The sequence below is a fragment of the Eubalaena glacialis genome, chromosome 5 (genome assembly GCF_028564815.1).
Source record: "Eubalaena glacialis isolate mEubGla1 chromosome 5, mEubGla1.1.hap2.+ XY, whole genome shotgun sequence".
NCBI lineage: Eukaryota > Metazoa > Chordata > Mammalia > Artiodactyla > Balaenidae > Eubalaena > Eubalaena glacialis.
Window position 1 is genome coordinate 74,405,277 of NC_083720.1, and position 288,358 is coordinate 74,693,634.

Sequence of the window (288,358 nt, forward strand, 5' to 3'; positions counted from 1 at the left end):
TTGAAACACAAAAGTGTTGGGCTTGACTAATTTTAAAAAATTCATTCCAGCTCTAAAAGGCTATGATTCTGTGACACAAATATTTTCATTTCCTAAGTGAAATGAAACTTTCCTAAGTTTCACACAGAAACTTTGATGAAGCAAATCTAACTTGCAAGTAGAATAACAGTAACAATAAATATTTGCATGGTGCTTATTAGTGTCAGACATGGTTGAAACGCTTTACAAATGTTGAATCATTTAATTCTTACATCAGTCATTTGAAATAGATAATATTATTATCTTCATTTTGCAGATGAGGAAACCAAGGCACAAAGTGGTTATGTAAGCCTATCGGGTAGGTGCTATTCTTATCCCTATTCCACGGATGAAGATACTAAGGCATACAGGTGGGGATGTGCTGCTAGCTTTTAGCAGAGGGTGGAAAGGATCCAGCACGGCTGGCAGCAGCCCCATGACTGGGCCCAGGAGCCCGTGGCCAAAGCAATCCGGGGAGGCACGTAAGTTAGGTCCAGTGCACCCCCTTCTGGCTCGTTGCGGGATTGCCTGGTCTGAGCCACAGCACAGTGGTACAGAGAGCAGCTCTGGAAAGCTAACTTCCAGCTCCCTCCTCCTGGCCTGGCTGAGGCAGTTTGGCTCTGGTGGCCCCAGGTCGGTGGGAGGGGGTAGTGTCTGAGGCAACCCACTCCCAGAATCCTACCCGATGCCCTCAGCATCCCCTGGTCTCATGTAACCCAAGTCCCTCCCTCCTCACCTCTCTTTTCTCCTCCTTCTTCGTCTCTTATCACCTCCTACAATCCTTCAAGGCCAGAGGGGCAGGTTCTGACCTTTCATTTCCACTATTTCACATTGTCCTGCTCAAACAGTAAGCCCGTGGCCCAGGCCTGGTGGGCAGGAAAGGGATCTTCCCTATTCAACGGAAGAACTCTCTGGGCCGGGTCCTCTGAGACTGGTTCTCGACCTTGTCGGGAGAGGTGCTCGGCCATGTGGGTGCCTGCAAGTTCCTACTGGGTGTACCAAGCATGCAAGCTCTCAGCCCCTTTCCCAGGGCACTTCTCAGGGTTGTGTCTGCAGGGAGCAGCCTAAGGAATGAGGCGACGCCTCCTCAAAGACAAAGCAGGCTTGCTCTGAAGGAGGTGACTCCCTAAACTCAGTGTTCCTGGTCGTGACCCAAACCATCGTCACCGTTCTGTCCCCAGCCTTTCTGTGAGCACCTGGTGAGCTCCAGTGAAGAATTTGGTGGGGGGGGGGGTACTGATTTGGAGCATTTTCCTCTTTTCTCATTGTAGGCAGCTTGAATCAGTGGCTGCTATGGAGCCTGAACATGTACAGAGCCAAGTGGCTAAGTGTTTCTAGAAACAACCAGCTATTTATTGGCGTCCTGGCTCCAAGTAATCTGATTTGTGATTTCATAAGATCTCCAACAGAGCAATGGGAGGAGGATGAATTATAGCTCTCCTTACTTTTAAAGTTTTTAAGCTAATTTTTTATGCCAGGATTGTACATACTTCCTTGAAAAGATTTTTCAAAGTAAGAAGACAGATGAAAAATCTCACAGTTAGATGCAGGGAGGCCCTCGGTTGCCGGCTGTCCTCACTGTCCCGGGTTTGTAGACCGAGGTGCTGAGACCCATGGAGGATTATAGAAACCTACTCCTGGCCCTTGAGGAGGAATTCAACACATCCTCCCTGATGGGAATGACGGAGATTTATAATAAAAGGCTCCTACTGGGGCATGACTTCATTAGGCACATGGGTAATGTAGAAATCAAGGCGGGGGCCCAGTACGGGTGGGAAGCCAGGGCAAGTTCAGGGCTTTGGTTAAAGCACTGAAAGGGGCCGAGGAAGGTATGTCAGACTCAAGAGACGAGGGTAGATACCACCGGGGACCTAGAAATCCCAGGAATCTTTACCCAAGCCCTTTTAAAATACACTCACAAATGGCTTTCCATTTACCAAAGCATAGAAGAGTTGGGTCCAAGCAGCCCTCTTCCAATGGTGAAAATTGTCTGAGAGATAGTACTTGGTCACTCTATCTATTGAAATTTTATGAAAATGTTTTAAGCGAAGAGAAAGTTAGACTGAAAGTCAGGAATAGTTAACATTCATCTAATTAAAAAAATTTTTAGAACATGAGGATGCTTCCCAAGAGATCACATAAGGTTATTATTAGAGGAGATTGACTGCATTCTTCTTTAGTGATTTCCGCAAAGTGAACAGTCTGGGATCTCCTTCCCATCACTAACATGTGTGTCCTTTCTCATAGAAGTATGTCAAAAATCACTTTTTCTGGCTTCAGTTGAAATTTATTTGTTCAATCAAAAATGTTTATTGAGACACCAAGGGGGGAAAGGGGGTTGGGATGAATTGGGAGATTGGGATTCATATATACACTAACTAATATGTATAAAATAGATAACTAATTAGAACCTGCTGTATAGCACAGGGAACTCTACTTCTCTTTGCTGTACAGTAGAAACTAACACAACATTGTAAAACAACCGTACCCCAATTTAAAAAAAATGTTTATAGAACACTTACTCTGTGCCAGGCACTGTCCCCAGCCCAGGGAATGCTCTAGTGACCAAGACAAATCCAATTTTTGCTTTTACTGGGAAGACAGGCAATAACACAAGGAGGTATTTAAATAAACAATAATTTTATAGATAATTTTAGGAGGTATGAATGTGATAAAGAATGCTTTGGGTGGGGTATGCTACTTTATTTTTATTTTCTTTTATAAATTTATTTATTTATTTTTGGTGGTGTTGGGTCTTCGTTGCTGTGTGGGCTTTCTCTAGTTGCAGCGAGCGGGGACTACTCTTCGTTGTGGTGTGCGGACTTCTCATTGCAGTGGCTTCTCTTGTTGTGGAGCATGGGCTCCAGGAGCACGGGCTTCAGTAGTTGTGGCACGTGGGCTCAGTAGTTGTGGCTCGTGGGCTTCAGTAGTTGGGGCACGTGGGCTTCAGTAGTTGTGGCACGTGGGCTTCAGTAGTTGTGGCACGTGGGCTCAGTAGTTGTGGCTCGTGAGCTCTGGAGCGCAGGCTCAGCAGTTGTGGCGCCCGGGCTTAGTTGCTCCGCGGCATGTGGGATCTTCCCAGACCAGGGCTCAAAGCTGTGTTCCCTGCATTGGCAGGCGGATTCTTTTTTTTTTTTTTTTAACATCTTTATTGGAGTATAATTGCTTTAGAATGGTGTGTTAGTTTCTGCTTTATAACAAAGTGAATCAGCTATACATATACATATAGCCCCATATCTCCTCCCTCATGCGTCTCCCTCCCACCCTCGTGGCAGGCGTTTGTACTGCTGGTGAAAGAAGCTTGTCTTCCTGAGTCTTTCCCTCTGAGTTCTAAGCGGTCTGAGGGCAGGACGGCGTCGCTGTGGGTCCAGCCCCGGCCCCCATCCTCCCTCATACCCCGCACCCCATCCTCACCCGGTGGCCCTCACTGCATTTTGCACATGAGAGGCTTTACGCGGAATGGAGGGGTAAATCCAAGCGCGTTTCCGTGCCTATGCGTGTACAATTTAGCGAGCCAAAGTCGGCCTGCCATAAATACCATAAATACTTAGGGGATTTTAAAATGTGCCACCGAGTTAACTGAAAGTAATTCATCCCAGGCTGCTGAGTCAGCCAAAGTAAAAGCTGATACATTTTGAAGCCATGAGGTCGGGGAGTTGGTGGAGTAAGTGCGCGCTGTGACCTACCGCTGGTGGTAGGATTTACCGAACGGAAGGATCTTAGGAGCTTCTCCTACGGAAACTGCAAGCTTTTACATAACCCAGTCTCCCTACAAGCAACTCTTTGCTTCTGTGCAAGGAAATGCTTTTGCATCTATTTGGTTTTATCACGGTTTTTTTTTTCCCCCCTTGGCAACAGCGGGCAGGACTTGTTCTAGGTTTTCTGCTCCCTGGATTTGGGTGTGAGTGAATTTCCATTTTTACTGCTTGTAAATCATTGTCTAGGCTTTGAGGAGACACTTTTGCTGGCATGGGTGGCATGTGCTTAAATGCCTCATGCAGGACATACCAGACATCTGATCACTGCCTCGGAGGCAGCAAACATAGCTCACCAATGTTCACTGTCTCACACCCTTGCTGGAGCTGCAGACTCTCTCAGGACCTTGCGTGGAAGATTTTTCAGCTCCTTTTTATTTGAATGTTAAACTAGGGTTGCCAGGTAAAACACAGGTCACCCAGTTGGATCTGAATTTCAGCTAAACAACGAATAATATTTTAGTAAAATAAGTCCCAAATATTGCATGAGACCTACCTACATAGGAAGAGAGTATTTGTTGTTTACCTGACAGGCAAACTCAGCTGGGCGTCCTGTATTTTTATTTGCTAAACATGGCAGCCCTAATTAAAGAGAAAGACAAATATCATATGATATCACTTATATGTGGAATCTAAAATATGGCACAAATGAACCTATCTACAAAACAGAAACAGATTCACAGACACAGAGAACAGACCTGTGGTTGCCAAGGGGGGCGGGGGAGGGAGAGGGATGGACTGGGAGTTTGGGGTTGGTAGATGCAAACTATTACATTTAGAATGGATAAACAACAAGGTCCTACTATAGAGCCAAGGAACTATATCCAACCTCCTGGGATAAACCACAATGGAAAAGAATATTAAAAAAGAATATATATATATGTGTATAAATGAGTCACTTTGCTGTACAGCAGAAATTAGCACAACGCTGTAAATCAACTTTACTTCCATTTAAAAAAAAAATCACAGTCGCAGCCAGCTCTGCGGGCGGACGTGCTCCCTCCGTAGGCGAGGCGCTGAGTGGTGAGTTGATCTCACGCCAAGGTGTCCTGCGGCACCAGGTCCCTCCGTGCCGGGAGCGAGGCCGCGTGGGCAGCCGCGCCCGGGGCCGGCAGGAGGCAGGCAGGCTGCGCTCAGAGCGGACGGCGTCTGCCAGCCGGGTCGCGGCTGTCTGTAGCAGGAGTAACTCCAGAACACACAAACACACCCAGCTGCTTGAGTTTAAAAAAAAAAAAAAAAGGAGGGTGGGGAGCGGTTTAGCAACCGAGGGCTGCTTTAGATTTTACCGCTCCTGGGGTTGTAGAGTGTCCTGGCTGCCCCCAATCTGAGTCCGCCCAGCCCACCTGAGGGAAGGAGCGGGGCGAGAAGGGATCCATCCGGAGGGAGAACCATCCAGAGAGGGAGAACCGCACGGCTCCCCTGGATCCGGAGGGAGCAATGGAGGGTGGGAACGAGGAAGGCTTGACCCTCGTCTGCCCATCCGCAGAACGTAGGAAGGTGAAGTTCGGGGCTGGAACTGTGGAAAGCCCAGGGCTACACCCAGCTGCCGGGTACCACCCCCTGTTCCTGTGCCCGGAGCAGTGAGGACAACAGGCGTGGCTGCAGCAGGCGGCCGGTCTTCTTGGGAAGGAGCGTCTGGAAGATGTTGTGACATCCTGAAAAGAATGTTTTCTAAATCTCCTGGGTGGCAGGGCCCCCGGTCAAGCAACCCAGCCAGCGGGAGAGGCAAGGATAAGGATTGTCCTCAGTGGTGCGGGACATCCAAAGTGAATTCTGGTTGGAAACAAGGACTAGCTGGGTGACCTTGGGCACATCAATTTACGAATCTGTGCTTCAGTTTTCTCCTCTACAGCATAAAGTTGGAATCAATGGTGGACTCTGCCAGCTCTGATCCGTTATTCACCGGAAAACGGCTCCAAACTGGAACAGTGCTTCCCCGAAGTCAGGTCAGTTACCTACACCAGTTATTAGAAAGAACAGAATGACAAAGTCGGAAAAAAAAAAAAAAAAGAGGGGAAGCGGATTTGTTATTTCCTGCATAATTATCAACATTATTTCTTATCATCCAGCATCAGAAGTTTATTCCCCTTGCTGAGGGATGGCATTCCGAACGTGACCAACATTAATAATTCGATGCTGAGGCAAAACAAAACTATAGTCATAGTGATTTTGGTATCTAAAGATGTCCATAGAGTCTGGAATCATAGATAATACTGTTTTACTTTAAAAATATTTGGCAGATTGAAGATATCTGTGATATTATTCACCCATGTTTCTGGAATGTATAGATATGTATGTATGTATTTAGTGTGTGTGTGTGTGTGTGCATGCATGTGAGAGAAAAAGCAAATATGGCAAATGTTAATAATTAGTGAATCTAAAAGTAGTCAATGAATGTGTATGTAACTCTAGGTTTTTCACAGGTGTATTCAGGTAACTACTATTTAACCAGTCAAAACATTGCATTTGAATGGAAAACGAGATTTTAAATCAATGAGATATAAGAAATGACTGCAATATTTACATTAGTTATTAAGGGCATTAAGTATATAGAAAGACGACTTTACATGAATGTAAAGAATTTATGGAAGGGACTTCCCTGGTGGTGCAGTGGTTAAGAATCCTCCTGACAATGCAAGGGACACAGGTTCGAGCCGTGGTCCAGGAAGATCCCACATGCCAGGGAGCAACTATGCCCGTGCACCACAACTACTGAGCCTGCGCTCTAGAGCCTGTGCTCTGCAAAAAGAGAAGCCACTGCAATGAGAAGCCAGCGCACCGCAACGAAGAGTAGCCCCTGCTTACTGCAACTAGAGAAAGCCCACGCGCAGCAACAAAGACCCAACACAGCCAAAATTAAGTAAATAAATAATAAATAAATACATTTATTAAAAAAAGAATTTATGGGAAATATCTAGTCTTATTTTTCATTTTTGTTCATTTTATAACTTTACATTTGATTTGAAAACATTGCTAATTTCCACATCACATCTTAGGCAAAAATTGCAGGAACCCATGGGTTCACTCCTTCTAGGTACATCTGCTATTGAATGAATGGGTTACAATGCTCCACCCAGAATTGGTCAAGGCATTGCTAATTCTCCTTGTTTATGAGCTACACTGGATTACTTTTCATTAAAACTGAAGCATCAAACTCTGTGTTTAATTATTTTGATGAAATAATTCACCAAGTAAGGATTATTTGAAATCTGCCTTTTCCTTAATTTCTGTTCACTATTTAATGCTGCTGGAACGTAGGGGTGGGAGTTATATATAAAGCATGACCCTTGCTCTCAGTGAGCTTGCAGTCCAGATGATATAGGACATGGGTTGCATAAGGACTGACGTTCTAGTTCTGGGGATGGAATTGGAAGCAGGGTCTTTTTTTCTCTAAATTAGAGTGGATCTTTATGCAGCCCCACGAGGTGCGGGTAAAACACCAGTAAGCTTCAATGCCACCTCCAGCCCTTCTGGGTAGAGCAAAGCTTGTTGTCAAAGAAAAGGAAGAAGGACTTGTTCTGACAGCCTGGAGTCTCCGGGTGGTACCCAGTACACCACCCAGGGCACATCCTATTGCCTTGGGCTACCCTTCAGAGAAAGTCAGAGGGCCCTCTGTTTACTGCAGTCAGTGATGTAGTCCTGACCGTATCAAGAGCGGCCAGCTTTCAGGGCCTGGGCTGTGCTGCCACCATAGCCCACTAATCCTATAAAAATACAAGGCAATAAGTCCCACGCTTACATTTCAAACATAATATTGAGGCCTAAATTTAAGCTGCTATTTAGCAATCGAGTTTCATCAGCCAGCTTTTCGTCTCAATACATTTGGAGAATAGTCTGATGACTAAAGAAAGCAAATCTGAAGTCTTGTAACATGGTGTTTTAGGGAAGCTCCTGAAGGAGACTATCCAGGGACCGCTACCAAGACACAGCCAGATCAGAAAAACCATGCGGTGCAAGGCAGAGTGGAATAAAGGCTAAAGAGAATTATAAGGTATGCGTTTGGGGAACACAGAGAGAGAAACGAGGAAGCTTGATCCTGGAACAATCAGAAGAGGCTTCATAAAGAGGGGAGCAGCTTTTGAGGTGGGTTCTGAAGGGTGGGAGGGATATTCACAGGCAAGTAATGGAGAAACATAATTCTTGCACTCAGGAACAGCCAGAATTCCAAATACTAGATGGAATAAAATAATACTAGGAGGAAGCAATTAGCCAAATCCAGACGGTAGGTCACTCTGCAGGACAATTTACCCTGTGTCTTCAGCAAGTCAAGGGTATGGAAAGAGGTGGTAGTGGAGTGAGGTTTAATCTAGATTTAAAAAGACCTACGGCACCTCATTATAGCAGAATTCTCTGCCTTCCCTTCTTTCTTCTGCTCCCCCCTTCCTCCCTCCTCCCTTCATTCCCTCATTCATGTATTTGACAAATATTCATTCAGCACTCACTATGCGACAGGCACTGGGTTAGTCAATCAGCTCTGTGGGTCCTACCCTCATGATGTCTCTCCAGTTGGTCCTTTCAGTTCCTCTCCCTCCAATCTTCTATCAATACCTTTTCCACAACCTGTAAAGCTAATGTGAAAATTGATTTGGAATCAACAAATCCCACAGAGCCTGGACAGAGGCCATTTGCCCGGAGGAGGGCAGATGCGTGGGACCTCACGGAAAGGGCTCCACAGAAGAGAGCTCACAGACAAAAATTATAAGACATGTGGGGAAGTCACATGGCAAGAAAGACAACTAGAATGTTATACACCCCAGAGTAATATAAGCCCCTTTTTGAGAGAAAGAGGGAACAAAAAAATTAAGTCTCTTTAAGAAAGGAAAATATTTTCATTAAAAGGAACTGTGAAAGACAATTCCTGTCCTGAGAGTAAAGGAAAGTCCCTGAAGATTTTTGAAAAGAGATATGACATATTTGTTTGTATAAAACATCCCACTGAATGTAAGAACATGAGTCATGAGTCTGGATGCTTGGGCAAGATTGTAACTAGTGGAGATCAAGAGAAGGTAGTAGATTTCAGACAATCCAGGAGGTAAAATGGATGAGAATTGGACAATTAGTTATGGGAAGCGAGGAAGAAAATAATAAGCATTAATGATGGCTCCTAGGTTTCTGATTTGGGTAACAGGTGGACGGGGATATCCACTCACATAGACATCATTCATGTTTTTGAAGTTTAACCATTCTCATATGTGTGTAGCTGCATGTCACTTTAAATTTCCATTTCCCTAATGACAAATGTTCCTGATCATCTTTTCATATGCATATCTGCCACCTCTGTATCTTCTTTGGTGAGGTGCCTGTTTGGATCTTTTGCCTATTTTTAAATCAGGATGTTTGTTGTTTGATTGTTGAGTTATAAGAGTTTTTTATATATTGTTGATACAAGTCCTTTATCAGGTGTGTTTAAAAATTTTTCTCTCTCTCAAAAAAAAAGGAAACTGTGAGCAGATGCTCTTGCACCTAAATGTACATTTGTTTAATTGGGCATCATATGCAAATAATACCTCTTTGTTGAAAAGAGAAGGTGTTGCCACCAGTACATATTTGCTAAATGATAGGGTTGAGACAAAGTCTCAGGTGAGCGAGACTGCCTGTCTCTGGTGATCATTGTTTTTGGCTGTTTCCCAGCCATTCAGTGTAAAGCCATCAGAACTCTCTTGTTATCAAATTGTTTTATGATAAAAGTTTCTTTTGACCCACGTGAAGTGTAAACCTCTATTGTTCATTTGGATGTCAGTAATCATGAAACAGATTTTAGAGAAGTTTAAAAAGTCACAAAATACAGGAAAGAGATAGTAAATAGAAAAAATTGTACTTGTTAATGACTTCAAATGTAAATAAACATAAAACAAGTTATGTTTTCTCCTTTCTCTACTAAAAGCTGCTTCTGTTTCTACTAATACTTTAGGAAGTACATTATAATTTCTGGTATTTGAAACAGTAGCATGGTAAAGATAAGGCTTTCAACAATCTCAAAACCTAAACACAACAGGAAGCTTTGTTTATGTTTCAGCCCCAATAAATCAAAACAAAGGAATCTGAGTAGCAATCAGTAATGGGATATGTACAAATATAGCTGCCAAACACTGCAACATTAAACCTTATTAGTCATCCAGTAGCCTTATTATCTGTGTTAATATTAACATTTTTACTTTAGACTTATTTTGTGTGGAAGGATAAAACAAGTAGTTATATCATTTGATTTTAAGTTATAAATAAAGCTATGACAGCAAATTATGAAAGAAAAGGAGTTAAAATTAAAGTTAGGAAGAGAAGCTAAAAGTTTTAGCACGTATGTCACAGAGCAAATGTAAAACTAAACCTTAAAAGTGTTCATGTGGGGCTTTCCTGGTGGCGCAGTGGTTGAGAATCCGCCTGCCAATGCAAGGGACACGGGTTCAAGCCCTGGTCTGGGAAGATCCCACATGCCGCGGAGCAACTAAGCCCGTGAGCCACAACTACTGAGCCTGCGCGTCTGGAGCCTGTGCCCCACAACGGGAGAGGCCGCGACAGTGAGAAGCCCGCGCACCGCGATGAAGAGTGGCCCCCGCTCACTGCAACTGGAGAAGACCCTCGCACAGAAACGAAGACCCAACACAGCCAAAAATAAATAAATTAAAAAAAAAAAAAAAGTGTTCATGTGAACTCATGTATACAAAGGAGACCTTTTCTAACTCTGCCTCTAAATAGCCCAGCTACAGTTACCCCAATACCACACTCAACACAGATAATCTATTCTCCATCCTTATGCCTAATTTTCATATGCTATTATAGTATATTCGTCCATGTTCTGGTCAACTACATAACAGACCACCCTAAAACTTAGTGGCTTAAAGCAAGAATCTGTTGATACTATTATCTCTCGCATTTCTGGAGGTTGACAGGTTCAGCTGAGTTGTTCTCACTTTGGGTCTTATAGGGTGCAGTCAGGTGTGGCCTGTGGCTGAAGTATATATATCTTTATTATATATCTTTTTTTTTTTTTTAATTTGGCTGTGCCACGAGGCTTGCAGGATCTCAGTTCCCCCTCCAGGGATTGAACCTGGGCCACAGCAGTGAAAGCACTGAGTCCTAACAACTAGACCACCAGGGAACTCCTTGAAGTCATCATCTTTAAATATCTGACATCCAATGGGATGTCTGGAACAGTGGGGAGCTGGTTGGGCATCTCTCTTGCCATGCGGCTAGTTTGAGCTTCCTTACAGTATGGTGGCCTTAGGGTAACTGAACTTCTTACGTGGTAGCTGGCTTCACCCAGAGCGAGCATTCCAAGGCACCCAGGCAGAAGCTGCAAAAGTTCTTATGACAATCTTGGAAGTCCTACAGGGTCACTTCTGCTGTACTCTATTGGTTAAAGCCGTCACAAGTCAGCTCAGATTCTAGGAGGTGGGAGAATAGTCTCCACCTCTCAATGTACCCTGCATATACAAAGAGAGAAGAAATTGATGGTTTCACAAAGCATGTTTCTACCATATGAATTAGTTCATGTGCAATTAAAGAATGATGTCAGTCTAACCTAGAAGTCAAGTTTGATCATATCAGATTTTTTCTAGGCAAGGAGAGCCAGAAGAGCAGGAGTAGAATTGTAACCTTCAGCAGGAAAGTAAACAATCCCACAATTCAGTGCTGTACTGGGAGTAGGAATCCTTTAGCTGTGTTTTGTGAAAATTGAAAATGAGCACCTGCATCAGGCTCTCTGGGGAGGCTCAGAGAGGTGCACCCCAGCCTTGGGCCACTTTTGGCTCCTGTGCCTGGGAAGTGCCTGCCTTGGAGCTGGTTTGGGCTGAATTGTCCCAGCACCCCCCAAGCTCTGCTCTAACTAAACTGTGGCCAGCATTGCCACTCAATGTTTATGTGAATTTTTAATGTCTACTGTTGTAGCCTCTAGCCATGTCTAGCTGCCTGCCTGGGTGGTCCAAGGTGACTTCCAAGGTACCAGTGATTGTTTTCCTTAGTCCTTTGGTTACAAGGTTGCCTATTTTGAGTGGTCTCCCCAACTTTATTATTATTATTATTTTTAAATTTATGTATTTTATTTATTTTTGGTTGCGTTGGGTCTTCATTTCTGCGCGTGGGCTTTCTCTAGTTGCGATGAGCGGGGGCTACTCTTTGTTGCGGTGCGCAGGCTTCTCATTGCGGTGGCTTCTCTTGTTGCGGAGCACAGGCTCTAGGCTAGCGGGCTTCAGTAGTTGTGGCTTGTGGGCTCTAGAGTGCAGGCTCAGTAGTTGTGGCTCACGGGCTTAGTTGCTCCACGGCACGTGGGATCTTCCCGGACCAGGGCTCGAACCCATGTCCCCTGCATTGGCAGGCGGATTCTTAACCACTGTGCCACCAGGGAAGCCCTCCCAAACTTTATTTATCCCATAAGCCCCATGACTTTTAATGTGCGATTTTGTAGAATGTGAGGTTTTTCAGTAATGCACATTTCACCTTATAGCAGACAAACCAGAACTATTTATTCTCCACTAAATGAAGGCAGGTCTCCTTGGAGAGAAGCTAATTCCATTCTTGGGGTAATAGTCTAGGCTGACTTGGAACATTTATAGCCAGAAAGTAATGATGCTTTAGAAATTCTGAAGAAGGACACAGAAACCAGCTTAAAGGGGGATGCACTGACCAAATTGCAACAATTTGAGTATCAAAAAATAAAAATAAAACAAAAAAATTATGGTAATTACAACATATTGCGTCATGAAAAGCCAGAGTCAATAACGATAGTCAAAGAAAAATAATGAGAATTTTCTTTTCAAGTAACGTGTTATATTTGGGTTGTATTTATTCAAAGGAGCAAAGATGTTATTATGTTTAAGTGTACGAATTGCTTCAGGATTGCAGATACATAGACACACAAAGGCAGATGAAATACTCATCAGCAAAAGACTGAAAAGATTTCTTGCCCAGGTTCGGGATGTCCTTGTTCATTCTGGCGACTGAAGTACCTTTGTTATATGTTAAATTACAAAGAGTCCACAGAGCCTTAAAATTCATTAACACTTTCATTGCCCACATCACCTAGAATTTTCAGATAGTAGTAGAACATTTGAAAAATATAGACTGGCTGAAGTTTATGCAGAAACAATGTTCAGATAGCCACAGTTCTAAGATTTTTCAGGCAACAGAAAGATGGCACTCTCTCCCCTTTACTTATTAGTGGATAGGCTCATGAGCCCTCCTGCTGTTAAGTCTGTGGCCTGCCACTTACTTTATTTGATGACATAGTAATCTAGTATAAAGCACTAGTGAAATTCACAGGCTATAGGAACCCCTTCTCCCCCTCTCACCTGCATCTCCCTTGGGTCTGAAGGTACTTCAAAGAAAACTTGTAGCTTTGAGTTGAATGGATTTTGTCTTTCAAATAGACTGGAAATATGGCGATATATCTTTGCTTGCATTTATTTGCCGTTTGGTGGTTCTAGTGGTTATTCCTGGTTGTTACTCCCTGGATTTTCTCCTTTGGCCTGCATGGCCACTGAAAAGAACTGGATGAATCTTTCCTGAGGAGTGAGGGAGAGGCCTGAGGCCTTACATATTGAACCATTCTAGAGGGTTAGGGGAAAATTTTGTCAACATGAACCAAAATGACTTTATTGAACCTGAAGGGTAGAAGATAACATTAAAAAGACAATTAAATGTGGCACTAGTTGCTCTTCAAAAAAGAAAAGATTTTAATGTTTCATATGTTGGATTTGCAGCCATTAGTCCAAGATGTATTTAATAGTTTTAGCAACATGTAAAGGTAAATTATGCCAGGGATTTTTTGAATGTCTCTTAGATGAAATATGCTACTATGGAATTGTTAGGCAGATAAAAAATTGAGTTAGTCTGCTAAAGAAATGCAAAAAGACTTATCTTAATGAAAAGTGTGATGTTTTAAGGGTCATTTGTGTAAAAATAGAACTAGAGACATAATCCAAATAAGTGAAACTAAAACAGAGGGGGAAATTGGGGTAAAGGAGATCTATGGAACTTAGGTAGTTTAAAGTTTGAGTCAATTTGGGGGCAGACCCCAAAGGTGAGACATTTTGGAAATCTGGAAGTAGCAGGCCTCAAATCTCACTCACATCAAGCAGTGTTAGCCAAGCCTACAGCAAGGCGTATTGAGAGGGGTTTTAAAGTTTTGTTTTTATGAGTGCTTGCTGAGACACAGAGCTACTAAACTTCAATGCCTGTGATGTTTATGCCACATTACCAGAAGCTTTTTTTTTGGAAGTGTGAACAAAAACAAACAAAAATAGTCAAATTGTATACACTTTTTTCTCAGTGCTGCTGAAATAGAAAGTAATTTTTCACTTTATAAAGTAACTGCTAACTCTGAGATGATTTTTTGGCTTCATAGACTCTATGCTGGCACTGAACTTCACCCAGAAGTTGGATGTTGGCCCATAGAAGAGTCTCTAGTAGATCTCAATCAAACCATGTGAAACCTTGTTTTCTCCATAATGCACAGCGGTGCAGTGGGGGCAGACGGAAGGAAGGAAGTGGTCTGTTCTACTTGGGTGGAATGAGCCAAGAAAGGCTCATGGAGGAGGTGACCTTAAACAGTATCTCGAAAACAGCAGAGATATTTGCCAGGCAGATGAGGCAGGGCTTAGTGGAGAGGCCAGATGTGCCCCCAGATGTGGGGAGCAGGTGGGAAAGGCGTGGTGGGGTGACATAGTCTGGTGTGTCTGTAACTGTGGCTTTCAGGAAGGAGGTAAGGCACAGAGAGATAAATGCCACATGGAAAGTTGGATGGAAAGCCGGGCCAGGTCACCGACATCCTTGTGTATCACACTGAAGAGTTTGTTTTCATTCATTTATTTAATAAATCCATATATTGAGAACCTATTAAATGCGAGGCCTTTAGGAGACAAGACACATTTTTGTTGTTGTTGCTCTCACGGAGATAGGGGTATAGAAGGGGCAGACAGACATTAAATCAATAATCACACAAGCAATTTTTTAACTTTGCTTGTGATAAGCTCTCCTCTGAGAAGGACAATGCCTGTGTAAGGAAAGAGTTTGCAACAGGGAAGTCTAACTTAGTCTAGGGGTCTGGGAAGATTTCCGTGAGGAAGTGACAGTTAAGGCTGGGACCCAGGTAGGATCTACTGAGCTAAAGGAGGGCTTGTTTGGGTGGGCTTGTTGGGTGGGGTTGTTAAGAGCATTTCAGGCAGATGTGAAGTGGGCAAAGGTCTGGAGACAGGGAGTTATGCGGTGCTTTAGAAAAACCGAAAAGCCTGCAGCCATGTAGACCCTACTCAGGGGAGCCACGTGATCATACCTGGGTTTTAGGAACCACCCCCTGGCTGTAGCGTGGGGATAATAAAGGCACGTAGGACTGGAGGTAAACAAACCAGTTGGTGTGTTGTCGTCACAGATCTGGGGGGAGTGTCAAGGCGAGAGCTGAAGCTGGGACTGTGTGGACGGAGGGGATGGAATGGACTTGACAGATGTTGAGGGGCTAGAAGTGGCTGCACTCAGTGGCCAATAATTAGATGTGGGCAGTGAAGACAGGAAGACTCCTGGGTTTCTGGATGGAGCAACGGAGCAGATAGTGAAATGGAACTTGGAGGATCAGACTGGGTGGATGGAGAGAATTAGGGGCTGCTACTGAGTTTCACTGTAGGCATAGGCATGGCTTAGTTAGAAGTGCCTATGGGGATATCCAACAGGCAGCTGGATGTGAGTGTAAAGTTCCAGAAAGATTTCAGAGCTGGAGATACAGAAGCAGGAAATATCAGCAATTAGGTGATGGTGGAAGCCATGACAAGTGACACCCCACATGGGGAAAGGAAATTGAGTGAGAAGACAAGGAGGTCTGGGACCAAACCCTGGGAAACATAGATATTTACCAGGCAAACATAGAAAGAGGAGGTAGAAGGAGCCTGAGAGTGACCAGAATCATAGAAGAATCAAAAGGAAGTATGTGCTGTATGGTCCCTATTTGCCCAAATCTATTCTCCAAATTGACTTTTTCCCCCTCTCTGTCCTGCTCTGTGGCCTGGAAGGCTGACCTCTGTGGACTGCATCAACAGGCTCTCTTGCCCTCTGGCTTCCAGAGTCAGCCACTGGGAGGCTGGAGGGTAAGAAGAGAGAGAGTTCAGGTGCTTATTCTCTTGGCTTCCTCCTGCTGGACAATGGATTCTTGGTGGCTGTGTTCCTCTACCAAAGGCCACAGCTCCTGCTGTGCACCCGTAGCTGCAATTCCCCTTGTCTCTTCAGGCCTAAGTGTGGGAAAGGCTTTCCCCTATTTATTACTAGCCTTTAGGTCCTTCACCTTCCCTTACTAATTTCCCTTCATCCTGTCCAGTTCTTTCCAAATGGTTCTTTCACTAAACTCTCTCTAGTCATCCGTGTTTCTTGCCGTCTGGGTCCTGCTGGGATCCTCACCTTTACAGAGTTGTGTCACAAAACTACAGAGAAAGAATGTCAAGTTGGGAGTGGCTGACAGTGTCCAAAGCTGCAGAGGTTTTACCTGATGAGACTGAAGAGTTCATGCATGTCCCATCGGAGGTTGTTGGTGACCTTTACTGGCATGGGTTAAAGGAACGGTGAGCTGAAACCTGACCACGGTGCGCTGGTGCGTCAACAGACAGTTGCTGACCATTCCTTGGAGGAGCCTAGCTATAAAGGCGAAAAGAAGGTGGTATTTTGAGGAAGCAGCAGGGTGGTGTTTCCGTTCTTCAATGTGAATGTTGAAGGGACTTGAGCATGCTTATTGCCTGTGAGTAAAAGCCATTAGACAGGGAAAGCTTGGACGTGCAGGAAGGGGAAACATGAGTGGATCCACACCCCAGGACCACAGCAAGAGAAGAGGGATTGACATTGACCAAAAGAATGCAGACTTGTTAGACTGGAGGAAAGGCGTGAGTGTAGATACGGTTATAAAAATGTTTACTGCGTGGGGTAGGGGCGTGAAGGAGTTTCCTCCTGATAGCTTAAATTTCCTCAGTGAAAATACAAGGACAAGGCAATTTCAAAATAGCAATTATGAACAAGGACAAGGAGGGAGAAATTGATCAGGGACCAGTGAAGACCTCAAAAGTTTGCTGACATAAATGAATAAATTATTGACGTAAATGATATAAACCAGAATATAGAATGTGTGATGAAGTGAGAATGTTGTGAGATGAAGCTGGAAAGGTAAGATGTGTCTAGATTGTGGAGTTTGGTTTTTATATAGACAATGGAGAGCTATCAAAGGTTTTTGCGTAGTGGACAGATGGATACGATATAAGATTATTTGGGGGTGAGTGGAGTCAAGGAGAGATACTAAAGGTCACAAAGAAGCCTCAAAATAATCTAGGTGATAGATAAGGGATGTGCCTTATTTGGGCGTTGAGAGTTGAGATCACAAAGTTAAGAGCTCCTGAGGAGTTGGATCCTATAAGACTAGCGGTGATGCCCACAGTTGGATTGGGAGGTCCTTAAGGTCATTCCCCCCAAACTCCATCATGTTCTATCTTAGTCTACCCTAAATATTCACTCTAAGTAAAAAGAGGGTGCTTTCTATGCAAGCACTGGTTCAACATACATAGCCTAGCCCCCATCCAGATTTTCAAGCCTGAATGTCTCCTTGCAGAGACAAATATCCACTGTATAGAGCTTAGAGGCTACTCAGATTTAGGAAATGAGAGAGGAGTCAGAAACTTTAACTGGCTTTACTGGGTGAGTGTCATGATGCTATTGACCAAGGAAGAGGATGTGGGAGGTCATGATCATGAGGGAAAATGATAGATTTTGGCCCCTGGAGGATCTACATGGATTTGGGCAATTGGGGTGGAGAATGGGAGTCTGGAGCTTGGGAGGAAGGTTGGGTCTTGTCGTGCAGACCTGGGCGTCACCTGTATAGAGCTGGTCGTGAAGCAGTGGGGTCCAAGGAGAGTGGCCAAGACTGGGAACAGACCCTTGAGGAATGCTCTTCAAGAAGACAAAGCAGAGGAGAAGTGTCAGGGAGGAAAAGGAGAAACTCAGAGAAGTAGGAAGATCAACAGAAGAACACAGCTCCTGAGATCCCCAGTTGGAGAGTCACTCCGAGGAAGGCCTACTCAAGGGTAATGGTGGAGTACCTTTTTCTTTTACAAGAAACGTCACTTCTCTTCTTGAAAATTGATTTTTAATTTACACTTTGTCCTACAAAATGGTCCCTCCTTTAACATTGCTTTTAACAAATACTTAGAATTACTCTGAATCCCTCCAGTTTTTTAGTTTCCTCATCAAACTCCAAAAGGCTGTGCTGGTCTTTGTGCAGAACTTGTTAAAATCTCTTCAGCAGCTCCATGTTAAGTGCTTCAATATGCACTAAAAATGTTACTTGAATTCCCTTTGATTTTCAAGGTGAATGTCCTTGTCTTTGTCATAGTAGATCTGGTCCTCACATAGACAGCCAACAACCATCAGGTTTCTCTGGGTCTGCATTTGAGTATAAAAATTAGAATCATCTTTTCCTAACTGCAACATCTTCCGTGTTCAGTTTTAATGTAAAATTTATTCATTGGAACCTTTGATGTTCAAATATCTCAGTGCTTTCCTACCTAAATGATCTACGTCTTGTGAATGGTGGTTTTATATTTGAATTAACTGAACATAGGGGAGAATTTAGAGAATCAAATTCATTGATTCGGCTCTGGATGTTGAGCCCAGTCTCTGTCACTGAAGTGCTCCCGTGTTCTTAGTGAACTGGTTTCATTTGGAAGCATCTGTAATAGTGGTACCTGGCTCTTGACACCATCTTCAAAATACCCCTCCCACCACCCCACCCCCTTTCACACTGAAGATCTGGTTCATCACCACAGGAGTGTAACAATTGTGTTTGGCTTATAACCTTTCTGGAATCACTGTCCTCAAGAGGACATACAAACCCCACATCAGTGTCCATTCATGTTGTCCTCTTCAGAATCTTGTCGTGAGGGTCTTAAGTTTTTCCCCACAGCGATCTTGGAAGGAATGTTGCTTTGAGCTGTGTCTACTCCCTGAACGTAAGGTTCGTATTTACAAATGTCTGCATCTCCTTCACCACAGGCACTCTCATCAGGATCCGAGGGAACTTCAGCCGAACGTGTTGGCGTTTGTGGTAAAACATCCACAACTGAAAACTCCAAGTCTCTAAGTGAGCATTGCCACTCTGCTGCCTTGGATTGAAGAGCTGTGACACAGTTGTCAATGGACATGCCCGGGATCTCATCACTGCAAGGACTGTTGCCCAGTGACCTGGGCGAGGTCAGGGGATCCTCAAACTTATTGGTGTTAGAGCCACTTTCTGGATGAGCCTCGTACAAACCGTAGTCTGGATCAGAAATGAGAGTTTTTCCAGAACGAGCTTCCTGATTCTCACATTTCCCCAGAATCTTCTGGAAGGCGATGCTGTCCTCAAGACTCTCTAATGACACGACCTTGTCCCTCCTCTCCCCTGAGTCCTCATCCCCCCGGGGCTCGTTGGCTCTGCAGCTCTCCTCGCCACGTGCCTCTGCTTCAGCCACATTTCTCCAGTCTTCTGAACTTGTTGAACTTAGAGTAAATAAAGACCCTTCGTCAGAATCGGTGTCCAACTCGTGCTGAGCGTCAGGAGTGTCCTTTTGTGCTAGCTCCTTGTTAGCACGAGTCACATGCAGGTCATGACCCCAGCCCCGAGCGAAGACGGGTGGGGACGGGTCCGTGGCTCCTGGGCCACCGAGCGTGGCCGCTCCGTAGTGGGCGAGGGGCTCCTCCTCGTCACCGGCGCCCTCGAGCCTTTGCTGCTGTGCGCTCAGCACATTCTTAGAAAACTCCAAAGGGAAGTGTGGAGTGCCCCCTCTCCCCTCCTTCTCTCCAGTCCTCAGCGCTTTTGTGCGCGCCACCATTTGGGAGAGAGGCGTGGTCATTTCCCTGGGGAAGGGTGGGCCTAATTCGTTGGAATCCTTACAGATTGAGCCAGGGCTTGTCTGTAATCTGGCAGCCACGGCAGGGATGCCCACTGAATGCTCACAGAGGGAATCTTCCCCGGCCACAGTGTCATAATTTACTTCTCCAGGAATATCATACCTGTAGATGCAGTCCTGTCCCGCCGGCATTAGTTGGGTATCAGCATTCGGCCGTCCGCGGAGAACGGGCCGGGCTGCACTGTGATTTGGGAGCGCGTTATCCTTCCCGCTTCCTGCCCCAGTGTGGTCCCCGCATCGTTCTCCGCCCTGCCGGCCGCCAGCCTCCTTGCTGCTCGGTGCCAGCGTCCTCGCAGGAGTGACAGCCGCGTGTGGGGCTTGGTTCTCGCAGAGGTTTGGACCGTAGAAAGTTTGGCGCAGATCCATCCTTGGCTGCTCCATGTTCCCTACAGCTACGATTTCATCGTAGAAGCCCTGGTTTGAATACACGTTCCCTGAACCTGGACTTTTTTTCCGGCATCTCTGTTGCCACAGTCTGTCCACATAAGGCCTCGCAAAAGCCCCCAGGCAGAAAGCCACGAAGAACGTGATGAACACTGACAGGCAGACGGCCAGGGCCAGGTCCTGGGAAGCGTCCTCCCTTCTGCCAGCAGCTTGCACATCCCCGGCGCTCCTAACCCTTCTTGGCAGCCGTCTCTGCCCCTCACTGGTATCCGAGCCCGCAGGGTCCTTCTTGCGCAGAGTGGAAAAGCGCACTTCCCAGGGCCTCTCAGCTTTGCTCGTCGTCGTGAGGCTTTTCGTATGATTCAGATTAGTGCGAGGAAGGTGGGTCTCTCTGGACGCTCGCCTTGTGGGCGTCCACCAGTATGCCTCCTCCTTCCCTGAGAGTGGGGGTAAAAGCACACGCTGAGTTGACACAGGAATGAGATTCCAGTGGTTTAAAAAGCATCTGTGAGTCCTCAGTCCTCGTCTAGCTAGATTTAAAGTGGGTATTACACGATTAGCAACTTTACTGGCTGATTGCTTGATTGTTTGTCGATGCCGACAGCATGTGTCAGGCTCTGTGCACACTTACACGAGGCTCTCAGGCTCGGGTCTGCTGCTCCCAGGCCCGGGAGACTGTGTTTCTTAGGCTTCCTGACTGACTGCTGCCCACGGGAGAAAGGAAGCCAGTCTGTAGGGACAGCCACATTGTTCCTCCTTTCTCCACAGCCTTCCCTACTTACTGCACATTTACGAGAACATTCCATCAACCCTCTGCAGAATCTGCCTTGGCCACACCTGTGTTTGCTATATCATTTCCTCACCATTCCTCAGTGCTGGCAAACAGCATAAATATTCAGGTTTCTCTGCTGGTTCCCGACATTCTGCCCTCCACACTGAGAATGCCAGTGTGGCTCTTACAGGGCGATGAAACAAGTGTGGCTGACGCCATTAAGACTTCTCTCTAATCTTCATGGATTTCTCCTAAACCCAGCAAGCATGGCCATGTCTCTACTTAATAGCAGTCCTGAATAGAACAGAGGCCAGGACTCATTTAAAAAAAAAAAGACTCTTTTATTTTTTCCCCCAGTTAGGAGTTTGAGAATTAGCCAAGATAGTTAATAGTGGGGGGGGGAAAAAAAAAAAAGCTTTCCAAAATATTCAACTGCAGTAACATTCTAGCAGTTTGGGAGAGTGGCAGGGAACAAATCAAAGAAAAATATACTTTTGAAATATGTGTGTTTTGTGTATGTATAGGATTATACTTTCAGAGGGTTAGCCAGCATTTTAAATAATTATGTTTCAAGTTTTAGAAGTCCTTTCTTTGATCAGTTATTTTGTTAATATTTGGGATAAAAATATGACATTTTGGGGCTTTAGGGAAAAATCCTCTCTTTGTGAAATTTCTGGTTTTGACCAAATCCAGTGGTTTCTGAGCTAGCTGTACTAGGTTTCTCTGACCACGTGAAGAAACTCTTTCAAGAACTGAGGAAAACAGTTAGGTGCCAATGATTTTTCTGTGATACAGCCCAAGAATGACTAATGCCATAGATCAGCACTCTTGCTTCTGGGGGGACTGTCACTGTTTCAAATGAGACTAAATTTTTCATGTGCTCTTTTCTGTTTAAATGGAACCATTTCTGAGAGAAGAGGCACTACTGACTTACCAATAGACTTGTTGCAAATTGCATTCCACTTTCTTCTCCAGGATTCAGAAATAACATTTTGGAAGACTGTCACGCCATAGTCACACTGCCACTGGTTACCAGCCAAGTCAGCGTCCAGGTGGGGAAGTTCTAGAGCCACCATCATCATCGGCAGGATGGCGGTCAGAGCATTGCTGCTGAGGTCTACAACCTGATTAAGAAGAAACAAATTTAGGACAGTCTGTGAATAAAGACATTTGGAGACAAAATAAACTAGTTACAGATACTGTCTATATCTCTATGGAAGCCATATGAATTTAGCACTGATCTCAGAGTCAGAATACTGGGTTTAATTCCCTGCTCTGTCCCTAAGAACTCTGTGAGACTCAGCAAACTGTTGACTCTCAATGAGCCTACCTCCCAGGGTTGTTCTGAGGATTAAATGTATGTGAAAGCTTTAAGTATGGTGCCTATATTAGATGCCCAATCACTTTCCCTTCCTTCTTTCCTATGAACTGTGATTTGTACTGTTCGATATAACCTGGACTCCCAGTTGTTATCAAGGTCTGGAATTAGATATCAGGTCTAGAATGTCTAGAAGCACTGTGATCTTCAAAGTGGCAGGAGATACTGGATGATGAGGACATAGAGCCCAGAAGAACTGCGGTTGACTAAAAGTAGCAAAGAGAGTTCTTTTGCATCAAGTATTATCTTAAAGGTAATAGTACATTTCTCTGCATCCATGGCTACTCAGTATAAACAAAACGACTAATTTTCCTAGTCTCATCAGAAATGAAGGGGAAACTGGGGAACAAAAAGGATTCAGTGACTCTAAAAACACAGAGTAGGGTCTGTGAAGCTGGATATGGCAGTGGTGTGATGTGGCCAGGACAGCATAGTTAGGTGTAGCTCTAGCTACCATTTGCAGAGCACCGCTGTGTACCAGGCATTCTACTGGGTGCTTTACTTGCATTATCTCTATTCCTCCCAACAGCTTTGTCATTTCCCCCTTTTTACAGAGGAGGAAACTGGGCTAGGTCACAGTATATCCCATATAATGCCTACTCCTAAGGCTTGGTACCCAGGTGCTCAGAAAATAATGGAGGAATGAACAAATGAATGAATGAATGAGTGAATGGCAGAGTTGAGATCTGATCTGGCTCCGCAGCTGTGTGCCTTCCACTCCAGAACACAGCCTCTCGGAGCCTGAGCTCCCACTGCACTGGAGTGAAGGGATGCGCAGAGCCAGGTCATGGGGTTTGGGAGAAAATCATAAATGCAAACCTTGCTGAAAAGTAAAAAAGAGGGCCATGGATGAAAACCATGGAGGCTGAATGTAATTCAGGTCAATTGTTTAATAAACATCAGGGAAAAAGAAGCATTGGCATCTTGGGTTATATAAATTCCTGAGAAGAGCTTACTCCCAAGACAGCACCACTCAAACAGCACCATAACGAAGACTCAGTAGTGAGGGGGACCTTTGCACTGTTGAGTAACCAAGCACTCTTGACTCCCAAGGGAAGGCTGTCAAAAATTGGAAGTAGGAGACTGGGACCAGGAAGGAAAAAACAAAACAAAACTTTGCTTTGGCCTGGCCTTGACTAGGATCAATAGTTTTCTATGTACCCCCTCCTCAACAACAGGGTGAAATATTCTAATGTTTTTGGGGGTATTTTCTTCTTAGTGCATGTCTGCATTTTTTTTTTTTTCATCCTAGCAGCTATTATACTATAAATCACGAAACTAAAAGCAAAACAGAAGAGAGGACAGAAAGCTAATCAAATGATTCAGGAGGAATAATTTCTGAGAAAAGATTAAAACAGAATAGTCCAATCTGGCTAAAGAAGTGGCCATCCACTGTCATTTGAAAGGAGTGTACATTATAGAAAGATGGGGAGAAGCATATAATGTTGCTAACAAATCACTGCTCTAAGAAGAATGGCAGAAGAAAAGGAATGCTTATTTGAAATGTCAATGAAACATTTCATTCTACCTCCACATGATGATGAATTTATGCTCTGAAAAATCTATCTGGTTTCTGAAAAGATTCCCACGTGGGAAGACACGTAATATATAATGCAAGTATTAAATACGTCTCCTGGAAAAAAACCCAACTACATCCACTTTAATATTCGACCTTCTGGTACCAAATATGCTCATCATGTTCCCAAAGAAGTTTTTAGAGTTATTGCTGAACAGGCAGAAGGGTTAATAGAGAAGGAGAAATTGTATGATTCTGGGCAGCTCAGGTAATTTAGAATTACAGATGATTCAGAACATTCTTGGGCTTGTTTTTTAGTTTGCCTGTAGCATCTATTACCTGTGAGCTGCAGAAGACTTATAAAGCACAATAAAAATGCACAGGAAATAAAACAGGCATAGGGAAATTACACATACAAATATAATCAGTACACGATATACTAAATGAGGTTCCCAGGCAATCTGACAGCCTGTTTGTGGTGAACCGGGAGCACTGCCAAGTTAAGTGGACTTTCTCGTCTGCTCTGATAACTACGACGGCAGACAGGTCCCCAGTAACCTGCCCCTGTATTCACACCATCTGGGTAATCTCCTCCCCTTGAGTACAGGCAAGACGTGTGCCTCTCTTCTAACCGACAGACCATGGCAAAAGCAATGGATGTCCCTTCCACGATTACATTCCATAAGACTGTAATGTTCTTGCTAGCAGGCTCTCTCCTTCGGGCTCTGAAGCGAGCTGCCATGCTGTGAACTGCCCTGTGGGGAGGTCCACAAGGCACAGAACTGAGGGCAGGCTTAGGCTGACAGCCAGTAAGGAACGGCGCCCGAAGCCCAGTAGCCCACGTGGAACTGAATCCTGCCAACAACCACGTGGGCTTGGAAGTGGATCCTTCTTCAGCTGGGCCTTCAGGTGAGACTCCAGCCCTGGTCAACACCTTGATTGCAGCCCTTTTTTCCCCCCTTTTATTATTATTTTATTAATAAATTTAAGAACAGCTCTAACTTCTCTCTTCCCCCCAGAGCAACTAAACCCAGCTAAAAGGGGGTGTGGCCTGGGGGGCAGAGGGCGCTAGGAGTCATAATCCTCTTCATCCTCTGCCTCAGGTGCTGAGGGGCCCAGGCGGTGGGGTGCTGGGGGCAGAGGCAGAGTCGAGGTGAAGGGCATGAAGGGTGTCCGGGGTGGGGGGCTCTGGAAGCGGGCAGGGGGGTGGCTGGCCTGGGATGGGGCCAGGGGTGTCTCTTCTTCCCCGTCACTATCTGTCTCCTCAGACATCCTCCTGCTCTGAGCCTGTCCCTGATAGCTTCTTGTCCTTGCCTTTGCTTCGCATCCCACCGTTCTTCCGGCCCCTGTGGGGACCCTTGTTCCCATCCACGTGGTTGTCTTCCCCGTCCCCCTACACGTCAGGCATGGACGCCACCAGAGCCTTCAAGAAGTCAAGCTGCTGCTCCAGCACTGCTTCTGGGGGGATATGCTCATGGTCTTGGCGTTTCAGGACTGGGTCACTGGCAGGCCTTCTTCCACAGTGGCTCCGGGAAAAGCTCGAGCGCCCGACAGAGGATGACAGGCACAGCCGCCGCCACCTTCCCAATCTCTTGGTCCGTCTACATGATCTTCTTGATCCGGGCCGGTGGGAGCCACACGTTGTGTACCTCCTCTTGCTCGGCATCTCAGGGCCTCTCTTGCTGCGCCGGGCCCAGCGCCACTGCCCGCAGCCTCCCGGCCCCTGGGCCTGCTCGTCGCCCACCTGCCCTCCGTGGTTTGACTGCAGCCTCTTGAGACACCTTCAGCAGAGGCCCCAGCCAAGCCTTGCCTGGACTGCTGACCTCAGCAATAGATAACTAATACACCTATCCGTGATCATCATCCAGCCATTCATTCCTTTGTTTATTCAACAAGTGTTTGTAAATACATGGTATGTACCGGACATATGTTAAGCATTAGAAAACAAAATAGACATGATGTATGTCCTCAAAGAGCTCACCGTCTGGTAGAAGGGTTATGGGGATATAGGCATTAATGGCTAAACCATACCTAAAATGAAATAATTTCAGTTTCCATACGTGCAATATGGAAAAAGCATAGTCTACTATACCTGTGTATAAAGGGAAACTAATTCAATCTGGAGACCCAGGGAAGGCTTCCTTGAGGGCTAGTAAGAGTTAGCTCTTCCAGGCAAAAGGATCAGCAAGAGGGGAGGGCTTGGGGTGAAAACCAGGCAGGAATGCAGTCAGCAAGGGGAGGGTGGCTTGAAATGAGGCTGGAGGGGCAAGCAGGGGCCAGGCCCTTGTCGTGAAAGCTTACAATCAGATTTGTATGTTAAAAGAGTAGGGTGTCGCAGCCACTTTAGAATTTCTATATGTAGTCTACATTTATAAAGGGCTTACTGTATTCCAACTACTGTTCAAAGCACAGTCTATGGATTAAAACACTTAATTCTCACAAAACTCTATGAAAAAGGAAGCAACTTACCTCCATTTTACAGATGAGAAAACTGAGGCACAGAGTGATTCGGTAACTTACCCAAGATCGTGTGGCTGGCGAGCAGCAGAGCCTAGGTTTAAACTCAGGCAGCTGGCTGCAGAGTCAACCTCCCTCACCACTGCGTCACTAGTCTCCCTTCGAGAGAGGACGGACGGGCTTGGAGGGCCATTCCGGTTGAAAGGGGCAGGGGCGAGGTTGGGCATTTGTCTTGCAGCTATGCTTGAAGAGCACCTTACATAAAACTGGGAAAAGGCCAGCTGTCTGCATTGATGCGCTCTAAGGTGACAGCCATTGGCCACATATGGCTATCGATCATTGACATATGGCTAGTCCAAACTGGGATGTGCAGTAAGGGTAAGATACAGTCTGCCCTCCCTATCTGTGGTTTCTGCATTCTTGGATTCAACCAACCACGGACAGAAAATAGTTTAAAAAAAAAAAATTCTGAGTGTTCCAAAAACCAAAACTTGAATTTGTCCTGCGCAGGCAACTATTTACATAGCACTTACATTGTATTTACATAGCATTTACATTGTATTATTATAAGTAATCTAGAGATGATTTAAAGTATATGGGAGGATGTGTTTAGGTTTTACGCAAGTACTATGCCATTTTACATGAGGGACTTGAGCATCCACGGATTTTGGTATCCATGGGGGTCCTGGAACCAATCCCCTTGGATACCAAGCATCAGCTATACACACAGGGCTTTGAAGACTTAGTATGAAAAAAGAGAATGGAAAATATCTCATTAATAATTTTTATATTGACTACATGTGTAAAAGATAATATTTGGATATATTGGGTTGCAAAATATATTAGTAAAATTAAATTCACCTGCTTATTTTTACTTCTTAAATCTAGTTACGGAGAACATCTAAAATTACATATGTGGCCCACATTATGCTTTATTGGATGATACTGGCCTATATAAAGAATGGGGGTGTGTGGTGCAGGTTATGGGGACGGGGGATTCAAGCTTCTCCTAAGCCATCTCTAGGTCCTGGTGTTTCTAAAGGAGCACTGAGGGGAGATTTTACAATATCTCCCCAAAGAGGAGGAGAGAGGAGGAAGGGGCTAGGAGGAGAAGGGGCTGAAGCTGCCAAAGCTAGAGCAGGGCTCTAGGGGTTACTCACACTCCCAGCTGCCAGGACCTCGGTGAGATTCACTGCAAGGTGCCCGAGAGACAGGCACCATGGCTCCAAAATGTGACGTCGATCCCCCCAACATGGCTCTGATGTTTAGAACTGCATGTGGCACGTGGTAAGTGTGGATGAGTTGATATCATTATGATTTGTATTATTCTGTGCCCAATTTTGGTGTGGAAGCACCAGGGTCACTGGCCTTCAGAGGCCCATGTGGTCCTGGGCTATATGGGGTATAGAGCCCATTTAGGCCCATATAGTCCCAAATTACATAAAACCCCAGGGACCTTTGACTGACCTTGTAGCTCAGGGAGGGAGCCTTGCTAATAACCGAGATTTAATTTCTTGCCAACTTGTAAGTGGCAGCTTGGAGTTGGGTTTAATTAGATTTAGGAAAAATAATGTACCAATTATTGCTGCTGAGCATACATGTTCAAATAAAATGTCCACATTCATGTCCACTACTGAGGCCTTGGATTTTTGAGGCAAGAGAGAGACTTCAGCTCTTTTAGGGGAATCTTAAAATAGACATATTTTTTGATTGGTAGCCAGTACTACTGGGCATGAAGAAACTCTTCAATGGAAATATTCCTCTAATATAATTGCCTATAGTTCTGCATATTTGAAATATTATAAACACTATTTTCTAACCTGTAATTTTTTTAGGTCCTTGAAGGCTTCTGGATGAATTCTGAATATCTTGTTGCTCTTTAAATGGAGGTTTTCTAGTTGCAGGCAGTTATGAAAATCAGACAAACCAATTTGCGTTATCCCATTGAATGACAGATCCAAACTCTGTAATGACTTCAGTTTCCATAGCCCTGTTAAAATTAAAAAGCAAATTGAAATATAAATTGGTGGTATTTACTGCAGCATTGTTTGTAATGGTAGAAAATTGGACACAACTTAAATGGTTCACGACAGAGAATGGGCAAAGGATGGCATATCAATACTACAAAATACTGTGTAGTCTTAAAAGAGAATGGGATAGATCAACATGAAATAACTGAACAGGAAGGAAAAGTTAAGTTGCAGGAAAGTAGAGTATAATTCCAATGTTCTTGGAAAAAAAGGCCACATGCAAACATACACATATGTTTCAAGAGAGCAGAGAAGGAGGCCTGGAAGGAGATGAACTAAGCTACCAGTGATAGGTACACTTAGAAGTAGGATGGTGGAGGGAGGTGAAACTATGCTTCTATTTTGTACACTTTTGAATTCTTCCTTTGAATGAACATGTGCTAATTTTATAATAAAAGCATCAATCAAAAATTTAACCTTGATTGAATGAAACGGTAAATATGATACTTGCTTATCTGATTGAACCATGGGTAAAACTGGATGATCTTGCTATGGTTATAGAGGAAAAAGTTGTTTTGATGCTTTATTTACATGGATGAATTCTTCCCCTTTTAAGATGTTCTTATTCTATTTTGTAGATGTATCCTTTAACTACTTATTGTTGATATTATAACTATTTTTTATATTTTTCAAAGGTAACATGTTATAGCTAGAGGTTTTATTTTCTGGCAAAATAATATAATTGAGTTTTAGTCTCTGCCTTTGTATTTCACTTGATTCCAGAAGTAACCACGAGGCCCATTTGGCACTGAAGATAAAGGTTGAGAATGATGTGCCAGCCATAGCAGTCTTCCAAATTTGAGTTCCCATATGAGTCTCACATGGAAGCCCTGCATTTTTACATTTCTTTCTGCTCTGTTCTCACACATAGTCTGTGTCTTTAACAAACTACTACATAGCAGATCAGGTTGGTTCAATTCCAGAAGGGTTTATTCCTTGTCTACTATCTGCAAAATATCAGTACTTACTGTAAGACTAATTATGCAGAGAGATGATAACCTAAATGAAATGGCTGCACATCTATGTTCTCATTTGCTCATTTCAGCTGTACAGACTAAGCAAGAGACCATAAGGATGACAACTCAGTCAAAATATTATGAGCATGGCACTTAGTGCTGAGGACAAAGACAGCAGAGAAACTTTGTGTCTGGTTGCGTGATAAGACACACACACAGGAAAAAGTTATTAGTTATATAAAGCAGTTTTACCCCCACTATTGACTGTAAAATAATTGTTGTTTGTCAGCCTCTCCATCAGATGATTAGTCCTTTCAGGGCAGAATTCACACCTTTGTGAACACTTGTAATGCCCAATATATAATATACATTCAATAGGCTAGAAGTCACAGTGTTTGACCTGCACAGAGATTTAAAAGTTGTTGAGCCAACATCAAAGATTCAATACAAACATGTACATTTCTAGCTTCTCTTGAAAAATAAGTCTCAACTGGCACAAGACGTTTGGCTGGAGCTGAATGAGGGCTGCCTGCTTTGGATGGGGCATGCACTTATAGAAGAATATGATGTCTCTATCAAAAATAGGAAGACAAAGGATAGGCCAAGAAGCCTGTATGTTTAAAATAATGAGAGAGAGAGCCAAGGCTGAGATTCAGCTGGCATATGCTGGTGAGAAATACTTCCATATTGGTTCATAAATAGCCACTGCTGAGCCACTGCGTGTTGCCCCGCTGCTGTGGGCACTTTAGTCTATTCTCCCTTCCACCTCCCACCCCCAGCAGGATTCTGCTTCATTACAGCCAGGAGGCATCCAACTTGGGAACCCAGCTCTGGAGAAAATACATTTCTTTCTGGAGTGAAGAATATTCCTATGTGTTTTAATATGCAAATGTATGGGTCTTGAGAAAAAAATGCAACACAGAAGCTGATATGAAAGAAGTTTCTTAACATTTTCATGATAACTGCCTGACCTGTACAGGGATGTGAGCTCATGGTCCCTATCATATCTAGTACTTAATTGAATTGAATAAGTACCCCAGGAGTTCAGTGGAGAGGGAGACCATGTCTAGTTTGGTCTCTATCAATGGATAGGGGGGTGTTGAAATCTCCAACTGTAACAGTGGATTTGAAATGGAGCTGGACCTTGCAGCGCCTTCTCAGGGACAGACCCCTGTGTCCCTGGCCTCTCATTTGTAGAAAAGCTTTAGCCTCCTAGGGCTTCCCCAAGTTCCAAAGAGCAAATTCAATCACAGAAGTGACAAAATGTAGAAATAAAGGAAAACAGTCAAGCAAGACAAAATAATAATAGTTTATAAAAATAGAATGACCATATGGTCTAGCAATCCCACTCCTGAGAATATACCCGGACAAAACTATAATTCAAAAAGATACATGCCCCCCCTATGTTCATAGCAGCACTGTTCACAAGAGCCAAAACATGGAAACAACCTAAATGTCCATTGACAGATGAATGGATAAAGAAGATGTGGTACATATATACAATGGAATACTACTCAGCCATAAAAAAGAATGAAATAATGCCATTTGCAGCAACATGGATGCAACTAGAGATTATCATACTAAGTGAAGTAAGTCAGAAAGAGAAAGACAAATACCATGTGATATCACTTATATGTGGAATCTAAAATACGGCACAAATGAACCTATCTACAAAACAGAAACAGACTTGTGGTTGCCAAGGGAGAGTGGGGGAGGGAGAGGGACGGACCGGGGGAGTTTGGGGTTGGCAGATGCAAACTATTACCTTTAGAATGGATAAACAACAAGGTCCTACTGTATTGCACAGGGAACTATATTCAGTATCCTGTGATAAACCATAATGGAAAAGAATATAAAAAAAGAATGTATATGTGTGTATAACTGAGTCACTTTGCTGTACAGCAGATATTGGAACAACATTGTAAATCAACTATACTTCAATTAAAAAAAATAATAGTTTAGCTATAAAAAAAAGTCAATGACCTTTAGTTCCTCCTCAAGGGTATAGATAATATCCTGAGTCATAGCCTTGAGCTGTTTTGCAGATACTAAGACCCCCACCAGGTGGAGGAAGTTAACTGCATGCTGACCCCATGAGCACATAGACCCCATGGTTGGAAACAGAAGGTTGATGATTCCTGAAACATCACCCTGTTTCTTTGCCATCAACCAATCAGAGAATTGCACATGAGCGGATCACACACCCTGTGACCCTCTCCCTCACCCTGTCTTTAAAAACTCTTCTCTGAAAACCATTGAGGAGTTCAGGCCATGTGAGCATGAGCTGCCTGTTCTCCTTCCTCGGCACCCTGAGGTAAATGCTGTCTGTGCTCTCCTTCACCACAACCTGGTGCCAGTAGATCGGCTTTGTTGCACATCAGGCCAGCAGACACAAGTTAGGTTTGGTAACAGATTTGCTCACTTCTCTTTACAGTTCTGTCAGGTTTTTCCTCACATATTTTGACAATCTATTGTTAGGTGTGTTCACATTAGAATGATTATATCCCCTTCAAGAACTGATCCCTTTATCATTAAGTAGTGCTTTCTTTATCCCTGAAGTCTCCTTTGTCTGAAATTAATATGGCTACTCCACCTTTCCTTAGATTAGTGTTTCTCTAATGGCATATCTTTCTCCATCCCTTTAGCTAGCAGTTTTATTTGTAATACCAAAAAAGACAGCCCAAGTGTCTGCTGACAGGTAAATGAGAGTATCCACACAATGAAATTCTACTCAGAAATAAAAAGGAATGCACTTTTAATACATACAACAACATGGATGAATCTCCAAATAATTATACTGAATGAAAGAAGATACATCAAAAATAAAAGAATGTGTTGAACGATTTCATTTATATAAAATTATAGAAAAATGCAAATGAATCGATAGTGACAGAAAGAAGATCAGTGGCTACTTGGGCAGGGGAGAGATGATGGGTGGGAAAGATAGATTGCAGAGAGGCATGAGGAAATTTTGGGGGGTGATGGATAGTTATCTTGATAGTGGTGATGGTCTCACAGGTCAGTGTGGTTCAGAGAGCCAGAGGACAGACCAGAGCACTCAGAACACGGAGAATCAGCGGCCTCCAACATTATACAGACCTACAGAAGTATGAACTGTAGTGCAAGATTGTTGGTGAGTACTCTGAACTTTATACAAACTCTGAACAGTTGTAGAAAGAGAATGAAAATCACCTTCAGTTACTCATTGTACCAGAAATCAAGGAGGTGATGACTATTATAGCAAAGACTGGGATGGGAAACAGAATTAGATACTCAGGCTGATCAAATGGCCCTAAAGGAGAACTAACACTTTTGGAGCACCTGTTATGTACGAGGTACAATGAGAGATGTTTTACATATATCATCACTCTGTGTGTTATAGTTTTTACAAATGCTATCTCTAACCCTCACATCAAGCCTGTATATATCACTATCTCCAGTTAAAGATAAGGACCAGGAAGCTTTTATAGGTTAAGTGACTTGTTAAGGTCAATAAACAAGCAAATAGAGTAATACAAGGAGTAGAAAAGATAAAGTAAAAGAGTAAATAGGAAGAGTGGGACCAGAACATGCCTAAGCATGGGGGTGATTTTGAACATGGAGAGTTATAAGAATATCCTCTTATTTGACTCCCTTCTTAATATCAAGCTAAGATCCCCAAGAAGAAGGGAAACTTCTGCACATGGGAATTAAGACTGTGAAGTTCAGTTACTCCTCCCACATGAAGATTTTCCTTTTACTTCCAAGTTTAGAGAATTAAGGTTCAATGTTATTAAGAGAACTGGTGGAGTCCTGCAAATGACCTTTTTGTTTGGGGGGTCTCTCAAGATGGAGTTGGAAAATTTGGGTAAACTCTTCTGTGACACTTGGCTGTGTTTCTCAATAAGGGAATATGTTCTTTTACATATTTTGCATGGCGAATCAATGTTGAGGAGTATTCAGGTGAGTGAAAGAGGTTGTGAGGTGCATTCAGAGCTGGGGCTTGGACATCAGAGAGTACATTTTATGTTTTAAGAGAGTCAAATGTCGGGAGAGGCATATGGAGGCACTTTTGTGGAGATGGGATTATTTATTGAACTGCTTTCTGATGATCACATAGGCAGGAATTTGATAAGCCTTTGCATTTAAAACGCCAGAGGCAGTTTCATTATTTCCAAGAAATTATCTCAGTGTCTATGAGAAGAAAGGCCACAGAGGGCACGCCCAGACTTTACACCATCTTAGAAACATTCCTTTGGACTCTGAACTTCTTAAGTGGTCTCCCAAATGTGACAATCTGATAACATAAAATGATGATATTCAAGGGTTATGGCTTCAAGTTCAAAGAGTATTAGGAATTGGAATAGAGTCTGGAATGATGCTGGATAAGATATTTAAGTCATAAAATCAGCCCCTTAATGTGGTCAAATTTATATAGGTGAGCCAAAGACCTTGACCTCTTAGCTTAATGATATACATTCATTTTGTTCCTTTAGAACCTGAATTGGTTTTGAGAACGTTGGTTATTGGTATTTCCATAATCCAAATAGTAATCAGGATGAAAGGTTTAATTCCCTACAAATGAAAAGAATATACTTTTTTTTTCAACAATACACTGGTTCACTGGTTATGTTTTTCTCTCCTCCACCAGTTTCAAAAATCAGGTATTATTTCATCTCATTGATGACATATTTATCTCTTGGATTCTGGAATTTAGTATGTTAATGTGAGGCTGTCACATCTGGCCTCTCAACCTAACTGGAAACTCAGTAAGATGTTGGTGCTGATACATTTCCAGGCACTTTGTGGGCACTCCAGAAATACTGCTTGATGAAAGTGGGATAGTTTAACTGGAGACCAATCCCCTTGTTCTCAATTTTTTTAAACTGATTTTTCCATTATTAATGCTGTACTCCAAGAATATGGGAGGAAGGTGGAATGATCATGAAGGTTAAATTCATGGCTGGCTTCTGTTTTGTGAATTGCATTGGCCGGTACCTCCTCTGGGTGTTTTCCCAACATGAAGCTTATTGGTAACATCACGGATGATCAGCATCAAGAAAGGAAATCAGCTGACGCTGGGCTGGTTAGTCAATGTGATCTTTCACCCTTACAAAAATGGGCTTTCCACAGTCAAAGCAACTTTTCACTGACTCTATAAACTGTCACCATATTACGACATGTGAAACATGATTTAGAAAGGTGCTATAGACCAATTGCTTGATTGCTGCTTTCTGAGACATCTCTAATTAATTATCTTTAGATGCGTGCAAACACCTATGTAAATAGTTAGATACAAATGATTCTCTGCTTATGAATTATAGTGGGCTAGGAGTCACATCTACTGCAATAATTATTTAACATTTTAAAAGATAACTTGAGATTCAGACAAAAACAAATTTATCATTTGTTTCTAAAAGACTGTTATTCTCAATTTGTGCCGAGAGTAATAATAACTAATACTTGCAAAGTACTTTAGAAGTTTATGAAGTACTTTTCACATTTTAATAGCTACTGTTTATGATGCCAAATACTGTGTTAAGTTAGGTTCTTAAGATACATCTTTCCTTTAATCCTCACAGTTCTGAGTAAATATTACATTATCTAGACATTTCCTTTAAAAAGGTGTAGGATAAAGGAATCAAAAAAGAACAAAGGTCAGGAATAGGATGGCACTTCAGGGAGCACCTCTTACCAGCTTTTTCCCTCGAAAATGGGATTTCAACGTCAGAGTTACCCAGCCATAGTCACAGAATCATAAAATGGGACGGGACGCCAGAGAGGACTCTAGTCCCTAATAAGAACTGAAAGTGTATGATGATTACAGGAAAACACTTGAAACCGCAAAATGCTATGGAGAAAAGAACTCTGAATTACATCCAATTAGATTCAGGGCTTACAGTGGACCTCCGTCATCAATCTGTTTCATTCATCTCTCCATGGTTTTATTTGCTAGAATTCCATTAGAATTTCAGATAAAGGATTTGCTCATTTCACATCTTTTTATCCCCTCCTTGGCAAGCTTAACATATTTCCTGATATTCTGGGAGGCAGAAGTTTAACTTGGGAAAGGAGGATGGGACTGTATCTGCATTTTATAGGGATATTTGGTCCTTAAATGAAATGTATTCATCCTAACCTCCAGTTAGCTCTGGAGAATTCATCTGCCTTAAGGAGATATAGTCAGCGTTTCTCTATCTACTGTTATGGTGGGATAATATTTTGACATATTAAGCTTTTACCTGTCTCTATTTTCCTTGTGTCCTTTCTCTCTGTTCAAGTAGAAAGTAAAAGCTCTGTGTTAATTGTTCCAGGGGAGGCACATCGCAAGGCAGAAAGCAGAGGCAAGCAGAGGCGACTACAAGTCTTTTTGGCTTTTGTTTTCCAAAGGCCTGAATCTTTAGAGGAAAGGAATTTCTAGATCTAGATAGAGAGTTTTGAAGAAACAAAAGCAGGTAAGAATTTTCTCCAAACTGAAAGACTGAAAAGAAACAGTCTCTGGCTAGAGGGGGTAAGGGACACACACACACACACACACACACACACACACACACACACATACACACACACTTTGATGCCTTGTCAGGGTATAAGATTCTAGAGCTGAGGTATAAATCTAGGAAAAGATAAAGGAAAGCCCATGAAAAACTGATGTTAAGTGTAAGCACCCCTACATCCCACCACAACTGACGCTAGCAAAATGGGGGCTCAGAATCAGAAACTGTGCTGAGTTATAAACAGTAGAAGGTTATATCTCCAGTACACTTGAATTTGCGGGTTGAGATTCACATCTACCATACTAGTTAGAAAACACAGTTATATCATGTGGATATGTGTAGCTTTAATGATGTTTGTCAGAGTTATAGCAAACAAAATGGAAATAATCTAAATGTTTGATTGAACAGATTATAATATAATGTATATATTAAAATTATTCAACTATTTAAAATATTATTTATGAGATTGCTTAATTATGTAAAGATGTTCAAAATATTCTGTGATATAAAATTATGTTATGAAATATTATGGACAGTAAATCCAACTTTGAAAGAAAAATATATATGTAGGCATAAAGAATAAAATTGAAGAATACATATTACATGAGGGACTTTAATATTTCCCTTTAAATTTTTCTTTAATTCCTAATGTTTTACAAAAAACAGGCATTCCTTTTGCAATAAGAACAATATGATAAAAATCATAAAATAAAACGCAATTAGTTTACACTTTGCACTGAAAATACTATACACTGCTTTTATGGAAAAGTTCAGGGAGAGAAGACTCCTATCCTTCGCATACAATTCTGCTGATGTGGTGACTGAAATATTAGTCCCTTCACCTGCCAGGCTATTATAGTCAAAATTATGCTTAAAACAAGATACTGGAGAAAGAGCAAAAAATAAATGAATAAATAAAAAAATAAAAGCATGAAATGAAAGAACTGAAAATGAGAAAAACTAAATATGCATAATTTGAGATGGAGAAAAATGACAATATCCTTACACTTTCTTTTTTTAGCATAAGATCTTATATAAAGTAAGTACTTAGCAAATAGTGACCAAGACTGAAAACAGACAGGGAAAGGAAACTGTCTAGCACTCCTGAATATAAAAAGGAAGCTCTGGCTTATGAATCTGATACATTTTCTAAATAAAACATTGGTGGATTAGTTAAGGAACTCCAAAATGTAGATTATTGAGTGTTGGAATGGATGAGAATTTATTATAATAGGAGGGTATGTGGAGTTCTGATAAGGAGCTCTACTTTGATTTGATAATAAGGAAGTTTATGTATAATATTAGCATATATGTAGTCTACATTTGGAGGAAAACTAGATAAGAAGATGTAAAATGTATTCTGTAAAAATAAAAATTATAAATACGGCAACACAATTTGCATTGTTACATATTAAAAGCATCTGAACTAGTTATTTCTCAGTGCTTTTCTGTAATTAGTAAAAAAAATACATAAATCAAAGTAGGTAATTTAAAATCACACATGATTATTTAGTACTTAAATACTTCCTAGTATCTCTTGACAAATCCATATAAGATTAATGGAAGTTATAGCAATGGGAGATTAAATTACATTGACTTTAAATTCCACATATTATAACTTAAAATTCCACTAAGAAACTCCTTTTATTATATTTGCTCTGATCCAATTGCTTTACTTTCAGCTGTTTCCTTGAAACTGAAAACAAACCTGGAATTCTTATTGACATAAAACATTAGCTCTCCACATACTCATTGTTTCGTGGTCTAGTCCATCTTTTAAAGTTGTACTTACCCTTGGGAATGTCACTGAGTTTGTTTCTTTGAAGAATGAGCAACTTTAGAAATGGAAGCCCATTTCTCAAGCTGCCTCTGTGGCGTTTCACCCACAAGGACTTAAAACTGAGTAGATCCAATGACACGGAGTGAATGGCGTTGTTGCTGAGGTTTAATATTTCCAAAGCATGAAAATGTGCAAGAGAGCTTAAGGTTATTCTCGATATGAGATTGTTACTGAGGTCCAGGTGTTTTATATTCCATTCTTCTCTTTTCATGTGAGTTTGTAAGAGAACCCTAAAGAAACTGGAACTTACATCCACTGTGGCTGCTATCTGTGATACGTCCACAGGTATTTCATGCTTTCCAGCAAAAGAACAATTTGTCAGAAGATATCCGTTCCATTGGCACTCGGAATTGAATAAAATACTGCTTTTTCTTGATGGGTTTGTCATTGTGCCAGTAAAATAAAGACCTATAACCATGGTAATGACTCTGAAATGTAGGTTTTTCATAATGCCTGGAGAAAGAAAAATTGACTTATTCAAAATAACTTATGTAAAAACTAATAGCAAATTTTAATTTTCAATTTAAGATTTAGGAGAGTTATCTTGCCTTGATTGCCAATGTACACGGATGTTTGATTTCTTAGAAAGTGGGGCAAAATGTAGCTACCAAAATGGTAAACAGCTATAGTGTAAAATTACATTTATGCCACATTTTTAAAGAAGGAACCCCTCCTGATTTGTCAGAAAATATGTATTCACTTGGGCCTCACCTCTGTGTCTGCTTTTCCAGGATTACTCACCCTGCAGTCTGCTTTGGAATGAGGGAAACCTACCAAGATTAAAAACTTGTGACCGCCTGGAGGGGTGGGATGGGGGAGGTGGGAGGGAGGGAGATGTGGGAGGGAGGAGATGTGGGAACATATGTATATGTGTGGCTGATTCACTTTGTTGTAGAGCAGAAACTAACAAACACACCATTGTAAAGCAATTATACTCCAATAAAGATGTTAAAAAAAATAAAAATAAAAAATAAAAAATATTGTGTATGCCTATTTTCAGGATAAAGCTTTGAACAAGGCAGAAAACTAAAAAAAAAAAAAAAAAAAAAATTCTCTGCTTCCTTCCTGGTCTTTAGTACCGAGCAAAGTCTATTATCCTTATTTTACAGCACGGTAATCAGCCATGTGCTTTATCACATGAGTGACAAGCCATACAGTTACACCAAACCGTGGAACTGCATTGGTGGAAAGTTCAACTCACGAAAGAGACTCTTGATTTTTTTTTTAATGACTAGAAGAACTACAAGCTTTGTCTTTGCGGCTTTTGTGACTTTTCAAATCCACTTGAAACCATTTAGATATCTACGTTAAAAAAAAAATGCGTTATAAAAAGGATGCTCTCCCTAGGACCCATGAAGATATAATCACCAAAGATTCTTGAGAAGCAACTGAAACCTTTAAAACAAGTAACTACAAATCACAATGCCTGAATGTATACACAAAAAACAATTTTAAGAGTAGATGAATAACTTTTTTGTGATTTGTTTTAATTACTAAATTCCATTAAAAAATCGGTGTGTGTACAAATAACCCCATTACTCGGCACGTAGGTTTACAACAAATTGTCCCTTCCGTTCTGTTCCAATGGCAAATGGCACCACTCTAGTTCTCATCACTAATCTGCAGTACTAGAATGGGCTAACTGGTTTTCCTGTCACTGCCTTTCAATTTTCCTTCTTGATTCATCCAATGAAATTCCAAAGGGTTACTTCCCCATAGTACTGTTTTCCCATATCGTATCCTCATTCAGAATCCTTAAAGGGTTCCGCAGTGCCTACAGTCCAAATCCCTCAGGTTGGCATCCCAGGCTTTGTATTATTTACTTTACTTTATGAACTAGTTTTAAACGTACATGAGCAACTACAAGATGGGGCTTGTGCACCTCTGTATATATGTAGATCTCATGCAAAAATTAGCTTTTAGTTCACTCCAATTCCAAGCCCAATGCCTTTTCCTCTCCTCAGTCCAAATCCTACATATGTCCTTCCAGATCCATCACAAACCCTATGACCTGAAGACCCTTCTTCCTGCTTTGGCCTCTATTTTGTTCAGAAATCTTTCAGTAAATATTTATTGAATGAATGAATGCATGTTAGTAACATTCAGTTTGACAGAATATCAGTACTGTCCTGTATTGCTATTGCTTTGCATTGCGTCTGTTTTAAACAGCCCAAAAGACTATAAGCTCCCAGATGGTAAGGGCCATGTTTTCATACATACATACATATATATATATAACTTCCCCCCATGTTTTACATGTTTAATAGTCTTTAGTCTGTCATAGGACTATGCTATCTATATATCTCTATATAGGGCTATATCTGTATCATCTACCTATCATCTATTTATCTCATCTATGTATCTATATATTTTCCCCCATGTTTTATATTTTTAATAGTCTGCAGTCTGTCATAGGACTATGTTCTGCTTGGATAAATGAATGTATGCAATGGATGAAATTTACCATGTAACTTTTTAAACTTTGGTTTCATACAAGGTCAAATCTGCCATATTTTGAAAGGCATCTAAGTTCCGGTACAGGTGGCTGTGAACTGCAAAGGTGCCCTACAGCATGGAGGAGTGATTTATTTTTAAAGTGTGCCTCTTATGCAATACCAGAAACTGAATTAATTTGTAGAGTCAGAAAGATATTTGTTACCATATTCAAAGCTGCAATCATTACCTATGTAATTATATAGCAAGCTAATGTAACAACCTCAGCAATGAAAAAAGATTCATCCTTCACAGGCACACCACAATACTGAAGAGAAACACGTGGCTGAAAAAAACTTCTTCTTAAGGGGACTTAAGTAAGATTTTCAAGGACCTGATTCTTTCTAAGTTGAAGAGATTTATCTATAGCTAACAGGTTTGAGTTCAAAACAGCTAGATAAGGATAATCTTATATCATAAAGTGAAAGGTATTCATTTGTAAATTTAAAAAATATTATATATATATAAAACAAACTTATATGTATTAGGTAAGGAACACCTGAGAACTCCAGAAAAATTTTCTGAGGATATTGGAGACAATTACGTGGAATGTAAATCTTTAAATGGACATATTCAAGCTGAAGTATGAGGAAGCAGAAATATTGGGTGTGTCAAACAGTGAGATAGGGAGAAAGCAGTAGAAAAAACAAAGTAGAAAGGAAATGAAGAGTTCATTCCTATATAAAAGAAAGAGAAGTTACAACAGTTACAAGAAAAAAAGCAGGAGAGGCTAGTTTTGCTAAGATGTAGAAAGAACACAACAGTAACACCGTTTCTAAGGCATACCTTTGATCCTTAGGGATTTTTCAAATGGGTCTCTCTCTGAATCAAGCCAGGTGGGGATTTTAGACTTGGGCCTTTGAGGCTCCACCCATCTGCCCTGGAGCCCGCCCTGTGGCAAACCTTCAACCCTTTCATCTCCAAGCTCTGGCCTCTTGCAGAGGTGACAGCGACAGACAGCGTGGTGCACATTCCCCTGGGATACTGGGGGAAAAGCCAACAGAGAGAGGCCTTCTGCAATGCAGAGGGTAGGACTTTCCAGACTGGGTCTGTACAACTTCTAATTTTGAACTCCAGGATTCCAGAGAGATTACATAAATACTGGCAGCGTCCAATTCTCAAGCTGTATTTACATTCAGCACATTTATATGAGTAAGTAGAAACCTGCTAATATTTTAACAACTAAAAAATTAACAGCAAACAATTTTACAGAATCTTTATTGTAAACAGAGGTCATTAATACTTATTACAAACTGAATCAACTGAAAGTCAAATTGGTAACTCGACACATTTATAGGCTTATTTTTGTATGGCATAATTTGTAATCTTTGCCCCCTCAATGCTTTAAAAAAGATTACTAAAATTATCAGCATTTCAATGTTCTCTCTTTTTTTTTTGTCAAGTTTAGCACCGTAACATTCTCATGATCTTTAAAAAAACTCGCTCAAAAACTAGGTAGAACTTCCACTTTTCATTCAAAACTATCACACACAATTTGTTTTTTCAATGCAAAAAGAATACAAATAAGTATATTTTTAAATATTACAGAGCACACATACAGTCCCTACTGTGTATAGTTTTGCATTCTTCCTACCTGCCCGTTAGAGAGCCCCTAAAATACCTTGCTTTCATTTCATTTGTCCCCCATGTCATTATAATCCACCTCTAAAGGACTGTAGTTATTTAAACAAGCATGTGTCTGCCCCATCTCCTGGGATCCTGTCTTTGTCCTCTACCCCCCCCAAGTCTGTTGCTTGTCATATCAGCGCTTGATGGAGGGGAGGAATGACAGCAGAAGAGGCAAAATTAACAATTCAGTTTATAGAAAAATAGCATCTTATGGTGAGAATGAGTAGCTGAGGCTTTACTGTTATGCTAAACAGGTCACAGGTAAAAATGGACAGTTTGTTCTTGTTCTGCTTCCCAGGGAATTTCCCAGGTCTACATTTCAATGAAAAAGCAAAAGCTACCTGTAAAGTGTCCTAAATTACTATACCTGTTACCTTAACAATCAGTTCTGTGAAAACATCAAAATATTCTCTCATGTCCAAAGCACTTAATGGAGATGTATCAAAAACAAGTATTTCTCAAAGAGGAGTAAAAATAGAGTATTTCATGAATTACATTCAATAAATAATACTTTGTAACATAGTGTTCTGTGGTTTTTGTAAAAATATTTATCTAAACAAACTTTCAAAACAAATCTAAATAGAGCAGACAAGTAATGAATGTAAAATTTACAAATACACTGAGCATCTGAACGAATATTCCAATGGATTTTTTCTGAACATTATTCAGATATTAAATGATACTGAATATATTCATATGGGTTCTGAATATCACGACAACAAATAACACCCAGAGGTCATAAATTTCACTCTCTCTCCTTTTCTCTTCACTTAAAAAAAAACTTCACTCAGTAGTGGGTAGTAAGTCAATCTCTACTTTAGTATACTTTAATGACTATTCATAATCTCTAAAGTATTTGGTTTTTCTATCAGAGAGAACTGTGACAATATTGAATGCAAATTTTTTTTTGTATTGATTTTCTTATCTATATAGTTCAAACTGGCAAGGACAGAATATTATACTTGAATGCAGAACGGGGCCTATGATTTATCTCTTCTGCCTATTTTACAGCACACTACTTTGAGGTCTCTCTTCCTGATGTTGTGTGTATCCTAATAATACCAGAGAGTTCCTTTCAAGTCAACTATAAAACACCTTAAAAATCAACTGGCTTACATAGCACAAGGAGATCAGCTCGGTGTTTTGTGACCACCTAGAGGGGTGGGATAGGGAGGGTGGGAGGGAGGGAGATGCAAGAGGGAAGAGATATGGGAACATATGTATATGTATAACTGATTCACTTTGTTGTGGAGCAGAAACTAACACACCATTGTAAAGCAATTATACTTCAATAAAGATGTTTAAAAAAAAATAAAAAAATAAAGCAGTAACATGTAGACAATAAAAAAATTGTGCCAATAAATTTCAAGTTTAAAAATCAAAAAAAAAAAAATCAACTGGCTTGAGGGTTGTAATACATTATAACGGGTGGTGATGTTAGGAGCAGAGATCAATCTTATACTTACGTAAAAATTACTTATATTATTTCCTGCATTAGTACCCTTTCGTCCAGTGCTTCCTGACTTTTTTCAAGGTATGGCACATATTAAAAAGGGTAATATTCGTCTGGCTTGCTGGGGTAAATCCACCAGCCATCCTGGGCCAGCAGGACTCGTCTGGGGCATGGCCTCCTCATTTCCCACTGTGCTGCCCCGAGCGCTGAGGGTATACATATCTTGGCAACCCTTTTACCCATTCAGGTACCCAAGTTGGGAAACAGGGGTAACCCACAACTAGGCCAATTTGATCTCTCTATAGTATATTTTGGAATTGGCTTAAGAAAATTTAAAATCTGACAGTGATTGGTCAGTTTTTTGACTGAGGTTGATTTATTTTCTTTTAATTAGAGTAAGCATACCTGTTTTGTTTGATTCTTATCTGCCTAGGTAAGTCTGAATTAGTCCTTGTTCATCTTTGCAGAGTTTTAAATAATTAAAACTCCAGCGCAGATAGTGAAAAGAATGCGGTATTTAGAAACAGGTCCATCTAGGTTTGAATCACACCCGAATTCCAATCCCAACTCTGCTATTTCCTCTGTAACATTAGGCAAGTTTCTTAACTTCTCTGAACCTCAGTTTCCTAACGGGTAAACTGGGAGAACAACACCTGCTTATAGAGTTGTGGTGAGAATCAGAGACATTCCATGTGCAATGCCTAGGACAATGCCTAGCACTGTAAGATGCTCAATACATGACAGCTATCATCATCTAACAGTTAAAGCTGAGATGGTGCTTTAACTTCTACCACATTGCGAGCACAATATTTATCAATATTTAATGAGTATACATTCTATTAGAGTATTTTCTTCCTAGTGCAAAACTAAGGAACCATAGTTTCTTACTAACTCCCATATGCGAAGTTCTTTAATGACCTCACTTGCATGTGAGAATATGGCTGAAGGTCAATGCACTAAAAATCTGTCTTTCCTCTTAGAAGCCAAAAGACAGAGCATGTAACATTTACTGATGGTGTACCTTTAAACATCTTAAGTGGGTCTATCCCCATTAGTTACCAAAAGCTTACTTATAGTGAGTCTGAACAGTTGCTTCAGCCCTTTAGCCTTTAGACAAGGAACAGTGGCATTTTAAAAACACTTCTTTAAAGATTAATATTGATTGTATTCACTTCTCTTGTTTTAGAGAACTGTAAATTGAAGATCAGTGCAACTTAATGAAATGTATTAGAATTTAGGCTCTCTGAGACTATTTTAAACATGGAGACTATATAATAGATACAGTAGTGCTCTGCAGGTAAAATAATTACGAGTTATCACAAACTCTGTAAAAACATGATTTGCATGCCTACTCTGAAAAAAAAAAAGTCAAGTCACGATATGAACCTACTGACGCCCTCTCGGGTTCTTCTAATGAGTGTCTCCACAGGGGTTGTCTGAGGTCTGGCAGCCCATGTTCTGGCCCGTCACCTGTACTTTGAAGAGGGTTCCGTCAGCGCACATACAGAGCTTGTAGCGTACCCAGTCACCGCCCCCAAACTGGTCTCCACTGGAGGAACTAGGGAGGCGAGTTGTGCTGACCACCACAGTTCCATTCAGGATGATGCTGTTTTCCTATCAGGAGAAAACTCATATGGCTTGTTTGCATCCACAAGTAGGGGGAGAACAAAATTAATAAACAAAAGTCACTGAAATTTTAGCAAGAATAGAAGGCAGCAAGAAAAAGTCATGACCCAAACAACAACAACAGAAAACCAAAACCAATCAAAATTCACCTAGTGACCTCTTAGTAATTGTTCACAATGTATATCAGTACACTTGTTAACACAATTTATTTCTCAATTAGTTAAAAATTATATCAAAATTCCTAAGTGCACAATAAGACTAATACTGATAAAGTCTCAGATCATTTTCATCTATTACTTCCTAAGAGAGTTTTAACCAAGCTACTGATTGATAAATTTCTGACGATAAGAAGAAAAAGACTGTTTTTCTCCTAGAGGAAAGTAATTTTAATTTCCAATGTTTTTTTGTAACACCATAAATGAAGATTCAAACCATACAATTTTGAAGCCCAGGCACTCAAAGAAAACCACCTGGAGGTTCTCTTCTTCCAGCCCACTATCCCAGGAACATTCTAGTATTGCAGACCCTCTCTTTTTCGAAACTCCGAACCCTCTCTCTCCCTTCTTCCCTTTTCTTCTTTTCATTCATTCAGCAAATAATTATTAAAGGTCTCCTATGTGTCAGATACTATTCTAGGTGCTGGGGATGCAGCAGTCAACAGACAGGCAAAGTCCAAGTCCCCATTTACTGGGGAGGGGCAGACAACAAACACCTGAAGAGGTAAAACAAACAGGACATCATCTGAGAAAAGCAAGTCAGGATAAGTAGAGAGATAGTGACCAGAGGATGGTTAGGGAAGGCCTCTCTGATAAGGTCACAGTCTGATGGAAACTGGATGACATGAGGGAGAAGGGCATGTGGGTAACTGGGCAGAGGAAAGCACATACGCAAAGGCCCCAAGGTGAGGACGTGCCTTGTGTTCTAGGAACAGGGAAGAGGCCAGAGTGGTTGAAGGACAGAGAGAGGGAGTCGACTGGTAGGTAGGAGATGAGTCAAAGAAATAACTAGGGGCCAGACACATAAGGCCAGGGAATGGACTTTGGATTTTATCCTGAATCAGATGGGAAGCCATTTGGAAGGTTCTGAATAGAGAAGTGACGATCTTTTAAAAAGGATCGCTCTGGCTGCTGTACAGAGAACTGAATACAGGGGTGAAAGACGAAGCAGGGAGACCACTTAGGAGGCTATTCTAGCAGTGCAGGCAGGAAACGATGCTGGTTTACACCATGGTGGTGGTGGTGAGAATCAGCCAGACTCTGTACATCTTCTGAAGGTAGAGCCCAAAGGCTTTGCTGATGAACTAATGGGTACCATTTAACAAGATGGGAACACTGAAAGAAATGCATGTTTGGGGAGGGAAGGAGGATATGAAGACTTTAGACTTGTTGAGTTTGAGATGCCTATTAGATATTGAAGTGGAGAGGTAAGAAGGCAGCTGGATATGTGAATCTTGGTTCAGAGGAGAAAGAAGGAGTTCCAAAGTTGAGAGTCATCAGCTTATAGAGGGTACTTAAAGCAACGAAAGTTGATTATGAAGTAATGGAAATGGCTAATTGACTATGTAGTGATAGTATACGGAATTTTCAAATTTTGTTCCAACACTGCCATCTTGTGGTTATGTAATTTTACTTTCTTTAAATTGGTAAAGTAGTTTTTTTTTTTTTAAATTGAAGTACAGTTAATTTACAATATTGTGTTAGTTACAGGTGTACATCAAGGTGATTCAGTCATATATATATTTTTTCAGGTTATTTTCCATTATAGGTTATTAAATTCTTGTTGCTTATCTGTTTTATATATAGTAGTTTGTATCTGTTAATCCCATTCTCCTAATTTATCCCTCCCTGCCTTCCTTTCCCCTTTGGTAACCATAAATTTGTTTTTAATGTCTGTGAGTCTGTTTCTATTTTGTATATAGATTCATTTGTACTGTTTCTTAGAGTCCACATGTAAGTGATATAATATTTGTCTTAGCAGTTTTTTTTAAAAAGCAGTTTGATTGATAAAATTCTTTCTAATGACTAGCCATACACTTAAAAACTAACCTTTGATATTAACTGAATTATAAAGCTAATTATCTTTTCAATACTGGCTTATTTTTTTTAACTGTGGAGAAACTGATATGTGTGTATATGTATCTCAAAGTACGTCATATTAACAACAGGCAGAATTTTCAGGTAGAAAAAAATAAAAGATTTAGGTGACTTGCTAATGGCTATAAACAAATCAATCACATCTCTTGCTGCTTTTGAGTTTCTGATGCAGAGAACAACAGCCCCACTGTGACCATTCTTCAACACTATTATTCTCTGAGAGGAATGGTTTCTTTCTACAACGTATGTAAACAATACTCAGCATTACTATTGAGTTTCTGGCAAGAATCACATTTTATGTTCTTATTTATTATTTAGAGATTGGAACATATTCTTCATGGGGAAAAGATATTTACGAAAGTGAAAGAACTTAATTTTTTAAAGTTTTTTCCTTCAAGAACTATGATTAAATTTTTTAAAAGGAAAGAACTATTTTATAAGTCCTTAGGTTTAACTTTTGTCATTTAATGCTTAGTAAAACAAATTTAATTAGCTTCAATTAGGTAGCATAGAGCAGGTGCCCAAAGACATTTTGAATAAATATACTTTGACCAGAATTGTAAGCAGGTAAAATGTTTTCGAACTTATCGCTCCCTTATATGAAAAATGTTACTTATTAAAGTTCAGATATAATCTGTGAGGCACAAAGAAAATTTTACTTTTCAACAGGTATAATAAAGGCAAAATCTTTTTCCTTTACAATTAATAATAGATGTATACATAAAAATACATTTAATATATTTGCTAATTGATTTTCACATCACTAGACACAAAACCCATGAAGAGATGTGAAAAATCTTTAACTGAAAAAAACCCTATCAACTTCAGGGCATGCATACTGAGAATTCTCTTTTGGAAGCTTTTTGCTTGCTTGTTTGCCTTTTAAAATAACACAGGCATCATTATGCAAAAAAAAAAAAAAAATTTAGAAAATAACAGGCAAGCAGAAATAAAATGAAAATCATCTGTTACCCTGCTACCCATAACTAACCATTGTTGACATTTTGGCATACCCTTCTAGGTTGCTATAAACATACACATAATCTGAAAAATAAAAATGAGATATTTCACAGATTGTTTTATAACTTTCTTTCACTTCATAATCCATTTTGAACATCTTTCCATGTCCAAAAAATACAACTACATTATCATTTTTCATAACCATTTTTCCACATAAGGACTTATGTATCCAAGAATCTAATAATTCTCTTAAAATCAAAAAATACTCACAGCCTTTAACTCCATATTACCACCCATGTGAAATTCAATGGTTTTGCCCATAATGAATACTCCTTCATTTCCACGCACAATAGCACGTCCATCAACTTTTATATTTAAATCACTAGTAGCATTGCTGGTAATCTGAAGATTAAAAAGAAAAGTAGTGATGAAGAGTTTCTACATTAAAGTGAGGATTATTATTAGAGATAGAGGAGGAGGCGTTTCAATGACAACATATGAAAGGCAAGTGTTTTAATTCACATTTTACACATGTAAAGATAAAGAGAGATGATTTGATAACGGTCACATAAACTAGTTGATGACAAATCTAGAACTAATCCTTTCCGCTGCTCTGGAGTCACTTCTTTCACAGCATTTTATCAGTAAAGCTGCCCCTGCCCTCCCACCTCACACACTTTGTAACTTTAGATAATAATTCTCTTCCATTAATAAAGCAAGGAAAATAAATCATACCCTTTCAGTAGATGCTTTTTGAACATTCAAACTTTTCACTCCACTTGGCAAACGAAACTCATGAGTTTCATAGTCTGTGCTGAATAAGATATTTTGAGTCCTTGGGTCGAAAAACTGCACACCAATGTCACTTATAATAGAAGTTTTGTTCTTCTCTACACTGAGCTTTGTTGTCCCTTGCTGAAAAACAATCTTCAGAAAAACACTTTATCATGAATACATTTTCGAACAAGACTGCATCCAAAATTCATCAAGAACATTATAAAAAAAACTCTACAATAGCAGGCTTAACTCCTAATAATTTTAACTGCCTCTCTCTGACTCCCTCCACCCACTTGGGAGAAGAGTCCTTTAAAACGAGGGCTTAACATGCTTATTTGCTGTAATGCTTGGCAGACACAGATGGTCGCAGAGCACAGGGACCCAGAGCTAAGACGGGCAGGGGCAGTAAGGTTGCTTCCTTGAGGTTCTGGTCAGTTGAAAACCTACGTTAGAGTAGCCACTTGACAGGGGCTGCCACTGACTAGACTGGCATATTCTCTTCCAGACTCCCAGAGAGTAGAGGGTATTTTAACCTGGGAAGGTGCTTTTTAAAATGGTTTCCTCATATGGAGGAGAAAAGAGTAAACTATGTATTCTTACAGTAATTATACTTATCCCAGAAAATGCTACCATGGGACAAAATCTAAATATTAAGAAAGTATCTAACATTAATAGATGAGAAGACCAACAATATTATTAAATATATTATGAATTTTCTCTAAAGGAAAATATCCATTTCCAGTAATCAACTCTAGGTTTTTATGAAGAATTTTTCTCTAATGTTCTTCAATTAATGTGGTTACTTACAGGCTGGTTGTTGCCAGTGATGACTAAATTTTCATTTTGCCTTCCTCCTACTGTGCTCTTATAAAGAGGATGTATAACTCCCATGTCAGATACTTGTTTAAATCGAAGCAGACCACTTTCATGAAACTCCATGCTGTCACAGCCATTTGGTCCAATGCGAATCACAGCCCAGATAACAAGTGTTACCTAAAAAAGAAATCAAGCCCACTGTTAATAGGTAGCATACATTTAACATAATCAGTAAACAAATAGGAAAGATAGTTGCCAAAGGATTAAACTTCCTAAAATGTTTCATCAATGAGATGAACACATCAATTGGGTTTCCACTTACAAACAAAACCAATTTTATTTTTATCAAGGTATTACATACCAATAACTAAAGTCAAAAAGTGCTAAAGGTTCTATAATAAAAAAAAAAAAGAGCAGTTTATTTCTTCTACCTCCCCTATACCTCGTCCAGGAACAACCACTTTCAACAATCTTAGCTATTTCGTCTAGAATTTATCTCCATATTTCTAAATAATAAGTATATGTTATTTCTTCACTGATCAATTTTAGGTTGTATCTATCAATTTCCTATTTTAGCAGATGAGAATTTTAGCTCATTTATATTTCTTCTCCTCCAACTCCAATCTCAAGTTTTGGTTATATCCATGTTCAGTATTTTCAGTATTACAACAATATAAATATTGTTCACTGCTAAGCCAAATACTGTACTATGATGGCAGTTCCCTTCTTGTACTTTGTGTCTTTCAGAGTTTAATATTTGTCCTTCTTTCATTTGCTTAGTTTCTTTGAAAATCAGACTAAGTTTTTTCAAACTCTCCAACATTTCCATAAAATGTCTCTTAATAAAATGTTCTAAAAGTCCAAACCTCCCAGAAAATGTATTAGTTATATTTTCCTCTCCCAAAAAATCTTTCTGGAATGAACCCTCATCTTCTTGCTCCAGTCTGAGCTCCTGCCCTCTGGGTCTGTCGCATGGCTGTAATCATGAGCTTTCCCTTCACTTTCATGCTGGAACTTCCTTTCGTCTTTCTCCCATGCAGGATACCCAGTTTCCGGTATCCTTGTCTTCAACATTCTCGGTTTAGTACCATCTTTTGGTATAGCACATTGTCCCGTGGCTTCCTTAGAAAGAATGTACGTGAAGTAAATATTTTTTGAGAGTGTGCGTGGCTAAAACAATGTCTCTATAATTCCTCACATTTGACTGATAGTTTAGCTTGGTATGCATTTCTAGATTTGAAATTATTTTCTCTCTGAATTTTGAAGGTCCTTGCTTTCTTGCCTTCTAGTTTCCAGCACTGCTTTTGACAGGTCCGATGCCACTCTGATTTTGTGTTCTTTATACAAAACCTGTTTTTTTAATTCTCTGGAAGATTTTAGGATCATCTCTTTATTCCTGGTCTTCTTAAATTTCATAGTAATAGCCTTGGTGTGAGTCTTTTTTTAATGCATATGCTGGATCCAGAATGGTAGTTTTCAACCTGTCCTAGGTATCTTTCTTGATTTATTTATTTGATAACTTTCTTCCCATTGTGTTTTTTCTTCTCTCTTTCTAAAACTCCTATTAACAGAATGTTCCTGGATTGATTCTTTAATTTAGTTGAACTTTGTGGAAGATTTTCTTTTATCTTCCAATGTCTGTCTATCTATCTATATCTATCCATCCATCCATCCATGTATGTGTATTTCTATGAGTTCTTCCATATTCTTTAACTGCTTCTGTTTAATGGCATGGTATCCTTGTTTAATGGATGCAATATCCTCTGACTTCTCTGAAGCTATTGATTGTGTGTTTTAATTTTTTAAAGTTTCCTGTCATTTGTTGCCTTTTCTCCACTTCCCTGAATTCCCACTTTCCCCATGGTTTGGGTGCTTTTGGTCTCAATCATTTCTCAATTCTGGGAGCTTTCCATAAAAATCTACTGACCCCTGGTGGCTCTGTGTTCATAGTTAATGGAGCGGTTATAAAAAGTTCAGGGAAAGTTCTCTGGGTGGGGTGGCACTTGTGACTGACAGGCTTCACAGTAGGGAGATTAGGTGGCTTTTTCACAGGGACCTGCCAAGTGTATCTTCAGGTCTTTTCTCTATGTTCTTCAGTTTCTCCAGAGCAGGCTATTTTATCTCTTGCTGGGGGATGTAAGCCTGGTACAGGGAGCTGGAGGTGGAGGATGAGGATAAGGGAGCCTCAGTGCTCAGGATACAGACCTTCCTGCCTTCAGTGTGGAAACCCATCCCTACTCTGCTCTTGGCAATATCCTCAGGCAGAAAGCATCCCCTCTGGTTCAGTGTGGGGTTAGGAGGGCTGGCTGCCTAACTGCTGCCTGGAAGGAGAGGGAGGCTGGGGATCGCATGCCTCCTTCTATGGACTTTTCAAACAAGCTCTCTGTTTTCAGTTCCCCCTTCACTCCTGCTTTTCAAGGCACTTGTACTCCCAGTTCCTGAGGCTTTTCAGGATTCTGCAAGGCACTTCCACCAATGCCCCCTGCAACCCTCTCCCCCAACATGCAGTTTCTCTTCTCTGGTAAGGTATTTGCCACTCCTCCTTTTTGTCTTCATATATTACGGTTTAGGATTTCAGTTGCCTCCCACTTTCTTCCAAGATATTTCTGGTTCTTGACATTGTCATCTTAGGATGAGCTTTTAAAACAGAAGGGGATGAAAATGTCTTTTTTTTTTTTTTTTTTTTTTGCCATCTTAACCATAACTTTCCAAAAAAATAAATTTCTAGAATAAAATAAATTCAGAACATGTGCTCCTAGTAAAGCTATTTATAGTATCAGCTCTTTTTGATTTAAGTGAAGAATTAGACACAAATGTTTTGGATGTACATAAAATACAATGGACTGGTTTGAGAGTATTAGAAGTAAAAAAATACAGTAGTAAGTGAAATTACGTTAGAACTGCTGCATCCATGTTCATGATTGGTCTCAGGGATACCAATAATCACTCTCTGAAAATATCTATCCACACACATGCCAGAGGGGTTCAGATTTAACCCTCAGGTAGTTACAACCTTGGATTAAAAGTCTTCTTCTTTAAGAAAGCAAATATTTTGGAAAAGTTGAGTGAAAACAGGAAGGAGTATATTTTTAGGAGAGATGAAGGCAGTAAAATCATCTTGGCAAAGGTCTCTTCTATTGAGTTGACTCTAACCTTTTAAAAGTTAAGTCTTTTATTTTTAAAAATTAATTAATTAATTAATTATTTAATTATTTTTGGTTGCGTTGGGTCTTTGTTGCTGGCGAGTGCGGGCTACTCTTCGTTGCAGTGTGCGGGTTTCTCATTGTGGTGGCTTCTCTTGTTGTGGAGCATGGGCTCTAGAGCACAGGCTCAGTAGTTGTGGCGCACGGCCTTAGTTGCTCCGCGGCATGTGGGATCTTCCCGGACCAGGGCTTGAACCCGTGTCCCCTTCCTTTGGGGAAGCCCTAAAAGTTGTCTTTTAAAGGAAAGAGTCTATGAACATTTTTTTCTAAATAAAATTAGTGCATGGCAATATTAACATACTAGGTTTTCATATAGAAAATATTCATTAAAATTCAATAAGAAATAAAACATATACAGGCATACTTCAGAGAAATTGTGGTTTTGGTTCCAGATAACAGCAATAAAGCGAATATTGCAATAAAGCAAGTCCACAAAAACTTTTTTGGTTTCCAAGTGCATATAAAACTTATGGCTACACTATACTGTAGTCTATTACGTGTGCAACAGGATTATGTCTAAAAAAACTATGTATAGGGAATTCCCTGGCAGTCCAGTGGTTAGGACTCGGCGCTCTCACTGCCGGGGTCCCGGGGTTTGATCCCTGGTTCAGGAACTAAGGTCCTGTATAAGCCACGTGATGCGGCTGAAAAAACCAAAAAACCAAAACCCAAGAAAACCAATGTGCATACCTTAATTAGAAAATACTTTTTTGCTAAAAAATGCTAACCATCACCTGAGCGTTTAGCAAGTTGTAATCTCTTTGCTGGTGGAGGGTCTTCCCTTGACGCTGACGGCTGCTGACTAACCAGGGTGGTGGTCACTGAAGGCTGGGGTGGCTGGGGCCATTTCTTCAAGTAAGACCACAATGAAATCGGCTGCACTGACTCTTCCTTCCATCAACGATTTCTCTGTAGCATGTGATGCTGTTTGATAGTGTTTCAGCCACAGTAGAACTTCTCTCAAAATTGGAGTCAATCCTCTCAAATCCTGCCACTGCTTTATTTAATTTCTTTCTTTTTGTTGCGGGTATCTCACAGGTATGTCTATTCGTGCTCGAGGACAGCAGCACTGCTACAAGTGTGCATGATGTCCCACATTCCCACAATACAGCCAGACTGACATCCCATCCAAGTAAAGCTGGTTAATGATGACCATGAGCAGGCGTAGGACTGGAAGCTTTCAAGGCTTTACTTCTTTTATCAGCACTCCTGATTTTATAAACGATGAAACCCATCAACCCCACTCGGACCCAAATCTCCTGGTAAACTTAGGTACAGCAGGGCTTCACGGAGATGCAAACATTCTTAAGGCTTGGAAGCAGCTCAGGCAGCCCCTGCCACTGGCTTATCAACTAAGTTTATGTAATATTCTAAATCCTTTATTGTCATTTCAATAATCTTCACAGCATCTCCACCAGGAGTAGATTCCATCTCAAGAAAACACTTTCTTTGCTCATCCATAAGAAGCAACTCCTTATCCTTCAAAGTTTTATCATGAGATTGTAGCAATTCAGTCACATCTTCAGGCTCCACTTCTAATTCTAACTATCTTGCTATTTCTATCACATCTGCAGTTACTTGCTCCACTGAAGGCTTAAACCCCTCAAAGTCATCCATAGGGCTGGAATCAACTTCTTCCAAACTCCTGTTAACTTTGATATTTTGACCTCTTCCCATGAACTGCTAATGTTCTTAATGGCATCTAGAATGATGAATCCTTTCCAGAGGCTTTTCAACTTACTTCACCTAGATCCATCAGAGGAATCATAATCTATGGCAGCTATAGCCTTAAAAAATGTATTTCTTAAATAATAAGACCTGAAAGTCAAAATTATTGCTTGATCCATGGGCTGCAGAATGGATGTTGTGTTAGCAAGCATGAAAACAACACTAATTTCATTGTACATCTCCATCAGAGCTCTTGGGTGGCCAATGCATTGTCCATGAGGTGTAATATTTTGAAAGAAATCTTTTTTTTCTGAGCAGTAGATCTTAACAGTGGGCTTAAAATATTCAGTAAACTATGTTGTAAACAGGTGTGCAGTTATCCAGATTTTGTTGTTCTGTTTATAGAGCCCAGGCAGAAGTAGATTTAGCATAATTCTTAAGGGCCCTAGGATTTTCCAAATGGCAAATGAGCACTGGATTCAACTTAAAGTCACTGCCTGCCTTAGCCCCTAATGGAGAGTCACCCTGTCCTTTGAAGCTTTGAAGCCAGGCGCCGACTTCTCCTCTCTAGCTATGAAAGTCCAAGATGGCATCTTCTTCTAATAGAAGGCTCTTTTGTTTGCATGGAAAATTTGTTGTTTAGTGTAGCCACCTTCATTACTTATCTTAGCAAGATCTTCTGGATAAGTTGCTGCAGCTTCTACATCAGCACTTGCTGCTTCGCCTTGTACTTTTATGTTATGGAGACGGCTTCTTTCTTTAAACCTCATGAACCAACCTCTGTTAGCTTCGAACTTCTTCTGCAGCTTCCTCACCTCTCTCAGCCTTCAGAGAATTGAAGAGAGTTAGGGCCTTGCTCTGGATTTGCCTTTGACTTGAGGGAATGTTGTCGTTGGTTTGATCTTCTACCCAGACCAGTAAACCTTTCTCCATATCAGCAATAAGACTGTTTTGCTTTCTTATCATTCATATGTTCCCTAGAGTAGGACTTCTAATTTCCTTCAAGAACCTTTCCTTTGCATTCACAACTTGGCTAAGTATTTGGCGTAAGAGGCCTAGCTTTCAGCTGATCTCAGCTTTTCACGTGCCTTCCTCACTAAGCTTCATCATTTCTAACTTTTGATTTAAAGTGAGGGACACCTGCAACTCCTCCTTTCACTTGAACACTTAGAGGCCATTGTAGGGTTATCTCAGGTAATAGGGAGGTCCGAGAAGAGGGAGAGAAATGGGGAACGGCCAGTGAATGGAGCAGTCAGAACGTACACAACATTTATCAATTAAATTCACCATCTTACATGGATGTGGTTAGTGGCAACCCCCCAAAATTACAATAGTAACATTAAAGATCACTGATCACAGCTCACCATAACAAATATACTAATATTGAAAAAGCTTGAAATATTGTGAGAATTACCAAACTGTGACATGGAGACTGAAGTGAGCAAATGCGGTTGGGAAAATGGCACCGACAGATGTGCTTGATGCAGGGTTGCCACGAACCTTCAATTTGTAAAAAATGCAGTGTCTGCAAAGTGCAATAAAGCTAAGTGCAATAAAACAAGGTATGCCTGTACAGAAAAGCAGAAAGAGGGTCCTCAAAGAAATGATAGGAAGAGAGTCCACGATTTGACTAAAAAACAGAAGAAAAATTCCCCATGGTAATTAAGAAAAGAATATTCTGTACTAAATACTCACAATTAAATTGATGACAGCCAGAATAAACAGGAGGATAATCACACAGATGGCTAAGCTGCCCTTTCTCCCTCTCAGCCCCGTTTTATGCAGGCGATCTTCATCAATTGGAATATACCCGGCTTTAAAGTTACTGTTGTGCTCTTTATTGACATTCCTTCTTTCAACAGCCTTCTCACGCATGGACTTCTTTACAGGACCATTGGAACTTGGCTAAAAACAAAATACAACACAATGGAGCAGCTATACCCTATCTTTTTGATGCATTTATTTGTTAGGTGCAAATTCATAACTAATGAAAGCTGAATTGGTTAGTGATATATTTTCCACCAATAAACCTCAAGTCATGTTGAGTTGCAGGCTCCAAGTAAGGACATGACTGTGCTGAGAAGGGTCAGAGAGAAGAACCTTCAGTGTGACCATCTGATAACATATTTCCACTGTCTGCTTTGAATAGTCCCACCGTCAGTAAACTGAACAGCTAGCTCATTTGGGGGAAGAGTTAACATACACATTCTGCAGTGGGTAATCTTGTTTTAATGAATGATTTATAACGATTTGTTTAATTGTATATAGTTTTTCATTTATATGAAAATAATTTGGAAAGGCTAATACACTTTATTTATCACTCCAATTGGCTAAAGTTAACATTATCCTAGACTAGCAGTTTTCAAAATACGGGCTGGGAAGCCCTGGAGGGGTCCCCTGAACTCTTTCAAGTGTCTGGAGGGTGCAAATTATTTTCAAAATAACACTAAGATGTTATTTTCTTTTTTTACTCTTCTTCTCCCACGAATATGCAGATGACACTTGAACAACATGGATTTGAACTGCATGGGTCCAGCTATACGTGGATTTTTTTCAGTAAATATACTGGAAAAAAATTTGGAGATTTGTAACAATTTGAAAAAACTTGCAGATAAACTGTGTAGCCTAGAAATATCAAAAAAATTAAGAAAAAGGTGTGTCATGAATGCATAAAATATATGTAGATACATAAGTTTAGTGATATTTAATATAAAATTAATAATGCTAGTTTTCTTACTGTTTTATAACTCTGTTTTCAAAGAATTACATTACTGTACAGTCTCTCTCTCTCATAACTGGAGAAATTGTGTATCAGCCTATCATCCCATGCAACTGGTTTTTAAAAAAAGATATTATGAATATGACTGTGATACTCTATGCCATAAAAAATTTTATTACGATCCTTTCATTAGTGTATAGGTTAGGCTACTGTGAAGGAATTGTACTGATTACATGAGGCTACTGTAAAGCAACCATACTGCTGCTTCTTCGTTATCAATGCATGAATCGTTATGCATGTAAATAAATATGAATTTCTTTTCCAAATTATCTTTTCATTTTTGATGTCCAGAGTTAGTAATATGTATAACATCTACAGTGTTTTGTACCATATAAGACAATATTGATGTAGGTGCTGACAGATGATTCATATTGTAAACAGACGACATAAATTTATGGTATCGATAAAGACAGTACAGTACTGTAAATGTATTTTCTCCTTCCTTATGATTTTCTTAATAACATTTTCTTTCCTCTAGCTTACTTTATTGTAAGAATACAGTATATAACAAATATAACATACAAAATACATGTTAATTGACTGTTTATGTAACCAGTAAGGCTTCCGGTCAACAGCATTCTATTAGTTTAGGTTTTGGGGGAGTCAAAAGTTATATGTGAACTTTTGACTGTGTGGGGATCAGCGCCTCTAAACCCCCGCGTCATTCCAGGGTCAACTGTACAGTGAAGCTTCCAGAGGCTACATGACCATATGTGATGACATCATTGCTCTAACAGCTAATGGAATGTGTGTTTGTATATTCCTGTGTTTACAAAATTTCTCAGTTTTTATTTCTAATATGGTAAGTACCAACAGATATAACCCACATAAACAAAAGCTCTTTGGGATTCTCAGTCATTTTTAAGAGTATCAAGAGGGGGACTTCCCTGACGGTCCAGTGGTCAGGACTCTGCCTTCCAACGCAGGGGGTGCGGATTTGATCCCTGGTCGGGAAGCTAAGATCCCACATGCCTCATGCCAAAAAACCAAAGCACAAAACAGAAGCAATATTGTAACAAATTCAATAAAGACTTTAAAAATGGTCCACATCTAAAAAAAAAAAAAAAAAAAAATTAAAAAAAAAGAGTATAAAGAGAACCTGAGACCAAAGAGTTTGAGAACCTTTGACTTTCGACTATGGTTGAAAGACATTTTAGGTAATAATCTGGTATATCATGAACACAAAAGGATGGAGTAGAATGGAATACTGCCCAATTTTCATATTTTTCAGAGCTCTGAGAAAATTAATTTATTGAATAGGCATTTATTAAGCACTTTATGCTTAAACACTAATACTATAAATAAGAATACAAAAGAAATATAGGACAAGATCCTTATCCTCCAGATATTACAAATGTGATTTGGGTACACAAAACAGTTAGCAATGCAATAAAATGCTCTGTATGTTCAGATGCCAAAATCAATAGTTTAGACAATACATGCTGTGGAGTTCATGGGAGAAGAGACAGGAGGGCTTGGAGTTGTCAGGGAAACCAGAAGGAGTAGGTGGGTCAAATCTGGCAATGAAGGCAGAATCAAGTTGGAAATGGAGGATAGGTTGTGAAACTTTTTGGACATCTGGGTACAAACTCTAGTCTTTATGTCTGCTTATTTGGGAGTCACTGGAAGTCTCCGAAGATGAATGACATACGTTTCAGGATGCTAAATGTGTGGGCATTTGTAGGAGACACAGGAAAGAGGAAAACCAGCAAGTAGGCTGTTGGGATGTTGTAGTAATGGAGGCCTGAAGTATTGAGGGCCTAAACTAAGGTGGGATGAAAAAGGATAGATTTAAAATATACTTCAAGAGAAGAGTGAAGTGAATTTGTACCAGGTTAAAAAAAAAGCCCCTCATGTTTACTGAATGGTGATTACTTAAATATGGGGAAGGAAGCAGGGAGAAGATTTTACACATGTTGCATTTGAACTGATTGAGAAATAACCACCTGCTTTAAAGGCAATGGGAAGGATGGGATGGGGTATTAGGTCGGTCAGGACTAGAAATACAGATTTGAGAGTCTTCACCTTCAAGGTAAATTAAATCTATGAGACCACATCAGTTTGCTGTAAAAAACGGTATAGAGGAAGAGAATAAAGAGCCCAGGATGTACCCTTGGAAAACTTTAAATGTGCAGGAACAGTGGAAAATGAGAAATACAAGAAAACTACGGATGTGCAGTGTCGCCGAATTTGTCAAGAAGTGCCTCTGTGAGTTTCAAATACGAACTCTGAGTAGCAAATTGGTAAGTAGGAATAGTCCTGAAAGGATGCCAGCATGTATGCATTTATTTTCGAGTCCAGAAAGACAAAAGTGTTAAGACAGAACACTAACCATAGGATTATGTACTGTCGGAGGAAAATTGTGCTTGTTCTTGTTGTTGTTAGAATCTCTCCATCCTCTCCTCACAACAATTTGCAGGAAGACTTGTATGTTTGATGGCAGAGGGAAAGATGCCAAGAAGGGCAAAGGTCAAAGATCTCAGAGTAGGGCAGAATAATGAGGGAAATAAGATCTTTCAGGAGATAGGAAAGAAAAGTGATAGTACAGGAGAAAACAGTCTTAAAGGGTGGGTTCCCACCTCATTGAAATGGTTCACACCAAGAAGAGAAAAAAAAAAATTCTTCTTTTCCCTGGGGATGTAAAAGGCAAGGTCATCTGCCAAGAAAGAGTGGAGAGGGCAGCTGGAATCTTATTGTGGTGGCAGGGGTAGCAGGCTGGTTGAGGGCTTATGGAAAATGGAAAAAGACAGGAATAATCATTGTGAGTACTGTGGCAGACAAAAATTTTTTAATTCCACAAAGCGGTAAGAAAGGCTCTGTAGAAGATAATTCAATCTACTCAACAGATGTAACACAAAACAAGTTGCTGAATACAGTTGTGTAGGTTGTATATCTGCATGAGGTACAACAGCTATGAGGGTGCACTGACACTCAAACATTTTAGAGTTGAATATGCATTTTGACAGCCGAAAGCAGTAAAATACCTTAGGGGAAGTGTGCTTGCTTCTAATTTTCACAGACACAGTATGGGTTTATGACAGTGCTAACAGGTGAGCAATTTAAAAATCTTAGCCAGAGTTTGAATATAGGTCTACATAATAGAGAGACAGGGCAAAACTTACCCTCCTGAGATGCATTCTTTAATTTTCTCTGCCAATTCATGTACAGTATTATATTTCATTTGATGTACTTACCATTTATTGAGGAGTTACTATATGTCAGATGCTCCAGACTACCAAGATGAGCAAGGCAGAGCAGCTACCCTCAACAAACTTACTTATAGGCCAGCAGAGTAGACAGACAGGGTCACTAGCAATTGCAGTTCAACATGGCAAGTGCTGTCGTACAGCAATGCACACAGTACTGAAAGAGTGCATAAGAGGAATGCCACTCGACTTGGCGAGCAGGGGCATCAGTTGAAGGTTTTTAAGAAAAGTTGGGGCTTAAGTTGAATGTTGAAGGACAAACAGGAGTTAGCCAAGCAAAGTACAGAGAAAGGCATTCCAGGCAGAGGGAAAAGCATGGGAACTTTGAGTATAAGTCATCTCTGCAAACTAATTTTGGTAGCTTTATGTGGATGGTGAAGAGGATGAGTATAGGAATGGGACAAAAATTGAGGTGAGATGTGGTTAGGGGCTAGAAAATGAATGGACATAAGTATCACATCAAGAATGATGAAGTTTATCCTGAAGGCAATGGGGAACTACTAAAGATTTCAAATAGGTCAGTGATATAATCAGATCTGCACTATAGCAAAATCAAACCAAAAAGAGATGAACTGGAATAGAAGAGTTTAGAGATGGAGATTTCAACAGCAGGTTTCTCTAACAGTCCAAATGAAGGTTTGACTGAGCTTTGGCGCTGCAGATGAAGAGAAGATTGGGGAGAAGCCTTAAGAGGTAGAACCTAAAGGACCTGGTGATTGACTGGATTTGAGTGTGACTTAGAGGCATCTACGATGACTCCCAAGTAGGACCCGCTACATAATTTGTGGGGTCCAGAGCAAAAAGAAAATGTGAGGTCCTTTGCTCAAATATCAAGCTTGGGACAGCAGAGCATTAAACCAAGTGCGGGTCCCTTCTGAGTTCCCTTGAACCCGCCCTGCTCCCAAATTTGTGGTGAGGTGAACCAAGTGAATGGATGGCTGTAACCCTTTTAATGGTGAATATGATCCAATCCAACATTTTTGAGCTTGGGGTGCCTGTGGAAAATTCAGTTAAGTTCAGGCTGGAGACATAAACGCCTAACTCTGAAGTAGAGATTGAGGGATGGATCAGATTGCCCAGTGCAGGTGTAAAGCAAGAACAGAAGTTCGGTGGAACTTGAAGAGCATCAACAGGTGATGCAGATGAAAAAAGAACCATCTAAAACGGGCACTGATGGGAAATCAGGAAAGCCAAGGGACAATTTTAATCTCAACAACTGCAAGAAGCTTTGTCTCCTTTCAATTTCACTCATTCCTTTAGATTTTATTTTATTGTTAGGACCTGTAGCTTGCCTACCATCTTTGGCTGATTTTTCTGCATTTATCTGGCAGTTTGACTTTAAGCTTTGAAGGCAGATGTCATGTCTTTTATTTTTTATGTCCCTCAGAATGACTGTTCCAGTGATATCTATCTACTATGTCTCTAAAAGCTGTTAATTGCCTAAGAAAATCTTTCCAGTTCTGGAAACAGAATGTTGGCTACTTGACTTTTTTCAGCAGTGTTGAAGAATGAGACTTTCCCAAAGAAATTATCATACCACAGTTTCTTTTTAAAAGGAAATAACAGTTAAGGGGAAAAAGTGACTATCAAAATTATTTTTATTATAACAAATCACCCTAGTAACTACAGGTATGTATGTATGTGTGTGTGTATGTATGTAAATGTGCATGTGTGCCTATGTATAGCTTGCTTTTTGTAAGAAAACAGCCTTTTAAACTATTATTCTAAGTTACCCGTTTACAATGCAGATCGGGAAATACTTGATAAAGCATTTTAAAAAATGATTTTAAACCAACTGGATAGGAGACAGTTTTATATTGGTGACTGTCTCCAAAAGCCAAAGCGGGAGGAGAAACGTGGATGTCAGCATATGGGGATGGCACACAAGAAGGGGCTGCAAGCTGACACCCAGGCAACAGCTGAGTGTTTCTTGGCTGGTGTCAGGGGAGGCTCTTGGATCGCTGGCTGGGGTTATTTTTGCCTGCATCTTCGCTGGCCACCGAGCAGGGCATGTCCCCGGCAAGTCCTGGCCCAGGCTCCCGGCTGCCACGGCCGCCTCCCGGGCCCTCGGGACAGCGACCCCTCCTCACCCCGCCGACGGACAGCCAGGCCAGGCCGAGGGCCGGGGCTGGCTCCCCCTTCTCCGCCCCGGGGCCCCTGCCTGGGGTCCCGACCGGCCTTTGGCAGCATCGCGGACTGCGGACAGCTCCTCCCGCCCCGCCCCACCCCGCGGAGTCATCCCGGCCGGCCCTAGGAGGGTCCCGCCGGCAGCACCCCCGCCTCCGCTGGCCCTCCAGGGCCCGGCCGCGGCGGGGCTCACAGACCTGCTCGGCTGCCGCCACCGCCGCAGCAGCCGCCGCCGCCGCTGCCGCCGCCGCCGCCGATGCCGCCATCTTCCAGCGCTGGCCGCCGCCGCCGCCGCCACCGCCGCCACCGCCCTCCCCGCCGCGGCCGCACCCCGCGCGCCTGCGCCTGCGTCCTAGAGGGGCGGGAGAGGGCCCAGCCCCTCACCGCCCCTCCCCACCTCCAACCTCGCCCCGCCCCGGCAGGGAGGTTCCGAGCCCGAGGCTGCCGCGGGGGCCCGGCGCCCAGGCGGTGGCCTCCGGGCGCGTCTTCCCACGCACTGGGATTCCACGCGACCTCGGGCTGCCTCTGGATTCCTCCAAAAGGGCGCCCTCAAAATACAGAAGACGCCTCTCCGTTTCCCCTCCATTCCCCGTCACTAGGGGCTGGTGCCATCCCGAGTCCTCCTTGCTGCACGGGCCGGGATCTCCCTGGAGAGAGGAGAGTACGCGTGGACGAGGAAGGAGGTGGTGATAATGTGGCAAAAGTTAACAAGTTGCCGATTAGGTAGCGAAAATCTTGAAAACCTAGACCCCTTAAGAGGACATACAATCACTTCAGGGATGCTTCTTAGCTCTGGAGGGCCTGTGAAGTCTGATGCTTTTTTCTGTAGTATTGGAGGTGGGTTGGAGATAGTGTCGATGTATCTCCTGGGGAACCCGATTTAACAGATATTTGCTGCACATCAGGAAGCCACTCAGATACACAAGTAACTCGAGTACACATTCCTTGTTCCCAGTCGAGTCAATATAATCCAATAATCCTCTTATTTAAAAAAAAAAAAAAAGAGGGCAGTGGCAATCAAGGCGCAAGAACCGTTCCAAGAACTGTTCCTCAGGTAGCCGAAACCAGTTCTCCTAAGCATCTTTGGGCCCTAGGCCTGCCTAATTCAGCAGGAAGCACCAAAGAGACCTACCTGCTGGCCAAGTTTTCCTTTCTCTGGGAACTAGGTCAGTTTTGCTTTTCGATGACTGGAGCTGTTGTTTCGGTCTCTGCCTACTTTATTTCAGAGGATTGCCGTGAAGTTTAAGTCAGACACTCTCTCACGTGGTAATTCCCTCATAATCTTTTCCCTTCTCTCCTCTGGTTTCGGCTACTGTCAGTACCTGCCTGGTCATCAGTCTCTGCCTATCCTTTCCCAAATGCTGGAACCAATTGATTTGCATCTCTAGGCTCACTCCTGCCTGGATCTCTAGGACAAACCTCATCTTAGGCAGGAAGACTATAAGTTATAGCCCAATGCTTTGGCAGTCAGCAGTAAGTCTCTTTGAATAGTCTTGACTGTGGTCCCAATTATCCATTCAGATAACAGGGCTTTTGACTGATCTTTATTTCCTGTCTCCAATTCTGGTCCTGTAGTCCTTACTTCCTATGCTTTGCCTTTTTTCCCTCTGCTTGGAAAATCCTTCTCTTTTTTTCTGGCAAGCACACTCTTATACATCCTCCAAAAATCCATTCAAATGTCGCATTCTCTTTAAAGCCTCCCCAGGCGTATGTGCAGTTTTAGCTGGTCCGTCCCTTAACTCTGCTCCTAGTCTTCTACACGCACTTTAGAGTGCATTGTATTCTATTTTGTTAACCTGTCTAATTTCATCTAAAAAACAGGGAGCTCTATCTGGAACGCCCATATCTCACTCGCTCTTTTATCTCCAATGCCTAACACAGTAAGGAAACTTAATAAATGTCTTAGAAATATGCCTGATACCCCAGTTTCTAAGACCAGCAGCCCTGCCTTGATTTTGCCAGCCTCTCTCGCACTTGGGTGGTGAGATACCTGATTTTCCTAATGCCAAATTCCCCTTAGGCTATCTGAGAAAAAAATTACCTTCTCTTGGATTCCTCCTTGCTGATCTCCAGCTCTGTGAAAGGACACCTCACTATTCTCCTTGATGCCAATTACTGTATAGTCTTTAAATTCACTCATAAGACCACAACTTTAATGTAGGTCAGTCCCAAATGCATTATCTTCAAGCTTTTTTTTTTCTGAAATAATATTTTACGTCCAATTCTCCCAGCAGTCTTACGAGATAGGTCATGTTATTCCCATTTTACAAATGAAGAAATCAAGGCTCATAGAGGTTAAACACCTAACCAAGCTTTCAACTACTAAAGAGCCAGGATTGAACCTAAGTCCACTTGACTAAAGTGTTTGCTTTTTCTACCATATCACATAACCTTTAATTCTGCACTGCCTTTTGCCTGTTACATATTATTAGCATTTAGAAGTGCAAAGCAGAGCTCCCCAAGGCTAGAGTACTAGTCAGAACATAGAGACAGTTATCCATTCATTCACATTATAGTGGGTTAAATAGTGTTCCCCCCGCAAAAGATATATCCAAGTCCTAATTTCCAGTACCTGCGAATGTGACATTATTTGAGAATAGGGTCTTTGCAGATGTAGTAAAGTTAAGGATCTCAAGATGCAATCACTCTGGATTTAGAGTAGGCTGTAAACGTAATGACTGATGTCCTTATAAGAAGAGGTGAGCGGGCTTCTCATTGTGGTGGCTTCTCTTGCTGCCAAGCACAGGCTCTATGCGCGGGCTTCAGTAGTTGCAGCACGTGGGCTCAGTAGTTGTGATGCACGGGCTTAGCTTCTCTGTGGCATGTGGGATCTTCCCAGACCAGGGCTCAAACCCGTGTCCCCTGCATTGGCAGGCAGATTCTTAACCACTGCGCCACCAAGGGAAGCCCTTACTCTCTCTATTTAACTGTATTGCACCAATTTGCTATGACACCCATTTGATACTTAGTAACACATTATCTTGTGTTATTTTACTTTTCGTGCACATAGATTGTGCTCCTGGGTAGACTGTAAGCTCATTAAAATGCAGGGATAATGTGTTACTACTTCTGTGTTGCCCCAAATCCTGGACACATTAGGAACCAAGTACATCATATGTACTTAGTAACTTTGATGGGTGACTATGGGATTAATTTTTTTCTATTGGGTAAAAAATATTACTAGCACCTAAGTGTTGCTGATGTGTGCACATGCATTACAATTTCCTTTCTTCAGGGGGATGGAGGAGGAAGTAGAGGAAGGTCAGTGTTTCCATACAATTTTATATTTACCCTATTGTAACTTGTCACAATGAACTATGGTTGTGTCTCTCTCTCCTGAATAGATTGTGAGATGCTAGGGAGAAGGGACTGAGTCTAATTTTGCCTTAGGATTAAGGCAGTTGTTTCCGTCACACTAGAAATTCAGTAAATGTTTATCAAATGTGTTGAAAAGATCTATTTCAACATCCTTCATCCTAGAGACTGTTCTCATGCTGTCCCATGTCCCTCTCCTGAGGTGTTTAAGGGTATCTTATAATGTAGATTATACCCACTGCATCTTTGCATCAGCTTAATGCGTCCTAAGCTCATACCTTCAATGATCATTTTCTCAGAGCCAAGTATTTGCCATGTGTCTAGCGAGCAAAGCTGAAAAGATTGAGGGCAAGGATGCCTTCTTTTTTGAACTAACTAAAATGATGGAATCCTGGGTTGAGAGAGGAGGGGTATCTTGTAGCCCTCAAAAATCACACCAAATCTACTTTTCCCCCCCTGCTAATCTGTATTTGCTACAAATGTTCTATAGTATCAATAGTTTATTTACATGCTAAGGAGATACAGCTGTGATATATTAAAATTTTCCTCATTTTTGTAGTTGAATCAATAGTGGGCATGAAATAATTTTACAGAAAAATTCTGAACTGTTGCACTGAGTAGGGAATGCTTATTGGTATTACACAGGAAACAGCATCCCTGCTTCTGTCCAGTGGGGGGAAGCTTCTTTCCAGTGTGGCAGAGAACAAAAAGATCCAAATGAAGTTGATAGTATGAGAACACAGAGCATTCAGGTTACAGAATGCTGAGTGAATGGACAAATTAGTGTTTTCTACCTACGAGTAGAGACAAAGTGCTTTGGCAATACTACCAGTACAAATTGAATTTAAAGGAAACTTCATGCAATTGGGTCAGCAAAGGCTAAAAGATTTTCTTCAAATAGTAATATAGGCCCTGACCCAAGGCACTGAGATTCTGACACGGACAGCTGTAGGATAAGAATAGCATGGCACACACAGAAGAGGACTGGGGTGCCTGAAAAAGAATCCTGGCCAGAGCAGAACAGATTATGCCTTTAGCCACATTGGCTAAGGGTTTGCAACTGTCCCTAGTGAGGGAGCACTGGAAATTATGATGAGGATCCCACTGTATATCCTTGTAGCTTCCTGCATACAGGTTTCTTACATACAAGCGTGAAAAACACGCACAGATCTCACTATACTGAGAGTGGGTTCCGTCAGTCTTTTGTTGGCTTCTTAAAATCCCAAATTAAAAATATCTCCAGCTAACTGATGTAGGTAAAATATGAACCAGACACAATTAAGGACTTTCAGAAAGCCTATTCCACCCAGATGTTTGACTCTTACACTTCTCTGGATCAAATGGCTCCTGGCTGGATGGTAGAGTTGTGATGCTCTAAGAACAACCAACTGGCTATTAAATTTGCTTTTCTTCTACCTCAATGGGATTATGACATCAGATATGAAGCAGCCAATCATCTCCTTCCTACCTTCTTTCCTCTTTTATTTCTTTTACTTCTGTATCTTTCTGTTAACAATTCAGTTTAACGAACATTTATAGAGGGCTTAGAAAGTGTCACTTGCTGTGCTGAGGATATTAAGCTAAATAAACCTTTTCCCTTTTCTTTAAGAAGCTCACAAGCTTATATAGGATGCAGACAAATAAGTTTAATATAGTATGATAACTTTAACAATATCAACATGTCTAAAGTTAGAGAGAGAAAGTATAAAGAAGAGAGTAATGAGCTTTGTGGGGTTGGAGGAGTTAGGAAGATTTTGTCAGTTTGAGCTGGATTTAAATTAATTAAAAGTGCAACTATCGTGAACCCCCTTGTTTACTTCCTGGAGGTTAGGTATATTAGTTATTCCAGAAAGTCTGCAGATTAAACTGTATGCAAGAAAGAGGCTCAACTTTTGCTGATTGGCTAATGCTCTCAGAATCAAGGCTTGACCTCAACTGAACTGTGAACCAAAAACTGAAACAAAGGGCAAGATTTGCTCAATCCAAACCATAACCAATATGTTAAAAAAAAAAAAAAAGGAAAAATAGCATTAAAGAATGTGAGAACTGTAAGAGACCTTAGAGCTCATCTAGCCCATGTTTTTCATTATATAGAATGGAAAAAACATGAGGCTCAGAATGATTAAAGACTTATGTAAAGTCGTGAGAAGCCACTAACTGGCAGAGTGTGAGATAAAGCAAGAGTATCCATGTTCCAAGTTTATTGTTCTTTCAACTTCTCCATGATACCTGATAGTTTACCAAAAAGAAAGATTTGATTTTTATCTTTTCTTCCCAAATAATTGCCTACTTGATAATATCCTAAAATAATAGAATTGGAACAAAATTTAGAGCATCAAAAGATTCTCCAAATAGTACCTTTACTTAACTGATCTTCTCTTTCATATATACACATAAAATAGACTTTTAAAGCAGAATCTCAAACTTGTTGAGTGCATACTTGTAGTTTGAAGCATATGGATTCTTCTTTAATTAGCAACATCGACTGTTTGCATTCCAGACTCTACCTCTCTCTTAAATTGATTACCATCCTACACCCATAAAAAGCTCTGAGGAGGGGATCATCATTAAGGGCACTTATGAGGATATCCACTTATTGTTACACGTATGCTTGTATCAAGTAACATCACCAGAGAGCTAAGAAATGGGGTGTCAATCGCTTGGCCCTCTCTTTGATGGCATGTGTTCTAGTGTTACCCCCTTGGCATTGATCAAAGGTGACTGCAAGAAACAATCAAATTAAGATTGTTTCTATATTTTCTAAAAAAAAGGGGGGGTTATTAAGGACAGCTTCATCTATGTTGTTCTATACTCTTTGGAAAAGAATAAACATATTTTAGAACTGGTACCAGAAAAATGTGTTTTCATTCAAAAAATTAGTATGTATACTTTCAAAATCAAATAGTACTAATCATACCACCCATTTTCCTTTTTGCCTTGACTACTACAAAGCCCAGAAATAAATGTAAAATAAGGCTCGATCTTAGTACATAAGCTTAAGTTGGGGGCATATTTTTTCCATTAAAAAAATTTCTAAATCTAACAATGATATTTTCTACAAGCCTTTTACTGTAAGCCATCTCAGATCCTCTTTTGGAAGTTTTGGGGGAATAAATAATGAATAAGTATGCATGTCCTTTGTTTTGAGTCCTTAAGAACTATGCTCGTTGTTAGTAAGCATCAAGTTCCTGCTATGGGCAACCATGCTCCAGGATTCTACAGAAACCAAGAAGTGCAGGAAATGACTGGAGGCCTGAAGGGTCTTGAATCTAGCTGTGGGACTCCAGTATTGTAGAGATAAATAACATCAGGTAGCATATTGTAAAGTGATTTCAAAGACCCATTTTATCCTAAGACTCTATAAGTCTATTAAATTAGTAATATGAACATTTGGTCAAAGCATATTCTGTTTTGAGTTGGCTTAAATATTGATATTTTGACTAACATTTTTCTGAAGGTGGTAAAGTTTTTGGGTAACTTTGTTTCTGAGTAAGTTTTCATAAAAGCAGTTTGTGTTCATGGTAGAAATTTGGAAAATCAGAAAAGTATAAAGGAACAAATTAAAATCATCCATAATCATGCCTTCGTTTCATGTTGTATAACGTAACACAATATATATAATTTAGTGTCTGGCTTTTTTCACTTAACATTATGTAGTAAGAATTCCTAGATACTAGATATTCTTCAATAACAAGATTTCTAGTGTGAAAATTTCATTGAATGATTTGCTCAATCATTACCCTATCATTGATTTACATTGTTTCCAACCTAGTTGTCTCTGTTTAATATAATACTGTGATCTACATTCGTCTTAAGAGTGATCATAGCATTTAGGAAGCACTTGCTATAATATATGCCAAGCACTGTGCTAAGTATACTTCACATGAATGATCTTATTTAGTCTCTAATATTCCTGTGAAGTAAGAACTATTTTAAGATGATATAAACAAGGATTAGCAGTTAATTAAAGTGCCCATAGCAAGGAAGAGGATTTAACACAATCTGATATAAGCAAATATTCCAACTTGGTTTTTATTAATAAGTAAATCCGACTGTTCAAAGATTCCAATTGCCTATTAAAATGTACAGTTATTGGCCCTAAGTTAAGAAATCTATGAGATTCTTCCCCATTCCCTTCCTCCTTCTTTATAATTTTTTAAAGGAAGAAAGTCTCTAATGAATAGTGTTTTTTTGTAGTTTAGTAATTGTTATTGCACCATGATAAAATGTGTGTTCTTTTTATATTCCTTAGTTTTTCTCTTTTTGTAGAGATATAATCAAAATAATACATTATGTACAATGATTCAATATTTGTATATTCTGTGAAATGATCACCACAATAAATCTAATTAACATCCATCACCACACATAGTTACAAGTTTGTTTTTTTTTCTTGTGATGAGAACTTTTATAGTTCTTATTTTGTGGTCTATAGAAGATAGTAAGAACATAGGCTCCAGAAATGAGCCTTTCATTTTTATTAGAGGACATTAAAACCATTGTAATTAAGAGAAAAATAAGGGGGTGGCAAAAATTCTGCATTTTAAGGTAGGTGGACATGTGCAATGTTCATGTATTCTCATATACCTGAAAAAAAGGAACTGAATTAAACTAGCTGGCTGAGGCCCTGCTCCACCCGCACTGTTTTAATGAATAGATAAGGATGATTTGCAATCTGCACGTCATTTGATGGCATAGAAAATAAGGGTTCTAAAGTGCTTAATGATGGTTGAAATGGTTTCATTTCTTAAGTGGTTCAAACTATCACTGTGGCTTAATACACCCTTTTGAAATAGCACCAAACCGGCTCTGAACTTGAACAAAGTCTCAATTAGAGAATTCATAATTAAATGAAGCTTTAGAGTGTTAATGATTCTAAAAATAGACCAAATCTTGTTTAAACCTGATTAATTTGTGAACATCCTGGAGCTAACATCTATTTAGCTGGGCACCCACCAAACCCTAGGTGTTAACAAATGAAGAATTAAAGCCTTGAGAAATGAAAGAATAAAGGAAGGACCCAAACAGGTGCTTTCTTCAGAGCCTAACCAAAGACGTCTAGGGAGAAACGACCTTTGCTTTTCTAGACAAGAGGCCTCCAGCTGCCCCCCATCCTACACTGCGGGCGCGTCTCAGCCCACCAGGGGGTAGGGCAGCCGCCATCCGTAGTCTTAGCGTCTTCCAGCCCCTGGCCCAACCCGGAGCCTCACTGGCTTTGGGCACCCTCGCTTTCGACCACCAGCAGCACCACCAGCGGCAGGAGGAAGAGCTTCAGCAGCGGGAGGAACGGCGGCATCGCGCGGGGTCGGAGGGAGGGCGCCTGGGCTGCAGGCGGGCGGAGGGCGCGGCTGGGGTTGGGCGGCGCGCGTACCTAGCAGCCGCGCGCTCACGTCAAGGTTTGTTTCACAATCACCCGGGTGTTTCTGGCCGGGGCTCCGGGCAGCCGCAGCGGAGCCTGGAGACCGCGTGGGGCGGCGGATGAGGTGCGGCGGCTGTGGCCCAGGGCACCCCCCCCCCCCGCGCCCATCCCGGGCTTCCCGAACCCTGCCCCGTCCGACCGGAGAGGGAGGATGGAAACACCAGCCGCGCTCTGAGCCCCTCCGGAAGATAGCACTTTTCCCGCCACATCGCCCCGCGGTCCACGAGCCCGTCTCCCAGGGCGGGGCCGAGCGGAAAAGCGGGCAATGGCGGATAACCTGAGGAAACTGGTCTCCAACGAATCTTTAAGATCGATGCAGGACCAGCTAGAGTCCTGGCTGAGGGAGTACAACGTGAGTCAGGGTGGGAGACCCCCGGGGCTCGCCCCTCCCTCTAGTTCTTCGCACAACCCTCGGCGGGGGCTTCTTAGGACTGGTCTCCGGGTGGCCGCTTTGCCAAGTCCCGCGGTTGTGATTCCTAACTGGGGCCCAGCGTCGGACCCGCATCGCCGGCAAGGAAGGAAAGTGCAGGTTCCCCTTTCTCCGTGCGGCGCTAGGCGGCGCTTGGGTGGCGCAGCCCGCGGAGCAAGGGATTCGGAGTCTGGGAAGAGAGCGCGCATTTTACCCGGCGGTAGCCAAGGACGCTGGCGGCCCTAGCAACGCGAAAACCCTGCGAGCCGCCAGGGTCTGGTCAAGCCTGCCACTCTCCCTCCTATGCCCTCCGCCAGCAGTCTATCATCATACCCCCGACTCGAATTTTTTTTTTTTTTTTTTTTTTACTACGTCCCTCCTCTTGCCTTTCCTCCAGTCTCCCACTCTGGGGATAACTTGTGGTTGTATCAGAAAGGATTTTTATAAAAATACACCCAGGAGTTAGTACCCAGAAATCAGTGAAACGGGCAGTTGTTAACGTTGCGGGTTTCACTTGTGTGCTGGTCAGCATGGCAAGTAAGGCACAGTTTCAACACCAGGGCAGATTTCAGAAGGCCTGTTGCCAAGGCATTTGTAAGCCCATATTCTCTCATCAAACCCAGAAGGGTTCTTCAAATCTCCTTAATCCCCACCCCGACTCCAGCTCCAGTTAATCTCCACCACCCAGAGAGTAGAACTCCAGTGCTGAATTTTGCTTCAGTTGGTCTGTCTTGAAAAGGGGAGTCCTATTTTCACACAGCAAGTAGAACAGGGAGGCAGAAAGAGCTGGGGACATGGAATCAGTCCCCCTAGCTTCTAGGTCTGGCTCTGCATAGAACTAGCTGAATCATTTGGGGCAACTTATTTAACCTCTGGGTCTCAGTACCTCCCCTGCTAAATGGGAGACTGGAATTAGATGATAGGTAAAGTTCCTTTTTAGATCTCAAATTTTTGAGTCTAGATCAGCTTGTTTCTGAAATTCTACCAGGAAAAATGCAACTGGTTGCTGTCATGAGTCCCTGGGCTTTCCTATCCACCCTCTAACCAGGGCTCCTGGGAGGAGGGGAGCTCAAAGCATAGCTACAGCTTTCTCCTTAGCCTTCCTTCCTAGTGTTTACCCCCTTCGCGCACATTTAAAGAACCAGCACTGATTATTCCTTCTCCACCAAGATTGCAAGAAAACTAAAATTCACCTCTAGCACAAAGACTTGGATTCCCCTCACCACCTACCTTTAAAAGTGGCTACTTGTTACGTAGTCTCAGAAGGTTGAGAATAACAAATCCTATACCTGTATTCACCCTTCTTAAAACTCCCTCTTACAAAAAAAAATGTTTTTCTTGCTTGTGGTCTAAATTAACTCGGAATATTAAAAAGTGTATTCAGTTTGTCACTAGACAACATTTAACACAAATGATACTGGTAGTGGCTGGACCGAACTAAATGGTTGCTTTGAAAATACCTGTAAGTACTGAGAAATGCCAAAGTTTATTGCACTTTCCCTTCTCACTGACACTGGTGCGTCCCATTCCTCTGTTCTCACTGAAACCATTTTAATCTAGATTCTTCACCTGTCCCACCCCGCCCCCTAACACACACACACACACACAAGAATAGTAGAGACTGCACTCTAAGAGATCAATGGCTTTCCAAATTTTGTGGCCATTCCATGGGCAACATCATTTCTCTTCAACTCTTTGGCGTTTCTGTCACATTTGACTCTCGACACCCCTATTCTTCTAAGGCTCTAATAATTTGTCTCCTTGCCTCACCCACTCCCCTCTTGTAACTGTTCTTCAAGGGCCAGACTTCAGAAATCTTCTCTTCTACCTCTGTTCCTGCTTCATCTCTTACTCCTATGCTGATCATCTCACATCTATATTCAGGTCCTATTCTCATCTGAGCTCTCTCTTCTCCAATTGTACATTGGACATTTTCAGTTGTGCTATTGTCATCTCAAAGTCAAATCAGTCTAAGACTGACCCTAGCCTCTCCCATGCCCCAAACACCAACTTCTTTCCTCACATAATAGTCTTTACCATGACATACTCCGCTTTCTCCTCACCAGCAGAATCTGTGGGTACCAGTTGTAAATTCGTGCAGAACCGGATCACTTTCCACCACCCCTGCTGCTGCAACCCTTGTCCACCTTTGGTCATCTTTTATTTGGATCATTAAAAAAATAACCCAAAGTGATTCTTCTAAATGTCAAGTCAGATCAAGTTACTCCTCTGGCAAAACTCTCCAAACTTCCTGTCTCAGAAAAAGAGTTCCTACAATGGCCATCAAGCTCCTATACAACTGTGGTCCTTTAAATTCTGTGACATCATCTCTTACCCTCTCCCTTGCTCAACCACTCCAGCAATACTTGCAGCCTTAGAGCAAAGCTGTCCAACAGAACTTTCCATGATGACAGACATGTTCTGTATCTATATCTATATCCATATCTATACCTATATCTGCACTGTCCAATATGGTGGCCATTGGGCACTTGAAATCTGGCAAGTGCAAACTGAGGAACTGAATTTTTAACTTCACTGAAGTCTAATTAAATTTAAATAGTCACATATGGCCAGTGGCGACTGTATTGGACAGAGCTGTTCTAGAACACACCAGCCATGCTCCAGCTTCAGGGCATTTTGCACTCACTGTTCCCCTCTGCCTGGAAAGGTTTTCATCCATTGATATTTCATCCATTGATATTTCATCCATTCCCATCCCCTCTGCCTTCATCCGGGCATCCACCATCTCATGCACAGCCTGTTTCCTTGATATGTTGGCCGAAACAGTAAGTTCTTTAAAAATGTAATTTTCTGCCCCAAAGCCTTTGTATTTTACTTGTTTTTTATATTAAAACATCTACCAATCTTCTGGGCCTTAGGCAAAACTGCTTCTTGCTTGATTTTTTTTTTTTTTTTGACAAATCTTGATGTTTTCAACATTTAGATATTTTTTTTAAAAATTTATTTATTTATTTATTTTTGGCTGTGTTGGGTCTTCGTTTCTGTGCGAGGGCTTTCTCCAGTTGTGGCAAGTGGGGGCCACTCTTCATCGCGGTGCGCGGGCCTCTCACTATCGTGGCCTCTTTTGTTGCGGAGCACAGGCTCCAGACGCGCAGGCTCAGTAGTTGTGGCTCACGGGCCTAGTTGCTCCGTGGCACGTGGGATCTTCCCAGACCAGGGCTCGAACCCGTGTCCCCTGCATTAGCAGGCAGACTCTCAACCACTGCGCCACCAGGGAAGCCCTTGATTTTTTTTTTAAAGTTATATTTATCTTAAAAAACTTCAAGAAGAAATATTTTTCAACCGCCCCAGTGAGAAACAAATCCTAAAAATAACAGCAAGCATCACCACCTCATTTTCTTTTAGCTATTAAAGAGATGCTGAATTATTGCATTACTTGGCCTTTAAAACTTGGATTCCACTGGAGGATGAGGGACAGGTTGGGGTAAACACATAACTCGCAGAGTTGGTTTTCCTCCTTTGTGGTTATAGAGCATTCCTTCTTGTTTAACCGCGAACTCAGCCAATTATTAAGCATTTAATAATTCATTCAACAAATGGTTACTGGGACTTCCCTGGCAGGTCCAGTGGTTAAGACTCTGCACTTCCAATGCAGGGGGCATGGGTTAGATCCCTGGTCAGGGAACTAAGATCCCACATGCAGCACGGTGTGGTCAGAAAAAAAAAAACAAACAAAACCCAAAAAACAAATGGTTACTTAGCTTCTGGTATGTGTAAAGGGTTTGGGTCAGACACTCTATATAAATGTACACTGCACACTTCTTGCAGTGTACATTTATTCATTCAAAAAAAATTTTTTTTTTTCAGAGTTTACGATGTGTGTGTCTGTTCTAGGTGCTGGGAATAGAAATGTCAGCTGCATCTTAATGATGCAACCGGAGAAGAGGTTGAAGGATAGGGGAAACAGCATGTGCAAGAAGCAGGGAGCATGAAAAAGCTAGCATATCTAGGGTGACCGTGAATACTTCCAGGCAGGGAGCCGACGTGAGGCCGAGGAGGCGGGGTGTTGGGGGCCAGAGGATGGGGGGCCTTGGGTAGTGTGTTAAGGAGTTTGGACTTTATCATGAGGGCAATGGGGAGAAACTAAAAGCATTACGCAGGGAGGAGTCATGTTTGTATTGTGTTCAGGAAAGGTTGCTCTAGCTGTTCTATTATGAGAAAATTGGAAACCCTAGGGAGAACGGTCGGGGCTTAGCAAGACTTTAGGCAAGAGATTATATAAATCAGCTCCTTGTAAACTACTCTGGCACATTTAGTAAACAAGGTCAAAGACTCTGAAGATGGTCTTTAAGGTTTATGTAAGAGTGTGCGGCTCCAAATGCCTCTGATTTATCAAGCAACATCTGTATGGTTTTATTGGTTAATTCTTTCAAAGGGTCAAATAACCACCCATGCAGAAATGGATTCTGATTACCTAATTACTCCCTAGAGATGTCAAGATGAGAAGAGAGATTAACCTCCTTATAATGTTAGCAGTACCGGGAGAAGATCAACTCTGGGCTGAAACTCGCCTCCCTCTGAAATGCTTTTGTTTAGACTCAGAGTCCTGTGGACCAAGAAGTTAACTTTGGTCAGATTCTCTGAGATTTATTACTTTTAAAAATGTACTCTATGGAGAAATGGTAAGAGCTTAATACCACTGATAACCCCATCCCTAAGATAGGACACGATTACATTTCTTAAGTAAAATAATAGACACCAGGACACTACACTCTGGACACTTCTGATTATTTGATATATAAGTGGGGATAGTAGGGAGGGCTGATTATGCTTCCTCTTGCATTACTCTCCTCTTGTGCTATAGAAATCTGTACTAACAAGTGAAAACAGTATATTAAATATCAGAACATAAAAAAAGAGCTCTTAAAGAGGTGTCTCCTCTGCTTGTTTTAGAATAATCTTTGTGGTTGAAATAGAGGCTGCCTTTATGCCAAAGTATGCCTGCTTCTTGGTACACAAGGTTGTTGTCGTTGCTATGGTGTCTTCAACCAGATTCCCTGCCCTCCTTTACCCCTCCCCTTCTACATTCTTGAGGATTCATTCTAATTAGTAAATTTATAGAGAACATTTTTCTTCCTTTCAGGACCTTTATCTTTTTACTAACCAGTAATGAATAAATGTCAAACCTTAGTGTCTCAACAAAATGAGATTTATTTCCCATTCATGCAAAGCCTGATGGCAGCTCTCTCATTGGTCACTGGCTCAGATTCAGGTGCCTTCCGTCAGGTGGAGCAACCACTCATTACGGGACCTCGAAGGTTCTGCAGGGTAAGAGACGGAGTGGAGAACTTGCACTGCTCGTACATTATACACGTCCCCTGCACTCATTGTCCTGTGGGCAGAATTAGTTATGTGGCTCCCATCTAATTGTAAGGGAGCCTGAGAAATGTGGAAAAGCACGTGGAATATTTAATTGGTGCTACCCCTTCTGCCATAGTTACTAATGATGAGTCCATGGCTACAAAAATAATTGACAAGTGATTAAGGAAGATTATTTTCTTTTTAACAAAGAGGCTATCAACTTTTTCATTTGACTTTTCTTATTTTCATCTTGGGCAAACTGGTTAATGTAAACATCACCGTTGTTTAATGTTTAAGGAGAAGAAGTAATGAAAAAAGTCCAGTAGGAATATTAACTATGGGTCAAGATAATAAAATCCCATGGAGAAGTCTAAACAGAAGCTTTTCCTAAACCGTTGGGGTGTACATAAGCCTACTTTTTCTTATATCTAAAATTCAGGACTTCAGTTTAAAAACTTTTTTGTGGAGGCAGTGGTGTGTGGCCGGCAAGGTCAGCCATGATGTAGAACAGATGGTTGATTTTGGAATAGGGCTGCTTGAAAGACTGCCCACATATGGGACTGTACTTCCCTAGAGAAGAGGTTATAGCCTGTTATAACCAGGATTTTTGTTTTTACTTTGTAGCGTACTACATTAAAAAATTTTTTTTGAGGTATAATTGATGTACAATATTATATAAGTTTCAGGTGTACAACATAGTGATTCACAATTTTTAGAGGTTATACTCCATTATAATTATAAAATATTGGCTATATTCCCTGTGCTGTACAATATATCCTTGTAGCTTATTTATTTTATACATAGTAGTTTGTACCTCTTCATCCCCTATAACCAGCATTTAAAGAGCCCTTGAAAGCCTTCAAAGCACTCTTCATGCATTATTGCCTTTAAACTTTGTAAGAACCTATGAAATATCAGGCTTTATTTTCTACATTTTACAGATGAGAAAACCAAACCCCAGGAGGGCAGCTTGCTTGCCCAAGGTCACTCCGCTAGAAAGGGTGGAACTTGGATTTGAATCTAGGTCTTTTGCTTGTCAAGTCCATTCTCTTATCTCCTACAGAAGGAGGGACGGTATAAGGACACTCCACTTGAAGGATGTCTGTTTCCTGCCATCCTTCCCCTGCCCACTCCCCCAAGAATAAATACCCTGAACAGCGGGGGCGGGGAACAGGGAAAGAAGGTAAAAATTAGGGCTTTGCTTTCCATGTGTGACTTTCCAGGGCCAGCCGCAAGGACCTGCGAAATGCCGCCCCTCAGACTAGACTCCACCTACTTCCTACTGATCATCTCTTTCCCTTGCTCATCTACATATTCCCTAATTGGCAGGTTTGGAGATGGTATCCTTGTTGTATGTAAAATGAGGTTTGTTTTTTTTTTTTTAAAAAAAGAAAAGTATTTTAAAAATTAAAATGTCAGGCAAATCATTTAATGTTGTGGTAGCATTCATAGTTTAAAGGAATATTGTGATGAACCCTTTGGCACAATTTAATTCTTATCTAATATAGATGAAGCATATTTTGTGTATACGAGATTAAAATTTCTCAAAGTGGAAATAACTGTGTTTTGTACTAAAATTGATAGATTTGAATAGCTTTTCAAACTGAAGTTGGCAAGTTGATTAAACATATTTAGTGGTAAATTTTATTATTTTGGGGTGAAACATCTTCTCTCTTTTTCATGTTGTGGAGGTGATTCGAGTTAGGAATAGAATAGTGGGTATGAGAGAACCATTGATAGAGGCTGGGATGATCAGGCTCTCATGAGAAGAAATGTTAATAAGGTCAAGATTGCTCAGAAGTAAAGGAAGTGAAAGGGATCAAAGGAATGGTGGTCAAGCTGGTGCACACGTCACATGTACAATGGCAAAGCAGGATGGTGGCTGGATTGGAGAGGGTCGCTGGAGGAATAAGGCTGTGTAAGTGGTGGGGAGGCAGTTTATGAAGGACCTTGGCAATTAGGCAACACTTAGGCTCAGTGGGTTAGGACCTTTGGTTTGGGCAAGAGAGTGGTGACACTGAAGGGATGGGAACAAAGCCCCTGTCCTCTTGCTCTCCTTCCCCACACTACGAAACTTCTTAAAAGAATAATCTGTCTTCATTGCCTCTGCTGTTTAACTCCCATTTGTTCCTCAACCTGGAATAATCTGGAACAACACCAAGCACCACTGCCCCTGCATCATTCCGTCATAACTGCTCTCACGATGGTCACTAAAAGCCACCTGATGGTCAGTCACATCCAATCTTTTTTTTTTCCACAGTCCTTATCTCCTTGATTTCTCTGCAGCAATTGACACATCTTATCCAATTTTATGGCTTTAGCTCCTTCCCAGATGCTGGCGACTCCCAGATTTATCTCTAGCTTGGGCTTTTCTCCAGAGCTCCTGACCTGAGTGGCCAGCCACCTGCCTTCCAGACAGCTCTACATGGATGTCCACATCCTCTGACCCAACATGAACCAAACGGGACTAGTTACCCTCCCTCCAGTCTTGCCGGTTCTCCACTTGTGGCCTCTGGTTAGGCAATGGCATCACAATCTCCCCTGTGGCCCAACTCAGAAACCCGGGCGCCCTCCCTCCCCATCACACCTCGCCAATGGGTTCATCAAGCCCTGAGGATTCCACCTTTTAAAGGTCTCAAATATCTCCTCCCTTTCCCCTTTAGCTGCTATCGCTCTTATTCAAACTCCAACCATTTCTTATATATGTGGGAAAACCAACTTCTAGGATATGTTTAAGGCAGATCTCAAGTGAACTTTATAGCAATAATGCCTACAGCCGCGGGGAGAAGACGCACTGGCATAGCAGCTGCTTGCTGTGCACAGAATTCTGTCCCTAACAACTCATAGTATTTTTATAGCCGTCACGGTTACAAAAGGAGGCTAGTAGCCCATCTCTGTTGCACAGGGGTTTGTAGCTTCAAAAGAAAACTTTTTAAAAAAAATGTTAATAATGCTGGTGGTTATATTCCGGAATGTTCTACTCCTTTCTCTTACCTCTAGCTTTCCTATTTTCATGAAGCAACTAGAATAAGTTTGAAGTTTACTTGTTTAAGTTCCACACCTGCAACATGGCATATTCCTATTGATTTCCTGCCTTGCCCCATGCCCCTCTCCAGTCCAATTTTTATACAGCTGTACAGGGGATCGTTTTGGGGGGCTCCTCATTCCCCATACCAGTGATTCTCAATGCAGGCAAAGCCCTATGCCCTGGGACAGTGTTTTTAAAACTTACCCATAGAAATGAATGCATTTTACATCACGACAGAGCACACATACACCCTTATATAACTGAAGTAAAGTTTCATAAATAATTCTTATCTTTAGTAACTGTGATATACTCTGTTTTCTTTTTCATTAATTTTTTTAGGGGGAGCTGGGTGAGACTCACTAAATCAATGTCACTCCCCATTAATGCTGTGGTCTTGGTTACACCTACAAATCATCTAGAAAGCTTTTTAAGCTTTCTAATGCCCAGATCCCACACTAGGGCAATTAGAATTTTTAAGAGTGGGAGCCCACAAGGCTCCTCGGGTGAAGGCTTTCCTGAATCTTCCTGGCTTCTTACCACTTTCTCCTTTGAGCCTCACCTCTGAATTCTGGACCTACCTTTATTATAGCACGCAGTACTCGATTTTGCATTCATTTACATGTTTATCTGAGACTATAAATTCCTTGGGGACACGAGACTATCTTGGGTCCCTAGCACCCAGCACACCGTAGCCTCCTCCATAAAGATTTGCTGAGAACATAAATGCATGAGTGAAGCAGAGAATAAACCATCTTCTTTGGCTTCCTCTTTCTTCATCCTTCTTTCTGGCTGTCCTCTTCTTTCTTACTGCTCTGGCTTTGTTTTTCATTCACTGGCCCCTCTTCCTCAGCCCACTTCTGAAACAGTCAAATTGCCCTCTGCCCCGCCCTCAGCCCCCTCCCCACTCTCCCCTCTGTGCACGTGGCTTCCATTCTTCCTCTGCTGGAGGCTCCCAAAGCCGCACCTCTAACCCTCACCTCTTTTCTGAGATCCAGATGACTTTCCAACGGCTTTTGGTAAAGCCTCATGTTAGAGAGCTCGGCTCCAGTTCCAGAAGCTGCAAGGATGGGTTTAGGTTCCACCTGAACCACCATGTCTTCCAAATTACTTAAGAGCTTTGTTTTCCTCATTAGTGAATTCGAGATGATGGATGGTGTCCAATTTGTAGGGTTGTTTTGAGGATTAAATGAAACGTTTAAACATGTATTTAAAGCTCTTAGTGCAGTGCCTGGCTGGCAAAGGGTAGGTGCTCAGTAATGGTTACGTACTCTCACCAGACATCTCTATTTGAAGCTCCTTCAAACCCTTTAAACTGTCTGAAAACAGTATCTTCCCTCTCATACCTCTTACCTGTTTCCAAACATCCTGACTTCCTCCTCAGGTAATGCTAGACTCAGTGGGACCTTGCCTGATACAGATGTAATTTGGGGGCTGGGAAGGACTCTTAGGGGACCCTTGTCATTGCCGCAGCTCTCAGCATCTCTCAGCCAGACAGCTACTACCGTCTCACAGGACTCGCTCTCTAATCCAAATTATCTGGTCTGTTCCTGCCAGAGTAATTCTTGTAAAATCAAAGCAAATCTTCCACTTGCCCTATTAAACTTTTCAGTGATGGGATAAAGCTCAAAGCCCTTCACGTGGCAAATAAAGTCCTTCATTACCTGGTCGCTGGACCCTGCATTCCCTTCTCCTGTATAGTATGCCTTACTGCTTCTTGCCTTGGTACCTGATGTTTTTTGTTTTGAAGTGTCCTAACCTCTTACCCTCACCCCTCACCAGCGTGTATTTTGCTCCCTCTACAGCTCATTGTCTTCCTAGAGCATTTAATAAACGCTAAGGGAATTATTTATCCTCTGTGTGTTTCCCATTCTCCATCCTGCTTCCCCAGCTGGTGAGCTCATTGACAGCAGGCAACTTTTTATTTTTTAATGTAGTTTTGTTTCCTGAGCTGCCAGCCCAAGGCTTACAAATTAAAGGAACTCAGTGATTTATGAATGAATGAGCTTTGGAATTAGGAGACAATATAATTAGTTCATATCCTTGCTCTATTTATCTTGTGGGAGTAATTGTTTGGTAGAGTACTGTGACTCTATTGCAAGTTGAGTGTCTTGTGCAATGCTTTGTGTTAGAAACAGCAGCATGTTGTGACATGTCTTGGGATCAGGAACTGTCTGATGTGGTATATTCTCTTCTGTTATTTCAGTCGTGTGTACAAACTCATTTGACAAACATTGAGCCCCTACTTTGTATCAGGCATTGGGCATAGCACAGGAACATATAGTAATAATACTACAATAATGCTAATTATTACATACCTCCTCTACTTTGTACCTAAGTTAGCTGGTGAGATCAACCACCTTCTAAATACGAGTAAATGGAAGCTCATATTTAAAATGTCCTTTCTAAGAGAAAAAGCTAATAAGTGGAGAACTGGATCTGAACCATGGTCTGCCCTATTACTCAGTTCATTGCTCCATTCAGTTCCGTGTAGTGCCTCGCAGGTACCAACTGTTGAACATCTTTTGCCTTTAAAGTCCGGAACGTGCATTATTTTGATTTAATTCTCCTAACACTCTGCAAGGCTTTATCCCATTTTCCTGGATAGGAAATGGGATCGGAGAGGTTAAATAACCTGTGCAGGATCACACAGGACTGTGGCAGGTAGCAGAGCTGAGATACTCAGGTCTGCTTGACTCCCAAGCCCCTTCTCTGTCCACTTAGCACATGGCATGATCTAGCCAGAGGGCAAATGGCTGTAAGTGGGGAAGTGAAGTTCACTGTGGTAAGTGCAGGAATAAAACAGCAAGGACAAGGAGCTGCTGATTCAACGAGGAAGGAATGGAGAGAGCTGTTCAGGCTGTGGGTTTCATATGTTCTGATCATGTCAATAACAGCAAGGACAAGGAGCTGCTGATTCAATGAGGAAGGAATGGAGAGAGCTGTTCAGGCTGTGGGTTCCATATGTTCTGATCATGTCAATATTATGCTAAGTCACTCACTTGCTCACTCATTCATCAAATATTTTGGGCCTTTCGATTTGCTATGGATACTAGTGATGATTGATACAAACATGAGAAAGACAAAGTCTTTAAAAAAACTCATAGTCAAAACCAAACCAGGGAATTCCCTGGCGGTCCAGTGGTTAGGATTCTGCACTTCCACTACAGGGGGCCCAGGTTCGATCCCTGGTCGGGGAACTAAGATCTCCCAAACCGTGCGGCGCGACCAAACAAAAAACAAACAAAAGAACCCCAACCCAAACCAAACCCAAACAAAAAAACTTAGTCTTGGCAGGAGAAGGGGATAGAAAGATGAGACAGAAGAAGAAATGGCCACAACAGAAATCAATGCTACAACAGAGCTAGTCCCCAGGTGCCGTTAACCAGGCATGGAAGGTAAACCAGCAGCTGCCTCTCAGTTACAACGAGTCCATTCCATCTGGACTGCTTAACAGGCCTCCTGGGTCCTCCAGGATCTGTCCTGCCAACCTCTCTGACCACCTGTCCTCTGCCACATGTACCTACTTCTGGTTCAAGTTTGCCAGACTTCTTCCTGCCGTTGGGCCTTTACCCTTGCTATTCCCACAGCCCGGCCTGCTCTTTCTCTGCTGCTCTGCAACCGGAACTTAGCTCCAGTGTCTCGTCCTCAGAGAGGCCTCCCTGAGTGCCCTCCTCATTCACACTTTGTCACATCATCGAGTCCTTCTCTTCCTCCTCCCGGCACGGATCATGATCCAGAAGTCACTATAGTTTAGTAGTTAAGAGCATGGGCTCTGAAACCAGGTCTCAGTTCTGGCATTTTACTAAAGTAACCTTGGCCATGTTATTTAACCTCTCTGGGTCTCAGTTTTCTCATTTGAAAATGGGGATGATGACAAAGGCCCTCCTAATCTCCTAGAGTACTATAGTGGGGTTAACTGAGTTTACGTATGTAAAGCATTAACAGTGCCTGGCACTTAGGGGGGATGTAATAAAGCCAAAGTGAGTGAATTGTCTCATTTTCATTCATCAACCCAATACACATTGAGTTTGAATATATAGAGACAACAGAATGCAGGGCTGGGAATGCAACAGTGAACAGGCCAGGCATATCCTCTGTCCACAAGAGCTTACTGCCTGTCTGAACCATTTCCCTTGTTGACACAGATCTGCATTTTACTTGTAAACTTTAACTAGAGGTCATCTGAAACTTTCCTCTTCATTCCAGTTTCTAGCTCCCACTTCCTGTCTCGGGATTCGTAGTGCCCAGAAGGTACCCCCTGCTAGTGCCTTATTATGGCTTGAGGTCACACATAAATGTATGCATTTTTACACCCACACAATTTGTTGCCTGTAGTTGTGTTCATTTCTTTGGAGTTAGAATCAGTTAGAGGTTTGGCTAACGAGGAATTGGTGAAAGGTCACCAAGGAGATGAGAAAAGCAGAAAAAGAGCTGAGAGGTCTACCTCTTGGCTTCTTCTTTCTGGGGACAGACTTTCCCCAAGTCTGCCTAATTTCTTCTCATCTAGATTTCACTTTGTCTTGGAAGCCTTCCCTGACTTTCTAAGACAATGGGCTCTTGAATAGACCTTGCGCTCATCCCTATAGTAAGACTTTATTCCACTGCAGGGTAACTGTCTACTCTCCTTTCTCCCCCACTTGTCTGGCTCGCCATATGGCCTGGGCCATCTTTTTGGTCTTATTCTCCATTGTATCCTCAAACCAGCAATACCTTCTTATTGTTAGCAAGTAGTGCCCTTTATGCACGTATTGAACTTAGGTAGAAGATAAGAACCAGTAAAGTGGGTAAATTAGGAGGCAGTGATTTATATTGTGTTACAAAAGGACTATTTACTTTTAAAAGAAGTTTTTGCAGGGTTCCATTGAGTAGGGAGTCAGGGTTATTGCTATAAAAACAACCCCCAGGTTTCAGTGGCTTAATGCCCACCAAAAAACTTTCTCAGTGATGTGACAGTTCAATTCAAGTTTTCAGTTAGCAACCTTCTAAATCCTGTGGCTCCACCATCCCTTATGCCCTTGGGGTCCTCTGCTGGGTCCTCTGCATTTGGCTAGTAGATGGGGGGAGACAGGAAGAAGATGATCATTCAGGACAATCACATTACTTCCCATCCTAATAGGAACTGGTTTGCATGGCTGCACCGACCGCTAGGGAAGCTGGGGAAAGCAGTCTAGTGGGTGCCCAGGAGGAGAGGGAAGTGTGTTTTGTGAGCACACATCAGTCTCTGCCCTGGGAGCATACCAGAGCCACTGGCCCTTGTGTAAAGTGAAGTGCTTGTCCACCTGCTGTGGGTCCCAGAATAAGGAAATTGCACTGATGTCTACTGTTCTGGCGTTGCAGACGAACTCATGTGATCAAAATCTAAATCATTGCCTCGAACTCATTGAACAAGTCGCCGAAGTGCAGAGACAACTCTTTGGGATCTTCACTACAGCAGCCCAAGAAGGTGAGAATGGCCCATGCATCCCCCTCCGGTTCTCCCGTCTTTGCTTTCTTTTCTTTGTCCCTTCTCTGTGCTCTCTGACTGGGTTGGTGTGGTTGGATTTCTCTCACTGACCTGATTTGTGGATTCTTCTAGGAGGACATTATGATGGTGTGGAAACAATCAAATCGCGTCTTTTGCCTTGGCTGGAGGCCTCCTTTACTGCTGCTTCCCTAGGAAAACCTGTCGACAGCAAGGTGTCCTCTCTACAGGTAGGGATGCTAAAGGATCCTCCTAGGTGTTCAGCACCTGATCAGGCTCTGGGGACTCAAACATATGTAAGATATGGTTTTTACCTAGTGAGGGGCTCAACTCTAGTTAGTGAATTGAGACACGGGTCGAAAAGGTGAGTTTCTGTATACAATATACGTGGCATAATGGATTAAGCTTTCTCCTAAGACAGATCGGCATTAAAATCTCAGCCTTGCCTACTTACTGGTGGTATGGCTTCAGGCAATTCAATAAGCCCCTGCTTCCTCAGCTGTGAAAAGGTCCTGGTGATGATCTGCATCTGGGACACTGCTGGGCCCACACTAGGCACTAAATAGTAACTTTTAAACAACAAGTTAGCCACCCAGACAGGGTACCACCGGGCGGGGTCAGAAGAGAAAGAGATCATTAGATGGGGGAAAGCTCAGTATTCTGAAAGAGTGAAATAAAACTAATTGGAAACTTCCAAGATAAGAAGAAAACTCAATTCTGGTAGACTGATCATGAGTGTCATTATTTGTGATTGATGTTGGTGGTTTCCATGCGACAGTGGCAGTGTTTTAACAGTTGAGGACCAGACTAGAAAGAGAAATGCATACTTTGCTTAAGGCGCTGGTATCACTATGTCTGGATAGGCAAAACATTTGTAACCTTGATTTTAAATGTTTATATGGATTTACATAAATTCCTTTCAAAAACTGAACCATTTAGAGCAGGCCGTTCTAAGCAAGAGGGCCTTATGAGGTAGTGGCCAAAGGATTCCTGCTTAGAGGTCACTGGACAGAATCCTAGTGTATCTTCTATGGTCCTGGGTAGGTTGTCCAACCTGTTAGGTCTCAGTTTCCTCATCTGTTATATGGAAACAATGCTTTTGCTGACCTAACAGGGTCACTGTGAGAGTTAAACGTGATAAACCTGCGAAACAACTTACATGTAGTAAGGGCTCTGGAGACATCAGTTGTTATTAAACAAATTTTTTTTATGTGGGGATTTTCATACGCCTCTTAGATTTTTACCCCCTGTGGATGTTATTTTGGGTATAAAGATGTAGGATGATATTTCACTGTCTTTTTAAAAAATCTGAGGTATCATTTACCTGTAGTGAAAACCATAGGTTGGTGAATTTTGACAAATGGATATATTCTTGTAAGTCACACCACTATGGAGATATAAAACATTTCCATCACTTCAGAGCATTCCCTTGTGCCACTTCCCAGTCCCCTCCTTCCACCCTCAGGGCAACCACTCTTCTGATTTTTATCACTCTCCACTAATTTTGCCTGCATGGGAAATTCATGAAGATGGAACTATACATTACGTGCTCTTTTGTACTTGACTTCTTTTGTCCAGGGTAATGTTTTTGCAATCTGCCCATGCGGTTTCATGTATTCAGACTCTGTTTTGATTTGTGTACCATTCCAGGACACGTTTGATAAGGACGGACCTAAAGAGTCTGGCGCTCGGGATCGGGACATACAACAATTAGATGCTGATTTGAATGCAACTCGTCATCAACTCAACCAGGTTCAAGACGAGTAAGAGGAATGCAAGTTATTTGCTTCCAAAAAGAATTGCTTGTTCTTAACTTAATTTTTAAGTTTGAAAGGAGAATACTGGCTCATGTAAAATGTAGACATTTGCAAATAAGTCATATGATGTGTGTGTGTGTGTGTGTGTGTGTGTGTGTGTGTGTATGAGTTGGGAGGCAGTGTCTTTGAATTTGGGGACAGGATTCCTATATTACATTATGATCCCTAAGACCCTGGTCCCCTTGGCTTCATTCCTGGGGCTCCTCCTTTTCCATAGGCCCACTATCAGTCCATATGTATAAAATAGAAAGATTGTTGCATGAAAATCTAACTTTGGGGAGGAAAATAAGAAAAGAGGCAGAAGAGGAAGGGTTAAAGAGAGTGAAAGATCAGGTAAAGAGAAAAATTAAGAGAAAGAGAGAAAAAGTAAGATGAAGCAGCCTACATCTATCTGTCAGTTAGGGGTTATACACGCCTAACTGAGAGCCATTCAAGATTTTGGAATAACTTTTAGATATAAAAATGTATTTTTAAAAAGTTAAGCAATGTCTGGCAGTAACAGATCTCAGATGTATGCTGTGTGCAAAGCCAGGGTAGCAAGTTCAAAGAATCACTGCAAAGAAAATTGCAAACTTTGGGTTGTACTTGAGGGAGATAGACAAATGTGATGCAACTGCTTTTAACATATCTAATAAAAATCCATCAGTAAGGTGTTTCTCCTACCGCAGCATTGCTCCATGGCTGACATGTAGAGGATGGCAAGGGGTTCTTTTGTCACTAGTTAAGGCTTGTGATGGAATAGGGTATGGCATTCTGCCTTGTTCTCTGATTAGATTTCCTTCTAAGGAAAACATCTCTATTGATTGATTTAATTTTACCCGATTATAAAAGTAATACACATTTCCTTTGTCAAAATGCATATAACAAAAGTATAAAGATGAAAATCACCTGTTAGTTCATGCCTGTTAACATTTTGGCATATTTTACTCCAGACATTTTTCCTTTCTCACACATTTTTCCTTTCCGTGCTCTCCTGGTGATGGAGGAGAGGGGCTTTTGGTCTTGTACTGCCCTCTGGGTTCTTGCTGCCTTGGTTCTACCTGGGCACTGGAGTCTTGTGCTGATGGGCGCTGAGTTGCGGCTCATCTGGTTAAGTTTCCTCAGGCATTCGCTGGCCCCTGCTGCTGCCTCCATTTGCCTCTGGTTGTGAGGCAAAGCTTCGCAACTTTTCTGATTCTTGTCTTCAGTCAGAATCCGTAGGAGCCAGGAATTCCTACCTGCCTCTCTTGTCACTATGGCTGTGTAGTTACCCATCAGGGGCATCATGGACCAAAAACTATGACTGCACGCTTTTTAAAAAAAACTTTTTATTTGGAAATAATTTCAAATACAGAAAATTTGCAAGAATAGTACTAAGAACACCCATATACCCTTTCATATGCCCCTTGCCCTGTTTGCTTTATCATTTTTTAATTAATTAATTAATTAAATTTATTTATTTTTGTCTGCGTTGGGTCTTCGTTGCTGCATGCAGGCTTTCTCTAGTTGCAGCAAGCGGGGACTACTCTTCATTGCGGTGTGCGTGCTTTTCATTGTGGTGGCTTCTCTTGTTGAGGAGCACTGGATCTAGGCATGCGGGCTTCAGTAGTTGTGGCGCACAGGCTCAGTAGTTGTGGCGCATGGGCTTAGTTGCTCCGCGGCATGTGGGATCTTCCCGGACCAGGGCTCGAACCTGTTTCCCCTGCATTGGCAGGTGGATTCTTAACAACTGTGCCATCAGGGAAGTCCCTGCTTTATCATTTGTATGTATACTCTCCCTATCTGTATACACACTGCCCTCCCCCATTTGAAAGTTGCACACAGGAAGGTGCTTTTCCCTATTTTTATTTTGGTTTGTTTTTTAACCCACGTGTGGTTCATGTTCCATTTTTTAAGGCATCAGAAATGACGGAGGCTGTTCCCCACATTCTATGGTAGCCAGCTCTCTCCTCCACTGCTCTGCCTACCTGTCTCTAAATCCAGGGTGCTACCTAATGTGGAATGAGGGGCCCACCCCAGGAGGTTCCCATGTCTAACCCTGTGGAGACCAGTTTAGCTGTGACTCAGTTCCAAAGGTGCAAATTCCAATAGAGTGCTGAATGGGGACAGGTCTGCTCAGGTTTGATGAGCCCTAGACAAGGGAAGACTGCTGGATTTTATTTCGGGACCCTGGTTAGAAATCTCACCTGTCCTCATTTCCTATATCCAATCTATTAGAACATCCAGTGGAATCTACCTCCTAAACGTCTCCCACACATGTTCCTTTCTATTCTACTACCACTGCCCTCGTTCAAGTCACTGTTACCTTTTGCCTCAGCCAGTTGCCTTCCAACTGGCTTCCCTGGGTCCATTCTTGCTCTACTACAACTCATTTTCCACACAGCAAATATAGATATACTTTTATTGTAGCAAGTCACCCCCTGGCTTAAAAGCTGTTAGTTGCTTCTTTTCGTACTTAGAAAAAAATTCTAAATTCCTTCCCAGGGCTCTCCCAGCCCTGCGTGATCTGACCCTACCTCCTGCTCCACCCTCATCTCATGCCAAGTTCCCCTCACCTAGTCTTCTGTCTACTTCCTCACCTCGAGGCCTTTGCCTGTGCTTTTTCAGAGAAATGGAAGTCTTCTGCTGGCTCTTTGCATGGCTGGCTTTTTCTTGTCCTTTAGGTCTCAGCTTAAATGTGACTTTCTCAGAGTCTGTGACCACTATACATTGAATGGTCTTTCCTCTCCCTCTCCTCTAATTCTCTTTCACAATCATCTAAGAATAGCACTTATTGCAAGTTGGAACTTTGAAAAATTTGTTTGAATATTTATGATCCACTAGACTGGAAGCTCCAAAGTGTTACTGTCCTGTATCGCTATTCTGACACTTGTATCTCCAGCATCTGGCATTGTACCTGGCACATAGTAAATTCTCAATAACTTGCTCAATGAATGAATAAATCCATAACAAAAAATAAATATGTTAGCCTGCTTAAAACAATGCTTGTCACATGAAGGTATCTCCTTTCTTCTCTCTGTGTATCATCCAAGGGGGCCAAGTTGGCATATGTATTTGCTTGTATATATATGTGCTCACACATGTATGCCATGTCTTGAGAGAAAAAAACCCGATTACTGTTCATACTCTTCTTCCTTTCTTGATCTATTTTCTTCTTTTAATTTTCCAGTTTTCTCTTGATAAAAATGTTCATTTTCCCATATATACTTTAAAAAATCTATAACATATTCACAGTGAAATTAAATCACAGCAATTTCTTTACAATCGCCAGCATCCCTATTGTGAAGTTATTGCTCCTCTGGTTCTATTTTAGACTTCAGACATTTCATTCATTCATTCAGTTTTTCAGTTTTTTAAAAAAATCTATATGACAGGTACTGTTTTAGGAGCTGGGGATAAAGAGATGAATAAAATAAAATCTTTGCCTTCAAGTAGTTCACAGTGTGTTTGTAATGAGATTACAGATGTGAACAAGTGTTGGAGGAGCTCAGGAGAAGGGAAGACAAACTTTGCTTGAGAGTCAGGTGTGGCCTTTGGAGAGGTACTCATTGGATGAGTGGGCGTTTGTTAGAGGAGAAGGGGATGAGATGGAATTTGGGGAAACTCACACCACCTCCTGCTTTGTCTCATCGGATCAGTGCGGACTTGATAGGGATCCTGCTGTCCCATTATTTCTCAATCTGCCTCACTGTATAGGGGAGGCCAGTGTTTGACCTTCCATGCTTCCATCCAAGTGTAGGGAGGAAGACTGGTGTGAGTTTGGATAGCAGTTGCAATCTCTTAGCTTCAGAACTACTGTGATGAAAGATACTGGGTGTTCCAGGGATGCAAGGTCAGAGAAGTCCAAAAACCTTTGCCAATCCACAGTCTCTCACTGTACTAGGACAACCTCATTGAGAACCATTGGTCTTCATCCAATGGCATCCATCACATTCTCACTTCCTAAAGAAATAGTATGATTTATTATGATTTGTCTACAACGAGGAGAGTCCTTGAAACTAACAAGGACTAAGCTAGGTTGAAAACTCAGGAAAACTGTGCTCAATTAGTGGTGGAAGTCAGAGGCAGGAAGACACGAAGTACTTGGTAGTTGAGTGTAATCATGGAGGACTTTTTTATAGGTGGGCAAATAATTTTCCTATATTTAGTAAATCTGGGAAAATTAAGTCAAATGCAGCTCTACAGTGCAAAGTAATAAGAATAGGTATTAGTATATTACAGAAAAATGGAGATTTTATAGAGAGAGGCAACCTGGGGATTCGGTGTAATTAGAGCAGATGAATTAGGAGGATGAGAAGGAGAAACTGAACAAGTTTGTCTTTTACATTCTAATACCAGTAATTATTATATAGTCTTTTAGAGGTAGTAGCTCTGTAATTTCTTTGTGTTTGACATCGAGGAAAGATGCTAGCATGTTTTTGCATACTAGTGTGCCATAATATTTGTAATATCATCTAATTGAATGCAGATGTCTTATAATTTGATGTTGTTTATATTGAATTTATATCATATGGCAAAAGTTCCCAAGAGAACCTATGCCTTGATTTAGAAAGTCTGCCAATTTTGGGAAATCTGTCTTTAGTTACTGATTTCTCTTACAGTATGGCTGAAACTGAAAAGACTCTTCAAGAAACCAAGAACAGATCGGCCATATCCCTTCTGACTGCAGAGGAGGAAATAAATCAGCTAAGAAAGCAGTAAGAAAAAATAATGACAGGATTATTGCAGGCTGCTGATTAACCTTTGAATTTAGCTTTTTTGGTGCTCCATTATAATATGAAAGAATCTGTCCATAAAGAGGAAAGGCAGCAATGTTTTTATTAATGGTTTATATATTTTTCTTACTACAAAACAATACTTACCTACTATAGAAAATCTTCAAAGTACAACATAGTAGAAAGGAACCTTAGCCCTCATAATTCCAGAGCCAGTTACTGTCACCATTTGCTATTTCTTCCAATTAGTACATTAAAAATAAAGTTAAGACAACAAAATGTAAGTATACAATTGTGGACCCCATTGTTTCATTTAACATTTTTCTCTATTACTAAGAAAAAATAAAGCAGAGCTTAGTCTTAAATAGGCACATCATATTTCCTCATTTGGGTATTTCCCTAACATGGAATATATACTTTGATGCCAATTTTCAGCATTAGAAATAATTTTTTGTGGCAAATCTTAGTTTAAATTTCAGATTATCCTCTAAAGATAAATTTCTAGAAGGGGAAAATAAACACTGATCCTTTAAGGGTATACTTTTTTCAATCTTAACTTTGATTTTTTTTTCCCCCAAAAAGAGCAAATGGGAGTTGCAGTAAAAAAAAAAAAAAAAAAAAAAAATATATATATATATATATATATATATATATATATATATACACATACACATACACACCTTTCTATTGCCTTCATACATGTTCCAATTGTTCTGATTTCTTCAGGAACATCCATAAATTTTAGCTTGGAGCACTAATCTCATTTCCTAGTTGATACAGCTTCTCAAATTCTTTGATCATATTACTCAGCAATTCCTTCAGCACAATTCCTCAGCAATTCTGTTCTTTACTGTTTCTAGGGCAGCTTTTACTTCTGCTATTGCATTTTTAGTTTTTCTACATCCTTCTTTTTCTTTTTTAAAATTTATTTATTATTTTAATTTTTGGCTGTGTTGGGTCTTCGTTTCTGTGCGAGGGCTTTCTCTAGTTGCGGCAAGCGGGGGCCACTCTTCATCGCGGCGCGCAGGTCTCTCACTGTCGCGGCCTCTCTTGTTGCGGAGCACAGGATCCAGACGCGCAGGCTCAGTAGCTGTGGCTCACGGGCCCAGCTGCTCCGCGACATGTGGGATCTTCCCAGACCAGGGCTCGAACCCGTGTCCCCTGCATTGGCAGGCAGATTCTCAACCACTGCGCCACCAGGGAAGCCCTCTACATCCTTCTTAATCTTACCCCTTCCCGTTTCTTCTTACATCACTGTTATTTTCATCCCAGCATGTTCTCTTCTTACGGCTTTTGCTCCCTTGTATGATGGTCATACCTCTTTGTATTAATGAGGATGCCAGTTTTATTTCTACAGCTTTACTCTTTTCCATAGTAGTCCATTATTTTCATAGGTCCACACTTCTGCTTAGTATTGTGGATGGCATTCAATTTCCACTGCAGTTTTCCCCCACATTCCATCTGTTCAGAGAATAGAAGAGCTAGTGAGAATAGATTATATCTCTGACCAGCTTCTGGACTAGGTTTTGGAGGTCACAGGCTTCCAGAGTTTTGTGCAGTGAAACCTCCAACGTAGAATAGTATGTCTCTGCTTTGCCTCTGCAAAGACTTCATGACTCTGCCCACTCTGCTTTGGCTAGAGGATTTGCATGCCTATCTTTTCTTCAGGAGCCTTTTTCCATGCAAGCTGCAGACATGAAGTGGCACCCTGACCCTGGCAATTCTGCTCTTTGTTAATTTGTGTTTGATCCTATGTATTTCCATCCGAGTTTCCCAGGGCAATAACGGCACACTAAATAGAGCAGCCTCCTTAAGTAGGCCAATTGCTGTTTATTACGTTTCCTCCATCCCTCCCTTTCTCTCTTTTCTTTCAAACCTTTTTTTCTGTTCAGGCTTAAATCTCTTCAAGCCCAGGAGGAATCTCGCCACAGACACTCAGAGCATGGGAGCTCAGAGAAGCGGGGCTCCGAGCGTAGGAGAGAGGAGCTGCGGGGCTCGGAGCAGATGGGCGCGGACGGGTGGAGCGTAGACCAGCGGAAGGCAGAAGCGATATGCGATTATGAGAAACAGCTCCGAACGCTGAAGGACGAGATAGCTGTTCTGTCCGCTGAAAAATCTGTACTCCAAGGAAGGTCTGACAAAGTCTCACAGATCTTTTCATTTAAGCTCCTTTTGTTGAGTTAGTGATAAAAGCCTGGCTTGGAAAAGGAAAAAAGAAAAATAAAAAAGAAAAATAAAATGACATCCTGAGCGCGAACCCCAATAATATGGAAAACTTTGAATTGTAGAGGGATTGTTTTCTCTAACTTCACCCTTCCATAGAGAAAATACCTCGTGGATTGACAGTACTTGGGCACTAATTAATTTCGGACTGACATTGAAGCTTAAGGAATGAAACTAAGACGTGCAAAAGGAAGGTTCTTTGTCTTGGTACCAGATTTGAGTGCCTATAATGCAAAAGGCGGTACCCATGTTGAAAGACTGTTCCATGATAGGGGAAGGGTCCTGTTCTCTGAGTTCTAGGAGTTCTCTCGCCAGGATGACCAACAGTCATTTTACTAGACGGTATTGCCTTTTTACATCTCACTTTGTTTGATGGAATGAGTAGGTAAGGGAATGTGAAATTCCCTTCTACTGATGGACAGAACATTAAGACAGGTCATTCAGACAGTGTTAAGTGAGGACAAAGTAGAGTGTTTCTCTCTTTGGAGTTTCTACATTTTCCTTGTTCTTTCTAACACTTCCCCTCTTCCCCTCCAGCCCCACAGTGTGCCCAGATTCAGGCTATCAAAGCCACCCCTAACCCTGTTCTCCATTCCCCTAAATGTCACCTTAGGCTTTCATTTTGGGGAATCACTCCATCAGTGTTGTGCGATTGCCAGCTTGTACTAGCTCTGGGACCTGATTCTGTGCATTTCTACCTAACTCTGGGTTCAGTGACGTCACATTGATAGTTTGAAATTGGCTATGGTGAGAGTATTTGTTGCACCATGGAAACTGGCAAACACTATAAATGAGGGCTTTTTTTCCCCCCTTTCCACCTTCAGAGAGTCTGCTTTGTACTACCTTTTGCCCCACAGTTCCTTCTACAAAACTTCCTTTTTGGTGGCCCATTCCCTTTGGACTAGCTAGTCTGATCATTTACTTTGTACTTGGTAGCAATATACGTTTCACTGATACAATGCTTTTCGATTCACCAAGTACTTCCACATGCATTAGCTCACTTGATAACCTCCCCTCCATCCCGAAATAGGGCACAAATTTTGTAGGTGAAAATGGAGGACCTGCAGAGGAGAAAGTGACTGCAAATGGTTCCATTGCTATGGAAGGAGAACACAGATTTTCTTTCTCATTGTTCAATCAGCGTTCATCTCATTTTATACCAGAAAGCTCTGTGATGTGTTAGTGGCCCAAGGTTGGGGTAAGAAATACTGAAAATCGGACTTTTTATTTAACCCTAGCTCTTGCTAGCTGTGTTACTCTAGGATAGCCCTCTTAGCATTTCTGAGCCTCAAATTCCTCATCTGTAAAAGGGCCAACAATCAATGCTGACCTTACCTGGCTGCTTGAAGGATAAATTGATGCGCTGAGTGAGTGACAGTGTGTTATAAATTCTAATGCACCAGGCAAATATAGAGTATTGTTTTTTGTTTGTGGTCCTATTTGAGGCCTTATGGAGACACAGTGCCTCTCACAGGGAGCTGCTCTCCCTACTCCCATGGCTTCTGGTTTATGGGGAGAGAAGCAGCCGAGTCTAGGAACAAGAGAGTGAAGGGATTCAGAGCGCTTCCCTGCCTGATTCTTGCTCACCAACAGGACCGCCAGGAGCCGGTCTCCGAGCCCTGACCCTCGCAGCCACGGCCGCAGCCGCAGTCACGGCCGCAGCCGCAGCCGGTCCACCAGCCCCAACACCGCGGTCGCGAAGGTCAGGAGCCCGTCTCCGAGTCGCGCCAAACTGTCCAGCGTGGCGCGCAAGGCCGCCCTGCTGTCCCGGTTCAGCGACGCCTATTCCCAGACCCGCCTGGATGCGCAGTGCCTGCTGCGGCGCTGCATCGACAAAGCCGAGACGGTGCAGCGGATCATCTACATCGCGACAGTGGTACGTGAGCCTCGCGCGCGCCGCTGCACTTCCGCGGTCCAAGGGCGCTGCGGCCAGGCAGTGCTTGGGTAAACTGAACAGCACGGCTTAAAAAAGACTGGTAGGGCCTGAGGTCACTGAAGGAGGGTGGGTTTCCATCTGTCTCCTCCCTCCCTCCCTCCCTCCCTTCCTTCCTTCCATTACAGATATTTGCGATGAATTATTTTTCACACTCAATAACTATTCATATACGTTAATATCTATTTTGACCAGACATTTGTTGAAGCATCCATAAATGTAGGACTATCTCAGATGGGTATATACCAAGCTGATTCGCACTGGATCTTCTATTGTAATATGGGTATATGTACGCACAATGGATATATTATTGCTAAGGGCTATCATTTGATTGGTTACCTTCCCTTCTTAGAAAAATCAAAAGGCTGTGATTGTGTTCACTCTTCTGTTTATTTAACTAAGAGTAGTTACTAGAACTGCTAACTACTTGAGTATGGCAAGATTAAAAAATGCTCATGTATAATCTTAAAATCCAAAGCAAATGTGTTTATTCTGTGGGTACCATACGGAGATACTAAGAGTCAGTAATGAGAACAGCTAAATATTAACAAACAAAACAAAATATTGGTGTGAGAGCGGAATTATCAGAATCTACCGGACTTTATCCTATATTTATTCATTTATATCAGGAGTCAGCAAACTATGACCCCTGGGCTGTATCTGGCCCTGATCTGTAATTCTAAGAGAAATACCACCCAAGAGCTAACATATAAGAATGGTTTTACATTTTAAAGGGTTGTAAAAAAAAAAAGTGCCAGAGACAATTATGTGACCTGCAAAGCCTAAAATATTTACTATCTGGCTTTTTACAGAAAAAATAATTTATATCATTAAGAATTATTTAATTTATATATAATTTATATAATTAAGAATCATGTACTGAGTTGGTTAAAGTTCTGTAATTGTAGAGGCTATATCTTTCATGCATAACTGAGTTTTCCCCGTGCCTGCTATATTACAGGCATTTAATAAATATTTGTTGAATTAATATATGCCAGGAAACATATCAGACGCTTGATATGTGTCTATGTATGACGTGACCACTAGATTGATAATTTTCTCTTATTTCTTGACCAGTAATATGATATTGCTGTGGGATCAGAGCATCAACTAGCATATTTCAAGTATTTATGTAACCACAGGTGATTTTATTTCCTTGAATGCCTGCATTGTCCTGCTTCTTGCAATCAGGATTACCAGAACAGTGGTCAACTGTCTTGAAATTAGTGAATATGGATAGTCTTATATGTATTTATGTACTTTCCAAAATTTAGATATGTATTTTCTCCCAGGTTAAAAGTAGTTTTGGCCGCTGGGTTTAGTTACCAGAAGTCCAATATGATGTTGAATTTTTGTTGGGCATTCTTTCTTCATTCCTTGCTTTGGACCTCTTTACCTCCCTCCTCCCACCAGATAAATTTGCTGTACTTTTATGTGCAGGAGGCGTTCCATGTAGCTAAAGTGGCATTCAGACACTTCAAGATCCGTGTGAGGAAATCGCTGACACCGTCTTATGCAGGGTCAAATGACTTTGAGGATGCTGTCTTGGATTATATCATTTGTCATCTTGATCTATATGATTCCCAAAGCAGTGTTAATGTAAGTGTTGGGTCTTTTATTGGGACTGGTTTGCTGCTGCTGTTTATAATGAATACTAACAACTCAGAAATCCATCCAGCTTAGCATCGCATCTATGTAATGGAAGAGCAGGAATGAGCATCCAATGTATTTTGTAGAACCAGTCATTATTGCCTCTTTCTTTCTTAGACATATTATGAGGAAAATATTTTGAGCTTTCTAGTTCTATTCTTCAGACAGGCTCTTAAGATTGGAAGATAGAATACCATAGTGCTTAGGAGCAATGATTTTGGGAAAGATAGTTATGGATTTGCATCCTGGTTCTGCCACTTACTAGCTGTGTGACCTTGCACATTTACTTAACCTCTCTGCGCTTTAGTTTTCTAATCTTAATATGGGAGCAACAATGGTCATGACCCCATAGAGTTTGTGAGAGGATTAAATGAAAGGAAGCAGGTAATTTGCTTAGCACAAGAGTTGGCACAGAGTAAACTCTCAATAAGAGCAAGCTATTATAATTGTTATTGTTATAGATTATGAACAAGTCAGAGTCCTGTGTTGGCGATTATATAACTTGCCCAGAATAGAAAAATAAGGAAATAATAAATAAAAGCTACTAAGGGTTTTTTCTTTAATTTTTTGTTTTTGGAGACTTTCTTGGCCTTTAGTATGTCATTTGTCCTCTGTCATCTTTCCTCCTTCTCTGTTAATGAGTCTTCCTCCTTTCAGCACATGCACTTCTCTTCTAGTTTACCTTGTTTTCACTCACATGCTCTTTTCCCCTCCCATCAGTCATAACGTCCTTAGGATTGTCAGTGTGTATTTCACAGTTTGGTAACAAGGTGATGCCATCTTTTTGTTTTTCAGGATGTGATCCGAGCCATGAATGTCAATCCCAAGATTTCATTCCCTCCTGAAGTTGACTTTTGCCTCCTCAGTAACTTCATCCATGAGATATGTTGCATCGCCTTTGCAATGCAGACTTTAGACCCACCCCTCGATATTGCATTTGGGGCTGATGGAGAAATTTTTAATGATTGCAAGTAAGAGACATAGGAGCAGAAGCTAAGGGATTCTTTATAAATAAATGATCTTGTCTGTATTCTCTGGGAACAATTTAGGGAAAAGAACTCTGGGTGGCGAAATCAACAGACATTACCTGATTTTCAGGCCCAGCCATATACTTCTCTGTACTACAGGGCAGGGCCCTCTTCTGGGGTCATTTTCCTTCTCAGTCAAACATGCTTCAGAGGTGATGTTATGATTTCCATTGAACATATTGGTCTTGGGGAGAACTAATGAGTACCTAGAGTCTGTTTGGAACTCTTTGAAAGAAAAGTGCTAGGGAGGAGATATGGGGATATATGTATATGTATAGCTGGTTCACTTTGTTATAAAGCAGAAACTAACACACCATTATAAAGCAATTGTACTCCAATAAAGATGTTAAAAAAAAAAGAAAAGTGCTATAGAAATACAGACATGTATTGCTTTTTATTGTTTAAAATTTTTTTAAACAATTTAAGGTATAATTGAGGTATAATTGACATACGATTGTATTAGTTTCACGTCTACAACATAATGATTCTACATTTGTATATATTGTGAAATGATTATCACCATCAGTCACCATATATAGTTACAAAACTTTTTTTTCTTTCAATGAGAACTTTAAAGATCTATTCTCTAAGCAACTTTCAAATTTGCAATACAGTATTATTAACTATATTGTTAACAATTATACGTCTACATGACATTTATTTTGTAACTGGAAGTTTGTACCTTTGGACCTCCCTAACCCATTTTGCCCCCATGTCCAGCAACCACTAATCTGTTTTCTGTATCTGTGAGCTTGGTTTTTGTTTGCTTGTTTGCTTTAGATTCCACATGTAAGTGAGATTGTATGGTATTTGTCTTTCTCTGTCTGACTTATTTCATAATGCCCTCAAGGCCCATCCATGTTGTCTCAGTTGACAAGATTTCATTCTCTTTTTTTTAAATAGCAAAATAGTATCCCATTGTATAGATACCACAACTTTTTAAACCATTAATCCATCAATGAACACTTAGATGTCCATCTTGGCTATTGTAAATAAAGCAGCGATGAACATGGGGGTGTATATATCTTTTCAAATTAGTGTTTAGTTTTCTTTGGATAAATACCTAGAAGTGGAATTGCTGGATCATATGGTAATTCTGTTTTTAATTAAAAAAAAAATAAATCTATTTATTTATTTATTTATTTTTGGCTGCGTTGGGTCTCCGTTGCTACGCGTGGGCTTTCTGTAGTTGCGGCGAGCAGGGGCTACTCTTCGTTGCGGTGCGCAGGCTTCTCATTGAGGTGGCTTCTCTTGTTGCAGAGCACGGGCTCTAGGCGCATGGGCTTCAGTAGTTGCGGCACGTGGGCTCAGTAGTTGTGGCTCGCGGGCTCAGTAATTGTGGCTCGCGGGCTCTAGAGCGCAGGCTCAGCAGTTGTGGCGCACGGGCTTAGCTGCTCCGCGGCGTGTGAGATCTTCCCGGACCAGGGCTCGAACCCGTGTCCCCTGCATTGGCAGGCAGATTCTTAACCACTGCGCCATCAGAGAAGTCCCCAGCATGAGAAATCTTATAGGTTGCCTGTGGGACTTAGATGGTCTCTGTCTCTAGCATTTGACTGAATTACAATTCTTGTAACCCTGAGAAGGAACAAGACTAGTCTGACATGACTTTTTTTTTGTCAGTTTAAAAAAATTGAAGTATAATTGATTTACAGTATTGTGTTGGGGTGGCTCCATTGTGCAGTGATAGCACATTGCAGTTCTACAATGCTGTGTTAATTTCTGCTCTACAGCAAAATGATTCAGTTACACATATGCATATCTCTATATACATTCTTTCTAAAATATTTTTTTTCATTATGGTTTATCATAAGATATTGAATATAGTTCTCTGTGCTCTACAGTGGGACCTTGTTGTTTATCCATCTAAATATGCTAGTTTGCATCCACTAACCCCAACCTCCCACTGCATCCCTCCCACAACCCCTCCCCCTCAGCAACCACCAGTCTGTTCTCTATGACATGACTTGTTTTTAGTGAGCCCATGTCGGGTCCTTGTTATCACTGGTTCCTATTCTAGGAGCCCACAACTATCTCTTTAATAATAGAATCAGGATCCATATTTATCTAAATGTGAGCAGAATAAAAGATGAAAATTTACACTGATGTTCCCTTCCCTCCCAGTTAGGTTACATAACTGCTTACCTTCTCTTTCTTGTTCTTTTGGGTGTTTAAAATAGGTACCGTCGAAGCTATGACTCCGATTTCACGGCTCCCTTGGTCTTCTATCACGTATGGCCTGCTATCATGGAGAATGACTGTATCATTATGAAGGGAGAAGCTGTCACCAGGAGAGGGGCTTTTGTACGGTGGCCTTGCATAGTGACAATTCATCACAAGTGTTTGATTCACAAGTCCGAGAACATTTATAAACCCAGAGATTCTATAAAAGAAGTTCATAAAGGGTTATTTGATAAGATTTCGTACAAAGGAGAGGAAAGGGACCGGCTGGGAAAGAACAGATTCTTTTCTTTGATTCTTCCATGAGTCTTCAACATTTCCTGGCAGTCGTTTCTTTGTTTATTGCTTTATTTACAAGATAGAACTGGTCCTATTTGCCTCCTCTGTCTTAGAAATATTATGCTATTATAAGGGCAAAGCCCTTTGAGCTCAACTTTTGGAGGCCCTCTACAATTCTAAGCATTTAAAAGTGATCGATTAACTGTCAGAAAACAATTGGCCCAATTTTTACCGATAGTTCTGTATTTTGGGATATGATGAATGTGTCCTGTTTTTCTCTCCTTGGTATGATGTGTAGGGAGGGGAGGGGTGGAGAAAAAGAGGGCAGAGGAGGTGGGGAGAGAGGAGCCAATCAGTTCTGGAGGGTTGCTTCCTATATACATTGGCTGTAGAATGTTATGAACATGTTAAATAATTGGACAGCCTTCAGAATGGAGTCTTAGGTATGCAAGTGTGTAAGTGTGTGTGTTAAGGTGGGGAGAGGATGTTGGAACTGGTTGCTACGGGTGCTTGGGTATTCTGTATTGTTCCCATTATGGAGTTTTACCCTGCCCTTCCTAGAAGTTAAGTGAATTCTGGAGAGGAGCTCCCAGGTCCAGAGCAAAGCCACCACCTGGGTGGTCTCAGTTCCTGTTCTCTTTGACCTGGAGAATAGGGGAAGTGCTTCATGGCAGCTTTTCACACATGAAGTGGAGAAGCAGAGTAGTGTATTTAAAAGAACTTAAGAACTTAAGCTTAAACATCCCACTGTAGCATAAAGTATCTCAATGAAAATATTCTGTGCTGTAAGAGTTGAGCCCATAGAAACTGGGTTGTGTTGACTTGGCAATCGCACGTGCTCTACAATGAATGAGCTCATAAAACGTGCTTCTTGCCCTTACAACAATTACCCTCTGTTAAGAAACTCTTGTTGTAGACTGTCTGCAGTGCAATTTGGAAGGGAGGGAGAGGAAATAGCCGCTATTCTTATGTTCTCCATCAAATAGCAATTGCCTTTTAACTTCCTTCTTCTCTCCCCTCAAGTATGTCACCAATATTTACCCAAGCTTAAACTCCTAAAACAAAGAAAATACCCTTAAAGCAAGAACTTGGGAAAGGGTTGAACGACGGGAATTGATGAGAAGACTTTTACTAGTAAAATCTCATTATAGGAAATAAAATTTTCTTTTTGTTCATTAACTTAGTTGGACAGTAGGTGGGCCACAGTAGTGATTCACTCACTCACTTATTCATTAATTCATTTTATTCAATAGTTATTTACGACCCAAGCACTGTATTTAGGTGCTGGGGATTCAGCAATGAACAAAACAAACACAAATTCCTGACCAGGTGGAGCTTACGTTCTCCAACACTTGCAAACTTGAATGTAATTTCTAACAGTTTACTCATCAAAACAAAGTTCCACTAGCATCATGAATTTGAATATCCCAAAGTTCATTGTAATGGGATTTTATTTGAGAAGTACCCTAGAGCTATTATCAAATATTGGGCAGCTATAGCAAATGAGTGTACTCATACTGACGACCAGTAACGGGCAAGTGTAATCATATCAGAAAAACCTCTTGTTCGTTCTATGGGATATGAGTATTGTTTTAAGCCACCTGGGCTTTCACAAACTATTGACTATTTTTCTCTTTCTCTTTTTCTCTTTTTCTAGTGGAACTCAGTGCGATCTCTAAGTCGATGTCGAAGCAGGAGTTTAAGTCCCATCTGCCCTCGTAGCCGTATTAGTTTAAGCACGGTACGTATCTGTCTAATAATTTTTACACAAAATCATCTTATGGTTGATGTTTTTTTTTGTCCACAGTCACCTATAAAAGAGGCGATGATAAGTTTGTAGGTAGAAAGAGAACCTACTACAATCACCCCAGATTGATTTTTATACTACCTTGGCTAAGGAATTTATCATTCTAGAAAGAAGGAAGTAGAGGTAGTGTTTTTCTTCATTAGTTGAAAGAATAATAGACTTTAGTTATTTCGTGTTTTATTTTTATCTTTAAATGAAAATGGGCTATTAGCTATGAGTCTCCTGAACAGAGAATAGGACATCTTCATCAACTGGTCTCTGCACACATCAGTCTCTGGTATCTCTAGAACTTCTTGTATGAGTTTGGAGAAATTGCTCAAATGGTCTGGATTTCAATACTATATAAAGGGCATTGCAGGTCTTAGTTTTCCTCCAAACTTCAAAGTAGGAAGAATTAGGATTAGTCTCTCTGTACTCATTTTTAGGATTACTAACACATCTATCAAAGAAAAAAATAACAGCAAAAACATCTCTGAAAACTGTGGAGATAATATCCCTAAAAACTAACATTATTATGATTCACCACTGTTCATTCATTCAACATATAATATTTAGTCAGTGCCTTTTGAATACAGATCTAGACCAAGACATGTTAAGATACCAGATAGGCTAACAATTTGCTGTTCCTTCAAATAAAAATTCTTTAAATATTTGTTCAAACTTGTTTTAGGGAGAGTGGTAGAGAAGGCAACTTCTCTGAAATTATCTCTAGCGATGCAACTCTAGCCCTGAACTTCTAAACCCCTCTCAACAAAACATTATGTTTGATAACGTTCTTTTTTTTTAAAAAATAAATTTATTTATTTATTTATTTTTGGCCGCGTTGGGTCTTCGTTGCTGCACGCGGGCTTTCTCTAGTTGTGGCGAGCGGGGGCTACTCTTCGTTGCAGTGCGCGGGCTTCTCATTGCGGTGGCTTCCCTTGTTGTGGAGCACGGGCTCTAGGTGCGCGGGCTTCAGTAGTTGTAGCACACGGGCTCAGTAGTTGTGGCTCACGGGCTCTAGAGTGCAAGCTCAGTAGTTGTAGCACCCGGGCTTAGTTGCTCCGCGGCATGTGGGATCTTCCTGGACCAGGGCTCGAACCCGTGTCCCCTGCATTGGCAGGCGGATTCTTAACCACTGTGCCACCAGGGAAGCCCTGATAACGTTCTTATCAAACATTTTTTCCGTTATCGGATGGATGCTAGTGTGTATGTGTGTGTGGGCGATACAGAAATGACTAAAACATGGTTTCTTCCCTGAATGGGTTTCAATATAAGAAGATCAGTATGATTTCAACAAAGTAACTGAATGTTACTGAATGACAGCTAAAGCTGTCAGAGGAGGTAGAGATTCCCTCTGGATTTAGTTCACGGGGGAGTTGTTACGTGATCTGGCAGAATTTTTGTGGGCTGGGAAACTGGGGACGACTATCCACATGAAAGAAATGGCCTGAGAATGGAAAGCCATGTGTCAGACACAGTTCTTTAGCTCTTGCTGATTTTAATATAACTTAATTATCCTTATTGCCAAATAGGTATTCAGGAGAGTACATTTAACGGGCTGATAAATTAAAAAGACATATTACGAGTTTTATACTGGAAGAATTACAATTCTCATTCTAAGAGAAAGTGTTCTATCAGAAGAAAGAGCAATATTAGACACCTGTTGCACTTACAGCCATGGCGAATTTTAACTCTGGACACTCATTGGAAGGCTTAGCAATGGGCAATGTCCCTCTGTAATAAGTACCTGTATTTGTTTGAACCCATCCTCTCTTTTTCCTACTTTGTGCCCAGGGAGAACAAACTTAAACTTTTGATAGACTAAAGTAGATTCTCAAAGGTGAAACTGCTGCCAAAATCCTGTCCCTTTCCAGCATCATCTCTTTACGACAAGCCCGGTACAAACATTTTTGGTTAATCTGGTTGACTTGTTTGAGACCTCATATCCAGAACAGCTTCCATCTTTGTTAATGTCTATTTATCTAAAGTGCTTGAAAGCTCACAGCAAGAATGATGCTTGTGGTCAGTTATTTCTGAGCCATTGCAGGCTTGTAGGTATGGGGGTAGCTTTTCCTCAGTGAAAGCAAAGGTGAGATTTGAAAAATGGCTCTTTCCTGGCTTCCCAGTGACCCTCCTTAATAGGACAGCATTTTGGACACATGATATAATTCACATAAAGGATGTGCCAGAGAGTATTGGGTCATTTTAGCTTTAATTAATAATAATAATATATATTTTCTGGAAAGCATAGACTTCAGTATGGCCAGTGAGCATCCAGTCTCAAAGTGTTTAGCAACCACTAAAAACAACCACAGCAACAAAAACCAACAAAAAACTAGGCCACTGAGCTCAGCTTTTAGTTAATAATATAATTTAAGCAAAGTTGAGTGTCCATTTACTTCAGGAGGGCTCAACATCAGGGGGAAACCATCATAGTTCTAAACTGCTTCAGATAAACTCTTTAGCTGGTTTTAGGAAAAAAACATCAAAAGGATTCTTTCTTTGAGCTCCATCTACTGTGTAATTCACACTACACTTTTATATTTTCCAGATATCTCGAAGCCGGAGTCCTTCTCCAATAAGATATGGATTGCCAAGTAAGTAGGATGGTCTAGATGGAACAAAGTTTCTGCTTTTTATTGTTGCTTTTAGAACTCAGCATCGTGCAGCAAAATGAATGTTTTGCTCCTTGGAGAACATTTCTCACCTCCACTTCACACCTTTTATTTCTGGGCCTTCTCGCGGGATGGTACCACAGCAGGTGCTATGGGTGACACAGGAAGAGGCTCTCATGGAGAGATTTGATTGATGTAAACTTAGATTAACCACCCACCTTTCTTTTAGGTCTTCCCAAAAGAAAGTCTAAGAAATGGACCATAGTAATAAACCGTTTACTTTTCTCCCTAGGGTTTTAAAACCACCAGCCATGTTCCTCTGCCCAGGACGTCTGCAACGGCCAACTTACCCAGTGCCTCCGCCTGCCTGCTGTCTGCCTCAGACCTCACTTAAGATAATGTGAAAAGGCAATTCTGTGTATCACTTCACACAGAGAGTTAAATGTTTTGGCTTAGTGCATTTGTAACTTCAGATATATTGCATTTTATTTTATTTTATAGATACAGATTCCATTAATTTGATAAAAAACAATTGCCTAGGTATTTAGGATCATATTCATTCGAAGCAAAGTCCAAAGGTTCAGGATTCTCATCCTGAAATACGAGGCTCTTTTATAGCAACTACAAGAACTAAAGTGGAAAATCTTTACCGTGCTGAGTCCAAAAGACAAGAGGAGTCATTTCAGTTTATAAACTGATCATAAATATTATAATTGCTGGTTTTAGCTTTAACTGGAAAACAATCTGGGGTGTTTTAATTTTCTTTGGGGGTTTGGAAGACAGCCCTAGTCTCAGGTTGGGGAACTTATAGCATAGCAGTGACTTCAGGCTAAATGTAGGTGATGATGATTTAGGAGAATATAGTTCATTGGCTTGCTTCTCTTTTCTTACCGTGAAGTGCCCAGTGTGGCTGAGTTGAGCACTGTTTGTCGAAGCTACTTACTTGAGAGAATTCTCTTGCTTCATAAATGCAGAGCTGTGATTTGGATAGAAGCCAGTTTGGAGATAAATGTTAATTACCTTGTGTTTATCTCCCGGGAATATTTCGGGCAGTTTTAATGTACGTGTGAAATATAAAAGCTTCCTGGGACACACCCTTTACCTATTCCACCTGGTTGTTTACAAACTCAGACCGCATAAGAACTCCATCTGGCTAAAAACACTTAAACTCAAGGCTAAAAGCTAAGGGTACCATTTATGGATTTTAAATTGAATGTCTATCCCTTGATTTCTTCACCGTGAAGTACTGTTGAAAAAGTTCACATTCAAGGTTATAATGGAATGTTGCTTTCTCAAGATGAATAATGTTCTTTCTGTTTTTTTTTTTTTAATTCTTTTCACTTTGATGCTGGTTTTAAACACAAGCTTTGCAAATGACAGCTTTTGCTGTGTGCCTTTTAGAGAGAAGCGCTGAACTGGTCACAGCTCAGTTTGTGTAAGCTCAGCACCAGAACCAGCACCTGGGGCTTTTTAGGTGAAAACAAACAAACAAAAAACCCCACACAAAACCAAAAATATCTTCCCTAAAGCATCTTGCCTCTTGTGCTGGGACACAGGGACGGGGAGAGACCTCCCCAGCCTCCACCCCTTGGACCTAATGGTCACCAACTCATTCTGAAGCGTGAACTTAATTGTTCTCCCTCTGCGTTTATGTAGTCATCACTTTGAGGCAGGGCCACGTGCTGGAAGGAGAGCTCAGTGCCCAGGTAACTCCGGTTCTGACTTGGTCATCAGCTTGCTTGGTGGCCTTAAGCAAGTTACTGCATCTCTCTGAGCCTCAGTTTCACTGCATAGCGAGGAGGGTGGATGGGATCAGTGGTTCTCTCAACCCTCCCAGACTCATGCCCTCTTTCATAACAAATATTTTATTTTGGCTATTCTGAAATAATGTTCAAAGTTAATATGATTTATAGGCATATATACTTTTAAACAACGAATATAGTACTTGAACTGTAACATAAATCAGAAAAAAGGAAAGCAGTTTTTAATAAAATAGAATGTATTTCAACAAAAAAGCTTGGGTATGACTATCCCGGAAGATAAAGTCATCAGACGCTTACGCCTTTATGTAGAATTACTAGCTACAAATGCAGATCAATGTGCGTTGTACTGGCAATATCATAAACACTAATGTCATGGGTTTTCTGAAATGGTGAACAACTCTTGGTAAAGTTTTGAACAAAATCTTACAGCTGTGCCTTAATTTACATAGTAAATGCATTCCTGGAGAAGCTGGTGTATATTAAAACCATAGAATGTGTTATATGTTAAAAGGTCTTTTCTAAAATCTCACTAAATAATGAGAATGCCTACATATCAGAATTTTTTAGGAGTGAAATATGGGAATGCACCTGTTTGGGAAAAAGGTCACATGTACTCAGTTTATTTGCTTTGTACCCTGTCTGGCCACTTGCCATTTCTCAAGTCTCTGATTTGATCCGTAATTGCACAGGACATGGCAGTTAGTCTAGACTAATTTTTGGAAAGGATCCACAAAACCAAAGGAGGCTGACCTCTACTCATTTCATCAGGGTGTGCACCTTAACCTTGGTGACTTTGAAAAATGATAAACTCTTTCTTTGTAACCTGGATAAATGTTAGTTTTTGTATTATCAGCTTAACATCTAATAATAAAATTAAGAAAAAAAGTGCTTCTGTACTTGTAGGTTCTTTGCAATGAACTGCTTTCCTTGCAGATTCCCTTCACCCATCTCCATTTTCTGAGGTCTGAACCAGGGCCACAAATTCCCTCAATAAATATCAATGGTGCCTCTGCTCTGGGGTTGACTCCATGATGCTGTGATTCCATGTTGCAGCTTAATTATCAGCTTCAGCTTATTTTATTCACAATTCATTGTCTTCATATTCAAGACACTCTCTCTGAGTAGTTCTATACTGTTTTCATGTACATTATTTCAGTTTCTCCCCACGAGAAATCCAGGTGTCTTCAATGTAAAATAGGTTAGGAACCTGTTCATCCAATACACCATGTGGTCTTCTTCCAAGCCTTTTTATTTCAGAATAATATTCCCTCCTGTTTTCTTTTGTTCCTCCATGGCCTATAGCATCAGCTATTTTGTTTATTGGTTTGTTCATTCATTCATTCATTCATACATTCACAAGTTCAGTGAGTACCTCCTGTGTGCTAGATACAGTATGTCCTGCTAGGGATGTAGTGATGGACAAGGTTCGGGCTCTTCTGGAGCTTAATGTCATGTCCAGTTGCATTCCTTTGTGTTTTTCCTGTCATAGAGAGCATATACGATGGAAGAAAGAAAAAAAAATACAGCCAGTAGAGCAAATTTAAAAGAGAGAGCGCCACATATCAATTGAAGAATTAATTTGGGGGGCAAATACCTATATATAAGAGAGTTATGCAAGACAATGGGAGAAATATGGTGAACGTCACAAAAGAATGTAACTCAGTTATGTCATTCACAGGTGAATTACTCAGTCTTTTTACAAGTATCTACTGAAACTATAATCCTAGGATCATCATCAGCCATAAAATGAGTGCAGGGAGAGGGGCCCAGAGATCCATCTAATACTTCCAATTACTGCAGCTGTGTCCTCCACCTGCCATATTCCTAAGAAATGGCAAGTTGCAGAGCATTATAATTCACTTTTAGGCACCTGCAAATCCTTCACAAGGCAGATTGCTGCCAATAGTGTTCTATAAAGTTTGGGTTGAATGGAAGACTTCTTAGCAGTATGACTTTGAATAGTATCATACCTATAGTTAAGGGTAATGTGTTAAGGAGATTTTAAGAAGTTAGTATTCCCAACTGCATTAGGTCATTGAAACGTGAGCCCAGGAACCATACGGGTAGGGTAAGTGACATTCAGCATATGCCATTTAAATACCAAAACGGTGAAGGCTGTTGGCCTTAATACATTGAGTGAATAGGGGCATCGAAAATGAAGCAGGAACTAATTTTCTTTCAAATGCTATGTGATGCGATAATTTCATGCTTAAAAAATTGCCCCCTGGGTGCCAGCATGAACATCATACTTTCCACAGTATCACTGGCAATTAATGTATCAAAACCAGGCAGCCAACAAACACATGAAAGGATGCTCAACATCACTAATCATTAGAGAAATGCAAATCAAAACTACAATTAGATATCACCTCACACCAGTCAGAATGGCCATCATCAAAAAAATCTACAAACAATAAATGCTGGAGAGGACGTGGAGAAAAGGGAACCCTCTTGCACTGTTGGTGGGAATGTAAATGGATACAGCCACTATGGAAAACGGTATGGAGGTTCCTTAAAAAACTAAAAATAGAACTACCATAGGACCCAGCAATCCCACTACTGGGCATATACCCTGAGAAAACCATAATTCAAAAAGAGTCATGTACCACAATGTTCATCGCAGCTCTGTTTACAATAGCCAGGCCATGGAAGCAACCTAAGTGTCCATCGACAGGTGAATGGATAAAGAAGATGTGGCACATATATACAATGGAATATTACTCAGCCATAAAAAGAAATGAAATTGAGTTATTTGTAGTGAGGTGGATGGACCTAGAGACCGTCATACAGAGTGAAGTAAGTCAGAAAGAGAAAAACAAATACTGTATGCTAACACATATATGTGGAATCTAAAAAAAAAAGGTTCTGAAGAACCTAGGGGCAGGACAGGAATAAAGACGCAGACATAGAGAATGGACTTGAGGACACGGGGAGGGGGAAGGATAAGCTGGGACGAAGTGAGAGAGTGGCATGGATATATATACACTACCAAATGTGAAATAGATAGCTAGTGGGAAGCAGCCACGTAGCACAGGGAGATCAGCTCGGTGCTTTGTGACCACCTAGAGGGGTGGGATAGGGAGGGTGGGAGGGAGACGCAAGAGGGAGGGGATATGGTGATATGTGTATACGTATAGCTGATTCACTTTGTTATACAGCAGAAACTAACACACCATTGTAAAGCAATTATACTCCAATAAAGATTTAAAAATAACAAAAAACAAACAAAAAAACCAGGCAGCTAACTCTATTTGCTATTGGGTGAACAACAAAAAATATGATAAATGGGTATGTTATAGCTTTATTTCAATATAGTTTAAGCCATAATTTTAGGATACAACCAAAATAATGTCTTGAAATGTGATGTGAAATATATTTTGGAAAAGGTAGTAATTGGATAATTGTCAGAAGCTCTTGAGCGCCATTTGATGAATCGGACCCTTTCGCAATTGATTTCTGGTGTTGGGTTGCTGGGGATGTGGCATTATACTCCCCTCCTACTTGCTTCTATCTTCTTAGACCAGAGAACAAATTTCAGAGCTGTGTCTTCAGAATAACAGACTTTAGGATTGGCCTGGCTCTGTGGGTCACAAAGTTGAAGTGAGAACGGAAACAGTTATTCGTTCATTCATCATTGATTCATTTAGGAAGCATTTGTCTATGCTTTTTTTTTTTAAAATTCATTTATTTTTGGCTGCATTGGGTCTCCGTTGCTGCACGCGGGCTTCCTCTAGTTGCAGTGAGCGGGGGCTACTCTTCTTTGTGGTGCGCGGGCTTCTCATTGCGGTAGCTTCTCTGGTTGCGGAGCATGGACTTTAAGCGTGTGGGCTTCAGTAGTTGTGCTTAGTTGCTCCATGGCACGTGGGATCTTCCCAGACTAGGGACTGAACCCATGTCCCCAGCATTGGCAAGCGGATTCTTAACCACTGTGCCACCAGGGAAGTTCCTTGATGCTTGTTAAATGCTGTTTCAGTCATGGTGTTAGGAGGTTTTGGAGTCTTTTCAGGAAGTCATATGGATGGAGGGGGAGATGAAGGACTATTAGGGCCTTTAGCATGTGATTAGGGTTGGCAGGATATATAATGGAATTTTACCCTTTGAATGGGATGGTCAAGGGCATGAAAACCAAGTTACACCTATTACACTCTCGTGTTTGGCACCAGTAGAGTTTTACTAGGCAGTGAGAATTCTGTGTTTCCAGAAGGCAGCTTCATCTTAGAAATGGTTGCTTTAGACTGGATATTTGTGTCCCCCCAAAATCCATATGTTGAAACCTAAACCCCAATGTGATGGTGTTTGGAGATGGGGGCTTTGGGAGGTGATTAGGTCATGAGGGTGGAGCCTTCATGAATGTAATTAGTGCCTTTATAAAAGAGACCCCCTCGAGATCCCTCAGCCCTTCTGCCATGTAAGGACACAGCAAGAAGATGACCGTCTATGAACCCAAAAGTGGGTTCTCACCAGACATTGAAGCTGCTGACACCTTGATTTTCGACAACCCGGCCTCCAGAACTGTGAGAAATAAATGTTGAGTAAGCTCCCACTCTATGCTATTTTTGTTATGGCAGCCCGAACAGACTAAGATAATGGTTATCTTTATCTAAGACCTGTTTGTATCCATTCTATCCTGTTGTTTATGACAACTCTCTGCTGCATATCACTGGCCTGGATGTGATGTGACCGATTTCTGACCTTTCTCGGTTTGATTTGAAATTGCCTAACTGAAAATAAAAAGGGTTGGGGGTGGAGGGAGGAAAAATAAAAGAAAAATTTTTGGGTTTTCTTTGATTGGAAAAATAAATTTCTTTTGATGTTAAGAAGAGTGATGGCATAATTTAATACATACGCTTCATATTGATAATTTGACAGAAAGCTTAAGATGTTTCTCAGAATAGCCTTTGCAGAATACAAATAACTAGTACTTAATCCAACATTTTTTATGTGCCAGATGTTATGCTAAGCATTATTCAACCCATTTTACAGATGGAGAAGCTAAGGCTAAGTTATTAAGTAACGTGACCCAGGTCACGAAGCACATAAACGTTGGAGCAAAAGTTCAACCCAGGTTTTCTGATGCTGAGCCCCACCCTCTTCTCCCTGATTCTACAGAATGTTAGTAAGATGTGAACTGGAAAAAAGTGTCCTGTGGCCAACTAAGTTTGGAAAATAATGAGTTAAAAGTGATTCGAACAAATCTCTATAGGACTTCAGAGCCTTTAATCTACTGTTTGTGGGGAGCTTCAAAGAGAATGTCATGTGCAGACTCTCCAAATTTATTTTGCCATGGAAGCCTTTTTTTTCATGGAGTTCTTGAAGAAGTACTGTTCTAGAAGACCTGTTTCAGGAAATTCTTCCTAAGACCTATTGGTTTTCTAGAATTACAGATGCTGCTCACCACTGGGAGTTAGGTTTTATCAACTCTTACAAGTGAAGGAAGAATTCTGACTTTATCACCTGATAAACAGACTTTTCACTCAATAAATTCATTATGGAATAAAAGGCTCAAAATGGAAATCTCTTATTTATCCCTATTCTTTATACTTCTGCTTATCTTTCCCTTTTGTCTTGTTTTCTTCACCCTTCTATCAAGTGTATCATAAAATAAAATTCCCTTGAACCCAGTATTTATGTCAGTGTTGCTTTTCCAGCATTCATGTTTCTCCTTCAGTCCCTCACATGTGATGCCTTTGCATCTTTACTTCTGTTTTCTCTTTCTTGTTCTCTTCTGCTTTATCAGGGTTTTGTCTTCCTAGTTAGTCTCTCTAATGTAAATCTATTTACACTTCTTAAAAACAGGTACCTAACCTTTAATGTAATTATGAATCAATGAAAGAGACAAATGAATATTATTCAAAATTAGAACACACTGAATAGCATTCCCTATAAAGATGAATTTGTATCCTGATTCATATAATGCATGCATTTTATGAAATTTTAAAATAATTATTTTCTAAATTTTTGAATATTTGGGTTATTAAAAATGACAATTCTTAACTTATGTGTAACTTCCAATAAGTCTGAGTTGTGATTATACTTACATCTTAAGTCACTTCAATAAAAATGTTGATTAATATTTCCCAAATTTGTTTGATGATGAAAATCACTTGGCATGCTTATCAAAGATAGATTCTTGGACTCTACTCCAAGCATACTGAATCAGAATCTCCAGAGGCATCTGTATTTTTAACATTGGCAGACAAGTTTGAAAAGCACTGCTCTCGATCTGGCTTTAATGACTCACAAGCAAAATATTGCAGAAATAATTTATTGCATGTATTATGCTGTCCTTAACTTTCTAAATGGAAAATAATATATTAATTTAAAAGCCTCTGAGAATATTATTTGCCATACTCCAGTAATAGGTAAATTACTGAAAATTTGGTATATGTATTCTTGATCTGTGTACATACATATAAAAATATTGCTATATAATTAGATTTTCAATAAAAGAAAGAGAAGGACAAAAAAGAATAGAAATTTTATTTTTCTTCCCTAGAGGTTAAAAAATGTCCTCTCTTGTGTTTCATATTTGGATAGCTTCTTTGTTGAGCTGTCAGAATGTGTATTTCATAAGTCATTCCCTTCTACCTGTGTTCCCTGTGTATTACTGAGAGTTAGAAACACAGAATAACGAGTCCCCATCGGCCACAGTTTGCCTACTCGTGGTTGTCTGCCAAATGGAGCTTGTCACCTGGATGATTCAGACTTTGGAACAGCTTTATGATTATTCATATGAATCTCTAGAGAAAATCTAAAATAGAGTGAAACTGACATCCAAATATTAGACCTCACAGGTGGCCCACCTCAACTGGAATTTTCCCAAATATTAAATAGAGGAGAGACATTTGGCTTTTTCTGTTCACTCAACAAATGTCCCAAAGAGAAGACTGGAAATGAACCTGTTTCAGTTTCTATTCGTAAAAACTAAAGCACTTTTTCTGTTTTCAGAGCACAATATAATCTCTCATCACTAGTGTCTTAGTGTTGAAAATTAGGTTCTCAAAAGCTCCAAGAAAGAAATATTGATACAGAGAGGCTAAATGTAACTTCAAATTGAATGTGCCAGTATTTGAAATACATGGTGCTTTGGTGGAAATAATGATAGATTTTTTTTTTTTTTTTCCTTAATGTTTTCCTTGTTTGGTTCAGCTTTTCTTCATTGAATAGGCAGAAGTGGCCTTGTAAAACAAAACAACGTTGATTATTGGAAATAAAAGTTGTAAAATTTGGGGGGGCAGGATAATCCCTTTGTCCTTAACCAATTTGATCCACAATTAAAGGAACCTGGGGGACATAAATCAATTCCAAACTTGAGGTCTCTTTAGTTCACGTAGGCCTGGGAAATGTATAGACAGCCACCAGATGGCAATGTTGCTTAAGAAATAGGCTACTGTCCCTCAGTACTAAGACTCAAACTGGGAAATAGCAATTCCTTAGGTAAAATCTATAACAATCACCAGTTTTACTGCTCTCCATAAATTTAGAGAATAACTTAAATTGATGGAGGATGGCCATGCATAAAATACAAAACGTGTGATAGAAAATGTGAAGTGTTAAATAACTATCATTCTACCTAATAAAGTATTTATGTATTTGATCCCCAAGGTCTGGGAAGAAATTCCTCTGCTAAAACAAAGCTTTCTGTGTGTTAATTTTTAAATTTCCTTATGCAACCTACCACCACCATTTTGTTAACTTGGAGTTCTTAATGAGGCATGATTCAGTTTGTTAATAAATATTTTGAATATAGTTCTTTGCTTTTAAACATGGAATAGGAGAAACTGAAGGTTTAATAGTCCTTGAAGGTTTCCAAAATTTTTCAGATTGTTAGCTTTTCCCATGGTCCAAGCTCCCCAGGTCCGTCCTGGGCAGGGAGGTCAGTTTCAGAGACCCTTAGGGTTATTCCAAGCAAATATTTCAGTTTTCACCTGGAAGATGGAATAATATTGCTGAGAAACTCTCTTAAGAAATTATAGGGACTCACGAGAATAATATGCGAGCGTTTGAAAAAGGTCACAAAAGAAAGGAAGAAAATTCTATAGCATTAATTAAAACTATTTACTTAAAAAAATAAATCTCTGAAGAAGCAGAAATGTTTCCTGTCAAAAATGTAGATTTCCAGGATGGGGAGTGGGAGGAGATAAATTAGGAGTTTGGGATTAACATATACATACTACTACATATAAAATAAACCAGGACCTACTGTATAGCACAGGGAACTATACTCAATATCTTGTAATAATTTATAGTGGAAAAGAATCCGAAAAAGAATATATATGCATAACTGAATCACCTTGCTGTATACTTGAAACTAACACAACACTGTAAATTAACTATACTTCAATTAAAAAATGTAGATTTGCATTTTGGCTTCTCTAGACCTGCTTTGGTATCTTTTTTCTATTTTATTTTTTAACATATTTTTTCTGAGAACATTGATCTTAAAATTTTCATCTTTAAGGTCAGTGAATTTATCAGTTAAATATTCCTTCTGCCAATGACCACACACCTAAGTTTAAGTGAAAATTCTAGTTTCCAAACAAAATTTTACAAAGGATTTTATACATCCCCCTCCCTCACTGAGGCTTTAATCCAGGTCTTTAGGCTCTGTATCACCTGGGTCAGACTTTTGGGTAAGGGGATCAATCCCCAATTTTTCCACTATCCTCAGAGATATAACAGTTTCAGGATATTGTCGCTGGTGGCTGGGAAAGGAAACTCTTCCTTGGTGTGTGTTTATTATCAATAACAAGGATGCTGTTAATTGATGTTACAAGCCATCAGGAAGCCAAGAGCTTATTTGTATTTAGTTTTAACAATAGAGCATCCATCTACTTAGTATTTAATTTTAATAAATAGACATTGTGCATGGTCCCAGGAGGACAGAAGTCATTGTGGGTAAGGTACCTATCTCTCTTAAACCAGAATAGTGTAATAGTGACTTTGCCCCAGAGTCAATCCAGGAAATGGAAAGGAAAAGTTTTGAGTGTTAAAGATACAAGGAAAAGGGGTTAGGATTAAAGAAGAGGTTGAAGGGGGTCTGTTTTCAAGGACATCTCTTTGTTACTAGTTTTGCTTCTGGAGCTGTGTCTATCAAGAAGTCAAGGAGAGGTGAAAACAGGATGTCCACGTTCAGTTGTGCAGATTTTGCTTTTCCCAACCCCAGGGAGCATCTCTCACTTGGATCACTGCTATTCAAAGTGCCAGTCAACAAGGAGCTGGGACCTGATTGTAAATCAATGAACTGCTTCCTTTGTTGAGAAAGTTTTGCTATGGAAAAAAAGCTGCACTAAACAGCATGCTTAGGGATAGAGTTGATTTAAATTCTGATGCAAGCTCCTTATTTAATGGTGGACCTAAAATCAATAGCTTGTGGGCTGATAGCAGTCCTGAGCAGCACCGATTAGACTATGATGAGAGCAGTGTCCCCTAGAATTGTGCATTGCCCAACAGTGAACCTTATCCAGCAAACCTGCATAAGAGAAGGTGGCTTTAGTATTGGTTTAGTAGCATCTTCAAAGTTCTTGGAAGGCCTCATATAGAAGAGATTATCAGAACCATTTTTGCTGTTCCCCTGCTGAGGGGAAATAAACCATATTCTTCAAACGGGACTTCTCCGTTTCTTCTGAGATCCGTTAGGAAGAGAAGTATGCACAGGATCTGGACTAGGGTGAGGCAAGTAATGCAGTTGCACTGGGTACCAAAAACTCAGTAATAAAATAATATTTTAATGCAATATTAAAAAAAGTCAAAGTTAATGAAAAAAATCCATGATGAAGAAAGTACTTGCACTTTAAATAAAGACAGGGATGATATTGATAATACATTCTTTTGGATTCTGAATGCATGCTTTGAATTGTCTGCAAATTAATTCAATATGGCTAGTATCTCTGGGCTTTGATGAGAGAATCTCATTGTGATCTGTATGTTTTCAATAAATCAGTTTGGAAACAAAACAAGACCAAAAGTAACAGGTTTCTTGGATCACACGAAACTGCATTTACGAGCAACTTTTCTCTGTAGCCACAAAAATAAAAAATGCTAGATCCAAGAAATAATGAGGATTTGCCCAATTTCAGTTTCTGATCACATGAACTTTGTTACACAGGTCTGATCAATACACTTCCTTTTAATCCTAGGTGCATTTCAGACCAATATGGACATTGGGATGGAAGTGCCAGTCTGATGTGTGGACATCCGTACTGGTGGACCTAAAAGGCATTTCTAATCAAGGGTACAGTGAATAAAAATTTAAAGACATTTAACAACATAGAAACTGTTATTTGAGCAAAATATAATCTGTGACATTCACACTGAAAGAGAACATCTTGTGTCAGGAAGAGAGACATTTCCTTGGAAAAGTCAAAGATAAGGGGGAGTTGTTAATTACTGGATGTAATCCCGTTGTCTGTTCTTTGATGGGGCTTTCTGAAATACGTATCTTGTTTGGCTTTAGTCTCTGTGTACTGGAGAGTTGCCTTAGAAGAGTTAGCCCTCCATCAATTACAGGATGGTGCAGAGTACACTAGCACTTGAGTCATCTCTGCTTTGAAGAACAATAAGAACTTCATAAAGAAACTTTGGAAAGTCATTCCCTTTGGAGATAATACCGATGTCCCACTAAGCCTCCTCTCTTGGAACACCCCTTTCCCAAGAGCCATAAATAAATTTAAATGAACTTGTTAATTTCTAAATATTCTTAATTATGACAATAGAGTCATTGAAAACAAAAGAAAGCTTATTCTTTCCTTCTTCTTATGAACCTGCAGATCTATGTTTGCTTATAACCCTGAGGACCAACCACAATGCTCTGTTTTGATTTTTATACTTGGAAGTAGAGGACCAGGACCAATCTTGGGCTGCTGCTAGTCAGACTGAACATGAACTAGGGTATCAGCAAAGCAAGGTCACCCACCAAGTAAAATAACTTAGTGTCTGTTATTTTCAAAAAGTATTATAAGTAGCTTTAGGGAAAAAAAATCAGAATTTTGTTGAACTTCCCTAAGCTTTTAGACTGTGAAAAAAATTGAATTGTAAATGGGTGGAGGGGATGCGTCATAATTTCTTCAAAGTTTAAGGTCTTTGAAGACAAAATAACATGTACGGAGCAAAATATGAAGCCAGTCTGTCCACTGAGGCTTTTCGAGAAGATGGTCAGCTTGCACGTTTCCCACAGCTACTGTGCTCGCCTCTCTTCAGAATTTCCCACATGGGACGGGACTGGTTTTGTTACTGGAAACTCTGACCAGAAAAGAAGTTCTCGATGTCTGGACAATTCCCTTTGTTCCTGCCCTTTACTGCCCATGTGATGGTCCTGGCTGCCAGCAGAAGCCCTCTCCACAGGACCCCTGGCAGGGAACTCACTTCAGTACCAGCCTCAACTTCACAGCCTTTGTCCGAGGAGGGAATTCTAGCCACAGAGGCAGCTTTGCACATGGTGTCTCTGAGCCATTAGGGAGCCACACCAACCAGTGTGGACACTGAATGGGGACTAGTGTGGCACTGTTTGCATAAATAGAATACTTCTCCAGGTTTTACTGAGTGAAGAGAGCTGGGTTATCCACTCCATCACTTTTCCTATGGCTCAGCTTTGAGTGCAGCGGACTGCTGATGCTCTGTGCAAAACGCAGAGCCAGAGTGACCGAGGGAGGCTGGGAGGTGACGTGAGGACAATACTTTTTCACTGGGCTGCTTCCTCTGCTGGTATATGACCAACAGACAGGCATTCCAGAACCAGCCGAGTGAGAGATTCTGTCAACGGCTCACAAACACATGGACACACACTCTGTACTGAATGCAAAGGTGTGCTGATAAAGGCTGGAGACTTGGCTGGGGGCAATTTTACTCTGAATATGTAAAGTCTGCTTACTGCGACCCTGCCTCAGAGAGGAAGTGTCCAGAGAAAGTCTACCCCAGGCCATGAGTCTTTGAAAAAAAATTCACTCATGTCTCATGAAGTAAAATATTTGCTCTTACTGAGAGTAGCATGAGAATTGAGTTGATGCCAGTTTTTAGATAACTGTCAGTCCAGAAACTTCAGAAGTGGGGTGCAATGATTCCTGTGAGAGAAAAAAATCTTCCCAGGAGTTTGCCCTCTCAAAGTCAAATGAAGTGTCTGGGGGTGTTCTAGCTTTCTGAGGCCTGTCTTGGTGGTTCTCTTCCTCCTGGGAGGATGGGAGAAGTGACACTGGGCCTCACACAGCTGCGAGTAGAGGTTTGCTCAGGGACCATTTTGTACCCAGGCAGCCCTGTCCAGAGCTTGGGAGGTTTCTGACAGGTCTCAGGCCAACCCCACATCTCAGGGAGGTGGGAGACTTCACCCCAAGGACCCGAGTCTCCAGCCTGGAGACATTGGATGGATGAGAGCCTCCACCATTGCCCCACAGGGTGTGTTAGAGGAATGGCCTCATCCACAGGTGGCTCCTCCTCCAGTTATGTTGGGGCTGGAGGATGGTCACTAGCTAGAGCTGTGCAGGGCCTGGTTTCTGTTGAGGAATGCCGGGCCTTGTAGGGAGATGTGTCAGGAACAAGAGAGTACAGAAGGAAGACGAGAAGTGACTCCCTGATGGTGGCCCCTGCTGAGGTACCATCTTGAAGAAATGTGTCATCAGTTTGGGTTCCTTATCTTCTCTCCTCTCCTTTCTTCCCTCTTCTCTCTCTCCTTCTTCACCCTAACTAAGAAGAATCCTTGACTGCAACAAGGCTTTCCTACCAGTAGGTGGGAGTTCCCTTTGGGCACCAGGAAGAGGGAGAGAGTGATTTGGGTGGATGAAAGAGATGTATTTGAAGCCAGCACAGAGAGAGAGGGCTACGGAGAGAAACTGGTAGGATAAAAGTCATGGATAAAAGGATGGCAGATTACTGGGTAGGTCTGGAGGTCTCAGCATTTGCTGCCCCCTCTGAGTTCACAGCCAAACTATCCACCCCCTCTTGTTACCTCCCCTCACTCCATCCTCCAGAACTGCTGAGCCTTACATAGCTCCATCACTCAATGGGAACCAATTCTTGACCCTCTGGGCAGCATTTTCAGGCTGTTTGGTCTGGGGAACTAGTGCCCAGGGCTTGGCATCAGTTCTTTGGCAGTGGGAATCCCTAAGCTGTGGTTTCCTTTGCGAACTTGGGCAATTCATTTAACTTCCCAGAGACTCACTTTCTTGATGGATAAAATGGGATATTTTAAGAACTAAATTTGAAACAATGCAGAACAGGTACTAGATAAATGTGCTGAGAACCCAAATCTCCATAGAACATTGAAGAAGCAGCTGGAGAAGTTAAGCTGTCTCTTGCTGACAACACTCAGCATTCCGTCTCTGCACACCCCACTCCAGCCCCGTCCCTTTCTTCCCCAGTGCTGTGGCCCCTTTCTCTGATTCCCAGGCTCTCAGTTTTCTGGTTTTCAGTTCCCAGGCAGGGTCACTTCTAGGAATCCTGGGATATTACTTGTGAGAAGCTGTCAGTGAAGGCAGGACACTGTTGGCCAAGGAAAACCCACTGTAGAGTATACATACAGGCGGCCAGGTCAAACCTGGTTCTGCTCTGGGCTTTGATGAAAAAACATTACCACTGTTTCTTTAGAAAGAATTAATATTTTTGAGAATAGTTAAGGATTGTGCATAAGAGAGAGGACTGAATAGCACATTGTTTTGGCAGGAAAGGATGCAGACATCTTAAAAAACAGGAGCGCCCTGCTGCAATACTATCGCACTGTTTTGAAATATTCTACACCATTAAAATAAAAAAGCAAACAATTTATGAAGCTGGGGAACTTTAAAGCTTTTCTCCTGAGCATAAAGAACTCCGAACATTTAGGACAAGACCTGTGAATCGATTCCTTCTGTAACGAGACCTCTCTGCAAACGCTCTCCCCTTGCCATGTCTGTAGAAGTAACCAGTGTAATTTCTGGTCTGGTCTGGCCTGTAGCTCTGATGACAGGAAGAGAAGCTCCATTTCCTCTTTGCATGGCTAGTTCTTGCAGTGTTTCCCGGAAGCAGTGTTTTGTCTAGTCCTAACGGAATTCGAAAGCTAAAGGCATTATTCCTTCCACTCTGCAGATGCAAAAGCTTAGTAACTTGTGCGTGGTCTCAGCTCCAACCCCTTCCTTTCCTATTAAAATACGTGACAACAAAGAGTCCCGACACTCATCCTGTCAAGAGTTGGAGAAAGTTTGCCTCTATGTGTTATTTTAATACTGAGCTCACTAAATCCCTTGCCTGGCTCGACTCACTTTTAATAATTAAAAACTCAATTAACTCAAATATATAAACACAGGGACTGTGCAAGCTCATGTTTCATTTGGAGCCCAGCTTCAATGCAGACAGTTTATGGGCTCTTACTTTCTTCAGTGTGAACCTGCAGGGGCTGATTACTCAGTCTCTGCATCTCTGACTGCCGTATGCTTTCCTCACTGCTACTTTAATCAAGACCAGACTTTGCTTGATGTGAAATGAGATCTGAAGGCCCTGAGAAGTCATCCTCATGAAATTTGAGCAGCTGAAGCCCACAGAGTGAGAGAATCTGATTTAGAAACATCATTTCCATGCTAGATTTCCCGTCCATCTTAAAGGGAACACAGCTCACATCTTTGGACTCTGAAAAAGTTGCATGAGATCTGGGGGTTTCCTGTGAACCTGAACCTGACTGTATAACTAGTTTAGGAAGTGAGAAATAAATTTTTGGATGATCATACAGTTGGATCTGCAATCTGTTGGGTTCAACGGGTTTAAGTACCTTTTTCCAGTAAATTAACAAAAGAGAACAATGAATATTTTTATAGGTCAAGTCCTTTGTATGAGTTTTTTCAGGAATTTATTTTAATTAAATCAGATCAACAGAGCTCCAGTGAGGCCCTGTGAGAGTTGAGAAAGCTGCAAATAAATTGTCCTTGCCACACAATGAAATAAGTAGGGTCTGGAGCTTTAACAGCGTTGTGGACGCTTAGGGGGAATAGAACACTGAGACCCAGGGTAGCTGGGTTCTTTCTCCCAGGCCTTGCTTGGTCTGGATGGGGGCATTCTCTGCCCAGAAACATACTGTTGGGTTGAAGTGAGAAAACTCAGTGTGTTCTGAGAGCAGTGCCCATGATGTGTCCATTGTCCCAGAGAAGCTGTTTGTCCAGTCTTTGGTGGCAAATCTGGAGCTTTTCATACTCATTCACTCAGTGGAAAGAGAACTGCCACTTCCTGGTTATGACTCACATCCTTTACCTTTCACGATTAGTGCAAGGGAGGTAATAATGTCTCCAGACCTACCTCAGGTGAGACTCGCATGAGACAGCAGTTATGGAAGGAAGCAGAACATTTGGACCCTTAGATTATTAAAGTGTTCAGCAGTTCTGGTGAAGTCACAAACGGCCTCTTCCTAGTCCGATATGCAAAGAAAGCTCCTGTATTTATATGGAAGTGATAAACTCTGAATCACCACGTGATCCCTGGAGGGCCTGACTCCAGACTTCTTTTACACAAGAGAATACATTCTTGTGTGATCAATACACTATTTTTTTTCAGGTATCAGTTTACTCACAGCTGAATATAATGTCTAACTGATAATTATGTTTTCTGAAACATAGTATATGGAAATTTATCAATATTCATATCATTCTCATTAAAACGTATAGAGAAATAGTCTATTTTTATTTATTTATTTATTTTTAACATCTTTACTGGAGTATAATTGCTTTACTGGTGTGTTAGTTTCTGCTTTATAACAAAGTGAATCAGCTATACATATACATATATCCCCATATCCCCTCCCTCTTGGGTCTCCCTCCCACCCTCCCTATCCCACCCCTCTAGGTAGTCACAAAGTACTAAGCTGATCTCCCTGTGCTATGCAGCTGCTTCCCACTAGCTATCTATTTTACATTTGGTAGTGTATATATGTCCATGCCACTCTCTCACTTCGTCCCAGCTTACCCTTCCCCCTCCCCATGTCCTCAAGTCCCTTCTCTACGTCTGCGTCTTTATTCCTGTCCTGCCCCTAGGTTCTTCAGAACCACTTTTTTTTTTTTTTTTTTTTAGATTCCACATATATGTGTTAACATACGGTATTTGTTTTTCTCTTTCTGACTTACTTCTCTCTGTATGACAGACTCTAGGTGCATCTACCTCACTACAAATAACTCAATTTCATTTCTTTTTATGGCTGAGTAATATTCCATTGTATATATGTGCTACATCTTCTTTATCCATTCATCTGTTGATGGACATTGTAGAGCTGCAATGAACATATGACTTTTTTTGAATTATGGTTTTCTCAGGGTATATGCCCAGTAGTGGGATTGCTGGGTCATATGGTAGTTCTATTTTTAGTTTTTTAAGGAACCTCCATCCTGTTCTCCATAGTGGCTGTATCAATTTACATTCCCACCAACAGTGCAAGAGGGTTCCCTTTTCTCCACGTCCTCTCTAGCATTTATTGTTTGTAGATTTTTTGATGATGGCCATTCTGACTGGTGTGAGGTGATACCGCATTGTAGTTTTGATTTGCATTTCTCTAATGATTAGTGATGTTGAGCATCCTTTCATGTGTTTGTTGGCAATCTGTATATCTTCTTTGGAGAAATGTCTATTTAGGTCTTCTGCCCATTTTTGGTTTGGGTTGTTTGTTTTTTTGATATTGAGCTGCATGAGCTAATTGTAAATTTTGGAGATTAATCCTTTGTCAGTTGCTTCATTTGCAAATAATTTCTCCCATTCTGAGGGTTGTCTTTTCATCTTGTTTATGGTTTCCTTTGCTGTGCAAAAGCTTTTAAGTTTCATTAGGTCCCATTTGTTTATTTTTGTTTTTATTTCCATTTCTCTAGGAGGTGGGTCAAAAAGGATTTTGCTGTGATTTATGTCATAGAGTGTTCTGCCTATGTTTTTCTCTAAGAGTTTTATAGTGTCTGGCCTTACATTTAGGTCTTTAATCCATTTGGACTTTATTTTTGTGTATGGTGTTAGGAAGTGTTCTAATCTCATTCTTTTACATGTAGCTGTCCAGTTTTCCCAGCACCACTTATTGAAGAGGCTGTCTTTTCTCCACTGTATACTCTCGCCTCCTTTATCAAAAATAAGGTGACCATAGGTGTGTGGGTTTATCTCTGGACTTTCTATCCTTTTCCACTGATCTATATTTCTGTTTCTGTGCCAGTACCATACTATCTTGATTACTGTAGCTTTGTAGTATAGTCTGAAGTCAGGGAGCCTGATTCCTCCAGCTCCGTTTTTCTTTCTCAAGATTGCTTTGGCTATTCGGGGTCTTTTGTGTTTCCATACAAATTGTGAAATTTTTTGTCCTAGTTCTGTGAAAAATGCCGTTGGTAGTTTGATAGGGATTGCATTGAATCCGTAGATTGCTTTGGGTAGTATAGTCATTTTCACAATGTTGATTCTTCCAATCCAAGAACATGGTATATCTCCCCATCTGTTTGTATCATCTTTAATTTCTTTCATCAGTGTCTTATAGTTTTCTGCATACAGGTCTTTTGTCTCCTTAGGTAGGTTTATTCCTAGGTATTTTATTCTTTTTGTTTTAGTGGTAGATGGGAGTGTTTCCTTAATTTCTCTTTCAGATTTTTCATCATTAGTGGATAGGAATGCAAGAGAATTCTGTGCTTTAATTTTGTATCCTGCTACATTACCAAATTGATTGATTAGCTCTAGTAGTTTTCTGGTAGCATCTTTAGGATTGTCTATGTATAGTATCATGTCATCTGCAAACAGTGACAGCTTTAACTTCTTCTTTTCTGATTTGGATTCCTTTTATTTCTTTTTCTTCTCTGATTGCTGTGGCTAAAACCTCCAAAACTATGTTGAAAAATAGTGGTGAGAGTGGGCAACCTTGTCTTGTTCCTGATCTTAGTGGAAATGGTTTCAGTTTTTCACCATTGAGAACGATGTTGGCTGTGGGTTTGTCATATATGGCTTTTATTATGTTGAGGTAAGTTCCTTCTATGCCTACTTTCTGGAGGGTTTTTATCATAAATGGGTGTTAAATTTTGTTGAAAGCATTTTCTGCATCTATTGAGAAGATCATATGGTTTTTATCCTTCAATTTGTTAATATGGTTTATCACATTGATTGATTTGCATATATTGAAGAATCCTTGCATTCCTGGGATAAACCCCACTTGATCATGGTGTATGATCCTTTTAATGTGCTGTCGGATTCTGTTTGCTAGTATTTTGTTGAGGATTTTTGCATCTATGTTCATCAGTGATATTGGCCTGTAGAGTTCTTTCTTTGTGACATCTTTGTCTGGTTTTGGTATCAGGGTGATGGTGGCCTCATAGAATGAGTTTGGGAGTGTTCCTCCCTCTGCTATATTTTGGAAGAGTTGGAGAAGGATAGGTGTTAGCTCTTCTCTAAATGCTTGATAGAATTTGCCTGTGAAGCCATCTGGTCCTGGACTTTTGTTTGTTGGAAGATTTTTAATCACAGTCTCAATTTCAGTGCTTTTGATTGGTCTGTTTATATTTCTTCCTGGTTCAGCCTCGGAAGGTTGTGCTTTTCTAAGAATTTGTCCATTTCTTCCAGGTTGTCCATTTTATTGGCATATAGTTGCTTGTAGTAACCTCTCACGATCCTTTGTATTTGTGCAGTGTCAGTTGTTACTTCTCCTTTTCCATTTCTAATTCTATTGATTTGAGTCTTCTCCCTTTTTTTCTTGATGAGTCTGGCTAATAGTTCATCAATTTTGTTTATCTTCTCAAAGAACCAGCTTTTAGTTTTATTGATCTTTGCTCTTGTTTCCTTCATTTCTTTTTCATTTTTTTCTGATCTGATCTTTATGATTTCTTTCCTTCTGCTAACTTTGGAGTTTTTTGTTCTTCTTTCTCTAATTGCTTCAGTGTAAGGTTAGGTTTTTTATTAGAGATGTTTCTTGTTTCTTGAGGTAGGATTTTATTGCTATAAACTTCCCTCTTAGAACTGCTTTTGCTGCATCCCATAGGTTTTGTGTCGTCGTGTCTCCATTGTCATTTGTTTCTAGGTATTATTTGATTTCCCCTTTGATTTCTTCAGTGATCACTTCGTTATTAAGTAGTGTATTGTGTAGCCTCCATGTGTTTGTATTTTTTACAGATCTTTTCCTGTAATTGATATCTAGTCTCATAGCGTTGTGGTCGGAAAAGATACTTGATACGATTTCAATTTTCTTAAATTTACCAAGGCTTGATTTGTGACCCAAGATATGATCTATCCTGGAGAATGTTCCATGAGCAGAAATAGTCTTTAGTATCAAGAACTTGGGATAAAAATTTTCACTGGGTCAAGATGGCAAAATGTCCTGTACTCTGAAGGCATACTTTTAAAAGTAAAAAGCTCAGTGCAATTTAAGGATTTCTGTTATTTATAATTCATCTAGAAATCTCAAACAGATTCCATCTTCTCTCATACAACTACTTACTCAAATCTTGGATTACAAACTTCTTTAATTGCTGAGGTTGTTGGGAAAATATACTATCAAGGCCCATGCATTCATTCTGTCTGGACACCTTGTTCCCCAACTAGAGTCAAATACCTGTGGTTTGCATTTGCCTGGGGCAAGGCAAATGGAACCAGCTGGGAGATTTCAGTGGGAAATTCTTGATTAAACACAATGGTTGTGTAACTCAGATATCATCTGAAGTCTCCTGAGCCCTAATGATCTAGACAGAAATAGCCTGAGCCCACAAATAAAGACCTCAACTAAAGTTCAATGTCCACCCAACATTCTGAAATTCTTTGTCACTCCTTCTGATTTCCTGTGTCCTCTGAAGTCTTGTTTTACATTCTGAATGTTAGTGTTATTTCAATTTTCTCTGCCCCATATTACTCCAAACTTAGAATCTTCCTCTTGATGTCTCTCCCCCAAACAATTGTGAATACACAGCTGTGGACTGTAGTAGAACTTTCAGTAAAGGTCTATGAATTAGTATGAGGGAGTTTCATAACACTGCACTGCACAGTAATCAGTGTGAAATTGCATATTACATAGTTTTACTCTTTTTTTAAACTTTATTGGGATATAATTGATACACAAAAAATTGCACACATTTAATGTATATATCTTGATGAATTTGGACATATGCATACACCTGTGATATCATCACCACAGACAAGGTACTAAATATATGTTTCACCTCCAAAAATTTCCTTTGTTCTTTTGCATTTTATTTTTTCCGTTAGGAATACTTCATGAGATCTATCCTATTAACATATTTTGAAAGTGCACAATACCATGTCGTTAGCTATAGATACTGTACTATACAGCAGATATCTAGAACTTATTCATCTTGCATAACAGAAACTTTATACCTTTTGAGAAACAATTCTCCATTTCCCTCTCCCCTAGCCCCTGACAACTACTATTCTATTCTTGGTTTCTGTGAGGTTGACTACTTTTTTTTTTTTTAATTTCTATTGGAGTATAGTTGATTTACAAGTTTAACTATTTTTAGATACCTCATATAGGTGGTATCATGCACATTTGTCCTATGATTGACTTATTTCACTTAGCATAATGTCCTCTAGTTTCATCCATGTTGTCACAAATGGTGGGATTTCCTTTGTTTTTTAAGGCTGAATAATATTCCATTATATATATATATATAAAACATTTTCTTTATCCATTCATCTGGCCATTTGGGCTGTCTCTATATCTTGGCTATTGTCAGTCATGCTACAGTGAACATGGGGGTATAGATATCTCTTTGAGATCCTGATTTCAATTCTTTTGGATATATACCCAGAAGTGGGATTGCTGGGTCATATGGTAGTTCTATTTTTTAATTTTTGAGAACTTCCATATTGCTTTCTATAGTAACTGCACCATTCTGAGTTCCCACTAAAGTGTGCAAGGGTTTCAATTTCTCCACATCCTTGCCAGCACTTGGTCTTAGATGTTTTAAGACACCTATCACCACCAGCATCTCTCACTAGCTCTGCCACACCATATAATGCCTAGGCTTCATCCCACTTTGCTAGCTCTTCTTCTCTCTCAATTTCCTTTCTTTCTCCTTCACCAGCATATGGCCCAAGGTGCCCATAGGGACTCCATGCTCCTCTAGCTCTGTTCCCCCCTCCAGCCCCTATTCCCAATGTACCCCCAGGCCCATTTTCTCAGGACCAGAATCCATCAAGGTGTTTGGCTGAGTGAAATTGTCATTCTTTAGCCAGACCATCCTCCTTACAAGGAAGAGAGCTCTCACTTCTCAGTCTGCTGGCCCCTTGATTGATCTCGGACTTCTGGCCTCCAGAACTGGAGGAATAAATGTTGTTTAAACTACCCAGTCCAAGCTGGCTAAGACAACTGCAGTGTGAGAACTCAGGCCTAAAATTGCCACACCCTACAATATTTAAAAGAAAAGCTGAAATTTTCTGGTATTTAAAACTGCAGGTGAGCCAAATGAAACAAAACCATAGGCTGAATGTGGCCTCTGGATCACCACTTTGCAACTTTTCCTGTAATAATTAAGAGTTTAGGCTCTAAAATCAGAAAGGCCGGAGTTTCTGGAGCCCCAGCACTTATTAGCTATGTGTCCTTGGGCCAGTTAACTCATCTTTGAGTTCAGTTCTCTCCTCTGTAAACTAAGCATAATAATAGCACCCTACGGGGTTAAATGAGATCATTTAGGAAAAGTAACACAGTGCAAGACAAATAAAAACTGTTCAAATGAGCCAATCTGAAAAGGCTACATAGCGTATGATTCCAGCTACATGACATTCTGGAAAAGACAAAACTATGGAGACAGTAAAAAGGTCAGTGGTTGCCAGCGACTCAGTGGGGGAGGAAAGGAGGAATGAATAGGAGCACAGGGGATTTTCAGGGCAGTGAAACTACCCTGTATGATGCCATAATGGGAAATACATGTCATCATACATTTGTCAAAACGTGTAGAAGGTGCAATACAATGAACCCTAATGTAACTATGGACTTTAGTTAATAATAATGTATTAATATTAGCTCATCATTGTAACAAATGTGTCACACTAATGTCAGATGTTAATAATAAGGGAAACTGGGGATGGGATGAGAAGGTATATGGAAAAAATGTGAAAATGAATGATGGTTATTGATGATGTAGATGATTATGGTGATTATGCTTGTATCAGGTAGCTACTGCTGTATACCAAGCCACGACAAACCTCCATAGTTTAAGACAATAACTACATATTATTGCTCACAAGTCAGTGGGGCACCTGTGTAGTTCTGATGATTTGGGCCAGGGTTGGTTGATGTCAGCTGGGCTTGCTCATGCCTGTACACAGTCAGCTGCAGATCAATAAGCTCGTCTTGGTTGGACTTTGTCACATGGGGCTCTTGGACCCTGTATCATGTGTACCATAGGTACCAGCTGGGATTACAGTTGGTAAATCAAGTCAGCTGACCATGGACCAAGTGGTCTTTCATTCTCTAGCAGGTTTGCCCAGGTTTGTTCACATGGTGGAGGCAAGGTCAAGGAGAGGGGGAGAGTGCAAGCCCTTGTATGCTGTCACTTCTTCCACATTCTATTGGCCAAAGCAAGTTACAAGGCCAGGCCAGATCCAAGGACTGGGGAAACAGGTTGCATCTTGATGATGACAGGGGCTGCAGCATCGCATTGCAAAGGGCCTGGATGCAGGGAGGGGAATAACTGCAGCCGTGTTGTTTTCCAGACATCCACCAAACCAATGATAAAGAAGATTTTCTTCTTACCCATCCCAGTGAGGTCACCCCTCATCCACACTCCTAAGACCCCTTTTCCAGATTTGGTTAGCTACGTCTCTAGCACATTTTCTCTTATCTAGCTGGAGATTTGGATTGGAAAGCTGAACTTGACCAGAGCCTAAGATTTTAATGTGGAGAGACCAAGGGAATACAAAAATCACTCAAGCCTGGTACCCAAGTCTGCGCTGGAAAAAACATGGACCTTAAAATATGGGAGATGTTCTGAAAGGGGCCTATTAACCTATTCGAGGCCCTGTGAACATATGTCACAACACTCATTTTTGTGTTATCAAGAGCAGTGATTTTTGTTGCTTAATCACATAGGAAAAAGAAAATTTGACTCCATTTACTACAATTTATGAAGCCCCGAGTCACCCAAGCATGACTCATAACCTTTGCTGGGGGGAATAAGAGTAACGGCTGCCCTGGGAATAAATGTGGCACACATATGGTGCTTAACTTGGCTGTAGAAATTCGGTGACATTTGAGGGGGAAGTGTTCTTATAACTTATGCACCGAAGGCCACGGGTGCTCATCATCTGCCCTTGAGCTGCTGTTTACTTCTGTGGACAAGCAGTGTGCAATTTACTGGAAAAGTACTTTTAAAAAACCCCAAACACTCACATTATGGGGAAATAGGGTTGAAAATGTTCCAGTTTTGTAGTTGAATTTATGGTCTTAGCCCTAAGAAAATATTTAGCATCATCTTCATGAACCCAGTACTTCAGATGCTTCAAGGGAAGAACCCTAAACACCATTAGCTGCTGAAGCCCAGTGTTGGGTCTACCGCTGCTCTGGTAAGCACTCCTGAGGAGTGCTTAAGCGGAATGAGCTCTTTGTGTCATTGGAAGTGAGGACTCAGAAGCCAGAAATGGACATCCCAGTGCAAGTTGTTCTATTAACCCTCGGTAAGGTTATAACCAGTTCCTCAGAGAGGTGGAATACTGAGTGATGCTAGAACTCACCATCTTCTATACTTATTGTATATATGTGCAATAGTAGTATTCTACTATAGTATCACTCTAGATGGAAATGTCTTAAAAGCAGGCACCATGTTGGGTTGTTTTTTTTTTCCGACACTTGCACAACACTTGACACATAGTAGGTGTTCATTTTACATAAAAGAAAACCTTGCCGGGACTTTCCTGGTGGTGCAGTGGTTAAGAATCCGCCTGCCAATGCAGGGGACACGGGTTCGAGCCCTGGTCCAGGAAGATCCCACATGCCATGGAGCAACTAAGCCCGTGCACCACAGCTACTGAGCCTGAATTCTAGACCCCTCGAGCCACAACTACTGAAGCCCACGTGTCACAACTACTGAAGACCGAGTGCCCTAGAGCCCGCACGCCACAACAAGAGAAGCCACCGCAATGAGAAGCCCACGCACTGCAATGAAGAGTAGCCCCTGCTCACGGCAACTAGAGAAAGACCTCGCAGCAAAGAAGACCCAACACAGCCAAGAAAAAGAAAAGCTTGCCTAAGATTTCACTTTCTATTAAGCAATAAAGCCAGGATTTAAAGCCGGGTCCTAAGGCTATAGAGCTCATAGCCACCAGGCTAAACTCTTCTCATTGTCTTCACTGGGCAGATGTTGGCAATCTTTTTTATCACCTTCAGTCATGTTCCCCCCAATGAGGTATTTATGTTACATCTTCTTTTCTTTGTTTGAAAATACTTTTAAGTAAATCCCTTACCACATGGATGTTTTGGCCTTGAGTTGCCATGTCTCACAAAATGGGACTTCCTTTCTGTTTTCTTTGTTTTTATTCATAGTTGCTGACTGCCAGATTTTATTACCTTCCCTGCCTGAAAAATATTAGTGTCCAGAAGCTGGTTTCCCCATTGCTGACAGAAGGCAAACTAATTACAAGTCGGCTGAAGCAAGTTTTATGGGGCAATATGCATTTTTAGTTCAGCCAAAGAACTGAGTCCATCTTAAATAAGAAGTAAAAAGTAAGAATATCTTCTGGATTAGCAAATATGTGAATTAGGAAGTTAGCCTTAAACACCCCAGGTGCTTTGATGGTAACATGGATGCTCCCAAAAGAATTAGAATGTGATCCTTTGGTCTGTGGATATACTTGCAGGTGGGATACTTCATGGATCAAAGCAATGGGGGCATCCTATAAATTCTGCTAAATCAAACATCTACAGTATACTGGTTACCCAGATAAAGTCTGAAACTAGGGAAATGGGAGATAGAGGCACAAAACAAGATTGGCACTCTGTTATGGAAGCCACGTGGTTCTGAAATGATCTTTAACTGCTCTCACTACTTTTAACATAGCAGGCTCTGGAGTCAGGCTGTCTGGGATCTAATTCTGGCCCCTCAATTTACTGAGCAAGTGATTAATTTCATGAACCTCTGTGTTTCAGTTTCTGCATCTGTAAAATGAGGCCAATGATCACACGTCCCTTGTAGTGGTTTTCTTAACGCTCAAATTAATTAATACCCATAAAGTTCTTAGAACAGCACCTAATGCTCAATAAGTGTCCTCTATTATACTTCATAAGGCCCAGGATACTCTTTCACTAGAACTTTGATGATTGTTTACATGAACCGAGCATGCCTGCTACAAAATTTGGGGGGCCCAGCTCAAGATGAAAATGTGAGGTCCCTTGTTCTGATTATTAAGAGAGCTAAGATGGCGACAGCAGAGCAGTAACTCAAGCATTGGGCCCTTCAGAGTGAGGGGCCCTGTGTCACTGGACAGATCACACACCCATGAAGCTGGCTCTGGAACCAAGTTATAGAAACTAGGTTTCAGAAAAAAACCTATGTGCAAGATAAACTTATACAATTTCCTACATGGGGAAAAGCCAATGACATTTGTTTTCTTAAAAGAAAAAGGGGGACTATATATGAAGTATAAACCCATTTAAGAAAATAAACTCAGAATTGTCCCTTTTTAAAACTCAGTGTATTGGCCATCTCTGCTGAAATGTGCAATCTCCACTAGATTCACAGAGAAAATAAAAACATTAAAAAAAAAAAAAATCATCAGGAGATGATTCCTCCAGAATCCACTTTTTGATTTTCCACTGTAAATGAAATAAGAGAAAGAAATACTCTTTCCTCCAAATACTCTTTAAGGCTTTAACGACCAACAAATTTAGTATTCACTTTTGGTTGTTGATTGCCAGGAAATAATCCTGGTTTAATTTTCTCTACAACACACATGTCTTTCCAATAAAACAGATGTTGAGCCAAAGAAATAAAGAATGAAACAAATAGCAAATAATAACCTTGATGAGTGAATGAAGAGAAAAATCAAACTTTTATTTATTTCTTGACAAATCCTTTCAGTTTTGGGATATGGTGAAGGTCACAATTACTTGAAACTTATTACACAGATCAAGGCAATCATGAAGAAATTGAATCCCAGATAAAAAATGTATCTATGCCACTGGACATTGGGTAACATATAAATATAGATGTATACATTTAAATTGTATTTGGAAAGCTCTTCACCCACTGTTGTCTAAAATTCTTTGAAGGCAACATCTGCTCACAATGAGGCAGCCATCCGTGGGCAAATGTTTTTCAGCTGAATTGTATAGATTTCATGGTACTATAAATGAGATTTAATAATTCCTTTATTTTTGTGTGTGTGATGCTTGCAATATCCTTTCTTTTTTCATTTAATAAGGTTAAGCACAGTTAACCACTCATTTTCATATGGTTTCTGGAACTAAACAATTGTTGCTTGAAAAAAATAACAATTATTTTATTTCCTTATTTGCCTGCAAGTAACTTTTGACATTGACTGTTTAATATTTGACCTACAAGAAAGTAAGACAGGGGCTGGCAAGAGGGGGAAAAACAGAAAAATAGAAGAACAGATAAACGTCTTGAATATTGGTCATTATCTATTAAGAATATACCAATAACTATGAAGTTGTTAACACTTTTAATCCATTTTATGAAGGTATTACAAGACCAAAAATTCAGCAGGATATATCAGAAAACTGGAACTGAAATAAGCTTTGTGAAATTCAGTAAAAGGTCTAAGAAACTAGGGGGAAAAGTCCCCAAAAAGGTTCTGCATCTTTGAAGTTTAGTTATTTTATGTACTTTTTCTCTTGGATGAGGAAGCTGTGAGGTCTTAGTTCCAGATTTCTGAATAAATATACCTTTTCAGAGTTATCATTAGAAATTCTCCTTTTCCTCAGTCCCGAGGCAGAATTTTTCTATTTTTTTAAAGATTCAGAAAGATTTTGATATAGATTATCAAGTTAATTTTTAAAAGCTCCTTGCTGTACTTATTCCCCCATCTGCCTATTTCTTTTCCATGGTTTTCCACTTTTTGGAATCCTTCTAAAATATCTTTATATATATATGAGCAAATATATAATATATCGAATATATTGGTAATGAATACAGATTCTTATCTGCAACATTTAAACACACACATGTAAATATAAACTTTTAATTTAAATTGCAGAGGACAAAAGTCAGGATCCCAAATCAATGGGTGTCTTTAAATAAACACTTGAATATAGTTCCCTAGTATTCTGGAGCCTCCAGACTTCCGCATTCAGTACTCATGGAAGGGAGTGTGAATGTCTACTCAAGATCAGAGCTCTAGAAGAATCTTCTGACCTTGCCTTTTGCCCTTATCAGAGCATCTTGGAGATCTTTCCATATATATTTTAGTATATGGATGCACCATAGCATATTTATCCAGAACTTTATTAATGGTATGGATTGTTTTCAATTTTCTATTAAAAATAATGCTACAATGAATAAACTGCACAGTCATCATTTCACAGACAGACTTTTAAAAAATTATTAGACTTGAGTTTAAAAAAAAATCTTCATTGAGATATAACTAACTATGAACAAAGTTATTTAAAGTGTACAATTTGATGAGTTTTTTTTTCTTTACCATGTTTCATTTTTTTTTTATTTTTTAATTTTTTTAACATCTTTATTGGAGTATAATTGCTTTACAATGGTGTGTTAGTTTCTGCTTTATAACAAGGTGAATCAGCTATACATATACATATATCCCCATATCTCTTCCCTCTTTTGATGAGTTTTTGACATATGTAAATCCTCATGAGACTATCATTACAATCAAGATAATAAACATGTCTACAAATCCCCAAAGTTTCCTTGTGCTCCTTTATAATCCCTCCATCACACCACTCTTCATGCCCCCAGGCAACCACTTATCTGCTTTCTGTCATAAATTCATTTACATTTCTAGAGTTTTATATATATGGAATCATACAGCATCTTTCTCTCTCTCTCTTTTATTTGTATAGCTTATTTTACTCAGTATAATTATTTTGTGATTCATCCTTTGTGTGTATCAATAGTGCATTTCTTTTTATTGCTGAGTAGTATACCATTATATGGATATACCACAATTTGTTTATCCATTCACTTATTAGACATTTGGATTGTTTCCAGTCTTGGGCTATTACAAATAACGCTGCTATAAACATTTGTGTACAAGTCTTTGTTGTGAACATATGCTTTCATTTCTCTTGGGTAAATACTTAGGCGTGAGATGTCTGGGTCATACGGTAGCTGGATGGTTAAATTTTTAAGAAACTAACAAACTACTTTCCGAAATGTTATACCATCTTACATTCCTTGAGCAGTGTATGAGAGTTTCGGTTGCACCATATTCTTACCAACTCTTGGTAAGGTCAGTCTTTCTTATTCTAGTAGGTATGTAGTGGTGGTATCTCATTGTGGTTTTAATTCACATTTCACTAATGACAAATGATGCTGAGGATATGCTCTTCTTTCTTCTTTCTTTTTATTGCATCCATATATCTTCTTTGATGAAGTTTCTTGGTTTTTTGTTGACTTTTTATTTGGTTGCTTATTTTTTTACTATTTAGCTTTGAAGATTCTTTACAAATTGTGGACGTAAACTCTTTATCAGATATATGATTTGCAAATATTTTCTCTTAATCTGTGAATTTTCTTTTTATTCTCATAACAGTGTCTTTCAAAGGAGAGACATTCCTAATTTTGATGCAAATCCAAAAAATGTTATACATTTTTATTCATTTAAGGCTCTTGCTTTTGATGTTACCTAAGAAATTTTTGCCTAACTCATGGTTACAAATATTTTTTCCTATGTATTACAGAAATTTTAGTTTTAGGTTTTACACTTGGGTCTATGATCCATTTTGAGTTAATTTCTGTATTTGGTGTGAGATTTGATATGAATTCAAATTAGCTTTTTTTTTTTTTTTTTTGCATATGGATATCCACTTGACCCAAAAATATCTGTTGAAAATACTATTCTTTCCAGACTGAATTTCCCTTGTGCCTTTGTAAAAAAACCAGTTGACCATACATGTGTGGGTCTATTTCTGTACTCTATATTTTGTTACATTGATCTTTGTTTACTTGGACACCAATAACATACAGTTTTAATTACTGTAGCTTTTAAATAAGTCTTAAAGTAATGTAGTAGAAGTCTTCCAAGTTTATTTTTCTTTGTCAAAGTTGTTTCTATGTGAATTTGAGAATCAGTTTGTAAATTTTAACAACAACAACAAAAAAACCAGCTGGGAAATTTGATTGGAATGATCAAATTAGGGATCATTTTCCTTTGTTGCTTTGTGTTCAATGTCTTGAAAATTTTTGCTTCAAAAATTTTGTCTGGTTTTTAAGTTGTCCAGGCAGGAGGGTAAATCTGATTCCTGTTAATCCATGATGACTGAAAGTATCCCCCAGATAGAGTTTGAAAGACCAATGTTTATTGAGAACTATACTCTGGACATGGTGCTTGGTACTCTATGTGGTATGTCTTAGTGCATCCTTAAAAATAAAACAGAACAAAACAAAGATGTAAAAGCAAACAGGAAAAAAAAGAACTCTGAAACAGATACTATTAGAATTCCCTTTTTATAGATGAGGAAGTCAGGGCACAGAGAGATGAAGTACTTTCTTCAAGATCATAAAGCTGATGTATGGTGGGATTGGGATTTGCATCCAGATCTGTTTGATTGCCAGAATCAAGCTTGTAACCAGTCTCCTCCCATACTTCCTACATCTAGCTCTTGCTGCTTAAATGAAACTGTGAAAAATGATTTGCCTCTTCCTGTGCCCATCTTCTGCAGATACTTATTCTTCTGGACTTTTCATTCTCCCTCTGAGCACCACATGGAGAATTCTATAGGCTCCATAACTGTAGAGACTGATTTCAGATTTTCCTTTAGTATAGAATACCAGCTTATTTGGCACCTTGACTTTTTGTCCCTACAAACAATGAGGCAAATTTAGGTTGAGAATTTATAATATGTTTCCATCATAAACATATTAGCTTTGGCAAATGATTACAAACTTCTTTGAAATAGAAGGGGAGAAAAAATTCTCTCTGAGAGCTATGAGGATGTCCCTGAAGTTTGAATGGAAGGAAGAATGAAGCCTGAATTTCAAGTGAGCTTCCAAACTTTAGGTGAGAACTGGCCAAGTGAGGATTCCCTGCTTGTTCTGCAACATGATAAATAATTTCTAGCTGAAGACAAAGGGCCTCTAATATTCTTCAGATTAACAAAGAGTGAGAAGAGAGAAAAAAAGGCTTCTGTATGGGAGATCGAGTGATGCATGTTTATAATGCTTCCAAGAATCCTCAATGAAGCTCCATAGAATGAAAACACATGCAAGCCAACACAATTGGCACAATGATAGAGACAAGACTATTAAATATGTTTTTGAGGGAAATATTGACACATAATCAAGGGGGTGATTCCAGGGCAACTTTGAGTCTGTTATAATGCTGAAGTTCTCAACAAATGGAACTAATAAGATTTTGCCCAAGTTTATCAGTTGAGGAGACTCATGAGCGTTAATCTAGTGTTCATGTGTAAATTTTAAACTCTCAGTTTTAGGATTTGAACTCCCCCCTTTTCCCTTTTCTCTTTTTCATGCTTCTCGAATTTTACATAAATACAATCTGTTTATTGTTGAAAAGGTAGGAAGTACAAATAAGCAGAGAAAAAAAAATCACCTATAATCTTACCACTAATCAGTAATCACAATGAACATATGGGCGACTCTCCTGACGGTCTTTGCCTTCCTCCTATGTAAATAAAATGTATGTGCGTGTGTGTGTGTGGAGGGGGGGTGTATTTAAGAGTGTGTGTGTTTTTATGTACAGTTCTGAAATAGTTTATAATGCCATAAGATAGGGATCCCGAATGTATTTGGGATCATGGCACAAGATGGGGAAGACCTTAGTTGAAATCTGGGTGAGAGAGGCCCTGCCAAGACATGGTATGCTCTTGTCAATTGTTTTTTCTTCTGGGTCTAAGTCTCTCCAACTTTTCACTTTTGAGACCTCCCAGAGATGGGATGTCTGAACCTGTGACTGGAGAGTGATCCTTTGCATATGAGTCCCAAAGGTGACTCAGGCTTAAGGCCTTAGCTGGAAACAGCCAGAACAATATTTCCCAGACCCACAGCTGTGCAGGTTACAATCCCCAGAGGCCTCTGACTGTGGCTGTGATTACAGAGAGCAGTTTACTCTCCCTGGATCATGCGAGCCCTGGAAAGGTTACACCTTTCATAAACTGAGAATCAGGATCCTGAATAGAAGCTGCTAGCAGAAGAAGGGGCTTTATTTTATTTAGATGGTTCCATGCCATTCAGCTAACTCATAGGCCGCTGAAGAGTCTTTTCTCCATTTACTGTACTTAGTTGCATGCCACCGAAATGAATTCTGACTGATTTAAGCAAAAAAGAACATTGCTGAAAGGCAATTGCTGGCAAGGTGAGAGAATGAGGCTTAGAACGTGGGCAGCAGGGGCACTAAGCAGGTAGAGAATATTGGCAAACGGTGCCCCAAATGATCTGGTGAGGCCTTGCCTGCTTCTCTGCCTCTAGCACCAAAGGCCAAGCCTTTTCTTTGCTTTTTTTTTTTTTTAATGGCGATATCAAGAAACCTTTATTGAATACCTAAATATTTTAAAAGAAAAAGTACTTTCTATAAATTCCCATTCTGTTAATGGGCATTTTGTCAGAAAAAAGCTATCATAAATATTGGTTTCTAAACACTTAATTCACCAATATACATTAAGGACGCAATTAGTAAGCCTGCTAGATTGTGGAACTTCTCTCGCTATAACTAATTTATCATGGTGCTACTTAAAATAATTCTCTGAGGCCAAGCTTTTTCTTCACCATTGCAGGACTTGTGGTAAGGGTACAGATGGAGACCCAGTACCATATGTCTAAATATTGAAAAATTATAAATAAGGTATAAATCAATGAACAATGTATTAAATAAAATATGTTAAATCCTCCTTTCTTTATAGTCTCACCTTGTACACACTCGACAGAGTTCGTTGTACATGTTGTGTGCTCAGAAAACAGTTATGAATTGATTTCTTTTTGTCCACCTTGAGTTTGATTCAGTTAAAATCATACAACAAATATGAGCTGTTATGCTTGGAGCTGCAAGGCATGTGTGATGAGACACAGTTGCCCTGCAGAATGCGCTACAATGAGTGAGATGCTCCTGAGGGGACAGAGGCAGCACTGCCTCCTTCTCCCATCTTCTCATCAGGGAAAACAACTCTGCTTACGTCTGGGCATGTGTTTTAATGGAAGTCTATAAGCCTTTCCGTTTTTCCTTTGGCGGACAGCCAACACGCTCCTGGTGACTTGCCCACCGAGACTTTCCCTTTGATTTGTGAGTAAGAAGTGCTCCTTGTTTGACCCATTTTATTTCCCAGCTGGGACCTGCCTGGTGTTCACGTTCCCCTCTACTCCTGCACCTCCTCTTCCAGAGTCTCAGACCCTCACCTGGGCCCCAGGGGACTCCACACCTGCCCTCCCCGCAAGCGGTGAAGCTGTAAAGGGACACCAAGTCTCCATGCTCCCTGACTGCCTTTGGCCCCATCCTCCCCATCTTTTGGTTTCAAGCCATATGCTAAAGTCAGGCTTTCCCCAAAGATTCAGATTTTATGGGCCATGTAAAGGAAAAGCAGGGGCTTCCCTTGTTGTGCAGTGGTTAAGAATCTTCCTGCCAATGCAGGGGACACGGGTTCGTGCCCTGGTCCGAGAAATTCCCATATGCTGCAGAGCAACTAAGCCCGTGCGCCACAACTGCTGAGCCTGCGCTCTGGAGCCTGTGAGCCACAACTACTGAAGCCCGTGCGCCTAGAACCCGTGCTCTGCAACAAGAGAAGCCACCGCAATGAGAAGCCCGCGCACCGCAACGAAGAGTAGCCCCCGCTCACCACAACTAAAGAAAGCCAGCGCGCAGCAACGAAGACCCAACACAGCCAAAAATAAATTAATTAATTAATTAAAAAAAAAAAAAAAGGAAAAGCAGATTCACGTTAAAGGATGCTGGGCTAGTACTGGTATCCTAAAATCTGGAAGAGAAAAGTCCTAATTTATCACCTCAACATGCTGTCCCTAGATAATAACAAAGCCAGGGGATGTATGCCTCATTGATAAAGATAAAATGAATCTTCCTATATCTATATAGAGTTTACAGGTGCTTTTACATATGCCATCTTATTTATTTCTTCAAGAAATCTGTAAGTTAGGAGGAATAGGTAGTATTATTTCCCTTTTACACATAGCGAAAAAGGAGGCACTCAAAGCTTGTCTGCGAGCATACATCTAACAGACAGCTAGAACGCAAACTCATGTCTTCTGACTACAAATCTCTTATTATGCTATTCTGTTATCACACCACTCAAAGTTACAAGGTTTTAGGTAAACCATATGTGCCACAATTTCCACGTAAATATAATAACCATGTATTATAAAGTACTCATTTGTATAATAAGCACATACACCATATTGGTCTTATCCCCACTCACCCTTGGTCAACTCCTCTCACACCACCACACACATTTGTAGTGTACCTGTCACTGTTGCCATTTTCCATCATCTTGTGCAATAGTTTGATTCACGCATTTTTCTTGCACTGGAATATAAGCTCCATGAGGGGAGGGAGCATATCTGATTTTGCACATCTTGAATTCCCAGTAGAGTTCTTGACTCACATTAGGTGCTCAATAAATATTTGCTGAATGAATGAATGAAAAATCAAAGTGAAACAGCTAGTGCTTGGATTTGGGGCTCCACTCTCAACCAGAAATCAGTGGGGCCTGTGAGAGACTGAAGGCCAAAGGAAAATATTCATAAAAGTGTTTATAGGTTGTTCTTGGACCCTGGGGTTCACAGGGGAGAAAGCGGGGCATCTTTCCAACTCATGTGAACGGGAATGCGTGTGGCTCTTACTCCTGGGAGGCCCTTCTGTGGCTCTTTCTTTTCCTTCCCTTGGCTGGAGGTTGAGGAAGGAGAGCTAGGGCAGGGTGTAGAAGAGCAATGCGGCCCCTGAGTAGGTGAGACCTGGCAGTGTTACCTCTTCTGGGCCTCTGGAGCTGCCGGCACTCAGAGGGCGTGGCCTCTCTTCTGGATCCCTGACCCAAGTCCAGAGGCCACGTCCAGGCCAAAGTCAATTCAGCTGCTGCCTTGGGCATGGAGAGCGGTTTTCATTGCAACACCTGAGCCTTCGGGCGCATCAGCCATCTATTTCTTTTGGCATCGCCAGAAGAAAAGAAAACTCTTCCACTCCAGATACTGACAAACCCAATCATTCTTCTTCAAGGGGAAAGGAGGAAAACTTTTATGCTTTGGAGAGACTTACCTTAAACGGATGGGGAAACACGTTACACATCTGTATCAAGTCTGTGTTTGCTATTCTTGCCGTTGGCTCCTCCGAATGACTTTTCACAAACTGCAAATGAAATAAATATTATCTAAAAAGTGAACAAAGCATTCATGTATCTAAATATAAAACTGGATCTAGATTATGAACAAATGTAAACTCAAGATCAGCCCACATCAAAGACTTGCTCTTAATGATCACATATCCATCAACACTTATTCAGAATGAACCACACAAGATGCTCTGCTCTGAGCAGTTAGTGTTTTTAAAGGTCTCTCAGAAGCTTGGCTAAAGTCATTCACATTCTCTGGTTCCTGTCACAGGTGGGGCAGAAGCAGAGTCACCTATTTTAGTCTGCCAGGCTGACAGCCAGATTCCTTTGGGATGCCGCCCTGAAGGGTCAGGTCTGCTTTTAAGATTTTTCTCTTTGCTATTGGTTTTAAGTAATTTTATTATGATGTGTCTTGGTAAAGTTTTATTTCTTGTGCTTGACGTTCATTGAGCTTTGGATTGGTGGCTTTATCGTTTTCATTTTGGGTAGTGTCTCCATGGTTACTAATATTTTCTTCTGTAATATTTAATATACCATGAATCTCATCCAGTGTATTTTCCATCTCAGACATTTTAGTTTTCATCTCTAGAATTTTGATTTTCTAAAATTATCTTCTATGTCTCCACTTAACATATTCTGTCTTTCCTCAGGCTTTTGAACATACGGAACACAGTTATATAATTGTTTCAATGTATTTGTCTGCTCATTCACACATCTGTGTCAGTCCTGAGTCAATTTTGATTGATTGATTTCTTTTTCCTCACCATGGGTTATATTTTTCTACTTCTTTGCATATCTAGTCATTTTATTAGATGCCAGATAGTGTGGATTTTAATTCATTTGGTGCTGGATATTTTTATATTCCTGCGAACATTCTCGAGCTTTGTTTTGAGATGCAGTTTAGTTAATTGGAAACAGTTTGATCCTTTTGGTCTTGCTTATAAGATTTGTTAGGAGGGACGAGAGCATCGTTTATTCTAGGGTTCATTATTTATCACTGTTGAGGCAAGACCTTTCGGAGAACTCTACCTGGTGCTCCATGAATGATGAGATTTTTCAGTGTAGCTGGCAAGAGTGGGCACTCACTCCTGCCTCTGTGAGCTCTGGGAACTATTCCCTCAAATCCTTTTGGGTAGCCTCAGATGTTTCCTCAAACAAATACACTGATCAGTACTCTGATGATATTTGAGGGGACACTTCTACACATCTCTCGACTCCTCTGTGTATCTCTTTTTCTCAGGTCCTCTGCCCTGTGAACTCCAGCTTCCTTGATCTCCCTGGTCTCTCACCTTTGCCTCCTTCACCCAGGGTATCTGTGGGCTCTACTGTGTTTCCCCCACCCTGCTGCAGCCTGGAAACTCTAGCAAGGGAATAATCTGGGGCAATTTTAGAGCCTATCATGCTGGTTTCTTGTCTCCCAAGGATCACTGTTACCTGATGTCTAATGTCCTGGAAACTGCTGCACCATATATCTGTCCAAGTTTTTAGTTGTTTCATGTAAGAGGGTAAATCTAGTCCTTGTTATTCCGTATCAGCTGGAAGTAGAGGTCTGCCATCAGTAATTAAAAAAAAATTTATTTATTGAAATATAGTTGATTTACAATGTTGTGTTAGTTTCTGCTATACAGCAAAGTGATTCAGATATACATATACTTTTAATATACTTTATGAATATGAAAAGAATATGAAAAAGTATATATATTATAAATGATATATATATATATTTTTTCATATTCTTTTCCATTATGGTTTATTACAGGATATTGAATATAGTTCCCTGTGCTCTACAGTAGGATCTTGTTGTTTATCCATTCTACATATAATACTTTGCATCTCCTAATCCCAAACTCCCAATTCTTCCCTCCTCCACCCCCTCCTTGGCAACCACAAATCTGTTCTCTATATCTGTAAGTCTGTGTCCATTTCATGGACATTCATTTATGTCATATTTTAGATTCCACATATAAGTGACATCATATGGTATTTGTCTTTCTCTTTCTGACTTACTTCACTTAGTATGATAATCTCTAGGCCCATCCATGTTGCTGCAAATGGCATTATTTCATTCTTTCTTATGGCTGAGTAATATTCCATTGTATATGTGTACCACATCTTCTTTATCCATTCATCTGTTGATAGACAAATTTAGGTTGCTTCCATGTCTTGGCTTTTGTAAATAGTGCCATCGCTCATTTTTAAGGGCTCTTTAAATATTAAAAGTAGTAACCCTTTTCTCCCCATCCCATATGCTGGAATTTTTCCTCTGGATTTTAATTTTGTTTTGCTTTGTTTTATTTTATGGTCATTTTTGGTGTATAGAAATTTTGCATTACAAATTTTTATATAGTCAAAACTAGTAGTTTTTCATGTTTCTGACATTGATATCATACTTAAAAGTCTTTCTCCCCAAGATTATAATTTCCACTGCCTTTTAAAAATCATATACTAAATTCTTACAAACTCTTGAGATTTATATTTTGATCAATTTATCTGTTATTTAATTCTTCAGTAGGTATAATTTAATAATTGTAGCTATTTAATATATAGAAGGCAAATGATATGATAGACATTGCTAACAGTCCTTCAAAACCCATTTTTGGGACCTCCTTGGTGGTCCAGTGGTTAAGACTCCACGCTTCCACTGCAGGGGGTGTGGGTCCGATCCCAGACTGGGGAACTAAGATCCCACATGCCATGTGGCGTGGTCAAAAAAACCCCAATAATAATAAAAGATAAAATATTAAAAAAAAACCACTCTCACCTTCTTTTATACTAATAAAACCCTCAGTTTTTAGGTGAGTACCTGCTGCCAAGAATGACTACACTTCCAAACCTCCCTGGAAGTTAAGTGTGGCTGTATGATTGATATCTGGCCAATGGATTTTAAGTAGAAGTGGTGTGTTCAACTTCTGGGGAGAGTTCTGAAGGAAAGGAACACGCCCTCCCCCCCCTTCCTTTTTCCTCCTGCAGATAATCACCGTTGGAGCTTGAGCAGCCATCTTGGACCCGAGGGGAAGCAACGCACTGGGAATGACAGAGTAATAAGGTGAAAAGAGCCAAATCCCCAGATACAAGAAGGGTTAGGTCAACCCTATACCTCTTACCTAGGGGTTCTGCCTACTTGAGAGAAAAATAGTCTAATTTTGTTTTTGCCACTGTTATTTGGGATTTTCTATTAATCAGAATTCAACTTAAACCTGACTGATAAAAACTTTAGAATTATTTTGACAAAAACAAATCCCATTGAGATTTCAATGGAAATTACAGTAAATTTATATATTAATTGAATGAGCATTGACTTCTTAACAATATTGTCTTCCTATCCAGGAACATGCTCTGTGCTTTCATTTATTCATGCCTTCTTTTATGTTATTATAAGCATTTAAAAAATCAAAAAACTATTTTCTTAGTTTTTCATGTTGTGTGTTTCAAGCATGTATTACTCTTTGAATTATAAAATGGAAATAAAACCAAATGAATTAAAGTATTATAGAACAATGCAGAAATGTAAACCCAGGGTGAGCCTAAATCAAGGAAAACTATCTCTTTCTAAGTATAATTGTTTTGTTTGTCTGAAAATTTCATGAAATTTCCCCCTCAACATGATTTCCAGAAAGCAAATTGATGGCTGTTGAACACCCCAGTGTTCCTCAAAGCAGCCCTTTTAAGCATAATTGCTTACCAGAAGTGCTTGGAAATTCATTTGCACTGTATACTTCTATTCTGGTGTCTTACTTCTTAATAGGATCTCCTCCTCCTTAACTAAAAGCGGTAGGTGATTTTTCTGGCCAGTAAGGACAGAGGATGGAATGCATAAGGTTTCACTAGCTATCAGGCTTCACAGCTAAGAAGACACCTTGGTACTTCTAATCAGAGGAGCTGGGTTTGAGACTTGGAGTAAGTAAGTTCCTAAGAGTTGTAAGACTATGAACAGGTCACTTACCACCCTGGAGCCCCACTTTCCTCATGTATATACATGTTTATAACTTGGGAATGATAAAAATACTAGCTTAAACTTCTTTACAACTTTGCTGTAAAAGCAATGAGAGCATGGTATGAAAATGTTTTATAAATGATAAAGTCTATATAAATGTTAAGAATGGGTTGGTCTTTTGTAACCATAAAATAGCGTATTTCTCATTATCTTCAGCCATGGTTTTTTATTTTTGCAAGTGCAAGGATCCTTCTTTAAGATAAAAAATTTATATGAACCCTCTTACAAATTGTGGTATTTTTATTAGCTCTTGGTTGAGGAAATAAATGGGATAGATATTATCAATACTTTAGTAACAGTTGTGAATGAATATTTTTCAATCTCAACAGCACTGGAAGTAGTAGAAATTATATGAGTAATTCATATTACCTGTTCAGTCTATAGGTAATATTGTTGAGGATTCTTTTTGCAGCAAGAAACAGAAAACTTAAAACACATTGGCCTAAACATAAGGAAATACCTCATTAATAGCTGTGCAGAAGTAAGACAGGATTCAGGCTCGGTGGATTCATGTGCCCAATGATGTCAGGAACAGGTTCTTTACAACTCTTCTCAATGCTGGCTTCCTCCTCAGTTAAGTGGCAAAATGGCTGCAGCAGCTCCAGCACTCACCACCAGACGTGCCATTGTCCCTGGAAAAAGAGAGACAATGTATTTTTAACAGTCTGTTTTAACAGAAAGAAACTTTCTCTATAATCTTCCTTCCTTTCTGATGACCTCTAACCATAACTTAATTGCCATAAATTTCAGGTCCATTTCTGAAATCACTGTAAATGTAAATGAGATTATTTTATATCAGTCTCAGTCATCCTTAAAGCTATGGATGCCTCATTCTCCTGAGGCAATAGTGTTTTGGGGAGCAGTGGATATCTGGACAAAACTGGTATTTGCTTAGTGTAGCAGAGATGATTGATACCTGCCCTCATCTTGTTAGGCACCATTTTGATGCCTGCTGATAACTTCCTAGGCAAGTGTCTGTTACTCTCTCTCTCTCTCTCTCTCTCTCTCTCAGAGGGATTTCCCTGGGATTTGCTCTATCTGAGGGATTTCACAAGAACGTGTTTGGCTTGCATGTGGGGCAGACTGAAAAGTGCTGAGGAATTGATTCTCCTGGAAGCAGCCCCCAGTCACCGATGGATGAGAATTTATGTTGTCCCTTGGAGGGAAAACTCTTAAGTATGTTCCACCATCTCCTTTTAGGTCCCCAGGGGTACCAAGTTCGTTGCTCACAGTGATAATCGGCTCATCAACACACTGTATTTACTTCCTTCCCTTCCCTTCCTGTGTCACGTCCTCACACTCTTACCAGTGTTTCCTCATATCACCTCTCAAACAAACTCCTAGCCCACAAATCCCTGCCTCAGGGTCTGCTACTGCGGGAGCTCAACCTAAGTTGGTAGGAAGGAAGAAGGAAGAAAGAATTCTGTGCAGGGAGCTAACAGTGTCCAGTACAGGCACATGGAGAGCCCGGAACCACTTGTAAAACCCCTCAGGGTACATATTTATTGGTCTCCAACCATAGTCTCCCCAAATGACCCCCAAACTAAGACTGAGACTCAGTATTCCCAAGAATATGTACAAACCTGAAAACTTCTGACAAATGCAAAATTGTATACCTTCTGGAAACTTGATGGCTATAATTATTAGTAGATATAAAGTCTTCTGAATAAGCCTCTGAGACTTCATTAGCCAGAATGCTTCAGATTGAAACTTTTTGAATATAGATTTGCTTTCCAGTGTTTCTGTCTTTCCCTTCCTGAGAAAAATGTGTTTATCTCTGGAGATTTGGGGTTATTTGAGATTTGGATTGTTTTCCTAAATCTGCGTCATAGGGATTTGGGGTATTGTTATTATGTGATACTTTTAAAAAGAATGATACTTTTAAAAATAATTTTATTTCTTCAAATAAAGTCTTTGGCTCATTGGTTTACAATATTCCTGGAGTTTTTAACTTTAAAATATAAAGTTCAAAAAGGGATATAACCACTAGATGGATAGGAAAAATTGAAAGCTTGATTTTCATCAACTAAAATTGGAAACCAGAGCTTTATCACTCATATTTTCACAGATGCCATGTGTCTGGAACCTTGGACATCTGGGATGTGGGCGTCTCAGCCTTTCTTCAGCTTCTTACTAGAAACTGAGGAGTTTTCTTGACAACAGTAATAAGTCAAACATCCATAAGAAGCAAAGAGATAATTGAAGTGAAACACAAACTGTAAAATATTCTCCCTAAAATTATGACAGCCTTTTCTCAGTGGTTTCTTTCCTTGGATCTGCTAGAGTCATGAGTTTTCAGGAGAATGCATGAATTGGAGATGTCAAAATTATTTGCTTTTGTGGAAATTTTAATTTGTTCACAGTGTACACAGATGGAAGTTAACTTACAGAGCACATCCCACGAACTCTAGGTAGCCAAATTTGTCTTAGGCTATTACAAATTCATGGTAGTTTTTGACTTTCTGAATTTAAATTTTTGACCTGTTTTAGTGTAAATGTCCTTCAACAGTATAATAAACATTCTAAAGGGATTTGCTATACTCCAAAGGAAATAAATGAGTGTTCTGAGAATTTCATTCTGACAAACTGAATGATGTATTTGATGTACTGAAAGTTAGATATAGCTGTTGAACCGTGGACTTTTTTGTAGGAGGACCCTGAGATTACTATTTTCTGTGGCATCATATTCATAAACAATTTCTTTTCTGTTGGATGCTTCTCATATATTTTCATCTGATTTTTTTTTTTTTTTTTTTTGCTAAGGGTAAAAGATTGGCTTGGCTATATTGGGAATCAATAATTTTAATACATTTTAGATTGATTAAGTAATATTTAAAAATAAAACTAATTAATAGATATTTTATGACTTTCCCCCAAATTTCAGAAGCAGCAAATCTTTCGTGAAGAGGAAAAATTGTTGCCAGTACTCACATAAGATTATTTAGTTTTAATGCGATTCCTCCAGGAAGAACTATAAAAATGGTTGATCTTTCTTCCTTTTTACAGATTGAAATCATCAGCCATTGCTTCTTCCTCATTGCTCTCAGAGCAGTCTTAACCAGCTTCTTGAAGTCAGAATGCACTTGAGGAGGCTGAATATCTCCATAAAATGGTGGCTTAATCAATGACAATGAAATATTTTAAAAATTAAACTGGCAGAATGATTCCCTTAGTTGTAGCACATTTAAGCATGATCAAATGAGACAACACATTAGAATGCAGTTTTGAAAAACTACAAATTCATTACTGTTCACAATCCACACAAATTCATTATTGTTACTCTCATCGTACACCTCCATATTGAGTTAAACAAAACATTATTTCTCAAGCTTGAGGCATAAACATCATTCCATATGTCAGTTTGAATGCAGGGTTTTGGAGCTTGTTTGATCTGTTTAGAGATTCCTTAATATTTTTGCATAATCCATTTCTATTGCCCATAAAATCTCCTTTGATTCCAGAGCAATATGCTCCCACAATATTTCCAGACTTGTTCTAGCTAAGGGGAAATCTGTTATTATTCACACACACCTACCCCATTTACAAAGATCTGAGGTAGAAACCTAGGGGAAACTACTGGTTGCCTACCTAGTATCTATTTCATCCCTTTCCCTCAAATATGATTCCAGTTTCGATTAGGCAAACCCCCCTGCACCTTTCCCTGCACAGTTCAAAAAACTGACCCTGTCCCTCCCTCCAATGGTATAACCTGTGATATAGGTTGGTGATGGAAATCCTGGAACTTGGAAGCTTCTGTGAGGGTTTTCTGCTATCAAAAGGTGGAGATTTGGAGGCAGAGATCCTTTGTTTAGTAGAGCACACTAACTGGGGGGTATTTGGAGATGCAAAGTTAGACCCAGAGAATAGTTTAGAGTGTGTGTGTGTGCGCGCATGCGTGCGATGTGGTAGGTGAGTAACGGCATTACGTCAGAAAATAAGCACTATTTAGGAGGGTTGAAGCTGGGAACTCGAGTTCAGAGGAAAAGGGTCTCAGGAGGGTAGAGGAAGGCAAGACGTTGGTGACAAGCTGCAGTCTGGGGGACAGAGCATGACCAGCAGGAAAAAATTCCCTATCCCAGGGAACAACCAAGGGATGTCTAATACAGTTTTCTTTGTTGCCATTTACCTTACTGTGTTGGCAGTTCCTCCTATGTCCCCAACTTTTAGTCAAAACAGGCGATGCACAGCAACCCTGGGTTCGTGATTCTTTGGGGGATAAAGTGCATTTGGTTGTGTTCAGCAAGGCATGAGATAGGACAGTGAGAGAGGGCGACCTCTGTAGAGCTGAATGTGATGGCCGGAAAGAAGGCTCAGCCTGGACGGGTCTACAGAATGAAAATCTCCCCCTGCTCCCCCAGCAATTCCTGGCAGGGGTTGGAGTCTTTCCCACAGCACGTGGGATGGGGGTTCCAGCCATTTCATTTGGATGTTAAAGGGTAACACCAGAAACCTAGGGAATCTGGGGACACCAGGTTACAAACAGAATCAAGCTCATTATATACATTCAAACATATATTTGTGTCTTTGCTGGAGTCATTCTTTTTGTTTTAGTCCTTTGCCATTTTCTTCCCCAGCAGATAAACTTTTGTGGAAAAGATCTTTAAATTGTTAATTTAGTACATTCACACAATAGGCTTGCTGCCATATGCTGCTTATCATAGGAAGTGCAAATGATCAGAGTCAAACAGAACATTTTTGTATTTAACGTGTTCCACAGAGCTGTCTTCTTATAACCTTTTTTTCATTAACAATGGAGAGAAAAATACACTGACGTCAGCTGCGGATGTTGCCAAAGTAGACATTTGCTTTCTGTTAGCCTCAATCCCCCTCTCCGAGGCTCACCGCATCTCATGATGGGCTCCCAGGGCAGGATCTGCTTTATGTAGGGCTCCCAGAGATAAGGATGGGAGAAACTCCTGTTCAGAGCTCAGCTGTCCCATTGGAGCTATTTTTCTTCCTCTTCTTGTGGAACATTTGGCAGCTTCAGTCAGAGGTCGCTGAGCCCACCCAATCCTGAGATACATATTCCGGGCACGGCAGTGCGGCTAGTGTGTGCCGCACCAGCAGGGCTTAGCTTACGACATCTACGTTTTGGGAGAAGCAGTTGGTGTGTTCATCTCCAGATGTGGCCCATCTGTGCTCTGGAAAGGAAGTAATGTCCTTCAGTGAATGCAAATGGGGGAGGGATATGCAGCTTACGCCCCGGGTCACTTTCATGGAGCGGGAAATGGCCCAGTGAGACCTCTTGGGGTCATCTCAGGAGAGTGTCCCAAATGGCCAATCAAGGCTGGATCCTGGCAGTCCCTTTAGTGCAGACTTTGAGGAGAGGAGAATGGGATTTAGTCTGGGTAGGGAGAAATTGACGATCATAAGATGGTTACAGTGGTGCTAAGGGTCTGAGAGATCAATAGGCTCCTGGTACAGAAAGAAGGAGTAACTGTGCACTAACCTCTGGGAAGGCAGAAGGACCCACTGCTAAGGAAGCCCTAGGTCACCGACATCACTCATGTATGTACGTGTACGTGTACCACGTGAGTGCAAGTGGGTGTGTGCTGGGGGACACCTATTCCTAAGTTCTTAGGACCTATTCTCTCTCTCCCATTCTTCTTCTGTATTGAGTTAAAATTCACATAACCTAAAATTAACCATTTAAAAGTGTACAACTCGGTGGCATTTAGTACATTCACAATGGTGTGCACCCCCCTCCTCTATCTAGTCCCCAAATATTTTATCACCCTGAAAGGAAACCCTGTGCCCCTTAAGCAGTCTCTCCCACATCACCCTTCTTCCAAGCCTCTGACGACCACTAATCTGCTTCCTGTCTCTATGGCTTTACCTATTTTGGATATACCATATAAATGGAATCATAAAATACATGACCTTTTGTGTCTAGCTTCTTTTTAGTATAGCAGTTTTGAGGCTCAGCCATGTTATAGCATGTATCAGTATTTCATTTTTTTTTTTTAATTTAATTTAATTTATTTTTGGCTGTGTTGGGTCTTCATTTCTGTGCGAGGGCTTTCTCTAGTTGCGGCGAGCGGGGGCCACTCTTCATCGTCGTGCGCAGGCCTCTCACTATCGCGGCCTCTCTTGTTGCGGAGCACAGGCTCCAGATGCGCAGGCTCAGTAGTTGTGGCTCACGGGCCCAGTTGCTCCGCGGCATGTGGGATCTTCCCAGACCAGGGCTCGAACCCGTGTCCCCTGCATTGGCAGGCGGATTCTTAACCACTGCGCCACCAGGGAAGCCCAGTATTTCATTTTTTATGACTGAATAATATTCCCTCATGTGGCCAGACCACATTTTGTTTATGCATTCATCAGTGGATGGACATTAGGGTAATTTTCACCTTTCAGCTATTTTTAACAGTGTTTCTATGAACATTTGTATACCAGTTCTTATTTGAATTTCTCTCCCCATTTTATAGTGTGCCTTTCTCAGAGAGAACAAAAGTTACAAATGTTAAATGAAACATGATCACACATGAAATCAGTGATAGAAAATGTTATGGTTCTATTTATTTTATGACCACTGTTGTAGACCTCACAAAATATTCATTGCCACAAACTAAAGATAAGCTATAACTACATGTGTTAGACAAGGGCTGGAAAAAAAGTAATAGAAATTCAAAAATTTTATTCTTTAACTGATACGGAAGTGTCTTTAAATTTCTGTTCATCTTTAAAAAATTGAAGTTGGGAATGTCAGGCAATGAATTATGGGTATGGTTGGTGTCAGACAGATTTTACAGATCATCAAATAATGTACTCACACCAAAAGAAAAGGCCTTGGCCCTACACATTGACAAATACCTTGTATATTTATATATTTATTTTTTTTCTATTTTTATGATTACGTATTATATATTTAATATACAATATATAGTATACAATTTAAATGGTACATTTATATATTTTAAGTTGAAATAAAGTGTTTTAAGATTTAGAAAACAGATAAATCATGACAGCCATTAGATTGTACCTACCCCTCCTTCCTATCCAGTTACAGATTGGTTGATTTAAGATTTGGTTCTCTAACTGGATTGCATGGAGGAGGGAAGAGAGGTAAAAAATGGAAAGGTAAGTGTAGAGCCAGAGTGCATAGACTACTCTGGTGTGTCCAGGAGCCAGAAGACAGGAAGACAGGACACCCGGCTCCCCAGTTCCTCATCACATAATCAGTAAAGTGTCGTCAGACACACTCAGAGACGGGGTCCTTCTCAGAGAGGTCTTGAGCCTCTGAGCCTCGAGGGCTGCTTTTATCGAGGAGGGAGCTGCTGCCAAGAGTCCCGTGCGGACCCAGTGACAATCAGTGCTGGCTGAGAGAGTGATGGTGGTGATGATAGCACAGACCACTGACCTGCTCCCCTCCCCTTCATCCTCCAACTGCCAGCCCACCAACCTTGCCATCCAAGTAATGCTCTGAGTACAAGGAGAGAGAGGAAATGCCTCTCTGGGGTGGATGACAGCACATTTCCCTTGTGGCAGGTAACTTTCCTATCTGAGAAAGGGTCATCAGCAGGGAAGACCATAGTGGATTGGTAAGATCTGATTTTATTTTGCCTACAGCATCTGTGGGTGATACTGGAACTCCCCTTATTCAATGGCAGCAGAGCCCTGCTTTTTTCTTGGGAGCTAGGAAAATGATGAATTTCTAGTTCCCTTGTAAGTGGGAGTCTCAGCTCACAGCCAGCACTGACTGCCAGCTACCAATGTATGAAGAGTAAGTGACCATCCCTGACCAGATTGCTGCTCAAGAAATGGGATTCTCTGTGCCCTTTGACCTTTCCCAGCCAGTCCTATGTCTTACTCCAACAAATTTATTATTATAGTGACATCTGTAAGAAAAGATGAGATATCTGGAAAAATGGTAAGACATTTAATTCTAGAGCAGAATTGAGGGAAAACCCTTGCTTCCCAGGCCAAACACGATGTGAGCCAAATGAAACTTTTAAAGCCAGCCTTTTAGCTGAAAGTCCATAATTTTTCCTTTTCCTAAATCTTTTTTTTTTTCTTTTTGGACAAAGCTCATCTGGGAGTCACCAAAGTCAAAAGATAAACAGCAAGAAGTATTTATTAAACCATCTGAAATTCTCAAAACCTGAGAACTCCTCTGAGCAATTACAATGGAGTTACATGTAAAGGTAACTTTTTCGGATTGGTCAAATTTTTCACTGTCTTAGACAAATGAATGGCTGATATATTGTTTGATATTATAGAAACCTCCCAATTACTGGTTAGGGAGGGTTGTGCACAACTTGTTAGAAGCCCAAAGGCTTAAGGGTTTGTTTGTTTGTTTGTTTTTTATAAATTTATTTATTTATTTTTGGCTGTGTTGGGTCTTTGTTGCTGTGCGCAGGCTTTTCTCTAGTTGTGGCGAGCAGGGACTACTCATCGTCGCGGTGCGCGGGCTTCTCATTGGTGGCTTCTCTTGTTGCAGAGCACTGGCTCTAGGTGTGCGGGCTTCAGTAGTTGCGGCACATGGGTTCAGTAGTTGTGGCTCACAGGCTCAGTAGTTGTGGCGCACAGGCTTAGTTGCTCCGCGGCATGTGGGATCTTCCTGGACCAGGGCTCAAACCTGTGTCCCCTGCGTTAGCAGGCAGATTCTTAATCACTGAGCCACCAGGAAGTCCAGGGTTTGCTTTCTGACTTGAGGACTGAGAAGGCACTGTATATAGGGGGTGTGTGTGTGTGTGTGTGTGTGTGTGTGTGTGTGTGTGTATGACATTTCCCTTGCTGAGGCTAGCTCAAAGAAGGGTGCAGCAATCCTTTCACAAAATCCCAGCCTATGGACAGCCAGTTGCTCATGGCTGCAAGTGCCATTGGATTTGCAGTCACTTCATATGTGGATCATGGCAACAGCACAGGACCTCCAGTCAAAAGACCTGGCTCAGCATTCTGGATCTGCCAACTGCAGCTGAATGACCCTGGACAAGACACTTAAGCACCTTTACTCTCTCTGCCTCATCTGTAAGAAGGGTGTCTGTACTTGATGGTCTCCGGGGTTCTTGCTGGCTGTAAGAGCTATGACCATTTGTTTGAGTCAAGGCTTTGGCAGAGCGACAGACAGCTGGCTTTAGAGACCCAGTTTATCAACAGCATCTGCATAATTTACCACTTCCTTAAGTCCCAATATTTCTCAGATGCTTGCTGTTCTGTGAAATCCACAGTGCTTTCCAGCTGAAAGGGCAGGCAGAGAAGGAAAGGGGCAGAAAGTCTGGTTACAATATTGAAAGCGAGAACTGATGGTATGAGACAACTCCGTATATTGATTTTAGACAGCTTCCTCTGTCCTTGGCCACAGAAGAGCCTACTCCACTGCTTCCCTCTGGCCCACACTGACCCAGAGTGAAGCCATGAAAAGAACACTGCTTTTTCTGGCTTCATGCTGGCTGAGGGGAGTAAAAAGCAGCTCCTTTCCACAACATATTTCCTTGCACCTCCTGACAGTGTCTCCTTCAGCTACTGAAAAATGGAAGACCACAAACCAAAAGGCTGTCTCAGGAACCAGAGTTGAGAGAACCTGGAAAGGGACCCCAAAGGGAAGTCATTCTGGAGGGATGGCAATGGGTCCTTGAGCCAGAGTCAGCAAGGGAACCAGCAGCATCTGTGACAACACCAGGCACAAACGGAAATGGTCGTTCGAGGTCTCTGAGGTCACAGACACGGGGCTCCCAAGCTGAGGGTTTGACCCTTCTCCAAGGAGAGCCTAGGAAGAGAGAGCGCTTGCTAAACGATGGCTGCCTTCCCAGGACAGCAATGAGACTTGGTCAGAGGGGAGAGATGTTGTTTTTCCTTTCTGAATACCTGCTGGGTTTGTCTGTGGTCCATTCAAGTCTGCAGAACCCTCTTGCCCTTCCTGTTTTGCCCCGGATTGCCTGTATCTTTCTTCCTGTATCCTTCTCTCAGTTTGGCTCTGGGACAGCACTTGACTTTTACAATTAGAGAACAGGAATTACTCCATTTTCCTCCCATCTCAGGGGACAAAACCACTGAGATGCCTTTGTGAAGTCAGAGACGTCACACAAGTCCAAATGCTCTGGTTTCTGGAGGTGGTTTGCCCTTTGCTTCTCAGCAGAAGCTTCTCTGGACAGGCTGTGAGAAGTGTCTTGAGGAGAATGTAGCTTTGTGAAATGTTTGCAGACATGCGCTTTTAGGTTTGGGGTTTTTCTTCCTGTGGGTTACTAGTGTACCTTGTAGCTTGTGGCTCTTTTATAGTTAATTTTTTTACACTAATAAGAGTTTTAATAAATTTGTTAAATTAATACTTTCTGGTTCAGTATTTAGCACAGATACCTTAACAATACTGATAGTTGAAACAGAAAGGTCTAATTAAACTAATGCTTAATAAGTTGGTTTTTGTCCCAAACTGGACATTTCTTTATATTTCTCCAATACTTATTTATGGAATCCTTCAAGCTTTTCCTAGGATATAAACATTTTTGGAGAAATTTGTCCACCTATGGTTTCAATCTTAGGTCAAATCCAAGCAACATTTTATTAAATTAATATTATTTGAGAGTTTTAATCTAGGTTTTCATGAATAAACTTTTGAGCTCTCAGGAAGCTTGGTAGATCAGCACTTTTCAGGAGCAAAATAGGATATAAAAATACAACTTGTTTGAAAAAATTCTGCCTGATAAAACCACCACAAAGTCAGGAGACCAAAGACAAACTGTATTTACAATTCATATCACAGAGAGCTTATTTCTTTAGTATAAAGAGTTTTCCTACAAATAGGTATAAGGAAGACCAACCACCAGTGGAAAATTGGGCAAGCATGTTAACAGATAATTCACAGAAAATAAAATTTTATATAACTCTTAAAATATGAAAAGATCCAGTCGTTACTCATGACAAGAGAAATGTCCTTAAAACTAAAATGAGTTATATCTTTTACCAGATTGGTAAATATGAAATTTTTGATAACACAATGTTGTTAGTGTAGGGAAACAGAGAATTGTATAGTGGGAGTAAAACTTGATAAAATCTCTAACAAAATTATATTAACAATGTCTATAAATAGCATACAAATCCTTTGACTCAACAATTTCCTTTTCCGGGAATTTAACCTAAGATATAGCCACACACATGTGAAATAATGTGTACAAGTCTGTTCATTGCAGCATTATTTTAATAGTGAAAGAATGGCAACAATGTAATTGTACAGGTCAAAAATTATTGTACTTTTTGCACATCTATAAAACCGAACATTATGCAACCATTAAAAAGAATGAGGCAGGCATATTTGTACTGAAATGAAGTTCCAAGATACATTGTGAAGTATAAAAAGCAAAGTAGAAAAGAATATGTAGAATAAACTATACAAAAGTAAACAATATATGAAATAAATATTGTATTATTATATAAAGCATACATGTCTATTTGACCTGTATTCTGTCAGATGGGTCTGTGTGTGTGTATGTGTGTGTATTTATACGTGTATAGACGGTCTCTGAATGGATATGCAAGAAATGGGTAATAGAGGAAACAGAAAATGGGGGAAGGAGGACTGCTTTTCATTATATGTATTTTTGTATATCTTAAACTTTGTACGATAAGCAATTGTTCCCATTTAAAACTATCAATAAAATAAATTCTAAAATTAATTTTTAAAAGGATAAAATACTACTTTCTCTTTCAATATTCTGAAGTTCTTACATTTTTCTTGTGACCTCTAGAAGCAGGTGCCCCTGTCTCTTAAGCACAATTACTCAACAAACTAAAGAAGTCTTCATCTGATTATTCCTTCTTAAAATAAAAGGCTTTTCAAAGTTTATTTAGCCGGCCCCTAGAGTAAATCTAGAAAAATTCCTGAGCTCTTTCTTTGCATCTGTGCCTGATCTTTTGATTCCAAGTTCTCTTCTAGATGGCTAAGTTTCTCTTTTCTTAACGCAAAATTCAAGACCTCCTTGCTTTCTCTCCTTTTTTTCCAAATGGAATAATGATTCTGTACCAGATACTATACAAATTTCTTTACTGCCATTATTTTTAATCATCACAACAATCCTGTTACAGATCCATTTTACAGATGAAGAAATGAAATACAAAGAGTTGAAGTTACTTGCTCAAAATTGCGCAGTTAAAAAGGGGCTTTTCACGGCTCAGAGAGATTAAAAACAACAACAACAAAAACACGTATAGCTTGGGAATAATTAACTTCTTCTACTTGGAATGAGACATAGAATGTTTAATACAAGTTGTCAGCTTGGAGATGTTTGAGAAAATTCTTCGAAATGGCTGCATTCTTGTGTTTTTATTTCTCCTGACCGGGGAGCATGTAAAATGGTTTGCTGATAACAATCTGGTGGAAAATTAATGTGACTTTGAAAACGTTGAGCAGCGTGTCCTGGGGAGGACCTGGAACTCTCCTCTGAGAATTGAATCAGTCAGGGTTCAATCAGAGAAGCATATATGTATATCTATATCTATATCTATACCTATATCTATATCTTACTTGTGCATGAGATATATTTTTTTGTCTAATCATGAGCTTGAAGCTCACAGGGCCGGTAGCTGGGAAGGGGAGATGGATGTCAAGCGGGAGAGAGCAAGGACAAGCTGGAACCCATGAAGACTGACTAGAATTCAAGTCAGTTCTCTTTGCTTCCAACCTTGATGATGCGGTATCTTGCAGGAGAAGTTAGCGCCCTGCACGAAGGAGCTAAACACACACCTAGCCCAGGAGAAGGAACGCTGAAGCAGGACCCAGGGGACCCGGGGACAGTCACAGAGCTGGCTGCCGCCTGACAAGGAGGTGGGTCGGCAGACAGAATGATACACAAGAGCAGGCGCCCACCTTGCTAGCACAGGAACCAATATGACTGCCTCTTCACTTTTGCTCTCCAAATCTCACACCAAAATGTCTCTTATGGCCCACCCTACCCAGAAACGTGCAGAAAAGGGAATTCTGGGAAGTGTAGTTCAGCCAAGCCGACGCATTGCAGAGCCATGAGTGTGTTGAAGGAAGGCAGACCACAATCTTTGGGGCTCAGGTCTCTCCTGACACGCAGCTTGAGAGGCAGCCTCCTCTCCCAGCTTCCTCTAGACCCCGGGCTCATTCTCGTCTTCTCTCCTTGCTATAGCCAGAGAAGAAGGAAAGGGGAAATTCAGAAGCATCCACGTTTCTACCTCTGTCTCTGTCCAGTCATCATTTATTGAAGGTAAGACACAAAGACAAGGTGGTATTTTCTTAATAAAATAAACAAGTGAATTTCTGGTTTCTTTCTGGAGGAATAGTTGAGTATGAAGTTGTTTTTCTCCTGTGATAACCTCTGAAAAGCTCTTAGTAGCTCTGCACTATGCCCCATGTACAAGAGACTGGCAGTGTCATCTGTAACAGTGGTCAAGCCCACACCTGCAATCTTGAGAATGTTCAATTCATTCTTTACTTCTGATTCAAGAGTTATCATCCTGTTCACAGCAGGAGGGGAACTGAGTCTGGTTTTGCTGGCCTGTCAGCCTCCCCTGTGTTCTGTCAGACCCTCGATTTTTTTTTTTTTTCCTTTAATATGCTGTGTGACCATCCCTCCCAGTCAGCAGACAGCACCTCTTCTGGAATTTCTCTCTTTCTGCCTTTTCCCTCCCTCTACTACAGCGTCTCTGTCTTTTTTATCCCATTGTTTCCTCCTCCACTGATATTTAGCCCCTGTTCAAAGTTTTCAGTCGTTTCTTCTCTCTGGTTGGCAAGGTGGCTTCAGCTTACAAGGTAGGGGACAGGAAAGGCAGAGTGCCTCAGAGTGGGCTGGGCTCTGAGTAGAGCATCTTGAAATTAATCAGACTCTTTAGATTAGAAGACTGAACTCCTGCTCTCCTAGCTCATGTACCTCTTTTTGCAAGTTGGGCTTCATTGCAACCACTCACTTCTATTCCCTTAGCTTCCTCCTGACTCATCTGGGGGTGTGGACACTAATCAAGAGTGCCTTGCTAACAGCTTAGCATCTCTTACTAGGTTCTGCCCCCAACCCTTCTCTCTCAACCTCTGGGATCCTAGGTTTCTGTGATTGTTAATTTTATGTGTCAACTTGATTGCACCAAGGGGTGCCCAGGTAGCTGGTTAAACATTATTTCTGGGTGTATCTCTGAGGGTGTTTCTGTTAGAGATTAGCGTTTGAATTGGTGGGCTGAGTAAAGCAGACAGCCCTCCCCAGTATGGCTTTATACAATCCATTGAGGGCCTGAATAGAGCAAAAGGGTGGAGGAAGGGAGGATTTGCTCCCTCTGCCTGACTGCTTGAGCTGGATATTGGTCTCATCCTGCCCACAAAGATCCTGGCTCTCAAGCCTTTGGACTTGGACTGGAATCTACACCATCAACTTTTTTAGCTCTCAGACTTTCAAACTACACTGCTGGCCTTCCTGGGTCTCTAGCTTGCAGATGGCAGATCATGGGACTACTCAGCCTCCATAATCATGTGAACCAGTAACTTCTAATCAATTGACAAATGATTATCTATCTATCTATCTATCTATCTATCTGTGCATATCCTATCGATTCTGTTTCTCTGGAAGAGGCTGACTAATATGGTTTCTGTCCTGTTGCCTAGGGGGGAGCCTGGCTTTCAGCCTAGTCTTTTTGGATGGCCCCTTCACTTGGTCTAGCTATTTCACTGTCCCTGAACTCGGATAATCCTCAACCCCATACTCTGGGCTCATAGATCAGTGCTGTCCTTCCTTGCGCTTAGGCCAATAAACTATAACCCCATGTGGGATCCAGCATTCAGACTTCCATTTCTAGGAAGAGTGTTCAAGCATCAGGCTGGGCTTGGAGCTTTTGAAGAGCTACTGCAGATTCAGCTTTGGGGCAGTGAGGAAGGTGGGTGCAGGGTGGGGGAAGGTTGTTTTTAAGATGCCAAGCAGGCTCTAACATAGGTAGCCTTGATGGAATCTTCCAACTTCAAGAGTCAATAATTATGCAGTGGAGCCAGGAAGGATGGCTGGGTGGCCCCAGTGGGCAGATACCTGAGATTATGAGAGAATAGGTACTGGGGTGATGGCAGAAGGAGAAAAAACACACTTCTTTCTAGAAAAGTAGATTAGGTTTTGTTCTGTCTCCTGGGATAAGATAATGGGAAGAGACTTTAGTTATGTAACTCAAACCCAGGAAGGACCTAGAATTCCAAGCAAGTCCTGATATGTACGGTCTTTCTATGTTTTCCTTGAGAAGTAGTTATGAATTCATTCTACCAGCGATGGAGAACTCACTTCATATTTGATTTTTGGGGAGCTCTAATTCTGAACAACTTCCTTTATATATTGTATCAAATCCGTCTTCTCATTTATTGTTAATTTTCTTAGGTGTGGATAATGGTCGTGTGGTTATGTAGGAGAAAGCCCTTATTACTGGAGATGCATTTTAAAAATAAGGGTGAAGTATTATGATATCTGCAACTAGCTTTAAAATGGTTCAGGAAAAATAGCATATATGCTTATATATAGTAGATAAAATAAATATGACAAAAAGTTAATTGTTGAAAGGAATAGGTATAGAGGTGTTCATTTTACTATTCTCTCAACTTTTCTCTATATTTGAAATAATAAAGGACTAGGGGAAAAGTCAGCCTTCCAGTAATTTCTATCACTAGTCCTTATTGTCTTCTCTGGATGAACATGGAACTGATTTAACTCCCCTTTCTTGTGACAGCCTTTTAAATGTTGGAAGACATTTTACACAATGGAGGCACTCTATATCTATAACTCTTATAATGAGGATTTGGGTCACCTAACCATCCTGAGACCTCAAGTGCCCCCAGAACTTCTCTGTTGAAATGTGGGCCAGTGGAACTTATGATGGAATGTGATGGGGAAAGCGCCACAAAGTCTGGGCAACAGTTTATAGCAGTTGATAGAACTCATGAACTCCTTGGATACATGGCAATTTGTAGCTGTCATGGTTAATTGCATGGACTCTGAAGTCAGACTGCCTGGGGGTGTGGCTCCCAGATCCATCACTCATCAGCTTCGTGACCTTGAACAAATGACTACCCTGTCTGCCTATTTCTCTCATCTGAAAACTGGAGAATAGAAGCAGAATCTTCTATTGGCTATTGATAATAATTGACATTAATATTGGTAATACTAATAGCCTCCTTTGGCTATTGTATAAGATTAACAAATTGAAAAATATTTAAGGACTTGAAATATTGGCTGGCACTAGCAGCTCTCAATAAATGTTAACTATTATTGTTATTTTTTATTATTATTTTGTTCTCAGTTTTATCTTTTTTTGCCACTAAACTAATCAATTCAACAAATGGTTATTGAACACCTGCTTCTTTATGTATCTGGTGATGGAGGTCCAGAGAGAAATGAGATTTTGTTATGCCCTGCAGGAGGTTACAGGCAGTAAGCAGGACCTAAAGCCAGTGGCTTCCTGGCTGGAGGGGAGGGAGGCACTGGACCTACAGCAAGGACAAGTTCAGTCCTTCATCTTATCACCTCTTTCTGAGGGTTTAAGAGCTCCTGGATCCAGAGCACTACATTGGCCTTGGAAAAGAATAAAGAGCTCCCTCAAACTAAAGATAATGGCACAAGAAGGTAATATTTTTGAATGTTTTCCTAGAAGACAAAGAAAATTAACTTCAGCCTGATCTACCTGATAAAACCCAAAGAATAAGTATGATTCATGTTTGCTTTTTCAAGTTCCCATATTTTACCGATTAGTTTTAAAGGTAAATCAAATCATGACTATTCAGGAGAAACAGAAAAAAGCAAAATTAACGTGAGTCAAGGCATATCCAGCTAAGTCTGGTGCAGATAAGGGAATGTTTAAGAGAAAAGATTTCGTTTTGCAAAACATCCTTTTGACAAGTGTTCATGGTTTGTACGTGAAATAGCTTAAATCACTGATCACACCAGCAATAAAGCATGCCTGAACGTCAAGTCTTTTCATGTATTTTAAATGGTCCTTTTTTTTTGAGTCTCTCTAAGGGAGCTAAATGAGTGAGATCAAATAATTTTAATAAGAAGAGGATTCAGCAGTCCCTTGAGATACAATAGAATGCATATGACTGCTGATACAATAGATTCCCATCTTCAGCAATGATAAAGCAAAAAGGAATTGGAGCGGGTGCAGGCAGTGGGGAAAGGTGCTGCAGGACCACAGGTTAGGATCCTCCTGCCTTGGCTTTCTGCTAAGTGTGCTTAGTTGGTGGTGGTTTCCATTCTTTTGTGTCTTCACCAGTTGGTGAGTGCTTCCTTTGTGCAGTATGCCTTCCAACATTTAAAAGAAGGTCACAAGAAGTCCTGTTGAGTTCTCCAGAATTTTTTGAAAAATAAAAATATTTGAACTGACCTCGTAGCAGTTGCATAAACAAGCTGGGAATATGGGCACAAATTAACTTGCTTGCTGTGATTTTATTCTTTAAGGAAAATACATGGTGTACATTTTTCAATCCTCTTTCTCCCAAGATGCTAACACCTTCTTACAGCTGAATTTCCTGAAAAGACATTCGTTCTAAACCAAAGGTCAGATGAGGTTCTTTAATTAGAAGTTCCAGAGAGTTCTTGTACACAGGTCAATTCTGTAGCCGTTTAACTGGTTTAGGAAGAGCTATCGACTGCTGACTATTTTTACAGTTTTTTTTCTTTGCCTGATTCCTTTGAAAGTATCAGCTTTAGGGACAACTTGTAAACACACTTTAGATTATGCGAGGTCATCGTCTGTAGATCTTGCGTTTTATGTGCTTGAATGTTCAGGAAGAAGGAATCACAGTATGTTGCTATGATTCTCATTCTTATCAAGTTAGAAGGAACGTGTCCTTCACATAGAAATACAGTATTCTTGGTCTTTTATAGTAAGCTGAAAAGCTTTATCTTATCCTTAACTTCCTGTTTGTGTGCTGTGAATATTTTCAGCACTTGGGTCGTGTAGTCAAGAAGCCACAGGGCTTCCCTGGTGGCGCAGTGGTTGAGAATCTGCCTGCTAATGCAGGGGACACGGGTTCGAGCCCTGGTCTGGGAAGATCCCACATGCCGCGGAGCAACTAGGCCCGTGAGCCACAACTACTGAGCCTGCACGTCTGGAGCCTGTGCTCCACAACAAGAGAGGCCGCGATAGCGAGAGGCCCGCGCACCGTGATGAAGAGTGGCCCCCGCTTGCCACAACTAGAGAAAGCCCTCGCACAGAAACGAAGACCCAACACAGCCAAAAATAAAAATAAATAAATAAATAAATAAATAAATTAAAAAAAAAAAAAAAAGAAGCCACAAAAGTTTGAGGTAAGATAAGGTGGGGAGTCTATTGTGCACCCGAGAACTTTAAAGTTTCATATAAACGGGTGTGTGGAAAACGAACATTGTCCATTGTGAGCCATTGTGAGCCATTGTGACAGTGACCATTACTCAGATTTCATTTAGTAGTAAGACTGTTAGCTCACATCTATTTGGCAACATCTAGAGGATCCTGTTCCTTGAAAGAATGAATGAAAATTTAGTTCAGGTGTTGTTGTCATCCCGGTTTATTCATTCAGCTAAAAATTACTGGCCATTCTCGGAGTGCCGTGCGCTTTCCGGGGACTGTTTTATTCCTTCATATTTTTGCGTGGGCTGCTGTTTCTCTTCTTTGCCTTTCTAACCTCTGCTGGTCCTGCAAGCCCCACCCCCTCAATGACCCTCCCCTGACTCTTCCCATGTGAGTTGCCTGGCCTTTCTAAGGCTTCCCTTGAGCTCCATGCAGCCCTCTAGCATAGTCCTGTATCATATTTGCTGATTTCTTTGTAGCTGCAGCCCCAGCTCCCAAGAGACTGTGGGGTCCATGGGGCAGGGCCGGTGTTGTATTCAGATTTGTGCCCCAGCGCTTGGCAGAGCGTCTGGCACATGGTAGAAGCCTAGTGAATGGTTGGTGAATGAACACAAGCAAGCGTCCTGCGTTCCCTACCCTTGGGTAAACCTGAAGAAAGATGAACTAGATTTGAGATCTTACTGCATAATTAAATTACCCTGTCCAAATAATTTTTAAAGCTGAAAGGAAATTCAGAGATCAGCTACAGGAAATTGAGGACTAGAGAGGTGAAGAGAGTTGGCCAAGGTCATGCAGCTGTTTAGTGGCAAACTGGGACTGAAGCCCAAGTCTCCTGCTGGCCAGGCCTAGCCCAAATATGGGGAAGATTAGTTGTTATTTCCTCTTAAAAATTACCCTGGAATCCAGGCAAAATGACTTAGCAACTTAAAAATGCTAATGGGGAGACAGCAAATTAAAACTATTTACAGGAATGAATCTAACAGCAATTATTCAAAACTCTCTGGAAAGAGGAGGAGGCTGAGATGGATTCACAGCTGATTTCTTTTGACAGGGTCATGTGCCTGTAAGCCAGTGTTTGCTGGCCAAACTCTTAACGAGGGTGGATGTCTGAACAGGCCAAATTTAGCATCTGTCTCTGACACAGATTTGGGTTGAAAGACATATGTCAAGTTCAAAAAAACTAATCGATGCGTTTGTATCCCTAAGTGTATCAAACAGGGGATCTGAAATGTTTCTCATTTTTAGTGTTGAACAATGATGGATGTAAAGAACAAGTGATTTTTATTTTCCACCTTGTGATTTTAGAAACCAATTTAACCTATTTCCAGAACAAGGCCATAAAGAAAAAAAATCTGATTTTTGGATGTGCGTTGAAGTCAAAGCTGACTAATGAGTGGTTAAGCATTGGGAAGGCTTTGTGAATATTTAGCAGAAACATGGCAAATTGGTACCAGTGACTCAGAATTTACCTGCACATGTGTTTTGTTTGGATGGTTCAGTGTTTTAACATTGAAAACATTGTCGACCTTTAAAAATAAGAAGATTTCACATGTACAAAATTCTGGATTTCTACCTAATTTTAGAAAGTGAGAGAATCCAGTAACACTGGATGCACTTGTATATTAGTTTTCTAATATACAAACTAGGTGTCTTAAAACAGATATCTATTCTCTCACAGTTCTGGAGGCTAGAAGTCCAACATCAAGGTGTTGGCAGGGCCCCTCTCCCTCTGAAGTTTCTAAGGGAGAATCCTTCCTTGCCTCTTTCAGCTTCTGGTGGTTGCCAGCATTCCTTGGCTTATGGCTGCGTAACTGTAAACTCTGCTTCTGTCTTCACATCACCATCTCCTCTTTGTGTCAAAATTCCCTCAGCCTCACTCTAGTAGGAACCTTGTCGTTGGATTTAGAGCCCACCCAGATAATCCAGGATGATCTCATCTCAAGATCTTTAATTATATCAGCAAAGACCTCAAGCCTGCCCACATCCTTCATCCAAACTCTCTGTGATAGGCAGAAAAATGGCCCCCAAGGATGCCTACGCCCTAATCTCTAAAACCTGTGAATATGTTACCTTTACAAAAGGGACTTTGCAAATGTGATTAAGGTTTAAGACTTTGTGAGACTATTCCAGATTATCTGGGTGGGCCCAGTCTAATCACATGAGTCCTTAAAAGCAGAGAACCTTTCCAGGCCTGTGCTCAGAGAGATATGTGAGGACAAAAGAAGGGTCAAAGGGATGAAGCATTACTAGCTTTGAAGATGGAGGAAGGGGAGGCCATGAAGTAAGGAGAGCAGGCAGCCTCTAGAAGCTTAGAAGGCAAGGAGATGGATGCTCCCTAGAGCCTCTGAAAGAAACACAGCACTGCAGACACCTCGATTCTAGCTCAGTGAAAGTCACTTCGGACGTCTGACCTCCAGAATGGAAAATAATAAATTGTACTGTTTAAGCCACTAATTTATGGTAATTTATTACCTCAGAGATAGAAAACAAATATGCTGATCAGGCAGATGGCTTACTCCAGGTCTAATTGGAGAGTTTTGGCTAGGACAGCGCCTTGTCCTCGCCATTTCTTTTCCTTGATCTTCCCCTAGAAAGCTGCACGGTTTGCTTCCTTATTCACTCAGGTCTCTGTGCAAATGTCACCTAATCAGAGAATCGCCAAGAGACCCCTAACCTTAAAACAAAACAGAAACAAAGCTAAACAAATCCATTCTTTTTACCCACCTTTATTTTTCATCATAGCACACATCTAATGCTGTACATTTAATTGTGTCTATTGTCTGTCTTCCCCTGCTAAAACTGGAGCTCTATGAGGGCAGGGTCTTGCTAGTTTGTTCCTAGCTGTATCCCCAGGGCCTCAAATGATGCCCAGCAAGCAGTGGGCCATCAATAAATATTTGAGTGAATGAGCAGATGAATAAATGCAGACTTCCCGTGCTCCCTGAGGCCCTATTCATATACTTCCCTCCCATAAGATTTCCTGGAATTCTTCCCATCAATTCTCTTCTAAACTGAGTGGATGAGGGTGCCCCACCTAAGCCACCATCCATGCAGAGGGTGTCCACTTGGAGTCCTGGGCCCCTCTGTTCTCCTGCTGTCTCTCTTTCCAGTCCTTGATATGAACTTTGGGTGAGGATGTGCCCGTGATCTCTGCACTGCCCACTCCTGTTTCCTGGGTATTATCTCTGCCTCTGTTCATTCCCTGTTGGCGCTTTTGTTTTTAACTTTTAAAACACTGTCTGAACTGGAGTTTTCCCAAAAGCAGACCCAGAAGCAAGGGCTGGAGTGCAGGTACTCCGTTTGGGAAGGTGATCCCAAGGAACAGAGTAAGGCAGCAGGGAAAGTGAGGGAGGGAAGCGGTCAAAGCTGATACACGGGGCAGTAATGAGGACTTACCACTGTCAGGGACTGAGTTCAACCCCCTGGGGGCCCCTGGAGAAACCATGTGGAATATGTCCTAGAATTGACGTCCATCAGAGGCAAGGAAGCTGCAGTATTTATCCATCAACTTCTGTCCTTCATGAATTGAGAGTTATCTTTGGATGTGCAACATCCCTGGCATTTGCGGTTGCCCTGCAGGAGGGCTGCACAAATTCCCTCAAGGGGATGGAGAAAACCCTCAGGCAGGTAAGCAAAGAGAGGCAAGTAGTTAAGAAGGCAGCTGATAACCTGCCTCAAACTGTCTAGGAGTTGAGGGGTGGAATGGCAGCCGTGATCTGTACCAGCCCACCAGCTGCTCATAATTCTCATGGGATGGGGAAGGACCGAGACCTACACCCCACGCCGCCCCGTGGTGAATTCACCCACTGCCGTACACTTTCCCGCCTCCACCATGAAGACACGACCTTAGCTTCTCGTGGCTTGGCTCCCGCAACAGTAAAGTAGCTCCTTGTTTGCATCGCTCAGATCCACGCGTCCACTCTGTTATGCTTCGAGGTGGTGGCCAGCCACAGTCTCTAAGAAGAGAAAAGGACTAAAACTGGGAGCACTCACACGACAAGCTGCAGTTCCTGTGTTGCAGCTGGATCTGAGGCCATACTTGAAATCCATCACACACACACGCTCACACACACACCCACACACACACACACACACACGCCCTTCTATTCATTTGAGATTCCCCTCACTCTGAGCCGTCATTTCAGGCCTAGGCTACTTTCCTGATGGGATGGCCCAGACCTTCATCCCTGAGGCGTCGGAGCCCTGGTTACCTTGTCTTTGTCTGTGATTTGCTGCAATTAGCTGCTCATAGTTCTCACTGGATGGGGAAGGACCAAGACCCCCACCCCATGCCGCCCCCTCCACCGTGGTGAATTCACCCACTGCCGTACACGTTCCGGCCTCCACTCTGAAGACACAACCTTGGTTTCTCGTGGCTTGGCTCCCTCCAACAGTAAAGTAGCTCCTTTTTTGCCTGTGGGCTTACGATCATCAGGATCACAAAATGACCAGGTGACAGTTGTAAACTTAGGTTTAAGTGGAACTCTTATTATATCTCTTGGTGGAAGCATCCTCTACTTCCTCTTGGGGATTATGATCCTGCAGAACCCAAAACTGTGGCTGTGGAAGCACAAATCCACGAAGCAGGGGCCGGGAGTGCAGGACACGGCCACCCCCTTGGTTCCTAGCATTTGTCTTCTGGCTGATGGGACATGGCATTGTGAGTGGCTGTTGATTCCACATATAGACTGCATTTGGGAAGAGACAGTGCCCCAGCTCTACAATGTGTTTTCCTCCAGCTAGAGCCTTAGCTGAGCCTTTGAGAGCCCATTTCAAAGCTCTACCAGGGCAATCAAGAGATTCTGCATGATGGTGCTATATGGTAAGAGCAGTGAATTCCATGGTTATGTGCCCTTTATCAAACTTCTTTTACCATAAATCACTGCTCCTTCCAGAGTAGAAGGGGTCCCTGGTAATCAACTTGACATCAAATGTTTGGTCGGTCTCCTCAAAAGAGCTCAGTATCAGTCTGGCTCCTGATAGGTTGGTTACCCATCGGTGACAGTACCTCTATCAGGTTTGGTGAAAAGGGACTCATGCGATTGGGCACGTGCATAGCCCTCATTTCTGCCATGGTGGTTACTCTGGTGCTGGAGAAAGCCCTCATACAGAAAGGCGGAGAGAGGTGGTGTTGAGGTATGCAGCTGTCAGTGTGCTAAGCACTAGCCCACCGGAGCCGAAGGTGAACTCGGGGGTGGGCCAAGGGGATATGGGGTCAGCCATCGGGAGCGGCTGACACTTGCACCTTAGCATCCCTAGCTAAGGGCTGCCCTCCCCAGGAACATTCGCATGGTTAGGGCTCCCCCTTCTTCTTTTCATCCTTCCTTTCCTGGGAATCCCAATGTACACTTATATTTTAAAGTTAGTTTTCTCTCAAAGAAGTCTCTCTCTCTCTCTCTCTCTCTCTCTCTCTCTCTCTCTCTCTCTATATATATATATATATAAAACATATGGAATCAGCCTTCCATACCTGCAGGTTCTACATCTACAGATTCAACCAACTGCCGATTGGAAGTATTAAAAAAAAAATTCTAGAAAGTTCCAAAAAGCAAAACTTGAATTTGCCACGCCCTGGCAATATTTTTCATAGCATTGACACTGTGTTTATAACTATTTACATAGCATTTACATTGTATTAGGTATTATGCCTACTGTAGAGAGGATTTAAAGTATACAAAGTATACGGGAGGATGTATGTAGGTTATATGCAAATACTGCATCATTTTATATGAGACTTGAGCATCTTTGGATTTTGGTATTTGCGGGGATCCTGGAACAAATTCTTCATAGATATTGAGGGATAACTGGAGAGCAAAAGAGAGAGAGAGAAAGAGAGAGAGACAGAGAGAGAGAGGGAGAATATATAACATTTTAAATATATATATACATATATTTTATATATACGTGTGTGAGTAGAAAATAAAAACACCATAATATTAAGAACGACCATATCTGCATGATCAACATATAGGTGATTTTTTTTCTTATTTTTATTTTTGGATACGTTTATAATTTTTAACTGTAAAATATATCATTTCTGTAATCAAAAGTGAACAGTTACTTTTAAAAATTCGGAAAAATCCACATTTGCATTTCAGGTATAAATTTTGGACCCTTTTGTCCTCAGTTTGCCCAATATTTTCAGTTGCTTGGAAAAGGGGGATTTACTACTATGAAACAGCTTTCCAAGTAGACATGAGAAATGAATGAAGACTTCAGTGCAGTCATGTCAGAAGACAGACACAAGGTCACATTATTCCTCACAGTCTGATACCATGTAGTTTCTTTTAGAGTAGATTTCAGAGTGAAGAGAGACACACTGTAGTTGCAGGTATTTACTATGAATAAATCTGGGAGGTCCTGTGAGTTAGAAATATAATTATGTAAAAACTTTTGCAGGAAAACACTGCCACTCCAAGTGAACTGGAAAGGAGGCTTAGTCTTTTTGTTTCACTTCATTTTTGAGATTGAATCTAAGCACACTTTTAGTCTTGAGTGAAAAAAAGTATTTATTATATTATACATATGTATTATATTTATTATATTATAGGTAATAGTTAAATATATTTTAACTCTTGAGATAACTACCTGTATTTTGTTTTAAATCCAAAATTTGATTATCTTGCACTTTTGAACTTCATTTTTTTGCTTGAGTTGCCTTTACAAATGTAGAAAAAAATATAGAGAGACAGTTCAAATTCATGAAAATCAGAATTAATAGTTATAACTCTTTTAGTACATTAGGATTTAATATCGCAAAAATGAATAATTCTCTGCTTAAAAGAATGCCTAATTTAACAAGCTGATAACATAATTTGTAATGATGTATTTTGTGCATGTAAATGGATCATGTTATTTTGACTTTGAAAATGCTTAGAGACAGTATTAAGCATCATTTTGAAAAATCTGCCTGTTTGCATTATTAATTTGCTTAGTGGAAAAAGAAAGCACCAAGTTTTCATAGAAACAGAGTGCAAGAATGGACTTGGGGACTTCCCTGGTGGCACAGTGGTTAAGAATCCACCTGCCAATGCAGGGGACACGGGTTCGAGCCCTGGTCCGGGAAGATCCCACATGCCGTGGAGCAACTAAGCCCGTGCACCACAGCTACTGAGCCTGCGCTCTAGAGCCCACGAGCCACAACTACTGAAGCCTGCACGCCTAGAACCTGAGCTCCACAACAGGAGAAGCCACCACAATGAGAAACCCGTGCACCCCAACAAAGAGTAGCCCCAGCTCACTGCAACTAGAGAAAGCCGCATGCAGCAACAAAGATCCAATGCAGCCAAAAATAAATAATAAATAAATAAATAAATTTATATTAAAAAAAAAGAATGGACTTGGGAGGTTAACAAACCCCTCTATTTTATAGCTGATATAGATACCTAGAGTTAAATAATCTGTCCAGGTTAATAGTTAATGTATAGCAGACTTGCTACTAGATCTCTCACTAGAGTGGAGTGCTAGTATCATTTCATTTCAGGCAAAGTGAAAGAAAAATGAACATTTGTGGGCATCTATTATGGGCTCTTACAAAGATTTTCCAAGAAATTTTCTGAAGTGAAAACCAGTCGGCTTAGGAAGGTCACGTACTTTGTCCAAGGTCACATGGCTGACTAAAATTGGAGCTGTGATCCCAAACCAGGACTATCTCAATCAATAACACTTGAGAAATTATTATTTGGGAGAAAGTACTTCCAGAATTGTGGAATAAGGACGTCCAAAAATCCACTCCTCAGTGAAAGCAACAGAAACATTGGTAAAAATTTTCAAAATTAAATTTTTCAGTTCTCTGCAAATTAATCAAAAGTTTGCACAAATCGAAAGAGTGTTTATTCAAGAAAAATGGCTGTATCTTGATAAGGACAGCATGCTTTGTGGCATTTTAACTATCCCTATCTCATTTTCCTCTCTCCAGTTTTATGGTAGCCTTGAATAGGAACAGCCTTGCAACCATGACAACAGCTATGACAACAGCTATGTCAACAGCCTCACTGCCCCTAAAGATGGCAGATGGATTTGGAGCTCCCCCAAGTCCCATCTCCAGAGATTTGTCATAAAATGACCTGTCTGGCAGCTCTCTGAAAACCTCCTTTGCAGAGCTTGTCTTTATTTAACTTGACTCAGACCTAGCTCAGTGCGAAATCCCTTTTCCCAGGATGTTTGTTGTAAATAATCAATGGCAATTGTTTAGCATCACAATGGCTGGAGGCAGTGATACCAGGTGGGGATTTCCAAAGGGAAAATTGGAATAGGGGACTTTGAAAAGCTCCAGCATATTACTGGGAGCCTAGAAGGACACACACATGTGCACTACCAGGAAAGAGAAGGCTCTAATTTCTAGCCTCTGGCTGACCTTGAGGCTCTGTATAAGCAAGTAGTAAAGGCTCAGGCAGAATTGTAAACTGCCACAGTGTTGAAGTCACATCACAATATACACACAGAACTCCTCAGAAGAGAGTGGGAAACTTACTGGTTCAAGGCATTTAAGGAAATCTCTATACAATCATTAGCTGACCACTAAGCTAACCAATACGGTACTTCAATGGTTGCAAATAAAAAATAATATAGATTTTACAGAATTAGTAAGGAAATGACTAAGCAAACAAATAGTAACAACAAAAATGAACAGCAACAATAGCATCCCTGGAGAAGAGGACGACCTTATTTTTGAGATTGCCACATTATATTATTTAAAATATCCGGTTTCCAACTTGCAAAGAAACAGAAAAGTATGGTCCACACAAAGGAGAAAAAGAAGTCAATAGAAACTGTCCTTGAGGAAGTCCAACTGTTGGACTTACTAGACAAAGACTTTAAGTCAGCTGTTGCAAATATTTGCAAAGAACTAAAGGAAACAATGTCTAAAGAATTAAAGGAAAATATGAATGCAAAGATCACATATCATATGACTCCATTTGTATCAAATATCAAAGATAGGCGGATACATAAAGACAGAAAGTAGATTCGTGTTTGCTAGGGCTTGAGGTAAGGGGGGAATGGGAAGTGACTGCTAATGGGTCTGGGATTCTTTTTAGGGTGATGAAAATGTACTTATAATTAGGTAGTGGTTATGGTGAATATACCAACTCTGTGAATGTACTAAAACCCCCTGAATTGTACACTTAAAAAGGGTGACTTTCATCTGGGCATGGTTTTACATGCCAAGACCATGTAATTTGTCATCTAATTGTTGAACTGCTAAGTTGAACATATAAAATCATTAGAGCATATAAGTGCTATCAAGGAATCAAAGTACTCCAATGTATGTTTTTAAAAATGTGTCAATGTTTTTCTGAATTCTACCCCATCTTGCTTTATATCTAATCTCTTCACTTTCTAAACATATTTTCTTATATTTTTTTTGAAATTTATGAGGATTCTGTTCTGTTTCCTATCTACAGAGCTAACATTTAGTTGGGTGTTTTCAGGCAAATTCTTCAGGCAAAGTGACCTTCTCTACACTGCCCCTTCCATGTCCTCACATTCCTACGGCCTTTTAGAAATCTACACCATCGCCCATCAATATCTGTACAAATGAGTTTATAAGCTGACATTTGGGCCTAGAGTAACCTTGAAGAGATGCCAGAGGCACTTGGTTGAATTAAAATCATAACATTAGCAAGAAGTGATTTTCCTAAGGAATTCAGACGTGATAGACAAGGCTTCCAGACTTACAAGGGAGATTTTTTTTTTTTTGCTCTAGGAAATGGCTGTGTGAAGATGAGCCAACATGAGACTTGCATGATTAAGGGAACTTACAGAAAAATTTAGGTTGAAAAAACCTACAGGTTTTTCTCCCCCAACTCCTCATCCTGGAAAATTTTATCGAAATTAAATGGGATCTAGTGAACATTAAACACTTTATAAGGAAAACAGATTTTTCAAGTAAATAGAAGACAATCTACAGTTTTATAAAAATGTATCATTTGAATTCTACTATTTGTTTTAGTCCAAAGAAAGTTTCAAAATGTCCCACTAGATTTAAATAGAATTATACTAGTAGAATATGTAATACCAACTTTTTTGGACTGAATTTTAAAAAATATCTGTTGGGGTTTTCAAAAAGGAATGTAATCTCCTATGATCACACACATTAAGGGGATGAATAAACAATGGAAGGGAGCCAACTGACTCAAGGATTCTAAAATGCTAAGAACCTGAGATAATGATCATCACCATAGGACGCACATCTGGGAGAGAAAGAATAATGCTGGGGTCAAGTCCATCCATCCTGGGCCACAGTTGGACTCTCTAGCATGACCAAGCTTGAGATTGTACTCATGTGTAGCCAAACAACCGTGGAAATTCACATTCTTAGCATGGCTTTTTTACAAATTCATCGAGTTTAAAGAAAAAGCCTTTTTCCTCTACTTTGAGCTATCAGTGTTGTTGCCAAGTATGGTGTGTCTTGTTTAACTTGGGGGATAATGGTTTACAGACCTCAAATAGCATCTCAAGAAAGTCTTCAACATCAAATGCACTTCTGTGGGGACTTTAAAATGTGACCTGAGGGAGAATATTCAACATTGTAAGCAGGTTTATGTGTCACGAATGGCAATATGCTAACACATTTCCTGTTACATGTTAATGATGATGGTGATGTCTATGCAGAGTGTTTTAGAGTTTACGAGGAATTTTTACAGACATAATTTTACTTAATTCATGCAAAAGCCTGTGAGATATTCAGGGCAGATATTTTTGTCTTCATTTCACACACGGGAAAACTGCGGTTCAGAGGAGTTGAACTCTCTGCTTGTCGTTAGTAGAGCTGAGGTCTGGACCCAGGGCTCTTGACTCCAATCTCAGAACATTTTGCAAACCCATGTTCTCCATCTGGACTGCACATCAGAATCATCTGGATGATGTTAGGGAAAATCTTCATGCCCTGGCTGAACCCCAGACCAAGGATATCAGAATGACTTGTCATAAGACCCGGACAACTGTATTTGTCACAGCTCTTCAGATAACACCAATGTTCAGCCAAGTTTGAGAACCTTATTCTACTATATCATGTTTCTTCCTTATGGGAAATGTGGCATTCAAAAACTGAGGCCAAGAGGCCAAGATGTAACGCTTCAAAGATTTTAAGATATTCATTGTCTCATTCAGCTATTATTTATTGAGAGTCTTCTATGTGCCTAGTGGCACTTTTCTAGAAGATACCACAAAGTTCCTGGCAGTCTGGTTACTTCACAGGCGTGATTATCACCTTGGCTAAGTGTGGAGAGCTGCTCTCATGGTGCTGAATCTTCCTCACTCTTGCCCCACTTCTTGATTTGACCCTGATGCTGATCACTTTCTTCCTACATGAGGAGTTAGAGCACCATGATGGGGGTGAGATGTATGGACACTTCCACTGTGTAAAGACGCATGTAAAAAATTCCACTCAGGGCCCAGAGTAAAGAATTTTTAAAAATTAAAAAAAAATTTTACTGGAGTATAGTTGATTTACAATTTTGTGTTTCAGGTGTACAGCAAAGTGATTCAGTTACACATATACGTATATGCACTCTTTTTCAGATTCTTTTCGCACATAGGTTATCACAGAATATCGAATAAAGCAAGAACATCCTTTTCTGCTACCAGCTATGCTTCCTTTTGTTAGATAAGGAGAGCCGTGTAATCCATCATGCTCTTCTTTTTGACTTGGCTGCTAGGGGGCTTGGAACTACGTACTGTATACAAGTCTGGTTGGTTTCCTTCACTACATCTCTTCTGGCACATTTCCCCCCATATAAGGCAGAGTCTTGGCCCTCCTGACACTTAAACAAGTCATTGTCAAGAGTTTAATGAAGGTCTGGGGAGGGTTAAGGGAAACCAGTGAGTTATGGTGGGACATCCTGGGGCTCGCAGCAGCTGGAAGGAAGCCACTGCAGCCAGAGCCTGGAGGAGACATGAGAAGCGGTTGCTGGCACATGGAAGGAGTCTGCAGCTGTAGGAGATGGCTGCCTGACAGGAGCTGTAGCTATTGGTGGAGGACCACAGCCACTGCCAACGCAGTGGGGAAGGAACGTGGAGCAAAATATCCCAACATCTTTCTCTTCTTGACCTTGAATCCCTTGCCAGGGATGGCCATTGGCCAAAACAGATAGGAACCAGAGGGCAAAGAAGCCCAACTGAGAGACTCCATAGAGGTCAGTGTCCCAGGACACACAGCAGAGTGAAGGGTGGATCTGGAAGGGCAAGTGAGACAACCCAGCACCCCATCTCAACCAGGCAATGAGCCTTACACTTTACGTGCCTTTTATTGTTTGCTACTTCCTTTGCTTATTTTGCGCTTTAAAATTAGGCTGAGTAAAAAAAAAAAAAGGGTGAAAGTTTAGAAATGGCAGTAAAACCCTAAAATAACACTATTTACTGTGGTTGAAACATGTAAGGGAAATATATGACCAGCACCATCTTCCTACATGTCCATGTCCAGGTTTTAGGAACTCTTGAGGGAAATAAGCCAACACTGTCATCTTTATAATTGAATTATCTCTCTGTGTCTCTCACAGTCATCTACACCACTCATATATCTTTGGATAAACTAGAGGGCTGATTTTTTTTGACAGATCTATATATTGCTCTTTAGGGATATGACTGGAGTAAATTCTCCTGTCGTGTTTTTTAAACTCAACTACATTACTCCATGAGCTATTTTTTTTCTTTTCTTTTCTTTTCTTTTTTAAAGCATGTTCTTTGTTTAAGATTTTGAAAACACAGAAAGTGTAAAAAGAAAATAATGATTCCCCAACTCTGCACCTAGAGATGACCACTATAAACATTTGAGCATATTTTCTTTATATCTCTGTTTACTTATTTGTTTCTTTTACCGCCACCAGCACGACAGCACTTATTAAAAGCTTGGCGCTATTCTAAGCACTTTAGCATATAAAGTAAAAACTCTTATGATCTTCATTTTACAGATGAGGAAACTGAGGCAGACAAAGGTTATATAATTTGCCCGAGGTCACAAGGGAAATAAGTGGTGAGACTGGGATTTGAACCAGAACACTGTGCTTAAGTACCCACACTCCAAGTCACAGAACAGAGTGACATGACATCAGCTAAAAACAGGAACAGCGGAAGGAAAAACAAAGGTAAGACCATAAAATGGAATCAGGAATTGACTAAAAATTCCAAACCATAAAAACCTTCTGGTTTTTATGCTTCTGGCATTCCACAAAGTTTGCTCTAAGTTTGTAAGCTTCTAATTCCATAAAGGGGAGCATTGTCCATTACAAAAGGCTTGGTGTTCATAAGATTAAAAACAGATCAAATTGTCAACAGAAATACTGCTATTGTTGATACTATGACCAGGCAGAAGTAATCTTATAAATACTCGGCTATTGTGTAATGTAATTAATGATGCTATTTATTCTTTCATTTATTGTTTCATTATTATTAAGCACCTACTCTGGTTCGGGCAGTTCTAGGTGTTAGGAATACAGTATTTAATAAGTTTCTGTGTTAGGGATCTTACATTCTAGTGAAAGAGACAGACAATAAACAAGTAAATAAGTTAAAAATATATCATTTCAAGTAGGGGGAGAGTGCCAGAATGGAGAAGGGAAGGCCTACTTCAGGAACATCCCAACTGGGACAAAAGATGAATTTTGTGGTCTGTGTTTCGTAGCATCCCTCAAAAAAGACCAAGTTGAATTCAGGAAAGGCAATTAACATGGGAGAGCAGCAAAATCTATAGCGGTAGAGTTTAGATTCTAAAGAAAAATAGATGGACTTCATATCCTGTAATTAATCGTCTGTAAGTATAGTTTTAAAATGTTTTTCATCCGAGGATTGGTAAGTATTGGGGAGTACAGTAGTGAGGTCTACTACCAGTGAACCCTGGAGTTAAACATGGAACGAACGGTGGTTCTCAAACTTGTGCTTACATCAGATTCCCCAAGAAAGCTTCTTAAAACCTAGATTATCAGCTCGCCCCGAGGGATTTTGCTTTAGAGGGCTTGGGGTGGGGTCCAATAATTTGCATTCCTAATAAGTTCCTATGTGCTGCTGCTGCTGTTACTTCAGAGATCACTCTTTGAGAACCACTGATATGGACCCATGGGTCTTAAGAGGCAGTTTGGGTGGTGACCATGGTGGGGATTCCAGGAGTTGGGGTAAAATACTGAGGGTAGGGTTGAAATCCTCTTGGAAAAATGAAGTGGCCTAACCTTGCCCATCTTTTTAGAAGGCCATCCCGTTATTTATTTAGAAGTGAGCTGAAGAGGTGCTTGTTCCCAAGGTTTTTTCCCTGGGGAAATTGTTTTCAAAGGGCTATAAAGCACAGACAAATGGGTACTTGAAGGTCCAAGATCTATTCCATTAGTCTGGCCCAAACTTTTGGCCAGAAAACTTTCAGGAAGATGCAAATGAAACATCTATGTCAAACATATATTTTATACTGGTAAAAATACATCACAGAGTCATAAAATTATATTTTATACTGATAAAAAAAAAACCCTTTAAAAATATGAGACCTTTCCAAATTAATCAAAGGCTCTTTGAAAACATCATTTTAATAGATACATAACATTCCATCATGTGATTATATGTAATGTACTGAACCGTTTCTCTTTTGAAGATGTCCACTGTTTTTGCTCCTACAAATCTTGGTATAATGAATACCTGTGCACATAGATCTTTGCTTACATTTCTAATTACTCTAGATTACTCAAAGTGGAATTGCTGAGTCAAAATGAACATTTCTATATGTGCTTGAAATATATTTCCACTTGTCGTTTCTAACCAAGAGCTATTTAAATATGAACAGTGTTGCAAGGACAGCATGATTTTGACTTTTTCTTCTTTGCCATTTGAATGAGACTAAGGCTTTGTGTTCTCAAAATAATAAGCATGTGACTCATCTAGAAGGAAACAAAATTTCACATCAAAATGTCTGGAAAGAAAATTTATGAAAGTCTCTTTGAAGAGGCAGTAAATGGAAAACTGCCACACAGTACACAGCAAACATTCCTAAACCCCATCTTTAAACATCTCTCTCTCCCCAGAGTGGCATCTTTACAGCAGCTGCTCCCCCCTGACAGTCTCTAGTCTTCGTCTTTCTCTCCAGCCTCAGCTGATCTCTCTCACCTTCCAGACTCAGGTCCGTGCCTCTCTCGTGTTAATAAATGTAAGCTCTTCAGTTTTTTAAATGTTCAGTCGTAGCCTTAAATAGTGAACTTAAGGCCCAGAAATGGATTGAGCAAAGAATTCTCTTTAAGAGGCTTTGGAGGGAAGCCATGTGAACATTGCAGGAATGCATTGCAGGTTGGCTTTGGCCAAAAGTTGCCCCTTGACTTAGCCACTGTTGGAAATGAATAGCCAAATTCTTCTTCAGTATCATTTTTGGCCTTCCTGAACTTGGGTGGTCTCAGTGATTGCATGATTGGATAAGTTCCAATCACGTCTATCGTATCTAATCATTGTAACTAAGTCTATAATGTGAACAAAGCAAATTTATTAACATTTGAATACTCACTTTTAAATGTAGGTAAGCACTGTTGATGTAACTTGGATGAAAAATCTCTTTATGTGTTTTATATGTTGAAATTCTATTATTTCTTTGAAGTAGGTGTACACTTACTAATTTCAAGAGTGTAATATTATATTACTAATTATTGTAAAAGTTGTTAATTTTACATACAAAAACAAAAAGAATGTTCAAACAGTTAAATAGGTAAATTGATTCATTGTATGAACATTAAGAGAATGTATTAACTGGACAACTTTAGGAAGAAGTTTATATCCTTTTCTAGCCAACAAGTGCTTATAAAAATTAAAACAATAACACAAGGCTGAATAATAAAGCTCGATTTTATTCATAATTAGAATCTTTGTGGAATCATTTGGTGTATTAGCATTCCTAACATTGAACAAAATAATCTTAAAGAAATTATTTAATTTTGAGTGATTTAACCCCCATTTGGGTTATTTCTTTGAAGATAAAGATGGCTTAAGAGTTTTGGTGAATGAATTAAAAGCAGAATGCCAACTTTTTCATCTCAAAATTATGTAAGGAGGAAAATCTTCATAATCATGTACAGCAGCATCTATGAAAACTTACCATTGATCCAGATGTAATAAAAAATATACACTATGAGGAACATAAGGCAGTACTAGAGAAAAATGAAGTATCTAAAAACCTTCTCCCTCCTTTTCTGCCATCAGTTTAAAGTCAGTGGGTATTCAGTGCAGCAAACATGAAGGCAAGTAACCCCAGGAGCAATCTAGCAACTGGCAAAGCTCAGAGACTATTCCTCTAAATCTTAATGGTAAATTTGTACAATTTAGCTAATAAAAGGTTAAATAATAAAGGTTTGATAATAATTATTATTATTTAGATTTATTGTGGTTATCCCAGAAGTATGTTCTCTGATTAGGATGATTTGGCTTTAGGTGAATTTTGCTTTTTTTTTTCATCCAGACATTTGTAATTAAGTCAAAATGTGTATTTGCCACATGTATAATTTACTTTAATATTTCTAATCCTGTCAAAGCTCATTCGCAGAAACTGCTGTTGACTGCAACAGCAAGAGATTGGGCCAAAACTGCCTTATTAAAACACTCCCATCTGGATGTGAGTCTTTCAGCTTTCCTCAATGAGGCCTTCAATTGGCAAAAGCAGAGATTTGCTATGATCAGGAAAGTTTTCTTGTCTCGAACATTCTTCTCTTCCAAATCTTCAAGTACCTGACATATTGTTTCTAATTTGGAATGGTATTTTCTTACTAGACACCAAGAGGATTCAAGTCCCTATTTTCTGCTAAAAAATGCCTACTGATGTTCACAATGGCAAGAAAGCTTAGAGGACATTGTATCCAAATCCTCACTTTGCAGATGAAGAAACAGGCTTGAGGAGGTGAAAGAACTTGTCCAAGGTCCGGCAGCTAACTAGGGAAGAACTGTCATGGGATCCAGCCTCCCAAAATGCAACCCTGCACTCGGTCCAGAGAAGCAAGTTGTCACCTTTCAATCTACCTTTTTTCTCTTTCTTAGTGCCATGCTCCTGACCAGAGTTAAGAAACATCTTCCTATAGTAAACCCCTGTTTAGAACAGTGTGCCGGCTTTTTTGGTTTTTGTTTGTAATGATGTTGCTTTAAATAGACTACTTTCTCTAAATAAATCATATTCCTTTGGAATAATCCTCCAAAAAAAAAAGAAACATCTTCCTTTTTCTTCTCCAATCAGTCATATTTCAGCTTTCAAGCACTGATGGGACAGAGCCTCTTTGATCTCTTTCTAAGTATTTCCTGAGTATTTCAACCTGCTGCCTCGTGGGTTTAATGAGGATCACAGATGATCCATTGATGTTTCTGGCTCAATGAGCCATTCATTATTACAGTGATTATTACAAAATGCATTTTGGCAAGCGCTCCTTCCCCTTAATTTTGAAACCCATGTGTGTATGACAGGAAATCTAGTCCATGTGTTTTTGACTCATTTGCACCCAGGTCATTAGAATGTGGTTGGTCAGAGCTAACTGGACTCTAAGTAGTGCTCTGGGCCTTTTCATAACACGTTGATGATCTTAGCTTCTGTAAGACGTCATCAGCCAGATTGTATGCAGCTAGCGTTCCAACTCCAGCCCTTCGAAGTTGACATACTCCCAGGCACTTTTTCTTAATTAACTCCATATTTGTGATATTTTCTTTGGATGACTATGTGAGACTGAGACAAGATTGAGCACACTATCTTCCTTCTAGAAACATGTAGAAATAGTAAAATAAATAATAATACCAAATGTTTATTGAGTATTTACTATGTACCAGGTACAGTTTTAGGCATGCTACCTGTATTCAGTTCTCACAAAAACCCAGTACATGGGTAGGATTATTTCCATTTTAAAGACCGGAAAAATAGAAGTCCCAGGTCACAGCTAATAGGCACTGAAGCCACAGATCGGATCCAGTCAGTCTAGCTCCAGAGCCAGAGCTTTTGAAAACTGTATAGCCATTGTGTGAAACTGACTGTGTGTCCATGAGAAACTGTATTTCCACACTGGATTTGAGATGCTTCAGTGAATAGGCCTGCCAACATTAGCTTTCTTAGATGGCTATCTCAATGACTCAGATATGTTAAAATTTGCAATCACTATGGCTACTGTAAATGCCCATATGGATTCCTTTGGCCAAAAAAAGAGCAACTGAAATTGGACCCATCTGCTTGGGTGGATATCTTGCTGTGCCACTTGATCGCACAGGATATCTCAAGACTATACACAATTCAAGGTGAGAAAGGCTGCTCTTGTCTGGAGACTTGACGATATGCTATTGTCAGGGCCACATGGCCCAGGCAGAACCAGTACCATGCACCTAGGAACTACTATGGGCACATTGAATTGAACGTTGAAAACCAGAGACGTCATTGGAAGGCAACAGGATAAACAAGGTTGTACCTTTACAGGAAATGGGGGAGGAGGGCCAGCTTACCTCAAGCTAGGACAAGGTCCTATCCTTATAGCTCTGCCCATACTCATTTGCACCTTAAATTGCTAGTGGAAATCTGGGACAGGGAGACAGTTATATTTGTCATGCATTAGCTCAGCCACATCTGTGGCCTCTCTCTGAATATCAGTCAAATCAAAACATGTTTGGGGAAGAGAGACCAGAGAAGCCACTATCTTTGAACCACAGAGGACCAGTTATGGGTTCTTGAGGCTGTGGTAGGATCCTGTTCCTGATTCTTTGGTTTACTCTTTGCTCACATTTTAGCTACACAACCATAGGCCCCAAAGACATAGTCAACCTCATAATTAAAAGTGATAAAGAACTATTTTATTTGGTCTCCTGATCAAAGGCTTAGGATCTATGTACCCTTCTTGGATAATCTCAGCAGGTCATCTGCCATCTCTATTCTTCCTCCCAAGTCTGAGCCCGTAGCCCACATCTCTTTGCTGTGTTTAGGAACTGCCCATCCATTTGCCCACTGCACATCTCTATTTGGAGGTCCCATAGGATCGCAAACTCAGTGTCTAAAATTGAACTTATCCACCCTTCTTCCCAGCTCCCACAACAGGCTCCTTCCCTTGTATTTCTATCTCATAAATGACTCTAAGTTTCCTTTCCTTCCTCACCTCCTTTACATTCAATCTATCCAGTTTTGTCACCTACCTCTTTACACTGTGTTAAATCAGCACACCTGCTCTAACTGCGCTTCTCCTTCCATAACTGTCCACTGCAACCCCTTCCATCAGGCTGCAAATATCTCACTGGCATTGCCATCACCTCGCTCTGCCTCCAATCCATTCTCTACACTCTGTGCACATATGATTGTCTCTTCACTGGCTCTCTATTGCCCTTGGGGATAAAATCTTAACTCTTACTGATCTGTCTTTTTCTCTAGACTGTGAGTTCTTTGAGAGAAGGGATGTAGTCCAATTCATCATTAAATATTCATTGAATCATATTGGTTGAGTGAATGAAAGTGCCTATACTGGTTCTATTCAATGGCAAAGCAAGTCTCCTTTTTCTTCTAAAGGTTGAGGGAGGGGGTTGAGGGGGAGGGCAGTCAGGGATGATGATCTCTGTCTCTCTTGACCCAAGTGTTTCAAAGAGGAAAGAAGGAGAGTAACACTCAGCTTCCTATGTTCTAGTTATGTGCCACTAGATATTTTAAAGGGATAAGCTCACGGTATCCCAGCAGACACCCTGTGAATATTACTGTCTTCACTTTTGAGATGGTAAACTAAGGTCCAGTACAGAATATGCCCAAACTCACAAGTTTAGTAATTAACCAAGCTTAGTAATTGACCAAGCCATCATTCAAACCTTAATCTGACTAACTCCAAAGCTGGGCCTTCTTATGTCCATCAACCATATAAAATTCGTTCTAAAACTAAGTCTGATAATCTTGTACATGAACCACATCTGATCCAGGCATCCTGCCCACCCTCCCTCGAATGTCCTTTGCCAATACACTCACTCAGTCCTCTATTCCACCCATCACAGCCTCCCATCCACAGTCCACAGGCTCCAGCAGAGCTCAGAGTTTGCCAGTCTGACTTAGAGATAAGGAGTATCTTATGGAACTTTCCTGATCCAATAATATCCCCTTTGTTTTCCTGGATCAGATAGGGAGTTTTAATTGAAATTAAAATCTTATCTGTAACTGCTTACTCAGAAGACATATTTTCCTCTTTCACAGGTTCTGATTCTTGGGAAGAATTTAGAGAAGCTAAGTAAAAATAAGCAGGGTGCAAAGAGGGAAGTGGATTTCCTGGCATCAGAGTTTGAAGCTTTCAGAACTTTGGATTCAGGTGCTGAGACGAATGGGGCAACTTGAGCATTGTGAGATGGAACACAATTCCTTGAGGAGCACAGGTCTGTGAGTGAGGGAAAGAATAACGGTGGGGTCATATGCTCAGGGAAAACCAGTGTAAGATGGGAGCTATTGTCCAACGCAATGCATTTTAAAATTCGACCACATTGCTAAGCACTTACTGTGTAGCCAGCACTGAATGCACAAATAAATGACACAGTTCCTGCTGGTGAGCTGACAGTCCAGTTAAGGAGACAGACATGAAAACAAATAAGTAACAATTTGTTATGATAATTATGCTAAGTACCTGCATGGCACAGGAGAGAAAGCAATGGGGTTGTTTTTGAAGTATAGTTGATTTATAGTATCATGTTAGTTTCAGGTATACCGCACAGCAATTCAGTTATACACACACATGTATATACATTCCTTTTCAGATTCTTTTCCCTTATAGGTTATTACAAAATATTAAGTATAGCTCCCTGTGCTATACAGTAGGTCCTTGTTGGTAATGAATTTGTTTTGAGAATCCTAGGGAATTTAGAGTTTAGGATTTGCAGAAGAGGTGACATCTAAGTGGAGTTTTGAAGGACAGATAGGAGTTCATCAGACTGATAGGTAGATAAAAGTGCTTTAGGCAGAGGGAAAAACACATGCAAAGTCATAGAAGCCAAAACGAACAAACAAACAAACAAACAAAAACCCATGAGGTGTGTAGGGTCTGGTGAGGGCTGCTTAAAGACCATGTGAATGTGCATATAGGGTGTGTGTACGTCTGTGAAGAATCAGCGTCTTCTTCCATCTTCTAATGACAGAGAGATGTGTTGGGTTAATTACCAGCAATGCCCTCCCTTTTGCATTCTTGGTATATTTCCTAAAGAATGAGTCAAATCTAACTAACTGTGTATGTATGAATATATATCGAGGAAAGAATAACACAGGAGGGAGAGGGCCTTGTAAATGTCACAGCACTGTTCATTTTTACATGATATATGAAATAATATAAATTCACTGCTCTCATAAATTTAGAGAGAAATCCAGTTTTAGGGCCTGTTTACAAGGGCTGTTTTACTTTGTGAACAAAGCATTCTCATATGCTCTGGGGGCTTTTTGATAATTGCATTATTAGGTTTTTATGGAATGGATTTGGTGGTCTAAGTCCTTGGTGGGTTGGGATATGCAAGAGAACTTCGAAACCAACTTGTGTGATTTGCCTGGGATGTCAGTCAGCACTGTCTGTGGTCGTCCCTGGAGAAAGTTGGCATTGTCCTGCTGCATATTTCATTTCTAACAAGCTAGTTCTCCTGCATGAGGCTTTCTACGAGCCCCAAGATAACATGGAGATGCCAATGGATTCTGCTCAATTTTGCCAGCTTTTCCTGAGCTTAAAAGGATGCCAAACTCAACATCGGCTGCTGCTTTTAGGAGGTGAGCTCTTTGTGTGATGATAAATTCCCTGAGTTGGAGTTCAGAAGACTGAAATCTTTTCCCAGTTTTGCAAATATGAGCTAGTGAGTTGGACACACAGAATTTTGCTTGTTAGTGTCCTGTTAGAACATATCTGTGTTTGTAGCAGAAATTGAGAACTGCCACCTATTCTCCTGTCTTTCCTTGGAATTACCACCTTGAAGACTGTACTCCCAGTTCCCTTCAGTCCAGAGCAGCCAGTGAGATATAAGCAAAAGTTGTCAGGTGGGGCTTTAAGAGTTGATAAAACCACCATTTCCCACATTTCTCCATTCTTCATATTTCCTGCTTGGAATCATAACCTGATGGTTGGTGCTCCAGCAGCCATCTTGGATGATGAAGCAAACTTGATGATGGAAACCATGCACTAAAGACAGAGGAGAAGAAAGAAAGAGGCTGCATCCCTGATGACATTGAAAGCCTGTATTCTAGCCATGGACTGCCTACTTCTGCACTTCATATTATACAAAAGAAAAGTTTAACTCCCTAAATCTTGTTTAAAGCTCTGTTATTTGGGTTTTCTATTATATGCAGTTGAAAACAATTCCTAATGGGAAACAGTTTAGTATTCTCTTCTACCACATATGTTTCCTTCAAACAGCAGGGAACACAGCTGCCAGCAATTCCAGAGAAAATAGACAATAATTGTTCAGAGCTTGGGTTCAGGAATCAGACTGCCTCAGGCAGCATCCTGGCTCTACTGCTTACAAGGTCATGACCTTGAGCAAATTCCTTAGCTATCATGTGCCTCAGTTTCCTCTTTTTATAATAAGGACAAAAACAGTACTTACCTTTATAGGGTGATTGTGAAGATCAAGCTAAAAGAGATAACCCATGTAGAGTGTTTTGAGTATGTCCAGCATCTAATAATCACTCAGCACATATTAGTTATTATTATTGTTTCTTTAAGTGTTTGTTTTATTTTAGCTCTTTGAACCTAGAAGACACCAGCAGAGAACTCCCAGGGAAGGGCTGGGGTTGTTCCAGCTTGGGTGAAGGTCCATGTGGCCAGCAAGATGGGACACTAGGATTGGCCTAGCCTGGGTCACACACCCACCTTGGTGGCAGTATTGGCGGGAGAGGGGGTCAATTGAGTATGGTATCAGAAAGGGGCAAGGAGCTGCGTGCTGGTAAACAAACACCAAAGCTTCCATATGCCCCTAATTTTCCTCTTGAGGATATTGAGAGAATACCTGTTTGCCAAAATCCTTGAAATTTTTTTGTGTCAGTGATATACGGAGTTGCTATCATCAGCATTCTCATCAGTCTGCGAAGCCTTTTTTCTTTCCTATCAGACTTACACCAAATTTAGATCTCACCTTTCTTTCAGGGCTGGGGCAGCTCCTGAAAGGCCCTGAAAAGCTAAAACCCTGACTCCCCCCGCTCCCCTCCCACCACTACACTGGTGATAAAAACAACATGTGATGCAGAGACAAGACAGCAACATCCATTACCGAGCCAGTCACTTGCAGGGGGAAAAAAGCATCTACTGCCAGCAAAGGGTCTATAGAAGAAACACAAAACAATCCTGAAATCAAACAGATGCCTGATGTAGGGTATTATGCTGTAAAATTTCCCAGCTCTGTGTGTGTGTGTATGTGTGTGTATGTTAATCACGTCTTCCTATTTTCTGTATTCTGATGATTTGACATCTTGGGGCCTTGCTGGCCCTGGAGGGATTGCCATTCCAGGGTTAGCTAATTCCTAGAGATAGCACCCACTTTCCCAGGGGTGTGCCTTTCAAATGCAAACCAATCATTGCAAAGTCCACCCTCTCCCCCAACCACCTTCTCTACCGGATTCTCACACTCTGGGCCACTGTTTACCCTCCCTGATCACTCCAAGGCCAGATACCAGACAACCAGGGACAGCCCCTATGCCCCAGAACTCGCTGAATTTATTCAAACTAGCCTAAGCCTGCTTACCCTTCCCAAAAAACCACAATAAAGGCTCTTGCCCACGTTTTCCCCTCACTCCTTCTGCCTCCTCACCAACCCTGGTGCTTCCCCGGGTGGCCCTGTGTGGTGTCTCATGCCTCCTGTTTCTAGGAATATGTGAGTATAAGAAACTTCTTCCTTCATGACCGTCATTTTCATGTTGTCATGTCTTACCATACCTGATTAAAATAAATTCTGGGTACCCTTTAAAAAACGTGTGTGTGTGTGTGTGTGTGTGTGTGTATAAGCACACACAAGTCTGCAATGTTTAAGAAATAGGGACACAGACTGACATTTTTTATCTCTAATTTTCTCACAGACTTGCATAACAGACACCAGACTTTCCTGATGCTCATGGCCCTGTTTTCCAAGTGTTTATCAGCCCTTACTCCAGGGCCTGGACGTTACTTCTCCAAGAACTATCTCTCTAATAAATCATGACTTTGGCCTCTCATTTTATTTTATCAGATTAACTCTCCTGGGAATATATTTTGTGTCCAAAGGAGATAATATTGAAAGTGTTCAGTAAGTCAATTTTGTTGTTATATCTTAACAACTGAAAATTTTCTCAGAGTCTATGGCTCTTTCTGGTGATTTTAGCATCTTAAAAGAGAACTCTACCAGATGTGTCTGAAAGTGCAAGCTGAGGGTTATGATCAGTGGTTAATGATGAGGAGGTTGGCAGAGGGATGGCGCTTCTTCTGGGGAAAAATGAAGCTAACCTTTCATCAAATCCAAAAGACTCTGGCACTGGTTTTGTTTCAAGTACATGACTGAAGGAGAAATGTTTGAAATGAGACAACGTTTACCCTTTAAAGAAAAAAAATAATGATACAATTTATATAAGTGCTCATGTCTCCAAGCTCTTTTCTCAGTCCTCACAGACCCACCAGGTTTTTGACGCCACAAATGTCCGCATCACTGTTACCAGAAGTTCTGGGAGAATAGGGTTGGCTCTAGTAAGGCTCTCCTGAGATGAAATTGTCTCCCAGGTTTCTGGGAGGCCTGACTCCATGAGCATATCACCCATATGGTTCTATGGTGAAGGTTTTCACATGATGGTTGGAGGCAAAGGTCAAAGTTCAACATAGCTGAAGTGCTGAAAGAACAAGGAAGCTGTCATTTCCTTCTGCCATAGCCACAGCTTAGAGCTCTAGATCTAACTAGATTCCCACTGAATCAGAAATATCTGGACTTTAACCAGCCTTCCAGGTGATTCTCATGCACGTTGAAGTTTGAGAACCGCTGCACTGAGCCATGCTTTTCCTCCTTGTTTTTCTCTTGCCAAGCACAGGGTTTGAAGCTAGATAAACTGGAACACCACTTTCTGATTAGGTGACCATGGTCAAGTGGATGTCTTTGAGTTTCTATGTATTTATTAGGACAGTGGGAATAATAAACATATTTCAGGGGTGTCACTGGGATTGAGTTCACGTATGTAGGACACTTAGTACTGTACCTGGTAAAGAGAAAACATTCAATAAACACTTGCTATGACTATTACCACTACCATTACCATTGTCTGCCTGTCTCTTTGCCACACCAATGACAAACACAGCCAGCAGAAGGAGGGAGAGCAAGAGTATTTTCCAGCTCTGCAAACTTGGGCAAGTTATGCAAACTCTGGGCCTCAGGTTCCTTCTCTGCTAAAGAGATACCAGCACTTGCCTCATTGGATTGTTGTGACGGTTTAATGAGTTAGTATAAGTAAAGCATCTTAGGACAGTACCTGGCGTGCAGTAAGTGCTCCATTAAACATTAGCAACGATGAGGATGGTACATGAACCCATTTGTCTACTTAGTTTTGCAGCTCTGACATGACCGTCAGGAAAGTGGCGGAAATAAGTGAGATTCTTGGATAAACAGCATGCTCCGCACGAGGACTTCCCTGTCCCACCAAGCAGAGTAAGCCATTCCTTCCTCTTTGCCGAGACATCCATCCTGTTACTTCTCACACTGCCTTCTCTCCTCATGTCTAGTGTTTACGTCCCTGGTGCAAACTGGTGTTCAATAAATGTCTGTTAATAAAAGCCTGTTTGATCTCCAATTGTAATGTATCCATGTCACCTATGGGAGAAGAATAATGACCTCCCAAAGAGGTCTACCTCCCCATCCCTGGGGCCCATGAAGATGTTAGGCTACATGTTGTGGGGAGAGTGGGAGTTAGGCTTGCAGATGGAATTATGGCTGCTAATCATCCGACTTTAAAATAGGGAGATTATGGTATTTCCATAGAATACAAAAATATAGGTAAGAGAATAGATCTTCAACGTTCTCATTATAAGAAAAAAATTGTAACAATGTGAAATGATGGATGTTAACTAAACTTACTGTGATGATCATTTCACGATATATATATATATATATATATATATATATATATATATAAAATCATTATGTTGTACAACTTAAACTAATGCAATATTCTCAGGGAATTATATCTTAATGAAATGTCAAATATATCTCAGTGAAACTGGGAAAAATAAAATTTTAAAAATTGCCAAGAAAAAGAATTTAAAAATAAAATAGGGAAATTAACCTGGGTTATCTGGGTGGGCCCAAGGTAATCACAAGGGTAAATGTGGAAGAGGGAATCAGAAGACAGAACCAGAGAGATGCTCGGTGAGAAGGACTTGCCTTACCGTTGCTGGCTTTGAAGATGGAGGAAGGGTCCACAAGCCAAGGAATGCGTGTCTAGAAACTGGAAAAGGCAAGAACACAGATTTTCCCCTAGAGCCTCAGAAGGAATGCAACCCTGCTGACACCTTGATTTTAGCCCAGTGAGACCCATTTTAGAATTCTGACCTCTGGGACTATAAGATATTGAATTCGTGCTGTTTTAAGCCACTAAGTCTGTGGTAATTTGTTACAGCTGCAGTAGGAAACTACTCCATCATCCTTGGCTCTGTTATTACAACTAGTTTAGAACTGGCTCTTTTAAAAATTATTTAGCCTAACCACTTGTACACCCCCTTCTTATTAGCAATAGCACCTCTAACCACGGTGCTGGGGCACTGAGAAGAATTTTCCACTGTAGAGTCATCATCTGAGAAAACCCATAGACATAAGTTTAAAAGTCTTCAACTCAAGGTCTAGGGCATGTCCAGCTTCTCAGGATATGGTACTGGAGTGCTCACCAGTGAGGCCAGGGCCCTACTTGTGTATCCTTTGAACTCAGCCTTTGGTTGCTCACCAGGGAAGGTGTGAAAGAGCAGCCGATGGGCAGAGGGTTAATCCAGCAGGCCTCTGCACTGGGGGTACCTCCTCCCCCAGCATCTGTCTGCATTCTGTTGGGCAGGAACCGTTCAAAGGGGATCCGGTCTCTCCTTTATGCCAGCTCGAGGGAGAGCCAAATGTGGCTCTGTCAGCATGTGGGAGATCAAAGGGCTACCAAACCCCAGCCCCTGCCGAGCTTCAGAGAACAGAGCCACATGGAATACCTTCCTCCCTCTGGAATGGTTCTGCTGACCATCTCCTGACGCACACTCTTTCACCCTGGCCCCTCAGAATTTGAGAGAGACCTTGACCACTTCCATAGTTTGAGGTTCATTTAAAAAAACAGACATATCCAAACATGTTTATAAAAATCGTAGTGTATTGTAAATGTTTACATTTAATATATTAGCACTTTTAACACATGAAAAAACAATGCAATGTAATGATGTTATTCATAAGAAATTCAGAATTTATTAAAATATTAACTCATAATATATTAGAGGCACCATAGACAGCTAGTGGGGTATACATGAAATGGATGTAATGAATAACTCCTTTGAATCTTCCCAGTCATCTTGGTGACTCCGTGAATTCCATGCTTTGGAGATAAAGTTGAGTGTACATTTGAAGCCTCAGCCGAGTAGGCCTACCACCCCATACCCTCTCTGCATCTGCCTTGCCATCCATCTATCCTCACTGCCTGAAATGGTATCAAACATTCCTGTCTCCACTGGGAGTGACGGCAAGTAATTTAGCAAAGACCTTGTTTTTTGGCCGTGCCATGCGGCATCTTAGTTCCCCGACCAGGGATCAAACCTCTGCCCCCTGCACTGGAAGTGCGGAGTCTTAACCAGTGAACTGCCAGGGAAGTCCAGCAACAACCTTTTTTGATGAGCTATCAGGGGCTATGAGAAGCGTACCACTCCCAGGAAAAAGGGATCTAGTCCTGAGATGGTTATACAGCCTACATGGATGCAGATTCCAAACATATATTTTCTCCAACTGGTCATTAATTTCAGGGAACAGCTTGTACTAGCAACCTAGGCTTGGAAAAACATAACTCTCAGGCAGAATTTATGAAGTTTTTAAGGGTAGTTTTTGATCCTGCAGAGAGGCTAATTGCCAGAGAACTCTCCTGTACCAGGGAAGAAGAACGTTCGTCCTGTCTTTTATGTCCCACTATTTTAGGAAAATCTAAGCTCAAGGAAGTGGGTGGCATCTCTTAGCTCTAATGACCCAAGTGAAGCCAAGAATCTATAACAGAGCTGTGGTCTCTAGTTAAGGCTAACACAAATGCATAGAAGTCATCTGTGCTTCCCTGAATTGACTAACATGAAATTGAGAAGTCTCTCCTCTGTCCCCAACCACCATGCAGTTGGCTGTGGCTCAATATTTTTATTAACATGGGTAAACAAGTAGTAATACCAGAAAATGATCTATCTCAGCGTTGACTACACTATCCATTCTAAAATGTTTATGATTTTCTTTTCTACTTGCATAAACTGTAGAAAATCACTTTCACTATGCAGAATTATTGCTGCACAAGAGAACTGAACAGCTACTTTTTTATTGTTAATAGAGAGGAAGTTATGCATACATGAAACCCAAATTCCAAGTCTAATGAACCTATAGCAATGGTTTGAAATGAATTTCCTCCCTTCCTTCCTCCCTTCCTCCCTTCCTTCCTTCCTTCCTTCTTTCCTTCCTTCCTTCTTCCTCCCTTCCTCCCTCCCTTCCTCCCTCTCTTTCTTCCTCCTCCCTTTCTTTCCTTCCTTTTTCCTTCATTAGTGGTAAGTCTCAGGTCATGCTTATAGTCTAAGCCTCCTTAAGTCATTCGTGGTAACCAGATCATAAAGTGGGAAGTATGGACGTGTAGGCAGGAGTGCTTTAGAATCACCAGGAGAGCTTTAAAAATACTGATTCCTGGTTTCCACCTCCAGAGATTCTTACATAATCGTAAGAATTTGTCGAGGGAGTGGCTTGGGTACTAGGACTTATAAAAGCTCCATAAGTGGTCCCAACATAAAGCCAAAATTGAGAACTACCGATTTAAGTGAAATCAATGCTAAATTAGTCAAACCGTTGATTTGTTTCCCCGTTGGCAAAATTGAATAAATAAAATGATAGTGTTGGGGGGTTTGAATAGACATGGCCTAAAAGTGATGATATTTGACTATTCATGGATTAGTTTATTACAGCAGGATTTTGCAAATTCAGAATGAGGCAGAAAGGCAGAAGAAGGCTCTTTGGTTTGAAATAATACAGTTTCAGTCATATTTTTTTTCATGTTCTGTCCTTCAATCTGCCAGTCTGCTTCAGACTTGCTAAAGTGATAGTGTAGGCAGAATTTCATTGTAGGCTGATGAAATTTCTGGGCCGTGAGGTCTGGTTGTGCAGCACAAATTCAATAAGAACCCTCACACGACCACTGGCCGACTCTAGCCCACTGCAAAGAGTGTGAAGTCAATTCCTTGGAGTACTGCCAGCAAATATTTTTGGCACAGTTCCTGGATCATCAACAGGATTCTGTCCTTGACATCTGGAACACCCATCTGCGAGTCAAGCAAATAGTTTTGAAATGAAGTTAGGTCTCTTGACCAATTAAAGACGTGTGTTTGACAGCAACCCTGTGCAATTCATTAGCTGTCTGGCTAGTTTCCAGCAGGTATGAATTCCTAGTGATCCTGGGTTACTGATTGTTGGGTGATCAGTTTGGAAGCTGGAAGGTAATGTGGCGTGCGTTCCAGCTGGGGATGGTTTCATTAGGATGAGAGAGTAGGTGACCAACCACCTGTGAGCAATTACTAGCAGTGCCTCTGCATGAAGCAGAACCCAGGCCTGATTCTCTACCCTTTGTTCCAATCTGAATGTGGCACATCTCTCCCATTTTAGAGCTATACTGTTGTGCTATCAGTTACTACAGTACCATAGAGTTTTACCTGTAACAGGGAGGCTTCCGGACATTGCAAATACAATGTGCTTTCCATTACAGCAGGGTTTCTCAACCTCAGTGCTATTGACATTTTGCACTGCGTATTTTTTTTTTTCAGGAGTTGTCCTGTGTATTATAGGATGTTTAGCAGCACCCTGGCCTCTTCCCACCAGATGCCGGGAGCATTCCTCTGCTTGTGACAACAAAAGTTGTCTCCAGATGTTGTCAAATGATCCCCAGGAGGTGGGGACTGGACAGTAAAATTGTCTCGATTGAGAACCAGTGAGAAGTTCCCCAGATTTCATAATATAAGAAAAATAAGATTTCCTACACAAAGGCAAAATGATGAGTATAAAACCGCTTCCTAAATGTCATTCAGTACAAATGAACCGTCCTTGTCTTTAGCTGTCATACACAACAGGTTTGATTTTTTTAGTCATCTTTGTATGCTCGCTGGTGCTCAGCACAATGCTCTATTCACATAGTAGGTCCTCAATAATATTCATTTTTTAAAGTTGTAGTTGATTTACAGTGTTTCACACGTACAGCCAAGTGATTCAGTTATGTATAAATATGTATGTATATATTATATATATATTAGATTCTTTTCCATCATAGGTTATTATAAGATACTGAATATAGTTCCCTGTGGTATACAGTAGGTCCTTGTTGTTTATCTATTTTACATATCGTAGTGTACATCTGTTAATCCCAAATTCCCAATTTATCCTCCCCCTTTTCCCTTTGGTAACCATAAGTTTGTTTTCTATGTCTGTGAATCTATTTCTGTTTTGTAAATAAGTTCATTTGTATCATTTTTTTAGATTCTACACATAAGTGATATCATATGATATTTGTCTTTCTCTGTCTGACTTACTTCACTTAGTGTGATAATCTCTAGGTCCAACCATGTTGCTGCAAATGGCATTATTTCATTCATTTTTATAGAGTAATGTTCATTGAATGAGTAAAAAATCTAGTCTTTCCCCACTTCTGTCTGCGTGGTCTGGGTGGGTCTCCTGGGAATTGACTTGTGGCCAGGCCCAAGTCAATCAGACCTTCTCATTTCTCTGGACATAATAGGTCCTGAAGCCAGTTTTATCAAAGTGAATCACAGGACTCATTGGAATGTTGGGACAAACACACTTAGCTCAACTTTTTTTTTTCTCATGATGGTTTTGAACCTGGAAGGATGTAGTCCCCTAGAAATTCTGGAAGCCATCTTGATGTTATAAGCGAGAATCACTCGAGAGAGATGGAGCAGAGCTGAGGGATAAAAAGGAAGAAGTCAGATCCTGAAGCTATTATTTGTGACTAGATCCAGTGGTATTTCTAGCCACATCCACAGCTACATGACTTTTCAATTGCTTGAGCCAGTATGTTCCCTCTGGTTTATTTATTTCCATTTTTATTATTTTTTGCTTAGGCCAGTTTGAGTTGGGCCTTCAATCATTTGAGATCAGAAGAGTCCTCCTTTAGACACTGCTCTACGCAAGAGCTGGCCTGTTGTGTGTGTAACACGACCTGATAACACACAATGCAAATGCTGACTCAGGACTGCATAATCTTGGTATTGATGAGATCTTAGAAGTAATGGTCTGGCCATCACCTGATGCAAGGGTCTCCCTACCACATTCCTTGTCAGAAGAACACTGGGCTATTGCTTGAATATGTGGGGACGTTCAGAACTTGCCCATCTGCCCATTTCTTTGTTAAGTCAGCTCAGGCTGTTGGAGAATTCCTATTTATATTAAGTCAAACCTGCTTCTAAGAAGCTTCCATCCTAGAATCAAGGTCTGTAGCTAAATAGAAAAAAAAATTTTTTTTTCTTACAGTGAAGACTAATGCTGTGTCTTGTCTTTGTCAATTCTTCTCCGTCTTGGCCATTCTCAAGTGCTCCCAGCCTCTTCTGAAAGGTCATGTTCCAAATCTCTGTACCTGTAAAGAGGAGAGACTTTGGAATGAAACAGACCTGAGGCTGTAACTCATCTTCATAGCTTTTTAGCTGTGACTTTAGAAACTTTACCTATAGTTCTCTAGTATTTGTGTTTTTGTCTGTCACATGGGGACCACTAGCTCTCTTATGGGGTTGTGGTGAACATTCCATGGGATGATGCTTATTAAGTGTTTTTTAGTTCTTAATTCAGCACCTGACACATCTGTGTGCTGTGGTCCATAAATTATCATTATCTTTCTCATCTTGTTGCTATTCTTGGGCCGCAACTTTAGGATATTCACTTAAAATATGGTCTCCAAAATTCAACACAGTATGCCAGATGGGATCTGACCATCCTAATATTTTGACATCTCTGCTTGGTTTATTTAAGGCTTCTCATTTGCTTTAGTCATCCAAACTGGCATGGGTGGTCCTAACAGTCACATTGTCAGGGTCATAGAGAGTGCAGATGACTTGCAGTCACTTTTCTTGCCATGCTGTTGATAGAAATCCACATCATCAGAACTGTGATCTTTGCCCAGAGACCATCAACACTGAGGTCCAGCCTCTCAGCTCCTGGCTGCCCCAAATCAAGGTTGCATCTAAGTGCAGGTCAAGAGGGTTGTTTTCCTTTCCATAGCATAGCTTGCTGGCCTGAGGGAAGAGGATGCTGATGTTTCCATTGGCAGATTGTAGCTCCCAAAGAGTGAAGTAAACCCGATTGTATGATAGGGGGACATCCAGGAAAATAAGCATAGGACAGTGCTCTGTGGCCACATGGGGACTGTCAGGGCTTAACACAAGTTCTTTAATATCCAGCCAACGTTCGTAATATGTGAAAGAAGTTTTTTTGTTAAAATTTTTATTGGAAATACATTTCTTTTTTCTTTTTTTTAAAATTTATTTATTTTTGGCTGCGTTGGGTCTTCGTTGCTGTGCGTGGGCTTTCTTTTTAGTTGCGGTGAGCAGGGGCTACTCTTCATTGCCATGTGCGGGCCTCTCATTGTAGTGGCCTCTCTCGTCTTGGAGCACCGGCTCTAGGTGCGTGGGCTCTAGAGCGCAGGCTCAGTAGTTGTGGCGCACGGGCCTAGCTGCTCCGTAGCATGTGGGATCTTCCTGAACCAGGGCTCGAACCTGTGTCCCCTGCATTAGCAGGCGGATTCCCAACCACTGCGCCACCAGGGAAGCCCCGTGAAAGAAGTTTTTTAAAGTCTGTTGATTGGTTGCACTTTGTCCTATGAGAAGAACTTTTCCTTACTTTTCCAAGATAGCACATATATCCCTTCCACAGTCAACAACAATAACAAAATTTAGTACCTACCATACGCTAGACATTGTTAGAATAGTAATAGTAGAAGAAGAAATAATAAGAGCTACCACTTCTTGGGCAATTACCACTGTAGTTCATATTATTCTCCCCATTTTACAGATCAGGCAATGAGGCTTAGAGAAGGTAAGTCACTTGCCCAGGGTCATGTAGCTTAAGAAGCAGGATCAGGATTCCAATTTGGGTCGTCTGACCCCAGAGTGCTGCAGTTAACCGCACACTCCCTCATCGCTCTGCCATGGTAGTCATGTGACGTGATGGAGGCATTAGCTAATGCCATGGTTGTAATCATTTTGCAATATACAAGTGTATCAAATTAACCCGTTGTATATCCTAAATTTACACAATGTTAAGTCAATTATATCTCAATAAAGCTGGGGGAAAAAGGTTACCTGGACAAAGGACCCTCAACAGCGATTCCTCCTTCCAGACTCAGCCCAAGACTAAGGTCTGTCTCTTATGTCCTCGGTTCTGGGAATTCCTCGAAATTCTGTTTTCTAACCCAAACTCCCTAACTATACATTGCTCATTCCCCATTGAGGGCTTTCTCTTTGGGTTCCAGCCTTGCTCTCTGCCCATTCCCACTGGTTTCATTATTAATATCTTCCCTTGCTATTTGCTCCTGCCCCATGTAGGATAGGAACATCAGTTCCCTTTTATTCTGCCGGACCTTCTTTCCTTGCCTATACCTTGACTGCCGCCTACAAACACGCAGGGATAGTCCAAGGCCAGCCGCATCTCCTGCACCTCCAGGCAGGAAAAGCCCGAATCTAGGGGTGAAGTCACCAAGCACATAATCACTGATCTCCACAGGCTTTGCGTCATGATGCAGCATCATCAGGTTTTATTATTTTTACATCCTGAGAAGGGAAGCTAGTAGGGTTAGAAAGGGAGAGAGATGCGTGTGAGGGTTACAGGAAAGAAAAGAGAGGGAGGGAAGGAAGACGGGAAGTTGAAAAAAAGGAGAAAAGGGGAAGAGAGAAGTTGAGACTGGTTTAAGTGACCTCAGTGGCATGTTGCAACAGTTTGGTTGTATTTGTGAATAATTAGCAATTTGTTATGGTAGCAACAAGAGAACAGGTCTGCAGGTGCTGCTTGGTCATTTGCTTCAGAGGGAATATTGAAATATCAGTTACTGTGAGCAGAAGAGAAACAGCATGTGAAGAGAAAGTCCCAGCTTGTGACAAAGCATGGGTTTTTCCAGCTCTCCAGCTTAAATTTCTCTGTAGGGGAAGTCCAGTCCCCCTGAAAACTTGTAATAATAATAAAGTGATTGGAAGATGTATTTGAATTTCCTGTCAATTAAAACATTCGTTAGTCCAAAGTACTAAGAGTTGAGGCTAAGGGAGCTATATTTTCTTGCTGAGCGCTTTTGGTGGTGGTGGTATTAAACTATATTGTATTCTTCTTCAATTGCAGTTGACCGAATCAAGGGTTTCTTGAGTACTGCAGTGTCCCTGACATGGTTGAGGCAGGATGGAGGATACAGAAGGAGAAGGTATGATTTATGCCAAGAGGGGCTCAGCATCCACAAGGGAAATTTGGAAAACAAGACCAGATTCCCTCCCCCTTAAACAATAGGGAAAAAAAATCCCCAAAACACAATGTAGTATTTTTTTTTACATCTTTATTGGCGTATAATTGCTTTACAATGACGTGTTAGTTTCTGCTTTATAACAAAGTGAATCAGTTATACATATACATATATCCCCATATCTCTTCCCTCTTGCATCTCCCTCCCTCCCACCCTCCCTATACCACCCCTCTAGGTGGTCACAAAGCACCGAGCTGATCTCCCTGTGTTATGCGGCTGCTTCTCACTAGCTATCTATTTTACATTTGGTAGTGTATATATGTCCATGCCACTCTCTCTCTTTGTTCCAGCTTACCCTTCCCCCTCTCCGTATCCTCAAGTCCATTCTCTAGTGGGTCTGTGTCCTTATTCCCATCTTGCCCCTAGGTTCTTCATGATCTTTTTTTTTTTTCTCTTAGATTCCATATATATGTGTTAGCATACGGTATTTGTTTTTCTCTTTCTGACTTAACTTCACTCTGTATGACAGACCCTAGGTCCATCCACCTCACTACAAATAACTCAATTTCGTTTCTTTTTATGGCTGAGTAATATTCCATTGTATATATGTGCCACATCTTCTTTATCCATTCATCTGTTGATGGACACTTAGGTTGCTTCCATGTCCTGGCTATTGTAAATAGAGCTGCAATGAACATTGTGGTACTTGACTCTTTTTGAATTATGGTTTTCTCAGGGTATATGCCCAGTAGTGGGATTGCTGGGTCGTATGGTAGTTCTATTTTTAGTTTTTTAAGAAACCTCCATACTGTTCTCCATAGCGGCTGTATCAATTTACATTCCCACCAACAGTGCAAGAGGGTTCCCTTTTCTCCACACCCTCTCCAGCATTTACACAATGTAGTATTAAATGAGATAGTACTCACTTCTTTTGTAGTTCCAAGCACAAACTTCATTCATTTCCTCAGGGGTGTGTTCTCTGGCCTTTAAAGGTAGATCAAGCCACTTGTTTTCATAGTACCTCATAGATTTCCTTTATAGCACTGATCATAGTTTGTAATTATATATATTTATATATTGCATTATAGATATATATTATAATTACATGTTTGTTTATGTGGTTTTCAAAAACTTCATTTCTCTCTGGCTCACCAGACTATAAACTCCATAGCAAGATTGGGGCTGTTCTGCTCAACCATTGAATTCCCCAGCATCTGACACAAATTCCAGGTACTCAATAAACATTTTGGAATGAAAGACAAATGAACATGTTAAGAGTTTGGAAAAAAGAAAGAGCACATGTACTGGGCTGTTGAGGAAGATTCTATGGCTAAAACTGAATTTGCCCAGACCTCCTTTATGAAGGATTATGAAAAAAATTACTTTCAGGTCTTAATACTAAGAAAGACTGATTTCCACTGAAAAAGTGTTCTGTTCTTATGTTTATGAATTCTGTGAATTTCATACATTAAGATATTTTTCTCTTTGCTTTGGCCTCTATGAAGCTTAGAACCAGTTTTGTTAACTATTTCTCGCAACTGTACATTATACATATATTTAAATATATATGTTTACCTACTTTTCTTTTTTTCTTTTTTTAAAAAATTAATTAATTAATTAATTAATTAATTTATTTTTGGCTGTGTTGGGTCTTCGTTTCTGTGCGAGGGCTTTCTCTAGTTGCGGCGAGCGGGGGCCACTCTTCATCGCGGTGCGCGGGCCTCTCACTGTCGCGGCCTCTCTTGTTGCGGAGCACAGGCTCCAGACGCGCAGGCTCAGTAGTTGTGGCTCACGGGCCCAGTTGCTCCGCGGCATGTGGGATCTTCCCAGACCAGGGCTCGAACCCGTGTCCCCTGCATTGGCAGGCAGATTCTCAACCACTGCGGCCCCAGGGAAGCCCTGTACATTATATTTTAATGTACTAACCTTGCCTTCAAATATTTTACTATGCTTAATTTTCTCTTACTAATTTTCTGCATTTCTTTATATTTTAATAATGTAAATTACACCCCTTTTAAAATGAGATTTGGTATGAATTCATGCTTGAATGGTGATTATTGATGCCCAAATTAATGTGTGGCAAGCTTTATACAGTATTGATGCTTTAAAATGGGTTTTGGCATTTTTAACTAATCTTTTGTTAAAGATCCCCTCCAGGAATTATTTAATAGAGATACCTAGGGTGGTGTGGGCTATATCTGACTGTTGAAGTTAAGATTTCAGCTAGGAGCAGAACTTTATATAAGATGACAAACCCTCTACAACCTTGCTCTGAATCCTGAGACAGTATCATAAGGAATATTTAAAATCTGCAAATTTAATTAATTTTGGCCAAGAGAATTTGACTTTGAGTACCTTCTGCCCCCTTCCTGCTTTGATCTCATGCCACCAACTCATCTGCTGCTGATGGTTCTGTCATGTATCATGTTTGATCCAGTTGGGGGAGGCATATTGATATTATGTTTCAGTTACAATGAAATAAAATTGTTGCTATATTCCCTCAGGGGATAATTTTAAAGGAATTAATGTCCAACTATTCTTTGTCACCTCCCTTTGGGTTCAGCAATTGAAAACAATAATTTAAAAGCTTATGTTCACCCCAACCAAATAACCACAATCTGCTCCTGCTATATGACTCTATAATTGAGTTAGTTTGAAGAAATACAATAAAGTACATTCTATAGTATTGTTTTTGTATTTTACTGTATTAAGCCATTCCATATGGTGAATGAACCACATATATTTGAAGTCTTTATTTTCTTCAGTTTAATAGTTATGTTGCAAAGGTTTTGGAACATATTATATTTTTGTTGATTTTTAGCACTTCATTGTAATTGTTTATGAAACCACCCCTAGTAATTATATTTTGGTTAAAAGATTCAGCAGATATTAATGTTTTCCTAAGGAAGATGTTAATGATCATTTAAGCAATTACTTTGAAAATTAATTGTGTGGGTGGGCAAATTAGGGCAAGGATGGGTAAATTACTAAAGATTCATGGCCACAGCCAAATTTAGTTTGTTTCAAGGTAAATAAGAATTCAGGCAGGCCTTCTGAGCGTGAAGTAACATACATCAGTGTGGTAATAATGGAAGCATTACTTGTAATCCTCAAAGTCATTAAGTTAAAAAATATATATATATATTCAAGTGTAGTAGAGTCATAAGTGTATCCTAATGTTTACATTTCTCATGGGGTCTTTGGGACATTCAGCAGGCCATTTGGGTTCTATCGGCATGAAGACCCCTTAGGCATCCTGGAAAAGTATTGAAGAGATGGCATTGGAAATTTGGAATTAATACTCTCAGACAAAGAGAGATAATCCCTGCTCCAACCTTTGAGGAAGAGTCTTGGAGGTTTAAGGAATCCAAGAATATGAGAGTTACACATAGGCTCTTCGTGAGGTTGGTTCCTGGTCTGTGGGGAAAAGGACTTAGTGGGGCCATAAAACAGTCTCTGGCCAGGTTCCCTAAGAACATATCTCAAGGTGGGAGGCTGGAAAAACTGAGATTATTAACATTTTTAGAGCCAGTGATAGATACATTCACAAGTTAGCGTGTTCATGAGCAGATCAGCCTATAATTGTAGCCTGATTCTTCACCAAAAGATCACCCACCCCAGTGTTATTTCCTATGATTTTCCTCCTTAAATCTCCCAAACAAGCCATCTTCTCACCATTCCCAGAACGTTTCTACAAAATGACACACATTAACTCAGAAATGAGGATAACGGAGGGTTTGGGAGAAGGTAGTGGTAAAGGTTGACAATGGTGACAGCCAGTATTGATTGGGAGGCAGGGTTGGTGTTGCAGTATGTCAGGAGGTGCCTGACAGTAAGTGCATGGACCCTGGAACCCGACTGCTGTGACTTTGAGTCGTGGCTCTGACATCTACTAGCTTGATAACCTCAGGCAAGTTATTTGTCTCTCAGTTTCCTCATTTATAAAACCGGGGCAATAATAGCACCTACCTTGGAGGGTTGTTCGTATTTGTAAAGCACTTAGAACAGGCACATAGGTTGCACTATGTACTTTTTTTTTTTTTTTAAACATCTTTATTGAAGTATAATTGCTTTACAATGGTGTGCTAGCTTCTGCTTTACAACAAAGTGAATCAGTTACACATATACATATGTTGCCATATCTCTTCCCTCTTGCATCTCCCTCCCTCCCACCCTCCCTATCCCACCCCTCTAGGTGGTCACAAAGCACCGAGCTGATCTCCCTGTGCTATGCGGCTGCTTCCCACTAGTTATCTATTTTACATTTGGTAGTGTATATATGTCCATGACACTCTCTCACCCTGTCACATCTCACCCCTCCCCCTCCCCATATCCTCAAGTCCATTCTCTAGTAGGTCTGTGTCTTTATTCCTGTCTTGCCACTACGTTCTTCATGACCTTTTTTTTTTTTCTTAGATTCCATATATATGTGTTAGCATACTGTATTTGTTTTTCTCTTTCTGACTTACTTCACTCTGTATGACAGACTCTAACTCCATCCACCTCATTACAAACACCTCCATTTCATTTCTTTTTATGGCTGAGTAATATTCCATTGTATATATGTGCCACATCTTCTTTATCCATTCATCCGATGATGGACACCTAGGTTGCTTCCATGTCCTGGCTATTGTAAACAGAGCTGCAATGAATATTTTGGTACATGACTCTTTCTGAATTATGGTTTTCTCAGGGTATATGCCCAGTAGTGGGATTGCTGGGTCATATGGTAGTTCTATTTTTAGTTTTTTAAGGAACCTCCATACTGTTCTCCATAGTGGCTGTATCAATTTACATTCCCACCAACAGTGCAAGAGTGTTCCCTTTTCTCCACACCCTCTCCAGCATTTATTGTTTCTAGATTTTTTGATGATGGCCATTCTGACCGGTGTGAGATGATACCTCATTGTAGTTTTGATTTGCATTTCTCTAATGATTAATGATGTTGAGCATTCTTGCATGTGTCTGTTGGCAATCTGTATCTCTTCTTTGGAGAAATGTCTATTTAGGTCTTCTGCCCATTTTTGGATTGGGTTGTTTGTTTTTTTGTTATTGAGCTGCATGAGCTGCTTGTAAATCTTGGAGATTAATCCTTTGTCCGTTGCTTCATTTGCAAATATTTTCTCCCATTCTGAGGGTTGTCTTTTGGTCTTGTTTATGGTTTCCTTTGCTGTGCAAAAGCTTTTAAGTTTCATTAGGTCCCATTTGTTTATTTGTGTTTTTATTTCCATTTCTCTAGGACCTGGGTCAAAAAGGATCTTGCTGTGACTTATGTCATACAGTGTTCTGCCTATGTTTTCCTCTAAGAGTTTGATAGTGTCTGGCCTTACACTTAGGTCTTTAATCCATTTTGAGTTTATTTTTGTGTATGGTGTTAGGGAGTGTTCTAATTTCATACTTTTACATGTACCTGTCCAATTTTCCCAGCACCACTTATTGAAGAGGCTGTCTTTTCTCCACTGTATATGCTTGCCTCCTTTATCAAAGATAAGGTGACCATATGTGCGTGGGCTTATCTCTGGGCTTTCTATCCTGTTCCATTGATCTATATTTCTGTTTTTGTGCCAGTACCAAACTGTCTTGATCACTGTAGCTTTGTAATATAGTCTGAAGTCAGGGAGCCTGATTCCTCCAGCTCCATTTTTCGTTCTCAAGATTGCTTTGGCTATTCGGGGTCTTTTGTGTTTCCATACAAATTGTGAAATTTTTTGTTCTAGTTCTGTGAAAAATGCCATTGGTAGTTTGATAGGGATTGCATTGAATCTGTAGATTGCTTTGGGTAGCAGAGTCATTTTCACAATGTTTATTCTTCCAATCCAAGAACATGGTATATCTCTCCATCTATTTGTATCATCTTTAATTTCTTTCATCAGTGTCCTATAATTTTCTGCATACAGGTCTTTTGTCTCCTTAGGTAGGTTTATTCCTAGGTATTTTATTCTTTTTGTTGCAATGGTAAACGGGAGTGTTTTCTTAATTTCACTTTCAGATTTTTCATCATTAGTATACAGGAATGCAAGAGATTTCTGTGCATTAATTTTGTATCCAGCTACTTTACCAAATTCATTGATTAGCTCTAGTAGTTTTCTGGTAGCATCTTTTGGATTCTCTATGTATAGTATCATGTCATCTGCAAACAGTGACAGCTTTACTTCTTCTTTTCCGATTTGGATTCCTTTTATTTCTTTTTCGTCTCTGATTGCTGTGGCTAACACTTCCAAAACTATGTTGAATAATAGTGGTGAGAGTGGGCAACCTTGTCTTGTTCCTGATCTTAGTGGAAATGGTTTCAGTTTTTCACCATTGAGGACAATGTTGGCTGTGGGTTTGTCATATACGGCCTTTATTATGTTGAGGAAAGTTCCCTCTATGCCTACTTTCTGCAGGACTTTTATCATAAATGGGTGTTGAATTTTGTCGAAAGCTTTCTCTGCATCTATTGAGATGATCATATGGTTTTTCTCCTTCAATTTGTTAATATGATGTATCACGTTGATTGATTTGCGTATATTGAAGAATCCTTGCATTCCTGGAATAAACCCCACTTGATCATGGTGTATGATCCTTTTAATGTGCTGTTGGATTCTGTTTGCTAGTATTTTGTTGAGGATTTTTGCATCTATGTTCATCAGTGATATTGGCCTGTAGTTTTCTTTCTTTGTGACATCTTTGCCTGGTTTTGGTATCAGGGTGATGGTGGCCTCGTAGAATGAGTTGGGGAGTGTTCCTCCCTCTGCAATATTTTGGAAGAGTTTGAGAAGGATAGGTGTTAGCTCTTCTCTAAATGTTTGATAGAATTCGCCTGTGAAGCCATCTGGTCCTGGGCTTTTGTGTGTTGGAAGATTTTTAATCACAGTTTCAATTTCAGTGCTTGTGATTGGTCTGTTCATATTTTCTATTTCTTCCTGGTTCAGTCTCGGCAGGTTGTGCATTTCTAAGAATCTGTCCATTTCTTCCAGGTTGTCCATTTTATTAGCATAGAGTTGCTTGTAGTAATCTCTTATGATCGTTTGTATTTCTGCAGTGTCAGTGGTTACTTCTCCTTTTTCATTTCTAATTCTATTAATTTGAGTCTTCTCCTTTTTTCTCTTGATGAGTCTGGCTAATGGTTTATCAATTTTGTTTATCTTCTCAAAGAACCAGCTTTTAGTTTCATTGATTTTTGCTATTGTTTCCTTCATTTCTTTTTCATTTATTTATGATCTGATCTTTATGATTTCTTTCCTTCTGCTAGCTTTGGGGTTTTTTTGTTCTTCTTTCTCTAATTGCTTTAGGTGCAAGGTTAGGTTGTTTATTCGAGATGTTTCCTGTTTCTTGATGTAGGCTTGTATTGCTATAAACTTCCCTCTTAGAACTGCTTTTGCTGCATCCCATAGGTTTTGGATCGTCGTGTCTCCATTGTCATTTGTTTCTAGGTATTTTTTGATTTCCCCTTTGATTTCTTCAGTGATCATTTCGTTATTAAGTAGTGTATTGTGTAGCCTCCATGTGTTTGTATTTTTTACAGATCTTTTCCTGTAATTGATATCTAGTCTCATAGCGTTGTGGTCGGAAAAGATACTTGATACGATTTCAATTTTTTTAAATTTACCAAGGCTTGATTTGTGACCCAAGATATGATCTATCCTGGAGAATGTTCCATGAGCACTTGAGAAAAATGTGTATTCTGTTGTTTTTGGGTGGAATGTCCTATAAATATCGATTAAGTCCATCTTGTTTAATGTATCATTTAAAGCTTGTGTTTCCTTATTTATTTTCATTTTGGATGATCTGTCCATTGGTGAAAGTGGGGTGTTAAAGTCCCCTACTATGATTGTGTTACTGTCGATTTCCCCTTTTATGGCTGTTAGTATTTGCCTTATGTATTGAGGTGCTCCTATGTTGGGTGCATAAATATTTACAATTGTTATACCTTCCTCTTGGATCGATCCCTTGATCATTATATAGTGTCCTTCTTTGTCTCTTGTAATAGTCTTTATTTTAAAGTCTATTTTGTCTGATATGAGAATTGCTACTCCAGCTTTCTTTTGATTTCCATTTGCATGGAATATCTTTTTCCATCCCCTCACTTTCAGTCTGTATGTGTCTCTAGGTCTGAAGTGGGTCTCTTGTAGACAGCATATATATGGGTCTTGTTTTTGTATCCATTCAGCCAGTCTGTGTCTTTTGGTGGGAGCATTTAATCCATTTACATTTAAGGTAATTATCGATATGTATGTTCCTATTCCCATTTTCTTAAATGTTTTGGGTTTGTTATTGTAGGTGTTTTCCTTCTCTTGTGTTTCTTGCCTAGAGAAGTTCCTTTAGCATTTGTTGTAAAGCTGGTTTGGTGGTGCTGAACTCTCTCAGCTTTTGCTTGTCTGTAAAGGTTTTAATTTCTCCATCAAATCTGAATGAGATCCTTGCTGGGTAGAGTAATCTTGGTTGTAGGTTTTTCTCCTTCATCACTTTAAGTATATCCTGCCACTCCCTTCTGGCTTGCAGCGTTTCTGCTGAAAGATCAGCTGTTAACCTTATGGGGATGCCCTTGTGTGTTATCTGTTGTTTTTCCCTTGCTGCTTTTAATATGTTTTCTTTATATTTAATTTTGGATAGTTTGATTAATATGTGTCTTGGTGTGTTTCTCCTTGGATTTATCCTGTATGGGACTCTCTGTGCTTCCAGGACTTGATTAACTATTTCCTTTCCCATATTAGGGAAGTTTTCAACTATAATCTCTTCAAATATTTTCTCAGTCCCTTTCTTTTTCTCTTCTTCTTCTGGGACCCCTATAATTCAAATGTTGGTGCGTTTAATGTTGTCCCAGAGGTCTCTGAGACTGTCCTCAGTTCTTTTCATTCTTTTTTCTTTATTCTGGTCTGCAGTAGTTATTTCCACCATTTTATCTTCCAGGTCACTTATCCGTTCTTCTGCCTCAGTTATTCTGCTATTGATCCCATCTAGAGTATTTTTAATTTCATTTATTGTGCTTGTCATCGTTTCTTGGTTCCTCTTTAGTTCTTCTACGTCCTTGTTAAATGTTTCTTGCATTTTGTCTATTCTATTTCCAAGACTTTGGATCATCCTTACTATCATTATTCTGAATTCTTTTTCAGGTAGACTACCTATTTCCTCTTCATTTGTTAGGTCTGGTGTGTTTTGACCCTGCTCCTTCATCTGCTGTGTGTTTTTCTGTCTTCTCATTTTGCTTATCTTACTGTGTTTGGGGTCTCCTTTTCACAGGCTGCAGGTTCGTAGTTCCCGTTGTTTTTGGTATCTGTCCCCAGTGGCTAAGGTTGGTTCAGTGGGTTGTGTAGGTTTCCTGGTGGAGGGAACTAGTGCCTGTGTTCTGGTGGATGAGGCTGGATGTTGTCTTTCTGGTGGGTTCGTCCACGTCTGGTGGTGTGTTTTGGGGTGTCTGTGGCCTTATTATGATTTTAGGCAGCCTCTCTGTTAATGGATGGGGCTGTGTTCCTCTCTTGCTAGTTGTTTGGCATAGGGTGTCCAGCACTGTAGCTTGCTGGTCGTTGAGTGAAGCTGGGTCTTGATGTTGAGATGGAGATCTGTGAGAGATTTTCGCCGTTTGGTATTACGTGGAGCTGGGAGGTCTCTTGTGGACCAGTGTCCTGAAGTTGGCTCTCCCACCTCAGAGGCACAGCCCTGATGCCTGGCTGGAGCACCAAGAGCCTTTCATCCACACGGCTCAGAATAAAAGGGAGAAAAAATGGAAAGAAAGAAAAAAAGAGGATAAAATAAAATAAAATAAAGCAATTATAATAAAAAATAAGAAAAAAATTATTAAGAGTAAATTTATTAAGAAAAAAAAATTTTTTTAATTTTTAAAAATAGATTTATTAATTTTTTATACTAAAAATAAGAAAAAAATTATTTAGAAAAAATTTATTAAGAAAAAAAATTTTTTAATTTTTTAAAATAAAAAATATGAAAAAACTTATTAAAAATTTTTTTAAAAATAGAAAATAAGGAAAAAATTATTAAGAAAACATTTATTAGGGAAAAAAAAATTTTTTAAGCCAAAAAAAAAAAAAAAAAAAAACAGACGGACCTAACCCTAGGACTAACGGTGAGAGCAAAGCTATACAGACAAAATCTCACCCAGAAGCATACACATCTACACTCACAAAAAAAAGGAAAAGGGGAAAAGTTAATATATCCTGCTCCCAAAGTCCATCTCCTAAATTTAGGATGATTCGTTGTCTATTCAGGTATTCAACAGATGCAGGCACATCAAGTTGTTTGTGGAGCTTTAATCCGCTGCTTCTGAGGCTGCTGGGAGAGATTTCCCTTTCTCTTCTTTGTTCGTACAGCTCCCGGGGTTCAGCTTTGGATTTGGACCCGCCTCTGCATGTAGGTCCCCTGAGGGCGTCTGTTCCCCGCCCAGACAGAACGGGGTTAAAGGAGCAGCTGATTCGGGGGCTCTGGCCCAGTCAGGCCGGGGGGAGGGAGCGGTACGGAGGAGGCGGGGCGAGCCTGCGGCGGCAGAAGCCGGCGTGACGTTGCAGCAGCCTGAGGTGCGCCGTGCGCTCTCCCGGGGAAGTTGTCCCCGGATTACGGGAGCCTGGCCGTGGCGGGCTGCACAGGCTCCCGGGAGGGGCGGTGTGGAGAATGACCTGTGCTTGCCCACAGGCTGTTTGGTGGCGGTAGCAGCAGCCTTAGCGTCTCATGCCCGTCTCTGGGGTCCGCGCTGATAGCCGCGGCTCGCGCCCGTCTCTGGAGTTCGTTTAAGTGGCGCTCTGAATCCCCTCTCCTTGCACGCCGCGAAACAAAGAGGCAAGAAAAAGTCTCCTGCCTCTTCGGCAGCTGCAGACTTTTTCTCGTGCACCCTCCCGGCTAGTTGTGGTGCGCTAGTCCCTTCAGGCTGTGTTCACGCAGCCAACCCCAGTCCTCTCCCTGGGATCCGACCGAAGCCCGCGCCTCAGCTCCCAGCCCCCGCCCGCCCCGGCGGGTGAGCAGACAAGCCTCTCGGGCTGGTGAGTGCTGCTCGGCGCCGAGCCTCTGTGCGGGAATCTCTCCGTTTTTCCCTCTGCGTCCCTGTTGCTGTGGGATCCGCGCTGATAGCCGCGGCTCGCGCCCGTCTCTGGAGCTCGTTTAGGCGGCGCTCTGAATCCCCTCTCCTTGCGCGCCGCGAAACAAAGAGGCAAGAAAAATTCTCTTGCCTCTTTGGCAGCTGCAGTCTTTTTCCCGGACTCCCTCCCGGCTAGCACCGAAGCCCGAGCCCCAGCTCCCAGGCCCCGCCCGCCCCGGCGGCTGAGCAGACAAGCCTCTCGGGCTGGTGAGTGCTGGTCGGCACCGCTCCTCTGTGCGGGAATCTCCGCTTTGCCCTCCGCACCACTGTGGCTGCGCTCTCCTCCGTGGCTCCGAAGCTTCCCCCCTCTGCTACCCGCAGTCTCTGCCCACGAAGGGGCTTCCTAGTGTGTGGAAACCTTTCCTCCTTCACAGCTCCCTCCCACTGGTGCAGGTCCCGTCCCTATTCTTTTGTCTCTGTTATTTCTTTTTTCTTTTGCCCTACCCAAGTACGTGGGGATTTTCTTGCCTTTTGGGAGGTCTGACGTCTTCTGCCAGCGTTCAGTGGGTGTTCTGTAGGAGCAGTTCCACGTGTAGATGTATTTCTCATGTATCTGTGGGGAGGAAGGTGATCTCCGCGTCTTACTCTTCCGCCATCTTGCCCCTCCCTCCGCACTATGTACTTTTATTTTAAATAATTTGAGCAGGTTATACATGCACTTTGGTTATAGAAAGAAATCATGAAAAGTCTAAAAGAGTATTCTACCAGCTATATTGACACTGACTTGAAGACAGAAGAGACAAGAAGGCATGAGAACAAGTCAGCAGTGGGAATCCCCAAACGTGACATATTAGGGCTTATATTAATTACAGTGGCAGCTTCAGAAAGGAAAAGATCTGCTGAGCTTCATGAAAAAACAGTAAGCAAAACATGATGATAGATTGGTTTGGGGGTATGAATTTGGAAATAAACTATCCTAAGCTTGTAATCTTGAGGGATTAGAAAGATGATGGTGCTGTTGACAACAACGGAGAAATTTGGAAAGAGATGCCTGTTTCTGCAGGAAAGACAGGAAGCTTAAGCCACATCAATGTTGAAGAAACAAATGGACCATGGGAGTTAAACTTACTATGGCCTGTTCATTTGACAGATGGGCTGCAGCTGAATCAATTGTGATGCTTCATTAGGATGTCTGATGTGTCTGTGATGTCCCGTGCCACGGTCTGGTGGTTTTGCCACCTATAAACACACCCTCCATTCTGCGCTTAGGTTGGGTTTGTTTTTGGGATCCTGCTTCATCACAGAGGTGTGTCATGTGGTCATATGTACATCTTGGAAAACAGAAAGATGTATTGAGCTATATATATATATATATATATATGTATAAATATATATATACTTCAAAGCCCTAAGTCCTAAGCAAGTATAATTTACTTAATTCCTGCCCAAAAGGATTGCAAGACTATATCCTACTATATATATATATATATCTATATATATATCTATATATATATATCTCCAAAGTTTAAGTCAATATGTGCTTGCATTAGAAAACAACTTGGCTGAAAGACAGGATGATGATGGTTTCATTTTTATTTGTATCTTCTTAACATCATGAGAGATACTTTCAGCCAACACTTACATAGTGATTGCCAGAGATTGTTCTAAGCTCTTTATACACGCTAAGTCATTTAATCATCACAATCACCCTATGAGGTAGGTAACATTATTGTCCTCATAATAAGGAAGAGGAAATTAAGGTGCAGTGGAGGCTGGTGCTCTTAGGTTGGTTTCAGCAGAATTCTGAGGTGAGGGTTTATGTGCAAGCGATTTATCAAGGAAGGGCTTGCTCCCAGGGGTGACCAAAGGGGAATAGGGGAGCAGAAAGGGGAAGGGGAGGAAGCCAAACGAGGGTCCAGTGGAGACAAAGTCCTGTGGAAGGAAGCATCATCCTAATGCTGCAGGGAAGCTCTGGGGTGGATGTTCCAGCTCAAAGTCACCCCAATCCAAGGCAGGGGAGTCGGGCTTTCATACTCCCATGCCGGAAAGTCAGTAGTTAAGGGCTGCCTGCCCTAGGGAGGATGTACCTCTGGTTCTCTGCACCTGTCAGCAAAGTGGCTTCAGTTGGTCTAAGGCGTCCTGCACAGAAGAACTGCAGATTCTGCCTGTTGGAGGACGAAGTACAGCAAAGGTGGGAAATTGGGGCAGAGGTAGGAGTTGGGAGGCTCAAGAAGAATTGGGAGGGGAGGGGATCTGGAGGGTGACCCTGTTGGCCTTACCAGTGTCTATCACATAGCTGAAGGGGATCCATCAGCAGACTGATTTTTTTTGGGGGAGGGGGCTGTTATTTTAATTCATCAATTTGACTCATCCTTGGCCATGTAGATAGATCTAAGATACGTAAATCTACGTCTGTGTACACACACAGCCCCCCCCCCCACAAGCACACACATATATATACACTGAGAAATGCAAAGTTGATGCAGCCCAGATGTTACATGTCAGATATCATAAACTGGTGACTCATGAGTTGCATGCAATCTACAGACATTCTTGGTTTGGCCCTGTCTGAGTCTTTGGGTTGAATTAATAGCCAGTATTTTAAAAGTTGGGAGATTTCAATGAAAACTCCTGATTCCTGACCTCTCCTGACATTCTTACCTCACATAATTGACTGGAGGAGGGTAGTAGATAATGCTTCTTGAATCAGGGCGTGTGTTGTCCAATTTGTCACGTTCTTTACCACCCCTGATTATAACTCCAACCCTCACCTCTCTTCCATGTCATCCTGCGGCTCCTAAGGATATTTAAACTTGCAACTCCTGTTATAAGAAATTTCTTGACCATGACAACCTTTACTAGTTTCTTGAGACGAACTACTCCTATCAGGTTCTCATAACTTCTTTCCTGTTCCTACTTCGAGGTTTTTGACTATTGGGCACCCTTTCAGAGGAAGTATAGTATTAGGTTAATTCAGTCAATGTAGACAACAACCAAACCAGGTGGCTGTTTAACGACCTGGGTTGGCTTTTTCCTCGTTGAAATTAACACAGCAATTGACAAACTATTCCTTCCCTCATTGTGCTAAAACTTCTATGGTCACAAAACACAAACTCTTAAGAATACACAAAATTGGTAGGTAGTCAATTTCTAATTATTTCTTGCTCAGATAAAGATGTCCTAATAAATCTCTCAGCAGCTTCCAATATGTTTATTTTCTACATCAAAGGAAACAGATATGAAAATGAAATCCTGAGCTGGATGGGAGTTTAAGTAAATTAGAGTAATTTTCTGTTCAAACAAATAATTATATTGTTTCAACAAATAACCATCATTTTCCCTCAATTAAACCTTTTCTTTGCTTTGAGGATTCCAATGAAAACATATATTAATGGGTCAAATCTTAAAACTGATGGCCTGGGAAAATCCTTAAGTTCTAAATACCACCCCACCCCTTCCCTTCTCATTTAAAATTTTAGGAGTGTTCTCTTGGACATTTTTTTGTAATCAACTCAGTGTAAAAAGATCAGATTTCATAAGGAAGATGAAGTTAAAAGATCTTCATAAAGATCTTTTCACTTTTTTTCAGAAGGTTTAATCCTGGTTATAGGTCAGATGAAGCACAAATGTCTGCTCTCTTTGATTCTCTTTAAGCTATAATTAAAGAAGTTGAGATTATGCTTTTTAAAATAAACCAGGGTATAGGTAATGACATTTTCACCGGTAAAAACGCTCTTATAAAATTTATTAAACAAATCATGATTCCCCTAGATGAATAAGGAAAGTTATATTTCCCCCCAAATATTTTGACCTGTTCATATAAATTCACTTTTTTTTAAAATTTAATTTTATTTATTTATTTGTTTATTTATTTATTTATGGCTGTGTTGGGTCTTCGTTTCTGTGCGAGGGCTTTCTCTAGTTGCGGCGAGCGGGGGCCACTCTTCATCGCGGTGCGCGGGCCTCTCACCATCGCGGCCTCTCTTGTTGCGGAGCACAGGCTCCAGACGCGCAGGCTCAGTAATTGTGGCTCGCGGGCCTAGTTGCTCCGCGGCATGTGGGATCTTCCCAGACCAGGGCTCGAACCCGTGTCCCCTGCATTGGCAGGCAGATTCTCAACCACTGCGCCACCAGGGAAGCCCTAAATTCACTTTTTAGTGCATAGTTATTATTAAATTTTATTCAAAATAAGTTGACTTTATAGTACTTTAACTATGAGACCTCAAACATTTTTAAAAGCCTTTGGAAAGATTGGAATCGGGTCAGAAGTCTGAATTGGGGCTGCAGTTATCCCCAAATAAATCCTTTTAGAAACCCAAATGAAAGCAAATGTTCTCTCCCATAAGCTATCTTTACTCCCCGCAGTTATTCTTTTTATAATTTCTTTACTATTTATCTGGCCTCCTGGGTTTTTTGTTTGTTTGTTGTCTTTCCTATTAAATGGACAAACTTAAAATTAGATGCTTGGGATCTGCCTGCAGTGTAAAATATACTGGAGGAAAAAACTATAACTTTTGGGGGTGATATATATTTATATTTTTTCTTTTTGTTTGGAAAGGGAGAAAAAGGATATTTGTTACTTTCCAATGACCATTTTTGCTAGGGAGTTGGATTTTTGTAATTTGTGGTTTTAGAGGCTAGGGTAGCACAAATTTAGCGAGACTACTCAATTAATTTCCCTGGGATTGAGATCAGACCATGCCTTTCTCCCCTCCCCTTCCCCCAAATAAGGAGAGGCCTTCTTATCTACCTTTGGAGGACACGTCTTTCAGTGTCCTCTGAAGCTGGGAAGGCAGTACTGTGAATGCAGAGAGATTTGCAGAAGAGAGAGGTCTGAGATGGAAGAAATCTTTTGTTTTTGTCCTGGTCTGTCCCTCACTACGCATGTCATCTTGGGAAAATCACCTCTCTTTCTCTAAGTCTCAGTTTTCCCATTTGTGAAATGAGATTGATAATAATTGCTCTGCTTTGCTTGCAGGGTTATTGCAGAAGGAACAAATGAAATGTTATATAAAAAAGCCTTCCACTGAAGGATTTCCATTGCTATGGTTTCTCTTGACCTATATGGATACATAAATATTTTACTTTTTAGTATATATAACAATGGAGAGTATTTCATTTCATAGAACGTCATTACGTTTTTGTGCAATAGATGTCAGTAGAGCTCTATGGTCAACTGGTATCACTGCTTGGTTAGGATATTCTGTTCTTGGAAAATTTTCAAAGCAAACTCATTGTGCTTTTGCTTTCTTGCATTTTTTTTTACCAAATGGCCATGAATTCATGTGCCCTTGCCCCATACCCACCCTCATATCCATCTCACTAGAATTCTGCTTTCAGTACAATTTTCTGCCTTATTGGAGCTTTCCTCCTCTTCATTTTCTGGAGGGATTTCTACAAAATTATTTTTTTTCAAGAGCTCCTTTAGCAGAAAATGTGAAAACCAAGAGAAAACCTGCTACAGAGTAAATTCACAAAAACAAATTAGGATAGTTATTGCAGACAGATTTAGTGCTTTTAAAATTAAATGTCACCAAAAAATCCTGTTTGCATTTACTTTTTCCTCACCATCCTCCCCACTATTTTAGTTTTCATTCTAATTGAGAAATAAAGCAGATATACCAGAGGGCGCTTTGCCTTACTCAGAAATGCTTAGCAGACAAACCCTCTGTTTTTCAAAAATGCTGACTCTCTCTATAGAAATGAAAAATAAACCTTTTGAAAATGTAGCTATTCTTGCTTCCTCGAAATAGCTACAAAGCTCAAGTTAAAGCATATGGTTTTAGGGCCATTGCCCATTCTTTGGGGAGAATTATGCTCTTTCCAAAAGTACAGAACCAGTTGTGAAGCAGGGCCGTGTTTTAGCTGGCTTTTTCCACCACAGAAGATTTCACTAATTTAATTACGTTTTTGATTTTTAATTTGAAAATCATTTACAAGTGTAAAAATTAAGAAAGTGCAGGAAGTGTTCAGGATTTTTTTTTTTCATCTAAGAACAAAGTGCACTCAGTGTTCAGTGTCTGAAATTTCCCAAGATCTCTGTGTTACATTCAAATATAGGGATTTAAAAAGTTAAATTGCTTTGAAGTGAGACATGCCATTCATTTTCAAATATCACTTTTAAAAAATACTAATATCTACTCATATAAGGCAACCCAACAGTGTTGTATTCCATTCTGTACAATTGCTGTTAGTTGGAATGAGAATTATTCAACCATTTTTACTGGATGTCTATTATTAAATAGGCACTACCTCGTATATATGTGCTAAATGCTGAAGATAAATGGTGAGAAAACCCAGCCCTCTTGGAGCTTACAGTCTAGTGGAAAATACAAGTATTAATCAAATAACCACACAAACAAATGGAAAACTGCAACTCTGACACCCTCCCATGTATCCGTTCCACTTCCCTGCTTCACCTGTTTTTAAAATACTTATCATCCTGTGACATTTATATTTATTTGTTTGTTTAATGTCTGTTTTCCATCCTAAAATGGCAGCTCCATAGGAGAGACATGGTCTGTCCTGTTCAGTGATATAGCTCTAGTACCTTGTACAGAACTTGACACATGGTAGGTGCTCAATAAATATTCCTTGGATGAATACATTAATAGAGTACTGTCAGAAGTATTCAGTGTTCAGAGATCCCTTATTAGAAGAAGTTGATCTCATCAGGGAGGTCAAGAAAGGCTTCCTTGCCAAAGTGATGCTTGAGCTGAAAAGAAAAGTAGGCATTGATTAGGCTGAGAAAGGATGGAAGATCATTCAAGGCAATATGTGCAAAGACCCTGTGGCAAGAGGGAGTGTGAAAAAGATAAAGGACAGAAAGAAGGCCTGAAGGACAGAGGAGGAGAGACCAAGTGAAATTGGATTGCAAGATGAAAGAGGAAGGGAAGGGGGAGGCCAGACCATGTAGGATCTTGTAGGTTGAATTAAGAAGTCAAGAAGTTATCTTTATTCTAAAAATAATGAAAAATCATTTGAGCATTTTAAGCAGGGAGGTGACTTAATCAGATTTGAAAAGATTACTCTAGATTACTCACCTGGAGTGAATTCGGGAAACCCAGCTAAAAAACAATGGTCCAGATGAGCAATGTGGGTAGTTTGAGCTAAAGTACTAGTAGTGGGGATTGGAGTAGATACATGCAGAAGTAAATGCTTCCATGGAAATTTAAGAGGTAGAACCAATGAGGTTTGGCGAAGAGTTGGATAAAAGGAGAGGGAGAAGAAGGTGTCAGGGTTGAGCTGAAGTTTATGGCTTGAACGATGGAACGGTGGTGCCATTCAATGAAACAGGGATGCTTGAAAGAGCATCAGGTTTGAGAGAGAAGATGATGAATGCAGTTCTAGTTATGTTGATTTCAAGGTTTCTTGGGCACCCTGGAGGACATATTAAGTTGGAGATAGTCCAGAGTTTGGAAAGTCTGGGCTGGAGCTATAAATATGTGAGTTTTCCAGAGAAGGTAATTAAAATCGTGGGCTAGAGAATAGACTGAGGAGAGGAGAGACTCGCAGTTTCATGTAAATATCTCTGGTTTTAGGTGAAGGATGTAAATGCAGACCAAGCCCTGATGCAAGCTGGCAGGCCTGGCCATCCATGCCCACAACGGAAGCATAGTGGATGACATTTGGTGCTCACTTGGTAGAGCGTTCAATGGACCATAGACAGCAACCTTCTAGACCTTTCTAGATTCAAGCATAGCTGAAAGTCAACTTCCTCTTCCTCCTTAACAAGGGACAGAAGAGAAAATCTGATGGTATTTTTACCTTGATAAAGTATTTTACCAAGCCTATACTTTAAAATATTCATTCTTTATGGTATGTCTATGTATATTCAAAAAATAAAACCACTGTTGTAATTTTTTCATTGATCAGATATTAATTTTGCAATTAAAAGAATTTTTTAAAAATATATTATTTCTTAAGCATTTAAAGGTAGATGTGTTTGTGATTTTACACAGGCAGTTGACCAGACACTTGAAAATTAAAATTATGTTCATAACTCACATCAGCTGAGAGGTTATTATGAGCCAAGTGCCGTTTTAAGGGTTTTATAACGTTTACTTCCTTTACTCAACCCTAGGAGGTGGCTACTATCACCCCCATTTGATAGATGAGGGAACTAGCACGGCAGGGTCAGCAGATTGGCTCAGGGTCACACAGATGATAAGCAGTCGGGCCAGGATCTGAACCTGAGAAGTCTCCTTCAGAGGAAATACTCATAATAACTGTGCCAGACGTTATTAAAAATCCACTATGCACATTTTTAAATGTTTCGTATTTTGAGTTCGACTGAAAGCCTTTAGTAAGACCTTTATGAACTACTTGGTGATTTGCAGGTTCTGGTGAACATTAAAGAACCTGTTTAGGCCTGCTACCCTATTTCCCAACCAAATTCCCTTTGGTTGCCTGGGATGAAACAACCCCAAAAGGCCACTCTGGCCCCTGGGTTCGTTCTGGCTTGTAGAAAAATATGTGATACCTTGATTGAATTTTAATATAATGCTTTGGGGCCTCTTAGTCATAGTACAGAGATCTTCTCGACTCGAAACAGAGGTGTGTCCAGACATGAGGGCACAGGGAAAACATTTAACAAAATTCCCCATAAATATGAAGGTAGAAGATTTGGTGGTTTATGTCATCCGGCAAAACTTTGGAGTAGATGTCACAGGCATTTTTGAAATAATACCTCAAGTCCTAACAACCTCAAAAGGCAACTGCAACGCCTATCACACTGCCACTTTCAAGTGTTCATCTGAATCCCCCCTCTGGGCGCAAAGGAGACTTCAAGGGGAGACACAGGAGACCCAGTTCAGACCCCCCTCCTTCGTTCTTCCCCTGCTGCAGGCTCCCGACCACACTCCCTCCCCTGTTACAGCTCTAAATCCTGCAACGTTAGCTGGTCCCTCCAGCCGCAGGATTTGGCAAGGAAACTAAAGTGGAAATTAATTGCAGTTTAGATCCAGAGCAAAGACTTCATTTCTGATTTCCACTCACTCATCATCTGATGAATGGTAGGGGGAAAATGGGCTAGAAAAAGAGGATAAAAGAGTTTCTGTATAGTCACTACATTTTGAGAGCTACAAAGACTATCTATGGCTGAAAGAGTCTGAAATTCATGCCTTCCTAATTCTGTAAGAGTAATGATAACTTTATTTTTTCATTTTATTTTTTTCAATTTTTATTGAAATATAGTTGATTTACAATGTTGTGTTAGTTTCAAGTGTACAGCAAAGTGATTCGGTTTACATATATATTTTATATATATATATGTATATATCTCCTTTTTAGATTCTTTTCCATTATAGTTATTATAAGATATTGGGTATATTTTCCTGTGCTATAGAGTAGGAACTTGTTGGTTATCTATTTTATATACAGTAGTGTGTATATGTTAATCTTAAACTCCTAATTTATCCCTCTCCACCTTCCCGCTTTGGTAACCATAAGTTTGTTTTCTATGTCTGTGAATCTATTTCTGTTTTGTAAAATAAATTCATTTGTATCATTTTTAAAAAATTCCACATATAAGCGATATCATATGATATTTGTCTTTGGCATACGTCACTTAGTATGATAATCTCTAGGTCCCTCCATGTTGCTGCAAAATAGTAATAATAACTTTAAAACGATAATAAATGTTCAAGAGCCTTCCCAATTCTGTAATAATGATAATAACTTTAAAATGATAATAAAGGTTAATACTGATTAAGTGCCAGGAACACCTCTGAGCATTTTTTGAGTATTACATCTTTTAATGTGAGGACAATCCTAGCAGGTAGATAATATTATCCCTTCTCCTTTTTTGATGCAGAAACCAAGGCACAGAGAGGTTAAATAATTTGTCCAAGTTCACACAGCTAATTATTATCAATCCACAATTTGCACCCAGGTGGATTTGCACAGCTTACACCCCAGAGCCTGCCCTCTCGACCACCACGAGCGTTCAGTTACCAAGGTGTGCCCGTCCTCGCGCAAAGCCTGGGCAGGAGGGGTTTGGTCAGGACTGACTCACCCAGTGGGCCTGAGAGCACAGTTGGGGTGCGTGCAGCATGGGAGAAGGAACCAACACTTCTCTGAAGAAATAAGGAGCAATTTGACTCCACTGCAGGTGACACAGAATGGGCGCATTCTGGCACGTTCTGGGAGCATGGGGCAGAGAACACAGGCATAGGAGCAACGGCTGGGGGGGGGGCTCCTTACGACGGCTGTGAGAAAAACCCTCCTCCTCCTGGCATGAGGCTGTTGCTTCATAATTCCTTTTTCCTGTGAAGTCTGTACTTTATAAATCAAAGGGATCTCCCCAAGGGCTCTTTCACTGTGGGAGCATCCAATCCTGGCCCTAAAAACTCCCAGGACGGTCACACCACATGGACACATGGCCTGCTCTGCTTGGTGCAATCCTGCTCTTTTGATACTTGGTGTAACGTTTTTCCTGCAGCTAGACAAAGTTTGGCCTGGTGTCATGTTCTCCCTGCCTGCTCCCACAAATAAGGCAGATTTGAAAGATTTGTCATTAGTGGAATTTTGCCTTGTGGCTGGCACATGGTAACAGACATCTAATAAATCACTCTGTGTGTATGTATGTGTAAGCAAATGAATAATAGAACCGTCGGCGGCTCTTTGCGTACCTCCAATCTGGCCACAAGACACTTATTTTCAAGATGCTACTAGTCTTCGCTTGCAGGGCATGAGTAGGTCCAAAACCTCATGGTAATATCACCATGAACTTTAGCTTACCAACGTTTCTTCCCCAGAGCACTGCCACGGAGGCAAACACTAACTTCCTATGTTGAAGGTCAGACATTCTGAATCACCCTCATATTCACGTCGGGCACTTGAAAATTTATTCTGTTTCAGAGAAAAACAACCAGTCTGTGCACCATGGCCCTTGGTTAGCCTGTTTTCAAGTGGAACGTTAAGTTTCTCACCGGGCCACACCCTGAGCACACCCACTTAGATTATAAACATTCAGAAAATTGCAGGCCTTCACCATCTAATTGGCAGTGCTTTTCGGAATAAAAATACTGCCACCCACATGCCACATTTGCTACAGCTGGCAACGAATCAAAAGGCAGGGACACTCCCAACAGTGACCACAGCTCTGCTCCACTGGGTAGAGAATTTTTCTAATGACCTTTTGTTTCCCCAAGCATCTCAGTAGCACTTGGGCTGATTGTATAGACCAGGTTATTAAACAGAAGGGTAAGATGTACTGTGGTGTGTTTTTGAAGTGTAGCCAGCATCATCTGATGCCAAGAAGAGAAATGGCCAGTCTGGAACTGTGCACTCAGCAGGAGTTTCCGGGCCCTCACTGAGCGTGCTTCCCGCACATAGACTACACTTTTCTCCTAGACTTTGTTCTCGAAGATCCTGCAGCTCAGATTCAGACATTTCCTTCCTAGCTGCTACCCAGTAAAAAAAAGGTACCCGTGTATCGACTGACAAGCAGACATGGAGAGATGTTTATGACAAATTGTTAAATGAGAAAAGCAGGTTACAAACGTTATACAGTATTTGATTCCAATTTTGTAAAATAACAACATAAATACATACAGGGGAAAAGCTGTTAACAGTGATTATCTCTGTGTAATGATATTATTAGGTTTTTATTTGATTATTTTCATTCATTGATACTGTCTACATATATTTATTTCTTTATAACAAATAAAGTAAATTAATAAGCAAAAGAGGGACTTCCTTGGTGGTGCAGTGATTAAGAATCCTCCTGCCAGTACAGGGGACACGGGTTTGAGCCGTGGTCCGGGAAGATCCCACATGCCACAGAGCAACTAAGCCCGTGCGCCAAAACTACTGACCCTGCGGTCTAGAGCCCACGAGCCACAATTACTGAGCCCGTGTGCCTAGACTCCGTGCTCTGCAACAAGAGAAGCCACTGCAATGAGAAGCCCGCGCACCACAACAAAGAGTAGCCCCCGCTTGCCGCAACTAGAGAAAGCCCACACGCAGCAGTGAAGACCCAACACAGCCAAAAATAAAATAAATAAATTCATAAAAAAAAACTAAACAAAAGAAAAGAAAACCTACCGTCTTCTATGGCCAGTTTCAAATCTGACTTGCTTTCAGAATCTTTCAAGACAGCGCTATCTGGAAGGAATCTTTCCCTTATCTAAATGTATATAGAAGATGCATAAACATATGTAGGATACATAGAATTGCATGTGTGCCTCTGTTAACAACACTTACAACTCCCCTCCTTGAACTATAGTTTTGAAGAGTGTCGTCCTCTCTGGCTTCCCACGGTAGATTTTAAGTACTTTGAGAGCAAGGGCTGGGTTTGAGTCTTTTTCTGTCTCCTATAGCAACTAACGCTCACTTCCAAGCAGCTGCCAATGATAGGCAGACAGGACATTCTTTTTGAGTGAGTAAGTATGCACATCTTTGGGCACATTCTATGTTTATGAAAAGTCCCACCAAAATTTACTCTTTCAAAATTGAAAATCCTGTCTTTTTCGAAAACTCTAATTCGAAAAGATACATGCACCCCAATGTTCATAGAAGCGCTATTTACAATAGCCAGGACATGGAAGCAACCTAAATATCCATCGACAGAGGAATGCATAAAGAAGATGTGGCACATGTATACAATGGAATATTACTCAGCCATAAAAAAGAATGAAATAATGCCATTTGCAGCAACATGGATGGACTTAGAGATTATCATACTAAGTGAAGTAAGTCAGAAAGAGAAAGACAAATATCATATGATATCACTTATATGTGGAATCTAAAAAGTGATACAAATGAACTTATTTACAAAACAGAAACAGACTCACAGACATAGAAAATAAACTTTTGGTTACCAAAAAGGAAGGCGGGGGAGGAATAAATTAGGAGTTTGGGATTAACAGATACATACTACTACATGTAAAATCGATAACCAACAAGGACCTACTATATAGCACAGGGAACTATATTCAATATCTTATAATAACCTATAATGGAAAAGAATCTGAAAAATAATATGTATGTATAACTGAATCATTTTGCTGTACACCTGAAACTAACACGACATTGTAAACCGACTATACTTCAATTTAAAAAAAAATTCTGTGTCTTCTTAATGAAGTGAATAACTAAAAAACTTCACATAGGTATTTTGCCATGGCTAATATATTCAAAAATAGCAAAATCAATATCGCCAAATAGAAGATGCAGTGAACTCCTGGGATAAACCATAATGGAAAAAAATATTTAAAAAAGAATGTATATATGTGTAAAACAGAGTCACTTTTCTGTGCAGCAGAGATTGGAACAACATTGTAAATCAACTATACTTCAATTAAAAAAAAAAAAAGAAAGAAAAAGAAGATGCAGTGAAGTTAGCTCTGGGACTCCAGAAAACAGTAACATTGAGAATTACATGGATGCTTTGTTTCTTATGGTTGATGCCTGCACTTCTCAAACCATAGATGCTGCTTTTCATTTCCCAAAGCTCTTAATTTATCCTCAGATGCTAAGAAATATGTCGAAATTCCAAAATTAGCCAGGAAAAGGTGATGTGAAATTCAACTTGTGATTATTTCTAAAAGGAATCATGACCTGTGACTTATTTAGTGTGTTGGCTTCAACCTAGCAGAATTCCTAGAAGATAATCACAGATTTATCTACAATGTGCAAAATAGGATGCAGAAGTCAATCAAGGCATTTATGTGCAGGCTTAGCAAGTGGGGAAGATCGGATAGGCCTTTGTTCTCCCCAACTGAGGAAAAGACCCCGGGCTCGGATTTGGGGCCTCTCTACTCAACGTTCACAAGGATCCTCATCCAGCTCTCATTCTGATCGGCTCCTCAGGGCCTGTGGAACCTGTTTCAAGTATATCTTCACCGCATCACTCCCAACTCAGCCCGCCTCTTTAATTTCCAGCTCCAGCCATGCCTTAAACATCTTTCTAAACTCAAAGGTTTTATCGGGATACCAGACATCAAGGTCTGATTCTTTTACAATTTTTATTTTTTCATACACTCAACAAACATGTATGGAGCACCTACTCTGTGCCGGGCTAGTTGCTCCGGATAAAGTAGAGAGCAAGATAGGCAGCATGCCTGCCTTTGGAGAACTTCCGGTCCAGCAAGGGAAAGCAGACATTATGCTCCAAATAAACAGCCAAATAGTTGTTTCATTCTGGTTGTCATAAATCCTGTGTATGAAAAGCATAGTGAAGAATGACAGTGAATAATCAGCATTTCTTTATCCATCTGAGTCGTCGGGGCAGGCCTCTCTGAGGAAGCCAAGCCCTAAGGGTAAGGTCAGAGTCTCCTCCACAGAGAGGAGAACACATGTAAAGGCACTGAGGCCAGGACTGTGGAGCATCCTAGGAACTGAGAAAGGCTGCTGTGGTCACGTAAGGCCTTGCAGGTCACACAAAAAGATATTTATCCACAGAGCAATAGGGAGCCATGGAAGGTAATGGGGCAGGGAAGCAACACATCCAGATTGCAGCTCTTAAAGACCTCTCTGGCTGCTGCAGGGAGAATGCATGAGAGGGACTAAAGGCAGCAGGGCGACCAGTAGGAGGCCATTGGGTCATCGAGGTAACAGGTGATGGGGCTGCAAGCAGCATGCAGCATTGTGGAAGTGAGGATGGGGAGAGGTGAAGGATTCAGGATGTGTTTTAGAAAATATAGGCAAAAACCAAAAAAAAAAAAACAACAACAACAAAAAATAGAATCTGTGTCACCATCTGTAAGATGTACTAAAATTAATGCTGGACATAATAAAGGGTTTCAATCTGACCCTTCAATCCAATCCAGTTTACTTTCATAGGTTTATGAGACTACAGACTTCACTGGACAATATAATTATATATATTCCACAACTAGTTGATTTGCTTTCTTAAAATTCTTCTCTAAACTTTCTAAAGGGAGACTATAGACCACCACTCCTGGAATTATCAAGTTTAAATCAGTCAGGCATGTTGAGCTCCAAGTATGTGCGAGGCCTTCTGTGATATTAAAAAATATGTGGCCCCTGTCCCCAATGGGCTTGTCATCACTGGCAGAAAATGAGCTCTCTTTGAGGTGGAAGAACATGAGTGCCTTGAACTGAATCTCAGAATCATAATTAGTGAATGGGGTTGGAAAGAGGAACTAGTAAAGGATCCCCAAACAAGCAGTTGAAGAGATAAGAGGAGGACCAGGCATCACCATGGAAACCAAGGTGCAAGCTTGGGAAAGAGGAGATGGCTACCAGGGCTGAGGGCTGAGCTGGCAAGGAGGACAAGGAGTGAGAGAAGCTGCTGGGAAGAATCTGGTGACAGATGACAAATCCACGACAAGTGAACAGAGCGGGCAGAAGCCAGCGCAGTTGGCTGAGAGAGAGAGGAGAAGATGGAGAAATATGACCACCATTGTAGACTAATCTTTATCTATTGATTAATTTATATTTTGCCTTGTTCCAGAAAAAATTTAAGGAGGCTTCAAGGGATTCAAATATATAGCAGGAAAACGTAAGTTGAAAGAGGAATGAAAGGAGAAAGAAAAACAAGGGTGGTGTTCTAAAATGAAGCCAGGAGTGTGGCTAAATATGCATACAGCTTTGGCCTCACCCAAATGAGGGAATTCGATCAAACGAAATGAACTAGACAGATGCAAATGACTATCCAATCCCTTTATGTAGCTCTTCCTCTCCTGACTCTATTGTAATCTTGGGTCTTTTCCATTTCAAAGTCCAGACTGTGCTCCAAACCGGGTCAGTTTGTCAATATTTATGGAGTTTTGTTATTTGAAAGGCATCCTTAATTAAAAGGTGGACAGGGCTTCCCTGGTGGCGCAGTGGTTGAGAATCTGCCTGCCAATGCAGGGGACACGGGTTCGAGCCCTGGTCTGGGAAGATCCCACATGCCGCGGAGCAGCTGGGCCCGTGAGCCACAACTACTGAGCCTGCGCATCTGGAGCCTGTGCTCCGCAACAAGAGAGGCCGCGATAGTGAGAGGCCCGCGCACCGCAATGAAGAGTGGCCCCCGCTCGCCGCAACTAGAGAAAGCCCTCGCACAGAAACGAAGACCCAACACAGCTATAAGTAGATAAATAAATTAAAAAGAAAAAAAAAAAAAGATGGACAGAATGAGTGCCAATGTCTTCATGCAAACTCACCAGCACCACCAGAAAGACAACTCAAAGCTTATGACCCTCAGACAGGTCACTACTGGCTCCTGTGAAAATAAATGTAGGAACGTTTGGGGGTAATATATAGTCTCTTGGTAACCAGAAGGGGATGGAAAAACGGAGTTGTTCCAAGTATAAGTAACAATCTGAATTTAGATCCAAGAAGAAGGAAACTATAGTAAGTGAAGCAGCAGCAGCAAAACACAGCAATGCTTATCACCTGGCTCCTGGCCATCTGCCTCACTGGACGCAAAGCCTCTCCAAAGCCCGGCTTCCATCCACTTCTCCATGGCACTGATGTGGGCTTGGTTCATAGAAGATATTCAGTGCTTGGGGAACAAATACATGTTGAATAATAGAAAGAAAAGCATGCCTTTTGCCTCCAACTGGTGTTTAAATAGTTACAACTCTTGAAGCTAAGCAGGTAACTCCTCTGGGCCTCAGTTTTCTCATCTGTCAAAGTAGAGTGTATGCAGCAAAGATCGCTAATTACCGCCCCGCCTTCCTTCCATCTTCGCTATGGCTGTTTCTTATATGGAGACTCTTCTTCTCACAGCAGTTCTCTAGGGATTTTGCAGGCTGGCTCATAGAGAATTCTGACTTACGCTCTAAAGGAGACTCACTTAATCCTAGAGTTGAGAAGGAGATAGCTCTGGTGACATCCCACTGGTCCTGAAAGTCAGCTGTGCGACAGCAGATTAACCATGACGTATGAGTAACTAAGAGCTAGTTTGCAAGCCTTGCTTTAAATGACTTTCTAACTGGAAATACCTAGAGAAGAGCAGGTATGGTCGATTTGTAGTGCCCAGAACATATCAGGGACTTCATGGCTTCATGAAAAGACTTTGAGCAACAAGTGAAAAAACATTGCCAATATTTAGTACATTGATGCTTTGAAAGCTGTCCCTTGATATCTTCGTTTTTAAAAAATATTCTTTGAAAAATACTACGAGATGGAATGTAGCATTAACAAGTGATAGGAAAAATATATTGCTATTTTGAAAACACATTGAAGGACTTTGTAAATAACATTGATGGATTCTGACTTTTATGAATAATAAGATTGTCCACTATTATAATGGAATATTTCTTTTGTCTGAGGAATGTAAATGTTTATTCTCCCAGGCCCACCAAACAAAAGGACTCACAAAGTATCTTTTAAACAACATATTGCCCTGGAGTTTATAAAATATAATCCAGTATTCAGAAATTAGAATTCAAGTAGATATTCACCTATCACAAGGTCCAAAAATGAATGACTATTTCAAGGTATTGCCCTAAATAACATGGTAACATGATCTATGGAAAAACCATGTGACCATATGAGAGAACTTGGCCTTACATGCCTAGCTATTCAATGTCAAAAACACAACCACCAACAGCATTTTCGGAACCAACCCTCACCACAGATTATTATATGCTCTATATAAGTCCCAAATTTCTCCTGCCAAAGCAAGAGAATTTTTACGTTCTGTAGATGCTCTGAAGGGGAAGACCTCTCAAGCTTCCTACTTAAATAGATATTACTAAACACACACACACACACACACTCACACACCTCAACATTAGGGATTGATTGAAACCAACTTAAAACAAATGAACTCCCTGTCCTAGGGGGTCCCAGACAGCCATCGAGGAGCCAGATGAAGGACACTGGGCATCTGTTAAATAAAACCTGGGTCAGGGGCCTGCATACTTACCAGTTCCTTCAATGTTTATGCAAGATACTGTTACTTTATAGCAAAATGATTCCATTCTTGGCAGGGTGCGGTTTTTAACACACACAGGCGACTCATCCGTCTCTTCCAGGCTTTCCTGCTCACCCCTGTTTAGCTCTAGCTGGTGGCTCCTGTTCTGTGTCAACATTCTGCTTGCCAGCCAGAGATGAAGTCACCGTACTGGCTTTATGAGCTCTCACAGCTGCACGATACCCGCCTAGACTCTCACTGCAGCAAGGAAATGTGCCTGCAGAGCTTCGAGCCACACTAGTCAGTTCTGAAGGTGCCAGGGAGCAGCCCTCTTTTTCTGAGGGGGCCTACATCCCTCTGAAAGGTCAGCCTCCAAGCATCCAGGCCAGTGGGGCGGGCCAATGCCACTCCAGAGCCTTTCCCAAGGCCCTGCCCTGTGTAGCTGTTGAGGCCAGGGTAGAGCTTTTTCCATCTGTGTTCTATTAGTTTCTCTAAGTTGGAGCCTCATGGGGCCAGGTTCCCAATGGATAAAATATTCAGATGAGTGTTCACATCGTTTTAGAGCTTTTGATTTCTCCTGGTCCATTTCATGTCCTCTGTTGGAAGGCAATGAAGAAGCCTATTTTCCTCTGTCTTTGAAATTAGTCACTTTCTATAAAGCACTAAACAAAATGGTCCTCCTTTTAACAAAAGAATGGGGAAAAGAATTCATTTAGCAAAAAAATGGGATGAGAGCTGTAAGGTAGGATGAGGATAATGGAAGAGAATGACAAGTCATCTTCATAATACCATATAAAATATTAGAAAATATTTGACAGAGAGCTATTTCCTCAAGCAGCAATCAGTATCAGGCATCTACTAATATGGAGATATGAGTATATAGCTACTAATATTTAGTTGATTATAATATACTAATGAAATTAAAATTAAAACATAGAAATGGAATTTTTAAATACACTAACAGAATTTAGTTGATTCTAAAAATGGGTACTTAGATATTGATTTTATATCATTAATATTGATTTTGTATCAATAATATAAAATAATATTTATTATTATAAAATAATATTTATTTTAATATTTATATCATTAGTATTGATTTTAAAAATGGGTACTTAGATACCTTTTCTATTGCCCTGTATATTAAAAAGATTATATATTTAAAGGAATCCTTACACGTTTTTGTTAAGTCAGTGGGCTCCCTTCCTCCCACATGTCCAGGGTCCAACTGTCTGGGGCAACTCTCTTTCACTGACAACCCTCCTAGGGAGAGGTGAGAGGGGAGAAGAGACAGGGGAGCAGGGAGCCCAGCATTCCCTAGTTTGGGATATTCTGAGCAATGCAATGAACTGAAAGGTAAGCTAACTCCCCACTGCCTCCTAAGTCTGGGTGCAGATACAACGGAAGAAGGAACCAGCTGAGGTTTACTTGAGAGCTTGTATGACCATTCCATCTCATCCTCTAAATAAGTAGTAGGGTATAAAGAGGTTTGCATTGGGGAGTACTGTTTTCCATTCAAAAAGATCACAGACAATGATAGACTGAACAAACTTACTGTAAAACAGAAGGACTGGTATCTGTGGCAGGTAGGAAGGAAAGGGTTTGGTTGGGGACATTCAAGCCCTGGGTGGGACTGTTTGTTGAGGAGGTCTCTGACACAGCCCTCATGGGCTAGCTGGATACCTCAAAGGTGACCATGTCTTGAGGTGCAGCCCACGTTCCCCCTGTGTTATCCCAAAGGCACCTGGAATCCTGCAGGAGCTCAGCCTCCTGTAAGGGGAACTGGAAGCAGATGCCATTATCTGTTTTCATCTGAACTAAAACCAGGAATCAGCAAAGTCTTGACCAAAAGCAGACTGAGGGTGCCCATGAATCTGCAAGATGCACATCATCTAACACTGGGGATGGGGAGCTTGTTCTCTAGTTGATAGGAAGATCTGTTCGCAGCAAACATTCCCTTTACAAGAAAAATGCAACTACTTAGAGCAATTTATTTATGTTCAAGCTGAAGCACATGAAGTAGTAAAGGCATCTTGCTTCGATAACACTACACTGGAATAATACAAATGATACTTCAAAAGCATTTAACTCCAGGCAATACTAAGGCACCCACATGCCTCGCTACTGGGGAGGATAAATTGGGCAAGTCTTCTGGAGGACAAGGTGCCAATACACATCACAAATGTTAAACATATGTAACCCTCACTCTGGTAATTCCACCACTAGGAATGGATACTATAGAAATAATCAGATATACCCACAAAGATCAATGGGCAACACTGCTCCTTGTAGTGTTCTTTTTAATGGAAAAAAAAAGGCAAAAAGTATCTAAATCTTTCAACAATGAGGGATTTAAAAACTTGTACCTACACTTTAGAAAATTAGGCAGCTATATTTTAAAGGAATCCAATGAAAATTCTTATAAATTATTAAAAATATTTTTGTAGAAAAAGATGTTCAATGAAATAATGTTCTTGATATGATGTTAGGTCTTTAAATAGATTTTAGGTTTGAGATAACAAAACAGCATATACTGTATGAGCTCACTTTTGGAGAAAAAGTCAAACTACATATTCATTCATTTATTGAGCACCTAAACAGTGAAGAGAAAGAATTCAACAAGATACACATAGAGAGAGGAGCTTCAAGATGGCGGAAGAGTAAGACGCGGAGATCACCTTCCTCCCCACAAATACATCAGAAATACATCTACATGTGGAACAGCTCCTACAGAACACCTACTGAACGCTGGCAGAAGACCTCAGACCTCCCAAAAGGCAAGAAACTCCCCACGTACCTGGGTAGGGCAAAAGAAAAAAGAAATAACAGAGACAAAAGAATAGGGACGGGACCTGCACCAGTGGGAGGGAGCTGTGAAGGAGGAAAGGTTTCCACACACTAGGAGCCCCTTCACGGGTGGAGACTGCGGGGGGCGGAGGGGGGAAGCTTCGGAGCCACGGAGGAGAGCGCAGCCACAGGGGTGCGGAGGGCAAAGCGGAGAGATTCCCGCACGGAGGATCCATGCCGACCACCACTCACCAGCCCAAGAGGCTTGTCTGCTCAGCCGCCGGGGCGGGCGGGGGCTGGGAGCTGAGGCTCAGGCTTCGGTCGGATCGCAGGGAGAGGACTGGGGTTGGCGGCGTGAACACAGCCTGAAGGGGCTAGTGCGCCACGGCTAGCCGGGAGGGAGTCAGGGAAAAAGGCTGGAGCTGCCGAAGAGGCAAGAGACTTTTTCTTGCCTCTTTGTTTCCTGGTGCGCGAGGAGAGGGGATTCAGAGCGCCGCCTAAACGAGCTCCAGAGACGGGCGCGAGCCGCGGTTATCAGCGCAGACCCAAGAGACGGGCATGAGACGCTAAGGCTGCTGCTGCCGCCACCAAGAAACCTGTGTGCAAGCACAGGTCACTATCCACCACCCCTCCCGGGAGCCTGTGCAGCCCGCCACGGCCAGGCTCCTGTGATCCAGGGACAACTTCCCCGGGAGAACGCACGGCGCGCCTCGGGCTGTTGCAACGTCACGCCGGCCTCTGCCGCCGCAGGCTCGCCCCGCATCCGTACCCTCCCTCCCCCCCCTCCCCCACGCCTGAGTGAGCCAGAGTCCCCGAAGCAGCTGCTCCTTTAACCCCGTCCTGTCTGAGCCAAGAACAGACGCCCTAAGGCGACCTACACGCAGAGGCGGGTTCAAATCCAAAGCTGAACCCCGGGAGCTGTGCGAACAAAGAAGAGAAAGGGAAATTACTCCCAGCAGCCCCAAGAGCAGCGGATTAAATCTCCACCATCAACTTGATGTACCCTGCTTCTGTGGAATACCTGAATAGACAACGAATCATCCCGAATTGAGGAGGTGGACTTTGGGAGCAACGATATATATATATTTTCCCCTTTTTCTCTTTTTGTGAGTGTGTATGTGTATGCTTCTGTGTGTGAATTTGTCTGTATAGCTTTGCTTTTACCATTTGTCCTAGGGTTCTGTCTGTCCGTTTTTTGTGTGTTTGTCTGTTTGTTTTTTTAGTATAGTTTTTAGCACTTGTTATCATTGGTGGATTTGTTTTTTGGTTTGGTTGCTCTCTTCTTTCTTTCTTTTTTTTTTCTATACTTAAAAAAATTTTTTTAATAATTATTTTTCCTTTTTATTTTAATAACTTTATTTTATTTTACTTTATTTTATCTTCTTCTTTCTTTCTTTCTTTTTTTTCTCCCTTTTACTCTGAGCCGTGTGGATGACAGGCTCTTGGTGCTACAGCCAGGCGTCAGGCCTGTGCCTCTGAGGTGGGAGAGCCAAGTTCAAGACACTGTTCCACAAGAGACCTCCCAGCTCCACGTAATATCAAACAGCGAAAATCTCCCAGAGATCTCCATCTCAAAGCCAAGACCTAGCTCCACTAAATGACCAGCAAGCTACAGTGCAGGACACCCTATGCCAAACAACTAGCAAGACAGGAACACAACCCCGTCCATTAGCAGAGAGGCTGCCTAAAATCATAATAAGACCACAGACACCCCAAAACACACTACCAGACGTGGACCTGCCCACCAGAAAGACAAGATCCAGCCTCATCCACCAGAACATAGGCACTAGTCCCCTCCACCAGGAAGCATACACAACCCACTGAACCAACCTTATCCACTGGGGACAGACACCAAAAAAAAAGGGAACTATGAACCTGCAGCCTACAAAAAGGAGATCCCAAACACAGTAAATTAAGCAAAATGAGAAGACAGAGAAACACACAGCAGATGAAGGAGCAAGGCAAAAACCCACCAGACCTAACAAATGAAGAGGAAATAGGCAGTCTACCTGAAAAAGAATTCAGAATAATGAGAGTAAAGATGATCCAAAATCTTGGAAATAGAATGGAAAAAATACAAGAAACGTTTAACAAGGACCTAGAAGAGCTAAAGAGCAAACAATGATGAACAGCACAATAAATGGAATTTAAAATTCTCTAGAAAGAATCAATAGCAGAATAACTGAGGCAGAAGAACGGATAAGTGACCTGGAAGATAAAATAGTGGAAGTAGCTACCACAGAGCAGAATAAAGAAAAAAGAATGAAAAGAATAGAGGACAGTCTCAGAGACCTCTGGGACAACATTAAATGCACCAACATTCGAATTATAGGGGTCCCAGAAGAAGAAAAGAAAAAGAAAGGGACTGAGAAAATATTTGAACAGATTATAGTTGAAAACTTCCCTAATATGGGAAAGGAAATAGTTACTCAAGTCCAGGAAGCACAGAGAGTCCCATACAGGATAAATCCAAGGAGAAACACGCCAAGACACATATTAATCAAACTATCAAAAATTAAATACAAAGAAAAAATAGTAAAAGCAGCAAGGGAAAAACAACGAATAACATACAAGGGAATCCCCATAAGGTTAACAGCTGATCTTTCAGTAGAAACTCTGCAAGCCAGAAGGGAGTGGCAGGACATATTTAAAGTGATGAAAGGGAAAATCCTAAAACCAAGATTACTCTACCCAGCAAGGATCTCATTCAGATTCGACGGAGAAATTAAAACATTTACAGACAAGCAAAAGTTAAGAGAATTCAGCACCACCAAACCAGCTTTACAGCAAATGCTAAAGGAACTTCTCTAGGCAGGACACACAAGAGAAGGAAAAGACCTACAATAACAAAACCAAAACAATTAAGAAAATGGTAATAGGAACATACATATCGATAACTACCTTAAATGTAAATGGATTAAATGCTCCAACCAAAAGACATAGACTGGCTGAATGGATACAAAAACAAGACTTGTATATATGCTGTCTACAAGAGACCCACTTCAGACCTAGGGACACATACAGACTGAAAGTGAGAGGATGGAAAAAGATATTTCATGTAAATGGAAATCAAAAGAAAGCTGGAGTAGCAATTCTCATATCAGACAAAATAGACTTTAAAACAAAGACTATTACAAGAGACAAAGAAGGACACTACATAATGATCAAGGGATCGATCCAAGAAGAAGATATAACAATTGTAAATATTTATGCACCTAACATAGGAGCACCTCAATACATAAGGCAGATGCTAACAGCCATAAAAGTGGAAATTGACAGTAACACAATCGTAGTAGGGGACTTTAACACCCCACTTTCACCAATGGACAGATCATCCAAAATGAAAATAAATAAGGAAACACAAGCTTTAAATGATACATTAAACAAGATGGACTTAATTGATATTTATAGGACATTCCATCCAAAAAACAACAGAATACACATTCTTCTCAAGTGCTCTTGGAACATTCTCCAGGATAGATCATATCTTGGGTCACAAATCAAGCCTTGGTAAATTTAAGAAAATTAAAATCGTATCAAGTATCTTTTCCGACCACAACGCTATGAGACTAGATATCAATTACAGGAAAAAATCTGTAAAAAATACAAACCCATGGAGGCTAAACAATACACTACTTAATAACCAAGAAATCACTGAAGAAATCAAAGAAGAAATGAAAAAATACCTAGAAACAAATGACAATGAAAACACGATGACCCAAAACCTATGGGATGCAGCAAAAGCAGTTCTAAGAGGGAAGTTTATAGCAATAAAATCCTACCTTAAGAAACATCTCAAATAAACAACCTAACCTTACACTTAAGGCAATTAGAGAAAGAAGAACAAAAAAACCCCAAAGTTAGCAGAAGGAAAGAAATCATAAAGATCAGATCAGAAATAAATGAAAAAGAAATGAAGGAAACGATAGCAAAGATCAACAAAACTAAAAGCTGGTTCTTTGAGAAGATAAACAAAATTGATAAACCAATAGCCAGACTCATCAATAAAAAAGGGAGAAGACTCAAATCAATAGAATTAGAAATGAAAAAGGAGAAGTAACCACTGACACTGCAGAAATACAAAGGATTATGAGAGATTACTACAAGCAGGTATATGCCAATAAAATGGACAACCTGGAAGAAATGGACAAATTCTTAGAAATGCACAACCTTCTGAGACTGAACCAGGAAGAAATAGAAAATATGAACGGACCAATCACAAGCACTGAAATTGAAACTGTGATTAAAAATCTTCCAACAAACAAAAGCCCAGGACCAGAGGGCTTCACAGGCGAATTCCATCAAACATTTAGAGAAGAGCTAACACCTATCTTTCTCAAACTCTTCCAATACATAGCAGAGGGAGGAACACTCCCAAACTCATTCTACGAGGCCACCATCACCCTGATACCAAAGCCAGACAAAGATGTCACAAAGAAAGAAAACTACAGGCCAATATCACTGATGAACATAGATGCAAAAATCCTCAACAAAATACTAGCAAACAGAATCCAACAGCACATTAAAAGGATCATACACCATGATCAAGTGGGGTATCCCAGGAATGCAAGGATTCTTCAATATACGCAAATCAATCAATGTGATACACCATATTAACAAATTGAAGGATTAAAACCATATGATCATCTCAATAGATGCAGAAAAAGCTTTTGACAAAATTCAACACCCATTTATGGTAAAAACCCTCCAGAAAGTAGGCATAGAGGGAACTTTCCTCAACATAATAAAGGCCATATATGACAAACCCACAGCCAACATCGTCCTCAATGGTGAAAAACTGAAACCATTTCCACTAAGATCAGGAACAAGACAAGGTTGCCCACTCTCACCACTTTTATTCAACATAGTTTTGGAAGTTTTAGCCACAGCAATCAGAGAAGAAAAAGAAATAAAAGGAATCCAAATCAGAAAAGAAGAAGTAAAACTGTCACTGTTTGCAGGTGACATGATACTATACATAGAGAATCCTAAAGATGCCACCGGAAAACTACTAGAGCTAATCAATCAATTTCGTAAAGTAGCAGGATACAAAATTAATGCACAGAAGTCTCCTGCACTCCTATGCACTAATGATGAAAAATCTGAAAGAGAAATTAAGGAAACACTCCCATTTACCATTGCAACAAAAAGAATAAAATATCTAGGAATAAACCTACTTAAGGAGACAAAAGACCTGTATGCAGAAAATTATAAGACACTGATGAAAGAAATTAAAGATGATACAAATAGATGGAGAGATATACCATGTTCTTGGATTGGAAGACTCAACACTGTGAAAATGAATATACTACCCAAAGCAATCTACAGATTCAGTGCAATCCCTATCAAACTACCAATGGCATTTTTCACAGAACTAGGACAAAAAATTTCACAGTTTGCATGGAAGCACAAAAGACCCTGAATAGCCAAAGCAATCTTGAGAAAGAAAAACACAGCTGGAGGAATCAGGCTCCCTGACACCAGTCAGAATGGCCATCACCAAAAAATCTACAAACAATAAATGCTGGAGAGGGTGTGGAGAAAAGGGAACACTCTTGCACTCTTGGTGGGAATGTAAATTGATACAGCCACTATGGAGAACTGTATGGAGGTTCCTTAAAAAAGTAAAAATAGAACTACCATACGACCCAGCAATCCCACTACTGGGCATATACCCAGAGAAAACCATAATTCAAAAAGAGTCATGTACCACAATGTTCATTGCAGCTCTATTTTCAATAGCCAGGACATGGAAGCAACCTAAGTGTCCATCATTGGATGAATGGATAAAGAAGATTTGGCACATATATACAATGGAATATTACTCAGCCATAAAAAGAAACGAAATTGAGTTATTTGTAGTGAGGTGGATGGACCTAGAATCTGTCATACAGAGTGAAGTAAGTCAGAAAGAGAATAACAAATACCGTATGCTAATACATATATATGGAATCTAAAAAAAAAGAAAAATAAAATGGTCATGAAGAACCTAGGGGCAAGGCGGGAATAAAGACACAGACCTACTAGAGAATGGACTTGAGGATATAGGGAGGGGGAAGGGTAAGCTGGGACAAAGTGAGAGAGTGGCATGGACATATATACACTACCAAATGTAAAATAGATGGCGAGTGGGAAGCAGCTGCATAGCACAGGGAGATCAGCTCGGTGCTTTGTGACCACCTAGAGGGGTGGGATAAGGAGGGTGGGAGGGAGACGCAAGAGGGAGGAGATACGGGGACATACGTATATGTATAACTGATTCACTTTGTTATAAAACAGAAACTAACCCACCATTGTAAAGCAATTATAGTCCAATAAAGATGTTAAATTAAAAAAAAAGGAGTTATACAGCAGAAACTAACACAACATTGTAAAGCAATTATACTCCAATAAAGGTATTTTAAAAAAAAAGATACACATAGAAAGTTGAATATGATTATATTAAGTAGAAGGAAATGTTAAAAATATTCATAGTGGTTATTTCCGTGGCATGGTATTGCTGGTGTCTTTCATTTTCTTCATTGTCCTTTTTGTATTTTCTGATATTTCCAAAAATGAACATGTATTATTTTAAAATCAGAAAACAAATGGAAAAAAAAGTTATATGTGGTTTTCCATTGAACTTTTAAGAATTCAGTACAGGAGAAAATACTAGTTTGGGCTGGCCAGCATTTCCAGATACTCTTTCCTTTGCTGGGGAAGCCAGCAGGGTCAGTCACACACTGAGGAGGGGAGGTGGGGCCAGGATGGGGTAGAGTGAGGAGAGAAGCTGAAGAAAATGGCCACGTGTAGTGACTCCTGATGGCTTCCGAGGAAGTAATGGGCCAGGGTGCACTGAGTCCATCAGACCAGGGCTAGAAGTGGGGACTCGAAATCCTAAGAGCTTCATCCTCTCCCATTTCTTGGGTCTCAGTTCCTTAATGTCATAAGGGCTAAGTCCCTCTTGCCCAGTAAGCTGAAGAGTTGCTCTATGCTTTGGGATCTTTCAGTAAAGAGCGCTCCAGTGTAGACAATTGAGCTTGGGCCTCTGGGAACACTGGGAAAAAGTACGTGGATAGCTGAATAGATGGATTAATGTGGAGTTATCCAAAGAATGTCAAGAGGACCAAGGCTAGAAGAAAAAAATGCTTAAAATATTTTCAGATTCAGAAAAGTCATATTCTTCTTGGTAAGTGACAAAAATGCCATGAAGCCAAAGCTTAAGCAAAGTTTTGTGAAAGGGAAATTGCTAATACAAAGATGAGCTCTGCAGGTCTGTTATTCTTTTAAAAACATATTTATCCCTCCATTTAACAAATATTCCTGAATACCTTCCTGGTGCCAGGCGCTGCACTGGAGCAGGGTTACCAGGGAGAATGAGGCAGAGGTGATTGTGGTTGAAGCTGTGAGCTGTCATGGAAACTGGCAGTTTTTGTTTTCTTTTCATGTATTCACTCTTCATTAATTCAAGAGACATTTATGGACCCCTCACCATCTGCACCAGGCACTGTGGTTGGCACGAAGAATATACACACTGTCTTTTCTCTTAATGATCAACCAGCCTGGGGGATGGGGAGAAATGTGAGAAAATCAGTATCTGTAATAAGAAGCCCAGTTTAGCTGGGAGGGGTCAGGGAAAGCTTCTGCAATGAGGTGATGCCTGTGCTGGGCTGTGGAGGAGCCATTCATTCATTCATTCATCCACTCTTCTATTCATCAAATACGAATTGGGGCTGCACACAATGCCCAGGTGCTGAGAATAGAATGATAGTCTGGTGTGAGAGAGAAATAATAAATACACAAACAAGTGCATCAAATGATTATGGCTATGAAAGGCACAGGGAAGGATATAAATGGGATACTGTGATGGAGAACAGCAGCGGTGGCAGCCAGGGAGAACAGCACTCTTGAATATAGAATGAGTGGAAGGACAGTCAGCAAAGGGCTTTCTGAGGAGGCTTTATTTAAACTGAGACCCAAAGGTTGAGAAGCACCTAGCCATGCAAAGAACTAGGGCATTCCCGACCAAGAGAACAGCAAGCTCAAAGGCCCTGAGGTGGTGACAGGAGACAGGAAGGAGGCCAGTGTGGATGGAGCCTTGGTACTCGAGGGGAAGGGTGGACAGGTGAGCTGGGCCTTGTGAGCCATGGTAAGGGTAGGCCACCGAGGGGCAGAAGAGTGACAGATCTGGTTTATGCGTTAAACCACACATATGCTCCTCTCAGGAGGATGGACTGGGGGGAGATGTATGGGGTGGATGAGAGTAGGAGCAGAGAGATCTATGATGTGGCTTCTGCAGTAGTCTTGGTTAGACTATGGTGGCATGGAGATGAGAGTTAATTAGTAAGGAGGATTGGGGAAAAGGCAGTGGGAAGTCTTCTGGGTAGAGGAAATAATTTGTGCAAATAAGAAGAGCGAGCAGACATTTTAGGAAATGACAAGTAGTTCTTTGTAGCTTGGAGATGAAGGTAGAAATGTGGGAAAGGGTCAAATCATAAATGGTATTCTATACCAGAATAAGGAGGTTAGATATTATTCTGAGGGCAGTAGGAAACCACCGGAGAATTTTCAGCAGGAAGGTTCCGTGAACAGAAATGAGCATTGGAAAGATGTGTTGGAGGAGGGATTCAAGGCAAGTGGAGGGGGCACTGAAGGTAGACAAGACCAATGGTATTGAGACAAGCTAGGAAACCATTGTTCTTAAGAGAGAATGAGACAGGGAATCCTGGCTCTGCTACTTACTGTCTGTGACCTTAGGCAACTTACTTAACCTCTCTGAGCTTTAGTTTACTCAACTACACAAATGGGAATATTACTTGACAAACTTTTCATGAGCCTTACATTAAATAGTAGTGGTAAAATTACCATTTTATCATTTCATGAGGATTACAGTAAATAAACGAAATGGCAAATGCAAAGAGGATTACATTAAATGGTAGGGGAGAAAGTGTGGTTTGTAGCAGACACTCGTCTTAATCTCCTCTCCTTAACAATCTCTATCCTGATTATATGGTTCCAGAGTGCATCCCCAAATAGTGTTGCAAAATAATTAGCCATCCATCTACAGTATGATAACATCACTCCTCCATACAATCTGAATAAAGCATAAATAGGAAAGTAAAAAAAAAAAAAAAAGGAAAGTAAATCAAAACTGGAAAAAAATGGCATTTCCTGCTTCCTCATAAACTGGAAATAAAAAGTTGGCTAAATTTTTCTTTATCCATTAAATCAGCATTAAAAAAACAGATAAAGAAAATAAATGTCAGTTGTATCTGTTAGATGAAACTCTATAACCTCGTTGAAAGTATTAGAGAAAATCTAATGCCGAGACAGCAAAGAGAATTTTACTCAGTTAAGACTGTGCATTGCATGGGTGGCAAGGATAATTCTGAAATACATGATATAAATCCCTTATCTGAAACTCATGGCCAGATGTATTTCAAATTCAGAAATTTTCAGATTTGAGAGAGATAATGTGGTGAATGTGCTGTGTATTCCATAACACCCCTGGTGTGGGGTTATTACTATTTCTTCAGTGAAATATGAGAATATTCATACTAAGTGGGACAAATAGAAACCCATAAAGAGCTTCAGCTTAGTGTAGGTGAGGTTTTCCTACTAAATGAGTTTGCGTCCAAGTTGGAAATAACTTTTCTTGCTCAGACTTTGGGGATTTTTGAATTGTTTTTAAGAGGTTGGGGATCTAATGCCTTTCCCTGGATTTTGTGTACCCCTTGACCCAATCCCTTCCTTCACAGGGCTCACAGTGGCTGCAGGGGGCCTGGGTGGTAGGTGGCTCAGACCCAGCCCTGCCTTTACCCAGATGGCCTCCTCCTTCTGACCTCCAGGCCCTGCTGCTGACCTCAGCCGCCGCACTGGAGCCTTCTTCATTCATGAGGTCCTGGAGTCGCCCCCTGAAATCAAACCTCTGACCCTGTCCCACCCCGTCTACCACTCATGTCTGAACTTCAGTTCTACATAGCTCAAGTGCCCTCCTCCGGGACCCCTGATGTCCAGGTATGTATTTTGGGACAGCTAAGTGATTTGGGGTCTGCATGGCAAATCTCTGGGGCGGGGTGAGAAGTAGCTTACATCATCAGTCTGCATTTTCTAATCCCATCTCCAGCCTTTCCAGACACTTTTATATGTAAGTTTTGGGGTGGTAAAATTCGTTCAGACTACATTCAGATGTGCAGGGAAAAAACAGTAGTTTCTTTACTAACTGATGATTGATCTGACTTTCCTCACAAGCTTCCTACCTTGCTTGGTAGAAATGGGGGTTGGATAAATTTAGTCCAATTTGATCAACTCTTCCATATTAGGGGCAGTCTGTTTAGGTAACAGAGTCCCTTGTAGATCTATCTACCCAGTTTTTCAGACTTTTTCCTCATCTACTTCTCATTCCTGAGATAGCCATCAGAGTATGATGGACAGTCGGGTCCCTTGGTTACAGCAGCAATTTTCCAACAGCAGATACAGGGAATTGATTATAGTTAGAGAAAATCACACCCGGCCTTATGCTGAGTAACTAAGATTTATCATGTGGGCAAAAGTCCTCTATTCTTGGGATTCCTCTCATCCTACCTGACATATCCCTCTGTCTTGAAGCAGAGAGACTGAGCTCTACAAGTCTTATCCCACCTGTTTCTCCCTGTTTCTCTCCATAGTTTTTTTGCACATGGATGTGGGCTTTTGACTTTCCCCCCTCTTGCAGTTATAAAATAAATAAGTCATGGGGATGTAATGTTGAGCATGGTAACTATGGTTGATAATACTGTATTGCATATTTAAAAGTTGCTAAGAGAGTAGATCTCAAAAGTCACAAGAAAAAAAATTTGTAACTACGTATTGTGACAGATGGTAACTAGACTTATTGTGATCATTTCACAGTATATACAAATATTGAATCACTATGTTATACACCTGAAACTAATATAATGTTGTATGTCAATTGTATCTCAATAAAAAATCCTCTCTCCTTGAACAAATCTTGGCTTTTACATGCACGGTCTGCAAAATCCTATTTTGAGTCACGAACATGAAAATGCAAAAGAAAATACTCATTAATAGTTTTTAAAATATCACCTCTTATGACACATACAAAAAAAAAAAAAGGGAAAGGATTTACATCAAGGTATTTATACTGTTTATAACTGTATGACAAAATTATGTGATTTTAAAATTTTTCTTATTTTAATTTTTGTTATTTTTTGACTTTTTTATGATGAACATATACTGCTTAGTTAAATTTTTTTAAGTTCTTTTAAAAATATGCCTGTAGCACTATCAGTTAGGAAAAGGCAAATTATGGTCTCTGTTGGAACAAATTTAAACTTGTCAGAGCAGTTAAATTAATTAGGTCTTAAGTGACATTTAACAGGCAGGGTGGCAGGCCTGATACAACTTAGCAAAGACTTAGAAAATTAGGCATAATAGCGTACAGATTGTACTCCTGCAAAGCACGCTCAGTTCAGGGGAAACAGTGCGTCAAGCAGGGTTCCTCAAAATGCTTCTGCATTTTAGTTTGTTCTTTCTTTTGGAAAGGTGCATGGGTGAAATTTCTAAGGTAAAACACACGCCCATTTTTGTTGGCATTCCTCCTTCGTGTATTATGACAAGGGAATTACTGCGGGCTGTGCTGGAATATTTCATGTATGGATCATTGTAAGTAAATCCTGGGGGCACTTTTTACCCGTAACAAAGAGGGACATAAAGCTCCCTTTTTTTGGTAAGTAGATTTCCTTGAAAAACTGAAATATAAGAGTTAGATTTATAATGTCCAGGAAGGTGTGAAACTCTCGAAGTAGAAGGAAGAGAGGGGCTTTGTTGCCATCACGGTCATCCTGCCTGGCCAGTCTGGGACAGATCTGGGTGAGGGAGGAAATGAGGGGACAAAGGAGGGGGACCAAGCATGCCTTGCAGAGTCATCTGAAAGAAAGTGCAGCTGAATGTCCCAAGCAGGAAATTTAAACCTCAGCCTTCAGGAAAGGAAAAAAGTTCAGAGGAAATTCTAAACTATATTTTTCTTCAGGTAGGTCTGGTGGGAGCATCTTGCCCCTTGCATGTGTGAAGCAATCAGAAATAGCCCCCATCTTCAGAGTGTAAAGTTACTCGCTAAGGGCTTTTCATTTTCCACTGTGGAAACCTCCACAGCCATGTCAGACACTGAGTCAAAATATAGCAGAGGGGGCTGCCAAACACTTCTAGGGCAAAGGTTTCTTTCTGCAGCTCCACCAGGCCCAGACTATTACCTGTCTGCTGCCTTCTAGGCTGGGTCTTAATCACTTCCAGCTGTGTTGGCTCCTACAGTCCCTCTGGCCCCTCCCCGTCTGGCCTCCCTTCCCTCTGCCTTTTGTGCAGGAAAAATTAAGTATCACACTTAAATCCCCCCTTAGGACTTGGGGATCCTGAGCAGGAGCCTGGTCACAGTATCCATCTCCAGCAACAGATGAGGGGGCTGGCTTGCCTCACATGGGGTCTCCTTTCTGCCCTGGGGCTGAGCCCTGCCCCTAATCAGTTACAGCTAAGCACACAAAGGGAAGTAGGTATGCAAGGCTCCAGTGCACAACCCCCCTTCCCTCAAACTCCACCCTGGTACCCGAATCCCCTCAATTCCTTCTTAGGGATTGGTTCTTTAGGGCTAAATTTAACCCTCTCCAGGTTGTCATCTTTTGAAATATACATTTTTCTGCCAGGGTGGCCGGTATCTCCATCAAATCAATTCCACACAAGCCTTGGTGAATTGGGGGGATTGAAAATCTGTGGCTGGAGTGAGACTGGAAAGTGCCTGGCATTGTGCCATGATTACCCTACCCCTGACACATGTAGACATCATAGTCAATTGTGGAACGGTTCTCCTGCCCAATAAACTAAGGTTAAGGCTTCTGCATCCTCAACACAGCACGTCAGGTAGACACTAAAGCCTGGAATGATTGACAGATTGGGTGAAGTCTCTGCCATCTTTGGGCTAAACCATAGGATGTATAGTGGGCAGTAGTGAGCTACGAGTCTGGGTCAGTGGGCAGGGATTGCCTACATTAGTGCATCTCAAACTTGACCTTACATCAGAATCACCAGGAGAGCTTGCTAAGCACAGATTGTTGTCCCCCCTCGCCCCCCAGGGTTTCTGATTCAGTAGGTCTGGATGAAGGTGCAGGGGATGCTGCTACTGGTCTGGGGACCACACTCTGAGAACTACCGGTCTGCATCATATCAAGGAACTTGAACTCTGTTCATCAGGCAGTGTGGGATCCTTGAAGGACTTTAATCTAGGTGCAAGCGGGTCGTGAGATCAGGTTTACACTTTTCAAAACTCAAACTGCCATAGCGTGGAGGGTTGCCTTGAAGGGAGTGCAGCTGGGGGCAGGAAGGCTAAACAGAGGCTGTTGGCATGATCCAGATAATCTTCACTATGAGGTGGTTCATATAATCTTACAGAATGAGATCCTGGCAGCGAGATTGCACTGGGCAGCCTCCAGAAGCCTGAGAAAGATAGAAAGTTGAGAAAGATGGTTTAGAAGAAAGCACTAAAAGGAGATAGGGAGCCTCAAAGACATGTTGGCCATTTCCCAACTTTGCCAAGGGCAGGCTGGTTCCCAGAACAGGAGACCGTGACCCTGCAGAGGGGTCTGCAGAAGTGACACTCGCCAGAGAGACCTGCCAAATCCGTATGGCTGACTCTCTCCCTCCTCCCCTCCCTCTCTTTCCTGTGGGGAGATGTTACTGGGAGTAGGGGGGCTGCTTAGAGAACAGGTGGTGATAATTACCAACAGTTTCCCTGCCTCATCTTTCAAAGTGTCAAAAAAGGCTGACTTAGGAAATTATGGAGTGTAGGAAGCCTTCCTGATTTGTTCAGTTCAGTAATATTTAGTGGAGCCTGGTCATTCTGACTTAGTGGCTGATGTATAATTCTGAAAGGACCCTGAAAAATATCTAAACTCTACTAGTAGTGCTTTCCTAAGGAGGGTAGGCCTAGAATTACCAGCATACACACAGTAAAAGAGAATTCAGAATTTTACTACACATTCCAGATACGTAAGTGAAGCTACATCAGAATCTGAACAAATAGTAATAATAATAATAATAGCTGTGAAAGGTATCATGTCAGGCCCCTGCTCATCAATTATCCATGGATTCATGTGGCTTTTGATCTCCCTTGACTCATCTACAAGCCACAAAATAGGTCAGGCTGGCCTGCTACACTGCTCTGAATCTGCTTTGTGCATTTTCACCTCTGGCTCTGCCCAGGCAGTTCTCCAGCTGTAAGATTCCTGAACCTTCCCTCCTTGCATTAAGGTCTCTCTTAAGTTTACTTGCATTCATAACTTTTCTTTGAACACACCAACTCATGGCCATTCCTCTCCCTTCTGAAGTCCTATGGCACTTACTGGCTGAGTGTACACTTTGGGCCTTAGTATTGGCCTTCTGGTATTAGTTCCCTTTTTAGGAGGAAAGTTCTAGCACCCCAGTGGATACTTTGAAGCCTGGAGCAACCAGGTCTCATTTGTCTGAAAGTGAAGCATTACACTCACATGAAACTTGCATGGGTGACATGGGGAATGTGGTGAAGGTCCAGGGGATGGACCTTCCATCATAAATCTCAGGAAGATGAAGTCTGCGGTTGGGCCCCACCTGGAACCAGGGACATGAACACTGCCAGCATGCTCTCTCTTCTTCTCCATCTCTTGTTTCTGAAACTTGCTGCATTCTGTCAAACTCATGTCCTCAACAGCACTGGGCACTTGGCCATTGGCAACTCTCTGGCTCATTTTGACAATCAAGACACCAGAGAGGCGGTGACCTCCTTCCTTGTTTTCAAGCTCAAAAAATTAGATTGACCTGGCTTAGGACATTCCTACCCTTGGACTAATTAATGAATTGTGGCTGTAGGGGAGGGGAATGTCTATTTCATGCTTGCTTCCTCCTTTCCAAAGAAGCCCAATTTGGTTATATCATTCCCCTCCTCCAGGTGGCTAAGTGCTTCAGGGGCACCAGCCCCAGCTCCAGCCTTGAGGGTGGTCCTGAATGGTCAAAGCCAGGAGTCAGCAAACCTTTTCTATAAAAAGCCAGAGTAAATATTTTAGGCTTTGCAGGCCATGTCTCTGCTGCAGCTACTCAACTCTGCCATTGTAGTGTGAAAGAGGCCATGGACAATGTAAATGAATGAAAGTGTGACTCTGTTCCAATAAAATTTTGTGTATAGGCACTGCAATTTGAATTTCATATACTTTTAACATGTCATGAAATATTATTCCTCTTTTGATTTTTTTTCAGCCATTTAAAAATATGAAAACCATTCTGACCCCTGGTCTAAGCTAATCATCCCCCTTGCCAATGGCAGGTTTAGACCAGAACATGTGATACCCTTGGGCCAGTTGGATGTGCGATGAAGTCTGTTGGGAATCTTCGGGAAAGGTTTCCTCACATGTAAAAAGAAGCATGGCAGACACATCTCCTTTCTGTTCCTGGGCTGTGTCTAGCATGCATATGACTGCTGGGAATCCCGGGGCCATCTTATGACCAGCTGGGGGGCTGGGCTGACGACAAAGCCCTCATGCGGACACTGGCCAAGATGAAAGATGGCAAGAGCCTGGGTCTTTGATGAAGTCTTTGAGCCACTGAATTAACCACCCTGGAATGGCCCTACCTACAGCCTTCTTGTTCTGTGAGTTTATAAATATCTCTGTTGTTTCAGCAATGGAGTTAGATTGTAGCTGTTAGATTGTAGCTGTTAGATTGTAGCCGAAAGCAGCCTCATCTGTGAATACCACAGGACACCACGAATGGGAGCTCCCAGAGCCCCCCACGATTGGAGTGAGGGGCGGGGAGCAGAACACCTAAAGACCAGTCTGGAATCTCATTTTACATTTCCTCTTACCTTGTTAGACTACACCCTCAGTATACCATTTGACTGAGCGCTTTTCTTCCCTCAAATTCTATCTCTTCAACATTCTCACCATCCTGCCGCTGCAATATTGATGTTTTTAGTTCCTGCTACTGACTGAAATATTCCCAGAGATTGCTCCAAATGCACATCTGAAGCCCCGTCAGAGAGGGCCTCAGCATGACCTCAGGTCTCCCAGATCACTCACCAAAGCACAGCCCAGAGAATGCCTTCTTGTGACCCGTGGCTTCAAGCATCTTGCCCTCCGCCCTTCCTGATTCCAGCCTCACAGGCGTGATGCATTCACTTCTTGAGTTGAACTCCTCTTCCCAGGGTTCCAGCCACCTTCCACCACATCCTTCCGCTCTCCCCAGCTTCTCCTGGGGAGAAGGTGTGCTCAGGTGCTTGTATGAATACAAGGCAGCCATTGTTGCCCAGCGTCTGACCACAGAGATGGCACAGGCTCCCGGTCCCAGAAAACACCCTGATTTGACCTCAGACGCAGCAGCAGATCCGGTTAGGAGGGGGTTCTTCTCCATTTACATCTCAGGCAGCTATTCAGCCCGCTGCCCACGTTTTCCCACCAGCAGCTGCTTTTCTCTCTTTCTCCTCTGTGTTTATTTTCTTTGCCTGCACACCTTGTTTTTCTTTCAGGGGACCCCTACCCAGACCTGCCATCTGGTTCCCCTTGAAATAAAGTGTGGAGTGTGCAGAGGTAGCTGGGAGGCCGGGGGCGAGTCCCTTGGAGCTCAAGCGGCCGCCTACAGAAAGGTGCTGAGCCCCAGCTGTGGAGAGGAGAGGGGGTTCCAGAAAAAGTCCAAGGCAGGCCACACACCTCATTAGTTCATTTTGATTAGTCTCTTTTATCTGGTTGTTAGGAACGGTGAACAGTGATAGATGAGGCAGTCCTGAGATTTTTATCCCCTGAATTATATACAATTTGGCAAGATTAGATAAACCATGGAGAAAGTACACAGAAGCTGACACGTATATGCAGGCTGACTTGTAAGATTATAGAAGATTGCCTGAAATCCCAATTCCACAGCCCTTCCTCGTTTTTCCTGCAAATTTGGAGGGGCTTATACTTTGTTAGCCTTCTTTGCCTTTTGGCTCCTTTGCCCATTTGTGCTGTTTCTTCTTCCATCAACCTGGGCTGAGAACCGCCACTGTCCACCTAGACACAGCATGGACCCTGCACGCAGGCGCCCTGTCCAGAGACAGGATGGCCACTAAATCTAGCTCCAGCTCAGCTCTCCAAGGAAAGTCCAGAGGAAGGAGTGTTTTAGGTAATTCCTCCACCCAGAGAGTATACCATTTTGTAATTTGTTTCACCTGAGGGGTATCTTTTCTAATTTGTACAAAGGTATCACATAGACTGAGGGTCCTGTGTGGACCTCAGCCCTTCACTGCTTCCTAGAAGGGAACATCCACTCACACCAGACGTAAATGAGTTTCTAGTAAACCAAAGATTTGAAGGGTCCTGGGTAGGTGGTCACTTTGCACAATACACAATCTCTCACTCTTGCTCTGTCTCCTTTGTCCCCTTCTCCTTTCTCTGGGGGTTGTCATCCTTGCTGCTTGAATGTGCCCTTGGGAGTCTCACCCTCCCTTTTCAATGAGTTATCCAAGGATTTCTTCCAAATAAATGCAAAGCTCTCCTTACAGTGTTGTCTGGTGAATAACATTTTCTCTAACTCAGTGAGTTGGTGGAATCCAAAACAAAAGAGTTTATCTTTGCTAAACTAGAATACACTGCATGTACCACATTGCTAAACAGCATTGGTCGTAGAAGTAGAACTGGTGAGTTTAGGAGCAGGAGACAACGCAATTATTATCCCTTCCTCTCTCCCCTGACTCACTATTCAAACTTGTTCTATGTAACCACTACGTTTTTCTCCCAAGATGTGTGTTTATTTTCATTATAAGAACAGTTGCAAAGGGCTTCCCTGGTGGCGCAGTGGTTGAGAATCTGCCTGCCAATGCAGGGGACATGGGTTCCAGCCCTGGTCTGGGAAGATCCCACATGCCACGGAGCAGCTGGGCCCGTGAGCCACAATTACTGAGCCTGCGCGTCTGGAGCCTGTGCTCCGCAACAAGAGAGGCCGCGATAGTGAGAGGCCCGCGCAACGCGATGAAGAGTGGTCCCCGCTTCCCACAACTAGAGAAAGCCCTCGCACAGAAATGAAGACCCAACACAGCAATCAATCAATCAATAAAAAAATCAATCAATAAATAAGAACGTGAATTTCTAAAAAAAAAAAAAAAAAGAACAGTTGCAAAACAGAAACTAACACACCATTGTAAAGCAATTATACACCAATAAAGATTTAAAAAAAAAAAAAAGAATAGCTGCACTTCTGTGATTAAACTCTAGTCCCATCTAATAGTGAAAACTACTTCCTTTGAAGTGGAAGCTCCCATCCCCCAACCCCTACAGGTGTGCTTGATGAGATTCACCTGCCACCTCCGCCCGCCACCTCCGCCCCCAGCCCACCAGGTGGCCCTGGGTCCTCCAGGATTGAAGTGGAGGAAGAGGGGGCATCAAGGACAGGAGAGGTGTGTTTGACACCCGTGTAATCTTGTTTTGGTTCCCTCTGGCCCTGGCAGAAGTTTAAAACTGAGTTTCTTTGAGCCTGCTGGATGTTCAAAGCTTTTCCCTTTATTTTGAAGTGCATTTGTGGGCTCTTGGGGGTTCCCTTGCTGGACCCCACCGACTGTAACTTCAGCAGACAATCCCCCTCAGCTTTGCATCAGAAGGTACTTCTCCAGCCTCCTTTTTGTTGTGGTTTCTACCAACATTTACTGTGTCTTCTGCATTTACTCTATCTCCTGCATTTCCTGGAAAATAGTACATAGAGTTAAAGGTTTGATCAGAACCGGTTTCCATTTTCTACAAGATTACTCTTGGAGATGTTGAGAACTTCCTATTGCGTCGCATAATGTCTGGCAGTCTTTCTTCTTTGTGAGGTTAAGATTGGTCAGTGGGGTCAGATGTTATCAGCCTGATCTGGGCATCTGCTTTGACCTAATGATTTTAGCAGTTATTAGTGATTATTACCTAGATCCATAATTTCATTAGAATATCACCCTTTTATACCCACTCATGAAAAAAAGGAGTCCATTCTAATTCTAACATCCTAATGCATTAATTGGCCTAATTTCTCCTGTAAAGAAGGACTTTCCTTCAACAATTACTTGGTTTCCCTGGGATACAATCCATACAGGAAAGGCAGAATAAATGCTTGATTGTTTCCCTTTATTTACCAGTTTCTAGAATAATAAGTTGGTTCCCTAGCATCCTCCAGAGATTACCAATTAGAAGGCTTTTTTGTCTCTTTATAAACTAATAGATTCTAATATATTTGGTGTGTCTCAATCCACTGCAGTTATTATTTTTATTGCTGCTTAAATTGTCCCATCTTTGGTCTGTGGGAACCTCTTCAGGTTGGCTCCTGGGTCAATGTGACATGACCCCAATGTTCTTTAATACCTTCCTTCCTTTCTAGTAGAACAATTAATTTTGGCCCATTTAAAATATTTTCTCTCCCAGACCCAAACTACTTTTTCAAAGAGCCCTGGTTCTTTTCAGTGGGAAATAGTATTTAGAGAACACATCTGGGCACTACAGATACTTACTGTTATTGGGTGGGTCATTATTTCTATACCTTTTCATTGGTCAAGGCCAGGAACCTGTATTTAAGAAAATATTTATTTAAGATGGGAAGGGAACCGGAACAGTTTTTTAAAAGTAAAAGAATGGAATGGGAGGATCAGTGCGTATCATAGGTAAGAAGGGTAAGTATTCATTTATGAAAATTCTGTTTTATTTTATTTTATGTGTGTGTATACAAAAGACAGATTATTCAATATCTAAAAATTATATAATTTAAATCATGGGTCACACTCCAAGAAAAGATTTGAAAGCGCTGGAAAAAATCAGTTGCTTGAGCTGCAATAAAGAACAGCCCCATATATTGGAAGATTGCTCATCACCTTCAACCAAAAGATCAAGCAGGTGTTGAGACTTGAAAATCAAGAATCCCTTGCCTAGGTTGTCCACTCTCACCACTATTATTCAACATAATTTTGGAAGTTTTAGCCACAGCAATCAGAGAAGAAAAAGAAATGAAAGGAATCCAAATTGGAAAAGAAGTAAAACTGTCACGGTTTGCAGATGACATGATACTATACATAGAGAATCCTAAAGATGTTACCAAAAAACTACTAGAGCTAATCAATCAATTTGGTGAAGTGGCAGGATACAAAATTAACGCACAGAAATCTCTTGCATTCCTATACACTAATGATGAAAAATCTGAAAGAGAAATTAAGGAAACACTCCCATTTACCATTGCAACAAAACGAATCAAATACTTAGGAATAAACCTACCTAAGGAGACAAAAGACCTGTATGCAGAAAACTATAAGACACTGATGAAAGAAATTAAAGATGATACAAACAAATGGAGAGATATACTATGTTCTTGGATTGGAAGAATCAACATTGTGAAAATGACTATACTACCCAAAGCAATCTACAGATTCAATGCAATCCCTATCAAACTACCAATGGCATTTTTCACAGAACTAGAACAAAAAATTTCACAGTTTGTATGGAAACACAAAAGACCCCAAATAGCCAAAGCAATCTTGAGAAAGAAAAATGGAGCTGGAGGAGTCAGCCTCCTGGACTTCAGACTATACTACAAAGCTACAGTAATCAAGACAGTATGGTATTGGCACAAAAACAGAAATATAGGTCAATGGAACAGGATAGAAAGCCCAGAGATAAACCCAGACACCTATGGTCACCTTATTTTTGATAAAGGAGGCAAGAATATACAATGGAGAAAAGACAGCCTCTTCAATAAGCTGGGAAAACTCGACAGCTACATGTAAAAGGATTAAATTAGAACACTCCCTAACACCATACACAAAAATAAACTCAAAATGGATTAAAGACCTAAATGTAAGGCCAGACACTGTAAAACTCTTAGAGGAAATCATAGGCAGAACACTCTTTGACATAAATCACAGCAAGATCTTTTTTGACCCACCTCGTAGAGTAATGGAAATAAAAACAAAAATAAACAAAAGGGACCTAATGAAACTTAAAAGCTTTTGCACAGCAAAGGAAAACATAAAGAAGACGAAAAGACAACCCTCAGAATGGGAGAAAATATTTGCAAATGAAGCAACTGACAAAGGATTAATCTCCAAAATTTACAAGCAGCACATGCAGCTCAATATCAAAAAAAACAAACATCGCAATTGAAAAATGGGCAGAAGACCTAAATAGACATTTCTCCAAAGAAGATATACAGATTGCCAACAAACATATGAAAGGATGCTCAACATCACTAATCATTAGAGAAATGCAGATCAAAACTACAATGAGGTATCACCTCACACCAGTCAGAATGGACATCATCAAAATATCTACAAACAATAAGTGCTGGAGAGGGTGTGAAGGAAAGGGAACCCTCTTGCACTGTTGGTGGGAATGTAAATTGATACAGCCACTATGGAGAACAGTATGGAGGTTCCTTAAAAAACTAAAAATAGAACTACCATATGACCCAGCAATCCTACTACTGGGCATATACCCTGAGAAAACCATAATTCAAAAAGAGTCACGTACCACAATGTTCATTGCAGCTCTATTTACAATAGCCAGGACATGGCAACAACATAAGTGTCCATCGACAGATGAATGGATAAAAAAGATGTGGCACATATATACAATGGAATATTACTCAGCCATAAAAAGAAATGAAATTGAGTTATTTGTAGTGAGGTGGATGGACCTAGAGACTGTCATACAGAGTGAAGTAAGTCAGAAAGAGAAAAACAAATACCGTATGCTAACACATATATATGGAATCTAAAAAAAAAAAAAAAAAAAAAGTTCTGAAGAACCTAGGGGCAGGACAGGAATAAAGACGTAGACGTAGAGAATGGACTTGAGGACACAGGGAGGGGGAAGGGGGCAAGGGTAAGTTGGGATGAAGTGAGAGAGTGACATGGAAATATATACACTACCAAATGTAAAATAGATAGCTAGTGGGAAGCAGCCACATAGCACAGGGAGATCAGCTCGGTGCTTTGTGACCACCTAGAGGTGTGGGATAGGGAGGGTGGGAGGGAGGCGTATGAGGGAGGAGATATGGGGATATATGTATATGTATAGCTGATTCACTTTGTTATAAAGCAGAAACTAACACACCATTGTAAAGCAATTGTACTCCAATAAAGATGTTAAAAAAAAAAAAAGAATCCCTTGTCTGTATTTTATGGGTTTTTTTTATTACCACGCATCATATTTGTAATGAGAAAATTAAAACAAGTAATAAGGGGAAAACTTTACAGGAACAAAAGAGTGAGTTTAGTGTCACACGGATGCCCTCTGGATGTTTTTTCTAGACTTTTAATGTGGTCATAAAGCTAATTTGTTCTAGTTCTTTCTTGGAACTTTAAGAACCAACATTTCAAATGTTTTAAAAGGTAAGAGTAATAATGCTCCTTAGCCTGGAGGGAAGAATATATGGAGAGGTGACAGCCTACTCACTAGGTTGACAACCAGTGACTTTGCTGTCCTTGAGACTTTACTATACCCTCGCTTCCACATTTGAAAAATAGCTTGCCCATTAACCACTTTTAGCCTCATTGAAGTTGTTAAAAAGGGAATTATACAAAGTCCTTTGAAAAATATAGTGCCTTCTGCTACTACCCAGGAGACAGAAGATAGGAGTCTGGGGTCAGCTTTGAATATGAAGGTAATTCAATCAGGCTTAGTTTTCATATGCCATAAAGTTGGACATCAAGCAGTGGAAACAGGGCCGTTTCCTCTTCGTTCTAATGTAGATTGCAGGTGCACGTATCAAAAGATAATGAAATTCTAAAAGCCCTAGGAGAGCCTAAACCCACAGTGGATTGACTGCATAACAGAATTCAAAACTGGAGTAAGGGACAGAAGAGCTATAAAACTGACGGGATACATTTTTAGATATGAAGTTTAAAAGAAACTGTTCTTGAAACTCAACGTTTGCGAGCCCTGCCATTTTTATACATTTTAGAAGCAGTGTGTGAAAACTCACAGACATTTTCTTTCAATAAGGCACACCAGGAAATGTGCAATAAAACTCAAAACTGCACAAATGCCTGCCCAAAGGCAATTAATACCCAGCCACTTACTCTATACCCGTGCTTCGAGCCACCTGCACTTTAAACAGCCCTGGGGACACCACTCACCAGACAGAGGGGGGTGGGTGTTTTAGGAGAGTGATCTCTCTCTGTCTCTCATTCTTTCATTCATATACATGTCACTTCACTCTTCCACGCCTGCGTGCTCACTCGCTGTCCCTCTCTCCCCTCTGTGCGGTCATGGGGAACTCAGCACCTCTTTGAATCCACTCACACAAAAGCATTAGTAAGAAAGGCAGCTTTTGCTAAACACTGAAAGAGAGACAGAGGAGAGGGTTTGCAACACCCATCCCACAGCAAGCCATTTAAAAAATTCCTTTAAGATGTTCACAGATATAAAGAACAGACTTGTGGTTTGCAAAGGGGAGGATGGGATTGTGAGTTTGGGATTAGCGGTTGCAAACTATTGTCTAGAGAATGGATAAAAAACAAGGTCCTACTGTACAGCACAGGGATCTATATTCAATATCCTGTGATAAACCGTAATGGAAAGGAATATGAAAAGTATAACTGAATCACTTTGTTGTACAGCAGAAATGAACACGACATTGTAAATCAACTATAGTTCAATAAAATAAATTTTAAAAAAGATGTTTATGTTCTGCAAAGTCCTGTCTCAACCTCACCCTCCATCCTGAATGATTTTCTTCCCCCTCTTCTTCTTCTCCATTAAGTGCCCCCTGTCCTTTCTCCATACTCTCTCACTAAGATGACCCCAGGAAGTTCAAACTCTTCCAACTTCTATTTGACAGATCAACTCAGCTGCCTCTGTTCCTGCCTCTCACCTGAAGCTCATTGCAAGGACCCAGCACAAGAAAGGATTCTCCAGTTAATAGAACCCCTACTCCTTAGAAAACAGACTCCATAATTCATACATTCAACAAATACTTACTGAGTGCCTGCCATTTGCCAAGAGTTATTCTAGGAGGTGAGGATATAGCAGTCAGTGACCATCATTTTCTATTTGAGCAGGCTTTTACCAAAAAGCCTCATCCCTCATCCCTACCCCATCCATCTCATCAAGACATTTCTTCCTAACACACATAGTATTCTCCAAGAGAATTCTGATGAAGTCCACCTCTCACTATATTTATTAATGTTTCATATATTCTTTTATATTGTTAATATGTTTTTAATTAAAAGACAACCCCAAACTGAGATAATACTATTTCCTATCTAACATAGTAGAAGAGATTTTTTAAAGTAATACAAGCTGGCTTTGACCCCAGAACGGGCTGGGGTCAAACCAGTGAACACAAGCACTGGTCTGAACTCTCCAGCCCTTTGGCAAGAAAAGAGAATTCTCATTCAGAGTTTTGGAAAGCAACCTGGCAAAATGGATCAAGAGCCTGAAAACTTCCCATATTCTTTGACTCAGTAGTCCTACTTTGGGGAAATCTCTCTTAAGAAGTAATGCTAAGTCTGAGAGAGACTTATGCATCAAATTGTGAATTTAAGAAATAGAAACACTCCAAATATTCATCAGTAGAAGAATGGCCAAGTAAACTCTGTAGTATTCCATCAAAGGAATATTGTGAAATCACAAGGTATGATGGTAATATATTAGTCTTCTCAGCTGCCTAATGAAATACTAGGTATTCTAATAATAAACTAGGTAACGTAAACAACACTAATTTATTTTCTCACAGCTCTGGAGACTGGAAGTCCAGATCAAGGTCCAGCAGGGTTGGTATCTGGTGAGAACTCTCTTTGTGGCTTCTGCTGATGAGACAAATTTGCAAGTGAAAGCAAAACTGGTTTCTTCCACAATGGGGGAGGAAAGTCAAGTGAATGTCTACGTATGCGCACGTCTATGTACAAGAACTATTTTTGCATTGCTATCAGTTATTTACAATTTGCAGAATTGTAAAATAGCTCAAAGACAATGGAGGGTTAGAACAGGATAACTTGGAAGGGTGTGATCTAAACAATGCATAGCTTTGAAGTACAAATTTTTCCCTATCTTAGCAAGAAAAAAACTCAATATTTATTTATACTTATTATAAATAACTCCTCCTAAACCTATGCATATTAAAAACACTAGTAGAAAATCCTCCCTCATTAAAAGAAATATATGTATACATATACACACATATGTGTGTATGTGTATGTGTTCGGGGGGGGTTATTTTACTTTTCTGTAATTAAAAAAATTTTTTTCCTTAATGAGCCTGCATTATTTTCTTAAGAAAAATAATTTTGGAATCTTAGTGTATGAAAGAAATTCTGCCTCCAAACCTTATTTCTTCCATGAAACTTTCCTTGATTAATTTCAAAATTTCCCTTCACAGTTTTCTGCTGACTCCACACTTTCATAATGATCTTCATTTGTTTGTTTGTGGATATTCCCTGTGTGTGTTTCAGGACCGCCCTTCCTATTAGACTGAAAGCTCTTCAAGAGGAAGAATCTGTCTTCAGTTCCCTGTGTATTTTGTTGTCTACCTATAAAACTAATACCTGTTTGTTGAGCAAATACACTGACTAGATTTTACTAGGTCAGCATTTCTCAAATTGTGTGCCAAGAGTCTCTAGTTCTTGGAGATCCTCCACAAATGAAGAGTTTCCTAAACAAATAACTTTGGGAACACTGCACACTTTATATCCCTGTTGAGGATTCACAATGCATATTAGCACATTAAAGGCTCTGAAAAGTCCTGCAGTAAATAAACCTGCTTAACTTACTTTAACTCAACACTTCTCAAACATATTTCATATGAACACTTTTTTTTTTTAAATGATACCTATTGACGTTGGGTGTTTTCTGGGATACTTTGTGGGAAATAAATTATTAACTCCTAGAAGACAGGGATAGAGATTATATCTTATTCATCTTTGTACTTATTCATTATGTACTTTCATAATGTTGTCTGATACATAATAGTGTTGGTCCAAAGTAAGTATTTTTGTGTGAGTGAAGAAGTGCCTGAAGGTGAGCTTCTATGAACCAGTGTGATGCATGTTAAGCAGCTGTAGGGAAGGGAGGGATTGATTAGGTTTTAAAATACATTTAGGAGTTTTTTTTAACCTGAGTCCACATGAAGCTGGCCAATAGAAAAATGTATGAAAATATCCCAATCCCAGGATGAAGACTAAATCAGACCTGGAAGATTTGCTAAAGATATTGTAGCTTATGGGCCAGGAACCATGTATGCACAGAATATCCAGACTGCAAGCAATATATAAGATCACCTAGTTCAATTCTTCTCAAAGTTTCTCCCTGACATATCCCTGTGGGCCAAGGATAGTGAACACATACTCTGAGGGAGGTCAATGGGAGAAATCTAACTGGCCAAATACAAGCAGGAAGCTTTTTGGAGTTTTGTATTTTATCTTAAAATAAAAATGTCAGTTCTATGGATAAAGAAGATTGTGGTATATATATACAATGGAATATTACTCAGCCATAAGAAGAATGAAATATGCCATTTGCAGCAACATGGATGGGCCTAGAGATTATCATACTAAGAGAAGTAAGTCAGAAAGAGAAAGACAAATATCATATGATATCACTTATATGTGGAATCTAAAAAATGATGGAAACAAACTTATTTACAAAAGAGAAACAGACTCATAGACATAGAAAACAAACTTATGGTTTCCAAAGGGGAAAGGAGGGGGATAAAAAAAAATATAAGTTCTACAATTGCTCCATAATATACCTGAGTTTGTTTTAATAAAAAAGTAATGCTTTACATTTTTTAGTTGAGTGGTATAATACTTCCATTCAAGATGCAAGGACTTATTCCTGCTCTCTCATTTAACATGGGAGAAAACTCACATCCAGAGAAAGAAAGTGACGTGTTCAAGACCGTACAGCAAATCTCTGGCAAACCTGGGGTTGGAGCCCAGGTCTCCTGATTGCCAATTGCATGCTCTTGCCCGACTAGATGCACCCTTCCACCTCACACTACACCCACAAAATGCCATTTGAGCCAGTAATTCTACTTCTAAGAATCAAGCCTAAAGAAATAGAGAGTCAGGGAAAGACCCAAAGATGTTATTTATATTAGCATTAAATTAGAAACTACCTAAATCTTTAACAATGAGAAAATGGCTAAACAAAATACATGACAGGATATTTTGTAGCTATTAAAAACGATGCTTAGAAGAATTATATATAGTATTATAGTATTAAAATATATAGTATACTATATATTAGTATATAGTATTTTAAAAGGAAACAAAATCAAGCTTTCCTACTCTGTAAAAAATATTATATAGACATCTATTATTAATTTTTCTATCTCAAATGCAATACCTTAAAACATTGAGTTGTCATCTTTAGGCAGTAAGTAATGGATGATTCAATTCTTTTCTTCATACTTTCTTATGTTTTCCAAATTTTATGCAATAAACATACTATTTTTATATTTAGAATTAAGCAGAGCATGATTTTAAAATATATATGTAATTCCCAAAAACAAAATTCATGGAAAGACAAACACAATGCTTGGCTGTTTTAGCCGTGTGATGCCAAGTTCCCTTCCTGGTCCTGCTTTCTCTGATCTACCACCCATTGGGTCCCAGTTGCATCTGTTTTCTCCCAAAGGCTCCGAGCCTGGTGGTAAAGACCGGGCAGCTGATAAGACAGGGTGCTCTTCCCAAAGGTAGCGCATGCCTGAGTTTCCCAATGAACCTTGGAGGAAAATCCCTCACGTGGCTGGCTTTGTCCTGATACTTCCCTCTTTCACCATTCTTTCTTTCTTGTCTCTCCGGTTGGATTTTCACTCTAGAAAGAGCCAGCCTGTAGGTTGTGCACTGCCTGTGGGTGTCCTGGGCGGGTCTTGCCCATTAGTATTTGTCAGTGAGGTAGACTCGTCATCCCAGGAGGCTGCAAACACATGTATGGTTTCATTTACAAACAAATGAAGCTGGACTCCTATTTCCAGAGGGGAGAAACAAAATATCCTGGAAGAAAAATGTCTTGAAATAAAACACAATAACACCGCAATACTCTAGCACATTGGTTCTCAAATTTGAGCACATGCAGCAATCACCTGGAGGGCTTCTGGAAATACAGATCGCTGGGTCCACCCTCCGAGTTTCTGATTCAGTAGATGGGGGAGAGGTCTGGGGAGCTGAGAATTTGCATTTCTACCCAGTTCCCACATGATGCTGAAGCTGCTGGTCTGGGGGCCACACTTTGAGAGTTGTTGCTCTGGCAGAATCACAGACCTGGTTAAAACAAGGGAGAGGAGGGCATCTGTGACCTGGGACCCATGTATGGCTTTTAGCAGAGGAAGCTTTTGGATGTGTTTCTTTCCTTTCTTTAGCCTAATTATTCTCTGTATTTCCATATTTCAATGACATTCATTTACTCATTCAACAATTTAAAGGGTACCCATAATACAGCAATAAACAAGATGGACAAAATCTAACTTGTGGGAGCTTCTATTCCAATGGAAATGGTTTGCATTAAACAATTGTGATGTGTGTTTCCAGTATCATTTGAGAATATTCTATTTTACTATAGAAGATGTGAAACTCATGAGATAACACAAGTATAGATAATGAGTAAGCAAGCACCTTGTGAGATGTAGTCAGAGTTTATAAGATATGTTAAATAAATATAAGTTAGTAAGCAAAGCAAGCACATCAGTGTTGAACATAGAAAGGGATGGAAGGACCAAGAGAAACCTAATATTCATGAGACACCAAATATTCATGAAACTAAATAGACACGAGCCATTCAAGTCCTTTAATATTCATAGTTTTAATGTGGCCACCCACTGGTGAGACCCACTCTGTTTCCATGTGTCCTCTGCCCACAAACACAAGTACACTCCAAAGGCACTCATCAGGGTGATTGGCAGGCTACCGCTGTGGCCAAGGGGACTTGTTCCTGCATCTGTCCCATAAAGCAAGTGTGTATTTTGGCCCCAAGTACAGGCAGACCTCCAAGATATTGCAGATTCAGCTCCAGACAACTGCAATAAAGCGAATATCAGAATAAAGTGAGTCACATGAATTTTTTGGTGTCCCAGTGCATATAAGCTATGTTTTCACTATACTGTAGTCTATTAAGTGTACAAGAGCATTATGTCTAAAAAAACAATGTACCTACCTTAATTTAAAAATACTTGTTTGCTAAAAAATGTTGACCATCAGCTGAGCCTTCAGTGAGTCATGTTTTTTTTGCTGGTGGAGGGTCTTGTCTCGATGTTGACGGCTGCTGACTGATCAAGGTGGTGGTCGCTGATGGCCATTTCTTAAAATAAGACAACAATGAATTTTGCCACATTGATTGACTCTTCCTTTCACAAACGATTTCTCTGTGACATGTGATGCTCTTTGATAGCATGTTACCCACAGTAGAACTTCTTTCAAAATTGGAGTCAATCCTTCCAAACCCTGCCACTGCTTTATCAACCAAGCTTATGTCTAAATCCCTTGTCATTTCGACAATCTTCACAACACCTTCACCAGGAGTAGATTCCATCTCAAGAAACCACTTTCTTTGCTCAGCCATAAGAAGCAACTCCTTATCCATTAAAGTGTTATCGTGAGATTTGTAGCAATTTAGTCACATCTTCAAGGCTCCGCTTCAAATTCTAGTTCTCTTGCTATTTCCACCACATCTGCAGTTACTTTCTCCACTGAAGTCTTGAACCCCTCAAAGTTATGAGGGTTGGAATCAACTTTATCCAAATTCTTATTAGTGTTCATATTTTGACCTCTTCTCATGAATCACAAATGTCCTTAATGGCATATAGAATGGTGAATCCTTTCCAGAAGGTTGTTTTTTTTTTTTTTAATACAGCAGGTTCTTATTAGTTATCTATTTTATACACATCAGTGTGTACATGTCAATCCCAATCTCCCAATTCATCCCACCACCACCCCCACCCCCCCGCTTTCCCCCCTTGGTGTCCATATGTTTGTTCTCTACATCTGTGTCTCTATTTCTGCCCTGCAAACTGGTTCATCTCTGCCATTTTTTTAGATTCCACATATATGCGTTAATATACGATATTTGTTTTTCTCTTTCTGACTTACTTCACTCTGTATGACAGTCTCCAGGTCCATCCAAGACGTCTTTACAAATGACCCAATTTTGTTCCTTTTTATGGCTGAGTAAAATTCCATTGTATATATGTACCACAACTTCTTTATCCATTAGTCTGTCGATGGGCATTTAGGTTGCTTCCATGTCCTGGCTATTGTAAATAGTGCTGCAATGAACATTGGGGTGCATGTGTCTTTTGGAATTATGGGTTTCTCTGGGTAAATGCCCAGTAGTGGGATTGCTGGGTCATATGGTAGTTTTATTTTTAGTTTTTTAAGGAACCTCCATCCTGTTCTCCATAGTAGCTGTATCAATTTACATTCCCACCAACAGTGCAAGAGGGTTCCCTTTTCTCCACACCCTCTCCAGCATTTTTTGTTGGTAGATTTTCTGATGATTCCCATTCTAACCAGTGTGAGGTGATACCTCATTGTAGTTTTGATTTGCATTTCTCTAATGATTAGTGATGTTGAGCATCCTTTCATGTGTTTGTTGGCCATCTGTATATCTTCTTTGGAAAAATGTCTCTTTAGGTCTTCTGCCCATTTTTGGATTGGGTTGTTTGTTTTTTTGATATTGAGCTGCATGAGCTATTTGTAAATTTTGGAGATTAATCCTTTGTCAGTTGCTTCATTTGCAAATATTTTCTCCCATTCTGAGGGTTGTCTTTTTGTCTTCTTTATGTTTTCCTTTGCTGTGCAAAAGCTTTTAAGTTTCATTAGGTCCCATTTGTTTATTTTTGTTTTTATTTCCATTACTCCAGGAGGTGGGTCATAAAAGATCTTGCTGTGATTTATGTCAAAGAGTGTTCTGCCTATGTTTTCCTCTAAGAGTTTTACAGTGCCTGGCCTTACATTTAGGTCTTTAATCCATTTTGAGTTTATTTTTGTGTATGGTGTTAGGAAGTGTTCTAATTTCATTCTTTTACATGTAGCTGTCCAGTTTTCCCAGCACCACTTATTGAAGAGGCTGTCTTTTCTCCATTGGATACTCTTGCCTCCTTTATCAAAAACAAGATGACCATAGGTGCGTGGGTTTTATCTCTGGGCTTTCTATCCTGTTCCATTGATCTATATTTCTGTTTTTGTGCCAGTACCATACTGTCTTGATTACTCTAGCTTTGTAGTATAGTCTGAGGTCTGGGAGCCTGATTCCTCCAGCTCCTTTTTTCTTTCTCAAGATTGCTTTGGTTATTCAGGGTCTTTTGTGTTTCCATAAAAATTGTGAAATTTTTTGTTCTAGTTCTGTGGAAAATGTCATTCGTAATTTGATAGGGATTGCATTGAATCTGTAGATTGCTTTGGGTAGTATAGTCATTTTCACAATGCTGATTCTTCCAATCCAAGAACATAGTATATCTCTCCATCTGTTTGTATCATCTTTAATTTCTTTCATCAGTGTCTTATAGTTTTCTGCATACAGGTCTTTTGTCTCCTTAGGTAGGTTTATTCCTAGGTATTTTATTCTTTTTGTTGCAGTGGTAAATGGGAGTGTTTCCTAAATTTCTCTTTCAGATTTTTCATCATTAATGTATGGCAATGCAAGAGATTTCTGTGCATTAATTTTGTATCCTGCCACTCTACCAGATTCACTGATTAGCTCTAATAGTTTTCTGGTAACATCTTTAGGATCCTCTATGTATAGTATCATGTCATCTGCAAACAGTGACCGTTTTACTTCTTCTTTTCCAATTTGGATTCCTTTTATTTCTTTTTCTTCTCTGATTGCTGTGGCTAAAACTTCCATAACTATGTTGAATAATAGTGGTGAGAGTGGGCAACCTTGTCTTGTTCCTGATCTTAGAGGAAATGGTTTCATTTTTTCACCATTGAGAATGATATTGGCTGTGGGTTTGTCACATATGGTCTTTATTATGTTGAGGTAAGTTCCCTCTATGCCTACTTTCTGAAGAGTTTTTATCATAAATGGGTGTTGAATTTTGTTGAAAGATTTTTCTGCATCTATTGGGATGATCATATGGTTTTTATCCTTCAATTTGTTAATATGGTTTATCACATTGATTGATTTGCGTATATTGAAGAATCCTTGCATTCCTGGAATAAACCCCACTTGATCATGGTGTATGATCCTTTTAATGTGCTGCTGGATTCTGTTTGCTAGTATTTTGTTGGGGATTTTTGCATCTATATTCATCAGAGATATTGGCCTGTAGTTTTCTTTTTTTGTGACATCTTTGTCTGGTTTTGGTATCAGGGTGATGGTGGCCTCGTAGAATGAGTTTGGGAGTGTTCCTCCCTCTGCTATATTTTGGAAAAGTTTGAGAAGGATAGGTGTTAGTTCTTCTCTAAATGTTTGATAGAATTTGCCTGTGAAGGCAGAAAGTCCTGGGCTTTTGTTTGTTGGAAGATTTTAAATCACAGTTTCAATATCAGTGCTTGTGATTGGTCTGTTTATATTTTCTATTTCTTCCTGGTTCAGTCTCGGAAGGTTGTGCTTTTCTAAGAATTTGTCCATTTCTTCTAGTGTATTTTTCATTTCAGTTTTTGTATTGTTCATCTCTGTTTGTTTGTTCTTTAATTCTTCTAGGTGTTTGTTAAACACTTCTTGCATCTTCTTGATCTTTGCCTCCATTCTTTTTCTGATATCCTGGATCATCTTTACTATCATTATTCTGAATTCTTTTTCTAGAAGGTTGTCTACCTCCACTTCATTTAGTTGTTTTTCTGGGGTTTTGTCTTGTTCCTTCATCTGGTATATATTCCTCTGCCTTTTCATTTTATCTATCTTTTTGTGAATGTGGTTTACTTTCCACAGGCTGCAGGATTGTAGTTCTTGCTTCTGCTGTCTGTCTTCTGGTGGATGAGGCTATCTAAGAGGCTTGTGCAACCTTCCTGATGGGAGGGACTGATGATGGGCAGCTCAGTAAAACTTTAATCTGCCGGTCTGATGATGGGTGGGGCTGAGTTCCTTCCCTGTTGGTTGTTTGTCCTGAGGCAACCCAACACTGTAGCCTACAAGCTCTTTGGTGGGGCTAATGGCAGACTCCTGGAGGGCTCATGCCAAGGAGTACTTCCCAGAACTTCTGCTGCCAGTGTCCTTGTCTTCAGGAAACCTTCCAACACTAGCAGGTAGGTCTGTTTCAGTCTCCTATGGGGTCACTGCTCCTTCCGCCTGGGTCCTGATGTGCACACTACTTTGTTTGTGCCCTCCAAGAATGGAGTCTCTGTTTCCCCCAGTCTTGTTGAAGTCCTGTAATCAAATCCCGCTAGCCTTCAAAATCTGATTCTCTGGGACTTCCTCCTCCTGTTGCCTGACCCCCAGGTTTGGAAGCCTGACGTGGGGCTCAGAACCTTCACTCCGGTGGGTAGATTTCTGTGGTGTAATTGTTCTCCAGCTTGTGAGTCACCCACCCAGTGGTTATGGGATTTGATTTTATTGTGATTGTGTCCCTCTTACTGTCTCATTATGGCTTCTCCTTAGTCTTTGGATGTGGGGTGTCTTTTTTGGTGAGTTCCAGTGTCTTCCTGTCGATGATTGTTCATCAGTTAGTTGTGATTCTGGTGCTCTCACAAGAGGGAGTGAGCACACATCCTTCTACTCTACCATTTTCTCAGGAAATTTTTAGAAGACATCCACTTTACAACATATAATAGTAGCTATGTTCCTCACCTCCCCACCGCCGTGCCAAGGGGAGAGGGCAGGCGGGTGGACTGGTGGTGCTGCATGCTTCCAGAAGGTTTTTAATTGACTTTGCCTAACAGCATCAGAGGAATCACTACCTATGGCAGCTATAGTCTTATAAAATGTATTTCTTAAATAATAGATTTGAAAGTCGAAATTATTTATTTGATCCATGAGCTGCAGAATGGATGTTGTGTTGGCAGGCATGAAAACAACATTAATCTCCTTGCACATCTCTATCAGAGTTCTTGAGTGACCAGGTGCATTGTCAGTGAGCAGTAATATTTTAAATGGATTTTTTTTTTTTCTGAGCAAAATTTCTCAACAAATGTGCTGTCATCCAGGCTTTGTTGGTCCATTTATAGATCACAGGCAGAGTAGACTTAGCATAATTCTTAAGGCCTCTAGGATTTTATAAATGGTAAATGAGCATTGGCTTCAACTTCAAGTCACCAGCTGCATTAGCCCCTAACAAGAGAGTCAGCCTGTCCTTTGAAGCTTTGAAGCCAGGCATTGACTTCTCTTCTTTAGCTATGAAAGTCCTAGATGGCATCTTCTTCCAGTATAAGGCTCTTTCATCTACTTTGAAAATCTGGTGTTTAGTGTAGCCACCCTTGTTAATGATCTTAGCTAGATCTTCTAGATAACTTGCTGCAGCATCTACAGCAGCACTTGCTGCTTCACCTTGCACTTTTATGTTATGGAGACGGCTTCTTTCCTTAAACTCATGAACCAACCTCCGTTGGCTTCAAACTTTTCATCTGCACTTCTATGGCAGGCCTTATATGAAAATCAAGAATGAACGTGTCACAGTGTCTGGGGCAGGGTCTGGCATAGAGGATGTTCCCACAAAGGTAGCTATTATTATTACATTACATTATTATTATTATTATTATTATTACAACCCATCTACTCCCTACAAGACATTACTGCATTCTAACAAACAATGCAAAACCTTGAAAGCCTCCTCAATTCCTCATAAAGTATTTTCTTTCCTACCCTCCAGCACTAAATTATGTTGCCAAGTTATGTCACCTAATGGGCCTGGGCCTTGTCATGGCTTTATTTCTTTCTCAAAAGCCCAGTGTCGAACCAAGATGGCGGAGTAGAAGGACGTGCTCTCACTCCCTCTTGCGAGAACACCAGAATCACAACTGGCTGCTGGACAATCATCGACAGGAAGACACTGGACTTCACCAAGGAGGATACCCCACGTCCAAGGACAGAGGAGAAACCACAGTGAGACGGTAGGAGGGGCGCAATCAGAGTAAAATCAAATCCCATAACTGCTGGGTGGGTGACTCACAGACTGGTGAGCACTTATACCACAGAAGTCCACCCACTAGAGTGAACATTCTGAGCCCCACGTCAGGCTTCCCAACCTGGGGGTCCGGCAACGGGAGGAGGAATTCATAGAGAATCAGACTTTGAAGCCTAGTGGGAACTGATTGCAGGACTTCGACAGGACTGGGGGAAACAGAGAACCCACTCTTGGAGGGCGTACACAAAATAGTGTGTGCATTGGGACCCAGGGGAAGGAGCAGTGACCCTGGGGGAGACTGAACCAGACATAACTGCTGGTGTTGGGGGGTCTCCTGCAGAGGCGGGGGCTGGCTCTGTTTCACCGTGGGGACAAGGACACTGGCAGCGGAGGTTCTGGGAAGTACTCCTTGGCGTGAGCCCTCCCAGAGTCTGCCATTAGCCCCACCAAAGAGCCCGGGTAGGCTCCAGTGTTGGGTTGCCACAGGCAAAACAACCAACAGGGAGGGAACCCAGCCCCACCCAGCAACAGTCAAGTGGATTAAAGTTTTACAGAGCTCTGACCACCACAGCAACAGTCAGCTCTACCCACCTCCAGAGCCTCCCATCAAGCCTCTTAGATAGCCTCAACCACCAGAGGGCAGACAGCAGAAGCAAGAAAAACTACAGTCCTGCAGCCTGTGGAACAGAAACCAAATTTACAGAAAGATAGACAAGATGAAAAGGCAGAGGGCTATATACCAGATGAAGGAACAAGAAAAAACCCCAGAAAAACAACTAAATGAAGTGGAGATAGGCAACCTTCCAGAAAAAGAATTCAGAATAATGATAGTGAAGATGATCCAGGACCTTGGAATAAGACTGGAGGCAAAGATTGAGAAGATGCAAGAAATGATTAACAAAGACCTAGAAGAATTAAAGAACAAACAAACAGAGATGAACAATATAATAACTGAAATGAAAACTACACTAGAAGGAATCAATAGTAGAATAACTGAGGCAGAAGAACGGATAAGTGACCTGGAAGACAGAATGGTGGAATTCACTGCTGCGGAACAGACTAAAGAAAAAAGAATGAAAAGAAATGAAGACAGCCTAAGAGACCTCTGGGACAACATTAAACGCAACAACATTCGTATTATAGGGGTCCCAGAAGGAGAAGAGAGAGAGAAAGGACCAGAGAAAATATTTGAAGAGATTATAGTCGAAAACTTCCCTAACATGGGAAAGGAAATAGCCACCCAAGTCCAGGAAGCGCAGAGAGTCCCATACAGGATAAACCCAAGGAGAAGCACGCCAAGACACATAGTAATCAAAGTGGCAAAAATTAAAGACAAAGAAAAATTATTGAAAGCAGCAAGGGAAAAACGACAAATAACATACAAGGGAACTCCCATGAGGTTAACAGCTGATTTGTCAGCAGAAACTCTACAAGCCAGAAGGGAGTGGCATGATATACTTCAAGTGATGAAAGGGAAGAACCTACAACCAAGATTACTCTACCCGGCAAGGATCTCATTTAGATTTGATGGAGAAATCAAAAGCTTTACAGACAAGCAAAAGCTAAGAGAATTCAGCACCACCAAACCAGCTCTACAACAAATGTTAAAGGAACTTCTCTAAGTGGGAAACACAAGAGAAGAAAAGGACCTACAAAAACAAACCCAAAACAATTAAGAAAATGGTCATAGGAACATACATATCGATAATTACCTTAAACGTGAATGGATTAAATGCTCCAGCCAAAAGACACAGGCTTGCTGAATGGATACAAAAACAAGACCCATATATATGCTGTCTACAAGAGACCCACTTTAGACCTAGGGACACATACAGACTGAAAGTGAGGGGATGGAAAAAGATATTCCATGCAAATGGAAATCAAAAGAAAGCTGGAGTAGCTATACTCATATCAGATAAAATAGACTTTAAAATAAAGAATGTTACAAGAGACAAGGAAGGACACTACATAATGATCAAGGGATCAATCCAAGAAGAAGATATAACAATTATAAATATATATGCACCCAACATAGGAGCACCTCATTACATAAGGCAATTGCTAACAGCTATAAAAGAGGAAATTGATAGTAACACAATAATAGTGGGGGACTTTAACACCTCACTTACACCAATGGACAGATCATCCAAAATGAAAATAAATAAGGAAACAGAAGCTTTAAATGACACAATAGACCAGATAGATTTAATTGATATTTATAGGACATTCCATCCAAAAACAGCAGATTACACGTTCTTCTCAAGTGTGCACGGAACATTCTCCAGGATAGATCACATCTTGGGTCACAAATCAAGCCTCAGTAAATTCAAGAAAATTGAAATCATATCAAGCATCTTTTCTGACCACAACGCTATGAGATTAGAAATGAATTACAAGGGAAAAAGCGTAAAAAACACAAACACATGGAGGTTAAACAATACGTTACTAAATAACCAAGAGATTACTGAAGAAATCAAAGAGGAAATCAAAAAATACCTAGAGACAAATGACAATGAAAACACGACAACCCAAAACCTATGGGATGCTGCAAAAGCAGTTCTAAGAGGGAAGTTTATAGCTATACAAGCCTACCTAAAGAAACAAGAAAAATCTCAAGTAAACAATCTAACCTTACACCTAAAGAAACTAGAGAAAGAAGAACAAACAAAACCCAAAGTTAGCAGAAGGAAAGAAATCATAAAGATCAGAGCGGAAATAAATGAAATAGAAACAAAGAAAACAATAGCAAAGATCAATAAAACTAAAAGCTGGTTCTTTGAGAAGATAAACAAAATTGATAAGCCATTAGCCAGACTCATCAAGAAAAAGAGGGAGAGGACTCAAATCAATAAAATCAGAAATGAAAAAGGAGAAGTTACAACAGACACCGCAGAAATACAAAGCATCCTAAGAGACTACTACAAGCAACTTTATGCCAATAAAATGGACAACCTGGAAGAAATGGACAAATTCTTAGAAAGGTATAACCTTCCAAGACTGAACCAGGAAGAAGCAGAAAATATGAACAGACCAATCACAAGTAATGAAATTGAAACTGTGATTAAAAGTCTTCCAACAAACAAAAGTCCAGGACCAGATGGCTTCACAGGTGAATTCTATCAAACATTTAGAGAAGAGCTAACACCTATCCTTCTCAAACTCTTCCAAAAAATTGCAGAGGAAGGAACACTCCCAAACTCATTCTATGAGGCCACCATCACCCTGATACCAAAACCAGACAAAGACACTACAAAAAAAGAAAATTACAGACCAATATCACTGATGAATATAGATGCAAAAATCCTCAACAAAATACTAGCAAACAGAATCCAACAACACATTAAAAGGATCATACACCACGATCAAGTGGGATTTATCCCAGGGATGCAAGGATTCTTCAATATACGCAAATCAATCAATGTGATACACCATATTAACAAATTGAAGAATAAAAACCATATGATCATCTCAATAGATGCAGAAAAAGCTTTTGACAAAATTCAACACCCATTTATGATAAAAACTCTCCAGAAACTGGGCATAGAGGGAACCTACCTCAACATAATAAAGGCCATATATGACAAACCCACAGCAAACATCATTCTCAACGGTGAAAAACTGAAAGCATTTCCTCTAAGATCAGGAACGAGACAAGGATGTCCACTCTCACCACTATTATTCAACATAGTTCTGGAAGTCCTAGCCACGGCAATCAGAGAAGAAAAAGAAATAAAAGGAATCCAAATTGGAAAAGAAGAAGTAAAACGGTCACTGTTTGCAGATGACATGATACTATACATAGAGAATCCTAAAACTGCCACCAGAAAACTGCTAGAGCTAATTAATGAATATGGTAAAGTTGCAGGATACAAAATTAATGCACAGAAATCTCTTGCATTCCTATACACTAATGGTGAAAAATCTGAAAGAGAAATTATGGAAACACTCCCATTTACCATTGCAACAAAAAGAATAAAATACCTAGGAATAAACCTACCTAGGGAGACAAAAGACCTGTATGCAGAAAACTATAAGACACTGATGAAAGAAATTAAAGATGATACCAACAGATGGAGAGATATACCATGTTCTTGGATTGGAAGAATCAACATTGTGAAAATGACTATACTACCCAAAGCAATCTACAGATTCAATGCAATCCCTATCAAATTACCAATGGCATTTTTTACGGAGCTAGAAAAAATCATCTTAAAATTTGTATGGAGACACAAAAGACCCCGAATAGCCAAAGCAGTCTTGAGGGAAAAAAACGGAGCTGGAGGAATCAGACTCCCTGACTTCAGACTATACTACAAAGCTACAGTAATCAAGACAATATGGTACTGGCACAAAAACAGAAACATAGATCAATGGAACAAGATAGAAAGCCCAGAGATAAACCCACGCACCTATGGTCAACTAATCTATGACAAAGGAGGCAAAGATATACGATGGAGAAAAGACAGTCTCTTCAATAAGTGGTGCTGGGAAAACTGGACAGCTACATGTAAAAGAATGAAATTAGAATACTCCCTAACACCATACACAAAAATAAACTCAAAATGGATTACAGACCTAAATGTAAGACTGGACACTATAAAACTCTTAGAGGAAAACATAGGAAGAACACTCTTTGACATAAATCACAGCAAGATCTTTTTTGATCCACCTCCTAGAGTAATGGAAATAAAAACAAAAATAAACAAATGGGACCTAATGAAACTTCAAAGCTTTTGCACAGCAAAGGAAACCATAAACAAGACGAAAAGACAACCCTCAGAATGGGAGAAAATATTTGCAAACGAATCAACGGACAAAGGATTAATCTCCAAAATATATAAACAGCTCATTCAGCTCAATATTAAAGAAACAAACACCCCAATCCAAAAATGGGCAGAAGACCTAAATAGACATTTCTCCAAAGAAGACATACAGACGGCCACGAAGCACATGAAAAGCTGCTCAACATCACTAATTATTAGAGAAATGCAAATCAAAACTACAATGAGGTATCACCTCACACCAGTTAGAATGGGCATCATCAGAAAATCTACAAACAACAAATGCTGGAGAGGGTGTGGAGAAAAGGGAACCCTCTTGCACTGTTGGTGGGAATGTAAATTGATACAGCCACTATGGAGAACAGTATGGAGGTTCCTTAAAAAACTAAAAATAGAATTACCATATGACCCAGCAATCCCACTACTGGGCATATACCCAGAGAAAACCGTAATTCAAAAAGACACATGCACCCGAATGTTCATTGCAGCACTATTTACAATAGCCAGGTCATGGAAGCAACCTAAATGCCCGTCAACAGACGAATGGATAAAGAAGTTGTGGTACATATATACAATGGAATATTACTCAGCCATAAAAAGGAACGAAATTGAGTCATTTGTTGAGACGTGGATGGATCTAGAGACTGTCATACAGAGTGAAGTAAGTCAGAAAGAGAAAAACAAATATCGTATATTAACGCATGTATGTGGAACCTAGAAAAATGGTACAGATGAGCCGGTTTGCAGGGCAGAAGTTGAGACACAGATGTAGAGAACAGACATATGGACACCAAGGGGGGAAAACTGCGGTGGGGCGGGGATAGTGGTGTGCTGAATTGGGTGATTGGGATTGACATGTATACACTGATGTGTATAAAATGGATGACTAATAAGAACCTGCAGTATAAACAAACAAACAAAACAACTAATACTAAACTTTCATTGGGTTATTTGTATGGAAATATGTTAATATAAATGTTTCAGACATTACATGAAATTTCTAAAAATCTTATATGTTCTGGTATAATGTTATAAGTCATAATCCTAGTTATTACTTCAAAATGTATATCTCAGAAATAACTAATTTTCTTGTCAACTGCATTATTATGAACTTTCATCAAATCTTTAACCATGGTCATTTTTAAGTCTTTTGTCATTTACAGACAGTTCTGGGTGTACTCTGATGCTTTTGTAAATATGTTCCTATAAAAGGGTTTCATCTTCAGGAAATTCATGGAAAAGACTCTGACAAGTACAGGTTTCTGGTACCTGACTGTACTGCTGAACTGAATGAATAAGCATTTTCAGAACTCTAATGAAAAACTGAGGAGCTCATAAAAGTGCTAACAAAAGATCAAGATGAAAAAAAAAATTAATTACATGGGACTGAGTGAACTGATGAGGATGAGTATAATTTTTGTGACTTTCTGGTTGAATTTAAAAAAAGAAAAAATCCCACAAGAACTCAGAGGCAAAGAATATACAAATCAATTTTCACTGCAAAGTAAAGGAGCTGTTACAGTGGAGGATTACTGGACTGAATGTCAATATTATGACATAGTATGAGTGTGTTTCATGTTTGGTAATTGCAATCATTGTTGCTTTTGTTGTGGTCATCCATGTACAATGCTTGGTGTCAGTCTATTTATCTCTTGTAAAAATAAAATACAGTGTGTGTGGAAAAAAAAAAAAAAAAAAAAAAAAAAGCCCAGTGTCTCCCTCACTCCCTATTTATTTTAAGGGAGAGCTTCGGTATAATTGATATCCAACCCACAAAATAAAGACCATGCCTCGGTTTCATCCACTGACACCAACATTTTGTCCCCTAATCCCATGTAACATCACTTAATGACAAACATCACATATTTTCTTCTATATAATCAATGTCTTTAAATTCACTACCCCCTCCCAAAAAAAAGATGAGTCCCCTTCTAATTCACTAGGAAATCGTAGGAATTCCCTTCCTATTTGAAATGTTCTGTAGCACTGATATCCATGAGCTCCACTAAGCAGCTCTCTGGGTTGGGACAGGAAAAGCTGGAACACATTTGGCAAGGTTTTGTTTTGGTTTTTAAAATGCAGTCTTCAGGGATCTCTCCACTTCTTGAGCTGAGGAACTAAGCCGTTGAACTCAGCTGAAAGAAGCAGCTTGTAGGAGCAGCTGAAGGTTATTTCACAGTGAAGCCAACCTTGGCAGGCCTGGAAAACTCCATATGGGCTGCAGCTCTGGTCTCCAGGAAGCACCTAGCTCATCGTCCCCACTTGATTTTCCTGGCATATAATCCCAGAATGTGTGCTTGAAAGGCAACCGTATAGAAAAAATGACTTGCTCTGCATTTTTTTTCTTTTTCTGTTAACCTTTATGTGAATAATTCATGGAGATGCAATTTAATATTTATTCCATCTATGTATTCTCTATCCATTTAGGTTGTAAGATAGCTAAGCATGTCCTGAGTCAAGGACTCAAGGAGGAAAACATCATTGTTACCCTCAAGTGGCCAGCGCATGGGAAATGCGTCTACCTTCCCCTGTACTGTGGAGGCCTCCACAACACTGAGTCCTCCTTCATTCTCCAGCTCTCCCACCTTGCGTCCCAGAAAATGACTCTCTCCCAGCCCCAAATCCAAAGCCCTTATGCACATAGAGACCAGCTCTGCCATTTTGTCAAACCCACAGAGACAGACGTGGACTCTCTCCTGCCTCAGCCCATGTGGAAAGCACCCTGCTCAGACTCCAACCTGATCTCAACAGAAATGTGGATCCTGTGAATTACCTTAGAGTAAGAATCTGCTCTCACCTTTCATCACTTGATAGAAAAGCAGAGAAATTTCAGTCCTTCTTTACTACCGAAACTCAAGTGTTAGGTCCATGCTGTGCAACAGAAATATAATACAAGCCCCAAATGCTTGCTGTCCTTGGACAAATGTAGTTTACAATGCTCTAGAAGCCACATTAAAAAGATTAAAAGGAAATAGGTAAAATTAACTGTAATAGTACATTTTATCTAACCCAATATATCCCAAATATTACCAATTCAACCTGCAATCAATACAAACAATTATTGATGAAAAAGTATTCTCTGTTATACTAAGTCATCAAAATCTGATGTGTATTTTACACTTAGAGCACATCTCAATTTGGACTAGCCACATGCGAAATTGCCACATGTGACCAGTTGCTACCATATTGGACAACACATGGGTGTAGAAGTTCAAAACAAAATGGGTGGGGGAAGCAGAACCTCTGAGTGAGAAATTTAAGTGGAAATAGCATCTTCTTTTATATCTTTGGGAATTCCCTCCTCTGGAGAAGAATGTTTTCATCAAATCCTAACGCCCTTGGGATAAAGCTGGCCTGTATCTGTAGGAAAGAAGCTTGCTTCTTCATCTGCCCCCTCTTTTCCAGAACAGTGTTCCTCTCACTCTCCTGGGCACACAAACGCCCCAGGACCTTCTTAAAATGAAGATTCTGATTCAATAGATTTAGAGTTTTGCATTTCTAACAAGCTTACTGACGACCCCATTGCTGGTCCTTGGATCCCACCTTGAATAGCGAGGTTCTATAGGCAGATGCCCTCCAGAGTCCTGTGTGTGATTAAATGGAGGTGGTATGCATTGAGGTTGGAGGAACGTGAACTTGGGGTCAGACCGCCAGGGCATGGGGCTTTGGTTCACCACTTAGCTGTCTGGGTTGGGCAGGCTGCTTACCCCCTATAATCCTCAGTCTTCTCATCTATATAAACACAGGCAGTGACAGGGCTGCCATGTTGGGTGGTGCTGGTACACTAGGAAACAGGCGAAGTCAAACATTTTAGCTTTTGGATGTGAAAGTACAAGCTTACATTGAGAAAAGCAGGGACTTAGCTTTCCTTGATTTAACCCGAAATGGGTCCAATGTAAGCATCACCTCCTCAAAGAAACCTTCACTAACCTTCTAGTCTGATGAGGATGTAGATGAATTCCCTGCTTCTCAAATGCTTATATCTCTCGCATAGTCTTTATCACATAATACCGTAATTATGAACTTAGTTCTCAGTCTCTCCCACTGGAATTGAAGTAATTTGTAGGCAGCAAGAACAGCCTACAGTGTCCTTCCAGTGCCTTCTAATTGCTGGAGGACCAATTCTGGTTTAGCTGCATAAAGTCCCTTGAGGAATTTGTTAAAAATATAGATTCATAGGCTCCATCTCGATAGTTGGGTTCAGTGGGTCTCATTTGGATCCAGACATCTATATATTTTTAAATTTCATTAGAGTTCTGCTGCCCAACCAGGTTTGGGAACCACTGCATCCTTCTACTTTGTATCATCAGTACCTACCCAATGCCTGGCATAAAGGCAGCTCCCAATAAAATGTTTGCTGGATGAATCAGTCATCCTTTACATTGACACATGAGTCACAGCTTCCAAAGGGCCATCCCATATATTTTATATATAATCCTATCTTCAGGGGTGGATCATGTTTTGTGGGCCTGATCCTTATTCAATTTGGAAGGCCTTCTTCTTAAGTAAAGAATACAAAATTAGATGTAAACGTGAATATTTACTTAGAATGAGAAAAATCACAAAAAATTCAAGTTTTGAAACGCTGACAATACATTACAAAAATCAGTTAATACTTTAATTACCTGATACGTCTTTATATTACTTTTTCCCTAACTTTTGTTTGGCTGCATATTCTTTAATCACCTCTTCAAGTCACAAGTTTTATAATATGATAATATAATTTCTCAATAGAGAAATAGCAATATAATTTAGTCATTCCTCTAACATGGTTAATCAAAAAAATTTTTTATTATAGGTGAGTTAGGATGCCTAAAACCTGTGGTTTTCCTAAACTGGAATGACTAGAAATAACTTTATTATATCTGAAAATGACTGAAAATCTAATAAGTATTCCATCGAACCTAAACTAAATGTATTCTTAACTTGGCTTCCCCTGAGCTGAGTTCTCAAAATGCCTTTGGCCAATCCATTTTCACCCAAGACAAGGGAAAATGTGATAAAGGGAAAGCCAGAGTGGAAAGGATCAGCGGTCGTAACCAATTACTATTAAAATCTTCCCTTTGCAGTGAAAACATACAACCATGTGAACACACTGCCAGGGCTCATCTGAGTGCCTTGGAAGGGGTCCTGATGCCCAAGCTCAGAGAGCTTCCCCGTGAACCTATCTTTGCCCATTTGATACTCACAATCCCTATATTCATTAGAGTCTCCTGGTTGTGAGCAACAGAAACAACTCTGGGTCAGGAAGAAGGCATTTATTGGTTGTATGTTGGGTCCTTGCAGAACTGAAGGAAAAGGTGAACAATAATTTCTCAGAAAGCAGCACCGGTATCCAGGAAATAGAAACAGATAGTCTCTTCATACTTCCCCTGGGAGGATAAATGAGATTCAAATGTTTTTCAGCCTTTGCTTCCTTAGCTCAAAAATGTAATTCTAGGGACAAAATGGCTGATTGGACAAGCATGGCTCCCGGGCCTGCCCTCAGCCAGGAGAGAGCTGTACTGCTTGATGGACACTTCCACCAAGACTGGGTCCAACGGGAGAAGCCTAGTTACCCAACGCTGAATTGGGTGCTGCTATCAGAACAAAGGGGACTGGAGTTCGTTGGATGACCTCCACGTCTCCTCTTCTGGGCTCCCATCAGGCTTCATGTAGCATTTATCACTTTATGTTATAAACAATTGAGTGTATGTGTGTGTTTCCAGCTGATTCTGCATCATGCCTCTTCCGTTCCCACTTATAAATTTCCATGCCACTTAGTATGTATGGAATACATGTTTATTAAATGAATGAATATTGTGACGAGGTAGTGGAAAGGTTTTATTCCTCCAAAGTTACTTATGAAGCAGTGTGATCTAGAGAAGGTTTACTAACTTTCCCAGGGCCACATGATCAGAGAACGTTCAGAGATAGAACCAGATAACCGACCTGGAGACAGGGGGAATTTGCTGTATTCTCTTCCCACTGGGGTTTGAACCTGGGCCCACTAGTAAATGTCTAGAAGCTGAGGAGCCTCTCCTGAAGGAAAAGTCACAGGTTCTGGAAACCTCAGTGCCTGTCCACCCCCACTTCTTCCTCAACCACATCCCTAGAGGACCAGCCAGAGATCGTACTGCTCCCCATCATGCCATACCTCGTGGCAGGGCCATGGACCGTGGAGCCAGCCCCTCACAGGGAAGAGTTAAGCTCACACTCCCCTCTGCTATGAAAAAACGTGTCATTCAAAATGCCTGATCACATCTGAATGTGTGCCATCTGGCGGCATTTCTCCCCCCAGGCGGTTCTCAGCAAGGCGTCTTGTAATAGGAGGTCTAAGTCATAATGACATTTGCTTTCTGCAGCTAGAGGTTGCCTAAGCTCCTTGAAGCATAGAGCTGCTAGCAGGGAGATTCCTGGGCTGAAAAGATTGCCAGGAGTCCCCACAGCTGGGCCCAAGCTAATGCTTTTCCAGGTGCTATGTGGCAAAATCTGAGTTGTGACGATTGTTCAGTTAGCGGTTCTCAAACTACAGCCTGGGTTTGAATCATCAGGAGGGCCTGTTAAAATGCAGATTGTCAGGGCTCACCAACTCTGCATGTCTGGAGTGAGGGCCTAGTTTTTGCATCTCTAACAAGCTCCCCGGGTGGTGTTTATGCTGCTGGTCTGAGGACCACACGTTGACAGGAACTGGTTTAGATACTTCAGGAGCTCCCCCTCTACCCCACCCCCTGTGAAACTGCTGCAAGGGATTTCACACCCTCTACCTGGCTCAGCTCTCCAGGAGAAGATTTCAAGGTGTGTGTCAGAGGATTGGCAGCTATCAAGTCATCCAACAACTGCTCTCTGGCTTTAAGGCGCAGGGTGTAAGCATATGTACATGTCAGGCGTTCTCCATCTCAGAACTATTGACATTTTGGATCCGGTAATTTGTTGTGAGGGGCTGCCCTGTGCACTGTTAGATTTGTAGAGGCACCCTGGCTTCTGCCCTCTGGATACCAGTAGCATCTCTGCTCCCTCTCCCACAACCATGACCGTCAAAACTGTCTCCAGACATTGCCAATGCCACTTGGGTGGCAAAATCACCTCTAGTTGAGAATCACTAGTATACATAAAATAACATGCTTTGGTGGGGTGGTGAAGGACATTAAAGATTTCTCCAGCTGGGTTCCATACAGCCCCCTGAAATAAACTGTAAACTCTAATAAATAAACTCCATGCAGCCCCCTGACATAAATCACAATGATGCCTTTCCTCTGGAACACACATTTTAGGGCTGTTTCACATATTCAAGTCCTTTGATCCTGACCCATTTGGAAGAGCAGATATTACCACTGTCTCCATTTTAAAGATGGGGAGACTGAGTCTCAGAGAGGTTCGGGATTTGCCCAAGTTTACACAGGTAATAACTCTCAGCAGAGGACCAGAATACACATCTTCTAATTCTTAGGTCAGTGAATTGTCCATCCCATGATACAACCTTTGTTCAGTCTACAAACATTCCATAAACAGTACCAGGTAATGGCATTTACATAATTTTTAGTGGTTGAGAGGCAGAAAGGACAGGAGAACATTTGTTTGCACAGACTGTGGGCTTGGGAGCTTTGAAAATCCCAGCTGGGGGCTAATGAAACCTATGTATCCTGGGGACAAGTTGATAGCTGTGGAGGCTTCTTGGAGTATGGGATCAGGTAAGCCTAAAGTTCCCTAGGAAATATGCCTGACCAGGCTGATGAGGTTCTTCTGATGACTGATCTGGGTCCTGTACCCATAAGCAGAGCAGGGACACCCTGCCTCAGTGTCCCCAAATTACCTCTACCCTTTCCTGTGTATCAAACCACCTTTTCAATGGATGCCATCATGGCCAAGTAACATCTATGAAACAAATTCTCAATCTCTCTCTCTCGCTCTGTCACACTCTTAGTTTATTCCAGAGAGGATTTGATGCCAAATCCCAAATTAAAATATTGCTCCAGACAGAGAGCCCAGGAGGTACTAGAAATTGAGGATGCAATGTGTAAACACTACATTGCCACCTCCCACCATAACTACCAATTTGCACTGCATTTTGCTGCTCTGGTTTGTTGGGATGAGCATTTAGGCAAAGACCAAGCCTTGGGGAAGTATTTTCACTATTATTTCAATTTAGCCTTCCTGCCTATCTAACTTCCATGTAACTTGCAAAGAAATTTCAAATAAGGACAAATCTAGGAAATCTTAATTAAGATTAGCAAGATACAAGTATGGAAACCTACCACAGTCTTTGTGTTTTTATGCTAATTTGCAAGTGTCACTGTTAAAGGGATCGTGTGTGTGTTTGTGTGTATGTATGTGTTTATGTATATATGTAATGTATGTGTATGGTGTATGTGTGTGTATGTGTAATGTGCATGTGTCAATGTGTGTGGTGAGACAGTGTGTGTGTGTATTTGTGTGTGTGAGTTTTGAGGGATTATTATGGGGGAGGAGTAAGACTTACCGGTTAGAACACTATAAATGAGACACAATTTGCCCACAGTTTTCAAAGCTGGGTGCTCTTTATGTCTCCTGCTTCCCTTGGCTCAAGAAAAGCTTTCAAAATGAAGCTAAAATGGTTGAGGGTTGCTGAGTGAGCCAATAGGGCCATCCCAGAGAGAGTAATGGACTTCACCCCTAGTGAGATCAAAACAGACCTCTCAGCTGGAAAGGACCCCCATAAGCCCCAGAGGAACCCAATAATGGAAGAGCTTGGAGTCCCCCCGACCAAGGTGAGATTGTCTCAACGTACCTGCATACTATTGGAGGCTCTGGTGATGCCAGGCAGATGGAGTTGCAAAAATAATCACTCAGCCAGAACACTCACTGCCATGTGGCAATGAATTCATGTCATGCCTGCACTTGCCAGAGTGACTTACCCTCCAAACAAGATGAAGTGACTCTAATGGCTTTCAATCGGCTCCATATGGCCTCTCAGTATACATTATTCCCTTCAGTGGGTTTTTCTTTGGTCATATATTTTTTCTGTGAAATCTGGGAAGAGGAACAAAGGGAGAAAGGATGAAATCCTAAATCCTTACTTACCTGAGTCTGGTAGAAAAAAGGAAAATTCTATGGAAAATATATAGAAAGAAAAGATGAAATGAAATTAATACTTTTTCAGACTTTGAATACATCTTACAATAATAATAAAATAAGAGCCTCTTGACTAATATTTTATAATTTTTTTTTGTTCTGAGTAGATTGTGTGTTTCTGTTAATACATGTGAAAAACGTTGTGTCAATATATATCGAGATCTGAAGTCATTAACATCAATTTCATTGGAAATGTTCTAATAATTGAGGTGAGAGGTTAAGGGCATGTATGTTGAGTTACCAGTTTCATCCTTGCTAGCTGTGGCATGTAGCCCTAAACTAGGCATTCATTCATTCACTTATTCATTCATTCATTTGTTTATTCACCACACATTTATCAGGTTCCTACTATGTGCTGGGCACCATTCTGAGTACTGAGGATATCGTGGGAAATAAGAAAGACAAGGTCTCTCATGGAGTTGACATTTCTGATGGGGTGTAGCGACAATTAAAATATACACAAATCAATAAATGAAAATACCAGCTATTGAATGATACTTACTAATAGCTCTTTCTTGTCATTCAGACCACAGCTGAAATGTTACCTCCTTAGAGAGACTTTGGCTCTTCATTTAACCCTTCCCTTTGTATTTGATCTAAATACATTTGATCTAAATACAAGGGGAAGGACTGAAAGACAAGAAAGAGTCATCCATGGACATGTGGGGGAATAGCATTTGAAATCGAGGGAATAGCAGATACAAAGTCACTTAGATGAAAGAGAGCTTGGAGTGTTAAAGAATGAGAGAGAAATTCAGCCTGGCTGGAGCCCAGTGAGGTGGGAAGAGGGTGCTACAGGAGTTGGTCAGCTGGAGAGGTAGATAAAGGGGAATTTTAAAGGCCTTGGTAAAGGATTAAAGACTTCATTCTGAAAGTGATGGAAAGTATATACATTATGTATTGCTGTGTAACAAATTATGGATTGCTGCAATAGAATTGATGTTACCTCAAAGCCAATTTAAAATTTTATTCTTTGCCATTAGAAGAAGCTGAGAATTTTCAAAACCTGCAAGTCCAGACTCCTTTTGTTTAAAAATCCTTCCTCAATTGTATCTCTTTCCTCTTGCATTTAAATATAAGCAGGAAGAAGAAAACAGGAGGCTCCTCCAGCACTGTCTGGAAATTTCCTTCCCTAGGTCAGCCAGTTCACTGGGCACATATTTTTTTCCCACAATCCCACAGTTTAGGGTTGCTAAACTTTCTACCATTGCGTACCTCTTTCCTCCAGATCCAAGGCCATTTTCTTCCTTCCCTTTAAATTCTCTCTGGTAGCCTCCTCTAGGACCAGTGGGCTTCTGCTAAACCTTAGTCAAAACTCCTAGGTTTTCACAAGTACAATTTCCTAAAAGTTCTCTCACCCACGTCCCGATTACAAAGTTACTCCTGTTGTCAAACCCAAGTTCGTGTGCCTGACGCACAGTGAAGCCAAACAAACTTTGAAATGTTGTCAGAGTTTGGAGCAGAGAAAGGTTCATGCAAGGGCCATGCAAGGAGAATGGGTGGCTCGTGCTCAAGAGACCTGAACTCCCCGATGGGTTTCAGGGAAGAAGTTTTTATAGACAAATTTTGGTGTGTAACACTTCTCTGATTGGTTGACGGTGAAGTAACAGGGTGGTGTTCCAGGAATCTCGATCATCAGTCTTCTGGTTCCAACCAGTCTGGGGTCCACATGCTTGTGCTCAGCCTGAACTTACCATCCTCCACCTGGGTGCGGGCCTTAGTTCCTGTAGAAGAACTCAGAGATTTGTATCAGGTTGTTGTGAACATGCCCAGAGAAAGAACAGACCCAGGCCCCATCGAGGCACTATTGTTTCTTTCTGCATTCCCTCACTCTCCTACATAGTAATTGTGTGCCTTTTGGAACTCAGGGGAGGCCTAAGAGGCTGAAAGCCTTTTTCCTACAAACAAGAAATGGGGGACACAGAAGGGCCTTTATATTTGGGAGGTCCCCACAGGGTCCTGCTTGGTTTCAATCCCACATTTTGTTTTTGTTATGATAGCACCTGACTTCCATGTACCAAAATCTATAATGGTTATCAATTACCATGTAACAAATTTCCCCAAAATCTAGTGGTGTAAAGCAACAGGTATTTTTTATTTCACATAGTTCCTGCGAGTCAGGAACCTGGGAGCAACTTGGTTGGGTGGTTTCACTCACAATCTCTCATAGGTTATAATCAAGGTGTTGGCAAGGGCTGCAGTCACTGAAGGCTTGATTGGAGTTGGAATATCCACTTCCAAGATGGTGCACTCAAATAACTGGCAAGTTGGTGTTGGCTGATTGACAAGAAGCCTCAGCGCCTTGTCATGTAGTCCTCACCAGGGGCTGCTTGAATGTCCTCATGACAAGGTAGCTGGCTTCCCCCAAAGCAAGTGATATAAGAAAGAGCAAGATGAAAGCTATGGTGTCTTATGTCTTAGCACTGGAATTTTCAAAGCATCAGTTCCACAATATCCTAGTGGTTGCACAGGTCAGCCTTATTCAGTGTGAGAATGGAATCCACAAGGGCATGAATATGAGAAGGCAGATATCATTGAGGCCATCTTAAAGGGTGACTACCAAAAATGCCCTGAGGTTTTTAAGCAAGTGAGTGACATGATCTGATTTATATATTTAAATGTTAGTCTACTGATGTGAAGAGAATGGATTTTGTAGGGGCAAGAGTAGAAGGCAAGAGATTAGACCAGAGCCCAGCAGAGTAGAGAGATGTTGGTGGCTTGGATTAGGTTGGTAGCAGGGAGGGAATTTAAGTAAATGGATTCAGGTTAGGTTTTGGAGTTGTATAATCAAGACTAGCTGAGGGATTGAAACCATTCAGGACCCTGCAGGGCCCTCCCCAATACAAAGGCCTTTCTGTGTTCCCCATCTCTTGTTTGTAGGAGAAATCTTTCAGCCTCCTAGACCTTCTCTGAGTTCCAAAGGGCAGATTCAAACAGTAATTAGGGAAGTGAGGGAATGCAGAAAGAAACAACAGTGCAGCATGGGGCCTGGGCCTGGTTCCTTCTCTGGGCCTGTTCATAACAACCTGATACATATCTCTGAGTTCTTCTACAGGAACTAAGTCTCCCACCCAGGTGGAGGATGGTAATTTCAGGCTGAGTACACTGACGTGGACCCCAGACTGGTTGGAACCAGAAAGCTGAGGGTTGAGATTCCTGGGACACCACCCTGTTAACTTACCACCAACCAATCAGAGGAGGGTCACATACCTTGCAGCCCACCCCCAAAATTTTGCCTATAAAATGCTTTGCTGAAACCCTTCAGAGAGTTCGGGCTTTTTGAGCATTAGCTGTCCTGGACTACTTGTATGGTGCGTTACAATAAATGCTGCACTTTCTTTCACCACCACCCGGTATCAGTAGATTTGTTTTACTGTGCATGAGTGAGTGGACCGAAGTTTGGTCTGGTAACAAGATGTGAGAGGAAAGATTATAACTGAGGATGGCAGCTGAGTTTTTGGCTTGCCCAATTAGGTGAATGGTGATTCCAATTACTGGGATGGAGAAAAGTGGAGAAGAAGCAGGTTTGGAGAGAATCAAGAGTTCAATTTGAGATATGTATAGTTTGAGATGTCTACTGCAAATCTAAGTACAAAGTTGCAGACAAGAATCAGTTCAGGGGAAATGTTAGGGGCATAAAAAGGTTTAGGGGAGATGTAAAGAACTAAAAAATATGGCACCAAGTGGGTATTCAATACGTACAGAAGATACTGTAGTTAGAAAACTTCCTCACTGATCTTCCTCAAAATACAACTGTGTCTGGGATCTCAGATTCCTTTTTTCTTTTTCCTTTTTTCATTTTTTAAAAACTGCTTACTGTTAAGATATAATTTACTTACCATAAAATTCATTTGGGGGTTAAATTCCATTTGGTCATGTTGTATAATCCTTTTTAAAATACATTGCTAGATTCATTTTATTAGTATTTTGTTGAGGATTACTGCATCTATGTTCAAAGGGGTGCTGGTCCATAATTTTTTTTTCTGTGATGTCTTTGTCTGGCATTGGTAACAGGATTATCCTGGTCTCATAGAATGAGCTGGGGACTATTTCCTTCTTTTCTATTTTTTTGGAAGAGTTTGTGAAGAACTGGCATTACTTCTTCTTTACATGGTTAGTAGAATTCAGCGGTAAGTCATCTGGGCCTGGGCTTTTCTTTGTGAAAAGTTTTTAAATTACTAAGTCAATCTGTTTACTTGTTCTAAGTCTATTTAAATTTTCTATTTCTTCTTGAGTCAGTTTTGGTATTTTGTGTTTTTTAGGAATTTCTCCATTTCATCCAGATAAACTGATTAATCATAGTATTTCCATACAATTGTTTTTATTTCTGGAAGGTCAATTCTAATATCTTCTCTTTCATTCCTGATTTTAGTAATTTGAATCTTTACTCTTTGGTTCTTGTTAGTCTAGCTAAAGTTTTGTCAATTTTGGTGATCTTTTAGAGGAACCAACATTTGGTTTTGTTAATTTTTCTCTATTGTTGTCGTATTCTCATTTACAGGGAGAGGATCAGATTCTCCACATTTGCACTCCAACTATACGATATCACATTGTGTAGAGCACTATAGAGTTAGCAATCAACCTTTTGTGGGATCCTTCTCCCAGCTCGTGTATGAGGTCAAATTCCAAAGAGTTTATATAATCTTCTGCAGAGGTCCACAAAGACCAAGAAAGTCAGTAGGGAGAAATGGATGCCCAGTTCCTATGCTGACGTTATTCCCTGCATCTTGAATGCTCCCAGTTTGTAACAGTGAAACATTTCCACTGGGAAATCTTTAACTTCAAGGCATGTACTCATCATTCCAGATAATAGCTATAAAGTTTCCCCTAGTAAAAATGAAGTTCCAGCCAACATTTAAGATGAGCTCAACAAGAGACAAAAGTTTTACTTAAGATTTGCAGGTGCATATTTTAACAATAGGAGTCAGTACAGAAATCTGTAGTGTTGGAGAATAACTAAAATTGTGATTATCCTTACAAAAACATTAACACAGTCACTGATCTTTGCACACCAGGTGTTTCTAATTATCTCACCCATTTACAGACTTTGTCTCTCCCCATAATTCTCTGTCCTCTTCCCAACAACGATCTTTATGCCAATATGTTATAACCCTAATGCTTTGGGTTTCCCACTCTCTCCTACTAATCACTGAATTTCTCATCAAAACTCTATTGACAGGAGACTGGAACATTTGTTGAGCGTTTACTGTATGCATGTAGGGCAGTAGGCGCACTAAAAGGAAATCTCAAAGAAATCAAACACTTCAACAATAAATTTAGTATGTGGGAGGGATTATTGCATGCTGGAGGATGAGTTGAACATGTACCTTTCTCAAAATACAGAAAGAGAAAAAATGTGTAACACTAGAAGCATGATAGAACTGTCAAAAGTACGCTAAATATACTGTGATAAATCAGGACTGGTTTTATTTGTTTCTTCTACAGTGTAAAAGTACAAATTGCTCTTGGAGAGAGAAACAGAAAGCAAGGAAATTTAGTGGCACTTTGCTAGGACAACTGACAATGAGACTTCTATTGAGACCAGTAACTGATATAACATATGCTGGTGGTCTCAGGACTATACTTTGGGTTACTTGGACTCACTGCGGTCCTGCTCTATGCAAGGCATAGTCTCTGTCCTAGAGTAGCTGAAAATCTAATTGGAGAGTAAAAACACACAAAAAAACAAATGATAAAGAAAGAAATAGCAATATTTATTTACTCAACAAAATTTATCAGGTGCCTATGAGCCTGGCAATTTACCAGCAAAATAACAGGGTGTTAAAATTGGATTCTTCTGGGACTTCCCGGGTGACGCAGTGGTTAAAAATCCACCTGCCAATGCAGGGGACACGGGTTCGAGCCCTGGTCCGGGAAGATCCCACATGCCGCGGAGCAACGAAGCCCGTGCACCACAACTACCGAGCCTGTGCTCTAGACCCCGACAGCCACAACTACTGAAGCTCGCACGCCTAGAGCCCGCGCTCCGCAATAAGAGAAGCCACTGCAATGAGAAGCCCGTGCACCACAATGAAGAGTAGCCCCCGCTCGCCACAAGTAGAGAAAGCCCGCGCGCAGCAACGAAGACCCAACACAGCCAAAAATTAATTAATGAATTAATTAATTTTTTAAAAATTGGATTCTTCTTGTCACAGTTTACCTGAGGTGTCAAGATACAGAAGCCACATTCCCAAGTGAGATGTGAGACCATCAGGCAGGACTTGCAATAGGAAGTTGTGGAAAACTGGGATTTTCCCTTAACTGACCATCAATCTCCAGCTTTTGAAGCTGAGGAAAGAGTTGGAGGCATGAGAAAGCTTGTCGGAGACAGAATTGCTGGTGTGCGGTAAGGCCCACCCTCACTTCCGGGAAAGGGTGCTTCCTCCCTTTCCCGGTGCTTCCTCCTAAACAAACGTCAAAAGGCAGGGGCTCTGCGAAAGTTAACATGGGTCCCTGCAGCTGGGGGACAAGCGGATTGGCTTCTAGCTAATACCTGGGGAATCTAAGGGGTGGAAGGGGAAGGGCTTTTTTGCTGGAGGGCTCTTTAGGCCACAGCTCTTCCTTTCTCGCTAAAGGGGATTTCTCTCTCCTGCCCGCTTTTGTGGCACTTTTCAACCAAGGGCTTCAATGTGATTAATTGTTGAACTCTTCGATGCCCTGGTGAGGTAGTTGGGTGTCATTATCCCTAATGTCCAGCTGGACAAACGAAGGAGGTTGGCTGTGTTGACCTAGATCACACAGGGGCAGGTTTGGGAAGAGAAATGGGCTGTATCCTCCTGCAGCCAGAGTGGGAGCTTCGGTCAGGTCTCCTAGAGAAGATCCCCAGTTCCTAGGCCAAGGCTTTGAACGTGCCTCCTTCAAGTGCAGTGGTTCCTGGGACATTTTGTAATTGTCGGGGTGTGTGAGCTGAGAGCAGCTGTGTGATGAAATCTGAGGGAGGGACAATTTTTCTAAAATATCCTGTTTCTAATTTGCACCTGATTGGCAGAGAGAAAGAAAATTGTGCTGCTTTAATTGGCAAGGGAAATGTACACCCAAGAGACTGGTGTTCCCTGGCTTTAAATGTTCAATTAAAAGATATATGTAATATTTGAATGAACACTTACACACCTTAGCTTGCAAGCTTTTGGCAGCAACAAATGGTGTCCCTAGAGCTCTCTAGAAATGCTGTCCTGTGCAACGGGATGCTTAATGACTGCAAAACAATTCAATTAAACCAACACTGAGCTAACATGGGAGTGGAGTGGGGGGATAGGTGGACCCAGAGATAAATGTAATACAGTCCCTTCCTCCAGAAGCTTACAACCTAAATGTGGATAAACATAGTGGAGTTCCACTTTAATTGGGGTTAGCTTCTAAAATCAGTGAGTAAATAGAAAATCTCACTTAATCAAAATTACCCTCGAAACATTCTTTAACTTGTCCATAAAGAGTTGCATACATGAGTTGTATATACAAATCTGTGCAATAATTCTTACGTCCTTCAAATTTTAAGAACGGTAGGAGTCGTAATGTGAGGAACAAAAGAAAGATCGTGTAGTTTATCTGAATATTCAAACTTGCCTACCTGTAAGACAGCTGGCCAAGGGCCAGCTGTAAATGGGGGGGTGGACTGTAATATCATACCGCGGACTGGCTTAGATTCTCTGCATAACAAACAACCCCAAGACTCAGTGGGTTAAAATAGCAACCGTTAATTCTCTTGGGGCTGCTGGCCAGTTGAGTGTCAGCTCACTTGCCTGGACTGGGCTGGGACAGTTCAGCTTTGCTCCATAACTTCTTCATCCTTCCCCTGAGACTAGTGAGATAGCCTAGCCATGTTTTTTTCATGGCAGTGGCAGAGGCTCAAAATCACAAGACCAGAGAGTCATGGGAATAGAGAAGATAGTAGCAGAAAGAGCCTTTAGTTATAATAAAAATAAGGAAACTAACCTCTGGTGTGCAATTGCCTAAAAGGCAAGGAGCTCATCTCACTCAGCATCAGGTCCCTACCCTTGCCTCACCTTGCTCTTGGTAGGCGCTCAATTAATAGTTGTTGACTGATGAATGTTAATTACATTGGGCCCTCAAGGATACAATTCATGTTGGTCCTGAGAGCCAAGTGGAATCACACATTGGTGCCATCTGTCCAAGCTGGGATAGGAACACAGGCCTGATTACCAGGAAGCTTAGATCTCAAAGGAACTTGTGGTTCTTGTGACATTTTCTGAGAAACTTGAGCTTGTGAGCTCATCGAGGCCAGGCACGTCTCTTACCGTCTTTCCAGAGAGTAGCACAATGTCACAGGGGAGCTAGACCTTTACTTCTATACTTAACCATAACCCTGTGTGATCAGTGACATATTTTCATGAAGAACGGAACCCTCAGGGAACAAGAGCATTCAGGTTAATCCTACGTGGGAACATGGCCATAAAAGGGAGTTATTCAAGAAGATTTCAGAGAAAAGGTGAAGGCTTCCTAAGACTTCCTTTTCTTTTCCTGCTGAAAGGCAAGTCCGTTGTTTGTTTGTTTACTACAAAAACACCTGCACCTTTGATCTCAAATTACATCTATGGATAGAAAATGAGCACTTTAAAAATCTTTAACAAAGGAACAGAGGGCTAGTTTGTGCTGTGTATAAAGTATCATATGTCTCCTGAGCGCTGTTCCTTCAAGCCTTCCTCTCAAAACAGCACAATCCAAACAGACATCAGACAGCATCTAATATCAGGACTGAGCGGAAGTAGAGGCGGTTTCACTGCACTTACTTCAGGCAGTTGGGAAACACAGTCTGGCTTTCAGAGAGCCTCGTTTCCCTGTCTATTAAATGGATTGTAAATAGCCATGTGCTTGACAATGTTGACAAGGCAGGAAGATTGCTTCCCAGGGAGAAACTTGACATTGACCTTCAGATCAGGATGGGACTTAAAGTTTGGGAATCGTTCCCCAAGTCACAATATTTTATAGAGAAACTAAGAGTTGAACAAAACCTTGAAGTCTGTAGAATTTAGATAGAATTTAAACAAGAAGAAAGAGAGGAGAGTGCCTCTGGGAGGTGAAATAAAGAGACTCAGATGGATAGTTGGTGAAAATGAGTAGGTAAGGAGAGGCAAGAACTTAACAAGTCACTAGTGGGAATTCATTAAAGGTTGTTGAGAAGGGGAAACTATAAGTTCCATGGAGACCCAGACTCTGTCTGTTTTGGTCATTGTTTTTTTCCCCAATATCTGACACATTACAATGCGTGAATGAAGATAGATAGATAGACAGATGAGATATATATCTATATACATACATAGATATATATACCTATATACACACATATACATATATATGTATATAAGTATAGTTCAAATTCTTAAATTATATAAGTAGTACATAAATTGATTTTTATGAAAAAGTCAAACAATAAAGAAGTATATTAAAAAGTGGAAGCTCTTCTTTACTAACCCCCAATTCCACTCTCTCCCCCAGAATTA

The 288,358-nt window shown here is 40.8% G+C and overlaps 3 protein-coding genes and 2 pseudogenes across 3 annotated transcripts; 1 reads left to right on the forward strand and 4 right to left on the reverse strand.

Moving 5' to 3' along the window:
• Positions 1-18,543: 18,543 nt before the first annotated feature.
• LRRC66 (leucine rich repeat containing 66) lies at positions 18,544-37,932 on the reverse strand. Its single transcript, XM_061191385.1, has 4 exons — positions 37,437-37,932; positions 28,003-28,172; positions 21,766-21,955; positions 18,544-20,496 (listed from the first exon to the last, which is right to left on the reverse strand). The coding sequence occupies exons 1-4, from the start codon at positions 37,930-37,932 to the stop codon at positions 18,626-18,628; spliced, it is 2,727 nt and encodes a 908-aa protein (XP_061047368.1). The 3' UTR covers positions 18,544-18,625.
• LOC133092475 (dr1-associated corepressor-like) lies at positions 24,729-26,409 on the reverse strand (annotated as a pseudogene).
• Positions 37,933-42,239: 4,307 nt separating the features above from the next.
• SGCB (sarcoglycan beta) lies at positions 42,240-62,592 on the reverse strand. Its single transcript, XM_061191386.1, has 6 exons — positions 62,512-62,592; positions 55,898-56,107; positions 49,323-49,508; positions 48,474-48,665; positions 48,009-48,140; positions 42,240-44,673 (listed from the first exon to the last, which is right to left on the reverse strand). Exons 1-6 carry the CDS (start codon positions 62,578-62,580, stop codon positions 44,470-44,472), a joined length of 993 nt encoding a protein of 330 aa, XP_061047369.1. The 5' UTR covers positions 62,581-62,592; the 3' UTR covers positions 42,240-44,469.
• Positions 53,677-54,151, reverse strand: LOC133092476 (ATP synthase subunit ATP5MJ, mitochondrial-like; annotated as a pseudogene).
• Positions 62,593-71,313: 8,721 nt separating the features above from the next.
• On the forward strand, positions 71,314-240,017 carry SPATA18 (spermatogenesis associated 18). Its single transcript, XM_061191004.1, has 13 exons — positions 71,314-71,400; positions 85,145-85,250; positions 85,383-85,498; positions 86,919-87,031; positions 91,666-91,761; positions 93,672-93,911; positions 95,596-95,878; positions 97,376-97,534; positions 98,381-98,556; positions 100,791-100,914; positions 102,728-102,811; positions 105,411-105,456; positions 239,884-240,017. Exons 1-13 carry the CDS (start codon positions 71,314-71,316, stop codon positions 240,015-240,017), a joined length of 1,764 nt encoding a protein of 587 aa, XP_061046987.1.
• The last annotated feature ends 48,341 nt before the right edge of the window (positions 240,018-288,358 follow it).

What these genes read in the sequence shown, in the direction of transcription:
- LRRC66 (XM_061191385.1), bottom strand. Translation starts at nt 37,932, where the DNA reads ATGAAAAACCTACATTTCAGAGTCATTACCATGGTTATAGGTCTTTAT. An exon ending in ACTCAGTGACATTCCCAAGG is followed by an intron (nt 28,173 to 37,436) that starts GTAAGTACAACT and finishes TAATTTTAACAG; the next exon opens with GGCTATGGAAACTGAAGTCA. An exon ending in AGGACCTAAAAAAATTACAG is followed by an intron (nt 21,956 to 28,002) that starts GTTAGAAAATAG and finishes CTTCTTAATCAG; the next exon opens with GTTGTAGACCTCAGCAGCAA.
- SGCB (XM_061191386.1), bottom strand. Translation starts at nt 62,580, where the DNA reads ATGGCGGCATCGGCGGCGGCGGCGGCAGCGGCGGCGGCGGCTGCTGCG. An exon ending in TGGCTGTCATCAATTTAATT is followed by an intron (nt 49,509 to 55,897) that starts GTGAGTATTTAG and finishes TTTCTTTTTTAG; the next exon opens with GTAACACTTGTTATCTGGGC. An exon ending in AAAAAGCATCTACTGAAAGG is followed by an intron (nt 48,141 to 48,473) that starts GTATGATTTATT and finishes TTTAATCTTCAG; the next exon opens with ATTACCAGCAATGCTACTAG.
- SPATA18 (XM_061191004.1), top strand. Translation starts at nt 71,314, where the DNA reads ATGGCGGATAACCTGAGGAAACTGGTCTCCAACGAATCTTTAAGATCG. An exon ending in CTCAACCAGGTTCAAGACGA is followed by an intron (nt 87,032 to 91,665) that starts GTAAGAGGAATG and finishes TTTCTCTTACAG; the next exon opens with TATGGCTGAAACTGAAAAGA. An exon ending in AAATCTGTACTCCAAGGAAG is followed by an intron (nt 93,912 to 95,595) that starts GTCTGACAAAGT and finishes GCTCACCAACAG; the next exon opens with GACCGCCAGGAGCCGGTCTC.